A 244504-nucleotide genomic window follows, 5' to 3' on the forward strand; every position below is an offset into this window, starting at 1 on the left:
CTAATGTCTCTCCGCAGACTCAGGGCACCACTCAGTTATCAAGAGACATGCAATATTACTGCTTTCACTAAATGGCCATCTCCTGGTCGTGACAATGAGCGAGGAATTAACTCAGTTGAGGTTAAAAACGCAGTTGACACTATGCCGAAGTATAAATACAACTTAATTTCTCCCTTGTGTAACTTTGTTTTATCCTTTAAATGTAAAAAAAAAAAAAAAAACTGTCAGCAGGATGTTTCTTCAGCTGGTTAAGGAAGCGCAAAACAACAATGTGCAATGTGATGTTAGGCAAACCAACAGTGAAATAAGAGGCAGGATGATGCAGAATAATCACGTCTGGATGATGTCTTCATGAGCACATCTCCACGTCAAGCCAAGTAAATAAAGCACACGGCTCACACGGCTTTGAATGTACAATCAGCACTGCGCTTTCCACACCACAGAGAAGTGAAATGCAACAACACAGCTATAATGCACATTTGGTATTTAAAGTCTTCGTGCCTCATGGTCATATTTGTACTGAATTGAATTTATTACAAAATGTGCAGTGATATGAAACATGTAGCTGCAGGGCCTCTTCTCTCAGATGCCGGTGCAGAGGGGAGGGGAAAAAAAGGCATCAGATAGAGAAATAAACAGAATATCTGAGTAATAGCTGCGAACAGCCCCACGTCTCACGAGCTCATTGGAGGCGAGCGGAGTGAATCTCTCACTGCAGCAAAAAAAAAAAAGAGGCAGCGATTGAGTCATTAAATGGATAAAGTGGACGTAATGTCAGAGTTTCTTTCACTCCAGAGTGAGCTTAAGTTTCGAGGGGAGCTGCGACAGCCAGCGTGAGGCTGAACTCACACGAGAAGCACGGTTCCATGATTGATTGCCCATTGTGTGTCATATTGTTCTTTCAAGGTTGATTGAAACTTTAACCTCATTTTTAATAAAAAAAGAAGAAAAGCTTGAAATATTTTTCAGGCCTTGAATTTTTACAATGCAGCATTGAATTATGCAGCAATCAGTCAATTATTCATCTCTGTGGCTGCGTTACGGCCATGCTTTAAAAAGCATGCAAAATGGGAATGGGCCAAGCATGCTGTGTCAACACATTTCACTCAGAATTGCTTACTAGAGAAATTTGTCTCTCAATGTCGATTTCGTGTTTTCTTATGTGTTCCGAGAGCCGTACCTGTTACAGTTGTTCTGAAATGATCCCTGTGGATAACCACTGTGTCTCGAGAGCAAAACAAATAATGTCACTCAAGAACAGTCGGCACCGATTATAATTAAAAAACGTGCACAAAGAAAAATGCCATAAAAACTGACAATGTCACATTTACAAAACAGAACAATCTTGACAAATTAACAGAACAGCTTCGTAATGTAACGACTCCCTCTGAGCTTCTATAAAGTGAACACTATAGTGATGCATGACCTTACAGCATGTACATCTGCTTAAAGGACTGCTGTTTGTTTTATGGTGATATATTGTGAATTAGTGTCATACACTTCGAAGTACACATGAAATAATTTATTTACAGTGAGCTTGGTCACACCCTCATTTACATAGCTTATATAGGATTAGCCTACGCTTTAAAAAAACACGCATGCAAGTCAAAGGGTACACACACACACACTCTCGCATCCACACTCAGTGAAAAGGAAAGATTACACAAGATATTCTCATCATTTACATTTTTTTAAGTGAAGAACAATATGCTCATTTATGTTTCTACAGTATACTTGCAATGTTTTTTTTTTAAGGGTGTAAATAATACATAGAAATTAGTTAGAAAGGTCTCAAAAAAGAATATGCCAAAAACACAACGGAGCTGTCCCCAACACTTGCTTACATTTGTATCAGATCATCTTGAACTGTTATGTTTGGTTGTCTTCTGTATCTGGAATGTTCAATCAGTGTGCAACTTCTACCGCAAAAAACACTTGGCGTTGTCAGCAGGACTGCGACAGAGACGTGTGTTTGGGCAACATAGTTAACTCACATATAGTTTATCATCAACATGTTAACTTTATTTGAATTTGAAGTACAATGAAGAGATGATTCGAGAAGCTATATAAGTTATCAGTGACAACAGACCTATAGACACTCCATTGAGAACAAAAAGAACAAACACATTGTGAACATGGGACACTCCTCCTTCTCCTCTGATTGTAACACATAAGGTCTAAACTGTTTTGCAATTAAAGGACTGACATCAGCTTATGTCTAGAGAATATACACAGGTGTTTCAGCACCAAAATCCAAAAGTCTTTAGGGGAAGTAACAGGAAAAATTATAACTTATGTTTTTTTTTTCTTCTCATCAGGATATTATGAAACACTCTAAACAAGAAAAGAAAAGTGTGTCTGTGTTACGTTCAGCAGGGATTTGAGCAATGTAATTAAATGGCGTTCAGTCTCGAAAAGTTGTGTCATGACTGATTGTTTCCCAAGCTGAAATGTGATCATAATTAGTCTGGATATTTTTTTTTTTAAAAAAGCATTGAGAGGTGCTGATTTTTGAGTGTGTCTCATGACAAAAAATGTACAGTAAATTCCAAGAAATATTACCTCTGTTACAAAGATTACAGTACTATTGACAGCAAAAGTCTTCATTTTGAAAGTGAAATGTTTGATAATTATGTTTTCAAAATCATCTGGGCTTGAGTGAGTCAACCCTAGTATTTGTTCAGCACAATATAGGATTTATTAAATATCATAATTCCAGGACAAACATTTACATGCCTGCATGCTTTCTCACCAAAAATGGCAGCTATAGGAAAGAATGATGGCTCAGAAATAGAACAAAACAAAACTGTAGGTTTATATAAATGGTGGTATTGTTTGCCTAATAGCTCTACTGCATACACAATACCTCTTAACGTTATATACACATACCTCATCAATCCGCTGGGGTTCGATAGAGTGAGTTTTCCTATCATTATCATCAGATCTTGTATATACAACAATGGTAAAAAGGAAACTTGATTGTATTGTCATCTAATTTAGAAAACATGAAAATCAAACATCAGTCTTCTCTTTTTGATGAACACATGGATAGATTCACATTTCTTTTTTTTTTTTCTTCCTCGCAAGGTTCATCTCCACGTGTCGTTTTTCAGCTTCTCAAAATTCAATTTGAAATACAAAACGAAACTTCAGTCGAATTTCTTTTTCGAAGCTTTCTCGCTGGCTGAGATACAGTATAAAAATCTTCAGTGCTGTGAATTTTACGGGTTATTACCAACAGTGTACCATGGGTACATTTTTTACTGTGCTCAATATGTTTATCCTTCACGCTGGCCAACCCGCTAAGTCAAAACCTGCTCTATCACACTATTTAACGTTGGCCTCTGTGAGAAAAAGACTTCTTTATTCTACATTCAGACTCAACCTCCTCCAGCATTTGGGTGAACACAGCATTTCCATTGAACTTCTACAAGCAGCTTGACTTCTTTCCTCTACTAAATCAGCCTGGATAAGGGCTCTTGAGAATCTTCATGGGTTTTCTTTTCTTTTTTTTCTCTTCTTTTTTTTCTGAATTTTTTATTTCCTCCAGCTCCTCACGGCCTTATCAGTACATCACTGTGGTTTTCAGGAACAGTCTTCCATCTGCAACAGAGGACACACAGGAGCCAAGGATTAGCCACCAGCTAACATCCTGCTGACGCAAATGCACTATTCAGGATGTGATTGTTGATGAAACGTAACTTCAAAATGTTGCCCTCTAGTCTTTCACTTTCAGCAGTGTTACTATGGATCTAGAAGCCGATTTAAGCATAAGATTAAGTTAGCAGCCGTGACGAATACGATTAAATATCAGTCATTTACTTCACTTGCACTTCAATTATGTATGATGGTAGAAAGAAAATACTAACCAAAATAGTTGTACCGTTGCTTTTAAGATCATATACAGTCAGGATGTACAAATATAATTACACTGTTACATGCATATTTTATCACCAACAAAGCAGCCACTGTAAAAGCAGCTATGATAACCACACTCCAGGCATCAGAATTGTATGCCACATGTGCTTAAGACATCTCTACTGATACGCTTGTTTGAACATAATACTGCACTCATGATGTAAAGCGCTCTCTCTAAGTGACATTTCCTGCATGGAAATAGTGTTTATTGAAAACGGCAGACATTCCTCCGCCGCGTTATCTCCAGACACCTCCAACCTAACGAGCTTTGTCCATTTCCCAGCGAACACACTCTTGTCTGAGTGTTCGCCTGAGCGAGCAGTGCTGCTCCGACGCTGAGCTGGTAAAAGCATCTGTTAGGCACAGCTCAGGAGCATGTTTGACGTTTATTACCTTCACATTTCCTCTGCCGGAGAACGCCACAGTAATGCCTTTAAGAAGCGCACCTCTCTATGGCAGCGCCGCCTAAATAATTCAATGTTAAAGAGAGACGCGCACAAAGACATTTAGCAGCGCAAGTTGTCGGACATGACACAAGCCCTGCGCAGGACATCAGAGACGACGGTTGACTCCTATTCTACAGAGATGTGAGGAATACACCTGGTTACAATGTCTGGAAGTGCATTTACTTCTGCTGGGAGTCACACTTTGAGCATCAGGTTATTTTCTATAATTTAAAAGATACTTCTTTCTTATTTTACCACTACGAATTTAAACATCTGTACTCATTATGTTATTAATATTTGATCAATTAGTCTGGTTCTACCTATTTGTAGGGATGCACCGATCCGACTTTTCAGTCCCGATACTGATAGCGATACCTGGGCTTTCGAGTACCGATCCGATACCAGTGTTTAATTAATAAGCTGTATGCCTCACTGTGTGAAAGTGACTGGGATCATTCTTTTATGTGTAAGGCAACAACAGGCTTGATTTAAACATTGCTTTCCTGATTTTGTAAAACAAAATGTAACAAATAAATACATAAATATAAATTTTAGGGGCTGTCCCGAATACCATTTTTTGGGCTTCGAAGCTTCGGTAAGAACTACTGTACACACACGCACCTCTACATATAACAAACAGTGATATCCGTCTACAATAACTAATGTTTAATATGAGTAATGAATAATGTTGTGGGATTATTCCTTATTTCATGTGCTATTTTGGGATTTAGACATTATTATTACATATTTATATATATATAAAAAAACAAAAAATTGCATTTGAATACTGATTTGGAGGTCGATTACCATGGCAATGGTCGAAGCTTCGAAGCATTCGGGTCACCCCTAATACATTTACTGAATTGTTATTTATTATTAAAATAATAAATCGTACACCAGCAACTTGGTAATAAAATCTTAAAAATTAATAAGTGTAAACCATTTAAATGCAGCAACAAATTGGTCAAAATTTAGGGCAGGAATTCAAATTTCAGCATATAATGTATATTGTTTATAATCATATAATTGATTTGAATAGATCTGCCCCATTGTCATCGATATCCGATCCAGCTATTTGAGTCTGTATCGGATATCCGGTATTGATGCATCCCTACCTATTAGCCTTGTGTTTTATGTATTGTCGTGCATGGAGAGCGGAGACAACAAAGGCTTGTTGTGTGTGTGTGTGTGTGTGTGTACAGTATGTGTGTGTTGGGGAGGAGGGGGATGGGAGGGGGGGGGGGGGGGGGGGGGGGGGGTGTACAAACACACAGGCTAATTACCCAGCACTGCCGTAGGTCTCAAAGGCATTGCACTATGGCTGCCTCTATTCAAGCAACAACCACCGAGTTCTGTGTAAAAGTCATTACAGCATGAATGCAGCGCTATGAAGAACAGACAGCCAAGGAGGGGGCCGGAGAGTGCTAAGAAGAGTGTGGGCCGGGACGCACACACATGCACGCCTTTCACAACAAGAGCAGACGAAACATCACACGCTCACCTCGCAGTCTGTCTACCTGCCTGCCCAGCTTCACAGTTGGAGCAGTTTGTAGGGGTGTTAATGAAAACGAAGAGGATTATTTTATGGATTTGACATTTAATGCGCCGTTGAGAGGAGCGGTTGGACATCGCGGCGTTTTACTTAAATTATCATGAAAGACGGGGGAACGAGCGAGGAGGTCTGATAAGCGGATCTCACTGATTCAAATCCATTTTCAAATCAAGGCGCAACATTAGTGCAAATGTTGAAACATCTGCTTTACACACACGCGAGTAGAAAAATCTGTGACGTCTTGACACGTTGTTTTATGAAAGAGCCGTCTCATTAAAATATGTTAAAACTTTAGTATTTTTATATTCAAATCAAGATGAAAAGTTCATTAAAGAGAATAAATATTTCATTAGATGCTAAATAAAACAAAGGGAATTTTTGGCTTCTCTCAGCACAAAATTCCTTTGAAAGATTAATTAATACATGTAAATTATGCAAATTATGCCCATGCAAATATTTTATGAAGACAATTAAGGGATCCATTAATTACAGTCTTTTTTGCTTCAGTGACATTCATTCATTTAATTTTAATTTCACTTTAACTGTTTTGATGTTTAATCTTGCAACAAAGAACTTTATCTCTGCGCACAGGGTCGTGTAAACTTGCCGAACACATGACGAGTGGGGAAGGCGGCAGGGAACCAGGGAAGATACTGGGGGAAGATATTCGCATGTGCACCGTTGCCAGGCAGTACTGGCGAGGTACAGTCCCAGTAGCTTGCCTGCCTGTGAAAAGAGCCACGTTCCCTCTTGGACCCGATTCAAAACACTGTAAAAGCAATTAATAAACACAGACTGTGTTAATATCGCAGAATTAGAGAAGTGTGACAAAAGACAAATAGAAATAATTAGTTCTCTAAAATTATGCCCTCATTATTTTTTTTCCCTCTCCCTCTCTCTCTCCCTCTCTCTCTCTTTCTCTCTCTCCATTCGCCTCCCTGAGTTTGGAGTTGAGAATATACCCACACATTTCTCTCGGCTTTCATGCGAGTGATAGGCTTGTTTTTTCCCCTTCTGCTTGTGTAATTTATCAACATCATTTTTTGCCATTTGAGGTTAATTATACAGCGAGGCTTGCGGAGTAGAGCAGAGGAGACATGGGTGGCAGACAAATGCTTCTCTAATTGAACAAAAAAACACAAAATGCAGCCTGTTATTCAGCTTCCTCCTTCATCCCACTCTTCAAGGCAATGATCGGAGTGATTGAGAGACCGTAATAAATGATACGGCCGCATCGTGCTGTTCCTAACGGGGAGTAGAGTAAAAACAAACATTTAAATGAAAAAAAAATCTGCTTCATTTCAACCAAGACTGTACATGTAAGCAGTCTGCTGTCACTAGAAGTGTGAAGCTTTAACACGTTTGATACAATTACAAAAGGGGCCAGCTCTTCATACAAGTGTAAAGAAATTATAGTGGCTAAATTATACAAATTTGGTATGAAATAGGGGGCTATAATTAACGCTGAATCTGGAAGTTATCTTTGTATTTAAATGGTGACATATGGTTTTCCTTTTTTTGGACATCAAACTGCTTCAGATCCCTGCAGTGACTGAATGACATTTAATTAAGGAGGAGTCATCATTTCTCTCAGTACGTTTTTCTTTCTTTTTTTGCCCTTTCACAAAACATCAGTTCAAGTAGACTAATCGCACATTAAAGAGTTAAAGAGACCCAACTTATTCTCGCATACAAAGACGAATATTTTCCACTTTTCACAGCAAATTACACGGAGCGTTTTCTCGGATAAATTGGGACCCCTCCCACTGATAAGGGCGGTTTTTCTGAGCAGACGCAGCTGAGGCGTATTAAAGGGAGATGTTGGAGTAATAATGAGGATATTCAACCTCTGCAAGGTGTCTTGTATCTGGGTAAACACAGATAGCAGACAGTCTACAGAGGTTATCGCCGGAGCGCCCTTCCCCAAACACATACTGCACCCCCAAGGCTAACAAACAAACAAACCATTAAAAATGTACAAGGCTTATTCATAAAATGGATTGATTTGCCCCGTTTATTACTATCAAAGGGGGGATTCCACTGCTTTTTGTGGTTTTATGACTCATTAATGCTTCCTGAGCTGTAAACAAACCACTTCTTTAGCTCGTTCTCTGCTGCATTCTAGCTCGGCTGTTTCACTATTTTACCTACTGTATAGCCTAACAAAAGGTCTGTTTCCCGAAAAACACCGCAGCCACTAAAAGTCAAGTAAAAGAACAATATTATTCCTACAGAAAACCAATGATCTTGACCTAGTGCTGCGGCCCAGATGGTGAGCTGTATGCCTGAACAGCAGGCACAGTAACACTAATGTTCATAAAGTGAAGCAGTGTGTGTGTGTGTGAGGGAGAGCGAGAGAGAGGAAGCGAGGGGGGGATGTAGGGGAGGGAGGCAGAGAGAAAGAGAGCAAGAGTGAGAGCCAGAGAAAGAGAGAGAGATTTATTGTCTCATCTGAGCCCCTGTACCTTGTATTGTCCTTTCAGCATCTGTTCTTCCACTGCTGCGGTCACTCTCCATCTCAGGGGTCAGAGAGTCTGAGAGAAGAGAGGGATCACCGCCGTTAAACATCCCTGACATCCACCTATCACAATGCCACTTTCACAGCATCGTTCATTCAAAACAAGAGGCTGAGCCTTCAGGCTATATCTCCGCCGCGTAGAGCTGAATGTGTGTGTTGGATGAATTGTGCTTCTCTGTGAGTATTATTACTGGGGGAAAAAAAGATTTAACACTTTGGAATAATTATCCATTAAAGTGTGACCCTGCATTCAAACGTTTGCTGATGTAAAAGCACAGATGTGTCAAAGGTAAAATTGCACTCGTGCTAAATATTAATTGTCATATTTTTGACTTTGTAACTGGTCTTATAACTCCGTACTGTACACTGCTGGTGGCCACCAATGAACTGGTTTTTATGTATTAAAAAAAAGATCTGACGTATTAAAATGAAATTTTCGGACACACTGGCTGGTTTAAACTCTGGTAGTAAATCACATTTTATGAGCGCATCGTGTTTTGTATGCAAAACCTAAACTCTGCAACCCGACTAGATCAAAGTAATGAACAATAAGGTTCAGGTTAGTTACTTTACAGCTTAACCAATAACTGAAATGTCCTGTAAATGTGCACTTCGTGATTAATATGCAAACTATTTTAATAATATATTAATTATGTAGTCATTTTTCACTCTCTAGTTTTATATCATTGTAAACTAGGGCTGTCAAAGTTAACGCGTTAACAAAAATTTAACCACAAATTTCTTTAACGCATTAACGCAACTTGCAATTTTTAGGTTGTAGCAGGCTCAGTTTTAAAGCTATTCATACTAGCTTGTCCGGAGGGAGGCTAAATAACACTCCAAAGTTACACTAAATTTTGGCGAGAAAAAAAACTGGCATGGCCATTTTCAAAGGGGTCCCTTGACCTCTGACCTCAAGATATGTGAATGAAAATGGGTTCTATGGGTACCCACGAGTCTCCCCTTTACAGACATGCCCACTTTATGATAATCACATGCAGTTTGGGGCAAGTCATAGTCAAGTCAGCACACTGACACACTGACAGCTGTTGTTGCCTATTGGGCTTGAGTTTGCCATGTTATGATTTAAGCATATTTGTTATGCTAAATGCAGTACCTGTGAGGGTTTCTGGACAAAATGTGGTATTGTTTTGTGTTGTTAATTGATTTCCAATAATAAATATATACATATGTTTGCATAAAGCAAGCATATTTGCCCACTCATGTTGATAAGAGTATCAAATACTTGACAAATCTCCCTTTAAGGTACATTTTGAACAGATAAAAAAGTGCGATTAATTTGTGATTATTCGCGATTAGTGTTTAGCTTTGAGGAACTTTTTTTTTTACTATTATTAGAAATTGCAAGACAAGATAACATAATCGACAGATTAATATAGGGTTGCATAGGGTGCAGAATTTAATAAGACGTTATGAGGATGGAAAGCAAACTGAAAAGTTTCACTTTAGATAAGATCCAGTATTCACATTTTGAACAAAACAGAATTACGTATGTGATACTAGTAATTATTTTATTACTATTGTTATAAAATAATTGTGTTTTTAAGGATAGTCATCTGTGATTTCACAACATTTGCTTCAAGTAACTTTTAAACTCCTGAAAAATCACACATTGAATCGACACATTTGCACTGAATGTCTGAAAGTGTTGGAAGTGAAATGCACAGTTTAGAGTGTCTCACGGTGGAGCAGCTGACCGTTGAGTGAACGCATGCTGTCGGAGGGCGAGGGCTGCTTCAGGGTCTGCTCAACCTGCTCTCTCCTCTTGGATTCGTACTCCAGAGCTTCTTGGAGTTTCCTCTTGGCCTTCTTCTCCTTCTTCAGACGCTTCTGAACGATTGCTGAGACGGGGGGAAAGACCACAGCGATGATAAATGAGCTATGGGGCAAATTAGACTGAAAATCTGATTATTATAGCTACTGCATTCGAGCAGGAAAAGATAATAACCTCAATTTTAAAATTTAGCACACTATAATAGAAAAAGGGGAAATCAATTAAACCTAAATATTTTATAATATATGAAGATCTTCCTTAATAAAAGACAATACTGACTAGCGACTTAACAAACTGCTAGGGGGAATTAAAGCAAATTGAAAAATGTATTGGGATATTTTTCATGAATTTCTCTCATTAAACATAAACGACACAGTTAGCATATGAAGCTGATGCATTTAACATGAGACGGAGAGTGAATTTCTCTAAGTTAATGTGTGTATTACCAATTATGTCGACTGACTGAGAGCGGGAAAAAAGCGGCGCTAAGCAGATCGCTTTGTGTGTGTGTGTGTGTAACCGAAGGAACGCAGCCGCGCATGTCAGCGTTGCAATAAGACACATTAAACATACATGCAGGACTGTGTATGTACATTCAGGAGCTATCACGTCTACATGAGCGCATGGCCTGTGAAGTCGGCGAGAATACACACGTTTACGCATGCCCACACACACACACACACAAACACACACACACATGGCTGACGGGGAGGATTCAGTGCCAGGTAGTCGTCAGGCAGTACCTCTGTTCTTCTGCTCCATGGCGAGCTGCTTCTCCAGAGTCTCCCTGAGCTCCCTCTCTCTGAACAGCTCCATCTTCAGCTCCGTCTTCTCCAGCTGCACCTGCTTCTCCTGAGCCCGCGCGTTGTCAATAGCCACTTTGAGCAGGCCCTGCAAACACACACGCACACATATACGGTATATATTTATATGTACACGTAGAGGATATACAGAAGAAAAAAACAGGCAGAGCGGGGAGCAGGGAAAACGAGAGTGATGTGGGCTATTTAAGAGCTTCAAGATGAAGTGACAGCAAACCACACTGAAAGTGTGTCACAGCAGTTCTTTGTACTGCCCACAGTGGTGAAGCAGAACACAGGGCCAAAAACTGACTGCCGCTACATGATTCCTTTCAGGCGTATTACCACCTTTTATCTGTGAGAGGGTGTCATTATCTCGTAGCTGCTCCACAAGCTCCCACAAGATCTAGTAACATGAACACACTGTAGATCCACCAGAGGCTTTTGTAATATTCTTTTTAAAAAATAATGACTAATGATAGCTGATGTGAGAGCGCTGGGAATGTCTGACCCCTTTTGGTCAAAGCTGTGAAATACAAGTGTGGATAGATGTTACACTTTAACCCTAAGAGCCCCACATCGACCGGTTTTTGTCTTTTTTTTAAGGGGTACAGGGGATCTTTAGGGGGAGATAGCAGGTCAACAGTAGATGTCACATAGAAGTGGCGTACGTCGTCTGAAAGCTGGGAACCTGAAGATTAATTTGAGATGCAGCTCAGTGTGTCAAGTTGTCATACATCAGAAATTAACATGAATTAATTAATTAAAAATAAATTGTGAAAGTGTTAAAAAGCTTAATGATATAAGTTTGTGATGGTCATTCTCATGCTCTATTATGTCTCATAAGTTGTTGCAGTAATTTTTGGGTTGATACCATTTGTTACACAGATTTCGTGATGAATATAAACATTTTTTACCATTTGAGAATTGATAAAAATGGTCAATAATCCCTCCGCAATACCCCATTAAGACACCAAGACCTCCAGGAACACCATAGAAAAAGCCATGCTGTGATTTGGGATCAAAAACGTTTGACATTTGGAGATTTCTGCAAGAATTGTATTTTTCGGCGATTGGATTGGGAGCACTTCTGTTCTGGAAACTGCTCAGAACACCCCTTATTGTCAATCTACCTAGGAAAGCGCTCCATCCTCTGAATGCTCTAGGTCTTTAGTTTGTGGTTGTAAAGTTTCATGAGGCTGTGATTATCCTAGAGGTCTCCACAGGTCATTTTATACAGTGAGGTCAAGTTTAAAAAAATGGTCTCACTACCATGAAATGGCATCATCATACATGAATACAATTGGTATCATTTGATCTGCAAGAGTCTCAGCTTTCCAGTCATACCCACAACTGCATTGTTTCCCCCCCAAACTGTACGTGATTATCATAAAGTGGGCATGCCTGTAAAGAGGAGACTTGTGGGTACCCATAGAGCCCACTTTCACATATCTTGAGGTCAGAGGTCAAGGGACCCCTTTGAAAATTGCCATGCCAGTTTTTCCCTCGCCAAAATTTAGCCTAACTTTGGAGCGTTATTTAGCCTCCTTCCCCACAAGCTAGGATGACACGGCTGGTACCAATGGATTCTAGTCTTCTAGTTTCATATGGTACAGGTATCAATCACTCCAGCTTTAAGACTGAGACTAATGATCCCGCGGGTCTCAGATGATCTGAACCGAACCGGAGAGAAGATCGCTTGATTGAGAGGGCTGAAGGAGAAAAATGCAAAGAGGAAGAAGGAAACGCCGTTCATCCTCGCCACGATAAAGGTTAAGATGGAGCTCACCTCTTGGTCAAAGCTCCAGTCTGCTAAGTAGAGGGTAAAAGGTTTACAGGCAAGCTCAGCACTCTATAGACTGACTCTTTATATCTTTATGTTTCTTTCTCTCCCTCCTTCAACTACACAGCTGACAATAGTTACTGGATTGGAATTGATATAGAGAATTAGTCTCCGTAGCACATTTTCAAGCTCCTCACACAGCACAGCAGGAATGAATAATATGAATGACAAGTATCTCATCATGTATCAATTACATTACTGCCATTCCAAATATACTCCTGACAGTCCTGAATTGAAAGATACTGCGTTCTTGCGTGGAAGCGGTACAGTACCGCGCCCGCCATTCTCACATCACAATTATTCCCCATCCACACGCAATTATATCAAATGCACTGGGCTATAGCTTGCTAATTGTTGATTCTTCTGACCCCAATTTATTCTAAGTTGCTTTATCTTAATTTTCTGCTTGGTTTCATTTTGTTGATTTGTATATAAATATTCGACGTGCGGATCATTATCAAAGATGACTTAGTGGAGTGTTGGGAGCTTGCGACGGGGGTTTACTTGTGGCTTTCTAATTACCGCGCCGAGCCAAAGGAGAAGCAGGACTCTGATGCCAACGGTACAAGTGCAATGAGAAGGGCAGCAGTGTGCACACATCATTACACTCAGACAGAAGGCAAATACATTCATCTTTCTGACTGGGGGTGTTTGAGTTGAAGCCTAAATGGCACTCTGAGTAGACAGGTATTGTTAAGGTATGCAGATTTACAGTTGAGTGTGTCCGTAGTCCTGATGTTCATTTTGTACTTTGGAAGGAGGACGTGGATGATGTCCACCTTTTAGATTAAAGATGAGCTCTTGTAGAGAGTCTCCATCATGACAAAGACTTTTACCAAGTAAATTTAGCATGGAAAGCTTTAAATTGTGTAAAAACATCTGCTTAGTTTTCTTATTTATTTATTAATTTAAGATTTAGTCCTCAAGCCTTGACGACAAAATAGATTGTCAGCGTATATCAAAATGACCCATATCAACGTTTTTGGCTCTGCCACACCTATAGTGATGGTGTGGTTAGTTGAGTTAACTGATACTACTTGGTTAAGTTTGACAAATAAAAGAAATTTTGAATCAAGATTGTCTTTCTAGCTTTTTTTCCGGAGTTTTTCAAACTAATCTCACAGTCTTTATCAGCGGATGGGGTTTGCTCACTTGTCAAGGACAACAGCTGCTGAACGCTTTATAAAAAGCTATAGTGGACCTTGAGTTAACGGAAAACTTCACACTTAAAATGACCACATGTATATCAATTAGGTATCAGCTAACAATTATTTTCATTGTTTGGTCTATAAAATGTCCAAAAATTGTGGAAATACTCAAAGATATTCAGTTTACTGTCAGAGAGGAGTAAAGAAACCAGAAAATATTCACATTTAAAAAGCTGGAATCAGAGAATTTTGATTTGTTTTTCTTTAAAAAATGACTTTAACCGATTGATTGATTATTCAAATAGTCGCATATTTATTTAATAGTTGGCAACTATTTGATTAATCAATTAATCGTTGCAGCTCTAATATTAATTTCTCACCACGTTATCTTGAATTCTTGAAGAAAACTCTGTTTTTCTCACATGCCTCCACTGTGAGCGGAGAATCCAAAAATGGCCCAAAACAGAGTAAATCCTTCACGAATTGAAGTAAATGGAGGCTAGGTTTAACAACAGCAAAACTATATCAAAACATCTGTTTATAAACGCTCACACAACTCGTGCAGTATAATCCAAGTCTGAAACAATCAAGTCGTACGCTCACTACTTCCAAAACAAATGCATTTTCACCTAAATCTTTGTATTTAAAACACTTCCATCACTACTGTCTCACGCTTGCGTGCTGGGAGTTCATGCAACAAAGTGCAAAGAAAGTTTGTTCAAGAATTCAAGGTAACACGCGGTGAGTAACCGATATGGTCATTTTGTGGGTGAAGTATTCCTTTAGGACATCAAAGCTCAAGAATGGGTAATGTTTGGATTAAATATTGCAGTGATAGTCACATTAATACTAAGTTTGTCATTAAAGAAAAGTCTGTTGGTAGGAGATGTTAGAAGTCAAATACTCTGTATGCGCAGTTATGTAACCTGACCACAACACTCCTACTTAACGTTAAGAAAGTTTCCCTACTTCCTGCTGCTTGTAATCACGTTATGAGCAGTTTGAACAAAAATCCAGCGCTGTCATTTTTTCTGGAGAAGACAGTCTCGAGCTTAAAGGGACTATTTGTAACTTTCAGAAATGCTTCTTAACAGCGACACCTGTGGCCGTGAAATCAACGAAAGTCAGCGTCGGGCTCGCGCTTGCTCGCTCTAAATATACCTGAACGAGCATCGCTCAAAACAGTGAGGCGACACACGTCAGCTAAAACCACAATATCACTCTATATTTCAGCTGCTTGGCAGTAATGTTAGCTGACCAGACGAAGGTCTCTCCATGAACATGATTTAGATCTGGTCCTAGTGTTGGCTTTTCCTGCCTAAGTGCAGGCTGAAGCAGCGGGGCTCTGCAGCATGTCTCCTCTGCTCTCTCCGCCCGCAGCCGGAGAGAGCAGAGGAGACACCGGCACCCGGTCGGTAACGAGAGGGTAACATAACTCTCTGAAGAACTCCGTCACTTCACAAGACACGGGAAAGCTCTGTTGGTCTGGGGGAACTGCAGAATTTATTTCTGCACAAACGTCCCCTGTGCATTCACTAGATATTCTCAGAGCTAAACTCTTCTGCAGTGTGTAGTGAGCGCGCGTTCACGTCTAGAAGTGGAGCGAGACAGCGAGGACGCGCGCGCATTCTGAGTGAAGGAGAGCATGCAGCGGAGACGAGGCTCCAGCCACACGCGAGCGCGCATATGCAAACGCGCATGTGTGACGACCCGCTACATTTATGCGCTTACAAAATTACAAATAGTCCCTTTAAGTATATCGGCAAAGCATCTACGAATGGAATTTAATAATTCCACGTTGGCGCCCTCAAGTGGTAATTAAAACCCTCTGCCAGACACACAGCACCGGGACTGTGTTTTGTTCTATGGCAAACACTTGGCATCAAAATCATTTCAAACATCACATGAACATTTTTGCTTGAAACAATGGATGTTTGTGATTTTTTTCCAGGCTTCTTTGAGACTGACAAGACATACAGTAGGCCTGGCTACATGAGGTTAAAGGTACAGTGCAGAGATTACTGTATAAACCATCAGATGCCAAACTTTACCGCTCCTAAAGTTGTGTCAGCATGCGTTGACTCTGTCTTGTTATGAGGGCACAACTCCGTCAGTGGACAATACCTGTATGTTGGTGAGGAGAGTCTCTATTGACGACAGGCCGTCTGGGAAGAGGAATGGTGAGGGGAAGCCAGGAGGAAGACCCTGTCCGGCAAAAGACAACCTCTCGTAGCTGTCTCTTGCTGTTGGGGTGCACATGGAGTTGTCCTCTGCGAAGAAACACGATAACACTGAAAATTGATTAATCATTCATAGAGTTCTATTTGTGAAACCTGAAAACTAACTAAGTGGTAGAATATGTGAGTAGTTTTTTGGCGATTGCTGACACATATTGACCCTGACTTGAATTGACCAGTAGCAGCGAACTGGGTCGATATTGATCTCCAGCAGCTCCTCTCAGAAATATAGTGGACTGACTGGTCCCCTTGGAGACTCCTTTTGTATTGCTTCTTCTCAAGGCCTGAGTGTGGGGTTAAACAATATCTACCGGGACATAAATCCAGCTTCCCCCCATTTAAGAGATGTCATGTGGACTCCAAAATCAGAAGCAGGCCCGCAGTTCGACCCCAGAGGCTCGGGCTTCCTTTGTGCACGCACGCACGGGTGCCTGTCAAAACCTAAGATGACATCATCCTCCATTCATCACCGGCGGAGGGGTAGGGCCCTGCCATCTGCCGTCCAGCCTCTCCGCCGGGCCTCAGAGGAGGAAAGAGGAGCAGGAGAGGGAGGGAGTGAAAGCGGGAGGCAGACCGGCAGACACAGATACAGCCTGGTCAAACTAAAACAGTATGTCAGACACTGCCGTTTGTTGCCCCATCAGATTCGACACATGTTTTTTGTCCAGTGAGCTTTTATCAAGCCAACGGTTTTGTAAGTGCTACCATCTTGCAGAGTGAGCCGGTTTATTAAACGCATCCCGGCTAAAAAGGTCTCCACAGGAAGTCTGCACCATCAGCTGTTTAATTGTTAATTTAATGAAAAAAGTTTTTATTTGTAATGTGGAACCCTGGCTGTGTCGTGCACAGCACCTCTCTGCTCTCATCCAGTATTCATATCTGTTTATGTGGCAGGCTGAATCTTGTACAAACAGCGAGTGGAGCCGAACAGCCCTGCCTCTCCCTCCCATCAATATTCACCAACGCCAGCCAAGTGCTGGGAACAGCTGGTCTTACATTAATTAGTTTAAAGTATTTATTTCACCCATCCTCAGAGCAGATTGAGCAAAAACATTGGAGATTATTTCAAGCATCTGCAAATGCCCTGGAAACATCTCCGCGCCAAAAGTCGAGTGTTAGGATTCACAGTTTAGGTTTGTAATTTGAAGAACGTTTTTTTTTTTTCCCTTTTTCTCCGAGAGGGGAAGACGGTGAAATATGCACCGCTGGTCCGTGGAGAGAGTAAACAACCTTTCTCCTTTTTTCAGATGGAGTTCACTCCTGTTGATTAATTAGAATGGATGGTTGCCTAATGGATTAAAATTTGTTTATAATTTGACTTCATAAAAATAATGAATTGCCTACTTTTAAGAAGCCACTCCTGTGGTAATTTGTTTTGTTTGGTGCAGTCCTGTCTGCATTTTGAGGTGGGCGTCTGGGTGGAAATATAAAAATCCACTCTCCTTATACACTGGCACAACATGAAAGTCCCATTTTATCTCAATAAAATGGCTAATCAAAGATCAAAAGCATTACAGTTGGCTCCAGCTCAGGTTGATATAGACGTATTGCATGCATTATATGCATGCATCACCCACCTCCAATAAAATCACCATAACAACTAGAGACGTTAGTAGACCTCGGGGAAAGGTCTGCTGTTGTAGCTTTGTAATTGATTTGTACTGTAGGCACTTTGTCCCTTATTTAGTGTTGGCATTAATCATAAATCATTGCTTTAACAAACTCCGGCTTCCCACTCAGCAGGCCTCCCCTGCAACACAATGTTGGATCACACGGAATATTTGATGGCTTTGTTGCAGGGGAAACAACCTGTCATGCTCTGGGAAAAGCAAACAGCGTGTTTTGTTCGACAGACTCCAACTACAGTACAGCACCCCTTGTCAGATAACATTTCCACCAGGAGCTACGCATAAACACAGGCATTTAAAAAAAAAAAAAAAAAAAAAAAAAGGAAATGGGAAGCTAATAAGTGACTAATTTAATCAATATAATCAAAACCGGCTTAATGAAACTCAAATGTAAATTCCTGCGGAACACGATCTAGATCTGTGGTTTCTGTGTTTCTAATGTTATTGCAGCCCAACCCCCCCCCTCCACCCCTCCTTTTCCCTGTGCCTGGCTGCAAATGCTGGCATGTGTTTGCATGTTTATTTCTCACCATTGCTCCAGAATCATTGACTTCAACTTAATTACAGCGACAGGCGTTGGAGTGATGGGGGCCGGTGGAATGGAGTGCTCTGTTTCCAGGTGATATTTCTCCACTAGCAAGGCTGCCAACAGCAGCTGTGACAGCCTCTTGTGCTTACCGTACGGTAAAGGTACAGTTAAGGCCCCCGACTATGAAATACTGTGTGGAAAAACACTCGCGGGTCACCCCTGTCACAAATAACATTTCATGCACAACTGTTTCGGCGGATAATAGGAGCCACAAATAAAAATGGGACGCTGTAAATACAATGCATTCTGAATGAAATGCCATAATTTAAAACAACGCCCCCCCTCCCCTCCTCTCTCCGTCCTCCTCCTCCACCCTGCTCTCAATAGCTGCAGAGGGAGTCCTTGACAGTGTGCTAGCAATGATGAATCACCTATCCAGTTAATTTTCTCACTCCTCATGTGTTGTGCTGCTAAAACAGGGGCCCAGGAATTGACTTGACAAACTATGAATGTAAAAAATATCACTTGGAGGGATCTGGGCTTATCTCCAATTTACATGTTATTAGATTTGTGTTGCAAGCGGCACTTGGACCTAGCAAAGCCGAGGCAAAAAAAGATGGGGCACATGATAAGCAGAGATAAAACATGTCTAAAACCCACTTGAAAGCCTTTGAAATATTTGATGGAAAGTCGCAGGGAGCGGAGAGAAGCAAGGGGAAACTGGCCTGATTTAAAATGTGACAGACACACATTGCAATCTGTGGTAAATCTAGAAGAAACCTTGGGAAATTTAGCTGCAATCTCTGGATAAATAGCTGTAATTGACCTTGGGAGTTGAAAATGTGCCATATGTTTCTGGTTCCTGTGTTTGAAACTGGGTCCCTCAGGACATTTGAGCTGAGTCCTCACACGAAGGCAGCGCGAGCGAGCGAGAGGAAGATACAGAAAGACACACACAAAGAGAGAGAAAGAGGACGAGAAGGATGCCAGGAATGAGAGATAGATGGTTGAGGACAGAAGATGGATGGATGGATAGATAGGTGAGGCACAGGCTGAGGAAGAGGAGGCTGGGATAGAATGGGTGTGCAGAGAATGAAAGACTGACAGAGAGGAAGAGAGATAGGAGGGAGAGCGGGGGGGGAGAGAAGAGAGAGGGAAAGCAGAGGTACATTTGGCTGGCCAGTCAGTGTGATATATTGACAGGTGAAGCCTTTGTCCTTGCAAACCTGTGTTCCTCCCAGCAGGAGAACTGAATGCTAAACCCGGAGGTTGTCAGCACCGCCAACACAAAGCAAGGCACTGCTTTTCACTGCACAATTACATTTGATTTGACCTGCCAGGGCTGCGGAGAAACCAGCCTCCTTCAAATGGAGTAGTTATGACCTCTCGGACAGCCATTAGCAGCCAACACAGCATTATTCCACCTGCACTTAAAGCGCTGGATTTGGAAAATCTTGTCAAGGGAAATATCTGTCTTCTGGTACGAATGCAGTGATGCAGAGCTGGGCAAAAAAAAAAAGTAGTTGCATGCAATTTGAGCACTTTAAAAAAACATGAGCCCAGCTTATCTTGCAAACGATGTCTGCACTCTGAAGGGTCTTTCAGGCAAAATAAATTCAGCTTTAGCTGTATGACAGTTTTAAACAAGAGCTCTTATAGTATGTCATATGCTTATTTGAATAAATGTAGATATTATTTTATGTTTCTTGTTGTTTAGATTGTAAACTCTGCACACTTGTAAAAGCAGGTTTCCAAGTGTTAAAGGTGCTAAATGCGAGATTGGGAGCGTTTCTATTGCTTACGCGCGGCTCTCAACATGGCGACGACTGAGCTGGCGGCTTGCAGCTAACGGTGCTAACAGTTAAGGGGGAACCGGAGGGTGGATGCTACGCTTCCGCGATGACACCGTCGGTCGGGACGGCGTTATCAGCTGTAACGGCCATATGAGAGCAGTGCAGAGCGGCGGCCGGGAGCTAGCTGGTGGGGCACGCTCACATGCGCTGAAAGCACTTATGTCCGGCCAGGATAAGTGAACAAAGCAAGGAGAAGCTCCGATTACAACACACACAGAGGGAGCGCAGCCGATTAGACTGTTTTCAGGCTATTAAATAAGGCATTATAAGTCGTTATAAGCACCATAGATATGGGTCAATAGGGGCCTACTACACCCAATGGTAGGTTTTATCATCTATTCAAATGGTAGATCACCAAAAAAAGGTACAAAAGAAGATGACAGCGACCTCTAGCGACCGCAGTAATCATGACAGGAGCAGAAGTGGAAGTCAGTCATAAAACACAGGGTTTTTACCCACCCTGTGTGAAACCAACAATGTGTAGTTGTCTTTGTGTTTCATTTTCACTTTAGAAACATAGTTATTTTAAGCCAAAACATAATGCCTAAACCTATATAAGTTGTAGTTGTGTTGCCTAAACCTAAAGAAGTTACAGTTTTGTTGCCTAAACTTTAAGAAGTTGTAGTTTTGGTGACTAAACCTAAAGAAGCCTTTTTGTTTGTGTTCAAAACGTAACGTTTTATTCAGTTATACAACGTGTTAGAACGCGTTGCTTTTAAGTTTCACTTTCACAACGAAGTGGGCGCAGTAGGCCCCTAACGACCTACATCTACAAGGCTTATAGCTACCAATAACGCTTATTTAATGGCCTGATAAAAGTCAAAATTGGGTGGGGAGAGCAACTTTATTCTCTGCTCAGGTAGACATTACTCCTATATATCTTTCCGTAGCAAATAGTTGTTTGCTGCTATATTAACACTCTGGATATCGTATAAAGCAAGTGAGTAAGAACCTGCAGGACATACTGTAGTGGGAGAACGTGTGTGATGAATCCATACGAGACAAATTCCTTTAGAATGACTATCACTTGCATATGTTGTGCATGTGTGTCTGAGTGTGTAATGTCCTATATACACTGCGAAGAAAGAGAAAACACACATGCACGCTGCAAACAAAAAAACCTTCAAACACACACTCATTACACACATGCACAGCACACACACTAATGTGCCCTCATCACATTTAAGCTAATTTCCTTTTCATCACGGAGAGAGGAAAATGAGTGTTTGCCCCATCCCTGCTGGGGGACAAAGTCAAGAGCCCCGGTCGGTTTGGGCTAGATTAACAGGTAACATTTGGCTCCCACTCTCTTATCACAGCATGAAAATCAAACCGCGTGTTTTCCTCTATCGCTCTCTCTCTTCTCCCCCCCCTCCCTAATGTTCCCTTCACTTAGAGATGAAATCGCTTGCTGCACAAACCCATTTGGAGAGAGGAGAGAAGGTGAGCGGGATAATCAGGCTGGCCACTGGGCCGTGTTTCCTAAATGCTCTCCAAAACATTACTGTGCACAGGCATAAAATTAGCACCGGGACCTTAAAATGTTGACATTTAGCATGACTTTTTGGAGAGTGACACCCTCATATTTTCTTGTAGGATATCATTAAATTTCAACTGCCCTATGGCTGTGCTTTTCCATTAATAACCAATTCAGTGTGTCACTTCTCCCTCTCGCGCTCCCTCTCTCTCTTGCCACCTTTTTAAAGTAATGAGTCCATTGCTTTGCCTTAATAAATTGAATCGTATTCTCAAGGCCACATGAAGATAGAGCCACAGATGGACAGGCTGCACGGAGGAAATAACCATAAATCCTTTACTGTCAGAGAAGGCGGTCTGAGGTGACAAAAGAAGACAATCGTGATGCTCAATTGGGATCACGGCGAGATCACAAAAGACACAGTTAAAGGTTGATTCTCTCTGTTAAAACCGTCTTTTCCTGGCGCGGATAAAGAATATTTCTTTTATTGCTTTCATTGCTGAGAAAACACCCGCTAATGATTAAAATTTAAGGATCTAATCATGCATGGAGATTAGAATACATGACGTATGATTATCCATAATAGTCTGCAATGGACATTATGTATAGCAGAGAGAATTATGAACTACAAAAATGTGCTTTTGGAGCATAGATTACAATATTACGGCGCAAACAATTAAAATCGATTTCGTCATTTGTTTAAATGGAAAAAGAGGATACAGAAAAAAACAGCAAGAGAGAGAGAGAGAAATGGAAACAGAGCGAGCAAGAGGCAAGGGAGCAGAATCCGTGTTGACTTCCATTCAGGAGGAAGATATCTTGTCTTTTTATGCGGCCCATGTCATATTTATTGCATAAAGGTCAGAGTGTTCATTTGTTCAAAGTCAGCGTTTTCCCTCTCTCCTCTCCTCCATGTAATAAATGCAGGGGCTATGTCATTATCGGACCTCTGAGGATTACAGGCTTGGCTGACTGTGATGACTGCATAAAAGCATACAGGACTTTTGTTTCTGCCAGCGCGCACCTTCAAATGAGCTCTTAAAGCGAGACAGTAGTGGAGACAAAATGGCATTTTGTAGAGCAGTTAGAATGGTCGAAACAGAACGGGGGCCGATGTGATTAAAGGTTAGGGATCGCAGCGCTAAAATCCATGTTTTTTAGTTTTTAGCCAAACCAGGAAGGCTCAGGCTGAGGGGGCGGGGGGGGGAAGGAGGAAGCAAAAAATAAACTTGTGGCTCAGAAAAGAAAATGACAGCCCGGCAGACTCGAATAGATTTCTGTAATTCACCTATTGACTGTGAGCCCGAACTGTCAAGAAGATAATACTCGGAGAAGGACATTATAGTGAGGCACTTTGAAGGTGTTTAGATTGTCTTTGCATATTGACCTCCGCTGACCGGGTCCGTTTATTGACAGAAGAATCCCAGAGATTAAATTGGCCTCAGCTATTGATTGGGTATTTTGCCTGAATCATTCCCATTTCAGAAGGGGATCATTTGTACTGTATACCCCCACTAATCTCTCTGACCCACTAATCATCAAGCCATTTATTTCTCACTCTTTGTTTAGTCCTCCTTTGTTTAGCATTTATTAATTCATTAGAGCAACTTCTCATGCAGCTTAACTTAGACAGTGACTGGGGAGTCCTGTTTCCACCCGATAGCAATGCGCGTTCCAGTGAAATATGCCACCGAATATGCACCCAACATCACAATACACATGCCAATTACATATTGATAATTAAGCATTCAAACAAACAAACAGAGAGGAAATCCCCCCGTAATCACCAGGTTTTAATGGAACAAGTATTAGCTTGGTGTGCTTGGCCAGATAGCCTGCTGCTAGATCAGAGCGTCGCTGGGTTTGGTGGTGGTGGCGGTGGTGGGGGGCGACGGGGAGACACATTGGTGTCATTGCCTGGCATTGCAATCCTACAGGGAGAGGCTACGCCATTCTGTTGCTGCCGAACAAGCGTCGGCGACGGCTGGCGCTAATCCAGACTGGATATACTGAGCTGCTTTTTAAATGAAGATGAAGGAACAAAAGAGGAAATGGGAAATGTAAACTTTAAAAGGCCCGGCTTAGGAGCACTTGCTCTATGGCTGCCTGGTGTGGAAGCACAAAAAAAAAGAAAAAAAAAAGGATGCAAATCCATTAGTAGTCCCGGTTTCACAGTTATAAAAATACTTAAGGGGTTTTAATAGGAGCGACGTGTTAAACGTGTGGAAATCTGTTTTGATAACATTATTCATAACACTGGCTTTGCGCTGCGTGAATTAATAACACTTCATTTGCAGACGGAAGAAAGCTGGCATGGTATTTCCAGTTAAAGAGATTAATTTTTAAACACCTAATTGACAGGCTGGGGTTAGGCAGGATAAGCAACAGACTATAAGGCTGCAGCTGCAAAGTCAAGGTGACTGGAATACTCAGAGAAAGGCTTTCAAAAAGCAGAATAGAGAGCGAGAGAGGGAGGGAGTGAAGAGAATTAGTCCTCAAGCACTTCTCCCTCCGCCCCCTATTCTTCCTCTCTTTATTAGGAATGATTTACTTTCTCAGTGAAAGGATATAAAAGCTCAAGTATAGCGGCGTAATTATCGCAGAGTGAAAATTTAAAGGTTTGACTCACAATGTCCTCAAGTCAGCGAGCAGACTGCCAGACGATAAGAGTGACTGTGTTCAACACTCGGCATCCAATTGGTTGTGTTTTATGGGCTTTGCCAAGGAAGAGCACACAAACAGCACTCGGCTCTTGCAAGTCTGTAAACATGATGGACTGTGGCAAACTACTAGGGCTGGTGTTTACCTTGGCAGAGCCTGGCCCTGGCATGTCGGCAGCATCACTTAATTACTGTTTGCATGTAAATATTAAATTATACAAACAACCACCGCGGAATGTCTCCAAAAAGTACAGAAATACATATTCAGGGTCAACCTTATCTGTCCGCAACAGTTGCCACCGCTAAGATGCGAATTTGTTTTGAATCGCAAATTTTCTCCGCATTGTACATAATCTTCATAATTGTTTAATGCTGTTGTCCAAGGGCATTCGGGTAAATATGTTGCCGTAATCTGCATAATAGCAGATGCTCAGATATGTAAAACGCACCTTGTGTTCTCAGAGAAGGAAGACGAACAAAAAAAAAGGGAAAAAAAGAAGGTTATTGTTCAAAACAGTTTTATCAGGGATAAGGACTGTGATCATTAATGTCTCCAGTCGAGACCGAGACATGATTGCTTTGATTGCAGACCTGTTTTTCCTGACAGTCCACACAGCAGCATATATAAGCAGAGCACTGGTGCCTACTGTGCATCTCTGGTATGGCTGAGTAAAGCACTTGTTCATTTGCAGTGAAGGGTAACATGAAACAGGCCTCAGCCTTCTGATGGACAGGGAGATTTCACCTTCGCCAGTGAATGATAATGCATTATTAAATTTGCCTCTCTGCTCACTAGATACACTTAGCTGACCACAGCATATTTATCTCCCCATCCGAGGCTCACGTCTTGGCAGGAGAAAGCATTCTGTCACTTTTGAGGCATTTCAAAGATTAAAAAGAACCTCTCTCTTTTCAACGTCCCTAAAAGCATCCCCCCCTTTTTTCAGTGAAATGTGATTAGCAGGAGATGGTGTCACGCAATGGAACATTCATGAGGGGGAGAACAAATATCCAAATGAACTCCCGTGTCCTCGAGGAATAGCCCCTCTCTGCACCATCAGCAATCTCTCTCACATGGGCCGGGTGGAAATTTGATTGATCCTCTATTGAATTATTTTTTTGCACTCTTTCATTTCAACAGGACGCACTGACAAGTTGTTTGATCATAAAGCATTATTGTCTGCCAAGTCACATTTCAGGGTTGTGATGGCTAATGATCTTGCCTCTTGACTTAGGAAAAGTCAGGTAGTCAGCATGTGTTTGAAGCTCGCAACGCCAAGGACATCGGGGAGGACTGAACAAAACACCGCGCATTAAAGTCAGAAAGATGAAGAGAAGGAGCTTACACCGACTGAACGTATCGAACTTTTTTAATGATACAGTGCGGGAGATACCATCAATGTCAAGTGAAATATTTACGCCCCGCAAAAAAAAAAAGAGCGCGCAACTGATGCTAAAACTTTTGTCTGACCCAAAAGTCCCCTAACTTCCTTTTTATCATTGCAAATGCTTATGCAAAATAAAAAAGGAGCAGAACAAAGACTACAAAGGCTAGAAATCACTTTTTTGCCCTTTTCATCTTTTTTTTTCTTTTCAAAAACACATCCCCTCTCTCTACATGAGCCCATCAGTGTCCACAGGTCCTTGCCCAAAGCAGCTCTATGTAATAGACTGTGACACTGGTACCTGCTCCACTTCATCATTCAGACTGTAAACTGGGATAGCGCAACCACCCACTGGACACTTAGGCAGCATCCTGACAAAGAAAAAGGCGCGGCGGATCAGCTTTGCATCAACGATTGCTCAGCGGATAGCAGGTATGAAATGATGCACCTCTAGGTGACATAACGCACCACAAGCATCCATTTGTGCTCGGAGAGAGGCATTACGAGTGCATCTCCTGTTGTGTCAACAAGGATATATAACCGGGGAAGTGCCAATATCATATTACCGGTGAATCACCCGCTTTTAAAATATGGTTTACAGAATCAGTTTACACGCTGTGAGTTGCCTCCGACTTCTCCTGTCAGGCGTTTTAGCTCTGCGTAAAAGAGATGTGGCATGTTTAACTGCGGTGGGAGGGCTGAGGGGTAAAGTGGTGAAATTTGTTGTTGGCAAAATGCTTAAACTGCCACATGGTATTTACAGAAAACTCTTATACTTCGACGTACATACATATGGCTCGCATTTCAAACACCTTCTCCCCGAGGAAATAAAATGATGTCAAGTGTTTGATGTCCAAAGTGAGTTTACAGCCAAAGGCTTCCGTACCTTTCAAATTTCCCCCCTTGTTTGTCAGCTACCTGCTGTTTCACGAGACAGAGGCTTGTCGGAAGCTATCGCCACAGACTTTCTGTTTGAAGCAATTCAATTAGTCACATGTGAGATAACACTTAGCTTTCTACTAGCCTTCCCCCCCCCCCCCCCCTCACACATCATCTAATCTCTCCCTTTTTTCTTGGGTAGAAATTTGGACAAAAAACAATCAAGTTCAAACAACAGCTCCAAAAACGAAAAAAAAACCTACCATCTGGTTACCCTGCACTGGGTGACACAACTTTGGAAATGGTCTTTTTTAGACGACAACAAACAGCCTTTTGTCCTTCATCAGCAGAGATGACATGAAAAAGATGAGACGTGTTCATAGGATATGAGTGATGTGACATTATAGTGGCTGTCTCTGAGGTGTCTGGCTATTTTAAATAGCTTCCATATGAGCCGGGGCACTGCCTCCTTCCTCTGCGCCCACTGCGCTCCTCTCTTCTAAGAGTGCATTGCAAGAGATTAATTTAATGCTCTGCCAGGATCATAAAGATCAAACAAGTGGAGAGATATCATTAAACCATTGGAATGTTATCTCATTTATCTAAACAAACTGATGCGATGAACAAGCCTAATTAAAAAGCTCACCATAAACAAAGCTTCGGATGGCGAGGCCTCACCCCCTCTCTGACAATGGAACACATTTATTTTATTAATCTAATGCATCATGTATCATATCATTACAGTTCAATATATCTATCATTAATTTTATTCCCTTCACTTAAAGCTTTTATTGGAATTACTTTGGTTATTAGTTGGTTCTAATGTATTGGTTACCTCTGAATCTGGCTGCTACAATCTCTCTTATCTCGCTGCATAAACCTGTGCATGTTATTCAAATTGCCTCATTTATTATGATAGCTTCCTCATGTAAATTGTGCTGACTGCTCGCCCTTGCACAGTCCTCATTAGACTAATGAAAACCTTCAAACGAAAAAACTAAACAACCTGCCAAATAAAGGTCTGGGGTTATTATGAAAATTACAACTGTGGGAGCCGGGAGAAGCTCTCTTCATTAATTCATGCTCAGCAAATTGGTAACTAATTTAGTTGCACTCCTCTGCATTAATGGGTTATTTTATAAAAATGTTTTCCACAGCCCGAGACCTCTGGTGCACACACTGGAGAGCTCAGAATCCTAATCAAGTCCAGTGACATATTAGGAATTGACAATCTCAAAGATAATGCGGCGCGTGTTTGCCGGTAGATGTGTGCGGGTCAACTAGCTAGGATTGGTGTGGATTGCCGGGTCATTTGCTTTCTCCTCTAATATTGCGAAGAAATTACAGTCCATTTGTGTTGATTATCTGAGTGTGGAGGAGGCACTTCAGTTAAAGAAGTAAGGTTTGTGCTACTGAGCAAAAAGATTCAGCTGATTTAGCGTGCGGATACTTGGTTAAATCTCCTCCTGTCTCCGTGTTTGCGTTGCTCTGCCTGACTCTCTTTTTGCCACACACATGCATAGACAGTTAGACAGTTTGTGACCCATAAATTCAGCTCATGATCCTGCTAATTATTACTATTCACTGCTTCACACCCTGCAAGTGAAGGTCTAACACTGATCTTCACGTCAGCCCAGCCAACAGGGAACATACAGCCCAATGATTTCCATAGTGGTTTTAATATCATTATCAGCCTCACCCCACCCTGCATCACCCAGCACAGCACAGCACAGCACAGCACAGCACCGCACCACCCGCCCCTGCTCTGCTCTGCTCTGCTCAAAACCAACAGAGAATACTGAAATCTATTATTTGCTTCATTTTGTATTTAATCCGCCACGCTTAGTAGATTTCTATCTTTTTTTTTCTTCTTCTTCTTTTTTTTTTTGTTCTTTACAAGCACGGCAAAATTGTAATGAAATAATGCCAGCAATTAATAATAAAAACATTTGCTTTGGACAATGTGATTGAGGTTCAGCATTTTGATTGTGTTTCCCTCTAAGTTCAGAGTTAATGGGGATTATAGGAAATAGCACATGTCAGCAAGTCTACTGCTTTATACAGAGGGCTCATTATTTCCCATATTTATGTAAAAATATCAGTATTAAGTTAGTATATAAATAAAAGCCTTCTGATTTAAACAAAATAATGCAATATATGATATAATAATACATAAATAATGCAAAATCTGTGAGAAAATCTGATTCTACAAACATTCAGCAATCACACTGTTTTTGTAATTATCTAAGGGAACCCAAAGCAGCTTATTTACATTTCTTCCCAATTTTTACAGAACAATATTCTTAGCTGTCCACACCTGTTTACTATAAGTGAACGGTGTCCCAATACAGCAGAGGACATGGGTGCATGGGAATATAAAATCTGGGTGAAAATTTGTTGAAAGTGTTCAGAACATTTAAAAAAAAAAAAAAAATGCAGGTATCTTTTGCAGAGAATTGTTAAAAACCAATGTGCTTTATCTGTTGTCATAAAACGTCATCATGGCAAGTGCAATATAAAGGGCTGACATGTGTTGTAAATGTAAAGCATCTACAGCAGGTAAACACAGTAACACTGCAAAAATGTGTGCGACATTTCATCCAACCATTTAAACTAGGGCTGTCAAAGTTCACGCGATAATAACCTGTTGACGCAAATTTGTTTAAACGCGACAAATTTCTTTAATGCAACCGATCTTTCTGAGGTTGTGGTGGGCTCAGTTTTAAAGCTAGAGGGAAGATACTGGTATTATTTGAAAATAGAAAAACCTAAAGAATCCTTTGGTACCACGTCATGTTAGCTTGTCACGAAATGACGCTCCAAACTTACACTAAATTTTGGCGAGGAAAAACTGTCATGGCCATTTTCAAAGAGGGTTCCTTGACCTCTGACGTCAAGATATGTGAATGAAAATGGGTTCTATGGGTACCCACGAGTCTCCCCTTTACAGATATGTCCACTTTATGATAATCACATGCAGTTTTGGGGCAAGTCATAGTCATGTCAGCACACTGACACACTGACAGCTGTTGTTACCTGTTGGGCTGCAGTTTGCCACGTTATGATTTGAGCATATATTTGACTCTAAATGCAGTACCTGTGAGGGTTTCTGGACAATATTTGTCTTTGTTTTGTGTTGTTAATTGATTTCCAATAATAAATGTATACATACATGTGCATAAAGCAAGCATATTTGAGTATTTATTACTTGACAATTCTCCCTTTAAGGTACATTTTGAACAGATAAAAAAGGTCTGATTAATTTGCGATTCAATATTTTAATCGATTGTTAGCCCTAATTTTACCACGTCGACACATATTTACACTACAGGTCACCTTCTTAAGTGCATATTTGATTTGTAGTCGGTAAACTTATAGGTAGAGGGTTTGACTGACTATTCAGGAGTTTTGTTAGAGTAACACAATCTACAACTGGGATAAACAGGAAGCAAGAAGAATAAAGAGGCTGAGTCACTACAAATCCTGCCAAAGGCTTCACATTTCTCAGATTGTATTACCAATATTCACAGACAGGAACTGAAAATAATATATTTCCTTTCCAACACTGAACACTACTCAGTTTTTTTGTCTGCCACTTCTGCAATCTATTTAGAACACATTAGAATTGTAAACACTGAGTCAGTGGTACCAGACAGTAGAACTATGGAATATATGATGTAACCATAATCTGTGACTATTGTTAATTTAGGAATATCTTTTTTTTAAATTATATTTCTTAATATAAGTAAAATCTGCCATGGTGGCAGGCGAGTGATAAGACATTTTTATCTGCCACAGCCAACATTTACCCTGTATCTGGCAGGTGGCAGGTGCTAATTTCATTCCCTGTTCACAGACTTAAAACATCTTCCAAGTTCTAGAAATGTCAGGTGTTTTTTTTCATTGATAAAAGTGGTGTTATCTTCCACTTCAATCGGTACAAAAAGTTGAAGTTGATAACACTTGAAGGCACCCTGACCAACAACAGTCTCATAGAAATATGAGACACATTAACCAAATGTGGGCTCCTTGTCTCCACTGTTAGCTCAGTGGGTTCTCCTGCCTCCACTGGTTTTGTGATATCAACTAGATTCAGATTTTTCTGCAGATTCACAAACCTGCTCTGCTCTCCTTAAATTGTTGAGCCTTCGTCTTTGTTATCAGACTTAATTCTCAGAATTAAAACGTACATTATAGGCAACTGGAATAGAACCGGTCCAGTAGAGCACAAATGTAGTACTCAGTCACTTGCTTCTCATAACATCTGTCACTTTCATACATAGTGAAGCTAAGTCCTTACCTTAAAATGTATATTGTGAGTTTAAAAAAGAAACAATACAAATCAGAGTTCTTCTTATAGTGGAAATCTTTCACAGCATCATGTAAACTACACCACTCTTATTTTCTTTTAAATTAAAGCTGACTCACCTTTTTCATTGTGCATCCTCTTTAATTCATGGCTCATGTCGTGGGCCAGGTCTCCCTCTTTAGGCCCAGGCGGGATATTTGGGGACAGGCCTAGGAGGGCGTGGTTCATGTGCAGGCCGTTGTGGTGTATCGCTGGAGGGAAGATGACAAAACAGTCAACAGGAGTGGCATTTGGAACATTATTGAGAAGACGCTTTTCCACTTAAATTGACAAATTTTGCTTTTTTTTCTTCACCATTTATCTGTGTGACAAACGTACGTATCCTATCGGAGGAGCTTTCTGTGTGGGCCGGGGAGCTGGACACACTGCTGCTGCGGTGGGACGACGGGTGACTGCCGGGCCTCCTGTGGTCTTCTAAGGAAGGAGCAGGGGAGGGACTGTCCGGCACCCGTTCCTGAAACCCCAGCAGCGCCAGAAACACATACCCTCAAAATAAATATCTGATGTAGACTGAAACATTACACCACACGAAGGAAGGAAGGAAGGAAGGAAGTTGCGTTTAACCATCTAGTATTATAACATTACTTAGGGCTGCACGACTATTTTGATCGATATTGAGATCGCGATTATTTATCCCGACTATTCCTAGATTTTAAGGGCAAAATATTTTTATTGCAAATTCACATTTAAATAAACAAAGCGCTGTTTTCATTTCAATGTTGTGCTAAATTCCAACTGTCAAAAATTCTAAATGTTATCCTTGTACTTTGTTATTGTCATCTATAGTGGTTATTTGCATACAAACACAAAATTCAGATGATTAGGAAATAAATAATTTTATTTTTATTGATAAAAAAAAGAAATCTTGGAATTAGTAGTTCTGATTCTATATTATAAGCTGCTTAGAGCTAGTCTTAGGAAGTTAAACAGGTCCTAATCCCCTCTCTCTATTATCTATTTTATATTGCTGTGAAAACATCTCCTTCAAACTACTCTAGTTTCTCACCAAAAACTCAATTTTACGAGATTACATTTGAACGCATCATGATAGCATTACAATCTACCATCGCCCAATACTCCTTTTACTGAGTAGAGCTTTAACTCACCATAAGCACCATAACGGAGCTGTCTAGCTTGTAGTTTCATGCTGTCGGCAGACGAGCTGGTCACTGTGATTACTGTGAGCTGCATCATGGGAATGAATTACGATATAACAAGAGCCTGATTAAGTTATTTGTTTTTAAAGGCATAATATGTAACCATTGTCAGCCGCTGTTTGTGAACACAAGGTTTTCGAAGTTGTCTCCTCCTCGTCAGCTCGACGAGCGAGGGAGGGAGAGAGCAGCGGCGGTCGAGCGGGCTGTAGAGTGAACGGAGAGAGATCAAATCAAGAGAAATAAAAGATTATTTTCTCATTGTTTCCCGGCGGTTACGTTCTAAAACAATTATGTTTATGACCACTTTAAGGTTGTTGCTCCACGGCTTATTTTGTACTTACATTTGTGACAAATTGCAGCTTTATGTCTTCTTCACTCACGCTGAAGAGCTTCCACACGGACGACATGTTGTGTGGTTGACATTACTGGCTATACCGCTGTGTGCCGACTTAAAACCATCATGTGGCGGCTGCACATGTGTGTCTGACTGGCAAAAAAATGGATATATGAGACTTCTGAAAAGCGGTCAATCGGCTGCTGACTGATGGTGCATCTCTAGCTGTTAGTTTAGGAAGCGCTTGATTTACGCAGCAGAGTTTTCTATGAGCGGAGCATGTATCATATAAGTCAATATTGCTGCGATCATGTGATCGCGATTCATATTCAATTAACTGTGCAGCCCTAACATTACTACTTTAAAATTTACCTTTATTACAGAGGTGACCATTCTGGAGGGCAGACTCTGGCCCTGTGCTGCGGCGGCCATGTTTGCAATGGTGCTGAGGTGGTTCATCTGGCTCATCGCCATGGTGACAGAGGCTGGGGGCAGGCTGACTGGGATCAGGGGGTGTGGCATCATCATGAAGGGGAGTTCCAGGCCTGAGACACATGAAGAGGTCGTTGGTTACTCAATGATGCATATTATGAGTGAGATACCCACAGGGGGAAACTTCTGAGGCGCTGTCTGAAAACTCCAAACCTGCTGCTGTTAATTCAGCAATCAGTAATTCCCACCACTGAGATACCCTTTAAAATTGGTGTCCAATAACACTAAAGCTTTACACTGCCATCCATTAGGAAAAAAAAAAATGGAATAATTCAAATTAATCGCTTCTCGGGTATCTTTCCATGTTAACATAATACACATAAATGTTTTACAACACATGTTAATAATAGATACTACTGCAATAATAATAAAGAAAACGGGGATGATAACTATATATACACAGTCATTCAAAGACCAAAGTTTACACAGCAATAAAGATGCATCAATTATTCCGTGATGAATAAAAAGGGCACATTATGGAAATTGTCTCAATATTTACATATAAAAAAATATCTCTGTAAAAACAATCTTGAAAGCCATTACCCAAATGACTAGTTAAATGTGCTAATGACAAACAAGTACCGTCAGACCGCAGTATGGCAATGACTTTAGGCTAATTATAGCAGCCTATATTCCAGACCAGAGAGAGAGAGAAGAAGAAGAAGTAGAAGAGAGCGAGACCAAAAAGAGACTTTCAGCTCGCACAATAATGGGATTTTCATTTCTTTTCTTTTTTTTACACGCACACAAATTATTCCATTACAACATCAGAGATGTCTTACAAATGTTTTAAATTATTCAATTGCTGTCTGGCAATAGACGCCTAATTGGGAAAATTGAAGACATTAGTAGTCCGAAAATGTAAAGAATGTCTTATAAAGATACCATGGGGGGTTCGTAGTTAGTCAAACTGTGGCCCTGCACTGCGCTTCTGAATGGCTTAATGAAAACAAGCCAACTTTCAAAGGACATGAGCGCAGACAGAAGGTCAAAGCTAGGTGTCTGTACCCCCCCTCAAACCACCGCACCCCCACCTTCCTCCTCCCTCTGCTCTATGGGGACTTTGAACTGGCAGGATCAAAAGTGACTGGGAGCAGTTTGGTCTCATTCCTCCGCCACTCAGATGCTTTTCCTCAACTGCTTTAAAGAAAACCTCATAGACACTATTGGATCTGATTGAGCTTCTCTGTTGATTTTTCACTCTTTTTTTCTCTCTTTTTCTTGGCAGCCCAGTTCAAGGTAAAAAAGGAAAAAGAAAAAAAAAATCTGTGTGAAAGAAAGAGGGGGGGGAAAAAAGATACTGCGCTACAGAAAGCTGATCCACAAAACAACTCCACTCTTCTTTTTTCTGACAAAACATCAGTAGCCAAAGGGCAAGGAGATCTGCATGGCGACGCCTCTAAAGAGAAGGACACTGGTTGAAAAATGAAAGGACATGAGAAGTACTCCTCTCTCTCATTCCCCTCTCCTTCTAAAAGAAGCATTGATTTCCATAAGAAAGATGGCATGCAGTTTCTCAGTGGCGAGTATTCCCAAACAATATAAAGCGGCGGAGATTAAAGAAAGGCGGAAGCCAAGCAGCACCTTGTATCAGCGCCTCGGCTGTAGCTCAGACTGAATCAATTACCACTCAGCAGGCTAAGCTCAATTAAAAAACACCACAGAGGGGCCTGATTGCGGGAGTACTTACTGTAGGACAACATGGGGAGGTTTAGGCTACCTATCAGCCTTTCAAGGCCACTCAAGGGCCAGAGTGAAGAGACTTATTCTGCCTTTGAGGTGGATACATTACACCCATTCAATCAAACACGCATTAAAGACACATGGACGTAAGTAGCCAAATTTTCACCAAATCAATAAACTGACGAAAAAGGGTAGAAAATAAAACTGTTAATCAAAAACTTTATCTTGTATCTTTGCCATATCTTGACGTTACATGAATTTATGTGACGTGTCTCCACCTGAGGGACAACCCCGGTGGAGAAACAGTGGACCTCTGTTCGCTCTAAGTGGTATTAGTCTCGCTTTCAGTGCCTGTCCAGCCCCTTTCATGTCACCCCATCCTAAAGCAGTGTTTCTCCCATAAAGGCCCATTCAGTGCCACTGTAGGGGAATGTGCCACAGACCAACGAGGGTCCACCAAATCCCTTTATTTGTTGCTGAAAGGAGCCAGGTGAGGAGGATACTGGTTCATTCAAGGAATCTGGCATCTTTTTGCAAGACAGTTAAGTGTTCCCCCCCCTCCCCCCCCCCCCCCCTTTCATTCATATGCAATTCCTTCCCATTTGTTTTATCCTTTCTAAATAAAAGCAACTGCATTACACAGGCCTGAAAGATTTTTAACTTAATACGCAGGGTGTATTTCTTTTCCAAAAACAGAATCAACAAACATTAGTCAGACTCATTAATCGCCTCGATATTGTGTAGATATTCCAGTGGGCAAACCGTTAGAAACATATTTGTCAGATTGTGTTTATCTCCGATACAGAAGTTCAGACCTGATGAGAGGTGAATTCCCACAAGCCCACCACCCCCCCCCCCCCTACTCTCTCCTGAAGGGCATAAACAATGCATTTGGAGTAATTTACCTGAAGTAAGCCTGAGGGACCTGCAAAGGTGAACTCCTATTTACCATCATTAAAACTACAAATCACTTAATACCAATATAAACAGCTCAGCTATTATGTTGGCGCGGTTGCTCGCGAGTTCACGCATGGATAAGCAAAGATCTGAATCGCGGAGGATGAATTGAATGAATTAAAACAGCCCTTGGTAACGGCATGATTAAAAAGCTGTTACATCAGATCCAAACCGCACGGCTGACGTGGGTCCGACACTTAAAAGCATCGCACCGAAAAAAGATTGAATGTTGAATGCTTTAAAAATGATTAAAAAGAGAGCAGTAATTTATTTTGATGACAGAAATGATAACCTGCGGTGATTTGTGCGGCAGTTAATCTTCATCTAAACAGGACTTCAGCCTTTCTGGACGTCTAACCCTACGGAGGAAAATAAGAGAAAAAAAAGGAACTAAGCCATTGTCATTGAAAATGGTACGGAGGTAGCAGCCAGCCCCTTACCCTTAACTCTGTTGTGGACAGATTTCCCCTGACAAAAATTAAACTAGCTCCTACTTGGCACTTTATTATCTCTTCAACTGAATGATTTATTGTTTGTGGAGCGAAAGAACCAAAGAGAGGGGGAAGATTACATTTCCAGCCAAAGCTCAGGCCTGATCTCGTTTTTTACTCCCTCTGTCCAGGAAAAAAGCTCCCGACAAACAATAATGTCAGCTGTAATTGATCGGAGGTCGCCGGCTGGGCCTGCAGTAAAAGCGCACTATTTAAGCGACAATCGGCCCCGCGCTCTTCAGACGCTGGCTAATGAAGCTGTCTGTCTGGGCTATTTACCTTCTCTTAAATGGAAGGGGAGAGATGTACTGTAAGAGACAGGGCTGGAGAGGATCTGCCTCTCGCTGCCGTGAAATAGGACCTGCACATGCCTCAGGAATGTATAATTGGTTGGCGCAGCCAAAGCTGGGGATCCGGTGCTAATTAAATGACTTGTTTAAAGCCTATCTGTCTTTGTTTGGGAGGCTCTGGGCTTCAGAACAATGCATTGTAAATGCTGTTGTCAAACAAACATTCCTGGTTATCCTTTGATTTGAATTGAACAAGACAAAGGGCTGATTTGCTCAGCGCTAAGCCTTTGGTTTTCATCGTGTTGAGATATTTTTTTTTTCCCCTCTTCTGATCTGTCAAACTGAACAGGACCATTCCAGTCAAGCAGCTAAATGAACTGACTGACTGCACAATGCATACGCAGTTCTGCCCGCCGCAAAACAATCTCAGTTTTCCTCCTAATTGCGCTTGTAAAAATGCCCCCATGTCGCGTATGTATTCCTCCAACAAAGGTGAGACGGCGGCGCACACACATGGAGAAGTCTTTGTTGTGGTCGTATCAAGGATTTGCACACCGGTCCCAAAAGGAAATGAGGGGGCTCGTGAAAAAGTGTCTGTCATGCGGCAAGACATTTTAGAGGTCTCTCCATAGCGCTAATCAGCTATTCATCTTTACTATAACTATTAATCTCCTCCAAAAATCAGAAGCCCTGCCATGTGAGATGGAGGGGAGCCTTATAGCCATTAGATCAAACATAAGACGCAGCCTCTATAAATATGTTGTCTGGCATGGTGGTGGTGCCACTTTACACAACACAAGCTTACATATGCACGGAAACACAACTGCCTCCACACACACACACACGCAAACAAGAAAAAAACAGACACACACAGATGGCAGGTTCAGTCAAGGCTGGTGAGTCCTGTTTCTCATTAAAATGGGGGGAGAGAGGAAGGTATTGAGCTTTGATGTAGCCACCCACAGCTCCTCAGTGTCATTGAATGAAACTTTGAAGCCTTTTGTGTTTACGCAGTTAATGTTGATAATAAAGCAAACATCTTGCCTTTGTTAAATACCTGCTGTACACTCACGTGTGCGCACAAGCAAACACGCAAACGGACACATAAAAAGAATGCGTCGCGCGGTAACAAGGTGAGGTAAACATGAAAACACACAGACACTCAGACAATGACGGCGTATAGATATGTATTATGTACACGCGTTGTGGTGGAGCCAGCCAAACATAAAAACACATGCAAACAATATCCTTTACATTACGAGAGCCATGATTGGACACATTTCAAGCAAATTCAACAAACACAACGTGTTCTGCACGCGAGGATAAAGAGATACGCTTTTCCAATGATTCGGGCGGGCGAAGATTTCCTGCCAAGATGCCTAATGTAATGTAATGTATGAGAAACCATGATAAGAAAACATTTCTGGTTTGATGAGGTAACATAATTGCTTCCCTACCCAAACCACTGGAGTGTAACATGTGGTAGAAATTACCAAGGAGACAGACAAGAGGTGTTTGTCCTTTAAGTGTATAAAATCTAAAGCAGGCAACTTTTATAGGATAATTCCAATCCTCGGCTCTAATGGCACGCATTCCTTATGAAAATTGAAAGATCAATCATCTCCTTGACAGATCTGTTGTGGAGAAAAGTTCTTCCCCATCTTTGAAGAGAAAAATGCTAAACACGTCTCGCCGTCGCCGCAGCAGCCCCCCTGTTTTAGCTGTCTATTTGTCTCTTTGCTGAAAATGTTAACGAACAGGGCAATAATCAAGCCATATGCTTGCATGTGGCAAATCTCATTACAGTAAATGACCTTTACCAACCAATGCCAGCATCCTTGTGCTTGATAACACAGAGCGTATAGGGTGGTGGGTGGGGGGGAGACAATGGTGGGTTTAGTTAACGCAATCATGCACATGGCTGGGGGTGGCCAGGACGGCCAGGCCTTCAGGACACATTAGCAGACACTGTCCGCTTCTCTAATTTGGGTCGGAACCAAGCTCACTTTACATTTGTCACACATCACTCTTGATAAATACGGCAGCATCGGCGCGAAAGCACCAACATCTGATCGCTGACAATAAGCCGTGGCACGGAAAAGTGCTGCGAGCAGAAGAGGAGAGCAGAAGGAGAGGAGAGATATTACTAGCAGCTGTTACTACTGCGGGTGCAATATATTCAAGCCCAATCAATAAAGCTGCTACAGACAGTGACACCCAAGCAGACAGAGGAATCATTTTCATCTGATACTTAGCAAAGGCTCCCCTTTTAAAAAGATTGCTTTCAGTCAATGACAACCAGTTGTCATTTGACTAAGGCTCCTGAAATGAAATATATTGACGAGCGTTATCAATCACGGCCCACTCTGCCGTCATATCACTTTGGTGGAAGAGGAGGGGGGATCGGTTTGCATGTGGTCATCAGATCATCCGTTTTAATTACAAAATTAGCATCACTACCTCCTGCGCTCTCACTTCCTCCATTACAATCGCCTCCTGAGAGAAAATCAGTAATGCAGTGTATAGTTTACAGTAGTGCTAATGAGTTCAAGGTGAACTGACTGTGACGTGAATTTTATATGACTGCAGTCCCAGAAAAAATGTTGTTAGTTTGGATTTAAAGTTCGGGTAAAGCAAAAACAAATATGTGTTCTGAGTTCGTCACATCAAAGAAAAACGTGTTATTAACGTGTTATTAACCCAGACAAATTTGAATGATTAATAAAATTGCCAAGTATATAAAATTGGTAGGGCTGTCGAAGTTAACGCGAGAATAGCGCGTTAACCGAAATTCCTTTTATCGCCACTAATTTCTTTAAAGCATTACCTGAAGTTGTGTTTTTAAGGTTGTAAAGGGATTATTTTTAAAGCTACAGTGAAGATACTGGTATCATATGAAACTAGAAAAGGAATCCATTGGTACCAACCATGTCGTACTAGATTGTCAAGAAAAAACTCCAAACTCCAGGCTCCAAACTTGCACAAAATTTTGGTGAGGAGAAACTGGCATGGCCATTTTCAAAGGGGTCCCTTGACCTCTGACCTCAAGATATGTGAATGAAAATGTGTTGTATAGGTACCCACAAGTCTCCCCTTTACAGACATGCCCACTTTATGATAATCACATGCAGTTTTGGGACAAGTCATAGTCAAGTCAGCACACTGACAGCTGTTGTTGCCTGTTGGGCTTGAGTTTGCTAAATGCAGTACCTGTGAGGGTTTCTGGACAATATTTGTCATTGTTTTGTGTTATTAATTGATTTCTAGTAATATATACATACATTTGCATAAAGCAAACATATTTGCTCACTCCCATTGTGAAAACAACATTAAATACACTTTGAACAGATCAAAAATGTGTGATTAATTTGCAATTAATCGCGATTAACTAGGAATCATGCAATTCATTTCAATTAAATATTTTAATCAGTTGACAGCCCTAAAAATTAGGTATCAAAATCCTGAAAAAATAAGCAGTATTATCTACTCTGAAACGCTGGGGGCGTGTCCACTGAAGGCGCTGAAACCACACCCAATCGCGTGTGAGGGTTGATTACTAGGGTTGGGCGATATTGATTATATATGTAAAGTTACAGCAGTATATACAACACTGCTTGTTGGCCATCTCACTGCTGCACGCTACTGTTGCAGAAGGCTAACAGAGACTTCCGGCTAACTTCCGGTTTAGCCCTATGTTAACTTCAATGGGGATAAATAATTCAATCGTGCTTGGGTAAAAACTTCATGGATTCATTGACGGCCCACTGGGATTTGTCCCAGTATGCCAGATGGCCAGTACACCACTGCTAGCAAACTGTAGGCTGTGGTAAGTAAGAATAACTTGGGACTGAGTGAGAGAGCCACTGATGCTATGTGCTTAAATAGTGTTAGGGGAGGGGTTATACTAAGGATGGCTCCAGTGCGTCATCAAGCCATGATTTCAGCCCGTCCAAAAAAATCTTGAACACGAAAATGGAGAAAAACGGTCAAACTCCACAATTCAGTACTACATATTTCACACCTTTCCAGCACTTATTTTCTAACATGTATAATGTGCTCAGAAACTAATCTCTGATTTTACTTTAACTGGACTTTAATTACATTTAAGTACACAGATGAAATAATAAATAACATTATTTTAAGATTATTTCAATCATTTTGTTGGAATGGGAGTATTTTGTTATGGATTCTAAACACAATTTATCAAGAAAATACCTTCCCTTGTTTGTTCACGCTGTGAAGGACATGCTGAGATTGTGAAATTCCTTAACATTGTTTGAACTTGCTCTACTCTCTCGCTCTTTATCTCGGTCTCAGGGGAGAGGCTGTGTGATGGCGAAGATGTCTGGCCTCCGAATGGCTGATAGCTCTATTTGGATGAGGGTTCCCATATCATAATTGAGAAGAAACACCTTTCGGTTCAGGCAACCGACAAGAGTGCTTTCGTGGAACAGAACCAACTATTTCGATCACACAAAATGCTCTCTGATTCCCCCTCCCCTGATTGCACCATAGGCAACGGAACGTTTTTGTTTTTTTCCTGGGGTAATCACAGTAAAAGAGTCATTTTGTTGTTGTCATCACTGTCTTGTCATTACTGTTATTGTGTGTACACAGTAATATTATTACTCTACGCTAATGTTTCCTCTTAGACATAATCATAGTGAAATGAGAGCAAATGATATACAAGCTCTAATGCTGCGCCATCTTTAGCTGTGTATGTGGAAAACAGCTCCACATGCCACGCAATTACACGCCGTGCATACATTTCACATTACTCCAACCTGCGAAAGCCCATCATCACTGAAAGGTTGAATGTCATTTATTACACGTATCACATTTACACCAAGTGACATTGTCTTTTCAAATTGTGTTGATCTCTTCACTTTCAAAGGTCAGCCCCTTCCCTGGCTAAATTCAACCTGACAGAGAATAGTGAGGAGGGGACAGTCGAACGCATGCATCACCCCCCGCATCAAAGCGCTCCAAATTAATCTATCCAATTAATGAAGAATGAGGCCTAATGTTGATGAGGGATGACAACTCGACTGGTCAGTTGTTTTTTTATAGCTCTGCTCCTGCTATTGTGAGCTAACCACAAGAGACAATCAAACAAATATTTCCGTGACACGAGGTTTGTCTCGTCTCTCCTCGTGTCTGCTCCTCTATATAGCGCTCTGCGACTCCCGCCGCCACTCAAAGATGATAGAACTTGATATGGATCATTACGGAAATAATGTTTAATCAATCCCCCCCGTTATTGTAATCTATTTCTGCAGTTGTCTGCGTTTTGTGTGTATTTTGTAGCACTGCGCCTCACAATTTCCCAATCATGCATATTCAAGTGTTACGCCGATGCTTAACAGGCGACGCAACTGGAATTAGAACGAGGACATTAGACTTCATTAAAAAGAGAAATGATTATCAGGTTTATCTTTTGAAATGTCTATTAAAATGTGTGTGTCGTTCTTCACTTATCTGTCACCTGGTTCCCATGAGCCTGGCAGACTAATAGAGAGATGGTGAGGGCCAAAGCCCAAGAGAGAGACAGAGACCCATCAAGCTCTTTACTCAGGCTGGAAGGCTGTCTGTCTGCTCTGCCACTCTCTGTCTAGCTCAGTGTGTCTGATTCAGTTAATACTCCCCTTTTTTTTACCCCCCCGCCAACACCTGCAGCTTAAACAGACCCTATTTAGTCCGGCGCAGCCTTGATATCCAAATAAAGAAAACCAACAACAAACTGTAATTGCATACATCTGACACGACAATAATCTGTCGCAGTGAAAAGAGGCGTTATGATATGTTTCGTGAAAATGAATTCTATTCAGCCTATGGCTACAATCTAGTCACTCTCAAGAGCTTCGGCTGACAAAGGCTCCCACAAGAGAGCTAGAGAGGAAGATGGATGAAGTTGCCCCTAGACACTCATATCAGGTCAGTATGTGCTTTATCCCCTAATGGTTAAGGTTAGGATTGAGTAGGGGGTGATACTAGATCTGAGCCTGAGGGCCATTGTTCCGTCTAGAGGAGCAGGAAGTAGCCACCATCCTCCATCATGGCCCACATTTAGCATGCGGCTGGGCCACCAGCACTAGTGCAGCAGCTAGCAGGTTGGAGTGCAGCAGCTAGCTAGTTGGATGTGTCCTTCCACCCAGAGAGCTTTATTATTAGAAAGGACATAAACAGACTAATTAAATCGCAGCAGTGGAGCTGGGCTGACAGCTGGCGCAGAGAGTGTGACCAAACAGATCCCTATCAAAGTGCAGGAGCAGCGTCTCTATATGTGTCCTGCTTTTATGCGCGCACGACTGTCTGTGTGTCTGCTGACACGCATGCCTGTATGTTCCGTAAGTGTACGTACGTGTGTGCTTGATTTTCACCCACTTTGTGTTTATTTTATAATTGATGACTATCATTTTTTTTCCCACTCTAATTTCATTCATACACACTGTCATCTTAATGTCTTATTTATCCGTCGAGCGCAGAGCACATTGACTCACTGATATGATCCAAAATGGTACAAATGCTATCCAGCAGAGCAGTAAACACTCCAGTAATTAGTGCATGGTCTCCAGGCTGACTCCGCTCGGCTCTGCAGCACGGCCAAGCACGGACCCCATATAGAGAGGAGCCTAGTTATGCATTGATCTTAGAAAATTAAGGCTAACTGCCCCAGATTGCGGCGTCTTGATGTACCTTCTGGATGAGCAATGTACTATACTCGATATTGTTTGTAGAGTATGTACAGGATGATTTGGACTCGCTGTGCTTTAAAATGAATACGTCGTGAATAATTAATGGCGCCCCACAACCCCCCCACCTTAAAGCGTTGTTATCTGTGTGACCACGAACGCAAAACCACTGATGATGAGAAAATATGGTTTTAACACGTCAATAATGGTGAGTGCAACAAGAACGGCCTAATCAATGAGGCTGCAACGTTTGCAAACAAGGACTTGAATTATAACGCCGATAATTGATCCCTTCCATTTTTCCCCTCTCTCCTCCGTGTGATGTCATTGTTTATCGATCGCGTCCTGCCAGTGAGGGATGATGGGAAGTTTTAGAGTTTGTTTTTGCTATGACTTTTGCCCCCCCCATCCCTCCCCTTCCCCTCCACCTTTCCCTCTTTTCTCCCCCCCCTTCTCCATTTGAAATTTGCAAGCTGTAGCACCAGCTTAACCAAAAAGGATTAAGTCCCATACCCAACTGAGAACACAGATAATGCTCAGTAATTGGTAAAAAATGAAGATGAATGGGACAGCTAGATAAGGACCAATTAGCTGCTGGGAGTGTACAGCTGTGGTCTCCTCACAGAGCGCTCTCAGGGGCCAAGGCCCCCTCTTTCTCTCTCACGCGAGCATGCACACACACACACACACGCACGCACGCACGCACACACACACACACACACACACACACACACACACACACACACACACACACACACACACACACACACACACACACACACACACACACACACACACACACACACACACACACACACACACACACACACACACACATAGACGCTTGCATACACACACGCAAACATACAAGCGCGAGGGTGGGGCTTGCAGAAATTAGCCTGATGACCCTGTGAAGAGAGAGAATGATGCTTCCTCATCATCTCACCCAGAACCTCTTCTCTCAACTCTCAGTCAGGCAACACTCCAGGTACCTGTCACCAGCCGTCCAGCCTCAGCCTAGCATGTGGCTCTCCGCTCCCGGTTGGGCGCAGACAGCCTGGACTGAAGCCACAGATGTGAGACAAAAGAGCTTTCAGGTTTTTTGGAGTAGAATACAACTGCTATTGTGGTGTTACGGGTTTAGGATTAATTCAAAACGTACATTAAAAAAAAAAGAAAGTTAGCAGCGTCTTCTCCCTTCACATCCGGCTGTCTGTCTGTCGGCGAGTTATTTGCTCGGCGTGTCGTGGCATCATCTGGCTGATGACAGTGGAATTCCCATATCTAATTACAAACAGGATTTCAGCTCCATTAGAGTTGTGTGGCGAGGAGTCAGATGAGTGGCAGGGCAGCACCCAGTGGCCAAAGAGAGACAGAGGGCGAAAGACAGAGAAGTAGGTGAGACAGAGTAAAAAAAAGAAAAGAAGACAAGGCCCGCCTTATCTTTTCTTCCCACTCCTTTTTTGCAGGTCTAAAGTAACGCTGTGTTTTCCTTCCGCGGCTGAAAAAAAAAAGCAATTCCTTCTCTTGAAATTGGCAGGTGTTTGTTAGTGGGCAGCTGACAATATTTTCTCTCCCAGTAATGAAGGTTGTGGCTGGGGTCAATGCACTGGGAGGGAATGGCGGGCTGTTTATCCCCCTAAAGGCCCAGCGCCACACGTGTTTTGCTTGGTCTGTGATCTGTAATTGTGGCATTTCCTGAGAGGCGCGGGAACAATCCACATTGTGCTTTGAGAGAGGGCTCCCTCTGCCCAGCTAAAGGGTGTAAGGGGGGGAAATCAAAGAAAGACACCCCCAACACACACCTCTCATTCTATCTCTATGTACATTTCCATGTCGCTCCATCACCATGTCTCTCTCTCTCACTATCTTTCTATCAGTCTCTCCCTCAATTACTCCTTACAGACATATCTATTTCTTTCTCCCCCTTCTCTCACTCAGGATGTTTGGTTATTTTGGCTGAGAGTTGAACTGGCTGTTTTTTTCTCTCCTTATAATTAATAACATTGATGCAAACAGGAAGGTCTAATTGTGATGAATATTTAATGCATTAGCCTGTTCAATTTACATCAACACAAAGACAGCGACGGGCAATCCAACTCTACAAACAGAACAGAGTGTCCTTCACTGGCTGGCTCTGTTGTGCTTTGCTTTAAGCTCTTCACAAAGATCTGCTTCAGACAAACACGGAGATGAGGCACCTGTATTTTAGCCCCGAGGAGGATTTCTTTTTCTTTTTTTTTTCTCCAACGGGTTTATGTAGAAGCTCTTTCTGATTAAATGGATCCATGTCCTTTAGTGGTATTATCAGAAGCACGCTCATTATCATATCAATTCCTATCGTGGTTGGTAACATAATTTGTGTAAGTAAACACGTCCGTTTGTGCGAGTATTAGTTTAAGCCGCCCGATTATAAAACTCCGGTCCGTTTCCTCAGAGCAGCTGTGGTCTGAGAAAAACAACATGAAGTCATACCCCAGTCAGCAACAGTCAGTCCAGTCCCAACAAAGCTGCAGCCAAATACAGTTCCCTTTCTGCCCACTCCATGCTATATCAGTCAAGTGATTTATATGTTTGGATTGCGGTTGGATAATGGGCTCGAGAGCTGGACATATTAGGCATTCACACTCCAGAATAGTTTGTGAAAGCAGGCTGCAGAGCGAGACACTAATTCTGTAATCACGCTTTCTTGTAAGTCAACTGACAAAATGTTTTTTTATCAAAAATAAACATGTGAGTGGAAGCCCGGGGGCTAGATGAAGAAGACAGCATGCTGCTAGCTGTGTTTCATGGCCCCGCGGTGCCGAGCAGGGCCATATTTCTCCGGCGTATTATCAGGATGACTCCTGCTGGCCACCATGTCACAGGAGAGTGCTTGATATAAACAAGAGATTGCTGCGACACCCAGTAATCAATATTAGGATGGTTTCAGTACCAAACATCATTTGTCTCTGCGACCATTCCTTTGACCAAACGAAGCATTAATTCAAATCATAAATCTGAGCTGATTTAAATCCCGAGGAGAGTGAGCGAGAGAGAGAGGCCCCTGTCTTGACTGCCTGCCCCTAATGATTTATTTTCTACATTTCTGCGAGCGAGAGATTTGTCCATACTCACTGACAGGTCACCTTCAAACGCCAGTGGCAGACTGTTCATCACCATGCAGACGAGCATCTCATCGCTGCGAGTAAATATTAAAGGAAAAGAATCCAATTGATTGTGGATGGGGCCGAGAGGCGTCACTGCCATATATTTCACTCAGGGAGCTAATGCTGTGGCCCGTGCACCCACACCTAGAGCTGCTCCCCCTTGCCAGAATTATGATTCTACCGGGAGCCTGTGTGGCTGGCTGTGGGCTCAAGGTTACAATTTAAATTGTAAAAAGATAAAACAGTTTCTTATTAGCTCCATTGCCATAGCCTTGCTGTTGGTACTCACATTTATCTTTATTTCCGTGACCTCGTATTCTTTTTTTTTTTTTTTACATACTCCATTCTCTTTGGAGTGATGACCTCACACTTTATGCATTTTGCATTGTTAAATCTGCTTAGAAACACATCCTGTTTCCATCTCACACACCATAAGCTCCACGGTGTCAAGTATTACTGATGAAATGTATTCAGGAGTCGAGCCATTTATTACAGTAAGTGAATCAAAACCTCCATTTAGCAACCAAAGCTACAGGGATTACATTCGGTTTATAATTTGGAATGGGCTCATGAAACCGCACTAACATACATTATCATTCTCTTTAATACACTAAGTGGTTCTGTGTGATATTAGGAAAATCCTTCTGCATTTTTCGGGCTAATAATTAATTGAAATGGCACATAGTGAAAAACCAATGCTCTCACAGCAATTCAATTAGGCCTTGTTAAAAGCTGATAGCTAAGTGAAACTGTGTTCACAGTTTCACTTAGCTATTAACAATGTTTTTTTTATATGTTTTTTTGTCTTTAAACACAAAAGTGTAACACGTGAGGAGAAAACAAGACTTACCTCACCACAGTGGATATTTACACTGCTTACAAACTGAACAAAAACAATATGTCGCCATTTTATTAAGAAAACAGCTGTATAGTGGAGACAGTCGTCTTTGCTTTGTATGGGATTATACCTCTGTTTTTTGTTTTTAGTCCTGTATATGTATTTGGCTGTTAGTTAAGTTGAATATCAAAAGCTACTTAACAGATTTCAATTAAATTTGATGGAAAGTCAAGGAACAAGTGATTCGCTTTTGCTTAGGAAAGCACTTTACATTTTGTTACTATTGAACCATTCAGTCTGTTCTCATACACCATTCATAGCTATACCTACGAACAGTAATGTAATTTGTATATATTCCACAAAATCAATTTATATATAATTCACGTAATCGTGAACCAGGAAGCATAAAGAGCGACAAATGCCGCGTAGGGAGGATGTCGGGGTGGATGAGTGGGTCAAAAAACACTAGACTTTCGCCCAAGAGACCGGTCTTCGTACCCCGTGTGAAACCAGAAGTCAATGTTGATTTATTTGTCACGTAACTTCCGTACTTAATTAACGCCCCTTCCGTAGTTATTTTAACCTAAACCACAACCTTTTCCTAAACCTAGCTAAGTGGTCCGGTTGCCTAAAGTTTATATTTCCCTAAACCTAAGTAGTTTTGTTGCCTAAACCTAACTAAGTAGTTTTGTTGAGTAAATTCAATCTTTTTCAAAACCTAACTACGTAATTTTTTTGCCGAAACCTTACTAAGTAGTACGGTAGCCAAAAGTTGATCTTTTCCTAAACCTAAGTAGTTTTGTTGCCTAAACCTAACTTAGTAGTCCTGTTGCCTAAAGTCGATAATTTCCTAAACTTAACTTAGTAGTTTTGTTGCCTAAACCTTACTAAGTAGTTTTGTCGCCGTAAGTCGATTTTTTCCTAAACCTAAGTAGTTTTGTTGCCTCATACTAACTAAGTAGTTTTGTTGCCTAGATCTAACCAAGCTGTGTACTGCAAAGATGGTAATTTACTTTGAAAAGACTGGGTACATGTAAGGAGCGCAAATTGACATGTGTTGCTGGACATTCCTAGGAAAACGCACGAAAAAAAAGGACTAACTTTTCTTAAGATATCATACGAAACGTTGTATGAGGATACGTTAAACCATGACACGTACAAGCAATTGTATTTCTTTTATTGTAATCCTTGGTTCTAGATGAATCTATCAGTATAGGCCAAACCTTTTGCAGCCTAAACATATTGTCCCCATTTTCAATTTGAGCAGCTTTTCCCATACTCATACCCATTTTGCAATAACTGGTTGCCAATTTCTTGCAAGTGGTCTAATTAATAAAAACTACCTTAACCCTTCAACTTTGGTCTATGAATTTTCCGAGTGTATGTCAAAATGGTGATACGAATATAAGTCTTAATGTGTGCATGTGTCTGCACACACATGAAATAGTTTGCAAAACGCATTTGTCTTCCGTTTATGCGAGCGCGAACGTGTTTGTGACAATATGTGCTTGAAGGGCATCCTCACCGACGCTGGAGCTGAGGTCTCCATTCTCTCCGTCGACCCCGTGGTGGTTGGCGTTGCCGTGGTAGCCGCTCATCGCCTCCAGCTTGATCTTCTTGACCTTCATGGCCTCTGCGATGGCTGCGTTGGCAGCTGCTGCCGCCGCTGCTGTCAGGCCTGGAGAGAGGAGGCAGCAGAGACAGAGCGCTTACAGACCACGCACTAACATGTCTGCTGGGGCTGAGCCACTGCACCTGCAAAACCTTTCAGAAACCTGCCCTGGCGAATAAAAAAAACAAAACAAAGAAAAAGGACTTTTGAAATAATAAAACAATGAATAATTTTATACACTATGGGGAATAAGCGCCTACGAGATCACAGCTTGGTTTTTCATCTTCTGACAGGGGATATCTTCACAGCAGGTTATCATGCTGATGGGATGGATCGGTGTGTGTGTGGCAGCATATGATCTTTATGAATGTTGCACAGTCTCCGGTATTCCACGGCACTATATTGATGTATTTGTACCTTGATAGGAACAGATGCAGTCAAGATAATAGTGCATGATGCAAGCATTTTGTATGTACAACATATAATACACAAAGTATGCGTATATATATATATATAATAGGGGAACAGTGATACACTGTGACACAGGGAGACAGAAAGAGAAGAGAACTATGTCTCAAAAATCTCCTTATCGAGGGTATTTCAATGATACCTTCTAATGTATTCAACAGATCTAATCGCCCTGAATAATGCCTAACATTGGTATTCAAATTCTTCACAGCTATACACTGTAGTGTCTCATAATAACACGGCTCTTCTGAGAGTCAAGGCCAGTCATCAAGCAGAATGGAAAACTATAAACAATGTACCAAGGATTCAAGTTTTTTGCTATTCTAATACTTGTAAATGGCTTTGAGGACATTCATTACTTGAAGGGCCAAGTGTGGAAGTTAACTAAAGAACGCGCTTCATAAAAAAAAAAAAAGGGTGAAGGAACGTATGCAATTCAATATCATTTCTATTACATTCACAAAAGCAAAACCAGCAACACACTCAGGAAATTAATGAGGCAAATAGACAAAAAAGAGCCTATTGGGCATTAGGGCACCAAATTGAAAAAAAAGGTGGATAGATTATAACAGAACATGGTGTGTTTCATTTTGTTTTGCTCTTAAGACATTAAAAGAATTGTGTTGTTTTTTTACTACCAATAAAACGTGAAAAAAGTTTTCAATTTCAGGACAAAACTACAGAAATATAAAAGTTATTTTTTTCTATCCTGACGTGTGTATTGGGAAAAATCTGGCGATACGATACTTATCATGATACAGGGGTTACGATTCAATATATTGCGATTCATTGCGATGCTGTAAGCAAGGTGATATATTGCCCTTTTTAAAATCTAATATTAGGAAAACTGTCATAGTATAAAGAACACAACATCATATGCATACAATCTGAGTAAATTGTTTTTTTAATGTAATCAGAACAGTGGGATCTGCATTTACATTTATCACATTCCCTGTAACATCCAACATCATAGCACCACTATGAGAAGGCGCATACACTGAGAGGGCTCATCTCTTTGCAAATGAAATACAGTATTGACTGAGGTAAATATTAAAATACAGAATTTATAATACATTCCTTAGTATGCACCACTTGAACAATTTTGTCAACATGCCAAATATCTTTGAGAATTCTACATGGATTCTCCTCAGGCCCGAGGCTGCTGTTTTCATGAGCAGACTAAATGACTATTGACATCACATTTTAAATTATCATTCACATTTCCACTGCCGTCTCTAAATATGCACCGGGATAGCAGCGTTCGACGTGGTCGTCCACCTCGATCAAAAATAGACTTGATATGATTGATATAGTAAGTCTGAGATTATAGACATACATATGCTGAGCACACTGCAGAGATCATAAAACATTGGTTTGTCATTGTGGTATTTCCAGGGTTCTGGCGTATTGGACGTGACTGAAATCTTTATTCATGAGGCTGGTCTCAAACAGCAGGGACAAGATAGCGCTAAAGCTCCTCTAGGCCTGGATGTGTCTCGGGAGAGTCCCGCGACTCCTCTCGCCAAACCCCAGCAACAAAATCAAAGATGCATGGCGAGGAAAAAGATATGCACCTATTAGTGGAATCGCTCATATCCCACAATACCTGCCCTTTTTACAGGGGCTGTTTCAACTGGATATGCAGGTTTTGCCTTATACGTTTGACGCAGAACAAGCGAACGTCTGCGTTTATCATCACTAAGCTGTCACGTCTCCGTGATGGGACTCAAGAGCAGCTATTAGCCATGCATCTGAGGGGAGACGCAAGTACAAGGAGAAGTAGAAATCGAACATGTGGCTCTAATAGATACATGAGAGCATGCGCACACACACGGACACGAACACACACTGACAAAACACGCACACGAGAACATACCGGCCTGGGCACCCCTCTCCTCTCATCCCCCAGCTGATAGGCAGATGGCGAGAGTCACTCTGAGCCACTGACATGGAGGTGCATATAATTTAAAGCCTTGTTTGCATCTTAAAATACATCAGTACCATATTGACGTACAGTATACATCATGTCAGCGAGGGCCCTCTCGTTTGCAATGGGCCCTGGCTGCTGTTCAATATGCATGGGCAGAGCAAGGGAGAAAAAAAAAAAAGAAAAGCCATTGCCTCATAAGAAGGTGATACTTCTCCACATAATGAATGTGGCCTCTGCCCAGTCTGAAGGTCAGCCTTCATTTGTGTATAATGGGCAAGAGTCAACTGTTTTCCAAATGAGACGTATGCAGAACAGACTGCCGAGTAAATATTGAAATCACCTCTGGGCTGTTTGTGTGATAAATTCCCCCCACAAATCAGGTGCCGCTCAAAGGAGTGCCGCAGTGGTGCTTTCTGAAGCTCTCTAACTTTGGCTGCGAGAACACTGTGGTTTATTGCACTGCAGCCCGTGTGTCCGCACCATTTCCTTATATTGTAAGCAAACAAATTGTAAGAACAAAACAAAAGAGAGGTACAAAAAAAAAGGAAATTAATCCAGGTGACAGGTTTTGATCAAATATGTATTGAGTAAATAAATGCTAAGAAATTGATTTGTACTATAGTGAAACAGATGGAATGATCACTTTCACATTTTTCATTTATCACTCCGTTCCAACCTCCACCTCCGTCTTTGACTAAGTGACACACTCACATGAATTGAAATCTTTGTTCTGATAATTGTTTCATTTCACCGGATCAATTGTCATATCCAGATAACAAACACCTCAATGCAGCAGGATGTAATAAGGAAGCCAGGGAGATGTTGGCGCCCAGCAACAAGTCTATTAAGCCACTAGAAGTCTAAACGTCAACAAGACCAATCCCACTCAGCGCTAATCTGCATTCATTACTATGCAAACAAAAACAATCCTGCCTCATATATTCTTTCAAAGTCACCTTTAGATTCAGACACTTTTTTTCTCCCCCCGTATAGACGCACGTGCAAATCAGAATCCTCCCGAGCACAAAACAAACAGCGCATCGCAGCCGCATGTAGAGAGCCGCACCAGTCAGAGAAGGGAAAAGGGAGCATTTCAACAAATAGAGAATAGCATGGCACTGTCACATGGGGAGCACAAAACAGCAAATAACAGAGACAAGGTCTGATGGTAGCCCTTGGAGCAGCTGTCATATTAAATAATAATGAAGGATCTATTAATATGCAAAGGAAGCAGCAGCCGACTGGCTTAACGCTGTCATGCCTCTGCATATTGTCAGGATCTTCATCATTAATTAACATGCTAGCTGCCCCATACCTGCGCCAATGTCAGAACATTCTTACAACAAACACCCCAATGCCTGTGCCCTCCGCAACTAACTCGTATAATTAAATTAAAATCAGATTAACTTCACATCAGTACACAAAAGACTGACTTTTACGACTTTCTCTAGCAGTGATTAAAAAAAAAAGAAGAAAAAACAAGCAGAGCTTATCTGTTGTGTTTCGGCTCTGTCTCTGTTAGGGACTGCACCATGGGCAACAATGAAAACACACTTTATTTATCAGGCGAGCGGGATAAGTAGGGAAGAGACACTCCATGTCAATGAGCAAGTCCGCCTAATTTTATGCATGGACTGGTGGCAGCGCAGCAATGACAAACTGGGGTTGGGAACAACGCGACTCTTAGGTACACTGCGCCACTTGAACTGTGCTATCCACATCATGACAAATTTAGTATCAATTACACAGCGCGCTAACCTTATGACAAGCAGCGGACTGGAAGAGGAGGGGGTAGAGACACAAAGAACTGACACTAAATTACCTGGTGCATACTGGATCTATTTTAAAGCGGCTTGAAGTGGCACCGGATTAGATGATCCACTCCAGAAGCTGACGTGCTAATTGTACATCAAAAGAACATAAATATTACAACATGTCTCCACCTACAGTACTTGAAAGAACAACCAGCCTCTCTGAGGCACTGGAATCCGCACGCATGCATGCTTGCTTGCTTGTACAGTGAGGCAGAGCCAGACAGCATTAGAAAATATTGTTTCTTTTTATCAGTAAAGTACAGGATGCACCCCGGTTAGATGTAGGTGACATTCATTTCTCTAATGGTAAATGCAGTACTCTTGCGTTATTCAAAAGGTTGAAGCCATATCCAGGACATAAATGAATTATATTGAAGCTGCTGCTTAAGTAGTGGCCAGAGTGTGAGTGGAGGCCCTCTCCACTTTAAAGGAGATGTCATCTCAGTGTGGTGTCAGTCCACAGCAAATAATCCGATTTGGGGGCCAATCTGCCTGTAATGCATCAGCAACTGGAAAGGCTCCAGCGCAACCCCCTCCCCCCCTCCCGTCCTACCCCCCCTGGGGGCATGAACGAAGGCATGCACGCATTCACATCCACACGTGTGCTTTCACACACATATAAGAGGGCATTTCCTTAAATGGAAACCTAAGCATATTAAGATGTCCTTCTCTAAATGGAACTGGTGTCAAGGGCAAAGATACATATGTTAACAATGTGTTTCACATAGGCCTCTCTGGTCCTGTTAGAGTGCAAAAGAAGACATCTTTCCACTGTGTTGAATATGGTTATTGATTTTAATCTAATATGATTTGTGTCTATGTCTAATGTCTATGTAAAAAAATATCATTCGCTGATTACAGTTTGCATGAAGAAAATAACAGCAAGCAAAACTGAGTAAATTGAGTAAAGAATGCCACATTGGTTCTGTCTATGGCATGCCGCCTTTTTGAAGCTATGAGATTAGATATTTGAAAAAAAATTCCTGCATCTATGAGACCTTTTGATAAATCTGAACAACGCATCATCATACAACGGTTTGTGTGATATATTATTTAATGTCTCGATATTATATAGTTATTTTTTGTGCGTTTTCCTACGAATTATTAAATTTTACGCATACCGTCTTTCCAAAATAAAATTCAGTTTTCACAGGAAACTACTTAGTTAGGTTTAGGAAAAGATCGTGGATTAGCTTAAAATAATTCCGTAAGTGGCGTAACTTAAGTACGGAAGTTACATTACAAATAAACCAACGTTGACTTCTGACACCCATCCATTCCCGACCGCATCCCTACGCGGCGTTTGTCACTCTTTATACTTCCTGGTAGGGGTGGGAATCACCAGAGGCCCCACGACACGATATTATCACGATACGATATTATCACGATACGATATTATCACGATACGATATTATCACGATACGATATTATCACGGTACTTAAGTCACGCTACAATCTTATTGCGATTTTAAACATTTTGCGATGTGCTGAGTATTGCGATAAGATATATTGCGATACATTGCGATTTATTACCTTTTTTCAACTGCAAATTATGCATTTTGGCAACATTTGTTTTATCTAATAAGATACAGTTTTCACTTTGTTAATCTCAGAGTTTTTATTCACATATCTTGAGGTCAATGTCAAGGGACTCCTTGGAAAATGGCCAGGCCAGTTTTTCTTCACCAAAATTTAGCGGGACTTTGAAGCGCAATTTAGTGTTCTTGCCAACAAGCCAACATGACATGGTCTGTAGCAATCGATTCCTTAGGTATTCTAATTAAATATGATATATATCTTCACTCTAGCTTTAAGACTGAGCCCTCTACAACCTCTGAAAGACAGAATAGTGGCCATCCCCCAGGCAGGCCGTTGCATTGTTAAGAGGTTAACAGTTTACATAACAAAAGATCGATACTTGACGTCCGTGTACCGATACAATATTGCCACGCAAAATATTGCGATACTATGATGTATCGATTTTGTACCCCACCCCTACTTCCTGGTTCACAAGTACGTGGATTACATACAAATTGATTTTTCTTGGGACATATACGAATTACAGTGCATTACTTTTCGTAGGTATAGCAACAACGGTGTATGAGACCAGCTTGATCTGAGCTACAATCAGCCACTCCTGAGTGATAAGGAGCTGGGGAAGAAGCACCAGCATGGCGCATTAGCAAAATGTTAACACCAGGAGAGAAAATGACAGACTAAAGATTTCATGGAGTGTTTCGCTCCCTCTCCGCAGCCCAAATTAAACGGTGCGGTGGCTTTTTCCTGGAGTCTTGGGAGTATTGGTGAAGCCTCGAGAAAAGCCGTCGGCCCACATCGTTTCTGTCTGTGTGTGCAGGCGCTAACTCATCTGAAAAATGAACTAATATGACATGACATGATAGTGTAACTATTTAAGACAGTTTCTCAATGTCGTTTTTTTAATCATCAATCAGTACGTTTGGACATGACAGTGAGATCAATTAGTCGCCTACTTAGATGCTAACTTATGTGTGGTCAATTAGACTTAATTATGAGTCTGTCAAAATCTGTAACTTCCTTGACGTTTAATGCTTAATACTATAATCAAAACAATAAATGGTTTTAATTAAAATACAGAAATTGATGGAAAAGTTCTGTCTCGCCACAGATGAGAAGCTCAGGGCAGTTATGAGAAGACCGAAAAACCTCAATTATTTTATCTCTGCCCCCTGAATACCCCGACTAAATGTCAAGATCATAGAGTCCCTCTGGGCTGAAAGGGGATGATATCAAAAGGCTTTTCTGTTGCTTTATGTTCCACTAAATAACATGGCTCTTTCTCATCATTGTCCGTCTCTGTGTTCACTTCGGCCTTTAAGTTCGCCTTCTATACTGCGCCGCAGATAGCCAGTGACCTCACCCTATTCCCAGAGTTCAAAGCACCAGCCTTTGAGCCTCCATTGTACTGAATCACAAGGATGGCCCCGATCTGTGTGTAATATTGAATTCCAAACCCCTCGCAGACGCTGCTTTGCTGCCTCTTGAAAAAAAACAACACTTCCAGACTGAAAAAATGTGTGAGGTAGGATAATTACAAGTCTGTTAGAATTGTTATACACCGAAGATTACCATGGAAAAACCAGCTGTGGTGTTTAATCTCTCTGTAAAGTACTATACTTAATAGCTGGTTAAATACAGTGTGTACTGTATGCCGTATGAGCATTCAAAGAGCTCCGTTCGACAGTACAATATCATTAAAAGACATCGAGAAGGAGAGCAAAATATGCAAATCAGAGCACTTAGAGCCACCAACATCAAAGCAGCCACAATGAAGCCAGCCACAAATAGAACAAAAGCATTGGTTGCAATAAGACTTGGCCCAGGGGTAAGTTAGGGCACAAACGGTTGTTGTTGATTCTTGTGGCGATAAGCTCGCTTTAGCATCATCACTGCCTATGTACATATACCAGTGGAGTGGATTTAATCGCACTAATTAGAATGCACTCAAGGCAAAATGCAACATCTACTGGAATAATCTGAGAGAAAAGATCTCCACTCCAATTTATTCTCCCCCCCCACACAGCCCCCCCTTCTCTTGGTTTCCGGGGGTTTGAGCGGAGGATCTGTTTTTGGTGAACGAGTGAGCGGCTGGTGTCTGGTGGTTGGGTGCATGTGTCACTTTGGACTGGTTGCCATTTCGAGGACAAGCTGCGGGGAGGCCACTGGTGGGGAGGATGTATGTGTGTGTGTGTGTGACAGAAAGGAAGAGAGAGATGTAGAAGAGAGACCCAGACAGTGAATTAGAGCCTTAGCAACAGTGACAGAGCGCTGCAGACTAAACCATACCTGTGGGTGGCATCATGCCAGGGGACATGAGGCCAGGGACCGAGTGGGGCATGATGTGGGGGTTATCCGGTGATACCACACTCTGGGTCCTCTTCGGAGGTCGGCCGGGTCTGGAGCTAAAACACACGGCAGAGGAAGAGGATGAGAAACGCGGGTGAGAGACGAGGAGGAGACTGGCAGGGGGGAGGAGGGGTTGTGTGGGTGGTGTGGGTGGTGTGGGTGGTGTGGGTGGTGGTGGTGGCGGCGGCGGGGGGGTGTTAACATTTGGAGCACTCCAGAATGCAATTCCATTCCAAAGAGCTAACATGTACTGTAAATAAATTTCTTTTCAAGGACAGTTGCTTTCTGCAGCTCAACATAATAGACTTCCATAACTAATTAGATTACACGGTGAATTCATTTCCTTTATTGAAGATCAACCACTTTTTGATGCATAATTCATAACCCGTACCTCGTTACCTGTTCCTCCGTATTAATATCCCCACACTATTTGAATTGCCTCGTTTGCATATGCTAAAATCCAGTGCGCGGCCCTCGGCCTGGAAATTACATGTTAACTTGTTATAATTATTGCAGTCAGGCCACTATTGATTTATGAGACTTTTAAAAACCAAATATGTGTAGTTCTGGTAATGAATGATATTTTAAGGTTCTTCAGGAAATTAAAAGGCAATGGCTGCCTTAGGAAATGTTCTGCTTGCTTGATTTAATGCGTGCCTTAGCTGGAAGGTGGTGTGACAGAGTGATTCAGACCTGTTGGACGGTTCTGATGGGGGAGTTTTATTACACCAAACGAGGGGCACAGATCCAGCCGTGATAAATGACTGTGCCACCTTACTGTGCAGGAGAAAAGGCCTTCAAAGCAGATACACCCCTGACTTTCCACACATCTTACTCATTCACTTATTAATACAGCTTCGAGTTGCAATCAATACCTACTTTGCTGGCTTATAGTTACAAAGAAAAGCCTACAGGGTAGAAAAAAAAATGCAATGAGCATATAATGAGGGGACCTATAAAGGTATATTCTTTATGAACAAGGAGCTGGATGTCTCAGCTGAAGATGAATTATGGGTGACTTGACACAGGTGACATATTGGCTTCATACATTATTTCGCGTACAATAGTCCATTTTCAAGCTTTAACGGGATACTAAGTTCTCTCTAATATGAACTGAGTTTAATCCATCTTTAAAACACCAAAGGGCTTCCGTAGCGTGCTGTAACTACTATGGGAGGAAACATGGATAAACAGGATAAATTTTACAGAGAAAGGACAGGGACGGAAATCAAACCGGGGAACGTGTTGGCTGAGCTTCTTGCCCTGCCCCTTTAGGAGACTAAATCATTCAAGTTCATTTTTATTCTGTAAATAAGGTTTGAAAGGGTGTGCCGACATGCTTATAGAGGATGTATGTCATTAGCCGTGTTTCCATTCAATTGTCAAGCAAATCTTAAGCGAACTATTGAAATGTCGCAAAAAAACTAGGGCTCTCAACCGATTCAAATATTCAATCGCAAATAATCGCATGATTGTCCCTGATTAATCGCAATTAATTGCAAATTAATCACACATTTTTTATCAGTTCAAAATGTACCTTAAAAGGGAGATTTGTCAAGAATTTAATACTCTTATCAACATGGGAGTGGGCAAATATGCTGCTTTATGCAAAGGCATGTGTATATTTATTATTGGAAATCAGTTAACAACACAAAACAATGACAAATATTGTCCAGAATCCCTCACAGGTACTGCATTTAGCATAACAAATATATATACTCAAATCATAACATGGCAAACTGCAGCCCAACAAGCAACAACACCTGTCAGTGTGTCAGTGTGCTGACTTGACTATGACTTGCCCCAAACTGCATGTGATTATCATAAAGTGGGCATGTCTGTAAAGGAGAGACTCGTGGGTACCCGTAGAACCCAATTTAATTCACATATCTTGAGGTCAGAGGTCAAGGGACCCCTTTGAAAATGGTCATGACAGTTTTTTCTACGCCAAAATTTAGCGTAAGCTTGGAGCGTTATTTAACCTCCTTCGCAACAAGCTAGTATGACATAAACATGACTCCACTCCAGCTTTGAAACTGAGCCCACTACAACCAAAAGAATCACAAGTTGCTTCAATGCGTTACAGAAATTAGTGGCGTTAAAACGAGTTTAACACGTTATTATCACGTTAACTTTGATAGCCCTAATTATTTGTAAATTTATTATTTGTCTGACTTATGGGGGATTTAAAAATGTATTTAAGATTATATTAATCAATATAACGTATCTAATGTAATGTTTTTTTTGTTGTTGTTTTTTGTTTTTTTACAATGATGGCTCCCTCAGGACTTTATCAGCCAGTACAGTATATGAGGCTGTTTGTGTTACAGTACATTTCCCTACATTTCCCAACGGCAGTATCTGCAGAGCGATGCAGTGTTTTAGCTCAGATACCACACAGCCTTTAGTAGTTGAATTTATTCAGCCGTGTCTTGTGAGGTTTATTTACCTCAGTCCTGCTAATAGAGTGCACTCGCTCTATCTGTCTGAATGTGCTGACTCTCTCATATACCGGCTCTGGAGGTTTTTAAGACTAAAAGCAGACCTTCACCCAACTGTGTCCCTTTGGAGGGAAAACACAAAAGTGATAGAAAGAAGTAGCGAGAGGGAGAGCGAATGACAGAAAGTGAGAGGAGGGCAGTGAGAGAGAGAGAGAGGGAGAAATGAGCACCCGCTCAACCTAGGAACGTCTGGAAATGTAATTCCTATTTCTATAGAAGCACCTCTTTGATCTTATGAGAGGGAGAGATCGCACACAGTTTTGCTGTCATCACTTTCACTTGTACTCTGGCTGAATTATTTATGAAAGACCTCAATAGAGGGTATGTGATGGGTAAAAGGCTTTTTACCAACAATACTAAAAGCGAAAAAAAAAAGGCCCTCGAATGGACAAAAAAAAAATGTCACATCAACCTTAGATCATGTCAAAGGATGTGAACCCCAGGTACAAAGACCCAGTTAAGTAAAGGTAATGTTTAGATAGGCTGCGAGAGAAATGTGTCTGCGTGTTTAAAGGGATAGCATTTCAGCTACTCTCTGCACACAAATAACACTGGCTAGCCATGAAAGCAATACACCAACTGAAAAGGAGCTTTGAACTGAGGAACCTCCGAGCAACAGGAAAGCCTCTCAGAAATGAAGGTTATCGTCTTCTTTTCTTATGACCGAGTAGTGTTTTAAATTTACAGAAAAAAAGGCACTTCATAACAGAGGGTGTCCTGTGACTAGTTTCCTCTTTTATTCAATGTTATTTCTGAGTAACGCTCCTTAATGTGTAATTTAGTTCCTTGAAACGCCAAAGACTTAGGCGTGCATGCGAAACATCACTGCAGATCTGCAACGGTCAGAGCCATGCAGGGCTAATAAGTCCAGAGAGGAAGTCAACCTGGCCTAAAACAAAAGAGCCAGGCTATTTATCAAGCAGCAGATGCTGATTCCCTAAATAGCCTGGCACAGAAACGGCTCCAAACTAGGCCATTATTGCAACAAAAAAAAAAAGATAGTACAACTGGATTTATGATTGGAATTTTGGTTCTTGTCATGCCTTATCCCTGCTGTTGTCTTTTCTTGCCTTCTTTTCATTTAAAATGTTTCAGAAAACAGGAACCTCTGGGTTTCAAAATGGACTTATTTGGACAATATTATTTCTGTATCGGAGGCCAATCATGAAAGAATTTTATTCCCTGCTTTGTTTATGTTTATACTAAAGATATTCAGAGCCCTCATATCTCTAGCTGGCTTCAATTAAGGAAACAAAATAGGCCCCACCAGCTTTGGGCTGGGGGCCCACAAATATGTTACACATCTATTCTCCCCTTTTTTTTTTTGTTTGGCTACCATGGTGAAAAGAAAATAGTGGTGAACTTTCCCTGAACCAGACTTCCTTTAATGGCCCGTCCGTGTGTTGACCCAGCAGAGTCGGCTGGAACCTGATACTATCCAACACACTACGCTGCGCATGCAATCAGATTACACGGGGCCCAACAATACACTCCACACGAGTCCAATTTCAGCGCTACAATGCAATAAAAGCACAATAATTAAATTCACGTTCTCACCCCCGTTTACAGGAAACCAACGCGAGGGTGATGGGTATAATAAGAGGGTATAATATCGCACGAGATATCAGGGATGGTTTGTGATCTGGTGGCAAAATTCTGACATCTCACTATCAGACACTTTTCTGTCGACGGAAGCAGTGACTGAGATCTTATTACCCAGAACGCCGTTAATGCAGTGATTATGATCTGTTATAAATCAATTGAGACCACAAATGTAATGTTTAGCCCAAGCGAGCACACTCCCTCAGTGGATTTAGTTACACACAAAAATCATCTGCTCCTCCCATCTGCGGATATCTTTAGGAATTCAACCTGATTATGTCAATAGTGGCTCCGGTTTGCAGAGAAAGAGCATAATATTATTTCCTGGTGGTTATGATTGAGCCATTAACCTTTTATCTCGGTCTTTTGTTTGACGTTTCTAAAAGGTAAGGATGGAGATATTTATTCCATTTCCGCCCAGTCGGCCAAAACAAGCGAGTGAATCATTCCGTCTGGGGCTTGTGTAAACAAAAGGCCTCTCCAGGTCTCTGCCAATCAGGCCTTATAAAATATTAACCCAATGTCATTGCCCTTTTAAAATCTCTCACCTAGAATTCCCTAATTGTTCCTTTTCTTTATCTCTCCAGTGCAGAGAGTAAATAAATTAACAAAATAGCTTTTATCGCCCTGAGTAACCTTTTAACTGAAGGATTATCTGGGGTTTATTTTTCATTTCTCTCACAGCGATAGCAGAGCATGCCCCATTGATTGGTTCGCCGGGGTGGTGACCAGCCATGAAAACAAGGTCTTATTGATAAAACAAAGCAGCTCCTTACCTTTTTAAGTGCCAGGTCAGGCAGAAATTCAGAGGCCTCAGACCAGCGGGGCCCCCGAATATGCTGAGTTTATAGTTTTTTTTTTAATTTGGTTCAATCAAACAGTTTAACAATATGCGCGCAGCTCCCCTGAGAGGTTAACTATGTTTGTTGAAAGACAGGGATAACATGGCTGTGGCGTATTACTACCAATTTAAAATCCCTGCAGATAAGATAACAGGGTTGGCTGAGGGGAAGAGATGAAATGTTTAACTTTAATTCTAGAAAATTAGTTATTTTGGAAACAAGCTCCGCTGTTTGTTCTGTCTGCTTTTAAGAAAACGTCGCCTCACGGCAACAAAAGGATGATTGACACGCAAGTATTAGTATATAAAGTCAATAATGAACACATTCTGATTTCCCGCTGTGGATTCGTGGTGTTAACGTATATGTCTAATTAATTATGTGTTCTCAGTTCTCTGGTTCTCCCACCTTGATGAGCTGCCATCTATAGCTCTGCTATGGAGAACACAATCGTGTAGGCAAACACAGAAGCACAGATAACGTCCCCCACCCATGTAACTAACAGATGAGGAAGTATTTTATTAATCATCTACACAGGATTTCTTTTTTTAGACTTTGTACAATATTGAACACTGTTTAAAAACTAATCGGCAACTGTTTAATGATTGATTCAGTGATTTATCAATCATCAAATAGTTGCATTCTCAAGCAAAAATGGTTTGAGCATCCTAAATTGAAGTTTTTATATGCATGTAATAGAATATCTTGGGGTTTTTGTGTGAACGGACAAAACAAGCAATTTAAGGGTTGTCATGTTAGGCTTTAGGAAATTAAAATGAATAAAATAACAGGCATTTTTCACTTTTTTTCTGACATTTTCTAGACCAAATAATTGATACATTATTTAAAAATTAATTGATCCTAAGAGTAATTGTTAGTTGCAGCCCTCGACAATTGTTATGTGAAATAATAATCGTAAAAAATTGACAAAAAAACCCCAGTGAAAATGACAGGAATACATGTTACCTTCAACGGAAAAGGGGGAGAAAAAAAAAAAAAGATGATTTATACTTCCTGCTGACCTTGGCAGTCTATTGGTTGTGATGATCATAATCTCGGAGCCAGTGTGATACATGGGAATGCGTTCACTCATCCATCTTTTTCACGCGTCCATCTATCCTCACCCTCATCTTGTATCTGTATTTGCATTGAGCCTATTCTTGGATTATCTCAATCAGCTTCCCCTTGCACCTGTCAAACACCGCCGCGCACAGGTAGCCACATCGCGCTTATCTGATCTAGATAGCTGGATTACAGCGAGTTTGTGTGAAGAGTGCGAGGAGAGGAGAGAAAAAAAAAACACTTTTATTTATTAGGGGTAGGAACAGCTGCATCCGCCTGCAAACTGTGAACCTTTGTTACGGAACAATATATCACAGATCAAATGGTGTGAAATCAAAGGCGGGAGAGAGTTAGCATCAATCCCACTAAAACCCCTTTTAAAGTGCTGTCTGTGCTCTGATCCCTGTGTGGTGGACTAATGTGCGGGGTTGAGATCAGTAGTAGTTGGGAGAGTCGGTGCCTTCCTGGTGCCTTTGTCTGGGCTCAGGCCTGATTAGAACCACGCTGGGTGAGACCATCACAGAGGCTGATGCTACGGAGGAACTCGGGAGTCAGTCACGCTCCTTTTCCTCGAGCCTGTGTCATGAAACCACAGCCGGGCTCCGGGAGAAAATCACTGTTACAGTAGCTACAAAGAGCTCAGTCTTGTAATCGCATTCTATTAGAGCCGTTTGAAGCCTCTCAGCTGTGAAATAGAATCTAAAAAAAAAAGAGATCTAAAAACACGATAAATTGCTGATTATTCCCATGCATCATTAATGTTAAAAGCTGATTTCATAATTGTACGTCGCATAACTACAGAGTCCAAGATTGTTTAGTATCACATCGACAGACTCTGATAATGAGTAAGCAGACTTCCTACATCACGGGAGCTGATGAGGAAAGCCTAATTGGTTGACTTTTCCATGCCTAATGGATGATTCTCTTAATTAAAAAGATACTGTACCAAATGTTAGAAATCAGATAGCGCTTAAAGTAAATGCACTTAATCAAATGTATGAGAATGAGCAGTTCCAGGAAAGCCTAAATGAGATTGCTAGATATGATTTGGCTCCAATATTTATTAATTGCGAGTGCCTTTGGTTAGCAAAACAGAACAGGTCTTATCTTCAAACCGCGAGGAAATTTCATCTAACCACTCTCACTGATCTCTCTTTTTCATGAACTGCGATGCATATGAAACAAGTCTTCAAAACAAGGCTTTAAAAACTTACCCAGTCAGGGTGCCTTTGAGGATATTTAATTAAAATCTAATCCTGCATTCATTAAGGCTCACATAAATTAAGCTGTCATTCATAAGATTTATGGATTCTCATTTGCATATTGCATACAATTCATCAATTACTCAAGTATGAAAGGAGCGCATTTCCCTTGGAGCTGCCTGCTAGCCTGCCAACATTTGAAATGAGAGAAAGAGCACGACTGTCAGGCATTCACTGCAAACTTTTCCCCACAATGTCTGCGCACTGATTAATCTCATTTTCTAGGCATCCCTTACAAGATTGTACACAGTCCAGCTGCACTTTTCAATTATTTCTCCTGTCCTCTCAACTAACTTTGAAAGCATGGACGGGGCTAAATGTGGACTGGGGGCTACTTTAGTCTTTATGTATATAACATGTCTTTTTTGCCAGGGTAATCATAAATTAGAGAGAGGGGTTTTAGAGATCCTAATGGAAAGGAAATGTAGTAATTTTATTGCAAATCCCATCAGGCAAATATTCTGCATGCTATAATAGCATATTTCCTGTCACATTTAGAGAGGAGTACATCCAGCAGGCATTCTGACAGAGGGAGAAAGAGCGAGAAAACGATAGAAGAGGGGGAGTTGGAGAGGGGGGGGGGGGGGGTGGACGGATGAGAGTTGCAGAGAGAAAACAAAAGAGAGGGGGGGAGAATCTTAGTGCTAAACACATAAAAAAAACTCCCTTTTTGGACGTGAGGCTATGGGAAACACAGTATGGAGTAAGTGCTTAAGCCGAGCCAAGCGTGAACGCATCTAAGATAAAAGGTCAGGCAAAAAACAAACAGACCACTCGCGAGGACGAATGGAATTAATTGACTCATTAATATGCATGGCTAATAAAGCTCAAAATCCTAAAACAAAAATCATTGTCAACCATTCCCTTTTAATGGCCCTTATTTTCAGCTTGAGAAGAGCTAGTCTACAGGGTGTATCAATCTTAGGAGGGGTGGAGTTCCTCCACCAAACAGGCTCGGGGTAACCTCGACGTTGTACGCTCATGTCCTCCCCAGCAGACAAAGGCAGAGTTGTTCTGGTGGAGGGATTAATTGAGAATTAATCCCAGTTTCTGGCAGTGGAACAGACCGGCAGTTAGAAGTGAAAGTCATCCTGAAGGGTAGTTAATTGGTCCCCCATAGCAAAAGCTTTGGAGAACAGAAATCAAGCTGCATTTTCATTAATCCTCCCCATTGTTTTGTGAAATTGTTGTGGAGAGTGACTTCAGATAGAGTCAACAGTTAAGGCTTTTAATTTGCTTTTAATTCTGTCAGTGGGGTGACAATTAACAAACCCCAAAGAACAATAGCTGTGAAAATGATGCGTTCGATTGACTCTAAATGACTCCGAAATCAAAAACCGATAAGCAATTAATATACTGTACTCTACAAATGGTTAAGTACCTCCAGCGTGCTTGATGCGCTCCGTCTTGCTCTGCCCCCCCCCCCCTCCATCTCTCTCTGTGTAGCACTCTCTCACCACTAAAGCTTTTGAACTTTGGGAATAGCACCACCGGATTGTCGGATGTGATTAATTTCAGGTCTAAATGGACACAACAGACAGAAAGGGTGATGTAATCATAACACGAGGAGACACGGTGACTAACAGCAGAGACGGAGGAGCGAGAAAACGCAGAGAAAAAGAGAGAGAGAGAGAAGATGTGGACGGAGAGACAGCAAACGACTCACAAACACACTCCCATGTTCAAGCTAAACAGGAAGACCATGGTGATTAGCATTAATTGCACTGGGGATTGGAATCCTGTGTGAAACATTAAACAAAAATTATCTACTGTTTATCCATTTTTTTTTTTTTCTCTTGATTTTCTTTTTTTCAATAATTAATGAAAAGTAAATACTTGGAGGAGTCCAAAAATGATCTAGGGAGGAAAAGAAATGTTTACACAATCAGGGAAAAATGTTCCATGTCTTCTCTCTCTCTCTTTCTCTGTATACATGGAAAGGTTAGGGCTCGAGCCTGGTTCTCACTGTTCCCCCCCATCAGAAGTAACAGTGTCTGTTCCCCTGAGTGTGTGGACTGCTGTGAGAGTGTTTGCATATTTAGATACAAGCAGCCCTGTTTATGCAGCCCCACTCTTCTGCTGCTCAAGTTCACTCCAACGCAAGCCCTGATCAATTTGGCCAGCTGTGCTTTAAACGCTGTTTACAACAATAACATCGTGGCTAACAGAGCAGAGCCTAGCGTGCAAGTGCACGCACTTCCCAGAGAGAGAGAGAGAGAGAGAGAGAGAGAGAGAGAGAGAGAGAGAGAGAACTTCAGAGGGAGCCCCCAGCCTGCACATTCCCAGACGAGCATTTGTACTGAGTTAAAGACAAATCAAAGTCTGACTCCTCTGCGAGACACGGAAGAATTGGATTCCGTCTGTGCGCGTCTCTGTGATCCTCCCGGAAGAATCTCTGACTGCGAGCAAAAGAGAGGAAATAACAGGAACTCAAACTGGAGTCCCACCCTGAAGTGGGCCAAATTGAAGGTGGCACGTACCAGTTACAGGCTTTATATTCCTGATGAGTGACTGGCATTGAGCGCTAAATATAACGTCAGGCTCGCTGAAATCCCCGCATACATAACAATTGCTTCCGACAGGCCGCCGAGCGTTTCACAAATAACTCTGTTTGGGTGAGATACTACACTCCTCGAGACTTCAGATTCCTCTTAAAAGCTTCATAAGAGATAGAAAAAAAACTCCATTTAAGCTCTGGCAGGAGAGCAAATAGGCCTGCTCAGCAGATAGCAGAGAAGCTGCTGGTGTCCTCTCGCTTGATGATATAATTCTTAATGTACAGCCTGACTAGACATAAATCTTACCCAAGCATCACCTCACCTGAATTCTTTTCTCTCTCTCTCTCTCTCTCTCTCTCTCTCTGATGATGAATTGTTTGCTACATCTCGGAGACTAAAACCCTTCAACCTCTTCAAACCCGGGTTTCTAATAACGCGTAGGTGTTGGGGAGAGGTGACAGCATGATGAATATCACAACAGACAGCTCCAATATGGGACAATTTTACCAGATCGATATCTCGCTGCAATATCAGAGAAAAGGAGCTGATATTAGTCTACACAGTGTATTACAGATGGGGTACATTTCTTCTCTCTGCACTCCCAGTGAACCTGGGCTATATTTCATCCATGTCAGCGATGGTTTACACACTCACAAACGCTCTGGAAACTAATCATAGCATGGTAGCCACGCCAGATGCATCTGCTTAAAATTATCCATATGTGTGACGCGCCCATAACCCCCTTGTTCGACGCGGCGACGGACTTGCAAATAAACTGTGAATCACATTAGAGGATGTTACAGACCATAATTTCTAGTGAGAACAAATGTTTTGTCACATTGTAATAGAGAGATCACGGGTCTCACGAGGGAAATGCAGCTTTTGAAGGCTGAGGCAAAAAAGGGTTTCTCACATTCAAAAGAAAATATGAGAACTACAGTCAGACAGTGAAAAGGTCTTAGAAGAATAACAAGCTGAAATAAAGGTGAAAATACTGAGTAGATGTCAGATGTCAGTGACACAGTAACAGGGGTGTCGGAAAATATAGAGTATTATGTTTTGTGATACTGCATCAATTCTCAAAAACACTTCAACCATTTCTAAAACCATACAATTATTTGTGCAGCCTATGTATTTCGGGGTGTAAGAAAATTTCGAAAAAATGTCGAGTATCGTGATTATAATGTTTTGTGATACTGTGTCGATCCTCAAAAACACAAAGATTACCTTAGTCAATACTTTATTTCATTTGCAAAGAGATGCACCTTCTCAGTGTATGCACCCTCTCAAAGTAGTGCTATGATGTTGGTTATTACAGGGACTGTGATAAATGCAAATACAGATCCAACTGTTCTGATTGCATAAAAATTAAACGTGTTTTTATCTCAGATTGTATGTATATGGTGGTGTGTTCTTCATACTATGAGTTTTGCTAAAATTACATTTTAAAGAATCGCAATATATCGCCACGCTTAGAGTATCGCAATACATCGCAATATTGAATCGTAACTAGGGATGCACCAATACTGATACCGGATCGGATATCGGGCCGATACTGACTTAAATAGCTGTATCGGGCATCGATGGCAGATCTATTTAATTCAATTCTATGTCTATATACTATATACATTATATACTGGAATTTTAATTTAAGTTTGAGGCCAATTTGATGCTGCAATAAAAAGGTTTACACTTGAACTGTAATTAATGTCAATAAGTTCTGTTAATTTTGAAGATTTTTTACCAAGTTACTGGTGTACAATTTATTATTTTAATAATAAAAAGCCATTCACTAAATTTATATCTATTTATTTGTTACATTTTGTTTTACAAAGTTAGGAAAGCAATGTTTAATACAAGCCTGTTGTTGCCTTAAACATAAAAGAATGATCCCAGTCACTTCCACACAGTGAGGAATACAGTTTATTTAACACTGGTGTAGGATCGGTACTCGGTATCGGCCAATACCTAAAGACTAGGTATCGCTATGGGTATCTGGTACCTAATCGTAACCCCTGTATCATCATGATACATATAGTATCACCAGAATCTTGCCAATACGCAGCTCTAGTTACACCAGTGGCAATTCCTCATCAGGTACAATATCAATGCGAGTGAAAAACTTCATAAAATTGTGTTGGAGAAAAACAGTGAGACTACTCAGGTACACAATTATTAGAGCAAAACAAAGAAAAGGTTAGGGTAAAAAAAAATGTATCCATCATTGTCTCACAATATATTCTAAAATATGTCTCACATGGTTTTTTTGGTGTGATTTCAACTTTTGTGCTTAATAAATCTCAGAAATGTTCAAATGAGTCCAAATAAACAGCGTTTTTTTAATCAATCCATACGTACGTATCTGTGTGTCATTAGCGGCCCGAGTTTAATTTGCAGTAAATTATGGTTCAGGGGATTCATCTCAGTACAAACATTTGTTGAGCCCTAGATGAATAAATCAATCACAAACGCTCTCTGACAAATTAACTGACACAGCTCTCTTTGTCAAGCTCCGTGCTAAACGCCGTGGTCAAGTTAACGTGTGGCTGAAGAAATAGAATGAGACACCTTTTGCTTCCAAGGGAGACGGATGCATATAGGGAGAGAGAGAGAGGGAGAGAGAGAGAGAGAAAAGGAATGACAGAGACTGAAGGAGAGAGTGCAGACGCTGCTAATATCTTCCCTCTCCAGGGGGCCGGGGCTGAGGGCCCCTCTGCTGTCAGCTGCAATAGGACCAGCCTTTTTGTGAGTGCCCAAGGTTCCTTAAGGGCAATTAATGGAACACAGTATCCCTTGTGCAGGGAACTTGTCAGGGTTTCATTAGAGACTGATAAACATATAATACATAAGTGTCAGACGGTGTGTGTGTGCAGTGCGACGCCGCGGCGGAACAGGATTTTTGGGGGATTTGCGGTACAACAGTGATTCCCATGCACACACACTGTGACAATATTAATGATTTCATAAAGAGGGAGGAGTACGGGGGACACACCGAGACCTGTGGAGCATGCTGTTGGCATCGCAGAGAGGAAGTCTATCGCTGGGGCGCAGCTTGGCAAACATTGAATTGTATTACATCCTTGAACGGTGATCTAAGTAAAGAAAAGTATTCTTGGGTCGATATCTAGCCAAGATAAAACAAGCTGGCATATCTCTGTTGTTCTCTCTCTCTCTCTCTCTCTCTCTCTCGCTAGCAGACTGGGCCCAAAAGTACAAGTAAAAGAAATACATCATATTCAATTAAAGTTATTTTTTCAACACTACTGAACAAATCAGCCCACAGCTGGGACTCTGGGTCTAGTTCACAAAGTCCTTTTGATCATTTCGTGGCAGTAAGAGAGTTTGGAGTCCCATGGAGTATGGGACCAAGCTGATCTTATTATGATAATTGGGACACATCAACTTCAGATAGCGCTAATGGAGTGAGATTTCAGTGATCAAGAGCGCACATTCGACTGTACTGCAGAAGCAAGTTCACTTTTTTAGAAGGAGTTATTATGCAATGCTCTGGTTGTGTTCCCAGTAGGCTGCTGCTATACAGCACAAACCAAGAGTATGCTTTTAGCTTCGGAAGCGATGCTACACACTCCTGTGACGTTTAGCGCTGAAGAGAAGTGTTAACCGCGGTGAAGTTACATCTATTTCCCCATGAGTGAGTAATTGGTTACCATGACCATTAATCAGTTAATCTTCTTCTTTTTACCCCCTCTCTTCAACGGAGAAATATCAGAGGTTCAATAATTAAAAACGTGTCAGGTGAAAGTCCAACGCGCTTCCTCACACTGTATGTTCTCACATTCCCTGCTTTGTTCATCTTATTAACCTCCTCTCCGCTCGCCGCGCCTTTAAATGAAATCTTTAGCCCCTTACATGTGAAATTAAAACTGCCCTCCCTTGAGCGCTTTTAATTATTCTTCTTCGGGAGAAACTTCCACTTCCACTTTTGTCAGGGCGGCCTTCTTTTCTTCCCAGTCGCCCTTTCCTCACTCCCACTCACTGCCCAGGTCTGTCATGCTTCACTCCTCCCTCCATACCCGTTTTTTTTTTTTTTTTCCTTTTCTCTTCTTCTGCGGGTCTGTTTAATTCTCACCTTGCTCTGCCCTTGTCATCAAGCCGTTGAAGCACAAAGCCAGGAGCAAGGGAGTGTTTACTCATTTCCCCACTACATTACCCCCCCTATTAATCACCGCATGGAAACTTCTGGACACTGAAACATCTCTGCAGTCGCTGCCCCGGCTGCCCTCCTATGCTAACAGGGCCGACTTTATAAGTAACTGGCATTCGGAATATTATCTTGTATTATTTTAAAGTTACAGAGTCCTGAACAACTTGTTTATCCGGGTAAACTCCCTCAAGCCAGGGCTGTCATTATGTTGAAGGGTTCAATATGTCAAATATTAGAATATTTGTTTTTTTCCAACGGCCTCAAATTATGCCTTTCTAGAAACTAAACATAATGATGGCTCTTGATAAGCACAAAGTTGGAAGTAAACATCGAGTTGGTTGACATTGAAATGCATGATACATTATGCGCACACAGGACGGGCAGAGGTTAGTGTCTCTAATTAATCAAATTTAATTGCATGTAAATTGTGTTTTAAATGCGGATGAGGAAAAAATAAAAAGCAGGTTTTTTTTTAAAGAGGAGGAGAACGCACCCTCTTGTTACTCTCCACTTGTTCTATTTGCTGAGAGCAGAGAGTGGAAAAATGAGCAGTTTGTAAAAGTAAGCTGTCCAATACCAAGGTAGAGAAATATTTTTTCTATTAGGTCTTTAAACAACAAGGAAAAATAAATAGTGAGAATTACATCCAGAGCCCTACGTGTCCACGCTGCCCTGCCGAACAAGGCAAAGCTGCTGCAAATGGATTCTTATGAAATTCAATTAACACACCAACAGCTTTCCTTTTCTCTCCTGCCCTAATTCCCACATTCCCGCTGAAATGACTGCATTCCCGGCGATTATGCTAACCGCTTGGAGTGCACCATAAATTCACGGGTCTGGGAAAGGCTGTAACGAGAGCTCCTTAAATATGGGAAGGAGACGTTTGAGAAGATGGATCGCCGTGGGCTAGCGGTCGACCGGCAGTGGGCAGGGGGAACTTGTTTGTGAAACACATGCTACTAGCTGCCATACTGCCTCTAATGAGGCTATGGACATAAGCAACATTATCATTAATGATTGAACCCCTCCTTTTCCGGCTGTTTTTTTTTTCTTTTCTGCCACAGCCCCCTGTCCTTTTGCAATTACTGTTTTACTGGATAGCCCAAGGGCGGCAGGCTGCATGTGTGTCAGCTATATATGGGAGTAAAGAAAGAACCCAAAATATTTGAAATTCAAATAAATGAGTAATGTAAATAGTTTTGAGAGAGTTTACCCAGTGAACAATGGCCCCTTATGAGACACAAGCGCAACAGAGGGAGAGAGAGAACAGGACTGCTGGTGTGGGGGATCGGAGCGGGTGGGGGTTGGAGGGATGATCCAACACAATGTGGCCCTTCTCCTAAAGCAACTTGTTATCAGGCGCTACGCAGAGCCCCCCATTCAATCTGCATTTAAATACATTTCAGTCCACTCACTCATTTGCATTCATTTCTCCTATTATATTTTGAAAATGGCCAAATGTCTAGCCAGCACAATGTGGGAGCCTATCACCGGCCAGGGGAAGCCCACACCTGATGCCAATTTAGCCTGCTTGGATCTATTCATTGCCATGGCCTGATCTGACAACTCCAGCTCTTCCCCATCCAGGAGACTTTTCAATTGGATCTGCTTGTGGTGACAAAATTGTTTTGCTCATTGAGGATTTTTTTTTTTTTTTCACTTTTTCTTCTTCTTGTGTTTCTCCCCACACCCCCCTTTCCGTCTCGCTCTCCCTCTCTCATCGTCACTCCCTCCGTCTGTGAGTCTGGGTGTCTATTTGGGAGCCATGGGAAAAGGAGAAGCAAATGATTCTCAGTGGCTTCTGATTTCCACTATTTGTTCAGCATTAGGCCCACTTATCTCTGAAAGAAAAAGCAACATGTGGAGAGAAAGTGACAGGCACAAACTCAGCCTCGCTAACAGGCCCATTGTGTGCTGAAGATCTGCATTCAAACATGAGGGGCCCTCTAACTCTTTCTCTCTCTTTCTCTCTCTCTGCCGCGCCATAAAACGCACACATACTTGTGCATAGACTCTGTCGCAGTCAATTACTGCTGCTAATCTGTACTGCAATGGAGAGTAAATATTTCATTACTTTTTTTTCAAATAAACAGTCGGGTCTGAGCCCATGAAGTGTCATCTGTCCTGTGAAAGGAGCGGCGACGTTCACATTCAATTACACCATAAAAACCGCCAAGCTTCTGAAGTGGAGTTTCTCTTTTTGTGCTGAGAGCACACTACTTAAATCATTACACTTGGTAGCAACATCTTGAGATGAAAAGCTGAGTGGAGAGCCCACCATTTACACTACAGCACCTTTTATTTGGCCCAAAAACATTCTGGGAGTGCTCCATCCCCCCCAACCCCACCTCCTGCTTCCCCTTTCCTCAAAAACGCTCTCTCCCCCTCACAGAAAAAAGTTCATCAGAGTTGGCGTCCACGCTGCTCGGCAACACTGTTTTCTCTGCGACGTGCTAACTAAGTAGTGTTGTGTGAGATTAGCAGATGAAATAATGCAAGGAGCGGGGAGGGCAGGAAGGGAGGGGGGGTGGGGGCTGGCGGGGGGTTGACAGAGAGATCCCAGAGTCTACTGCTCATTAATCACTGCAGCGTCTTTGACCTTTCATTTGCCAAGGGCGCAAAGAGAGGAGGAGGAGGGTGGCCGCCGCTGCTATAACGCTGCCCAGGAAAAAGAAGGAAGGCGAGCTATACAGTGAGGGAAGAAGAAGAAGAAGAAGAAGAAGAAGAAGAAGAAGAAGAAGCGAAAAAAGATGACCAAGAGGCCGTGTGGCGGTTGGGAGATATGCCGAAAGTCCAGAGAAGACGCCACAACACATTCTTAATGAAGAGTGAAATTAATCAGCTTCACGGGCTGTTAGATGAATCAGGCATTTCCCAGCCCCTAGGTGGTATCAGCTGCTCTGCACCGCTCGCCAGGCCTGATAAAGACCGATAGGCCCCTTGCCCATTTACACATGTTATTAAAAGAATTACAAAGATGTCTGCTCGGCTCCCTCCCTTCACACCAGCCTGGGCTTTGGGAACCGGGTGCTGGAAATGGCAGGGGGGTGTGACATTAGCGTCAGGCGTATTTTTAGCGTCTGGGTGCTCGGCTCTTAGTTACCAGGTGGGATGGGATCACTGGAGGCAGCCAGGCAGTAGTGGTGGTGGTGAGAAAAGCTTGACACACTCGAAGAGAAGTGTGTATTTTTACGTGACAGAGAGTGAGAGAGGAGCTGTACAGCTGTAAAAGCTGGATTGTGACCCCCGCTCTCCAGACTTGTGTTGATTAATATGTAGAACGATGCCTGTTATACATCATTACATCTCTATTGTCTATTGTAACTTGGAAACACACTCCTGTAATTAGATAATGAAGTCTCAATGTTTCACAACGAGAGCGCCATAAAAAAACAAACACTCGGGTCTAAATAATTAAGCTACAAATAAGCACGAGAGAAAATAAACGATAATGCGGGCTAATCAAGTGAAAATAATGACACTTACGGAATCAATACGGGGGGAAACGAGTGACACAAGTGTGGTATAGTTTAGCGTCAAATATGGTGGGCAGTTATTAAAATACATTTAAGCTTATTTTTAACCCTAATTGATGTTCAAGGTTAATCTAATCAGACCAATTGTACCTCTGAAGAGCCTGCTCCAATTTAATTGGCTATTTTTATTGCCTCAGCGAGATTTTAATTGAAACCAAAGGGGATCTAACAACAACTGTGACATGTTGATGTCTGGGGGATAGTTATAAATATGTGACAAAATATGTGCATTATTAATGTGATTTCTTAATGCATTATTGTAATGTGTCCCCAGAAACACAGAGATATTACTTTATGCAACAAGGGGGTGGGGGTGGACATAAAAATCATTTCATCCTGAATATGTCAACAAAATATTACAGAGACATGTTCCTCTGACTCGAGGCAAATCTGCAGATTTAAAGCATTAACATTGCAAAGACAAATTTGAATTAGTCAAAAGGAAAGCTAGGGGTCATGCACGGTGTCACGAACACTAGAGGCAGAAATCTACGCTATACAATGAATGATTTGGAGACTGTTGAGAAAACTGGCTTTGTACAACCTGCCTGTTGATTAAACTCAGCTGTCAGCGTGTTCAAAAGCTTTTTTTTGAGTAGTTTCAGATTATGTGATTCAAGAAATAGTGTCACCGTCTACACTTGGAAAAGCGATGAGACAAAAAAAGTGTCATTGATTCAAAAGAAGAGATTGTGTTTGACATACGCGTGAACATTAGCATGAGACTCCTGGATCAAATTCTGCACGGCAGCAGTAGCCATTGATGATATCGATCAGAATCACGGCTACTACGGTACGACTACACTTGGGCCATCAGTTGGCGCTTTAGAAATGTGCTTCCCCCCTCTTGATAGAGATTTGCGGGAATTTTTTCTCTTACATCTGTATGAATGTCTCTTCACTTTTTTTCTGCACCCCCTTTGGCAGAACTGTGATATTAGAGGTAAAGGGCTTATTAATTGCATGCCTGCTTCCTGCTGACAGGTCCACTGAGAATTTAAGTGGCACACAGGATTCAGCGCTGGTGGAGTGTTGTTATTTGTCCTCTAAGGGGATGACAGTTACTCTTTACCAGAGCCTTAAATATCAGACCTATTTCCAGACCTGGAATGACAGAGGTTAAGATAAGGGAAGATAAAGGGAGAGGCAAATAGGAAGGGAAAATGTAAAAAAAAAAACTTGCTCTGTCCTCTGCGGATGAAAAAGAGAGAACAACGGGGGCCCAAAGAGTCCCACAGAAAAGAGTGGAAAACACCACCTACTCAAGCCTGACATCTGTATAAAAACAAAAATAATCTGCTGTCAGCAGAATGTTCAATGACTCCTATCACCCTGGTGCTGATAAAGACTCTGGCCGCTGTAAGCACTGGGCTGTTATGCGAGGGGCTCAGTGGATCGGAATGCATGCTAATTGCCATCAGAAATATGTGGCGAGCCTTACAATTTCTGGCATTGCTCCGCACCTTGGCGAAGGACATGCCAGAAGGGTTCCTAGCAAAACAAAGATTAATGAACAGCGTTGAATCGCTGTAATGCCATGTCAACAGCACCATACATTTCATTACAGAGGTCACCAGTGCTTCTGTGTTAATGCCAATGCGAAAAACATTTTCACAGCACAAGTCTTAGAGCCTCCAACAAGCTGAAAACGGGAGATAAACATTTTACTTGTTGGATGATATTATACTGTTGATGTGATTATACGGACCCATTTGCAGTGGCCAAATGCGCATTTACCCAGCCAAAGGTATGAAAAAAAAAAAAGGGTATTGAAAATGGGAAAGTTCACAGCATCAGGAAGGCAGGAAAATATATTCAACGTGTCAGTATAATCCAGTGTGTCAGTAAAACCTGATGCTCTAAACAGGAGCAAACTCCCCTTTTAAATAATTGATATTTTCTGATTAAATGTGGCAGTTTGGACATAATGAATTCTTTATAGTGTGCCTTGAGCAACTCAACAGCTTTGCCCCGCATGACAGCTTTATGGGGCGTCTTTTTACCCAAATTTTGAAAGTTTAACCTATGTAGATCAATGTGCTTCCTTAAAAGAGTTTAATAAATTAAAGTGCAGGGGGCTTTTTTTTTTCCTCAGCGAGCAGAAAAAGCTGATGAGACAGGTTTAGTTTAATCTCAGGCAATAGAAGTCATTAACCATTCTCCCAGGAATTAAAATATAGCTTGCCCTTTTCTTCTCTCACTTATCATTAGCATCACTTTAATCTCCCCGCGTTTCACACTGCTATTTTAATCATTACTTACTGCCTTTTGACAACTGAAGAACATGGCTTCTCCCCGCTCAGGCAATATCCTGATTTTAGCTGACAAAATGTAGGACATCATTTAAAAATATCTAAATTTCCTCTTCCTTTTTTATTCTTCTAACTTCCACTCTTCAGACCCCTGAATGTCTGTCTATTTATATCAAAGAAAGCACAAAAGACTAGAGGAGATTGAGTGGACGACATTGAAAATGTAATTTGAGTTGGCTGCAAGGGTAACCAAATGTATAATACACTTTATTTGTGTCTATCATGTTATTTTAATGGATGGTGGATTGCATACATTGCTCTATGTGGGTCATGTAGGGTGTTGGGGGGTATATTTGTCTGCCCTTGAATCAATGAACATTTACAACAGAAACCACATATGTGCGCAGCAGAATATAAATAAAGTATTATGGCCATGTCTTTCAATGACAATGACAGATGTAGGGCAGGCAATTTCTTCAATTTTTGTTTCTTTATTGTTACTGGTAACAGTAAAATTGAACAATAGGAGTGGATCTGGAGCATGATTAATCTGGAGAGGATGAAGAAAAAGAAAGATACAATGGCCTACAGCTGATTGTATTATATTTCTAAATTTGGTATTGTGTGAAATTTGTAGTTTGGGTGCTTCATGATCCAAATTCGAACCAAGTAACAGATCACCATGGCTACTGTTTTGAAAGCACAACATGTGACATAGTGCAGACAACTAGGGCTGGGCGATACGGACAAAATTTTCTATCACGATATAGGTCATTCCATATCTTGATCACGATATATATCACAATATAGCATGTTTCCTGGTAATTCAATAAATAAATAAATAGTCTATATGAAATAATCACATGGTAAAGCCTATTTTTGTATACTCCTGCGTGAATCAAATACTTGACTGAGTATTTTCTCATTTTAAGAACATGATTGTAAAATGAACATAACAGTTTGAAGTGAAATTATAGAGATAAAAGAAAGACATTAGGACTGTCAATCGATTAAAATACATGACTGTCTATAGTTAATCGCAGTTAAACCCACATTCTTTTATCTGTTCAAAATGTACTTTAAAGGGAGATTTGTTAAGTATTTACTGTGGTTTTTATCTTATCGACATGAGAGTGGGCAAATATGCTTGCTTTATGCAAATGTATGTATATATTTATTATTGGAAATCAATTAACACACAACAATGACAAATGACAGGCAACAACAGCTGTCAGTGTTTCGACCGGATTATCATAAATGGGGCATGTCTGTAAAGGGGAGACTCGTGGGTACCCACAGAACCCATTTTCCTCGCCAAAATTTTGCATATATTTAGAGCGTTATTCAGCCTCCTTCGCGACAAGCTCAAATGACATGGTTCGTACCAATTCCGGATTCCTTAGGTTTTCTAGTTTCATATGATATCAGTATCTTCACTCTAGCTTTAAGACTGAGCCCGCTACAACCTAAAAATTGCAAGTTGCGTAAATTTGCATTAACGCGTTATTATTATCCCGTTAACTTTGACAGCCCTAAAAGAAAAACATAAGCCTAGCCTATATAGCGATAGAAACGATATACAAAAACATATACGATGGACTTTTTTATATAATTTTGACAATATCTAAGGTTGCACCAGTCTCGACACCGATAGTGATACCTGGGCTTTGGGTATCGGCCGATACCAAGTACCGATCCGATACCAGTGTTTAATTAATAAGCTGTATGCCTCACTGTATGGAAGTCAGGAAACATTGCTTTCCTAACTTTGTAAATCAAAATGTAAAAAAATAAATACATAGAAAAAATAACATAAATTTAGTGAATTGTTATTTATTATTCAATAATAAATCGTACACCAACAACTTGGCAAAAAAAAACTTCAAAATGAACAGAAATTACAACTCAGGTGTAAACCGTTTTAATGTAGCAACAAATTGGTCAAAACTTAAACAGGAATTAAACCACCAGTATATAATGTATATAGTATATAAACATAGAATTGAATTAAATAGATCGACCCCATTGTCACCAATATCCGATCCAGCTCGATATCGGTGCATCCCTAATGATACCGTCATATTGCCCAGCCATACAGACAGCCCACGTAATTCCCACGATTCAGTTTTTGCTGTGAATTTGCAAAAGTTGACACAGCTGCATGTTTATGCAAATAGACACATATTTGCGTCATTACATTTCAATTCACTGATTCAACAGTAATCCATCTAAGCTAGTGTAGTTCTCCCCTAAAATACATGATATTGAACTAATCTGCTTTTCCCTCAGTGACTCAGTACTTCACTGCCTTTTTATAAAACTGTGCCAAGATTAAAGGCATTACCAAAGAACAGAAACCTCAAGTCCTTTAGATTAGTGTTCAATTACTTAATCCTTTAATAGAATTTGACTTTTGTCCAAAACAACAAAGTACCTCAAATGCACATTATTACTGCTGTCAAAAAAGCAACAAGCAGATTAAGTATAACGGCTACAGGAAGGGTTTTAACTCCTCGGATTCTGCGCACGTGCGTGTCTTTTACAAGTGGGGAAACTAATGTAACGATCATTTAGTGGAACATATGGATGGCATATTGTCCTAATGAGCCACACAAGCAAATGTGGAGCTGTGGAGTAACCTGAAGACTGTATCTAAGAACTGAGGGGAATAAAAGCCGTTGTTTTGCTTTTCCTTGTCATTGGGTGCACGTGAACATGAAACCAGCGTTCACCCTTCTTTCCTCTCTTCAAAACCCCCACGCCGCCCTCCCTTTCCCCCTGCATGCAATTTAAAAATCAACACTCAACTTGTTCTCCAAACGGTTGGGAGCAGTTTATGAACATTTCAACAATAAAATCCCCTCCTCTTACATCAAAAAGAAGCTCGATTCATTTTGTGATCTCCGTCCAAGTTCAAAGGCTAAGTTAAAGTATTACTTCAAAGAAGCGTGTAATCAAAGACATGCAGCTGTTAAAACAATCTTTTGTTAGCTCATTGTCTTCAAACCAGACTCTTCACAAAATCCCCAAATGAAGGGAAGCAGAATCAAATAAGTTGCATTCAATCATCCTGAGTGGGAGGCTTTGGTGTCATGCTAGAATAAATGCTACACTAAAGATTTACTACTATTTACAGCAGCCGAAGCAGTACAATAAGGCTGGTATCCTGCCGCAGGAAAAACTACCATGGTCCTCTTAAATATGCCAAGGGCTCGAGGCACTGTAAAATATGCCCTAGACAAAAGTGAGGCATTTTGACAAATTAAGCACCTAGTTACGAAGGCTACATTGTTATATTTGATGTTGTAGCCTTGCCTCTCCACTGCAAGGCTCTGTGTAAGCAGTATAATGTCCTATCAGTCTTTCCTCTGTGGCCTGCTGCACTGTGTCATTTGATTTCATCCACAAGGGCAAGTTGCGGCTGTATTAACAAGTCCCTATCACTACTTGATGCCATTGAAATTTTAATGTCAGACCATCCAAAAGGAGGTAGATGGAACAGAGGGGGAAAAAAGGGGAGAAAAAAGGAGCTTTGCCAGTCCACTGGCTTGGCTTAATTTTTTAATATGCGTTAGCACCTTGCCTTAATCCGACTCTAATGTACATCGTCAGGGGTTACTGTTGAGATAGAGAAAGGGGCTGTCAATCAAGGCTTGGTCAAATTATACCCAGACTCCATTAGGTTTAAAATAGAGCGATGAGGTCTAGCGTGAGTCAATCAAATCATTTAAGGATGGCTGTTACGGTTATTACGTTCTGCTTGTTATGGAACCTGCTCTTACCTTTATTGCCATCACTGGCAAGTGAAAGGGAACGATCGCTGAATTGCACCTGTTGTTTTTCATGGTAAAACGTTATTGTACATTTTTTCCTGGAACTGTATATCGTCTCGCATGCAGAGAAACTGAAACCGCACTTGCAAGCCATCTGTCTCTTTCAAACATTCAGGGGAACATAAGTATTATATTTCAAAATTAGTGTTTTTTCATGACAGCACTTGTTTAGGCAGTGGCTTATGAAAAAGTAGAAAGTATGGAAAATGTAATAAGTTTAAAAATTGAGTGACAGATAATATGGAAATTCTTTGAATCAATATAATTAAAAAATAATTTGATGAATAATAATGACATATAGTAATAATTAGGGCTGTCAAAGTTGATATAACGGGTTAACGCAAATTCATCTTAACGCCACTAATTTCCTTAACGCATTAATGCAGTCGCTCTTTCGGAGGTTGTAGCGGGCTCAGATTTAAAGCTAGAGTGAAGCTACTGGTATAATTGGAACTAAAGAATCCATTGGTACCAACCATGTCACAAAGGAAGTTAAATAATGCTCCGAACATGCTCTAAATTTTGGCGAGGGAAAACTGTCATGGCCATTTTCAAAGGGGTCCCTTGACCTCTGACCTCAAGATATGTGAACGAAAATGGGTTCTATGGGTACCCACGAGTCTCCCCTTTACAGACATGCCCACTTTATGATAATCACATGCAGTTTGGGGCAAGTCATAGTCAAGTCAGCACACTGACACACTGACAGCTGTTGTTGCTTGTTGGGCTGCAGTTTGCCATGTTATGATATGAGTAGGTTTTGTTATGCTAAATGCAGTACCTGTGAGGGTTTCTGGACAATAATTGTCCTTGTTCTGTGTTGGTAATTGATTTCCAGTAATAAATATATACATACATTTGTAAAAAGCAAGCATATTTGCCCACTCCCATGTTGAGTATTAAATACTTGTCAAATCTCCCTTTAAGTTACATTTTGAACAGATAAAAAATGTGTGATTACTTTGCAATTAATCGCGATTAATCATGGACAATCATGCAATTAATCGCGATTGAATATTATAATCGATTGACAGCCCTAGTAATAATAATGTATATCAGAGGAATAAGTGTAGGTGTAGTAACTGTAGTTTACTAACCTGAATATCAGAGGATCCAAACAGGGACGCAGCAGGACGCCACATGGAAAAGAGCAAAAAGGGAGTAAAAAGTCAGTATAATAATAAACCTTTTTTTTTCAGAGAGTATAACTTATTCACTGTAGTTTCTAAGTGAGCCATAATGTGTTTCATCTCTAGAATAAAGAGTTTCACATTTTGCTTTTTTTGGGCAGAACTCCTTCGATGAGTGTAATTGCCAAGTAAGACAAAGCAGATGCATCTGTTCTATGAGGCGTCCATGAATTTTTTGGAAGGAAAACCTGCAAGTGAATAACAGACCGACTGACAATATGCGTAAAATGAGAAATACTGTTGTGAAACATTTTCATTTGGACTGTTTGTAAACATGACATGAGCTGTATAACTGCCAGGCGGCTCTTAACAGCCACATTTCCAACTAACAGAAAAGTAGGGGAAAGACAAATTGCCAAAAATGACATTATCATTTCCGTACATGTCACAAGGCAAGTAGATCTATGTCAACCATTGAAAGGAAAGTGTGCGAACCTGCCTGTGAGTGTGAGTGTGTGTGAGTGTGTGTGTGTGTCTCTCTGTGTGTGTGTGTGTGTCTATCTTTGTGTGTCTGACCTGCTCCATCTGGAGGATTCGAGCACTCGGGGGCTGTCACACAATAGGGAGACGAAAGCCCGCTGAAGGATAACAAATGACTTCATGGCAAAACAGCCATTGAAATTCTTTCAGTATGTGGCATTAAAAACAACTGAACAAATAGAGATAAGAAGGTGGGTAGGATTTGAAATGAGATTTTTTTTTTTTCGCTCTCCCCTCTCCCTTCCTCTCTCCCTCAGCTTAAAAGCTAAACAAAACAAATGGAGCTTATTACTGCAGATTACCTTACACTGGACAGATTCACCGCATGAGGCCTAGTGTAAACAATGTCTTTCTCTCCGTGTACTAACTATGTGCCATTTATAACAGTGAGCAATCATATCCACAGTGCCCATAGATAAAGCAAAATATATCCTGGCCAGCAGTTTAAAAATATAATTGTTTAAGAGGCTGTTTCCATGTGGGTTACCATAGCAAACACTGATAAACCAATTAGAGTCTGTTATATTACTGCTTATATTACCTCTGCATAAACAGCGGCTGTCATAGGAGACTGACTGGGTGTCATGATGAGCCAAGGGAAAAGCTGAGCCCTCCATCCGTCTCACAGTGTCGCTCCGGAGGTGTCGGGACATGTTGTTAACATAGCAAGACCCAAACAGTCTTTTCTGTTTCCATTTACTAATTCATTTTATTAACAATAAATGTACAGTATTGTCCTTTCAACTAGTTAAACAACGTTTACATTCAAATTGAGCGCAAGTTTTAAACAAATTTCCAGAAAATCGTCAAGAGAACATGTGAAGAAAGTTCATCCACGAGGGCGATGCAAATATTAGGAGTTAGGTGCAACGAATACGCAGCAGATGGCGTTAATACTCCAGTTAGGTGTCATTAAACCACTGCAGAAGAAGAAGGCGCAACGAGATGACGTAATTAAAAGAGTGCCAGTCAGCATTGCCAGTAGGGATGTCACGAGAACCGATACTTCGGTATCAGGTCAATGCCAACATTTTGAAAACGTGACGGTACTCGTGTTTCTACAGTAACGCAGGTATTGTAGGTATCGCCAGGAATCGAGATTAACGGCGTCCCGTCATCCCGGGGACGAAAGAGAATGCGTTTGGGATGCAGTAAACTCACTATCGACACGTCTTGGGGACGCACCCTATTTTCCCCTGATAATGCTACATTGTGAACAACAAATCTGTGTTAGCTCCATGCAGGACTATACTGCTTACCGGCTGCTGACAGCTAACATTAACTAGCTCTTATCCTGCCGATTTCAACAAGGGAGGTACCATTGATTTACATTAGGACGCATTCAGGCTCTATTCAGTAAAAAAGTTTTGGCAAAAGTAAATTATAACGTTATCATGAAGTGTTCAAATGTAATCTTGTAAACTGTCGTTTTTGGCGAGAAACTTGAATAAATACAGTTGTTTGCAATAGATGTTTTCACAGCGATATAAAATAGATAATAAAGAGGGAATTATGACCTGTTTAACATCAAAACAAAAACCAGTATGCAAAATGCAAATTGTAATAAAGGGGTGGATGTTGAAATACATGGAATGTATTGTTTTACTTTTCAATTGGTATCGGAAATCGTTGAATTTCACTGTTATTGGTATCGACTACTATATTTCTGTTATCGTGACATCCCTAGTTGCCAGCTGTACGATATTTATCATATTTGTACGCCAATTTTGCCCTCTGCACGATGTTCGATCAATAATGTCAAAAGTGTCATAATGTACGATATTTTGACAATTTTGTGATGCTTACATTTACTAGTTGGTTTTAGTCTGTGCTGTCTCATTTTCATTCTTTTCCAGGTGAATCCTACGTCTGTGTTTACGCATCTCCTCTCACGTGATCTCTTTCCAGCCAGTCCTGCTTGGTGTAGGCTATGATGTTGATGAACGTGACACGCGAGCACTGCTGACGTTCTCTCTACCTCCTGTCTTGTAATTAATTTTTTTAATATAGTCTATTACAAAAATTGTTAGCCTGATGGACTTATGGACACATACTCCCTTCCACACACCATAGCTACGTCAGCTTGCTTTAAAAAAAATCAAAGTTGGTAGATCTGTAGGCGTGTCAAAAATTGTTTAAATATGTCTTTTGTAAAATCACACATTTACGCTCTCGCTCACGTTCTCGTGGTTTTGACTCGCAAATGATGATTACCCTCAAAATTCAATAATTGTAAGCCTTTCTGGTACGATAGTTTCCCATCTGGCAACGCTGGTGCCAGTCAAACCTCAAATGAACGAACACAATGTGGAAAACATGATGAGAATAAGCATATCTGTATTTTTTCATGTATTAATTTGAGGAGGATTACAGTCTCGTTATCACTCCAAATAGATCTGATAGTTTCTTTTTTATCTCGATTAAGTGTTTAAGTCGTAGGCTTCATGTACATCATCACTACTTCACTAAGTCAGTTTCCATTGTTTTTTGTCACATTTTGCTTTTATCGATGCACAAACGTTTTTCCGATGTATCCACTCTAATGACCGACGCTAGAGATGGACAGATCATGTCCTTTACATTGCTCCTATAAAAAAAGCGGTTTTCTAGATTGCGTCTAAATGGGCAAACGAGTGGAGTTTAAAGGCAGTATGATTCACGTTAGGTACAGCAAAGCAACAAACACACAGCTATTCCACAGAAACAACCTGCTCCAAATTTATCATGCGACCTAGTCGGCCTAACAATCAGGCGTTAAAGAGAACAAAAGCCCATTCCAAATAAATTCCCACTGTATTTGTGCTGGGATTTGATTTACTGGCCTGTGGGGAGGCACCATTTGGTAGCACAAGAAGAGGCGGGGAGAGGTAGGTGGTGTCTGAGAGGAGAGTGTTTGTGTGTCTGTATGCGTGTGTGTGTGTTTGTGTGTGTGTGTGTGTGTGAGGGGGCTGGGCACCAGGGGATGGTGGGTAGGGGGGTGCTCATGTGCCAGAAGTGTTTATTGTGTCATGGTGATTTATTGAGTGAGCTTCATTTCACTGAATGTTCTCAGATATTTATTTCCCTAAAGGCCCCACAAAGATATGAACAGGCCTGCATCCACATATGTCATCATTGCCCATTTTACAGCGTCAGGAGATTTCTCTCAAACTAAGAGAGGGAAGAAAAAGAGAGAGGCAGAGAAACAGCTAGTGGCGATCAGGGCACCTCTCCATCAAAGCCCTGTAAACAATGGTACCTCAGCAACACGGATATGGCATTTTGGAATATGGCTGATGACTTTTCAGCGTTCATCCCTCGCTTCTCTGCCCACTCGTTTCCTGCCAAATACATACTTACAGAGCATTCATAATTTAAATCAAGACTCTGAAGGTCCACTCAGCAAGACTGATAAAGAACTGCTTTAAGCTTTAAGTTCTCATTGCGTTACAGTTTCTAGCTCCTAAAGAAGAAATTTGGGTTTCACTAAAGACTTGGACAGCTTTAATAACTGCAAATAATCAAAGACAGAACATCATTGAAAAGAGGAAAAAATCTACAGTCCAATGATCCTTGGACATCATAGAGAGAGAAGCCAGAGGCTACAATTTACAGATAGCGATTCCTTAAATTCTGCACATTTGGCAAGCGTTGGTCTACTATTTTTTTTCTTTAAATTATCAGTAAATTAGCATTTAATATGAACTGTCAAAACTGAAATATGATAAAAAAAATGATATATATATAATGTTGTTTTTAACTTAACATGTTAAATGTTAATTGCTGTTATTCTTTGTCATAAAGCATGAGGATATAAATAAATACTGTTATTCCGAAAACTTTTCTATGCATAATTCAAATATATACTGCAGATCTGAAAAAAAGGAACGCGTGTTTTCCAAGCAGATGTGAGATTGATTTAAGACAAAGATGGGATTAGTATGTATCAGGTTTGGCAGTAGAATGCGCATATGTTCATTTTAAAGTCTGATTTAACATATGATGGCTTGACGGATGAGGGTCAATACGATCTTCCACATTGGTTTAAAAACATAGGTGTACACACAGGCAAATCAAAAGCCTGTTTTCTTTTACCGTGTTTATGAATGTTGACAGGCATTTTTTTGACTTGAATGCAGTTTTACCTGACTTTTTTTCCCATCCAAGAGGCCAAGGAGTGTTACGGCAAAGTACTATCTGGTTGATTCTTATTCTGTGGGGGTAGAGAGTGGGTGAGGCAGCCAGATGGTAGGAGTCTTTGATTCTCCAGATGGCTGTTCTGTGTGGTGCTCAGTGACACTGGGCAGGCTCATTGACATGCTGCCTCCCTCCCCTCCATCTCTTCGCCTCCTCTTCCTTCACCTCCTCCTCCAACATAGTCGCTGTTACGAAGATGGATACCAGCCCCCTGGCCTCTAGCTGCAGATCTTGAGAGGATGGGATGGGACTTTCCACTTAGCCCACCAAAGAAAATGTCAATGTTTGGGGATCATATTGATGGCATCCATTTGCCACTGTCAAATCTACCTAAATTGTCTATGGGAGGTGAGTGCTATTGAAACTAGAGTGATTTGAGGGATGAGCAAGCGCTGATCTTAGGTCAGTTGCAGCATGTCTACAAGGTAAGTTTTGTATTAGGGCATAAAGTACAGCGCCTCAGTTCTGGAAATCTTCAATCTCACGTAGCAGCATGTCAAAGAACATATGTTTGGCCTCTGTTTATTAAAAAATTTGAGGGATCTGTTTGGTGCTTATGTTATTATTAATTCTATGTTTGGCAACGTAACAGTGCATAATATAAGTTTCTAGTTTTATACAATACAGCCTACTAGGGCTGTGTATTGGCAAGAATCTGGCGATACGATACAGATGATACAGGGGTTGAGAATATATTGCAATTTTTTTTTAATCTAATTTTGGGAAAACTGTCATATTATAAAGAACACACCACCATATACACAAAATCTGAGTAAAAAAAGTTTACTTTTCAGTTAATCTTTACATGCAAACTACTAATTAAATAATCAATTGTGTTTTTGAGAATTGATACAGTATCACAAAACATTATATCGCAATACTCGATATTTTCAATATTTTCATACACCCCTACAGACTACCACATCATTATTATTATTATAAGGTCATTTTGTAAGTGTATGTAAATTATTATAGAAGGCATTAACTGCTGACATAGAGAAAATTGTCATTTTGACCCTCATCATTATCTTTATGGGAGGAGGAAACACACCCTAGCCTTACTCACTGCTGGAAAATGAATCGACATTCATGCACATCTAAATTAGCCGGTTAGGAAAATCTCGGCCTAATTTGAATTGGACCAGCTAAGACCCGTGTTTCTGCAGATCAGCCGAGCTCTGGCATTAAACGCTCCCTGCTTTTATTCCCTGACCCCATGGTGCACCTCTCCTTTTGGGGTCATATCATCATTACCATAGTGCAAGCTCAGAGGCTGCGTTTCTGTGTGCCTTAATTAATGTGTGTTTATAGGGGGCCACAGGAGTGAGTGCACTTAATGAAACATTGCTACGGTAGCCTCCGGGGTCCAGAAGAGACAGCTTCTCTATTGTGCTGCTGATTCTTACAGGCTGTAAACACTTAATTGATCTGAGGAGCATATTTCTCTGCACATTCTAGGGAAATCCTTTTCGAATTGGGACCGTTCATGATTACTTTTTAACGTCTCTTTAAGGAGGGTCGGAAAAAAATCATCACTGTCTGGTGCCTGTTTATTTGTGCAAAGCAAGGGTTAATTAACGATAACGCAAACTGAAAGCGAAACCAAAAAAGAAAGAGGCACCGTAAATAAAGATACAGAAAGAGATCAATGTGGGTATCTTTCTAAGTGTGAGAGGTTATGATAATACCACTGAAAATGATCTGTGATTGTTGTGATGTCACGTCTGGGAGTCTGGGGGGGGGGGACTGGTGCTATAAAAAGGCCTGGAGGTCCCTCTCCTGTGGTGGATTGCTTTCCTCTAGCAAAGAGTGATCCTGTGTGTGTGTGTGTGTGTGAGTCGGCGTGCATGTGTGTCTGTGTGTGCACTGGGGCCGATGACAGGGGCCATGGCCTCCACACCCGGGGGACCGCCAATGAGAAAGAAGCATTTCCTCTAACATTCCATGGGTCACAAAAACAATTTGCCCAGAGAAAAGTGGCTAAACAGCCGCAATGTTACTCAGCGGAGCTGAGGGGGAAAAAAGCTAAAAACCAACTGCTGGCTTTTCTCTCACTCTTCAACTTTAATGGGAAGAAACCGTGTGCAATACCTTACAATTAAGCAGACAAAACATGACAGCATTTAAAAATATTATTCTGCCAGCTCAACAGCGCTGTATAATTAATAAATTTGCCGTGTGTGTTCTGAGAGTGTTCTGCATTGGAAGAAACAAATTCATTTTTCACGCTTCAATTGCTTTGTGATTACTGTTAATCGAGAACACAGAATGATTCCCTACTTCATTACCCTGTACACATAGCATGTCTGCTGCAAAAATGCAACTACGTGACTAACCCCTCTTAAGTGTCCCCCGTCCCAGCAATTCCTACTCTAAATATGTCCACTTCAGTTGGCCATATCATCTAAATATAAACATAAGACGATCAGCAGCTCCCTTTCTCACACACACACACATACACAAGCGCACACACACACGTGATTATCTGCTGTCCTTTAATCAGCACAGACGGGACCCCCCAAAGAACTTTCATGATGACATAACATCAGGTCAAGTCAAACCCGGAGTAGATATGTCAGGCTAAGCCTACCACAAATAAGCCATCGCTGATAGAGACACACAGCTGGTGTAGCGCACACACACACACACACACACACACACACACACACACACACACACACACACACACACACACACACACACACACACACACACACACACACACACACACACACACACACACACACACACACACACACACACACACCACTTTCTCTTTCTTTCTCACAACCCACATGAGCTGACTTCTGGGACAGGTACAGGGAACAGAGCGGACATTCCTCAAAATACCCCCCGATCTAGGACAAGTGAAAAACAGACAATGACAAGTGGCTGCTGCAGTGCTACTAAGAAAGTAATCTGAGGACAGAAAGAGGAAAAAAAAAGAAGAAATAAATAACCTTTTGTCAAAATGACCGTGAGGCTTGGCCATGATAAACTGCCGTGTTGTGGGACGCCGCGCGTTTAGGGAAACAGCACGGCTCGGCTTATCCTTTTTCACTCATCCAGATAAAAAAGTTGGCGAGAGAGTGTGAAGTGCGGTTTCTCTCGTCGGCTAAAGTATGAAAATGTGTTTAGCGGCAGCCTTAAGAGGAGTTGATTGGGGGTGGAAGATTCTCCCTGAACACAGTGCTATCCCTGGGAGAGAGAGGCCAGGTAGTTAATAGGGGTCAGAGCTAGGGCTGAAGTGTAAATTGGCAGGGGTGCATCAATTAGAGGGTGGCAGAGGCTAGGATAAGGAGAGGAGAGAAGAGCTAGATGGAGCGGGAGACAAGCATATAATCTTTATCGCCACTGTGAGATGCTGCAGGAGGTCTGTCCAAAGGAAAAGAAAAAAAAAAAAAAGAAAAGCTGAAATATTGCACAAATTAATGAGACAAAGCACTGGCTTTATATTCGTGTCTAGAATTAGATTTGAGCAATCAGTGTAGCTTGTCGAGCTTAGCATGTCAAAGTGGATATGCTTAGTTGTATCATGTTTCTTCCTCTGAATATATACAAATACGCTTTTCTTTTTTTTACTTCTCGAGCCTCTATTTGCATGAAAGGAATAAAAGCAATCACCCAGCCCACCTGGATACAGAAGAAGCACTTCAACATATGTAGAATTACACAGGCACGCAAGAGAAACTAACTCAAGTGGGCTCTTTCTCTCTCGTACAAAAGCAAGTGAATGGATCTGTTTGTGCATATATATGTGTACCGGCATGCCCTTTCGTCTGCTAACATGGGTGTCCTTGTGTGCAAGGGAGTTATTCAAAAGGAGAGATATTTGATTATATTGTGTTCACCTATCCAAGTGATCCAAATGATTTGAGCATTGAGCATTGGAGCAGACGGCCACTACGGAGCTTACATTTGCAATCTTATACCGTTTAAGTGTATATTGGAAAAAAGACAATCTCACTTATTGAACACATTCACCCTGGAGGGCAAACTGCTACGGTAATGAACACCACACTCTCAGAGAATTACAGTGTCCTTTATCCTGCTGTAGTGGAGGATGAAAAAGGATCTGGCCGACACGTACGCACACGGACGCGCACGCTGCGTGCACACACACAGAAACGAGGGAGAGGGAAAAGCGGAAGAGAGGGGAAAGAGAGCAAACACACATTTCAAGACCCCATAAACCTGTAAACAAAATCTGTGGAGCAGATAAATTATAAACGCCACAATGCAATTAAAGCCAAATTCAATTTGAGCACACACTGTCCATCTGTCACGGTGAAACAAAAGCCGAGAACCTCCATTATTACCAAATCCCTGCTCCTGTTAATTTGCTTGCTGGGAGATTTTTAGTTTCTAGGAGCGGGGCCGTAGTTAAATGCCAGGGTTGCTCACTCAGGGTTATGTCCTCTGAAAACAGCCTCCAGATGCTCCCAATCAGCTTTCATCAAACTGCCACCTCTTTTTCCTCCAATAAGAATATTTTTTTTCTTCTTTCCCTCTGATCTTAATGAGGTTTTTTGTTCGACAACAATACAGCAAAACATGGATACCTCTGGAGAGTGCCACCATAATCTACATTCCCCAGCATTTGCTAATGGTGCAACAGAAATTAGCAATACAAAAATAAAAAAACACAGAAACATCTAAATAAGAATTTGTATTGGGGTGAGCTTTTTAAAAAAAATGCTCTTTTGATCACATCAGCATGTCTTACAGAGGATGACTAAAAGCCCCCTCTAACAGGTGAGAAAATAACAGCTGATACAGTCACAGTGTTGCATCTAAGATCTTTAGTCAAGCTCTGGTGAATCATTGTGTACGCTTCCTTGGTCCTGGTGAAATAGAAGCGTGCTCCTCTTCCTAATCCTGTTTGGCCACTTTAGAATGGGAGATAGAGATCTGTGCACCCAGAATCAGAGAGTGGGGTTCAAGGGACTGAGCTTTCGCTGCTTACAGCCAGCGGGCGGAAGCAAAAAAAAAAAAAACTATCATCTTCAAAGGTGGAAGAGTGTGTCAATTTAAAATCAGAAATGTATCTGGCATCTTTATGCTTCTTAAAACTACAATACATCTCGGCTGATTAAAGCACATCAAAGACGGCTCATTCATTCCTCAGAGCAACGAGGGGAGATTTTAATTGCAAAATGTTAAACCTCACAATTAAAAGGCTTTGTGCTGCTCAGAACTAACCCAAACACAACCATTAAGGACAGCATACAAATTAGCCTCAGCGCGATTGAGACTCGGCGACGACGAGTGCTAACAAGTGTGTTGCACAAATGATAATCTCATCATCAGAACCATCTCAAGACACCGTCCATGTTTTTAGAGAATGAGGATACAGCTGGAGATGATCTCTCTGATGATATACGTCTGCAACGTATCCTCGTACAACGGTTTGTATGATTTCTTACAAAATGTTATTCCTCATTTATGTGCATTAGGTTAAGAAAAGATTGTGGTTTGGGGTAAAATAACTGCGGAAGTGATGTAACTTAAATACGGAAGTTATGCGACAAAAACTATTTAGTTAGGTTAAGAAAAGATTGTGGTTTGGGGTAAAATAACTGCGGAAGTGGCGTAACTTAAGTACGGAAGTTAAGTGACAAAAACGACTTAGTTAGGTTTAGGAAAGATTGACTTGGTTAGGTTTAAGCAACAAAACTACTTAGTTATGTTTAGGACAAGATTGAAGTTTGGGTTCAAATAACTGCAGAAGTAGCGTAACTTAAGTACGGAAGTTATGTGACAAAAACTACTCAGTTAGGTTTAAGAAACGATCACAGTTTGGGTTAAAATAATTGCGGAAGTGGCGTAACTTAAGTATGGAGGTTACGTGACAAAAACTACAAAATCAGGTTTAGGAAAAGATCGGGTTTGGGTTTAAAAAAAACTGCAGAAGTGGCGTTACTTAAGTACGGAAGTTACGTGACAAATAAATCAACATTGACTTCTGGTTTCACACAGGCTACGAACTTCGGTCGTCTGGGCAACAGTCAGCTAAATAGCTCTTTATACTTTCTGGTTCACAATTACGTGGATTATATACAAACTAATTTTGTTGGATATATATGAATTAAAGTGCATTACGTTTCTGTAGGTATAGCTAGGGACGGTGTATGAGACAGGGCTGATCTGTGTCTCTTGCACACTGAGAGCAAAGCCCGCTAACGAGGGCAGAAAATCATTTTTCTTAGACAAACAGATTTTGACAGTGGATATAAATATATACATAAATAAAAAACACATATAAACATGAAAACAATTAGCAGGCACAGATGCATGCATGCAAACAAGTGTGCAAACACACACACACACACACACACACCCACACACCATTGAGGTGTCAGTGTGTCAGAAAGGGCTGTGCCTGCCATGATAAGAGGCTGACAATGATACTGTACAGCTATTAGGCTGGAAATAGCCTGCCAATACAAACAGTTGTCGGGCCAGCCCATTGTCGGGCTCTGGATTTACAGTGAAGCCCAAAGAATTTAGTCAATTGCACTTTTGTAGGTAGTTTCCTGAACCTATTCACAATATTGTTTTCCTTCAAAATACTGGGGCATTAATAAAGAAAAACAAACACATTCAGAAAAGGTGTGACAGTAAGTGAACAGATAAAGCGCGCGGTAACCTCGCGTGCACACACACACACACATCATGCCTCCTTGTAACAAGCACAGAGCCCCCTTTTTACAAGCCCTCAGAGTAACAACCGTGTCTAATTAAAATTCACATTTCAACCAAAAAGGGAAAACAAGCCATCTTTGAACAATCCCGTCCGTCCTCGCCCTGGTCATGAATTTCAGATAAACATTGTGATACACCGCGAGTAGTGCCACATTAATTAAAAGCCTTGATAGACGCGGCTTCCATCTAACAGACCTATCAGGAATTAAATTTGTATCAGCGGCGGAAAGAGCAGTTGAGGGGTCCCTCAGGGGGATTAATGAAACAGACTTTCATAGAGGAGTCATCAGAGCCCTGGGCTGAGGGGAGGAGGCAGGGAAGAAAGGGCCAGCAGCAGGATGTCATGTGTGGGACCGTCGCGTCACTGACCTCTCATTTCATACTTTAATAAAGTCGCACCCAGGTGTCCTTGATGCCTTCCAGTCGCCTGGGGGCTCTGGGAAAAAGCTAAACAGGAGGCAGCCATAACATAATTCTGAATGCTCACCCCCTCCCTTTCTGTGTTCCCTCTGTGGTGTTATGTTATACATCCATGGGCATGCACACACAAGCACTCCTGTAAGCGCACACAAACATATTGCAGACACTCGATAATATGCTTTGTGTTGCCTACTGATTCTAGGCCTTAAATCAAGATGTGCTTTCGGTTGAGAAACGTAGGGATATTTCCCCATTGAAGCATTTAACTCACATATTCAACTTGTGCAATACGAAGTAAGAGTGTTACATCAATTCTGCAGAACAAGCCACACATTCTGTGGACAGCGTTTGCCGTGTCACTTCAGCTTCATGATTTACTATCATGTGCAGTTGGTTACAGGAAATTGGAACGGCGCTGACTTGCTTTTGAATTGCGGTCGAGACAGTTTTCTGTTGAAAACAGAAGCAGATTATCTCGATGAGAAGGCAGCAGATTTAGAGATGTACAGTATGCAATATGTTATCACACAACACACAGTCAGCCCCAGACAGCTGCTATCTGTCATAAACTCTGGCTATTGTTGGCCACACTACACACAGCGACATGTGACCTAATCTAGATGAGCAGCCACCGAGCAAATACAGAGTGGAATGGTGTCATTTTTAATAAAGCTGTTTTATGGACTCCAGTCAACAGAGCCAGAGGAACAGGCTGAAACTTCCTTGTGCAAATGATATGGCAGTAGGAGTTTCATAACTTCCTCTGCTCAGACAAGCCTGTGGCAAGTCTCCTAACAGAGCACACGGTGCAGCAGACGGAGAGAGAGAGAGACAGAGAGAGAGAAAGAGAAAGAAAAAAAAATAACCTCAGCCTTATCAAGATTATACAGAGACATTTCTTTAATTAGTTTTAATATTTCTTGTTTAGATAATGTCAGCCAATTGACAATTCGGTCCCAAACGGAACAGGGGGGGGGGAACTCTGCACTTCTCTGATACAGAGAAAATGGCTGATTAAAAAGATTTCATTTGATTTAAATGCATATGCATATTTTGGACAGGAGTCAAATACCCTCGCATCCCACAAACTTCCAGTGCTTATCATCTTATCGCTGATGTCTGAATGCTATCACGCTATTAGTATTTGTTGAATTCACAAGTAAATTTTTCGAAAGAGAGAAAGCTATCTCCGAAAACATTAATTGTGCAAACACCACTCGCACAACAGCTTTGTGCTCTCCTAGTGTTATACGTGCTCTGTTTGCTTGCCTGGGAGGGCGATGTGGATGTGAGGAGTTCTCACTGGTGACGGCGTGGTGATGGAAAAATAATTAGCGTTGCTGAGGAAAAGTTTCCTCTCTCTCTCTCTTTCTCGTTCTCTCTCTGAGATCTCAGACAAACACGCTGGGCCTCAACCCCCCAAAACAATGTTGATCAAAGCGCGTAAACATCTGGAGCTTTGGAACAAAGATATCTATCTATATTTTTCCAAGATTACCACTAAAGATAACCAGACTGTGCTCATGAGGGAGCACTTAGAATACCAAAGGTTTTAGAGTTGTGATACTGTAGCCTACCTGCATATCCCCCCCACCTGTCTCTCCTCTAATCTTTGCATTTTCACAATCCTCACTCCCACATTAACACAATCGCAGGCTTTTGTAGTCGTGTCGCCTCTCTCTAACCACCTATCTCTGTTTCCCCCCACCTCTCCCGTCTCTCCTGCACACACCTTTTCTCCTCACCGGGCAGCAGGTGTTGAGTGGTTGTGTTTACTCCCCCCGCCTCTTTCCTACCCTCTCCTCTCTTTCTCTATCGTTCTATGTGTCTCTCTCTCTCTCTCTCTCTCTCTCTCTCTCTCTCTCTCTCTCTCTGGCAGCTGGTAAGAGGAGGGAGGACGCTATAACAGCTGCACATGAGGGCGGGTGGAAAAAAAAAAAGCACACAAGGCAAACAGCTCCAATCCCCTCAGGGTTGTCAACTCCAATCCCCCCAACCTCTGGCGTTTTTTAACCAGGCAAACAGAGGGAAAACTGTTGCAGTCGGAAGACATCAGGGTCCCCGTTCCATTAGCCCTACCTGGTGATCTCAGCCACCGCGAGCAGAGTTGGCGCTCCCAGAGGGGTCTCTCTGCGTGGATGCGGCCTAGTAGCCTGCATGAGAAGTATCCACTTAAATCCACTTACTACCATTTAATAATTTCGAGTTTGAAAAACATGTCACTTCCGAATGGAAATTTTGCTGGAGGTGCTTACATCTGTTGGAGGAAAAACACAAAACAGCGGACACCATCAGGGTGCTTTTTTTTTGTTTTCTCTCTCTTTCTCTCTCTCTCTTTTTTTTCAGCCCTCTCGAAGTCTGAGCGCTGTGTGTGTGTGTGTCGTTTTCACAAACAGCATCAAAATACATGAGATCAGCTCTCGGGCTTTGTTTGGCCCTGGCAAGGTTAGGCCAGCCTCATTCCAAATTTCCTGAGGGGGGGAACAGAGAGAAAAACGATTCCATGCAGATAAATCACTCGCGCAGATCAAAAGACAAATCAGTGGCAAAGACAAAAGATGCTGACTTGCAGAGAACAATAGAGACAGGGAGACGTAGGTATCAGAGGAGCCGGCCCTAAGATCCCCGGCTCCGCTCAATCAAACCTGCTAACCAGGGTTTGCATACTAGGTCAAACAAACTCTGTGTGAGAGAGAGAGAGAGATGGAGAGGGAGAGAGAGAGAGAGAGAGAGAGAGAGAAGAGAGAGAGAGAGAGAGAGAGAGAGAGAGAGAGAGAGAGAGAGAGAGAGGAGAGAGAGAGAGTGTATTTAAACTGATCTTGTTGAGCTATTTTTGGGGGGACTGCTGAGCTCCGACTGTTTAGTTTTGTAAAAGTACAAGTAGGATTGAGTTTCTGGCTTTGCAAACTCATCTTCTCGGTTTGATTTAACAGCCACCCTGAGAGTGGGATATGCCCTGGTTTGAAAAGAAAAATGGGCGGAGAACGAAAGAGAGGGGGTAAACTATTTTGATATAGAGCGTCGGCGTCTGAGTTGTGCACACGCACGTCTGTGTGGTTTGATGTATGCCCTCAGCCTGGCTTTCTATAGTTCTGCATCTAAGACAAGAAGTCCTGTCCCGTGCAGCCCTTCACGCATCGCAGCCCACAGTCTTCTATTAACTTCTTCAATACGAGCAATAAATAAATATATGGAATCCACAACTCTTTATCATCCGCTCATCACTTTAGAGAATCGGGGTGTCGGGGAGAGAAAAAGAGCCCTTTGGGAAGTAACGTGTAGGAGACGAGAACCGGCAGCGCGGCTCGCCGATATTACCGTTTGATCAAACTGCTTCACAGATATCAGAGGAGGCAACACATCATTTTTACAGCTCTGTTCTGTTTAAAAAACAATTCTCACAAAGGGAAGGGTCATATGAAAAGCACCTTGTGATTTCACTTTAAAGCATATTTTATAATGTAGAGAGGACTAAATTATGTTCAAAAAACACAGTTCACCATGCACCACTGACAGTCATTATTTGATCCCCCCTCCTCCGAGATCCATGTATGATAACACATCAATTTAGATTAAGGTGATATGAAAGAGAAATGTAAAATAGGTTTCAAGGGGGGAGGAGCTGATGCATTTGAGATGAATAAAATGATATTAAAATTAACATGTTGAGTTTCGGCACAGTCGCAATTGACCTGTGAAGTGTGCTTAACAAGAAAATGTTTTAAACGGAAGCGCCGGGTCCGGGATATAGGCTGTAATAGCTTGCCCGTAAAATCTGCTGAACTCCTCAAAAAATGTCACACATGTCTTGACATCGGGCTTTATTCAAATATCGGGGGGGGGATAAGGAGGCCGATAAGGTCAAAGGATTTACCTAATAGATTTGGATGGAGGGTTAGAGCCCCATTCAGGTGTCGTGAGGAAAAGAAGGCGAAGCATTAAAATATAACCGTTAAACCCGAGCTGGGTCGAGCCCCTCGTGAAACTAACCCCGCGTTCCACACTCCAGTCGCTATCTCCAGTCCAAACAAGTGAGATTTGATACCGCTGTTCTGGCCTGGAACAGAGGGAAAAAACAAGCCCGCTGCCACAACAAAGACAGGAAATTCAGCATAGATTCCTACTTCTCTCTTTTCTCCTGCCTCTCTATACCTAACAATACTGGTAATGGAGAGAGAACAGTGCCCGGGGCTGGCAGAGACACCTGCGACATATTTTCTCCCCCACAACTCCCCCCCCTCCGCCAACACCCCCCGTCCACCCTCCCGCTCTTCCCACCCCCCTCGACATTAAAGTCCTTCACAGAAATCAGAATTTAATAAATCACCCCAGAGCCTGACAGAGTTTATCTCCGGGGGTCGCCTCCACTGTGCAGAGACTCACAGACAGACAAAGCCCGGCCCGATAAGATGTGAAATTAAATACAGTTAGCAGTTTGAGACAAAGGAGGGAGAGTGTCACACCGAGCTTTGTACGGCGTAAACGGCTGGCTGCTAGTCGGGGCACATACACATGCGCGCGAGCGCACGCAACGCACACACAAACGCCACGGAGACAGCGGGGTGATTCATTTCAGGTTTCCTCTCACATTTAGCCTCATTTGCATCATCCACTGTCAACATATCGCCTCTCCCAGATATGTTCAAGAGCTTTCATTAGACGTCCAGGGGATGACATCCTTTTTACCCAGATGCGCCATTATTAATCACTGGCTCTACTCCTATGTGGACTCATCTCCATCACGGATCAAGCGCTATCTGCCTGTGTTTCCTTTCATTCAGCAGACATCCCTGACATCAGCCATCACTGCAGCTAAAGGAGACTTATGGGAGTGTGTTGGGGCTCAGACGACCTTATGAATGCGGTACATAAGCATTTAGTACTGAGAGGATATAAATGTGAGGATTTGCTCGACACTGGTAGGATCTGTCAGAGCAAACCTCCGGCAGCCGAGCGCACATACAGTACTGTACAGCAACTTGAGGGCTCTGCAAAACAATTAGGTAATTTAGAATAATGAAACATGCAATATGAAATTGCTGCCTGGTGTTATAAAGAAGCATGATTGCAATGCCTTCATATGAGTATACAGTTATATTATTTTCAATTAGCTGTGGTCTCCAGTTCACATCAGGATATGGCCGACCTCAGCTGTTCAAAGCTGATTTTTCCCCTGCTCGGTAGTTAAGAGAAAGCACAGTCAGGTTTCCAGGACGAAGCTGTGCGGGTTGTTTAATAGGCTTAGCCTGGTCGTCGGACCTGACCTTTCCCTTTAACAATACCGAGGCCGACGGGCTCGGGCCTGCTCTGGGAACACAATGACCCATGGGTGAAGCCTAATCTTCTCCAACTCCATTCTCTCTGCTGACCAGACGGCCTTCACCCACAGCCTCTCTGTTGCTCCAACTGATGCCTTCCTGCTGAGACAACAGTGCCAAGGAGCTGTCAACAGGCTTGGCCCAGCAGGGCCCCGACTGGGCCTCTCACATGGAGCCCTTCAGAGGGTCCAGAGGCACCGACGCGCCGCGCTCAGAGTGTGAGTGCCGCTCGGTAGAATGTCGAGAATGACAGGAATGCTGGGTGCCATCACACATCCTGATAACATTCTACATCTAAGAGCATGATTAGCGGTCTCTGTAGTACGCCCGTCTATGGATGTGATTGAAAGTATGGGCTGCTGGGAAATGTAGGCCTGTCATTACAATGCAGCAGCAATGTAATTTTGAATAACCTGATCCTGAACCTCCAACGTCACACTAGGAATGTCACGATACCAGAAATTTAGTAGTTGATACCAAAGCCAGTGAAATTTCCAGATTCTCGAGACCAATTCGAAAACCACAGTAAAAAACAAACGTAAAAGAATAAATCCCATGTACTTCGACATCTACTCCTTTATTACCGTTTGCATACTGGTTTTTATTAGGAAGTTCAACAGGTCATAATTTCTGTCATATTTTATATTAGTGAAAACATCTCGTTCAAACAACAATATTTATTCCAGTTTCTCGCCAAAAACTAAATTTCACAAGATTACATTTGAACACATCCTAATAGTGTTAGAATTTCCTAGAATTTTCAGAATAAAGACGTAACGCATCATAATATAAATCAATAGCACCTCCCGAGAGCTAGTTAACGTTAGTAGTTAGCAGCCGGTAAGCAGCACAGTCATGCACGGAGCTAACGGCTAACGTTAACTAGCTCTCATCCTGCCGATTACAACACAGATTTGTTGTTCACAATGTAGCATTATCAGGGAAAAAATAGGATGCGTACCATGGACGCATCGGTAATGAGTTTACTGCATCCCAAACACATTTTCTATCGTCCCTGGGACGACGGGATGCCGTTACTCTCGAGCCCTGACGGTACCTATGACAGTGGTTCTCAACATTTTGTCGTGTCAAGGATCGCTAAATTGATACACATTAGGTCACGGACCCCCATTTGATAAGATTTTGGTTGTTAGATATGATTAAGACCGGAATTCTGTAGTGTCAGTTCCCCTGGAACTCCCTCAAGGACCACTGTGGGTCCCCGGACCACCGGTCGAGAAAAACGAGTACCGTCACGTTTTCAGAATTTTGGCATCGACTTGGTACCGATGTATTGGTTCTCGTGACATCCCTACATCTTGCATATAATCATCAAATATAAATTGTTTCGCAGAAGCCATATTAATGTAAAAATGATTATATGTGTAAACTGAGGCATCAAGAATCCAGAGTACAGTAAGTACAGATCAGAAACCTAAGATTAACGGAGTGCTGTTAATAGAAGTGCAGTGGACTTGAGATCGTACAGCCACACATCTATTTCACCTAAAGCTTTACCATTCTTTTTTTTTTTCTTTTCAACTATGCATATAGTGAAAAGCTTTCTGGCGGACAGCATCAATTGAAATAATGTTAGCCTATCTGACATGCAACAGGAAAAGCAAAAGGCAAAGCTATGTGAAAAGGTTTCTATTATATGTCAATGACATACATTATAATGTAAAGAGCAACGCAAACAGGACTGTAAATGTATGTGTACGCACACACAGAGACACACACACACACATTCAAGAGCTGAGTCCCAGATGACTATGAATCCCCTCATACAAAGCCCATTGCAGTGGCAAGAGGATATCAGATAAAGGAAGAAATAAAGAAATGCCTCTGAACCCAAATGTATCCGTTGCCGCATTACTTTCAATTTTTAAGTGTTTGATCTGTGCAGGCGCTGACACGGCAGTTCATTCTTCTCCAAATATTTTTTAGTTTTTATTTTCCCGGTGTTCAAATGATGGGCTGTGAAAGGTTGTTCTTTCTTCTCCGTGCAAGTAAACTACACAAAGACGCGTTTGATCTCTGAAATCCGATCTGTATTTCTAGCATTGTCTCCAGTTCCTACTGTGGCATCTTAAAGTTCAGGAGTGAAAGGCCATTTGATAACTACAGAAAGACCTTTTGGCTTTATTACACTGCCTTTCATTTGCTTTCCTGCGGAGGTTAAAACAAAGCATTGCATCCTTTGAAAAAGAGAGGATAAAATGGATCGCTTTGGAGCCTCGAGTCTCTTTTTTTCTGTCACTGGGAGAGGTCTGGCATCCAGTGTACGAGGAAAACTCTTGTGGCATGTGTTTCTGAGAGACGAGTCTTCTCAGGCGCAATTAGCATATGTCCTCTCAACCTTCCACCAAACCTCTCAATGAGACCCTGAAATCCTATTGAGATATTATTACCACTCAAACAGGGCATTACACAAAACATCTAAAGCGTGCACGCACACGCTCATACAGGTGCAAAAGCACACACACAGCTCAATGACACCCACTTCCCGCTGAATATTCCTTTCTTTTTAATGGTAACCTTGGGAGACGGGCTGCACCGGCGCAACACTTAACAGCCACTAGTCTGAGAAAAATGTTTTTGATATGCTTGTGTCATTTAATCATCCACATTCTGCCGAGGCTGTGCAGGACAATTTTGCAGGATATTAACTCCCAACTAAACCCTGGCTTGTATCATTTGTGGGGCCAGTCAAGCAGGAGTCCCAGGAGGAGCAGAGACTTCCTCCTCACAGTCGTAGTAATCTAAGCTTGACTGGGCGCACACACACACACACACACACACACACACACAGAAAACACTCAGCTAATAGACAGGTAGAATGAACCATAAAGGAATAAAGAAATCGGGAAATGTAAGGCACAAATGAAGCCCTTTACTGAGCGTCACTATAAAAGGATGAGTGTATTTGTGATTTTAGCGATCAGGAGACAACAATAAAACAGCCAGTAATACAGTACAGTAAGCAGTGGTAGAAAAATGCCTGGTCGAGTGTGTGCTGCAGGTATATATCTATATTCACAGACAGCGAAATTACTACCTTTTCTTTTTATTCCCACACCAAAGTTAGAGATTGAAGAGCATTCGTAAAAATGTCACTTTAACGTGATCCATTTGGACAGCTCACATTGCTTAATGGGGTAGGAAATTCATTTTTTTTTTCTGCTGTGGAACAGACATAGTGGATGATGTGATTCTATGCAAAATATATGAAGCCATTACTAGAAAAATGCATGAGTTTCAATAGTTGGAGGGGGAGAAAAAAAAGTATCTCATTGCAGGGACTAGGCTATCCCTATTCTTTACCGGAGAGCGTCACATACACACACACAATGCAAGAGACAGCAAAGGCAACTGATGAAAACCATTTTTGTTCCATCACAAAGAACTAGGTCACCCTCTCATAATTGTCAATCATGCAATAAATCTCTCTGTGGCACAAATGAATACGGCATTGGAAATGAGACAAAGCTTATTGGCATGCTATGTCAGCTTGACTCAATTCATCCTCCTTTTCACACAGGACCATTCATATGTGAAGTTGCGCGAGGGTGTCTCTCTCTCTTTCACACTCTCCCTCTCTCTCTCTCTCTCTCTCTCACACACACACACACACACACACACACACACACACACACTCTTTCCTCACTGAGCAACTTGCACACGAGCAAACACACTCGCACGCTCCTAATGTGAAAGTTACACAGGGTTAATGTATGTGGACAAACCATTTCAGCCGAGGGCCGCTTTATTATCATAACCATGTTTATTTCCATAGAGAACACGTCTCACTGTATTTTCTGCATTACTGTGGAATTACCGGGAACATACACTGTTAGAGCACATTGCTCTCAACGCATTAGCACATGCATGGATGGAGTTTGACGACTGAAGATCACAGTTTGAGTGATTCCTATCACAAAATTTTTTTTCTGTTTAACGCTGCAGTAGGCAGAATTGGAGCAAATATGATTAAAAAAAGTTATTTTTATATCCTGACAGTAGTGCATGAGACAAGTAATCTGAAAAAAAATCATGTTTAGCTGCAAAATGAGGAAGTTTGTGACCCGGCAGCCATGTTGAGATCAGTTAAGGAAATATCAAGCACCGCCCACCAGCTGGAGCAAACTTTCTCATTTTACAGCTAAACAGTACACTACAAGATGTTTCTGAAAACATTTGAGGAGAGAAAAGGGCATTACAGTAACAGAATATGAATTCATATTTGATCAGCGCTGCCTAGTTTGACTGTCTGATCGAAGTTTGCGAGTGATTGACAGCTGCCTCCGTTGAATGAACAGCCAATAGGAACGCTCTCTCTCTGAAATGACCTGTGATTGGTCAAAGTCTCCCGTCACAGGCTAGATTTTTTAAAGCCTGAAAACAGAGCCATGAGGAGGTGCAGACGTCTAGTTTCCTCTCAGAACACTTGAATTACAATATGCTGAAAGGTTATTATGGAATTTCTGCCCAATGATGCCAAAAACATTCTGCCTACTGCAGGTTTACTGCCTTCTTGTTCATGGCAACACTGAGATTTGTTTTTATCTTTGAGAAGAGGCAAGCATGTCGCTAATATATGAAACTGAACTAACTCTTCCGCTAACCTCGTAGCACACCAGGTGTACAGCAGCCTGCTTCGTGTTATCTGATTGGCTGGGAGCATTAGCTTGACACAGCACTACAGCTCCGTCTACAGAGGTTTGTGTCACATCTCCGAGGACCCGACTGTCACTCTTTAAGAGGAGGGTAATAATAGCCGGGCGCCACAGCAAGTGGTGGCACAGGCGATTTTAAAGAAACATCAGGGAGACGGTGACATTTGAGTCTACGAGGAGAGAAACCCAAGCGCTGCAACCAATAAAGACTCCCACCAATATTCTCACTAGGCTTAGAGGGAGAGAGAGACAGAAGCAGAGAGAGAGAGGGCGAAAGGCAAAGAGAGATGTCAGTGTTAGATGAAAATGTGTTGACCTGGTGATATTGATACCCCGCTCATAACCTCTACAGGTGTGCAATGCTGTCAGGAAGCAGCTCTGGGTGTGGCTATCTCTGTGGATAACAGCCAAAATTGCAGACCTTATCATTTTACAGTAGAGAGAACGAGCTGCCTCGTTCACTTTGAACTGCTGACAACTGAAAGGATTTTGTATTGAAAACAGAGCTCCCGTACGAATAATACATTCAGAAATTCTTCTATATTTTTAACCTGAATTTCCAAAAACATAAGAATGTCCTGGATTGGGTTGTTAAAAAGGTTAATATATCAGCTAATTATTGTTTTTTATTCTAATTATTTGGTAGGAATATTATAACTTGCTACTTTTTTCTTGATGTTCTAATTTAAGACGGATTCAGCTGACAATGACCTTAAGATTAATGACTGCATTTTGATTGAGCAGAGTTAGCAAGGTTAGAGTGATTTTTTTCATCATTTGAAAGACAGATCTGGAACAATCTGCTGATCTGTGTGTGTCCAGAGCTGTTGCAACCATTCCTTAAGATATGACCTTTTAATGTATTAAGAACAATCTAAATCTGTCATTTAGCATTTATGGAACACTGACATTACAGTGCACTGATTAGGGATGCACCGACACCGATACCGGATCGGACATCGGACCGATACTGAGTCAAATAGTTGTATCGGGCACTGGCGACAATAGGGCCGATCTATTCAATTCTATGTTTATATACCATATAAATTATATACTGAAATTTTAATTCCTGTTTTGTTGCTGCATTAAAAAGGTTCACACCTTTTTATGACTTATTATTTTAATACAATTCAGTAAATTTATATATGGGCTATGTATTTATTTGTTACATTTTGTTTCACAAAGTTAGAAAAGCAATGTTTAAGTCAAACCTGCCTTACACATGAAAGAATGATACCAGTCATTTCCACACAGTGAGGCATACAGCTTATTAATTAAACACTGGTATCGGATCAGTATTAGGTATCAGCCGATATCCAAAGCCCAGATATCGCTATCGGTACTGAAAAAGTCCAATCAGTGCATCACTAGCACTGATTGGACAAAAATATGTTTAAGTGGAATAAGGCATGTTGCTGAGAAAAAAAATAATCGGAACCACATACTTTGACATCATCATAATTGTTTACTTATGATGGTTATGGTTAACCTGATTTCATTTAAACCATTTATTTACTTTTAAAACCTTATAAAAACCTGAATTAGACATCATTCAGAGTCTGAAGCTCCAAAACCAGACACAAGAGAGCCGTTTAGTGTCTAGCCTGCTGGCTCAACAGGATCTCATTTTATGCACATTGTTAGTTATAATTCAATGCAACAAATTGACTGCATAAAGTGTTTCTGGTGTCTAAGTGAATTCAGACTTCACGTAAATAGCTGTGGGGCCGTTTTCTTAGTTTTTCATCAGAAGGTATTGACTAAGCAGATGCTTTGAACCGCCATAGAATGTGCTGCTAGTCTCAAGTGTCATTAGCTTCAGGGCTTTTCCAGCTAGCGCCAGGTAAAGATTAGATAACAATCAGCCCTTTAATAGATACTGTTGGAGGCACTGGAGCCGTTCCTGTGCTGTGCCGTTCATCTGAAGCTAACAACAGAAGAAGAGAGAGTGGAAAGCCGATGTCATTTCCTCCCTGATTTCTTCTCTGTGATGTACCGCTGAGCCCAGCGAGGAACACGGCTGTTGTTAAATTACATGTAACTGTTCGCTCAAACTAGTGTCAATGTACAGCGTGTCTGTCTGTCTGTGTTTGGGCAGGTACAACTAGAATTTCAAATGGCACATTTCTAGGCAAGGCAAGGTAAGTTTATTTTGTATAGCACCTTTCAACAACGAGGCAATTCAAAGGTCTGAACGGTTCATAACGGAGCAGCAGATCATAAATTGTCAAATCAACTCTTTGACGAACAGGATTCGACAGGATCGACTTTTTAGAGAGACCTGTAAAGACGGTATTACAGCAGTCGAGTCTAATGAAGATAAACACATGGGCAACTTTTTCTAAATCCTCCTGAGACATAAGCCCTTCAATCCTTGATATATTCTTATCAATCCAATCATTGATTTGTTGGACGCAATCAGTGCTCAGCCCGGTCGCACTTAATGGCGTACGAATGACACGGTAATTCGCATGTCATTTTGCGTGCAATAAAAACGTCATTCTTGCTTTTGGCGTGTCATTTGTACGCCATGTGGTCTGTATTGGCTGCAATGTGAATGCATCCACGTAAATAGAGTGGTGCGGGAATTAGTCCTAAAACCCGGAAATGAGTTAGCATTTTAGCACTTCCGGTTCCCTTATCTCAAAGTCAATGTTTTTTTTTGAATGGGTTTTTAGTTGGATATAAACCAGGAGACCGGTGCTTGAGTCCTGAAGTGTTACTGAGTTATTAAGTTACGTTAGTGATGCGTTTTTTAGTGACATTTGTGACATCTTTTCCACACATCTGTTACGTTGTTTCCGTATGTATTTTACTTAGTTTACGTACTTATTTTAAGTCTGACCATGATTTTTTTCCAAAACCTAACTGTTATTTTTGCCTAAACCTAACTGCAGCTGTTACTGTAGTTTTGTTGCGTGGTTTAAAAATGACGCCTGTAAAGAGGCGTACAAATGACATGCAGAAAGGCTGAAATGCATTCTCATACACGCAGAATGTCCTTGTAATGTCGTGCTATTTATATGCCTTCCCGTGAGATCGGGCTGCAGTGCTTGTATGGTACCATAGTCGCATGGTGATATTGTTATATAACTCTGTGTGTCATCTGCATAACTATGGTTAGGCATTTTGTTATTTTCTATAATCTGCACTAGTGGGAACATGTAGATGTATCGGGTTCATTACATAGGAATATACTGTGATATAATCAAGATATTCTGTATGATATATTTGATTATTTTGGTATTAAAAGTTTAACATTTTAATAATAATGTGTCTTTGCATGCACCTACTCTGCAATCATCTCCCATAAACATATTATAGCTAACGCCTAACATTGTGATATTACACTTGACACGAGGTGTAATTTGAATTGCATGATATTGGACAAACATTCTCTTTGTATAAAGGACGGTGCATCTGCGTAGGGTGTGTCTTAACTTTCAATAAAAAAAAGTTGTGCTATCATAATATGATGTGCATTACTTCACTGAAATTCCAAAAGTACAAAGGGCTTTTTGTTGGATGACATTCCTTTCTTAATATACTTCAATTATTAGGAGGAGTCTTTTGTATTGAGTAGAGAGCTCCAAAAACATTGACACTGGAGGAATAACATCTGCATGTTTACTCAGGAGAAGATTCATCCCTGATAGCCTCCACGAAAATGAAGAGGGGGAGAAAAAACAAGTGGAGGAAATTTGTGGAATCCCATCTGAGATTGCTTCCCTGATGGATTCCTTTTCCTGTCAGCTCAGACGAGAAATGAAGCCGGGGAAAATTAACTCCTGATACAGCTACGCTGAATTAGACAGAGAGGGGGGGAAAAAAACCTACACACTTTTTAAGGATTCCAGCCTTGTCATTTTCAATTTTCTGCTCTTTGGACATGCTTGTATTCAGATTCCCCAACATCTATTCGCCATATCAATCCTAATTAGACAATCTGGGCCCAGGAAGGATGGGAGCGGAGTTATTTGCATAATTTAATCATAAATACTCAGTGATACATATTTCCAAATGCATTTGTACAATTATCTTTTCATCCTTGGGGCAAAAGTATTAATATGATTAGGCAATAATTCTTTAAAAAAGGGGGAAAATAGGAAACCAGCAAGTGTGCACTCTTTTTTAAACTCCAGCTTTGGGCTATATGAAAAATTAATTAATTTCTGAGGAAAATCAATTTCTCTATGTGACCATATTAGACAGAGCCAGGCAAGGGCCTGCATTCCTTCCCCAATCAGAAAATCTCATCTGCTCCCTCTAACTTCTGTCAGTAGCATTTAATATCCTGGTACGAGCGTCAGTGACTTCCGCCATGTTCCCCAAATGTGCTGTAATGTGGAGGAGCCCGTGAGTACAGACAAGCAAGGGAGCTCTGACTGGGGAAAGAGGAGAATGGAAATCAGAGTGACCAAAAAATCTATTGCTGGCCTGTCAGGCAATCAGTCTCAAGTGTAAAATCATCAGGTAAAATCACTGTTAACAAATCTAGTTTAATATGCTAGATAAGTCATATTGACAGATAGATTTTAAACAGCTTAAGACTGTTGTCTATAAAAATCAAAGCTAATACCCCTTTATGGTTGGTGAGCATAGTAAAAATAGGTCATTTTAATATGCTGATTAACGTGGAAAGACCTGATGTCGATGTGTGATTTTACACCGTTTCATTTGGTGGAGGAATTAATTGGTAACTCCGATCCAGTAAAGGCATGCAAATAAGATAGGAGCCTGGACAACTAATGCATCCAACAGGCAAATTAACAATACAGGCCTCTTTGCCATGCAAATAGCCTCTAAATCCACAAATGACATTAGACAGTGTCAAACAAAGCCTCTTTAATGAGTGAAATCTGGGGTTTCGACAGTCTTGGCTCAGCTTCATTGCAAGCTATGAAAAAACTGATCTTAAAAAAAAATGAAGAAAAAATGAATGTTACTTTTGTAAACTGAGCTGGTCCGTGGATTTTTCTAAAGTTTTAATTTGCACTTGTTCCAGTTTAATGAATGTCAAGTCAATAAAGCAATTCAGATTTTCAAGGAGACTATTTGTTTGCAAAAAAAAACACCTTGCCGCCATCTGCCAACTGCACAGTTGACTTGAGCACATGTACTGTACCTAATCAAATTTAGCAGAGCCCCACTGAAGGATTAAAAATGTATAAAAAAAAAAGAGAGAGAGTGAGAACTCAAAATGTTTTTTTTCCCTTCAATAAAGAAACAACACACAATATGAGGGCCAATTTGACTTTCAAGAAAGTACTTGAATAGATTTGGATTTTTAAACAGCTTTGTATACTATGCTCTCTCTCTTTCTCTCTCTCTCCCTCTCTCTAATCAGGCATCTGTCACTCTGTTTTTGAAGTTATTATCGCCCAAGCTCCCTCTTGGATGTGGTTGCTGGGTGACGGGTATCTTAGCACCCACTCTGACTGGGAATGATTTGAATGGAATCCAGAAATCTCCCCTGAGTACCTGTAAACACATCCGTGCCTTGTAGAAAACAAATATATTATAAGAGAGCTCAGCAGAGGAGAGGAGGGAGAGAGACAAGCTGGCACCCTCGGTGGCAGCTCACACTGAGCGCTAAACAAAACAATTACCGTCATTTGCAAATATGTGTGTTTAGGCATAAACACTCTTGAAATAGGAACAAGAGGGGTGATAGCTCTCGTAACGCTCTCTGTCATATCAGTATCAATTAAATATATCTGTTAAAGAAGAAGTCGTTCCACTGTGACCTGTCACTGGTAACATTTCAGAGTAAGATCTGCTTGACTGAAACGAGCCGGGGAAAATCTATTTAAGAAGGGCATGTAAGTGAAAAGCCGTCCCATTCCCAGTGGTGGGACATTGTCTGGGGCGTGTGGTTAACCTTCAAGGGTAGACAATGATTGTCAATTAACTGCTGCATTTCTGCGCCCCAGCATCGGATAGCCTGCCCCCACAAAAGCAGACCAATGAGAGATATGCGATATCTCTGCGCCGCCCCCCGTGTTATAATAACCTTTCAGAGAGTTCAAGTGTCACGCAGCAATAAGAACCTTTTCCATCCCACCACGGGGAAAATGAAAAGGAAAACAAGTAGCTGGAACAGAGGGCTCCTGGAGGGGCTCCTGGAGAGCCAGGGTCATAATGTAGGGGAGATTACTGAACCTGGATCAGTCTGGGAGCGAGAGCGAACAACTGCTAATCTGGCACGAGAGTCCTTAAGAAAATGAAGGGGTCAAGAATGACTATATTACTAGTATCTTTAAAGATGAACAATAATTACTAAAATATGTTTCTTATTAGGCAAATCACACATAGTTCAAACACTCACTGTTAAAGTATGTAAAAGGAATGTCCCAGTATACATTTTTTTAATCCATCACCACAATAAAAAAATCATAATTTCTACACCGCATTTCTCAACAACGCTGTTTTTCCATTTAATGTGTTCAAAAAGTGTTATGCTAAAGTAAGCATAGTGGGGAACAATTTGGTTGGAGCTTGTTTGTGTCCACATCAAAACTAAAACAGCGGGATGCAGCGGTGCTCTGTGATGCTATTCACATTCACACTGTGTGCAAAATGAGAGTAGTGTTGTTTTAACACAATGGACCGTGGGAGGGAAAAAAAACAGCATGTGAAATAGTACGACCCATTGTACAGGAGTATTATTCACTTCATTGTTACCACTCTGCCGCTGTATAATAAGAGTAGTGACATTGTGGTAATAGGGCGAGATGAAAAGCTGAAACTATCCGAGGCAGCAGGCTGTTGTTGTGTAACCTGAGCGGGTTAACCGGTCAACTCAGATACTTTTTAGCTGACAGTAAGTCGGTGCAAAACGGAACATCGACTTCTGGAGAGGCGGGGGGAACTCGTTTTCACCTACAGGGCAACCTGTGTCCTGTTTACTCAGACTGATCATTTTGTCAGCACCAATTCAATGGCAGGCGGTGTAAAGCACACATCCCTGCAAATAAAATCAACTCTTTCTAAGTAACAGAAGCCTTTTATCCAGCGGATGCCTCGCTGTTCCATGATGTAATTCTCCAAATGGGGCAGGCAGGCGGGCAGGCCGGGTCTGAGTGATTGATTTCAGCCCAGCACCGGGAGTACCTGGCTGCTTTCAGAGACAATTACAGTCCTGTCCGTGTGCCCGTAATAGCCCACCACTTTAGCGTCATTAAAGCGACGCGAGGCACTGCATTATCCTTTAACCCCATCGCTGGCCATCCCCCCATTGACAACCCGGAGGGTTCAACCACATACTTTGTCACCTGAAGCCCCACGCCAGGCTTGAGGAGAGGATCACCGGCACGGCATGTTTTTCTCTATATAGAGGAGGGGGGGTGCTCTGCTCCCTTGATGCTTTATGTAAATGATGCCTGACAGGTGAGTTGTTTAGACGATTACAACAAGAACAGAAATATGGAGCTGAAGCATATATGTAAGCTCCAAATATTGTATGTATACTGTTGATGTGTGAGGCTGATTGCATCAAAGCAAGCATAAAAAGAAGATGATAGAAAAAATGTAAGCTACTAAATAATCATTTAAATTAATAAACTATATGAGAAAAAAAGCTTTACAATTATATATAATATCCCTCGCTCTTCCTCAAAATGTTGATTTTATTTTGCATTGATAGAACACTTTGTGTGTACACTTTGAGGATCAAAATGTATTAACATTTCTCACACATATAGATCTTAATGCCACAAAATGGTACATAAAAAATTGTCTGTTTGCACAGCAACTTCTGTGTGTGCATGTGTTTTTTTTTTCCACATGTGCTTGTTACACTAAGCATGCATCCAAAAGTCAGAACTAAGATTAATCTCACACTATAATTTTCCAAAAGGCTGCATGCTTTTTACACTGAGACAACCAAGTGACTCAAAGTGTTTATTGCTATTCCCCACTGATGTGAGCCTTTCCATCATATTTGCATTTCCAGCTCATTTCTGGGTAGGAGATCAATATGGAATCAATCACAGTGACAGGTAAGATGGTAAATTTGACCAGGCTGAACCATCCTGTGAGACTGAGCGATACATCAAAGCTGGGAGCAACAGGACAGTAAAAATGGCTTTTAATCAAATATTGATCCTCACTTAAATCACTCCATATTAAAACACATAAAGCTCAAAATATTTGATTTGGTAATATGGCATTAATTTTCATGTGTGGTCGTTTAACTCACTTACTGTAATATAATTTTTCTTGTTTAATACAAATCAAGGATGTTTGATTAATGTACATTATCATATGTGTGTATGACAATTATCCCTAGCATTTACAGTGTGAAAATAAACTGGCTTCATACAGTCATACAGGAGTCGTGTGTACTGTAACCTCCTTTAAAAATGTACTCAATACTGAGAAGGCAATTAATTAAAAAAAAAAATATTCCATGTCATATAATTCTGTTAATAATGTGGGTTTGTCTTGTTTACTTTCTAAAAAAAAAAAAAGTTATCATAATTGAAATTATATTGCCCCTGTGGCAAGGGCATGTAATAAAAGACATAGCCTAGTTTTCTTTCCAGAGTCATTTGAAATAAGTTGAGCTAAAAGTTTCCCTTAAATTAAGAGGAATTACAGTAGAGGAAGGAGGTCTTATTTCTGTAAATGTCTTTATCAGTGGCAGCTCTACACCTGAAGTTTATTCAACAGCATTGAGAGAAACTCAGCCGTTGTGTATAGCCTACATTATCGATTCATTTGTTCTGAGGCAGACAGGCTATCCATCATGGCACAGCTTTTGCTCTGCACGTGTTAAAAAAACTTTCACTGAACTTTTTTCACTGATGTTGCGCGCCGGCCTCCAAACAGACAACTTACGAGCACATTGATGGGAGTTTGAAACTATTCACACACTATAACAACAGATTTTTAAATTAATGTCATCACTTGTGAACCACTTGTTTTATAAAAAGGGGGAAAATGTATCCCCCTTCCTTTGCTCTCCTGCGCATTTTACGCACGGCTATATCCGTGGAGACATTTCAGCCAAAAAAAATGAGCAGAAGCTTCTCCACTAACCTCGCATTGGTGCAGTCGTTGTACAGCGTCTCGAAGTCCTTTCTGGAGATGAGTTTGCAGCGGTTCACCCCGGGTTGGATGGCGCCGAGCCCTCGGAGGATGCGGACCTGCTCCACGTTGCACACCACCGGCGTGATCTCCAGCCGCTTCAGCTTGGTGTAGACGGTGTGCAGTCCGCCGACCAGGTGCTTCAGGAACAGGTCGAAAGCCTGCGGAAGGCAGATGAGCTCGCAGCCGTCCACGGTGAAAGACGCCACTTTGGCACCGCGCAACTCGACCATCTTGCACTCGTTGTTCTGCGGTATGTTCTCAACAGGAGACGGGGTCGAGTAGACAGGTTTGCCCGGAGGAAGACCCGCGTTTGGGATGCCCGGGCTGCCGGTGGCGAGGAGATCTGATCTGAACAGGTTCTGCTGTCCGCCGGAGGAGGAGGATGGTGGTGGGGGTGCCAGGAGGGATGGAGACGGTGATGAAGTTGTCGACGGCGGGGACGTCGTGGCGCAGGGAGTCGAGGAGGAGATCGGAGGCGGTGGGACCAGAGGAGTTGGTGGGATCAGAGCAGCCGGTACGGCCATGGTCACCTACAAGGAGGAGAGGAGTAGCCGAAGTTCAAAGTATATAAAACCTGCCGAGACACCCACTAAATGAAAGAATCCACGGGAGTTTAGCTCCTCAGATAAGTTGGGGAAGTAAAAAGAGATGCCGAGGAAGGAAAAAAAGGCGTGCTGAGTGAGAGGGGTGTTTTTTTGGGGGGGTTTTTGAGCGGCGGGACAATGATCAAAGATAGGAGGAGGAATGACAGGAGGAAAATGAGCTGAAAAGTGCAGCTCCGCTCTGTGGATGAGTTGTTGTTGTCACACGGTACAGAGAGGGAGGAGCTAGGGGACAGTGGAAGAAGCCTTTGAAGAACAGATCAACTGGGCTCTGGCTATGCACTGAAATGTTTCTTCAAATTGTTTATTCCACATAAGAGAGATCCGGTTATATGTGATCATAATCGTGTAGAAAATTTGCATCTGTGGTAAAAAAAAAAAAAAGAAGAAAAAAGCATGCACTCCACAATCTGAAATTTCAGTTAACAGTCATTTCTGGTTCTCACACAACACATCAACAGCCAAACAGGTGCTATCTAACAGTATGCAAACACTGCACCAAGCACACTGATCTTATTGACAGGTGATCAATAAGCATCAAAATGTTTAGAAAACACTTTTTTTGCCCATTACATCCTGAAGCTGTTCAAAAAGCATTTTGCACACCTAAATTTGTCTTTCATCCAGCCATTAACTGTTTGTTTTTTTACTTTAATTCTGATGTCATACTTGTCATATTTTCTGACTGTGCATGCCAGTATGAGTGTTAAAAAAAAAAAAGTGTGCACTCACACAAGGTAGGTATATCTGAAATTTCAGTTAACAGTTATTTATGGTCCTCACACAACACATCAACAGCCAAAACAGGTGCTATCTGACATTATATGCAAACACTGCACCATGCACACTGACCTTATTGACAGTTGATCAATAAGCATCAAAAATGTTTGGAAAACACTTTTTTGCACATTACATCCTGAAGTTTCATTTTGCACACCTCAATTTTTCTTTCATCCAGCCATTAACTATTTGTTTTACTTTAATTCCAATGTCATAATTGTCATATGTTTTGACTGTGCATGCCAGTATGAGTGGTAAAAAAAAAAGAAAAAAGTGTGCACTCACACAAGGTATATCTGCAATTTCACTTAACAGTTATTTCTGGTTCTCACAACACATCCAACAGCCAAACAGGTGCTATCTAACAGTATGCAAACACTGCACCATGCACACTGACCTTGTTGACAGTTGATCAATAAGCATCAAAATGTTTGGAAAACACTTTTTTGCACATTACGTCCTTTTGCACAACTCAATTTTTCTTTCATCCAGCCATTAACTGTTTGTTTTTTTACTTTAATTCTGATGTCATAATTGTCATATTTTCTGACTGAGCATGCCAGTATGAGTCACTGTTTAAACTACACCCCCATCCGTGAGAGAGGAAAATATGCCTAATTCAATTAGTCCTTCATGATTATTGTATTTACACAGTCAAAGTAGCTTTTTGTATGAAGTAAGAGCATGACACAACATGAGGCAATGGTTGTTTTGAGGTGGACTGTTTTGTCTGCAAACTAAAATGCATTATTATATTACAGTGTGTACTGCATATATATATATAGGAGTACAGTTGAATAAATACAGTTTGACTGTAATCACTAATATCCAACAGAATGCAATGTAAAAGTTGTATCACTCTTGGGGATGCACCGATCTGACTTTTTCAGTCCCGATAGCGATACCTGGGCTTTGGGAATCGGCCGATATCACATACTGATCCAATACAGTGTTTACTTAATATGGCTAAATGCCAAACTGTGTGGAACAGACTAGGATCATTCTTTAATGTGTAAGGCAACATCAGGCTTTACTTAAACATTGCTTTCCTAACTTTCTGAAACTAAATGTAACAAAATAAATACATAGATACATAGATTTACGGAATTGTTATTTATTATTAAAATAATAAATCGCCAGAAATACCAGAAACTTGGTTAAAAATCTTCAAAATGAACAGGAATTATTTACATTAATTACAATTCAGGTGTAAACCTTTTTAATGCAGCAACCAATTGGTCAAAACTCAAACAAGAATCAAAATTCCAGCATATAACGTATATAGCATATAAACATAGAATTGAATTTAATGGATCGGCCTGAATGTCACCGATATCCGAGCCAGCTATTTAAGTCAGTATCGCCCCGATATTGATCCGATATTGATCCGATATCGGTGCATACTTAATCACTCTATGTGCAGTGTGTCATGTCAGAAGTTGTTTTCCACTCACGGTCTATTTCAAGTTGAATACCCATAACTATTACTTTATACTTTATTATGTAAAAATTACAGGTGAGCGTGACCCTGTCAAACAATGCCAAATGAACTTTGGCAACAGTGTTGAAATTGTTAATGAACTCACATTAGCTGTAGATAAAGAGGCACTGCTGTACATGAGGGAAACCAAAAGCTTTGTATTGCCAGAGCCCATCACATTTAAGAATCTGAAGTGGTGTGAGAACACTGGCAAATACTGAGTTAAAACCTAAAAAAAATCATAATTTAAACAGCCCTAAAAATGGTAATTGTTTACTTTTTGAGTGTCTTGCACAGTGATGCAGTGTCCACTTTAGCCACTGTACACATACTGCACAACCTCCGGACAGAACACCAGCTCGTTCTAAGGGTTGTACTACTTTATGCTGCCAAGTATTAAGCTGCAGCTTAACCCAGCTAGCTCTCAAAAACTTTCTCTCAATCTCAAGACAGTACAGGAAAGAAGGATAAAGGCAGAGAGGAGAGGAAGTGCAGCACTAGATCATGGGGGGTAGGGTCAAGTCCATGTACAATAAGAGCTCATATAGAGTTTACACATGTATTTAACCACTGCGGCACATCAGGAATTACAATACCTTTCTTCCTGCCTTTCTTACCAGACAATTTTAAGATAGTGAACTATGTAAACACGCAGCTGGATAATCCTAACTTGGACAATTCATTACTAGATCACACTGTCAAAATTAGGACTTAAATATGTTAGATAGGACCAGTAAAAATACTTTTATGTGTAATTCAAGGTATGGCAGAAAACGATAAGTGAACTTATTGAACTCTGGTTTGCAGGAAGCTTGTTTTTTTGTAGCGCTCATTAGATTACATCACATTTCCAAATAACCATTGGTTCTTGAGACACATATATGAAAGTATAAGCCTCAGCTTTCTTAGTTCTACTTTTGTGTCGCACTGTTTTTATCAAAATTGTCCAACTGCTGTTATTGGCATTAACTGATTTTTTGGAGAGTATATCAGCCCTTACCATGTATTCTCATTAGGTGGAATGAGTGTGTTGCATATCAGGAAGGGTGTTGCTTATCACGGCGTGCATTTTGCCTTAATATTCTGTGTATTCCTGTTGTCCTGTTGTGTCAGATCAGCTTTAAGATAAGCAGTGTGCCATTTTCAAAATTATCATTCAGGGAAAGAGGTAGCTTGTAGTGTAAAATCAATAGCTGCTTAAAATTCATTGCCAGGCAATCCATTTGCCCTTTATGTTGCTAACCTTTCACTTAAATATGCACCATATTAAGATTTCATTATATACAATGAATGTCACAACAGTTTGCCCACTATTTCTCTTGTTTGCATGGGTTAACTGCAAATCATTGTGCTTGTAATGTCTGAAAAATGACTTTCATTAACATTATGCAGGAAAGAAAAAAAAAGATATGAGCCTGAGTAGCCTAATAGGTATTAAAAGGCACCACAGGATGTGTAAGATGTTTTAGATACAAAGGCCTTTCAACAGACTGGGTGGGCTCCATGAGTCTGACCCCGGTTATGAAAACACAGCGTAGCACAAATATGAAGTCTGTAAACATGGTGCTGTACATTACACCACAGTACTTACAAATGTAAAATCACCTCTACATGTAAAAATCATGTATAGGTAACCTATCTTAAAGGCAACAGCCTACTAAGAAAATTAGTACCGTGGATGAAGTTTCCAGTGTGACTGAATACTTGGTCTACTAAGTAACATAAACAGTTAACAGAGTTTTCTTTAAAAGTACACAGAAGTACAGTACATGCAGATGAGATTGCAGTAAACAAATGACTATGTCAAAATGTAATCACCCGGCATGATGTATGGCATCAGGAAAGTGTTTCAAAATGTATGGATATGGGACAAGACTTGTGTATGATCAATGACACAGTATATTGTTTGATGTAATAATTTATTCACCCCATAAAGCGTTGATAAAACAATGTTGAAAAGCAATTTAAATTGAATTCATTTAAATGTCAATTCTCATGGTTAGGATTTTTCTATAATTGGCTATTTAATTAAAATAATTTTCATAGTCATTAATACAGCCGGCAACTTGTAGCGCACTGACGTGTTTTAATTACATGGTATTAACAAAATTGATATGCTTTAGAAAGCATGGTGAATAAGAAATAATTAGACCAATCATACATCATCCTCCTATGGACATTAAGTGTATCACAATATAATTGATGAACTTGAAAAACAAGAGAGATAAATAACTTTAATTGAACAGAGTTGGTGTACAGAGCTTGGAACAAAGAATCATACTCACGATGTATTATATTTCAGAGGCAATTCATTATCTGTAACATCACTTAGCTCTGTGCGCCCAGCACTCTCCCCTAACCTATGATTACATGACATTTGAAAGCAGTGATACTGTGTAGTCTTTTAAAATGTCCTTTTACCTCGTCCGCATAAATCTTCAAACTGCTTTTCCGCATGGGCAAATAGGGAGGGGGGGGTGGAGCAGCTTCAGACATAAGAATCATTTAGATGCTTGGAATAAAGCACTTATTGATCATGAATATTTGTTTCTCCAAGGTTACACTGCCTTGACCCCATCTATCCTTAGACACCGTCTAACACAAACATGCCACTGGGGGTGAGGGGGAGATGTCAGAGAGCACACTGATGGTGGAGGGTGTGTGATAATTTTCTACACCGGCCTCATCAATTTATTTCTAATTACAAATAACAGTGTAGGGCTTCTCTCATGATGTTAACTTACTGAGTGTTTAATGGCAGTTTCTGTGTTCTTCTGATCAGAACCACTAACTTTTTAGTCACGATCTAAAATATATATTTTTTTAGAGCTGAAAATACTGGAAATTAATCAGCAATTATTATTTAGATAGTTACTCATTTAAAGGTACAGTGTGGCGGCATCTAGTGGTGTGGTTGCAGATTGCAACCAACTGAGTAGCTCTCCGCTCACTCCTCCCTTTCCAAGACTGCGGCAACGTGAGCCGCAGAGTGCAAAACCGTTGTAACACCGTTCACCTCGTGCATTATTCCTTACCATAATAATACTACTTTAGGAGGAAGTCAGACAGCAGCTGGCGGATCCCCGGTTTTGCACTCTGTGGCTCACGGTCCCCCTCACAAGCATTTAGGAGAACTACGGTGGATTTCAGGTAACGTAAAAACGTGTAAGTATCTCTCTAGAGCCAGTGTTTGGTTTGTCCGTTCTGGGCTACTGTAGAAACATGGCGGAGTAACATGGTGGATTCCGTGAAGAGGACCCGCTCTGTATGTAAATATGAAGGGCTCATTTTAAGCTAACAAAAACACAACGATTCTTAGTTTTAGGTGATTATACACTAATGAAAACATAGTTATGAATATTACATTCCATTTCCGCTAATAGAGCCCCCGAAATGTTACACACTGTTCTTTTAAGGCCTTTTTATGCAAAAACTCCAAACTTGCTATTGTTGTTTTTTTCTTTCATATCATTGCAAATTTAATGTCTTTGGGTTTTGGACTGCTGGTCGAACAACACAAGGCATTTGAAAACAGCACTACACCTGGACTCTGGGAACTTTTGATGTGTAATTTTGACAATTTTCTGACATTTAATAGACCTAATGATTAATCGACAAAATAATCAGCGGGTTAATCAATAATACAAAATAATCATTTGTTGCAGCCTTAGTATACGCAAAACTAGAGATGCACCGATACCAGATCCGATATCGGGCCGATACTGACTCAAATAGCTGGATCGGATATTGGTGACAATGGGGCCGATCTATTCAATTCAATTCTATGTTTGTATACTATATACATTATATATTATATATACATACATATATTTTTTTTTTGCCAAGTTGTTGGTGTAAAAAAAAATATTTTAATAATAAATAACAATTCACTAAATTGATTTTGTTACCTGTGTATTTATTTGTTACATTTTGTTTTACAAAGTTAGGAAAGTAATGTTTAAGTCAAGCCTGGTGTTGCCTTAAACATAAAAGAATGATCCCAGTCACTTCCACACAGTGAGGCATACAGCTTATTAATTAAACAATGGTGTCAGATCGGTATTCGATATCGGCCGATGCCCAAAGCCCAGGTATCGCTATCGGTATCAAGACTGAAAAAGTCGGATTAGTGCATCTCTACGCAAAACTGCCGTTCTGCTTCACAGTTGTTGCTTATACATAATCCGCCAACTACTTTTTCACGAGTTTTACGGTCAAGGTTTATGTAAAAAGTTTAAGTCAAGACCTTATGTGTATGGCATATTTAAAACAACACGTTGACCAAAGAGAAACATACAATAAAGAAAACCGAAAAGTTAGACAAGTCAGAAAAGGAAGACAGAATGCACATGTAGTGAGAATTCTGGGAAATTAAGTCTGCATCAACTGTATCTTTGAAGTTCTCAACTTATGTATACAATCCCAATTTCTTAAAGAGCAATGCCATTATAGAACAAGATAGTACCAGTATCTATTTGCACACTTACAGCAGAGTTAACCTAATGTACGTATGTAATTACGTACATACACAATCTACCACCTCTTGATACAACTGTCACCGGCAAGACTTGGATTCGGCTGAGCTAATAGAATGCTCCTTCACACAAAGTATGTAAAATAACAGCTTTCTGGTAATGTGACTGCTCAAAAGAGGAGCAAATGGAGTTCACTTCATTTTCAAAGAGCCAGCCTCACCCACAATTAGAGTAGTCACGGCCCACATCCTACAGCACTTCATTTGATGCCACGCAGCTTCCAATATAACCGGGGTGCAAGAAACAGAGAGATTTGTGGATATCTAAATTGCTAAAGCAGAAACCTGTATAAACAGCGGTAATTACCGGGCCATTGACAGTCTCTCAGTGTTGTGCTCATTCTGCCACAGCCGCAGTGATTAAAATGAATCCTCATCGACTTCTCCATTAAAGCGCTGGCAGGAGCGATCCCGTGACCTTTCCCCATTGATTGAACATAACAATCACAATTCAATTGTAATGCAAAGAGAACATTTGTTATAATGTACACGAGATGCATGAGCCATTTCCTAGGAGCGGGGAAGGGTAATCAATGGAGTGACTCTTGGCGTGATGCAAGGAGAATGAGGCTGTGTTTGCAGGCCCTAATTCATACAGCCTGCAGTGTATGATGGAAGGCAATGATATGCATGTAAACACTCTGATTTCTCTCTGCTCATCGTTCAATAGGATAACAACAAATCCTGATTTCTATATCCATATACACTAACAGCCCAGCGCTGCTATGATTGGCAGTGATGCACATGTACACACAGCCTGATACACTTCTGGTTCAATCTGAGATCAAAGTTGGATTCATGTATCATGTCACGTGGCGATATCTCCTCTAAATTATCTTTCAGGGAACGACAACTGCCATCTTTCAAGAGGAGTGACTTAATGTAACATATGACTTCAGAGACAACAGGTGCCATGACGCTCATGGAATTACTAAGTGGAAGACGATCGGAGTACCTATATAAACCTATACATTATTGGAGCAATCTACATGCGGCTATGTTCTAGCGATATTCCAGCAAGGACAAGCTTGTAAAAGCGTAATTACTAATGATTAGCTAAACTCACGCAAGTGAAAGCACAGCTTGCACAATCCACGTGCCACAGACAAGAAAAGCATGATAGGCATAACAACCCGTCACCATTCAATCCCTCTTTAAAAGCCGCACTCGATCATGTCTTTCAAAAACTGTCTTATGAAGAGTGTATGCGAATGATGTCCTTAAGGGATTTCTTTTTAGAATCAGGAGATTATAGTTTACACGGACATTAAACAGATTAAACCAGCCAGCTCTCTAAAGGCAGTTTATCTAATGGAGAAAATGTGGTATGCTAATTGAGAAATTCCGATGGTAAAATTATATTTAAACCTCTCTCTCTCTCTCTCTCTCTCCCTCTCTCTCTCTCTCCCTCTCTCCCTCTCTCCCTCTCTCCCTCTCTCTCCCTCTCTCCCTCTCCCTCTCTCTCTCCCTCTCTCCCTCTCTCCCTCTCTCTGCTGGAGGATTTTAGTTTGGCTTGATGAAATCAAATGGCTAATCACAGCCATAAGCTGTGAGACGTTAGCTGAGTGAAACAGTGTTTGCCATGCTAAAAGGTAATTGTCTCAGAAAACTTCGTCGATGACAGATTCAATTCCATTTAGTAAATGTTTAATAAATGCTGTACAAACAGGCAGCCCCTATCTCGCTGCGCTTAGAAAACAAAGGGAAACTTTAATTGCTTTAATCATCCTAGCTTTGACGTTGTTATTGGCCTTAAAAATAGCAGTTAACAGAAACTGTCCTGCAGAGGAAATTGAACCACATTTGGAAAATGATCCGTAATTAAGATAGGGGCATCCCGTGCAGCTCGGTCCGGGCGAACTGTTGTGACTAGGAAAAAACATTCCAAGTCATACAAAGCTATTCAATTAACAGAAGGACCCAAGGAAAACAACCTCCCTATTATGTATCACTTACTTTAATCAGATTGAAAGCGATTGTATCCCTTTTTGAAATTCCCTTAACACAAACATGTTAATTAACAGATAGGAGGGTGGAAAGATGTATTTTTCATTAGTGGGTGAAATAATGTTCCCCTTTAACATCAAGGAAAATCAACTGCTTACTGCAGTTAAACCAGTCAGCGGTGTAAATTCCCTGCCAGCATTTTTATTTAAAACCTCATTAATGTGTTTCAACCCAGCATAGCTGTACCTTTAATCTGCACTAAAAGGAAATAATGCGTTTCCTGCTTTATTTACCAGCCTTACTTAACAAGTGTTCCTGTACAATTAGAATTGTTAATAGATCTGGAAACAAAAGGACTTTGAAGGTGGGAAAGTGCTGACATTATTTCACAGGGGAAAAACACTCTTGAGAAAAAAGATCTGCTGTAAATGTAGTTTCCTGGAACACAGGCGCACTGCAATGTTGGTCTCCCTCTCATTAGAAATGCCATGCACAGGACATAAATCAAGGCCCGTAAAACATTTCATTGCCACACAACACTAAATTACACACTTGCTGGTTTGCCACACTGATTGTGTTTAAACATTGTAATTTTACTTTATTCCCATTAAATCTATGCAGAGTTTTACAATCCATAAACAGAGTATCTGCAATAAAAGTTAATAAATGTCAGAATTTGCATTTGGAAAAAAAAAAACACCCTGCTACATTTTTGCAAATATCAATCTATGAACCTTTCAACATTTCGTCAAACAAAATGCTAATTGTACCTTTAGGAATTTAGGAGACAAGTGACAAGAAATGAGATGCAATGTCCTTTGGAATCAGGAAATCAGCTAAACTGGAATACATTACGAGTGAGGGCGAGTGGAGGAGGACTGTTTATGTAGAGAACAAAGGGCAGTGACATATATATTCATGTAATAAGTTGTAATCCTACACGGTTTTCTAATATATTTAATTGCACTTCAGAAGTATACACACCAGTTTTGCCATTTGACACTTGTTTGGTAGCCCATTCTGTTGGCTGATGTTTCTTCTTCTCCTCCTTTCCCCCTTCTTCTTCTTATTGTATGATATTAATATAAGACACATGGAATTATTCATAGTAATGCTACAGATGAGATAAAAAAATAGTGATTACAATTGAAAATAGTAGTCAGGCTGACCTTTTGTTGACTGCATTTTCAAACATTAATTTGTTATCTTAGATATCACAAACATGACTGCATATCAAGATCTATTAATTAGTGAAAGCAATCTTGTGCTACTTTATGAACTTTTTGAACTACAAACTCTACTTTTTATCTCCCCCTGTAACGGGTCGGGAGGGTGCGGGTATTAATAAACCCTGACCTGCACATCACTACTTTTTCAGAAATGGGCAGCTGGTCAGCTTTGAGTCTGTTGTTACGATTTAGGTGTAAAAGAATTAGGTTAAAAATTATTCAATATTTATCATATACATATTTTTCAACATTTATTTATAAGTGCACTCAGTGCACTGTGGCCGATTAAGTTAAGCTAGAGATAACATGCAGATATTTGTTTCCCCATAGACCAATCGATTGGTTGAAGAGTATGTAGACTTTCAGTCGACCAAGTTTTTCTTTGGCTGACTACAGCCCTACCAGTTTTATAGCAAACTAAAAAACAGTATTTAATGTGCATCGCTCATGTCTGGCCAATAACCAGTTAGTTAACGTCAGCACTGATGCCAATCTGGTATGTCGGATCATTAGGTCATTAAAGGCTCTAAATGCGAGATTGGGAGTATTTCTATTGCCTCAGCATGGCTCTAAACACGGCAACAGCTGAGCCGTCAGCTCGCAGCTAATGGTGCTAACAGCGCTAACAGTGAAAACAACGGCAACAGTGCTGACAGAGCTAACAGTGTTAACCTGAGGGGTGCTACGCTTCCACAACGGCGCCGTTGGATTAGACGGCGTTATCAGCTGTAACCGCCGTATGAGCGCAGTGCAGAGCAGCGACTATGAGCTAGCCAGTGGGGCACGCTCACATGAACTAACATTAGGGTTGTCCCGAATACCATACCTGTAAAAAACACGCATGGGCGGCCCGGCGATGTCAACAAAGCACAGAGAAGCTCGGCTTACAACGCATACAGAGGCAGAGTGACTTCATTCTCTGCTCGGGTAGACATTACTCCTCTATATCTTTACATAATAAATAGTTGTTTGCTGCTATATTAATGCTCTGAATATCGTGTAGAGCACCTTTAACATGAACACCGAAAGACAAACTTCAAATTATGCAAGCCGAGCTAAAGAGAAGCTGCTCATCATAACAGCATCAACAGGCTGTAAAAATGGAAGAAACCATTGGTGTGTAGCTATTATCAGTGTGTCACATTGTCCATGTTTACGTTTAGTTATCATGATCACCGTATGATACTGATATTATGGTGCATTATACGATACTAAAATTTTATATTATGAGTTAGTGCAAGAAGTCATTCTTCATTTTAGTATCCACACTGTAATACATCAAAAGCAGGGCAGCGCCATGCGCTATAATATCTCTCAGTTTGCAGTAGGTTACTATGCTCTGCTGACTTAGTAAACTATGCATCCAACAACAATGATTATTCATGTCATTCTTCAAAGGTCCTTGAGAGGATCTCGATGCAGCAGCGATTCAACCTTTCGTATTAATTCAAGCTTGGCTAAGATTGTACCATCTGGGCCCTTGTACTCCATGATTAATGCCAAAGAGTTGATTCATATGTGCAATCGGAGTTTAATAAACAAGGATTTCAGAGTTAAATGGCACATACAAATGCTTGGGATGAACTCATTCATAGTGTCTAATTTGTGTTTGTGGTAATAAAGCCCACTCATAATTGCTCACGACAATCATCTCCCAGATACACAAATATGGGGATTTGGTGATTAACATAATGTGTTTCTCGGAGAGAGGAATTAATCCTACAATTCTAAGATGCCTTCAGACATATGTACATAAGATTCTTTATTTGGTCCAAATTAACTTACTACTGGTACAGCATGATTAACACCAGCACAAAAAATAATTACTGTCCATCATTGTACAGATTAAGCACCGACAAACTTTTCCCTTTTAAAATGTTGTTTGTACGAGACATTATGGCTTTGCAAACAAAATTAACTTTGTAATTCTTCTCTTGCTCACATTCTCTTGGTCTATTTCAATGTCACAGCACTTGCAGACTTCATAGAGGAAGGAATTAGGGCTGCTGATAGTATCCCAATCTGACACAGTGGCACCACACAACAGTGACCTCTACAGGAACACAGAACACATCAACTGCAATCTAGTTCATGCTTACTGTAATGCTGTTACATGCCTCTGCATGTCTTAGGGATGTTTTCACTTCATAGACTCCAAAATGGATGCAATAAGCCTTTAATTCCCCAGATTGTGTAGTACAAAAAAGATCTCTGATACTGATATAGTATTAAATTAAATTGTATTCATCATTTTATCACACAGCCAAAGTGTGAAAGTCGTTCTTAGAGATGCTTTGACTTTATACTGAATATGATATAATTACGAAAGAAAATGATTCCTCATTTACCTTGGGGTCCCTTTGGATCTGCTCTTTGGGAAACACTGACAAAAAGACCAAAACACATAGAAAAACTTTCATCTAAATCTAAGAATTCACTTTTAAATACAGCATTGTTGATGACCTAGTTGTACTATAAGCTGCATAAAGCAGCAGATCAAGATGCACAAAGACTTTATGGCAAGGTGTAATGCAAACAGGTGAGGCTGCTGCATATCAACAAGTAATGCCCCTCACACACCCCATCCCCTCTGCTTTTAGTTGGAGACAAAGAACAGTGCAGAGCAGTGTCTTTAGTGGGGTAGAAAGGAGGAATGGGAGGGTGCCAAGCCACGCAGACCACAGCCAAGTGCAGGATCACGGATGAGGAATGAATGATGCTTAGATAAGGGACAAAGTAAAGAGGGCAGACCAAACAGGAAAACTAAGAAGGGAGAATGTGCGGGGCGTTGCCTGCCTGAGCAGGAAAATGTGCTGATACGAATATGTTGCTTTCTTTTTTTGTTGTTTTTTTTGTGCCGTGTAATGTTGCGTTGCATGTTTTTTTTACTGAAGAAGTAATCACAGAAAACATCCACAATCAGAGCATAAATAGAACTATGAGGCACATGGACAGTGCAAACCTCTTTTTTTTAAATTATTTTATGAGTTTATAAAAAATGTTTGAGACCAGAGGCCTGTACTACGAAGCCAGTTCAACATACCCAGGGTATCTTCTTGTTATCTGGTTTAATTAACCCTAACAACCGCAGTCATGCTAAGCGGTCCTACGACGGTGGTTATCAATTCTGGCTATGAGCACATTCACATAAAATGGGCGGTGTTTGCGGCATATGACCAATCACAATCATGGACAAGTCTACTGTCAGGAGAGTGGTATATTTTACAAACCAAGAGCAAACTTTAATAGTAGACAAATACGAAGAAGTTATTAATCCAGGCTAAAATTAACACAGTTGAAGCTGCCAAATGCAGGAAGCTGGCAAAATAAAAAGTTGCCGACGTGTGAATGCGTAAATTAGTAGATTTATTAATTTAACAGAATACTCAGAAGTCAGATATAGTCGTCTAGATGGGGCAGTGATATTATAAAACGCTTCCAGAATAGAATGGATGATTACACTTTATTATGCCCTTTGATAATGATGTGGCGTGTATGACTAGTTCAGCCTTCTTTCACCTGCGTCACTGACTCCGGTGGTGTGAAACAGACTTGGGAGCAAATAAAAAAATAAACATAAAAGCATAATTCAAAGCGGTAAGCACCCACAGCATACAGCCAACGGTCCTTTCTGCACTTGGCAGTTTAAACTATGTTGTTTTTAGCCTTGATTATGACTTCTTTGTTTTTGTGTAATATTATCATACGATCCGCATACCGAGCTCTGATTGGTCAGTAGGCGGTGCTTTTATACGAGTTGATCTCTTATCTCAAACATTACCTGCTCCAGAGCAGGTTAGGTGTTCAGCATAAGTTACCATGGCAATCTACCACAGTAAGAAGTGGACCACCGTCGTAGGACTGAAAACTCAGGGTTAAACCCTGAAGTTACCTCGCTAACCCCAAATCCTGCTTCGTAGTACAGGCTTCAGGTCTCTTCGTTTTATAGCTAACATAAGACAGTCTTGTATCAGGAAATCCTGAATCCAGAGCATTACCGGAATCTAATCCTTCACTTGTTGGCACAATGCCACCAAATTTTGCGCTAATCTGTTGAAGTTTTGAGATATCTAGCAGACAGAAAAGCAGAAACATTATCTAACTAGGTGGAAACATTTAACTTCTTTAGTGGAAGCAATAAATCTGTGCAACACTTTTACTGCAATTCAATGTATCTGTAACGGATTTCTGAAGCTGTAATGGATACTTTCATTAGAAATAGATTGAATAGCAACATGTTTGACACTTGGAAGTGTGATGTGTGGAGGTAAAATATGCGTTTCTTGAGAATGTACTCATGGCATAATTGCAGACCTTAAAATGCTAAATTAGTCATTGAGAATAGGGCCAGAATGGAGAAAAAAAAACGTAGGGTAATCTGCCTCTTTTCCCACACAAGGGACCAGGAGAACACAGGCTATGTTGTACCCCCCTTTCCTTTTTACCCGAGTTCTCCTTTATGTATTCAAATTCACTTCAGCAGCATAAAATTCTCCCAAGAGACAGCATTGTCCTCCTGCTTGTCCCTTGGGCTTCCCATCTCCCAGTAACATCTCTTCACTCCACACAATTTAGCCCTACACCTAGTAGACAGTCCTTTTTTCCACAGTACCCTCTTTTTTAAATAATTCAACGCAGTTTAATACAAATTAATTAGAAATGTGTTTAAAAGCTACCACTGAATGCACAGAATGTTTAAAGGCTTTGTGCAAATTACTCCAGTTTTCAGTTTTTTTAGTATGGCAGTCTGAAACAAATGCACTGAATAGCCTTTCACTGGTTTTATCCCCTGAATAATAATCTCTGTTGTGTTATTATGTGTGAAAATAAAGGGTACACACATTTTTTCCTCTCTCTCTCTCTCTCTCTCTCTCTCTTTCTCGCTGCATTCAGGAAACTCAGAATAGCAAATTTTACACTGATGGCTGAGTTGCAATTGCAGTTACAAATGTACGAACACTATACTTTCATAATAACTCGGCTCTAATGCTTGAAAAAGCGCGTAGGTCTGCTCTAGTGAACTTGAATGTGTGGTCCTTGGTGCATAAAGTAAGCATAAGGCCAACTCTATAGCAGTGAGGCTTTACTGAATGAAATGAAAAGCCTAAGGCGTCAGAGTTAATACATTAACACAGGGGAGGACTAACAGACAAAAATACTAAGAGGCGGGATAGAACAAATGGTAGAGAACAGAACTGAAATCATAATTATTTAAGTCTTTCACAGTGAAGTGGTGATCATAAGTCTAAAAGGTGTATTTCTGTAACGTTTTAGGTAAAAATAAATGAATATAAAACGGCGAAGTGGACTTATCTCTGTGATATCATGAGGGGTTCTGCCAGAGGCTCTCACCACATAAAAATCATCACAAGAACCACTTTTGTGGGAGTGATTCCAAAGTATTACAATATTATCATATCTATTCACTGCTAGCATGATGCAAATAGGCTCAATGGCATGCTTGCCTCTACAAAACTCTCCCACAGGGTTCTAATAAAGCAGTACAATTTCCCACTCTCCATTCTCCCTCAGAAACGCACCAGTCTGCGGCCCTGTGATCTGCCACAGACAAAATGAGACGCAGCAGCTACAACAGAACTGAGACGCAGTTGGAGTATTCCCTGCGCTCCTTGAATAGATAATGCTTTTCCTTCACATTCCTTTATTCTTTCAAAAAGAATGCATCAGAGGCCAAATATTAATTCTTCTCGTCATATGGAGGAGCTACGCAAGTGGCATACTAGGATGGGCTTTTGAATGATTAAGGGAACAACACATAAAGGGTTTCTTGTGGCGCTTTGAACTTTCTGCGGAGTTCTGAGAACTCTCCACTTATTCCCCACTCTGCAGGAGACTTGATGTTAAAAGACAACATTAATGAAAGCTCTGTAACAGGTAGAGACAGAGGGATTAATGCAATCTAAACACAGCAAGCCTCTCAGAAGTGGCTCTGGCTCGCAGGCGAATGGGGAACCACTTTTCCTCACTTTTCCTGTGTCCTCCCACCATGAATCTCCTTTAAAGAAATGCCAATAGATCCGATCACCTCATTCTCTATTCCCTCCCTCCCTCGCTCCCTCCCCAGGCCCATGAAGATGCACGTGTGGGGGAATCACTTCAAGGAATGACATTGACTTGGGGATGTGCTGACTTGCACCACTGTTTGTCTTTTGATGTGAGAGATCAAATCAATGTACACGGCGCTCTCCGAGCAATGCGCAGGCAGATTAGCATTAGCCCGAAGGTGCCTGCTTGCCCTCAATCATTAGCGTTTGCATCTGACTCTCCAAATAATCAGGATTTACTCAGTGCTGTCGTGAGCTGCACTGATAGGTGCTAAAAAACAGCATAACCATTTAAGATGGAGGGTAATGCAAGGCTGTCATAATGAGACCAACACCTACATAAAAGCCATATACACTGCCTGACACTGGCATTTGTTATTGGCGTGAGCTGCGTTATTTGTCACTGGTCTGGTGTGCAATGGTGCCTTCACATGGAAAATACCACGATGAGATCTCCTGAGCGCTTAAGTCAGATGGATTGAATGCTCTTGAACACTGATAAAGGTTGATTTCAGGTTGTGCCAACATTATTGTGAGCAAACTAATGCAGAATAATTGTCATATTTTGTCCCGTCAAAACCTGGAACAATGATATATTTAACGCTCTGAAGTTTACCTTTGCATCACAAGCGATACATTAGCACATTGTATTAACAGTTGAGTATATTTTGTAGGGCTGTCAAAGTTAACGCGATAATAACACGTTAACGCAAATTTGTTTTAACTCCACTAATTTCTTTAACGCATTAACGGTATCAATCTTCCGGAGGTTGCAGCGGGCGCAGTTTTAAAGCGAGAATGAAGATACAGGTATCATATGAAACTAAACCTAAGGAATCCATTGATACCAACCATGTCGTGCTAGCTTGTTGCGAAAGAGGTTAAATAACGCTTGAAACTTGTGCTAAATGTGGGTGAGGAAAAACTGTCATGACCATTTTCAAAGGGGTCCCCTTGACCTCTGACCTCAGGATATGTGAATGAAAATGGGTTCTATGGGTATCCACGAGTCTCCCCTTTACAGACATGCCCACTTTATGATAATCACATGCAGTTTGGGGCAAGTCATAGTCAAGTCAGCACACTGACACACTGACAGCTGTTGTTGCCTGTTGGGCTGCAGTTTGCCATGTTATGATTTGAGCATATTTTTTATGCAAAATGCAGTACCTGTGAGGGTTTCTGGACAATATTTGTCATTGTTGTTAATTGATTTATAATAATAAATATAATCATACATTTGCATAAAGAAAGCATATTTGCCCACTCCCATGTTGATCAGAGTATTAAATAATTGACAAATCTCACTTTAAGGTACATTTTGAACAGATAAAAAATGTGCGATTCATCATGGACAATCATGCGATCAATCACAATTAAATGTTTTAATCGATTGGCAGCCCAAATATTTTGATATGCTATCTGACAAATGCGTTCCCCAGCTAAATGTCGGGTGTTGAAACAGAAGTGCTCAAACAATAATTGTGTAAAGAAGCTATTAAGGGGTGAGACTTTGAGATTAAAAAGGCATAAGGATCTTGGCAGCGCATTTCTGCCACATTTGTATTCATACTGTTTGCCTGTAACTTCATGCTAATGATCAAAGTTGAGGGGGGGGGATTCTCCCGAGTGCAAGTTATGAAGATGAGATGAGGCGAGAGAGGGAATGGGAGAGGGAGAGAGAGAAACTGCTTTGCTGCCCTGCTTTGAACACTTTTACACTTTCCAACAAGCTTTGTTTTTTAATTGGCTGAAATTAATCTTAGGGATGTAGATGCCTGATTTGCATTCATTAAAACCCAACCAAAAGAAGTCATGCTTAATTCCAATCAAATTTGCTTAATTATGCATGGCGAGATATTCCCAAATGAGCTGTGGATTTTTGTTAGGCCCTTTTTTTTTGTTTCCTATAGCAAATAAAATGTAATGAAGCTGTCTTTTTGTGTTTTACTGAATGTTGAGGAGCATATGAGGAGCACCTTGAGCCTGGGCTGAAAACAATATTACTGCTAAAGTAATTATAAGAATCTGCATTTTTCATTGTTAATTGTGGATGTCAGCGTCATTAATTTTAATTTACGGCAGGCAATAAAATTAAGAATACTTTGTGCTGATGTTTTAAATCATGCCTGTGAAGGGGACACATAATGCAACTTAAATCTCAAGTAGATATTGATTGGGCTGGATGGTCTTTTCTATGAATCTTAAATAGGCAAGACGCTGGGAATCTGCTTGAGACTTCACTTTTACGAGTTAACTCCGACACCAGATAGCACGAGTGCAATACAATTAAAGAAGTGTCAGTTTATGCACACACGCATTATGTGCGCGTGCACAAACACACACCCTTAATCAGCAAGCTGCATAACAACAGAATGATGTTGAGCCAGATAACGGTCATAAAAGGAGCGAATGCAATAGAATATGATCAACTAACTTCTTTATGAAGAGTTTAGATTAAAAACATGCGTACATAACCAAATAAAATGACGTGCATCTTGCCACCTTTTCTGAGCAGTTTTCAATAGTCCTTGTTTTCATATTTTGACAGTCATATTAATTAGATTGTCTGACGTTGTAAGGCTGTTTGTACAGACAGAAAGGAAGCAGAATGGAGGAGTTTGAGCTGCGGTGCTGTACAGTACGTTGGTCTATGGGGGATGACATTATGTGTTTCTGCTCCAACACTTGATTTATAGCTTCATTTGGACCGCGCTTGTACGAAACACATCCTGCCGCTGCAGGAGCTTTAGTGCATTGTAGTCTGAAAACAAAGGAAGAATAAAATTGATCTTTCTGGACACACACAAAATCAATGAATGGCTATTTCCTGTTTCATGGCATGTTACTCCAACTGACTTGCTCAATCCTTGAACTTTCCTTGTGTCCTCATTGCTGGAGAGGAAAGGTCTTCAGAGTTCAGTGGAAACTTAAGATGATGTCATTCCGGACCCTTTGGATCAGAGAATTTCTGTTTTTACTCTGCCTTGACCCTTAAAAAGAAAATATTGAAAAGGCCTCCGGTTCATATCTATGCTATCGTTTGCTTGTTTGCTCATCATAACTGACGAGCTTGTTCCATGTTTTGTTTTTAATTTGTCTACTTCTCTGTGAAATAATATTGAGTTAACGATTAGAGCCAAACGGAAAACCTTACTCATAAAATGTCTGGACTGATTTGGTTAAACTGCACGTGCTTGACTATTATTCCAGAGGATGTGTTTGTACCTGTTGTACAATGCATTCTGTTCTCTATAACAAGGTGATTGTGTTTCCAACACAAAAAGACTCTACAGCGATGTTCAATTGTTCTCTTTCAGGCTGGCTGTTAGCCAGCGGCTCCTTCATGACACATGGAGCTGGTACACTATCAGCTCCCCTCTCCTCTTCCTGTCTGCTTTCCTGGCGGTGACTGAAGCAAGTCACTCTAATGCAACAATGATGGTGATTTCACTCTGCTTATCGAAGCGAGTAAGTACTTAAGCAGCTGCTTGTACTTTGATCCAATTTACTTCCTGAATGTGTGCTTCCTCATGCACAGTAAACAGGCCTGCCTAAGTTGTCATTAGTTCAAAGCCAAGGCAAATAGTTCACAATTATTGTTTGCTGATTTTTTTGTTGTTCTACTTTGTACAGTAGCTCTGTTAACAGAAGTGAGTTAACTTTAGTGACAGGGCCCTCTCAATATTTTATTTCAGGTATCAATTTGTACGCCATGGCATCGGCTGTAATTCAATATTGCCAGCGGAGCTCTGGAGGTTGAATGGAAAAGCCATAAGTTGAATACCGCAACCTTTAACATCATTGTGTGCTTGACTCATCCCCAAGGACAGGACAGATAAAAGATGATCAGTAAGAAAATTGATAGCACTGATTTAATAAACATCCTCAAAATGATCTCTGTGACCTGCAGGTAGCGCGGCAGTCACTCGTACTTCGCCTGGGTTAAAGAATCAAGTGAGATGATTCATTTGAGTGACTGAGGTAGTTGAGTTTGATGGATCATTCCTAAAAGCATCATTGCTAATCTTCAGCTCCTCTTTTTTAGGTTATTCACAGATCAGTGAGTTTTCCGGCTAATCCTGGACCTGACGCTGCTCTTGTCTGTGTACATGGTATTCATCATACTCTGACAGCCAGAGTCCTTCAGACGACAAATAACCTTCAGAGAGGGGAGGCAGGCAAGCAGTAGGTGTGCAGTTATTTTGGATACATTTCACAGTGGAGTAGGAAAGCTGCATGGGGAGATGTATGGTGTCCTTGTTGGGCGCGGAGAGATGGACCCCTCTCCGTTTCCTAGCATAATCATTCTGAGCCTCAGCCATGCCTTCGACAACTCAATCAGACAGCCCTCTACCTGTAAAGTGGCTGGGTTGATTTGATTGCCATTTTTATTGGATCCCGGTCACATAAATCAAACCAATGGGGACGGCTGTACAGACGTGACCACTCGTCATTCGCTAGTAGCCTTGGAAACATTGTTTCGGGGGCCGTGTGGCTGTCATCGGAGGTAAATCAGGGGTCTGAAGTTTCTCTCCTCCAACACAGGAGCATGGAGTTAAATCATCTTGAAAATTGATGTCACTGTGCTCAAGTGTTTTCACCTATCCCTCGGATAGAGTCCCATCAACTGGTGACAATGTCAGCACTTTTACCCTTCTCTCAAAAAAAGGATGTTTCCTGTCCTAAGGCCTAGAGGCCTGCTGTGGCTGATAAGAACTCTCAAAGTTTTGACCTTTTTCCCTTCTGATTTTTGTCTGCTTGTTTAACATGAATAACTTTTTTGCTGCTAATCCAAACAACTAGAAAGTTTAAAGTTTAGCTGGCATATATAGAAATTAGGGCTGTCAAGGTTAAGGCGATGATAACGCATAAACGCAAATTTGTTTTAATGTCACTAATTTATTTAACGCATTAAAGCAACTTGGGATTTTTAGGTCATAGCAGGCTCAGTTTTACAGCTAGAGTGAAGATGCTGGCATATGAAACTAGAAAAAACCTAAGGAATCCATTGGTACCAACCATGTCATACTAGGTTGTCGCGAATGAGGCTAAATAACGCTCCAAACCTGCGCAAAATTTCGGGTGAGGAAAAATTGGCATCGCCATTTTCAAAGGGGTCCCTGACCTCTGACCTCAAGATATCTAAATGAAATGGGTTCTAGGGGTACCCACGAGTCTCTACTTTACAGACATGCCCACTTTATGATAATCACATGCAGTTTTGGGGCAAGTCATAGTCAAGTCAGCACACTGACACACTGACAGCTGTTGTTGCCTGTTGGGCTTGAGTTTGACATGTTATGATTTGAGCATATTTGTTATGCTAAATGCAGTACCTGTGAGGGTTTCTGGACAATATTCGTCATTATTTTGTGTTATTAATTGATTTCCAATAATAAATACATATATACGTTTGCATAAAGCAGCATATTTGCCCACTCCCATGTTGATAAGATTATAAAATACTCGACAAATCTCCCTTTAACGTACATTTGAACAGATAAAAAAAATGTCCATTAATTTGCGATTAATCGTGATAACTATGGAATATCATGTGATTAATCGCAATTAAATATTTTAATCGATTGAAAGCCTTAATGACAATAAACTTTTAGTAGTACATGAGTTGACAATTTCTGATTTATATCTTGCCTCAGTTGCAATCAGGACAACTAAATCAGACGGTTAGGTCTATTTGTATTCAGAGTAATGTATCCTGTAAAATAAAGTAGGCCTCCCTTCTAGACGGTAAACTCAGAGACCCTGTCTTTGAAACTTGATACATTGTTCATCGCTAAGCACTGTCTGGTGAGCTTTTTGATTCAGTGTGAACTGATTAAGTCTATCATGTCCACCAGCGCTTACAGAGGGAACATATTATATTAAATACAGGTAGCTAATTTCCTCCTCTGCATGGGTGAGTGGGAGTATGAATGAAAGTGATGTAAAATTAATTTAGACCTCTAAAATTTTGATCACGCTGAGGCTATTTTGGTTCTCATGATGACAAGTAATAGGAGGTTGTTGCTTTCTAACCTCACAATATTACCACGTTTGCCTATAGGGCTTTCAGGATCAATTTCATTCAGCATAAATATCGCTTGATCTGTAAAACAAATTAGAAATAATAAAAAGCAATAAAAAGGCGCCCAAGCTCTATTGAGATGTCCCTCCTAGCCATGTGTCAAGACTGAAGACATTAATGATACACGGAGGAGAGAAAATTACCATCTAGGATACGTCCGAACCAGTAAACTGGTAAACAAGCTGGCCGTTAGGAGTGGGGATGATTTGAATCAACAAGGGTGAACAGATATGGATACTCGGCGCATTAGTGTTAATAGGAATAGATTATGGAGGGATTTCGTGGAGTGACCTTCAGTGCACTAATTGAAATAGTATTCCGAGTCAGCAGTGGAGTAATCAACTTAAACACAGAATCATAAATCATCATGAATAGCGCTGTCACAACCAAGCCATTAGCCTCGTGTTTTTTCCCCAGCAACCTCATGAAAATATCTGCCACACCGATCCGTAGGTTAATAGGAACAGAAATGGCATTTAGAGTCTATTTGGATCAAATGTACTGCGAGCTTGAAAGTAGAACTTTGCTAATTTGCAGGTAATGTGAATTGATGTAGTAAGGGTTGAAGATAGTTCAGGCAACGAGTCCACGCGGTAACTCTGGGTGGAGAAAACGCAGGAGCTTGAAAGAGCCTCGATCATAACGCTGCTTTGTGACAAGTCTTCTCTCCACTGTGCGGTGTGTGACCAAAGGGGCCCAGTAGTGGCGAGATATGTTATCAGGCAGGGGTTAGGTAATCATGTTTGCTTGCTGTGACCTTTGTCTTTTGTTATTAATTATGGCTGACAAAAACGCAATAAATCGTAGGACCTTAGAGCTACACTCTAAGAATGCGTAGGGAGCAACTTGGGTGATCATTGCACAATTCATAACAGCACTGCGTTTGTGTGTGATATTACAGGTTGTTAGTAACTACGCTCTTTATTAAGTCTAATCCACATAATGCAAGTTTATTTACTCATTATCACTCAATGGCATATTTATTTCAAGTATCAATACAGAGTGCTTTGTCAAAGTTTACAACATCTATATTAATATCAACAAGTGCCCTCGCAGTAAATAGCTTTTTAATTGCAACTAAAGTGAAGGAATTAGATACTAAACAGTCGGTTAGCGTCAGTAAAATGTCTTTCACACAACAATACCCAGCAAACTTGTCAGAAATGCTGATAAGAGGGCCGATCCTGAGCGCTTACACGGCATTAATCAAATAGCAGGTCTAATTAAAAGCGCTTTAAACAAAGCTTTTTTTCTAAATGTTGCTCAGGTATGGCAATAATTTTTGATCAGCCAAGCCTGGAAGACAAATAATTAGAACTGCCACAGCGGCCTGATGAGTGATGTCAGCATCTCCGAGTGACCTTCCCCTGCTAATTAATTTTCATTCCAGGGAAAAAAGACCCCGTTGTTGCACATTATTAATTGAGTTCATGAAAAGATGCACCTGATTAATTTTTGTTGATAATACTTGTCATTCTGGCCGCCGTTCGTAATCATTTTATGGGTTTTCATCTTAGTGTTTTTCAAAGTTGATCTAAGTCATCTTTACTGGAGATTAATTTGTCCAAAGTAGAGCTGCCCTGTCCCAACAGACAGCCGGGCCTCAGTCTGTCTCACTCAGATGCCTGGTGAACACATGGTTTCACTTTATCAGCATTTGTTTTATTCTTATTTACCCTACCACATTTATAGTGGGCACATTGTGAGAGTAAGTGAGAATAATTAACCTCACCAATTATTAATTAACTTTTATTACCAAACCATGTTTTGAATGTATAAAAATGCCACTACAACACTAGATTCAAGTTAAGCTGCTATGTAAAATAAAGTATATAAATATTGCTGGGTATTTTAGTCATGTATTGAAGTAGATCAAAGTATGCACCACAGTAGAAAATGCCAGGTAAAACTAACAACAATGGAATAAATAAAAAGGCTGTTTCCTTTAATCTGTTATTGCTGAAACAATGTGTATAATATTATACCAGGAGACGTGATCGGCAATATTTGATGCAGTTCCCCCAAACTTATGGAAACGTTACAGAGCTATCACCATGCTCTTTCTGGGTCAAACTGTCTCTCAAGCCTGTTATGTTGTATACGATTATTATGAAGACAAATTTCAAAAATTCTGATAAATTCTGACACCGAACCATCATTCACAAATAACAGAAGGATATCTGCTTAGAACGGTACATAAAATAGTTTTGTATAAGCTGCTATAAAATGGCAAACCATTCAGAAAACATGAAGTGTAATTATTCTGGGGATTTTGTGAAATGTAATGTGTCAGATCAGCCGGGCATTCAGACTTTAAACAGCCCTGTTTAAAAGAAAATGCTACTGGAAGGGAAATACAATCCAGGAAGACCGATTTGAGTAATACATCCAGGAGTCTGAAGGCTTATCAGACGCCAAAACACTGCACGGTGGTTTATAATACTACGAGACTGTAATTTACAACTCGATCATGAGATAAACTTTAGAATTACCCCTATCAAGTTACATTGTCGGCTGGTGTTGCATTGTTTTGCGGCGAGAGCTGGGCCAGGTTCAACTACACTGGTAAGACGACCTCGCATTTTCTCTGCTGTGCCAACACGTTGGCCTCATTCTGGCTGGTAATATGATGGAGTTCAGGAGGAAGCCAGCACCATGTGAAACTGATGTGCTGGTGCGGCCCACAATTTGTTCCCAAAAGCTGGCAGCAGCCTCTGCTTCTACTGTCGGAAGCTGCACTATTTGTCATAGAGGCAGCAAAGATTCTTCTTAAGGAAACATGAAATGTGTCTGACAGCGGGGTTGGGGTTTGATAGCTGCACTGAATACAGTATCAAATCAGCTAGAATGGCGTTATGGAGTTCTAAAGTTAATAACTATGAACTTATTTTATCTGTTAACGAGTATTACCTTGACTTGAGGTCGACATCATTTTGGGGAGTGGAGCAGCTTGCCAACACGCTGGAACCAGGTGGAATGGATGGATCGCATTGACCAGGGGCTGCAACCGCTCTGCTAAGAAAGTCCCAAACACTGCAATTTTAAAGCATGTTGCCCCATTAGTTAGTATTCTATTACCCATATCACACATAACACAACTGCAATGAACATACATTTGGTGTTGGCTGTATTTTCATTCACTTTCCTTAAAGGTGTTAAATTCGAAATTCAGAGCATTAATATAGAGTGCTGCAGGGATGATGTATTTTTGATGGTCAACCAGGAAGTAAGCATTGCCTTGGGTTCCCTCAACAAAAAGCCAATGGGATTTTTCCATTGGGTTTTGGATTATTGCAGAAAATAAGCTCTGTGGCAAACAAACATTTATAATATATACACATTTTGTTCAGCAAGATAATCTTCAGAAATGAACATCACTTCTATGATTTTTTTAAGCGTAAATGGTATCGCCAGAAGTAAAAAGCTAACTTGAGGCTATAAACGGACTAAACCGCGGTCACATGAGTGCAAATATACAAAATGAGGCTGTAAAGGCGGACGAGTCGGCGTGATGATGTTTAGTAGTCTCATTTAGCCACTTGTTAGCAACCGTATTGTCTGATAACGAGTACCGATCCGATACGTGTTTAGTTAATAAGCTGTATGCTTATTACAATTAAAAATCCAGTAATGTATATAGTATATAAACATAGAAGTGAATTGAATAGATTGGCCCCATTGTCACGATATACCCGATCCAACTGTTTGAGTCAGTATTGGCCCGATATTTGATCCGCTATCGGTGCATCCCTATTTCAAACCGTCCACCATAACAAGTCCACACAATGCAAACAGAACTACGAGTCACATACACTTACAAACATGTCCATCATTACCAGACATTTCAACAGAAGGGAAAATAATTTATTTAGGAAGAATGAAAATGTCTATCTTTACATGAATGCAACAGTAGCACTGACTGACTGGCCATGAGCATATCAATATTTAGTTTATGATCAATTAGGAGAGACTATAATTATAAAGACATAACTCGGTAAAATTGTTAAAATTTCTTAATCCTAACCTTTAGAAAATCCAATTTTCACATAATCGTCCTACACCTTAATTCAATAGGGTTGCATTCTTACAGTAAAAGATCATGTCTACCAGAAGTCCCTGGTAGACACGGGCAGATGATAAAATATATCATCACGTGGAAGCTCACGGCCTCGTGGTTGAGGAAAGTATTATTTGGGTTTAAGCTAATATGAGGTAATTTGATTCAGTGTTAAGTGTATTACTTGATAAAGCTGCATGAAAATGTTGCTGTAATTTCTAGTTTAATAAGTAAAATATAAGTACTGTGGTGAAAAGAAATTGTTGACAATTACTACTGTATGAAGGTACAGTACAATAGTACATTTTACCAGTAAAATGGTATTGTACCATGATTGTATTTCCATAGTTTAACAATACAATAGCACTTTATCATTAATGACTAAATTACTATTAACAAGCTGCCAAACAGGTTTCATACTGATAGACTTCCTCTATACCTGAAATCAGTTACTTTCCCCACAGCAAAGGAGTACCTGCGATGTTGTGAAGGAGTTGATAGTGAGATTGTGTCACCTCATGCAGTGAAAATATAATCACCCAATAAAGCACTGTGAGCCATAAAGGTGAATCAACACCTCTCTGTCACAGTCTCAAGAAAAATGTCATATTTTAAATTTCACCAAGTTAGGATTTATGGCCGGGCTCTTGTGCTGGGTGGTATTAAATTGTACAGGAGGTATATTTTCTGGTCACTGGCTGTAAAATATTTGGACTGTAAAATGTAAGTATTTGAATATGGTCAATGTTCCATCACATCGTCGTTGCATCTCATCACCCTGATCAAACTTTCACAGCAAAACCAGTAGATCTTATAATATAACATGAATAAGCTGTCCTGTTCCCTAATATTAGTGTGATGGTTTCTTTTCTGTTCTGTGATGAACATGAAAAATTAACTTTTTGCTGCTAATCCAAACAACTAGAAAGTTTAAAGTTTATCTGGCATATATAGGAATTAGGGCTGTCAAAGTTAACGCGATAATAACGTATAAACACACTTTTTTTTTTAATGCCAATAATTTATTTAACACATTAACGCAACTCGGGATTTTTAGGTTGTAGCAGGCTGTTTTACAGCTAGAGTGAGGATGCTGGCATATGAAACTAGAAAACCTAAGGAATCCATTGGTAACAACCATGTCATACTAGTTTGTCGCAAAGGAGGCTAAATAACGCCCCAAACCTGCGCAAAATTTTGGCGAGGAAAAACTGGCATGGCCATTTTCAAAGGGGTCCCTTGACCTCTGACCTCAAGATATGTGAATGTAAATGGGTTCTATGGGTACCCACGAGTCTCTACTTTACAGACATGCCCACTTTATGATAATCACATGCAGTTTGGGGCAAGTCATAGTCAAGTCAGCACACTGACACACTGACAGCTGTTGTTGCCTGTTGGGCTTGAGTTTGACATGTTATGATTTGAGCATATTTTTTATGCAAAATGCAGTACCTCTGAGGGTTTCTGGACAATATTTGTCATTGTTTTGTGTTATTAATTGATTTCCAATAATAAATATGTACATACGTTTGCATAAAGCAAACATATTTACTCACTCCCATGTTGATAAGAGTATAAAATACTCGACAATCTCCCTTTAACGTACATTTGAACAGATAAAAAAATGTGCAATTAATTTGCGATTAATCGTGATAACTATGGAATATCATGTGATTAATCGCAATTAAGTATTTTAATCGATTGAAAGCCTTAATGACAATAAACTTTTAGTAGTACATGAGTTGCCAATTTCTGATTTATATCTTGCCTCAGTTGCAATCAGGACAACTAAATCACACGGTTAGGTCTATCTGTTGTTGCCTGTTGGGTTGCAGTTTGACATGTTATGAATAAGCTGCCCTGCTCCCTAATATTAGTGTGATGGTTTCTTGTCTGATCTGTGATGAACAGGAACAAATGAAACAGTGAAAACACATATTGTAACTGTTATATATCATCTACTGGCTGTACAGTACATACCAGGATGTTTCAAAAGTTGTGGCATGGCAGGTCCTCCAGCATGTTTCAGTGTGCTTCTTGCTGTGAGTGTTGCAGTCATCACAGTCTATTTACTTTTAAGAAAGAATGGGAATATTTGTCTTTGTGGAAGTCAAATAGGACAAAAAACAAGGCCATTTTAGGTTTACAAACATTACTAATGTTTACAAGCCTTGCATTACTCAAGTTTTAACAACTTACTGAACTTAATGTACTTACATTCAGCATCAGTTGCTCAAAACAGACTAGGTTAGCTTTATCCACCCAACAATATCTGCAACATAGCACCATGTATCTCTAGCTAAATGAGTTGTTGGTCAACTTCAGCCTTTAGTCGACGTTAAGCTACGTTAACATTGTTAACTCTATTAACGTAATGCCAATAGCTAACGCTAGCTTACCTAACAGTCCCTTCGTACTTCGGTAATAGCTGGATACTGGCGGAGCTTTAATGCTATTTTCTAGGTGAATCGTTTTTAAACTAACACGAGCTGAGGTTTTTTGAGCTAACGTTTAATGAAGTTACCATAGCAACGGAATATTCTTACCCCGCGCACACCGGCACAAATGCGCATACTCCTGCGCACTTCCGTGAAGCACGTGAGCGTTCGCATGTTTTCGCAACACGTGTTCTTTTTTTTATTTTTATTTTTTATTGCCTTTATTTCACAAACTGGTCATACAGGTTCAATTACAAAGACATGCAAAACTGTAAAGGGAACAACAAGACAAAATAGCAGATGCCAGGGAATAAACAGCTTACAAGTACAAAGCCAGGGAAAATAAATATTTAGATAAATATATTAAAGGAGGTGCATAAAGTTACCGTCCTAATAGCTTTTTTTGTTTTCGGAAGAGAGAATCAATTTAATGTATTGTTTGGTTTCATGTTCAAATACAAAAAATGAAGGTTTAGATTTACTAAATTTGGATTTATGTATATGAAATATAGCTAAGAGAATAATCAGATTAATAATATAATGTTCTTTGATTTTACTGTTACCTTTATGGAAACCAAACCCTAAAATCAGGGTCAATATTATCAATAATGAATCTACTCAAGTCCTTCCACAGCCTTTTGCTATGGTCACAGTGCCAGAATAAATGAAGAAGAGTTTCTGGGAGTACATCACAGAATGAACAGTTGATGTCCTGTTTCAACTTAAAAAGATAATATCTTGCTGGATAATATCTGTGAAGGATTTTAAAGGATACTTCTCTTAATTTGTTTGTCACAAGATACTTATAGAGTGCAACACGTGGGTTACCTTGTTAAGACGACCGTCTGTGTGCGTCATGGCCATGGCCGCTGGAGCTGCTCAAGTTACCCCCAAGTTTACTCTGCTGCTGCTGGCTCCTCTTTGAATGGTCTGGTTTACCATTTAACATTTACCAAATAAAAAATAGCAAACACACAGTAAGTTAGCTTAGGCAACTTGGTGCAACAACTTGTGGTGTAATGTAGCTGGATTGTGACTATACAAATGCATGCATAGTTATGGACGTACAACATGTAACATCCAGTAGATTTGTACCATGTATTTAATGTCATTGTATTATTTAAGCTCAAACCGGTGCCAAATACAGCAAAATAGTACTGGACGCATAGTAGCCTATTGGGTTACCAGCCTATTTACACCATGACCAGTACCCTGGCCAGTGCCATGGTCTATTATTCCCAGTGTACCATGGCTATAACCATAACATATTACCTAGGACCTATAATGAAAGGTTGGCTTGATATTGTAAAACAAAACAAAGTAATGGGGCAATTTGTAAAAATGTTGTATTTTGGACCATAACAGCTGATAAAGTGCAAGCAAAAAGTTGAAAATTGTTAATCAGTTGACTAATAATAGTTAACTTCACTGTCTACATATATAACATTTATGAAATCTGTGTTTTGTCCTTTCAAGTTAGGTATCAGTATTTGTCATTGTACTACATTATATCCTTTTCTTACATTTAGACCCCTGAAACAGAAAACCTCAACAATGCATTGCAGCTTTTTTTTTGTCATTTTCTTGTTCTTAATTGAAAATACCTTTACAGCCGCAAAAGCCTGCTATTGTATGATAAGCTACAAATGTAGAGAGGGTGTCTGAAAATCCATTTAGAATTAATAATACCAAAACCATTCTGGTTAATGAAAAAAGTGTAATTTATCTGAACAGGCTCAGAGTCGTCTTTGAAATGCAAGATGTCACCGAGCTGGTATAAATGCAGGCTTTAATGGATACATTGACAGTGCCGCGGTATTGTTCCTGACTGCAGAAAATGATGTGAATAGCTTTGCTTGTCATTGTTGTGAAACTATTAATAGATCTGTAATTACGGTGGGCAAATTGTTGATTTTTCTTTTTTTTTCTCCTCCGCTTGGTATTTGATATGCTCAGCACAATGAGGAGATGAATTAGGACTAATAAACAGGTCTCATGATTCTGTCTCTAATTGGAGGATCATTATATCTCTTCCAGAGAGATGCCCACAGCTAAAGCCTTTAACAGCACTATTTCAAACAGGACACAAAGGCTTTTAATGAATACTCCTGTGACTTCGCACCATCTCTCGCAAAGGGAAGCACATATTCTGTTTTTATCTAACACATAGTTTCCTGTAATTGTTGGATTGAGGTGCAAGATCAACCCTGCTTCCCCTTGGAGATCACAATAATTAGACAGAGTTTGTATTTAGGTTAAAGACCTTATAGATCATTTGAAGATGTGTTTGCAACTTCAGATAGCAGTGGCATCATACTGTATTAACTTGAGAGTAAACTTGTGTATAAGAAGGGGTTGCTGAATCATAGACCGTATTTAAGAAGTGGACGTATAGTGACCGTGATGTCACCCATTGGTTTGTGGACTGCCGTTGTGAAGCATTTTGGCCGTCTCCTTCTTGGTTTTTGGCTATTGCCATCTTGGTTCTAGAAAGGCGAAGTCCCACCCCTTCTGGTGTACCACCATGTGACCTTATTTCGGAAAAAAATATGTTAATTATCCTTCTATACCCTGCTTTATGGTCTATTTGACTCTTAATGGGACCATAATTTACACAATGAAAATCATGATGTATTGAAGAAGACTTGAAACTAGGGATTGAGACAATAAACTCATGTTTACAATGAGAGTAGGCTCATTTTCACATAGACTTCTATTCAATGAGACTTTTTTTGCAACCAGAGGAGTCGCCCCCTGCTGGCTATTAGAGATAACACACGTTTAAGGCACTTCTGCTTTGCCTTCACTTTTTAGACCCGGAGGTTGCCCACTGGGCTGAATATATTTCTTTTTAAATCTGATGATGTATTTTCAAATGTTTTACAATGCCCTTACATGCATACTCATGTATTACCATTACAACACAATAACGAAAATAAGGAGAGCAAATGTAATGCATGCTCAGGGAACGCGTTTAAATCTCTGGGTGCCATTTGCTCCCATCAGTGCGGCTGATAGAGTCATTAGAGAGCTGCCGCGGCTCGGCTCTGGGGTCTCTCTCCTGTAAATGGCCCCGTTGGATGGGTGAACAACCTTCACGTGGCTCCGTGGCCTCAGAGCACTTCACTAAAGCTAATAGGTCATAGCTGCAGAGATGGGTGACAAAAAGCACGAGTGTTAACAATGGATAATGTGAGAATGGATCGCAGTTATCTAGCGCTTTCTCTGTCTCTCAATTCAAAAGTGTTTGACATTGCATCAAGTGAATTTCAAGTGTAAATCGCGTTGTGTTGTGTTTTTTTTTTTTTTTTTCTCTGACTGCAGCGACAGCAAGGTTTTGGAGTTTTTACATTATGACCTCCATGCTAATGGAGGGGCCTCTTCTTTATCTATTAGCGACTAACGTGATCACCCTTGGACAGCTGGAAAACCAAAAGTGCTGAAATCGTCTAAATGATGAGCTGAAGGATCTGTGGGTTTTTTGCATATCACGCCTCCTCCGTGGCTTTAAGAAAAAGGGTGAAAAAGGTCAGCTCAATATGCATATAATTTGGGGTTACATTGGAAGTTTGGGTTTTAAGCTTCTTGATGGAAGACAGCTATGAATAAATGTAATCTTTTCTCTCACATTTGGTCATTTGCTGAGGGCTAGGAAAAAAGTCTTTGTATGCGCTTTCACTATTAATACTCCTTATTACTGTTCCTTGAGGTCCATTGTCCCCCTGAAACACCCTAAATGATTGAGCAACATCGCTGATTTCTGGTATTTATTTACAGATTTATCACTGATTTTATCCAACGTACAATACTGTCACTGTCATGTTTTATGCCATCGGTTTGTTGTGGATGAACGAATGGGAAAAAAGTTTAGGCCACGCTGGAGAGAAGAACTTATTTGTTGAGCAAGGGAAAATACAACGAGACGAGGGCAGACTGTCAAAGGACCGAACGCCATTCATCTGCTAACCTGTTCAAGGTGTGCCTGGTTGATGTCCTCCTCCTTTGGTGGGGAACATATGTCCACAGCAGCTGTGCCACCGTGAATAGGCAGTGATTGTGTGCTAGCTAACTGCATTCCTGGGAGCCAGGCCAAGTCTGAGTGGAGTGAGCTGTCCCATTTTTGATACGAGCGTCTCCTACATTCCACCTGATTTACATGTCTCTTTTTTTTCCAAACAACTAGTGGCCGTTCACTCTGGCCAAAATAGCACGAGAGGATCTAATTTTTTTCTGACCAAAGATGCTGAAGAGGTGATCCTGAGACAGATAAAGAGCTAGAAGGCGTGCGACTTGAGCAGGTGTGTTACTGTATCTATCTTCCCTGTGACACAGTTTCCAACAGCTACAGCGCAGGTTCTGGTGGTGTGACTCTTCTTCTTCTAATGATGTATGATAGAAGTTTTGATACACGCTAGATTGTCCAGTCAGGGAAGGCTATTTCTGTTTGGCATAAATGAATGCAGAACATAAAAAATGGCTGTGTTTTTATATTCTATTTTTAGAACTTTTTCAGAAAGTTTCTGCAGGTCATCACCAGATAATAGGTGACAACGGTAGTACCTTACTGTAGCTATAACACTTACATGACTTTAAGGGACAGTGTGTAAAAATTGGGGGATCTATTGGCAGAAATGGAATATCATATTAATGAGTGTGTTTTCTTTAGTGTATAATCACCTGAAAATATGAATCGTTGAGTTTTTCGTTACCTTAGAATGAGCCGTTTGTATCTACATAAGGAGTGGGTCCATGGATGTATAAATAGAACTGGATACAGCGTTGGAGGCGGAGGCCCGTTCATTCCTATTAAAGTTGCTCAGTGGCACATAAAGCGAGAATGGTTTGACTGCCAAGTACCAAGTACCTGTATCATCCGGCGATCTTCGGCCTCCATTGGGCCCACAGAGCAGGCGCACTAGCGTTTTCCTTTAACTCTGCCTCCCAGTCCTCGGACTGGGGCTCATTTACATGAACGGAGGAAGAGAAATAACTCTGGATTCGGCCATCACTGCATTTTACAACTTTTAGGACCTAATGATTTAAATAAGGGCTATTCAAGTGTTCATACTGGGAAGTTGATTTACCTAAAAAAAAATTATCCCCTGACTTACGGATGACTCTCTCCCAATGTAAGTCTATGAGAAAAACATTTTTTTGGGCCCAATGGCATCAAGTGACGGACATGGAAGTTGTAATTCCACCGTTTGGCCACTACGAAAATTTGCTTCAAAGCCTGGCGCTCTTCCTGGGGGCTTGAGCGGGTCCTCCTGACGGAGCACCGCCATGTTTCTACAGTAGTCCAGAACGGACAAACCAAACACTGGCTCTAGATAGGACCATTTGCATTTTTGCATTGGCCACCACAGTTCTCCTACACGCTTGGCGCACGGGAAAAGTTTCAGTTGGTTGCAATCTGCAACCTCACCGCTAGGTGTCACCAGATCCGACACGCACTGCACCTTTAATGACCTCAAATAACAAGGCTAGTGTTAAGAACTTTGTCCTTGGCTGCAGTCATTATTTTTTTTATAAATATGGCATTCATCCTTCCTACAATAAACTCAAACACCTGTGATTGTTATCAGACACTTGCGCAGGAAACCAGGGAGCCTGTAAAGGCAATCTAAATGTAAACATTAAAAGGCCGTTGCGAAATGGAAATCTCATTTCTGCGTGGGCCGATGTCTGATCACAAACAAACAATAGACATCTGCAATATTTCTCCTGTCCTGTCACAGACCTCCATCCCACGAGGAACAAGGTCAACAGAAGCGCTCCGAACGGGACGGCGATCCCAAAATAACAATCCCAAAGCAGCACCAACAACCCCCCCCGTCTCTCTTAAACAACACAATCACGCAATCAAAGCCCGACTGCCTTTCCCTCATTGTTTAATTTCTGCTGGCTATCTTAGATATCTCTGCGGCTGTTCTTATCTTTGACCTTCAGCTTGTTGCTTTGTCGTCGCCCCCCCCCCCCCTCTCCACCCACCCACCTACCTGCTCCCACCCCCCACGCCAGTGTGCTGCGACCTTCAGAGGGGTGTCATTACTCCCTGACCCATTTGACGATCCCCTCATGTGGAATGTGCATATGCCGAATCGCTGCGGATCGGCACAGTATGGGGTGAGGTGAAGTACTTACAGAAATATGACTTGACACGCTTTATCAAATGGGGAAAGATGAAGACGAAACAGCTGCTGGTGCTGTCGTAAGCAATCTGGCCGTGATTGAATAAAAGTGTCAGGAAAAGGGCCGCTTGATGGTCTTTTGTTCTCCCCCATCCAGCTTGATGTTAGTTTGAGCTGTCAGGAGGGAATCACAGCTGGGTGATTTATCAATACTTGGAGTGACCTTGCAGCCACACTGCTGTGTATGTGTGTGTGAGGGAGAGTGTGTGTGTTTGTGCTCGTATCTGTGTGTGGCTCTCGCAGATTAAAAAGACACAAAGTGGAATATTTTCAAAATAGTTGGCACACATAGACAAAGACTTGGCTGGACTTGGTACAAAATTCTCTCTTCTCTTAGACACAGTAAGTGGATTGTTCTGCCAACACGATAAGGGTATTTTTCTCAACATCAGAGCGCTCAAAGTACCACCAGCAAATGTTTGGGAGTAGTGTGTGTCTCTTTTAACTAACGCTGCTTTTGAACAGGTTTTTTTTTCCTCTTAAATCGCTTTACTATTTTTTCCTTATACCTGTCCACGCCGGCTCTTCACCTCACTACTTTTCTTTGAGATGTACTTGGACAGCCTGTTTTCACAGCAGCCATTTGACTGTCTCTGTTGTGATTAAGCAGATGTTTTATTGCAGACTGGAACAGTCATTACTGCCATAAACCCATCTGTGGAATTGCTTTTTATGCAAATTTACAAAGCATCTGCATAAATAAAGTTCTAATTAATACCTTTCTGCAAACCTCTGCGCTCTTTGATTCCTAAGTGTTCTTAATTGTGTACGAGCAGGTAGAATGTATGAATCAATGCTGGCGGCATGAGAGGGTTTTGTTCTCCCATGTCCATTTTTTATTAGTAGAACTGCGAGTATATAACAAATAAATGTTGTTTGGCAATATTTTTACACATTTATAGATTTTTTTTAAAGCACACTGCTCAGCCTTTATTTAAAGATATAAGGTATATTTACACGTAATTAGATTTTGACAACCCAACATTGTTAATTATCGACAATCCTTTGATTAAGAATGAGCTCAAAGCGATTTCAATCAAGGATAACATTTATGTAAAGTTGCAGCGAGTAGCATTTTCTAGCTCCCGTTGTAGGTTACAAGGGAAATAAAACAAAATCTGCTGCTACCGGTTGATTGGGAACTACTGAAGAGTAAAGTTTCCCCGAGAACATTAAGGCTGCTTTATAGATCCCTTTGTTGTGAGGGTGCCAATGGAAGCTCATTAATTTCCCCAGGTTTTTAATGGGGAGTGTTGAACATGTGGTAAGAGTTGTCTTGGTGGGACCCTTATGAGTTGCACCTCCGCTGTTGAAGGGATGCCATGCTTTTTAATTGTAAAGATGTCCCTTTTGCTAAGTAATTGCGTGCATTTTATTGTTTGGAAAAATTTTGCAAGCCTATTTACTCAAGCAGCGTGATTGATTATTTATTTTAAAATTAGAATGTCACCTTTAATATGTCATGTCAGTCAGTTCTTTTTGCAGCTTTCCTCTTTTCTAACTGTAAAATAATGGTATAAATCATTTATTTCCTGCTTACATTCCCCTACGCTCATGATCCCTGCAAAGTATGTCATTATAATGAACCCAACTTACTTTGGAGTGGGTGTTCTTGTATACCAAAGTACAGTAAATCTAAAAAGCTAAAAGGCATTTAGAGTGAACTTGAACTTCCATTACCTTGTGAAATCAGAAGAAGAAAATACTTTTTTTGTGAATAAAGAAAGACTTTGTTTCATGATTAAAGGAGGCGTCTGAGCCATGAGTGAGGAGGAGGAGGAGGGGCTGCAGTCAGGGAGGTCAGGGGAAAATGAAGAAAGGCTTCAAAAAGTGTGTTGTGAAGGCAGCTGGGTTTCTCGGCGTTTAACTTTTATTTTGTGAGGGATTAAGCTGTTTCCAAAGCGATAGTTGATGTTACTTTCAAGTGCGAGTCAACAGATGATCTTAAGTCGATTCACTAGGTGGCAGTGTCACTTTTTAAACAAATCGGCACTTGAGTAGCACTGTGTTATACAATGTGTGGTCATGGTTATGGTTACGGCAACTGTATGTAGAAGTTGGTATCACTTTTGTTTAACTTGGTGAAAGCTTTCATGGTAACAAGTGCAAACACTCCCGATAGAGAAGAGTCTGCTGTCATCGACATTGCAACGCAGAGCCATGGATTTCTTATACAGCACAAAATACAAAACACAGGTTATGCTACACTCTCTCTCTCATCAGCTTGTGAGATCTAGCAACTTTTAGCATAATGAATTTAGCAGGGATGCCTTCTCTACACAGTCCATCAGGCCTGCCATCTCGGAGATTAAATTATGTCTGTAAGCATTAAAGCTTTGATGCCGTATTTGGGCGGCACGCATGCATCCATTTGCAAAATTCTATATAACAAAATTAAAAACATGGACACCTATGGAAAATGGCTTGGCACCAGCACTTAAACCCGACCACTCCAAACAGTCTGCTGACTAATGCATTTCTAATCATTTCTGTGATCAATGCTCGCTGCTGTGCAATAAGATTAATCAGCCATATGCAAAGCTAGGATCACCTTGAACAAGAGAAGAAGAAGAAAAGGGGAGATAAAAGGACTGGAAGAAAAGTGTCTTAGCCATTATGTATGTTAAGCACACTGTACAGAAATAAAGCACACCTGCATTATTGGCGTTTTTGCACGCCGTCGGTTTTGTGTGTGTGTGTGTGTGTTTGTGCGGCATTACGCCGCCGTGCTCCCCTCAGCTGTGCTTTGGCATCTGTGCGTGGCCATCTCGCTGCTGAATAGCTGCCTGATTATTCCAAATCTAAGGGAATATTCAAACAAGGCCCATAATGCATTCTTCCATATGATTCTCCAGAGCTGGGACAGCTGTTCGGCAGCTTTCAATGCCATGTTCAGAAAGGGACAGATTTCTCTCTGCTCAATTAATAGGCCCCATTAAAAATCAGGGGGAAAGTTTGACAAACGAAGCAGGGATTCAGTTATTCTAAGACAGAAGGCTCCAAAAATAACTATGTTATATAGCTGATCCATAGCTACAATTTAAAGGTGCAATTGATAACATTGATAACATTTAGCCACTAGATGCCATTTATCCATTTTTTCCACAATAAATGGCAACTTGATCACTGAAGACCCAGAGATAGCACATGATACCAATGTCGTTTTACTATTGGATCACAAGCCTTGTTAGAAGTGGGAACCGAACATCAGATATCTTCTACGGAGATGAACAAAACATTCATTTTTGACCCGTCAAAATTAGAGATGCACCAATCTCAGTTTTTCAGTCGCGATACAGATAGCGATACCTGGGCTTTGGGTATCGATCCGATACTGGTGTTTAATCAATAACTCAATAAGTTTCCTAACTTTGTAAAACAAAATGTAACAAATAAATACATAGATATAAACTTATTGAATTGTTATTTATTATTAAAATAATAAATCGGACGCCAGCAACTTGGCAAAAAAACTTGTTGTAAATGTTTTTAATGCAGCAACAAATTTGTCAAATTTAAACAGGAATCAAAATGTCAGTATATAATGTATATAGTATATAAACATAGAATGGAATTTAATAGATCGGCCCCATTGTCACTGATATCCGATCCAGCTATTTGAGTCAGTATCGGCCCAATATCCCAACCGGTATCGGTGCATCCCTAGTCAAAATTTATAAAATTATTAATTCACAATCATAATATATATATATTTATTTTTTTTGGAAAAGCCACACTTTTCTTTGGCACCTTTCTAAAGCTCTGTGGATGTAATTTAAAAAAAATATATTTTTCTACATAAAAATGTCATTGATATATCCTTCAATGTTTAACTTCATGATCAATGGCTGCACAGGATTTCAATGGCAAACTTGTATTGAAACCTGCTTTGTGTGTGTAAGCACACAAAGCCTGCACTATACTGAATGAGGAGTGTCGTTTACATTTCAAGACAATAACTGTCAGTAACTTTGTCACGAATGCAGTTGTCCACAATCAAACAGATTACAACCTGTAGGTCAATTTCACAAACCTGTCCAACAAAATGATAAAACTCTAACGACAAGAATTTGTCAGCTGTATCAGACGGGAGGAATTACTGGAGATCAGTGTGTCTTTGTTCGCTTCACTTTGGCCACACGGTGATCTGAGAATGCAGAGTTTCAACTGGCAGATGAATTCTTTCAGTCTGGCTCGCTCTCTCTCTCTCTCTCTCTCTCTCTCTCCAGAACAACGAGGAGGTTGTCTGTCCAAGGGCACACCTGTAAGGTGCAGGCCCTCGACAGGCTTCCCTCAGTGGCCTCTCCTGCTGTACTCAAAAAGGCAATTATTCCTCCCAGAAGATAGAGCACTGTCAACTTCAAACGGAGGACATTCTTTAGGCAGATTAGACTAAAATTATGTTTTATTATTTGGCCCCCGGAGAATGAATTGGACTCTATTTGGTCCGTCTTTGTGGTGAAATCCAAGACAGTTTAAATGGCGGAGGTATGTTTGGAGTCAGGCTAATACTCTGGTGTCTTTATGAAAGGGCAGCAGAGAGGATCAGATTAGAAAGGCGAACAGCGAGAGTCTTTCAGTGGCGGCTGTGCTATCATCTCCGTCTTCTTGTCCGTGCCTGTAGAGAGGTTAAATTAAATGGCTGTAATAAATGTTTTGGTCTTGCTGATGCGGTATGGCTGGCTATCAAACGAAAACAGTGTGGAGAAGCGGAGGCACGGTGGAAGATCAGAGAGAGGAACAAATGGAGGGTGGGAGAACTATGTCAGCACATTACCAACATTAGAAACGGACTTGTTTTCACTTAAACCTCAATTATAACGGTGGCTCCAGAAACAATTATATTGATGAATGCTTTCGAAGTTACTGTAATTAAATTATTCCATTTAATTAACGAATTATATTGAATTTCTCCCCAGAGGACGGCATTAGCCTCATCTGCTGTTTTACAAACAGGAGTACTCTAATGTTGCGTGTGCTATATGGAAATGATTACTAATGCCTAATGAAACTGTGTCAGATCAGATAAATGCTGCACAGAGTCAACAAGCCCGGCTTGTAACACAGCCAAACTTGAGACGAAATAATAAAGCCAAAGAAGAAATTATTGATTGCATTTTTTTTTTCAAGGGCAGGCTTTGTAAAGCTGACATCAAATAAATTATAATTCTGAGTGCCTACTCGGGGGTTTTAAAGAGAATACAGAGAGTCAAACAGAATATGTATTAAGCAAGCTTTTTAAAAGTAGCAATACATATGTCAACATTTGTATTTACTAAGAGAATAATCAGTGTTTTAAAATGAACTTGTATGTGTCATCAAGACAAAATCTTATTTGGAAAAATCCTAAATAAAAGTGTCAATTGACTGCATAAAAAGCCTCCCATTTCTGTTTCCACTCACTGACTATAGGAGGTAATTATACACGATATAAAGTGCAATGCATTAACAGTGTTAATTTGATGGTTCAGCAGTACAAAGCTATAGTACGTAAATGCATAAGTGAAGTTCCACTGCAGCTGACCATTGCCCTCTGGTGGGGGTGCCAAGCACCTGCTTGAAGATGGACTATATATAGAGCAGAAGATTTGTTTGTATTTCTTGAGTTACATTTAAGATTAATCACACACAAACAAAGATGAGATGGCTGCACACTATTAGTCATGAATCAATTTCAGTGACAAAACACATTAAAATAATTTGACCCTCTGTTTGAAAGTTATTTCACCCTTTCAAAATAAAAAAAAGCACACTGTGCGTATACAGTACAGTAGCTGTATGTGTTTATTGTCCTATCCCCTCTTGGCTTGGCCATATTAGTCCATGCGAGAGGAGAGAGGAGATGTGATGCTGTAAGCACATACCGGGCATTCTCTCTCCTCCGCCGTGCAGTTGTTGGGCATATTGTGAGGGTTTTAATGCGGGGGGGATATATGGAGGAGGGCTCGGCTCACATTCACTCTGCGCAGGAAGAGCCACGGCCAAGAATGACAGTTGCTCCTCTTGGAGCTGAGACATCCGTGGATTTAAATTGCACTCTGAAAGGTCAGCACATGACAAGCAATCAATCAGCTCCTAATTGGATGATCAGCAGTCATTTGAATTTTTTTTTACTGCATCATGAAAAATATGAATATGTGAGCATTTTATCACTCATTCTGGTAATATTAGGGCTTTGAATAATTTCAATTGTGTGGCATCTTTAATAATATCAATACAAAATAAATCAAGAAAAAACAAAACAATATCTAATAGGGGTGGGCGGGGGGGATCGATACAGCATAGTATCGCGATATTTCACGTGACGATATGGTATCGATACACAGAAATCAAGTATCTTATATTATACAAACTATTAATATTGCAAACACATGGACTCTAATACAAACAGTTCAGTTTATCAGGTGCATGATGCAACATTTATGACAGTGTTAGTCAGTCTGTCGGCTAAACTGACAATCCCATTTTGCTGCAATAAAGAAATTATGGAAATTATTGAAGTGAAAGTGAAAACTGTATCTCATTAGATAAAACAGATGTTGACACATCACAATATGCAGTTGAAAAAAGCTAATAAATCACAATATATAGTATCTTATCGCAATACTCAGCATATCGCAAGATGTTTGCAATAATATTGTATCGTGATGATATTGTATCGTGATATTATTGTATCGTGGGGCTTCTGGTGATTCCTATCCCTAATATCTAATTATAGTATGAATGACAAGTTATTTATAATGCATGTTTCAAAAACACGCCAAAGTGCTTTGCAGCAAAACAAAGAAATACAGTTGCTGAAGGTTAAAAAAAATAAGTCAAATTAAAATTATAGGAAGTAAAATAAGATCATTATTAAAAAATATATAACAAATTACAGTGAGTTACTCTAGGAGAAGGCCATAATATTTAAAAAAAAAAATGTTTTGAGTAGGGAGAACAGTTTCACAGCTGAGGAGCTGTGGGTGAATATGATTTTTCAATATTTTAGTTTCAATAGTTTTTTAAAAACATGTTTAGCTTTCACACGTGACCCGATCTAACCTCAGAGCTACTAATACACGTGTTCAGTCAAGCCTATTGTGGGTGCAGTTACAACATTTTAATAAGAGGACACAAACTGCCTGAAGAAAAACATGGATGGGAGTGGCAGTAAATGTCACATTAAAAAATCTTTTCTCACAATGAAATGCTGCATAGCCTTGTCCGCATCCGTGCCAACGTTTGTGGCATACCTGTGTTTCCAGTTCCAGCATGTTGTACTCTCTGGCACCATCATCAACATGGGGTAATACTTCATACACCTGTGTGGGAAAAAAACACAACCCTCCCTGACAAGTCAGTTCTGTTTTGTTAAGCTGAGGCATAAAGCTGCTGTCACTGTGATCTCGGGAGGCCTGGAGGTTGGATTACCTATTCTTTTTCATTGCTGAGCCAGATATCTAGAGTATATCCAAGGATGTAAAGAACAGAAAGAAAGGCAGATAAAAACATCACACGTCAAAGTTCTTACAAGGTCACGACAAAAGGTATGTAAAGAGTAAAAATAAGTACATGAATGCAGCATTTGCAGTTTTAGTTGGGTTTATGGTAGGGAAAGGTTCATGCGGGTTCAGTACTAGAGTGCTTCTGAAAGACTTGCAAGCAAGCACATCTGGCTGTAGATGTTTTGAATGCTGATGAATGTTTTTGGATACTTTAAGATTCTGTAATTTGTCTTCATTTTAAATTGTTATGTATGTTTTATGTCTGCAACCGTGTAACTGTGCTGCTGTCTATCTTGGCCAGGACACTCTTGAAAAATAGATTTTTAATCTCAATGAGTCTTTACTCCTGGTTAAATAAAGGTTAAATAAAATTAATAAGTACAGATCATCACTGCTGCTTGTAAGTAAGTGAGTGTGACACACGATGTGTTTGAGTGAAATGCTAAGCTATTTTGATGGAAACATCCACTCCCAGTATATGTGTGCAGGCTTCACTGCTGGCTCAGGAATGTTGGCATCAAGTATGCAGTCCTGACAGGCAGCTGCACTGCAGTGGCGTTTTTAACATGCCAGACCAGGACCCAAGCGTGCTGGAGGCTCTAAAGAAAATTAAAATAAAACTGCATCAAAAACTGATAGGAAAATGAACTCGACTCACTGTGGTGGCAGGTGCGACGCAGATAAATCATCAGTTTGAATTTATCCATATGGGTCTAAAAGGTCAAAAATGACTCAACCTTTGTGATTAAATCTGTACAATCTGCATTTAAAGCTGCAGTGGGTAATAATGGAGCAAATATGAATAAAAGAAGTTATTTTTATGAAACTGTCACTATATCCTGACAGTAGTGCATGAGACAGGTTATTTTTAAAAAAAAATCATGTGCCTCTGTGTCCTCCGGTGCTCCTAATGGCATCTGCAAGATTTCACAGACCGGAGGAAAACAACCAATCAGAGCCGAGCTGGATTCTGCCGTCCAGCTGCGTCTATGAGCAGCTGTCAATCACTTGCGAACTCCGGTCAAGCGGTCAAACTAGGCAGCGCTGATCAAATATGAATCAATATTCTGTTACTGTAATGCCTATTTCTCTCCTCAAATGTTTTCAGAAACATCTTGTAGTGTACTGTTTAGCTGTAAAATGAGAAAGTTTGTAATGCGACAGCCATGTTGAGATCAGTTAAGGAAATACCAAGCACCGCCCACCAGATTTTTTAAAGCCTGAAAACAGAGCCAAGAGGAGGTGCAGAAGTCTAGTTTTCTCTCAGAACACTTCAATTACAATATGCTGAAAACTGGGGTGGATTAATGCACAGGCTGGCCTATAGGCTGCAGCCTTGGGGCCCCATGTTTGCAAGGGCCCCAGATTGGCCAGATTATTTTTAATTATTTAAATGTAATTCAGAGAAAAAAAAACTTTACCCCTACTGGCCCATGAGAAACAAAAAAAAACTAAAAATTAAACAGCTGATTAGGTAGATGTGGGACCCATGAGGTTTTCAAATAACACGTCACTACTGGACAGAATAGTGGCAAAATATCAGAATGAAAATAAGATCACAGGAGCCCAAAATGAAAAATCCCTAAATCGACTAGATATTTCAAGGTTTAGATTAAAGTCTGTCTCAATGTGTGTGTGTCTGTATATGCACGCTTTTACACTAAATTACTCTTTTTCTGGTTACATTAAAGCATGATGAGTAAGGGTGGTGGGGGGCCCATACAGAGAGTATAGCCTATAGGGGCCCCTGACCACCTTAATTCGCCACTGGTTGAAAGATTATGGAATTTGTTTTTCCCAATGATGCCAAAAACATTCTGCCTACTGAAGCTTCAATCTTTTACTTTTCAAACCCTTCTGTCTTTGGCACCTATAATCACATGAGTCATATGACATTTAAAGAAGCCACTCAGCCTGTTTAACATGATCTGATTATTAAACCAATTATTCACTAAAGACTACACTCACTTTATTCTCAAGTCTGGGAATAAAAACTGCTGCTCTCATATGGACACACAAAACACTTGACACTTGCCTCTTTATCCTCAACGTTATTTCTTCAGCCATTTCACCTCACCATCACACACACACAGCATTCATTATTGCACTACTATACAGCTCGCCTGGTTGTCCTGTGTTTATTTTGTGCGTGTATCAGCCCCGCCCTGCATGCGGACGCGCTGATATCACGCAGTTGCGTAATTTGACAAGCCAGCGCAAAAAAAAATATAGGGAGAATAGAATGAACGTTTGACAGCTTGCCTTCGCTTTTGCTCGTGTACAGCTTTGAAACAAAAGAATACATATGCTTAATTTATTTGTGAAAGATTTCGGATAGTTTAGACCTGTGTGTGTGTTAGACCTCTGCTTTTATTTATGGCCGCCGCTGTGAGGAATCCTGTTTGGGGCGCTCCTGGGCAGGACGCGCAGCTTCTCCAGAAAGACACAGCAGACGGGCTGAGAGGAGGTGAAGATCGGGGACAAGTGCTCTGTAACACGAGGGATGCCATCCAGGGAACTTCCTCTTTCCATGATTATAATTTGGTAGGAGGGGATTGCATTTTATTTGTCTTTTGCATCTTGCAAAATCTCAGCGCGTCACGTTGTTGATCCAAATCCTGCTGGGTTGTTTTTTACGCAGAAATGTTGCTGATCAAAGCAAAAACAGGCTCATGTAAAGATGTATATATTGGATGCAGGCCTGCGTGTTTTTGTGCGTTATAATATCCACATCTCAGCACGTGACTGAGCTTCTTTTTATTGATGCTGACATTCAGGTTGAATCGCATGCATGCATGGGCTGTGTGGATGTGAAACCCATCGCTCCTCCTGAAACTTGTGAGGAGGAGGAGGAGGAGGAGGAGGAGGAGGAGGAGATGCATGGCGCTGCCTGCAGAGCAACTGGATGTTCTAATTTCAGCCATGTATTTCCAAACAGCTTAAGCTGCTGCTGGAGCGCTTCAGAAGGGCGTCTGCTGCTCTGCTGCTGCTTGTAAAGGGAGGGAGGGAGGGAGGGAGGGGGGGGTGGTGTCTTTTTGATGTGGCAGTGTGTGCAGGCCCCAAATGCATCCCAACATTGATTCATTCACACTTGTTATTATTATTGTGAGTCTTGCGGTGCTCCTGCATCAGTGGAGAAGAGTTCTAGTTCTGGTTTTGCATTGCATTTTTGGGGGCATTTTAGTTATTATTTTTCTAGGAAGAACAACAGAAGACTCCTGAGGCGTTCAGGGTCAATCCTAGTGCTTATATCAAGTGTTGAAGGATCTTATAGGCTACATTAAAGCTTCAGTAGGCAGAATGTTTTTGGCATCATTGGGCACAAATTCCATAATAACCTTTCAGCATATTGTAATTCAAGTGTTCGGAGAGATAACTAGACTTCTGCACCTCCTCGTGGCTCTGTTTTCAGGCTTTAAAAAATGTGAGAGAAATCGGGAGACTTTGGCCAATCACAGGTCATTTCTGTTCCTATTGAGCGTTCCTATTGGCTGTGCTCCGGCTGGTGGGCGGTGCTTGGTTTTTCCTCAACTGGTCTCAACATGGCTGCCGGGTCACAAACTTTCAAATTTTACAGCTAAACACTACACTACTGGGTATTTCTGGGATCATTTGAAATAGGCATTACAGTAAGAGAATATTGATTCATATTTGATCAATGCTGCCTAGTTTGACCGTTTAACCGGAGTTCCAGAGTGATCGACAGCTGCTCAGAGACGGCAGGCTCCAGCTCGGCTCTGATTCGTTGTTTTCCTCCGGTCTGTGAAATCTTGTAGATGCCATTAGGAGCACTGGAGGACACAGAGGCACATGATTTTTTTTTAGATTACCGGTCTCATGCACTACTGTCAGGATATAGTGACTGTTTTATAAAAATTACTTTTTTTTAATCATATTTGCTCCATTTCTACCCACTGCAGCTTTAATAACACACATGAGAGCCTGAATCAATTCGATGATGCCATTGCATTTGGATTAACACACATTTCTTTCTCTTTTTGTTTTCCAGGGTCAATCAGAGATGGACAGCTACCTGCCTTCACACCAACAGGACATGGTAAATCCCAAAATGTTTTGCAGGAACACGGGGACTCTGATGCCAGAGCCGCCATTCGCCGAGGACTTTGCCTCCCCGTACAGCGTCAACATGAGCCTGCTCCTTCCTGACGTCACGTACCTGCATCCAGGTCTCTGCAGGACTATGAGACAGATCAAAACAGAGCCATCGCACTCCCTGATGCACCCCGCTTGTCAGGGCAACGGAGCGTCAACGACGCTCCCAGAGTACCAGGGTGTTTACAGTACAGCCGACATGGCTGGTGGTAAATTTTACATCAAACAGGAAGTGCCAGATTTCCAGGACGTCCCCCTGTTTCAGCTTTTGAACTCTGACTTGGAGCAGCTCGTTCACGGGTCGCAGCTGAACTCCATGGCCCCGTTAAGTCTTCCCATTGGGAACGTCCACGTAGGCCCGGCGCAGAATTCTGCTAAACCCACAAGCGGTCCTCAGAATGAATGTTTTCTGTTCAATCGACACTTGGGCCATCAGCAGAGACCGACCTATTTGCCGCCCTCTCCGCCAAACTCTGACCCCCCGAGTCCAGGCAGGGGGAAGGAGCTCCTTCACAATCTGTCCCCGCCTCCCTCCTACGAAGCCAGCATCGCCTCTAAGTTAACTTTTCAGACCCATAATGCCGCTGATCCAGGACAGACTTCTTCTAGAGCAGCTCCAATTCAGAGCCCAGACCAGAATTCCAATGTTGGATTAGTCCAAAGCCCAGGTCCTGCGCCAATCCAGCGTTCAAGCCTGACGCCAGTCCAGACAACACCAGGCGTCGGCCCGCTGTCTCCGGTGTTGGCCCAGTCGGCTTCTGCTAAGTACAACAGAAGGAATAATCCTGATCTGGAGAGACGGCGAATTCACCACTGTGATGTTCCAGGTGAGACTTCTGCCCAACAACAGTAAAGTTTAATTTAGAGTTTTGCAAAACTCAAATCCAAGCACAGTATACTGATCTTAATGAACTTTTTTTTCCCTTTAGGGTGCAGGAAAGTATACACCAAGTCTTCTCATTTAAAAGCCCATCTACGGACCCACACAGGTAAAAAATGTTTGGAGTTGCACTTCTTATTTCGGGGCGAAAGCGGCGATGTTGCCAGGCAGAAAAATGCCCTTGGCATGCAGATGCATTCTGTCTGCTGACAGACCTGGCCCACATCTCACTGCTGTCAGATCACATAAACCCTGCAGCTCTCATAAAGGGGGGCAGGGAAAAAAGACAGGACACGCTGTGATTTATGGCTCACAGTTGAGGCGCTTTCTTGTCATCGAAACTCATTTGATAGTCATTAGAGTTAGAAGTAGTCCATACTTGATGTTATTTATCGAGGGAATCCAAATATGTGCTGTCCGTCTGCTTCATTTTGCTTCTTTTTTTTGTTTGTGTGCTGAAGGAGAGAAGCCGTACGAGTGCTCCTGGGAGGGATGTGAGTGGCGCTTCGCCCGCTCCGACGAGCTGACTCGCCATTTCAGGAAACACACCGGGGTGAAGCCTTTCCATTGCGGTGTGTGTAGCCGCTGTTTCTCCCGCTCCGATCACCTGGCCCTCCACATGAAGAGACACCAGAGCTAGAAACCCTCCTCTCTAAATCAAGCCAATTTATTTTTATTTTTCACTAAACACGGACAAAGAACCGGCACTCACATATCAGCAAACAAACAAATTAAAAACTGTGTGGAGACAGTCATAGCAGTGCTGGACCCCACAAGTAATTGTTTCTTTTATTGTAAAAAAGATTAACTGTTGCCTTATTTTATTCTCACACGTATGCCCCAATATTAGGGGACATTTGCAAAGATGTCAAAAATCATTAGCCAAATGTAATAATGAAATAATATCAAACCTTTCTTTTCATTCGATTCTGTCGCACTGCAAAGTACATAAACAACTTCAAATATCAACATTTTTATTTTCAAGTTTTTCATTGTAAAGATGGTGTAATGTGTCATTTATTTAATTAACTTAAATAGCAAACTGCCACACTGTAAGTGCAGATATAGTATTGCTCTTAACTGGAAGGTCATGTTGTTTTAGCCAGGAGGTCAAAGGATTGATTGTGTGTGTATAGTATAGAAAGTAACAGCAGTTAGTTAAAGTTGTGCGTAAACAAGTCGTGGATTTACTAAAAGACACAGTAGGAGAAATAGATACTGGGATGAGCGCTGTTTGCCAGCCGGGTGGGGAGTGCAGCGCTTACAGCGTGACTTTAACACTGCCAGATTTATGGGTTACTTTGCCACCGAGGATAACTCAAAACAAAATCTATATTTACTCACGACACTGAAATGAAAGGAAGATAATGGGTGTGAGATATTAATCACATTCATTTGGACAGCATTATGAATGTTCTATATCTATGCCCCCCCCCTATATTGTAACACAGATATCGTCATTACAGAAATTGTTAAATGTCTCTCCGGCAGGTGCAGACATAAATCCAAATGGTGCATTTTGGATTTCAGTGGACACTGCGTGATTTTTATTTAATTATGGAAAAGGTTTAACTTATTATTTTATGGGCTTGTTAACTTCAACCACGTAACAATTTCTAATTTTACACTAAAGACGGTAAAGTGCTCAAAGAAAATTTACAACACCTTTGAGTACATGACATTTCAGCAGCAGGTCAGAGTTATTTTCTTTCTCCTGGAAGCTGTTACGACGGACAAATTCCGTCTCGTTCATCTAGACTTTGTTTTGGTCGCCAGTTGTGGGTCTGAACGTTGGGTATCTCATAACAGGATTATCATATTACTGATGATTTGTCTTCATAAGTGGTTTCAAAGTGATGTCGGTGAGCTTTTTTTTTTTTTACTTAGACTGAGCACCTGCCAGTTTGAACATCTGTGTAAGCTTTTGGTTTCTTTGACTGCGATCCACATATTCAAACACCTTTTAAGTGCCTTTAACTGCTTTTTTTTTTTTGTTGGACGAATGAAATACAAAGCTGCCCCGTTGGGACAAATGTTCTTTCATCAGGTACTCTACTCTGCTTAAATGATTCTGTGTGTTGGCTGCCCCTCCTTATTTCCACACTATAGCAATCTCTATTTATGACCAAGGTTCTTTATAATTTGATTCAGGTTGAACAAAAATCTCTATAATTTGTTAAGATGTATATATTTTGTATCTGCTGTTTAAGGATAAAATCCATCGATTGTCTTCGGGTGTATAAAGATTTTAAACTTTTTTTTTTTAATTACAGAGATTTAATTTTTTAGTTTTTTTTTTGCAAAGTCTAAGAAGGATCAAATTGTAGAATATTGTTACAGTCGACACTGTCTTCACTTTCTCCAGCCAATAGTAGCTCAGCGGAGTGTGAGCCAGTGAATTATTGCAATACTTTTAAAATAAATATATTACACACAAATATTTTGACATGGAAGGTGTAACAATATTTTGTGTCATAGCTTCATAACATGAAGATGTAGCTTAAATTGATTTAAAAAAAGAAAATGAAGCCATGTGACCCTCGCAGTAAAAATAAAACTTTTGTGTTGAATATTTCTTTTTGAATGTCTGGTTTTTTAAATAATGTTAAAAATGAAAATTTTAGCAGTTTTCCCCTCAACATTATCTATATTTTTTTACATATAACTTTTTTGAAACACAGTAAGCTTTTAGATTATAGATGACTACAGTGATGTTATTCTTTTGTTTAAGTTATTTTCAGGTGTCACACCTTTACAGCATTATATTATATCCATCTGTACACCACAGCGTATTGTTATGTCGTGTTGTTATCAGTAGGATATGGAAAAATAGATTTCGCAATGTTTATCTTTTTGTTTCTTTACAATGTTTGCATTTTGTATGAAAATAGCATGGATGTATGAATTATGCCACAATGTAGACAAAGATTTGAACATATTTTAAAGTTACAGCAACATGTTGAATGCCATGAATCGATTAACTCAAAACTGTGTATAAATGCTACTGAAGGTGGACTGCTAGAAAACCACAGAGAACAGAACAGATACTTATGTGGAACATTTACAAAATTTGACAGATGTTGTTTTCGCAATTTGTAACAAATCTACTCCACTACTGTTATTCTTCCTCCACATGTCCCGGAGTTCGATCGTCTTTGTCTGTTCGAGATCATTTTGTTCTTTGTGTAACAGCAACACGTGATTTGGCTTCGGAGCTTATTCAGGGACACACCCTTTATACACTTGATCTTATTAACAATTCTGTGCAATCCAAACTAAACAAGATGACTTCTTGTTTTGTTTTGTAATCGTTGGAAATCATTGACATGAGTCATAGCAGAGGTGCTGACAGAGAGAGTCTGTATGAACCAGAGAATTTGTCTGAGCTTGTCCTGGGTACAGAGGGAGCTCCCTGTGGATATTGTTATAGTATCACTCTTATTTACTTATGTTCTTCACTTTGCTCGTACGGTATAGCCTGCACACAGTATAGGTGTCCTGTGAGTGATAAATCACGCATGTGATATACTGCACACCTAAATGCTAAGCGGAGTGGGAATTGAATCCTTGTTATTGTAATCATCTGAATCCTCTGCTGGCTGACAGAAACATTCATCCAGATCCAGTTATAATAGAGTGCCGTACAGGATGTACTGTGCCAACCTGTTCTCAGAAACTGTATTCACTACACGACATGCTTAAAACATACCACGTCCTAAAATACCACTCTCTGCTGCTATGAGATGATAACAAAGCAATATGATATTACACAGAAGGTACGGGACGTTTTACTGGGATGTTTAAATAATATGAGTGAGGATTTTCAGGTACAAAAGACTTTTTTTTATCACCATGTCTATAATGCATTATAAACGTACTTATAATGCTGTATAATCCGCTTATAGCACTTTATAATCATAGTTACAAGCAGTCATAAATATTCATTATGCTTTATAACGATAATCACAACACACTAAAAAAGCATTTCATAATGACTTATTAGGTCACTTATAACACTCACTGACATTGTTTTTGCAAGGATCATCGTGTATTATAATTGCTACAGTTGTAATACATTATTACATTACATTATATACATTATAACAGTGATTATAATGCATTATAAAAATAATGTATTGTATTGCAACTATGGGAAATATAAACTATGATACATGGAAAAAAAAAGTCAGTGAGTGACCAGCAATTATGAAGTTTTATGATCCTTGACCTTATAAGTCATTATAAATTGTTTATAATGTGTTATGATCAGTGTTATAAAGCATTATGAATATTTATGAGTGTGTATAACTATTATTATACGGTAGATTTTGACACATTATAACTATGTTTAAAAAGCAATATAGACATGGACGTCATAGAAAGTGTTACTGATATATATATACACTACATACACTATACAAAGATGTTCTCCTCTTGTTGTAGTGATCAGATGTCCTGTACTCTGTGTACAAGCTACTGTACTGTACATCATCTATAATTTAAAATGTCTTATACCAAGATTAGGTTTCTGAATGCCAGAGAATGTGAGTACAGTACTCAGATGTCGAAGCGACACCGAAACCGCATACCATCCATCTCAGTCACAGATAGCAGCTAGCTCCATACCAGTGTGTTACATACAAAATGCAACTTTATTAACCTTCATGCCTCCATTCATATTAATATACATGTATATGTTTGAACTTATTTTAATTTCACAGCTCCATCCATATGAAAAATACAGAGAAAAAGGCAAAACACTGACTGAATACTTAAACAACTCTTGGAGAAAAGAAAAGCGAAGAAAAAAAAAAAAAGGACACCTGTTCTTGAAGTTTTGAAAAATATCAGGATTAAAAATTTCTTTTACAGATGTGGAATTCCATGAGCAGAATCTCCCTTTTGAAGTGATGCTGAGCAATATCACAATTTTTATTTAATTTTTTTTTTACGGTAAGAATGAAAAGATTTGAATATATTTACACTACACTCACTTTACATAAATACAGGAACAACGATTACTGTACGTAATATCAGCAAACTTGAAACATAGGCATTGGCTTCACTACTTAAATTCTCAAAACCCAGGAAATCAAAAGCAGATGTTACACAGAAAGTAAAATAGATATTGAACTGATAGAGAAGTGTAAGATCAGTATTCATTGACAAAGGCGTCGCTCTACAGCCGGGATCCCAGCCACAAGATTCCTCATTATCTTCCGTGTTGAATTCATGTGATGAAGCTGAAACATCAAGAGGCCTCAGTAACTCAGTTCTGTTCCCCTCGGAGGAAGTGACTTATTGCAAGCAAAAGTAATAACGCGAGCTATAAACAGCCTGGGAAAGTGTTATGGGAGGATGCTGCATTTGACACAATGGCGTAAGGCTCAGTGCGAAAAGAAAGTTAAACATTAAAGGTCCGACTTGCATAATGTTGTCTGTGCTTTTTTTTTTTTTTATTTCAAAATTGATGGTTTCCCATTGGATATTTATTAATTTGAGCACACAAATCCAAACTCTGCACAGAGCAGTTGATATTACAAGTTTGCAATATGAGGCACTATTCATTATTATTGCATAACTTTGACCCTGGTTACCGTTACAAAATTATGCTTTAAAATGAGGAAAGAGATGCTGAGGGGAAATATAACACACCCTGTCCTGTGGAGACACATGTTCAAGTCTAATTGAGTCGAGCGGTGTAGTAAGGCATGCAACGTCATACACTGAATACCAGAGTACACGTGTTGTTGATATGTGCTTGATCAATAGAATTTCTTGTCCGGGTATATAGCAAAATAGCAACACAGGGAATCGAGTACCTTAATACGGTCAATGTATATAAATAATTTGTTGATTATAGCAAACACTGGTTCAGCCTTGGGAATATAAATGATTTGATCATGAACTTATTTAACCACAAACCAAAGAAAGCAAACTGTTCTATAACATCACATAATGATCATTTACATGATGGATACCATTAGCCCCATTTCACTGTATATCAAATTAGATAAATTACAGTCTCTGAAAAAAAGACTTTACATGTATAAATGTATTTCCTGCATCTACTAATCAAAAGCCCTATTTTTCCAATGTATATACAGGCTGTAGAACTTTGTAATAATCTTCACTATCACATATATTACAACATTTCAAAAGATCCTTTTTACAGAAGAAGAAAGAGTTATATGCAAAGATGAAGTGCCCCTCGATAATAAAATGTTCTTATACATTATATGGAGGATAAAATATGATGATGATTATTTTGTTTATAAATTGACATCTGAAATAAAATAATTTGAAAAATCATACTAATAAACAAACAAGGTGCTGATATGCTTTTTGCCAAAAAAAAAATTGATAATACAACTGGGCATAATGACATGTGCGCAAAACAATATACATAAATTATGATAACATACATTACCATGACATCAAATGGGTGTCACAAACATTGGGTGCATGTGTGGAAATGACTTCCTGGATTTGGCTACTTTACTGAAAAGTGAGGATTTCGATGCAAAGTGTGCAGGTGTGTGTGTGTGTTATATGTGCTTGAGTGTGCATTATCTGTGTGAGTGTGTGTCTGTGTGTGTGTTGGCCTGTATTACTCATGGGGCCTAACCTGTTTACTCACATTGTGGGGACTCGCCTTCCTTTTGGGGACAAAATGCACATAACGTACGTCCCATAGTGTAAATTGTTACATTTTAGGACGAAGACTTGGTTTAAGGTTAAATATAGATTAAAGTTAGGATTAGGGTTAGGATTAGGCATGTAGCAGTTAGAGTTAGGGTTAGGGTCTACAGGACATGAATGTAAGTCAATGTCCTCTAAAGTGATGGAAACAGGACTGTGTGTGTGTGTGTGTGTGTGTGTGTGGTTTTCAAGGTGCTATTATCAAAAAAGGTTGCCATTTGTTTTTACTGGCTGCGATCCAATAAATGCATTTAGCAGCACTATCAAATAATATGGGATGGCCTGATGCTCTGAGTTTATGTCTGCAGGTTTTAACAGCATGAAGACTATTGGAAATACTTGCAAAACTACCTCTTAATATGACTATAAAAATGTACTTTTTTGATTCAATTTCCTGATTAAGGTTAAGTGATGTTCTCTAAGAGATAAGATATTCCTGCCAGGGACTGCATATATAAATGTAGTCTTACTGTACATACCAAATGTATTCATATGTATGCATTTTTAATATATATGTATTTATTATATGCGATTCCTCCATTTTTCATTTTATATAGCCAAATCTCAGGTAAATCAGATAACATATATCTGGTCTGAGGTGAGAACATTTCAAGTGACTTTCTGTATTTCAGACAAACAAAATAAAAAAAAATAAAATGATTCAGAGTAACTCCCTAACTGAGACACATCAGATTAGAGCCTTGTTCTGGAGCTACGAACCAATCAAACAGAGGGAGTCGCGGTACCGAGTGAGGAGTTGGCCCAGTTAGAAACTTCTCCTCCGATATTGACATCAGCAAACCGAACAAAGAGGAGGTTGGCGTTCCCTCTCATCACTTTGTTCAGTATGTATTGCTCTTCTGTATTGTACATCAGGTAGCACACTATCCCTGTAACACTGCAGCCGATGCCAGTTTCAGCTTAATGGTCAAGTGCCGCTGTGCAAAAACCACAACGCGAGTTCCTTTCACTGTCAAAACCCAGCTGAGAAAAACAGAGCTGAATAATAATAATAAAAAGAAAACAGATCAATCGGGAACAGAATGAAAGCATGAGTCTGTAAGGTGCCTCTATTTTTTTTCACATACTGGAAATCTCCTCTGATTGTTTCAAAGTTCACTGTACATGAGGGGTTGTATTTTTCAAACATAAGCAATAAGCAGGCATTAAAAAAAAAAAAAGAAGCAAGATTCAATTAACAAAACGTTGTCATACTGAAAGTATATTTATCCTTTAAGATTGCACTTTACGGATTGCTAATCACAGCACAAATTCCACCAAAAATGTTTTTTTTTAAGAGGCTCAACATAAAGAATAGCACTGATGACATTTGGGGTTGTCCAGCCCTGTGAGTTGGGTCATAAACGGTGTGCTGGTGTGATGATATTTATGCGTGTCCAGTTTTCATTGTTTGAAATAAAATCTGTGAATATTCTGTAAAAATGGACGTGTTGATGAGGTTGATTCATTCAGGTTGTTGAATTAATGTCCTGTTTGCTGGTAATGAGACAGGTGAAAGTCCAGCCCTCTTTGAGCTCCTTTATACGGGATGAACAGCAGGCTCCAGCAGGTAAAGGAAACCATCCGTGATGAAACGGCGTCCTCTGCTGGTCACAAATTAGACTCACAGGGAGGCACGGCGCAACAATACTGCCTGTAACTCCAACTAGGCCCAAGTCCTTTCCTGTGATCCAATCCAGGCCTAACTTCTTCTTCTTCTTTCTGCTCACACGGGAAATCCATTCCATGCATTGGGGTCTTTCACATTATGAGTGCTGGAAAAGCAGCCATTTGAACAATAATGAAAAGAAAGATACCAAAAAAGAGACCGTTGCGATTGCATTATATATATATTTTTTTGTCCAAATAAAGAGTGCGAGTTCATCTTTAAAAATCAAGGTGAAACATTTACAAACAGTGCTGTAAAAGACAGTTCCCTATTAGACTCCAAAGAATAACAATAACAGATCCTGCCGTCCATTCCTTCCAACCCAAAGAGGATCCAGAAGTGACCCTGTTTTGTGCTCCACAAGCTCTGTGCACGTCTCCATCTTCTCTCCTTACGACAGATGAGAGTGTATGTGTGTAAGTGTGTGTGCGTTAATGTGTGTGTGTGTGTGTGTGTGTGTGTGTGTGTGTGTGTGTGTCAGTGTATGAGTGTGCGTCCAGGCCAGCTGAAAAACATTCATAGGGAGATCCCGCTCCCCCGGCTGCCTATCTGTTTGTGTGTGTCTGTTCCGTTGATCTCTCTCTCTCCATCCTCTGCATCTCTTTATCTCTCTCCGTCTGATTCACACCAGCATGTGTCTCCGTCGGTGCAGGGCCAAGTGGTCAGATCTGGAGAAGCTGCGGTCACAGTCTGCACACTTGAAGGGCTTTACCCCTGTGTGTTTTCTGTAATGCCTCGTCAGCTCATCGGAGCGGGCGAACTTCCACGTGCAGCCGTCCCAGGTGCATTTGTATGGCTTTTCCCCTGCAGAGGAAGGCACGGTCAGTAGCTTGTAAGGTCACATGTTCAGCACTGTTACCCAGCTAGTGGCCATACTTTGGCCTTGATGCTTTATTAATGATGATATGTCTCCCAAAAACTTGGTAACTTTCTATATATAATGGAATATAAGTATAGCTAAGTGCCTTTATAGCATATTATCTTACGTCGCCTTTGGTCTCCAAAAAGTTGCACTCAAACACGCCGCAAAGACTAAATCCGACGGCCAACTACCACGTACGTTCTGCGTCTGCGTGATAGGAAATAAATCTCCCTACCACCTGGTCGCGGAAGTCTGTATTTGTCATTCAAACAGGGAAACCGGAAGACTGAGAACTGCGGATATACAAGCTGTTGTTATGAAACTAACATGAAATAAAGCGGTGCCGACCATTTTCACACTTCATCATTCGTTGACGTTACTTGTTGGCTTGCTTTCTTCACGTCCGTTTCTCTTCTCGTGCACTGACTCATTTAAGTTGAACTGCCAATCATAGTGATTGCTCTCACTGACGGGCGCCGCCGCCGATTCAACATGCTGAATCGGCTGAAAAAACTCTGACACGGGCAGACTAGAGCCAACGATGCGGGACACACTGCAAAAACTAGGCCGACGGACGCTCACCGACGGCCCCAAACTGTCCGACGGTCGACCGACGGCTTGGTGTGTCAGGGCCTCGGCAAACATTTTGGTGTTTTCTCTTTTTTTTGGTGCAAAAAAAAAGCAATGACTTTACAGGTGGTACAACAATGATACAAACAGGGAGAAATACCCAAGAAAAGACTAAGAAAACAAGGTTTTTTCTCATTTTTGTTTAGTGCGAACAAAAGAAAAATGCATAATTCCCAATTTTGTGCCAATGTACCACCAAGTTCATCAGGGAACAGAATAGGCAATTCTCAACGGTCCTCAGTTAAGCCAAACACTGTATTACATCCTGTCAACTACAACAGTTACAAAGGTGATCATGATGTGACACATCAACACGTGATATATATAATATATATAATAGTGTTAGACAGGAAGCTGTGTAATTGACAGACATTCATGCTTGTTGTATTTTCTGATGTCATGGCCAAAAATGGGTTGACATCCACTTTAAAAATCTGTGACGTATCAATATACATCTTTTACTTAAAGCAGACAATGAGCCGTCAGGAAGTTAGGCCATAACCACAGTCTCCCTCAACTGTGGTGACAGAAACTGAGATTCTTTGCCCTTCATAATATGACCAAACATAATGCCTTATGACTGCTGTTATAAGACATCACAATGCATTATTAAATATGTTCAGCAACTCCTATAAAACATTATACAAGTGTTTTAAATGCGTTATGCACTATAGATACATATATAATGCTTTATAGATAGAGACTTAAAGCTCCATTATGTAGGATTTGGCAGCATCTAGCTGTGAGGTTGCAGATTGCAACCAACTGAAACTTGTAGGAAGCCAAGAAGTACGGTGGCCAACACGAAAACACTAATGGTCTTATCTAGCGTCAGTGTTTGGTTTGTCCGTTCTGGGCAACTTTTTTCACGGTCTCAGTTTTGAGTCTAGTCTTAAGGACAGTTTATGGATATCTTGAACTTGTTTTGGTTTTGTGGTCTGGCTGGTTTTCAAGATTGACCTTTGTCTTCTACTCAAGCTAAATGAAAAATAATGTAAATTTATTGATGTTTAGTCCAATTGAAACCAATGTGTGAACATGTCTACATACATCTATGCACAGATTAGTCATTTTACAGGTATTGATTAGAAGGATGCTGAAAGATGCAGGCACAGAACATTTACAGTAGGATTACATCTACCATATGCCAAATTTGACTTGATTTTTAACTATTTATTTCCACATTTAGAATAAATTATGCACACTTCATTGTCTTTTTCAAATTGCTCTGGCCTTGATCTTGATTTGGCGTTACCCTTTGACCTTTTCCAGATTAAAATGTCACTTTATCTTTTAAAGGGACTGTGTTACATATTTGCAAAGCCCATGGCATTGGCTAACACAAATAAGAGTGTGACTTTCTGAGCATTTAAAGGTCATTACTGGACAACATAATAAAATAAAATCGAAGCATTTAAACATTCATACTGAGACCTACTGACCTGTATGCGTCCTCCGGTGTGCTTTTAAATGGGAGCTTTTGGTGTACACCTTATTGCAGCCCTCAAAGTCACATCTGTGAATTCTTCTCTTTTTGGAATCGGGTGACTCTGACCTCCGGGGGCGCCGTATGCTGTCAATACTGAACGGGGACATGGAACTGCAACGAGAGAATAAAGATCAACATAAAACCATTATTAGACTGTGACGATGACGATGATGTATGTAGTGTATTCATCCTGAAAAAGAGGCAACGTAAAGCATACTCAAAACAGTATTCATATTTTCAAAAAACGTTGATTTTTGAATGTGGACACTATTCTCACACATTTCAATGCACAAAGGGAATTGAGGAACTGCACACAGCTGTAAAAATAAAAATAATTGTGGATGTGATGAAACAGCTTAGTAAACTGAAAACCAAAATAATGTTGACTTTTTTCCTTTGTGAAATAAGCTGTTTTAATAAGCTTTAAAATAGCTGTTCACAGTATATAAATAAAGCTTACTGACACATATTGCATTGTGACACACACTCTATGGTAGCACAAATGGCCGTTATCAGTGGTTTTAAGCCTCATAGACGTGGGTCTGTAGGGCCCTACTACACCCACTAGTAGGATTCATCATCGATTCACATGGTCAATCACAGAAAGAAGGAATAAAAGAAGACACCAGCAACCTCTAGCGACCGTAGTAAGTATGACAAGAGTACTGTAATAGTAGCACTGTAATATAGACACCATTAAACTCCTTCTGGGGCAGATGTTGGTGGTGTTGGACGGGACACAAATCACTAGACTTTCACCCATGAGGCTGGCGTTCGCGTCCTGAAACCAACAACATCTGTTCACTAGTGTAAAGTTTTCCTTTGACTGGTCCAAACATAGTTATTTTAAGCCCAAACACTATCTTTTTTATCCTTAACTTAACCAAGTGGTTTTGTTGCCTAAACCTAAAGAAGCTGTTTTGTTTGTGATCAAAACATTCAGTTCATTCAGTTTTACAACGTGTTAGAGCGTGTTGCTTTTAAGTTTCACTTTCACTTTTTACAAAGTAGTAGGTGTAGTAGGCCCCTACTGAGCCACATCTGTGATGCTTATAGCAACCGATAACGCATACTTAATGGAATGATAACAGTCGAATCGGGTGACCTATGCAGTAAAAAGGAATTACAATTCAGGTTGGTCAAAACTTAAACACAAATTAAAATTCCAGTATATAGTATATAAACATAGAAATTAATTAAATAGATCGGCCCCATTGTCACTGATATCCAATCCAGCAGTTTGAGTCAGTATCGGCCCAATATCCTATCCGGAAACGGTATCGGTGCATCCCTAAGATTAACATGTTGTGCATGTTTGTGAAGAGACCTGAGTGTAGAGAAATGCATGTAAAAACTGTGATTGATGTCCAACGACACAATTATTGTATAATGTTGTTGTTTTTTTGGTATCAAACAATTCAAGTATGTTAATTTCCTATATACAGTAGGTACTAACTGTATACAATACATACAAACAATTATCATGTAAGGTAGTGGAATAGTAGCTTGGCCAGCAGGTGGCAGTGCAACACTGCTGTACTGTAACTCTGAGGAGTAGATGAGGTAAGAAGGCTGGTATTCTTCTTGCCCCTACACTTTCATTAATCTTAGGTGGAGGGATAACGGAGTTTTATCTCAATGTTGTTCAATGAAGTTAATGACTCCTGAGTTATTTCTGTCATCAATACATTTTGGCATGACATTTCCTCTCCATTAACTAGTCAATATCACGGTTGATTATATAATTTGTCACTTCCAACAGCGAAGCCCTGTAGCAGTGTGTGTGTGTGTGTGTGTGTGTGTGTGTGTGTGTGTGTGTGTGTGTGTGTGTGTGTGTGTGTGTGTGCTCTTTGCGTGCCAGACTTGTAAGTGTTTGTGCGAGTATTTGCAGTGTAGTGTAGTATCATATCTGTGGCAAATCTTAAATGTGCTCACGCATCGCTTCTCTGAAGATAATGCCGTATACACACACACACACACAAAGAAATCGAGGAAGGAACACACACAACAAATGAAAGAGAAAGAGACAGCAGAGACGGAAAATAAGAACATCTCTGTTTACTAGAAGGGAGGAGTAATATCTGTGGGATATATGTCAGCAGTGATGGAGCACAGGTTTCCTTTCAGGTCTCAGAGTCTCTGCTGTGGATATTGCGAAGCAGGTAAGAGGGTGAAGCAGGGGGGGAAAGGGGAAAGAGGGAGCGTACGAAAGGAGCAGCTTCGGTCGCGTTAGAGGGATTTGAAAGAGGAGCAGGGGCTGCCAGACAGGCCCTCCAGTGAACTGTCTCCACCGCACACACAACCCACTTCCTGTCTCTCGGAGTTTCACCGAAGCACGATTTGTCAGACTCCGATATTACACGCATGCAATCAAGATACACACTAGGCTACACAAATACACAGAAATACAGAAAAAACACACACACACACATACAGATCACCTGTTGCTCTTGGCTTACTGCCAATCTGAAGCTGTACAGGAAATGAGCACACGGGTCAGATATGAAGTGGACTCCAACTTCCCTCACATCTCTCTCTCTCTCTCTCTCTCTCTCTCTCTCTCTCTCTCTCTCTCTCTCTCTCTCTCTCTCTCCAATGTGTGTTTAAAGTTCAGAAAATATCACACTGCAACGTGATGTCATAGCTGTACATTTAGACAGAAAAAGTGTATTCATAAAGATGAAGGTAAACAGCAAGTTTGAATTAGAAATGATTGATGAGATTGCCATCTCATCTACTAATCTAACAGAAATGTAGACAAGCACCTTGAATCTGAGGTACTACAGAGGTACTACTTTGTGTGTGGAGAGGCAGTGGAAACACTCTGAGCTCAGACATCTAGCAGATGAGGCGGATGTTTACATTCTGACTTCATCTGTGAAGTGACTCCGTGATTATGATATAATTTAGGAAGGTCTGAGTACAACAGGTTCTAAAACACAGAACGAACAGCGACTCATCGCTCATCATAAATTAATTAATTCAACGTGCAATAACTGTTTCTCCACTGCTGGTGATAATTCTGTCGTCGTCACTGCTCTGCTTCAAGAGCTCGGTGACAGACTTCTGGTTTAATCCATTTTGGCTACTCGTAGAAATTTTTCCCCAGGGTGACACATGCTACCTATTATTATATAATCTTCAGTCCTCACAAAAACACAGACGTAACAAGCGCTCACCAGCAAAACAAAGATAATTACAAACTTTAAAATCCACTTAGATGACATTTTAACGATTCCTGTGATGATATCAAGTCACGACAGGAAAGGACCAGAATGCAGTGAGAGGAAATTCAATTTAAAGCTAGGGTTGGTAGTGTTCTTTGAAAACTTTTTTTTGTTATATTTGTTGAAATTCTCATTACATCCTAACAGCAATCAATAAATCAAATGCTCCGACGAAAATAAAAATAAAAATCTGTTATCTGTGGCTGTCGCCGGACTGTAATAAACCCGTCCAATCATTTCATTCCGCCTGAATAACATGATTGCACGGCCTACCTGCCTGTGTATACATGCGCGCACTCTGCCCGTGCACTGCGAAATTGGGAGCATTTCTACTGCCTCCGCATGGCTCTCAACATTGCAACGGCTGAGCCGGCGGCTCGCAGCTAACGGTGCTAACAACGCTGACAGTGCAAAATACAAACATTGAAACATATGTTTGTGTATTGCTTTGCTGTAAAATGATAAAGTTTGTGACCTGGTCGCCAGTTTGAAAACAGTTGAGCCAAAACCAAGCACCACCCACAAGCCAAAGCAAACTTTCCAATTTTACAGCTAAACAGTACACTAAAATATGAAATAGGCATTACAGTAACAGAATCTTGATTCATGTTTGATCAGCGCTGGCTTATTTGACAGTTTGCATCAGAGTTTGCAAGTTTTGTGAGCAGTGATTGACAGCTGCTGTAGAGACACCTCGGCTCTGATTGGTTGTTTTCATTCAGGACACAGAGGAACATGATTATTTTTTTATTATCTGTCTCACGCACTACTGTCACATAGTGACCGTTTTATAAAAAAATAACTTTTCATCATATTTGCTCCAAGTTTCCAACTGCAGCTTCAAAAATGCAAGCTTCAGCTTAAAGATGTTCCATGTTGCTCTTGTCATGTAATAAAACCCCTCATTGTTCGACACGTTCTAACTGCAGTAGAAAGATTTTCATGCTTCTCTGTGGGATGAGAAAGTTTCACCACCATACTGGTCTATTCTGCTTGGCTCCTGAAAGATGCTACTAGCAGTTGCTATTTATATCAGCAGGCTCACTGTATGTGTAAATATATAGTAAAAGATCACTGTGCTCACGCTAGTTCAACTAGTGGGTTTAAAACCAGCAAAATCAGCAACTACAGATCGCCTGGTTCACATTAAAGTTTAAAGTATGTATAATCATTATAACATGTGGACGTTGTGTTTAGAGGTTTATCTTGGGCTCAGCTGAATAACTTCCTCAATTAATGAGACAAAAAAAACATGTAGAAAACAAGAAACAGAGTTGTGAGTAGGGTGTATTTATTCGCATAAACAATGAATCTTTATGTCTTTAATAGCACATCTCTGGCTATTTGTGTCATGGCTGTTTCGGTGAGAATCGATTCGTTGTATTTTCTCATGTGAGCCCAGGGGCAAACTCACACTGCCTTGAACCCTGTGTCACCGCGGCATCGCGGCTGTGTGAATGCGTCTGTTTGTGTCTCCCAAAGCAGCCGAGAGAAATAGGAAGTACAGCTGAGAACGATTTCAAACAGAGCTGACCTCTGTTTTAGTTCCTTTGTTTTCCCCTCTTTTTCCCCTGATCGTCATCCGCCGCTCTCCACAATCACGACAGCGAGACAGAGCGAGGGAGTATGTGTGTCACCTGCAACAGGGGTTTCCCGCGAACACAATACATATTTCTCTAACTTCTCATAGGAAACAAGGTCATAACAACAGACTGTCGACACAGTAACACGGTTCTTAAACAGACAGTAATGGTGGATTTATCAAGAAAACAGGAAAAGGGGTGTGTGTGTGAGTGTGTGTGCGCAATGGAATACTGCCCACTGGGCATTCCTGTACCTGTCCGAGGATACGACCCCTCGCCTCAACCCCTTCCCCTCCCTCCACCTGCTCTGCTCCGTGGCCCCCCAGGTCCTTGGGGACCAGCCAGACTTGAGCAGAGACAACCCTTCCAACACAAGCCCCTAAACCCCAACACACACACACACACACCTTCTCTCCCTCTCCTCTCTAACTGTCTTCCTCTCTTTCACTCGCGCTCTCCCACAATAGCCTATCCACCCGTCCCCAGGGAAACGCATGAATATGGAGGAGGCTGCCCAAGAAGCACATGACACACACACACACACACTCTATCTCACTCTCTCCTTTCACTCATTTATTTATATATGGATACCTGGATTGGAAGCTGCAGGCACTCCCATCCTCCGCCCTTACACATCTCTCCTCTGATGCTCTCTGGCTTGTGTAAATGTGGCTACTAAAATGACATAAAGCAAATCTTTCCACACTTGCACACGTCGAAATGAAACGGAAAGAAGAAACACGGCGACGTGACGGACTGATACGTTTCAAAGAAGTGCCGTCGGCTTCTGTTGCACTGCAGATGTCCGCAGAGCGCATGTGTTGTGTCAATACAGAATGCACGTTCTTCCTCTATGTGGCCAAACCCTGGCACGTAACTCGAGGAGACTACAGACTGCTTTGTTTTTCGCAGACAAACATGCAAGTCTGTGTTCCTGTTGACAATGGCTGACCTCCTTCTGGAACCAGCTGTTCTGTCCACTGTGCAGAGAACACGTGCATGCATACAGTACAAACACAAACATGTACGGCGGAGGATTAATACTTGCAGACGTGCACACATACTTTTTTTTTTCTTTTTCGCACGCACACAGCAAGTGCAGTTTCCACACAGCACAGTCTGCACTTTGCACACAGAGAAGTGAGTGCGTGTGGGCAGGCCCTGGCAGGGCATTGCTAAGCCTGGCTGGTGATTTCTCTCCATAGTGAAAGCTTGGGCAGTGAAAGGTTGGGTCCTGCCAACCTCTGTTCTCCTCTGACCACCCGGTGCCCACGTGTGGCACTCAGGGGCATGCCTGTCCCTTTCAATAACCTGCATTGAAACCTGAGTCCTCCAGAGTCTCTCTCTCTCTGTGTGTGTGTCTTCCCTGAAACATGGCAACCTCTACTTCTACTACAACTGAACAAGCACAGCCAGAGTTTTTACCACAATGCCACCACAGTAACTCATTTAGTTTCATTACTGTAGAGGTTCAGTAATGCCCAGCAATGCACAAACAAACAATACAATGGCTTGTACACAGTGTCAATCCGCGTAAGCTGGACTGTTACCACCAAAGCTCAGACCGTCAGCCTCAGCCTTGTTAATGTTGCTACATCATTAGCAGGATTCTCTAGGAGTCCTGGAATACTTTCCTCACAGTTAGTCTAAATAAAAAGTCCTTTGGGCATTAACTTGAGTCTGGCCAGGCTGCTAGTTATGACCATTCTGGGTTTACGGGCGACAGGGGAGGAGGGCAGGGCCGAGCCAAATGTTTCTCCGCGTTTGATTTCTGATCGGGATACTGTATACGCTGTCATCCACTGGAGAGGTGGAAGTCTTTACATTCAACACAGATGGACTGGCACCACAGGAGTTGTGATGCCTGGGCATAAAGTATGTCTGAGCCATATGCATTCAGGCATATACTGTAGATGCACTCCCACGCAGATACATCCAAATGTGGATTGTGGAAGAGCAGATACGAAAGCACACAGAAATGCACAGGTTTTATACTGGGTTGATATGTAAATGATGCTCTCATCCAGGGTGACTAACAACGAGCAACGTCAGGTGAAACATTTTAAACCTCTGTACTCTGAATTGTGTAATGCCATGTCAGAGCTCTGATTATTTAACTTAAAGAGGACCTATTGTGCTTATTTTCAGGTGCATACTTGTATTTTGGGTTTCTACTAGAACATGTTGACATGCTTTAATGTTCAAAAAAAGCTTTACTTTTCCTATACTGGCTGTGCTGCAGCACCTCTTTTCACCCTCTGTCTGAAATGCTCTGTCTGCTCTGATTGGTCAGCTGTCCCACTCTGTTAGGATTGGTCAACCAAACAAAACTCTTCGGACTCCCCTCCAGCTCCGCTCTAACTAGCTTTGTTTGAGGGCTTGCCAAACTAGCCTCTAGGCAGGTATTATGCAAATGTTTTACTTGCTGACATCACCACGTTACAGAATAAAAGGCGGGGCTTCAAGCAAGGCGTTTCAGGCATCCCTTCTTTAAATTAGACATTTCCTTTATATTGTCAGACCCAAAATCTCAACAGCTTGATAAACAATGGCTAATGGAAAAGGAAAAATTAACTATTGGCAGCCCCAACTGGAACTAGATACCATGCAGAGGACAGCTTCCTCAAATAAAATCCCCTAATAGAGATCTGCATATACATGTATTCTAAGATGTGAAAATATTTTCTATAACTATATAATAACTATTAAACTGTTTCTATGAGCAGTGACATTTTAAACTTCAAGTTGTTGTTTTTTTCTATATGGTTGGTGAGTAACTACAACATGCGACATTGGGAACATTTCTGTTAACTCCACACAAAACACAGGGTTTCGCCCAGGAGACCGAAGTTTGAATCCCGTGTGAAACCAACAATGTGTAGTGGTCTTTGTGCTCGTAGTTATTTTAACCCAAATCACAATGTTTTACCCTAAACTTAACTAAGTGTTTTTTTTTTGCCTAAACCTAAAGAAGTTGTAGTTTTGTTGTCTAAACCTAAAGAAACCTTTTTGTTTGTGTTCAAAACGTGACGTTTAAGTTTCACTTTCACTTTACAACATAGTAGGCGTAATAGGCCCCTAATGACCCACATCTATGGTGCTTATAGCGACTTATAACACCTATTTAATGGCCTGATAACAGTCCAATCAGGCGCAGCGAGGGAGAGCAGCTTTATTCCCTGCTCAGGTAGACATCACTCCTCTATATCTTTAAATAGCAAATAGTTGTTTGATGCTATATTAATGCTCTGGATATCGTATAGGGCACCTTTAATACATAACTACATTGTAATGTAACTATTTACTATTTGGGTGAGTGATAATGTGAAGGAAAGTTAGTCTGAGAACCTTTCTCCTACACTAAGCATACAGTACCATAACAGTAGACCAAATTGAAACTCTCATATCACCAAATTTAACAGCGGCCAACAGTAAGGAGTGTTAAGATCAAGACCGTACTTCCCAAATATCACACAGAACAAAAATAACAGCTCAAGACAGAGATATGGGGATTTGTTTTAGAGCTGTCAGGGTCAGTAGAGGAGAAAAGGTCAGTGTAGAGACTCCACATTTCCCACACACACGTGTACAGATCATGATACTCACTCTTGTACGGCGCGGGCTATAGACAGCGCAGTGGAGCCGGTCTCATTAACACTGTCCAAGGTCACGTTTGGCAGGTCGTCGTCATCGCTGTCACTCTTGATCTGCCTTGGCGACAGGCCGTTGTGGTCTGTGTGTGCTGTGGAAGGAATGGACAGACACGGGAGTCAGTGGGTACATTTGTTATTGAGTGTGAGTGTGTGTGTGTGTGTGTGAATACTGAACATGTCCAAGTTAAAAGTATGTGTGCATGCATGAGTGCCACTCTGCTGCTCTCTGTTCCCCTACATGTGCAACTGACAGAGAATCATATTCATGGTAATGACATACTTTCACATATAAAAGGCCCCGAAGACAACACAGAAGTTTAAATCCACCCGTTTGCTGCTGCATTCTTTTCACAGAACATCCTGATAATTAGCAAGCAAGCTTCTTTGATTCTTTTTGCATAGTAACCAAGAAACAAAACATGCAACATTTGACTGACCAGCATGCTATTAACCATGAGCCACTGAGCACAGGGGTCTCTGTCTCTTGAGCTGCATGACAACGTAACATCTACTCCACAAGTTGTGACAACTTCTCCCCTGGACAACTCATTGGATATATTGCCAGAGCCCGCAGCCATTCTGTCCTCCCTGTCTCCATGGACACAGGCTGCGTACATCCTGGATATCTCAAGAGATGAATGTCAAAAAAAAAGAATCTGTCGGAGACTACTTGTCAACGAAAAGTTGCTGGAAATCCACTGGATTAAACTTGGAAACTGCATGGCTAAGATATTATAATAACTATTCTTGTAGCAATCGTCGCAAACACTGAACATATAGTGATACATTTTCCACTGCAACTGTTATACGCCTGGTGCTTTTATAAAAGCTATCAGGACCTCACCTCCTCTGCCCTCTCAGCCGAGACTGTGGCCATAATGGCCCATAATAAGGGTCTAGAGTTAGCAGCAGACATGGTGTTATTACTGGGGAGGGGGGGACTAAGACATGCAGAGTGGTCACCAGCTCGCTGTACCCTATGGAAAACCTGTAATTAGTTAGAAATGCATCGTGTGCTGGAAAGGGGTATTTTGAGCGAGGGACACAAAGGAGGAGTGGTAGAGAGGTGGGCAGAGCACCGGATTTCTTTCTTTCTCTCCTGTTGTTTCCAGTCAAGCCCTGTTTCCATGGCAACCTCCTGCCGGAGACAGGGAGACAGCAGTGAAAGGAAGGGTACCCGCCCTCTCTTAAAGAGGATGGCCAACCTGTGTGTGTGTGTGTGTGTGTGCGAGTGTGGGTGAGTGGAAGTGTGTGTGTATGTGTGTGTGCGTGGAGGTGTTTTTGTATGTTGAAAGCTTCAGTATGACTGAGACTTGCATCATGATTGTTCAGTTTGTATCAAGTCAAAAAAGGTAAATCTGGACTCTTGACCCTCACATTAAACTTCATATGGAGGGGAATGGGCTTTAGATAATAACTCTCCTGATGTCAACAACTAATTTTTCCAAATCTACTCATATCCAAAGCACTGTATTCTTTTTCATTTGACTTTGACTGTGGGAATTTCTATGAAACAGTTCTCATTAAGTGCAATAAATAGTCAAATGTTCTGTTTGTCTACTGCTTGCGATCTCATTAAAAGTGACTGTATCCACCACACCCAACACTCATTCACCCCGTTCCCTTGGTGCTTTGAGCCGGGCAGCGCTGATGTTGGACTGTGTGTGTGCGTGCGTGTGTTTGTGTAAGTGCCACCCATCTTCAATATCCATCCACACCCTCTTATGCAAGTCTTGTTTTTCCTGTCCTTTCCTTCTTTCCTCTTCTCTCCTTGGGAGCAGACACAAAATGCCCGTCTCCAAGGGGACCACCCCACCCAGCCGACCAAGTGTCTTTTCTGACTACATGCTCCAATTACACATGTTTGCTTGTACAGTATACAGTACATGCACGGGTCTGAGTTAAAGTGTGTCCGTCCATCCTGCAGGGAGTGACATGAAGCAACCTCTTTTACAACCAACAGTTGGCCTGTATGCGGCTCAGAGTTGGACAGAAACACCTACTGTAGGCTCACTCCCAGTGGTTGGCAGTAAAACCACACCCAGAGAGAAAACCAATAACACAGTCTGGGCCAGGCCAACGAGGTCTGCAGCAATACTCAAACTGCCTCGGACGTTTGCGTTTCGATAGAAAGAAAGGCAACGCCTGGTGTGGCCCAGGTTACCTGCACCAGAGGCTATACGAGAGCAAAATCTCAGTCGAGAGCCTTTGAACCTGTAAACCTCATCCTCCCTCTGAAGGGGGAACATCATCGCCAGAGGGGACGTCTCGTACACATACAGTCAGCTTTCACGGTGTTGCGAGTTCTTTGACTAAGGACATCTGGGCAGACAAATATTCCATAATAAACAGTTTACCATTGGGGTATCTCAAGCCACATCACATAAGTATTGCAGCCACTTTTTCACTGCCTGATGCCAGCATGCTGTCTTTGTCATAGATCTGGGAAATATATCAATATTATATCAATATCGTGATATGAGACTAGATTATCGTCTTAGATTTTGGATATCGTAATATGGCAAAAAACAAAAATATAAACTAACTCTGTATGGATGTGATATGATTGCTATTATTGTTGTATGTCATGGTTCATGGCTAGACCTTTGGTAAAACATGAACACATACATACAGAGAATGAATGCCACAAAACTGTCTTTTATTATCTAGTTTGACAGATTTTCCAGTGTAAACTATTGCCAAACTGCTGACATTTTGCTAGCTTTAGCTAACGTTACACTCTCCCCTAGCACCTGCCCCAAGAAGCAAAATAGCTCACTTGTTAGCTACTTCAATCATCGGAAAGATCAATGTGTCTAAAATCGATGATGGAAGTAGCTAACGAGTGAGCCATCTTGCTTCTTGTGCAGTACTGATCGGGCTGGATGTACGGATTGGGTATGAGTGACACGTGTTGTTGTCGTTTCTGTGTAGCGTAAATGAGCTGATGAGTGATATGATAATGTGATATTGGATCGGTACACAGACTGGCATACTAGCTGATACCCGATCCAGCATTTCCGGCTGTACCGGAGGCATTTCCGATACTGGTATCGGTATCAGAACAACTCTACTTGTGATGTGCTTCACAACTGATGATTGAAAATATTCAACCATATTGATTAGGTGAATATTTTCCGTGGGATAATAGATTCCTAATTGATTTTTCAGTAGGTGGAGAAACTGTCTATAAAAGTTGGAGACCAGTCAGATAGCTTATGTTGCTAATAAAACTAATCATGAGGCACAAAGCTTTTAAGTCTGAATCATCATGCGTCATCATTTCCTTTACAGTTCTATCACAGTTGCTGGAGCACATTTGAGAATATAGCGTTTCTAACAGGAAATGAGACAAGAGGTTTCATAGAAATCCCCATAAAAACAATGTCAGCCACATGAATATGGAGTGAATTCAGAGTGCACGGTCTCACGCTCACCTTTGCCATGGCCTTTCACCTCGTCCAGCAGAGGTAGCATGATGGCGTTGTTGAGGCTGGAGGGTGATCGAACGGCAGTGGTGTACATGAGGGGCAGTGACTGTACCACAACTGGGATGCGGTGAACATGGCTGGCCAGCTTCCCCGCTCCATGTAGGCTCAGGGGACTGGACGGAGGCGGCGGCACAGAGTGCAGGATGTGCAAATACGGCTGACCTCTCACCCCGCTTCCGGGGGCGACCAGAGGGCCTGGCGTGAGCACCGACGCGGCTGAGGTGATAACCGATGGAGAGGAGGAAGAGGAGGAGGAGGAGGATGACGACGATAAAGAAGACGGCGAGAAAGCGTATCTGAGAGGGGAGGATGACGAGGTGGTGGTAGGGGTGGTGGATGAGAAGGAGGGGCGGGGTTTGTTGATTGACAGGTCGACTGGCTCGGTCTGTGTGTGGAAGTGCAGGTCGTGAGCGAGCAAGTCTTCTGGAGGTTCCGATTTAACTCTGCTGAGGAAGAAGGGGACGCCGTCCATCGCAGAGTAAGGGCGCACTTTAGGTGACTGTGGAAGTAAAAGAAACATTGACGTTAGATTTTTCCTCCAGCGATTCAATTTTGGCATTTTACAACAACAGGGAAGAAAGAAATGAGTACATTTAAAGATGCAGTTGGTAACTTTGAGGAAATATGATAAAAAGTTATTTTTGTAAAACTGCCACTCTATCCTGACAGTAGTGCATGAGACAATAATCTGTTAAAAAATCCTGTTCCCCTGCCTCCTTATAGTGCTCCTAATGGCATTTGCGAAATTTCACTGTGCCCGAAGGAAAACAACCAATCAGAGCCGAGGAGTCTCTACAGCAGCTGTCAATCACTGCTTGTGAAGATTGCACACTCCGATAAAACTGTCAAACTAGGCTGCGCTGATCAACTGTGAATTAATATTATGTTACTGTAATGCCTATTTCTCAACTCAAATGTTTTCAGAAACATATGTTATTGTACTGTTTAGCTGTAAAATGAGAATGTTTGTGACACGGCCACCATGTTGAAAACAGTCAATGCCAAAACCAAGTCCCGCCCACCAGCTGGAGCAAACTATCTCCTTTTACAGCCAAACAGTACACTACAAGATGTTTCTGTAAAAGATCTGACGCATAGGCATTGCAGTAACAGAATATTAATTCATATTCAATCAGCGCTGCCTATAGTTGATCGGCGTTCACGAGCAGCTGCTTTACAGGCTGCACAGCTCTGATTGGTTGTTTTCCTTTCTTCTTGCAAATGCCATTAGGAGCACAGGAGGACACAGAGGGACGTGATTTTTTGTTTCATGCACTACTGTCAGGATATAGTGACCGTTTCATATAGAAATAACTTTTTATAATATCGAAGTTCCTGACTGCAGCTTCAATGTATTTAAGGCATAACGGCATTTTATATCACTATAATAATAACAATTCTTCTCTTTTCAATCAGTCAGGCTAGGAAGTGATATGTTAATGAATTCAGGTGATTGTTTTTGTGCAAGTATTCAGCTTCAGGAGCAATAATACTGCACGATAGAGATACGTCAGAAAGGTATATGCAGTGACATTTATTGAGAAAGGAGCGATTCATTTCCTCGTGTTCATTCAAGCATTCAACTCCCCCTTGGTTAGCATGATGTCATACACAGATGAAACGCAGGAGTAGATAGTGTCTCTCACACTCGCCTCCTTTCACGTCTACTTTCTGTCTTTCTTTTCTCTTGGCGTGGGTTGCTCTCTCTCTCTCTCTCTCTCTCTCTCTCTCTCTCTCTCTTCCTCCTGTTTTCCATCACTCCCACAGAAAAGCAGCTCTCTTGGCTCCCCTTGTAGTTCTCCTAAATCTCCTTTGTGACGGTGGAAAAACATCATATGGGCTCAATTTCCTGACCGTCTCTCTCTCTCTCTCTCTCTCTCTGTCTCTCAGCGATGGGCCTCCTAAGGCCAACGCTGGTGGCTCAGTGTATCCCTCAACACATCTTTCACTTAACACCAAGCAGACTGTAACACAACCGCTCCATCTGTCTGCGAAAGTTTCAGGAACCTGTTTACTTGGAAAAGATAATGAAGAACATACACAAGTAGAAAAAGCGACACTCACCCTGCTACTAGTTATTTGTTTCTCCCCTACTTTGGATCCTCTTTGACATCGCGACTTTTGTTTTAATGTCAAATGTAACATGTGATGTAGCAGATCTAGACTCGCTATGTTTCGATGTGGGAGGGGTGCTGGAGTGTGTGGCGAGTGGTGTTGATCCTCACAGTGGAGCCTTTCAGAGGCTGAGTCACACTTAGGGCCATCGGGGAGCGAAGTACATCCAGGATTTTAACTAATCGTACAGGAAAAGCTCATTAAAGCAAAGGGAAAAACTTTAAACTCGCACTCCGATCGCAGCTGCAGCAGATATGCAAAAACGTTCTGTACCGTGCTGGGTTTTCATCCTCACTTTTGTTTTCGAGACTCACATTTCTTTCCCCTTATGTAATGCTGGCTGAGAGTGGCTCTGTGGTGAATTACGAATTTTTCTGAGTGGTGTGTGTGTGTGTGTGTGCGTGAGCGTGTTCTTTTATGTAGTAGCCTGCTATTTTTACTCCAGACTTGTATACTCGTTTCTCGGCCTACAGGAAATGTTATGACCCCATGAATCAAAAAGCGCCTCTCCCCTGTGTAACTCCTCCTCGGTTAGAAAACAAACCCTACCCCATGATATATGCCCTCTGATGACCTCTGGACCTCATCGGGGTTCAGCTCACGGTCAGTGGCATCAAGGTCAGGGTTCACAGCACAGTATGGCCTGCGTCATAATACCACCCACCGAGCAGTTCTGATGGGTATTTACATTACTTTATGTGTGGAATTGTGTTTTTTGGTGGAAAAAAACATTTTAATTATTATAATTTAAGGCTTTTTTACATATCATGAGAACATAAGCAACAGTCTTTGTGAAAAATTGGATGAGAGGATTATTCAGGTTGTGCTGTGATGAGGAAATTGTCATGCCTCCTTTGTGGAAGCTTCTAGTCGTACAGTTCCCTCAAGAAATTGACCATTTATAGCTGATAGTTGTACAGTTATATTTGGCAGAAAAGGCCCTGCTCTTTGTGGGAGCTCTCAAAAAATCCAATGAGGATTCTGCTTGGAAAACTAACCTCCCTTAATAAAGACATACATAATTATTAGTACTAATAATAATACTAAAAGCTTCAACACAACAGGAGGAGGAAGCTGCTGTGGCAAATGGCTATGCTGTACACCAGTAAGAATACATGTAGGATTGGATTTGATTAGTCAGCCTGTAGCCGTGCAGCTAATGAATGACCCACTGACGGTAAAGCATGAATGAAGTAGCTGATGCCAATCAGTTAATGCGAGCTCTTCTTTATTACTGCGCCCGAGTTAATGCAATGTACCATTTTTGAGTTGCAAATGTTGGCTGTGGAGTTGTTTTGCCCACTCATAATGCTAACATATCCCCGGGGTGATTGTTAAGTTATCACTGATGGGTGGAGAATCATGTGACGCTGAGTTTGCAGAGAAAGAATTAGTTGTGCTCACTGTTATACTGTATAATGACGAGCCTGTAAATTGGTGTTATGTTGCTGTACCGTGGCGGGGCTTGCCTAACATCCTGCAGTTCGCTCTGCAGAATAAAGTCCATGACTTTAAATATGGTCAGAACCTGTTTCTTATTCTTTATTCAAAACATCCAGGCTAACTGTCTTATTATACCAGTATATGCTATAATGTATGGTATACTATATAATTCAGATTAGTCATTTTGAGTTAATTTAGAGGAAGATAGAACCCAGGGTCTTTGCTTAGAGCTAGGGCTGTCAGAGTTAACGCGACAACGTGTCACCGCAAATTAGTTTTAACGCCACTCATTTCTTTAATGTATTAACGCAATCGATCTTTCGGAGGCTCAATTTTAAAGCTAGAGTGAAGATAATGACAACATATGAAACTAGAAAAACATAAGGAATCCATTGGTACCATGTCATACTAGCTTGTCAGGAAGGAGGTTAAATAACTCTCCAAACTTGCGCTAAATTTTGGCGAGGAAAAGCTGTCATGGCCATTTTCAAAGGGATCCCTTGACCTCTGACCTCAAGATATGTGAATGAAAATGGGTTCTATGGGTACCCACGAGTCTCCTCTTTACAGACATGCCCACTTTATGATAATCACATGCAGTTTTGAGGCAAGTCATAGTCAAGTCAGCACACTGACACACTGACAGCTGTTGTTGCCTGTTGGGCTGCAGTTTGCCATGTTATGATGTGAGCATATTTTTTATGCTAAATGCAGTACCTGTGAGGGTTTCTGGACAATATTTGTCATTGTTTTGTGTTGGTAATTGATTTCCAATAATAAATATATTCATATATTTGCATACAGCAAGCATATTTGCCCACTCCAATGTTGATGAGAGTATTAATTACTTGACAAATCTCCCTTTAAGGTTAATTTTGAACGGATAAAAAAATGTGTGATTAATTACGATTAATCATGAACGATCATGTGATTAATCGCGATTGAATATTTGAATCGATTGACAGCCATAGTTAGATCATTCGACTACTTAATAGCCTTAACTTTTGTAAATTAGCTCAGAAAAAGGTTAGCCTACTTGACTATAAAGGTTCTGCAGAATAGGAGACTGACCATCAACAGTTATGTGTATTCATGCAGCACAATAATTTATGTTTTAGCGTTACAGTAGAATAGTAAGGCATATAAAAAATCTGCATGCACACTGACTTTTCGTTGTGGCAACCTCAAAACATCCTGTTTCTATCCCTGTTAAAAGTTCCTAGAACCACCACTGGTCATACTCACAATATTCGTGCAACCGACCCCTATTTAGCATTTATGATAAGTAGGCTACACAAACATTTAATAAGTGGTTGATAACCATTATAAAATATATTTAAAATATCGTGTCGCCGCAGTCTGGTCTAATTTAGACTCTCTTGACCAAATAAATCCATTGGACTATCTAACTTCTCATTTGATTTTATTCCTGCCTGTAAATCTGCTATCTAACCATCTATCTATCTTTTCCGCTCCACAGCTTTACCTTGAGAAACATTTCAAGAGAAATATCACTTAATTGATAATATGCATGTTTGTGATGTCAAAAGTCCTCTGTGCTTCTCTTGCATCAACTCCCGCATCAACTCCATGTAGCCTTTCTTGACAGACCCTCAGGCTATCATCCGGCTGCTTTTGCGCGGGGTCTCTCCGTGTTTGCATGTTCTGTATAGGATGTGACTGTCAAGGACCGCCTGGAGCTATACTGCCTCAAGGCTTTGAAGTCATTAGATCCATTGAGGCTGATCTCAGTGTAGAAATGTTGTCTTTCTCAGTAAGTGCTCTTACAGTGCGTCTAGTTGGCTACGAACGTTCTGCAGGGTTGCCAGTTCTCCCCACGACTGAAAGAAGGCAGAGCAAAAAGAGGAAACTGAGGAGAATATATGTGTGCCAACCGCAAGAGGAATCTGAATGCTGTTCAGTAATATTTCATGATTACAGATAGGTGTTCCAGTCCTGAACTCTGATTGGCTGAGCCGTGTTTGAAGCTGTCGTGGCAAATATACACACACACCTGTTCATGCAATTTAATTCTGAATTGGGCCAACATTTACTTATTGCAGATATATCACTATAAGTGTAGGCTATATGTCAAACAATGAGTAACTAAATGCCAAAGATATGTGTGAGTTTATGTAGAAAGCGTCACCATTAGCCTCTATATAGTTTGTCCACCAGAGAGCACTGACAGATTTAATTTTCAACTGTAAAAACATTTTCCTTAACAGGCTAATTTAATGGTTCTTAAATGTATCTTTATGTTAAGTCTTTTTTTTAAAAGGAATATCTGTAAATATATCTGTCAAATAAGTATCAGTCATAGTCTGCATTTAGTTAGCAGTCAAATACCAACATATTAATCGGTACAATTTGAATAATTTACTGAACGATGGTGTCTTTTGTTTCTAGTCCCCTCATAAAAGCAATAAGCCACACAGAAATGTGATTATATGATTGTAGCTAACGGCTAAAAAAGGACAGACGTTGTTAGCTTAGAGGTAATCAAAGTATAATAGCATATCAAATTTCCGTATAATAGTACGACATTACGCGGAATGTCCGTGAAATAAGTACGCATTTAAGCCTTTTCGTGTGTCATTTGTACGCCACGCAAACGTCCACAGTTAGGTTTACGCAACAAACTCACTTAGGTTCAGGCAACAAAAACACTTAGTTAGGTTTATGAAAAACGTCATGGTTGGGCCTCAAATAATTACGTAAACTAAGTAAAATATGTACGGAAACAACGTAACACAACTACGGAAAACACGTCACAAACGTCCCTAAAAAATGCGACAAGTGTCAAACGTCAATAGCGTAATTTACAAAACAAAACATCGGTTTCGAACACAGGTCTCCTGGTTAAAAGTCCGGTGTTCGTTGGACCCATCCACCTCCCCCACCCGCCCATCTCGCTTTTATACTACATTGCCAACTCTTACCATAGCATTATATGTGGATGCGTTTACATCGCAGTCAATACAGGATACCATGGCGTACAAATGACACACAGAAATCAAGAAAGATGATCTTATTGCATGCTAAATGCCTTGCGCATTATCATGGCATTCATACGCCTTTTTCGTGCGAATGGGCTGGAACTGAAGACGGGTGAATTCCACTTTTCATTTGTATAAAAAAGAATGAGCTTTCTCTTTTGTTCAAAAGTGTTAGACTCACTTTCGTTGCAGCCTTTCTGTTTGTTAGAGGAGTGTTCACGATCATGACAGTTGGGAATAAAGTGAGTTACTGACAACCTGTTTAAATTAACCAATTCTGTGTGGCTCTTGTGTGCAAAGGCAAACATTTGTGTGGAAAGGTCAAAACAACAGAGTGAAAACAAAGTTAGGTTCTCAGACACATCTCAACCACCACAAATGGAAAACTTGAGCCACCCCCTGCTCTCACTTTGACAGATACAAACACATGTATGCGCTCAAACCTACACATACTCACACACTGACACACACACAGACACACACATAAAGATATGCTCGACCCGCCTGCCTGCCTCTGTCCTCATGCCATTGTCTTTATTAGGGGATACTGGTTAGCGGCGGGGCAGATTTTCCAGCCCCTTGCGGGCGAATTGTCTAACAAGGCAGACCATTTCCAGCAAGCCCTTGGCCCCCCGCCACCCAAATGAAGACCACATTTCTGCAGCAGCCTAAACTGTCTGTCTGCATCTGCCGTTTAAAGGGAAGCACAGTCTGTTAGGGCGAGATTGGATCTCGGTGCACTTCAAAGCCGTGTGGGCTGCAGTGCTCACATCCTGTCTGTGACTGACATCACTGCGCGTATGGAGAACGACTTCAAAAACCCCAGGTAATAGGTAGCAGTTCGGGAGCACACGGCTCTCAAACCCCGGAGCCACAGCTGAGAACAGGACACCCAGAAAGTGACCACCTGCTGCTACCTGTCTGTCAGGCCCTTAGATGTGTAGAGACAGATTCGATTCTTATCAATACAAAGCACCTACACGGCCAAACAACTGAGGTAACCTGATGGCTTATCAGCAGCTGGTATTTTTCTCATCCATCATGGGCTAATGCTCTCGGTTTCGTCTCAACAGAATTTTGCTCTTCTCCCACGAAGCGCTCTCGGTGATATATTAGGGGGCCGGGATATTATTGATATGTTATGAATGGAAATCAATAATAACTGAACACTAATTCATCATGATTACAAATATTAAGTGGCCTGCACCCGCTGCACACACACAGCTGTGGCAGCAACACAAAAGCCCTTGTAACCTAGCAACAGCTTCTCCATAACAAGACCACTTTATTTCTAGGTATGTCGGACCAGAGAGCACTGCTACTGTATGTGGGCCGTGAAAAACCTTGCATGAGGTAACTCCGTTATTCCTAACATGGCCAATATGAACATAAAACTAAAATATTAGATCAAATTGTGCATTTTTGATTAAAACAAACTCATCAAAGATGAAAACCTTCCTGTCATTGTTATGAAATAAACCCCGACAGGGCGATGCCGCACCCCGATGTGAAGCAGAGGGGTCTGAAGATATCTAATTCACAACAATGACCCGCTAGCAGTACATTATCCCGCTTATTACACAGCTACATACTTAAGAAATCAATAATTTGACACAAAAACGGTCCGCCGGAGTCCGAGATCAGAACTACATCCATAGCAACGGTCTGTTATACATAGCAACGGTCTGCTATAAAGAAATAACAGACCGTAGAACAACGTGATTGACCAATCAAAATCGAGTATTCGACAAAGCCGTGTAATATTGTGTGATGGAACACAGAGGTGACAGGGAGCGCTTTGTGAGAGAGTAGAGGCATGCATGAGATAGAGGAGAGGAAGAGATGGAGCTGTGATAAGTGTTTGCAGAGGAAGAGTATGGTGTGTTTGTCTGTGTGTGTTTGTGTGCAAGAGAGAGAGAGAGATCACTCATGTGTGTTTGTGAGGAAGAAGGGTATGGGAGGATGAAGGGGAAACTGAGAGACGTAAAGGGGCAGGAACAGATAGATACGATTTTCCCATGTGACAGTGGCTCCATCTGCACGATCCCCCCCAGCCAGCACGGACTCTCTGCTGGCCCCAGCAGTCACCTCCCCGAAACCCCCCTAATGCATTCCTGCTCCAGCTGTGGCTCCCCTCCTCTTCCCGGTTCTTCTCCTCTTCCTGCTTACTACCATGCTCTCCGACCACTCCTCTTAGCCCCCACACTCACTCACTCACTCACTCGCTCACTTGCTTAGGCCTGGGAGTAATTACGAGCCCATTGCCAGGAGGAGGAAAGACGGAGAGGAAAGCAGGAGAAAAAAAGAAAAAGGGAATTGTCTGGAAAACAACTGCTCTCTTACCCCTTGTTCCGATTCCAGGGGCTCAGCTTTGACTCGGACTGCAGGCATTCCGTCAAGCATTAACATCCTGTTTCTTAGGCTGCCTGCGAAAGGAAACAGAGGAGGTGTAAGACGGGTGTTTTAGCATGACTAAGCAGGTCCCACACTCGGTTATTCACACACGGACATCTACGATGTTGTGCCTGCACCCACTGAGAGAAAAACACATTTTAAATAGACACGAAATTCATGTTTCAAAAAACCAGCAGAAGCTGACAGACAAAAGACGCACACAAACTGTGTAAACTCAGTCAGTGCACAGCATGACTCCCTCTTCTCCATAATAAAGATTTTCAATTGCCTGGTGGGCTGCTGCAGGGCTGTGGCACTTCATAACGCTTACTAAAATCCTCTTAAGACTTCAATGGAATACAAATACTTGCTTTGATACATAGTAACTCAACAGAGCCACACAACTTGTCCTCTCTAACATGAAATAATAATTGATACTTGGAAATAGAAGTGAAAGACCACAATGTGATGCTTACACACATGCAAACACACACAAAAACACACTTGTTAGTACATGTATCTTTCCCTCTGCTGCCTCTGAGCACTGTTCCTCTGCAAAGTGGGCAGCAGCAGCAGTGCCCGGCTCCTCAGCTCCGTGCTGTGGCTTTAAGAGGGATACTCAAATGGAGCCAATGACAACAATGCATGTTCCGTATCCCTCAGTTGGGGCCGACCTGAGGTAACCCTTCCCCTTATTATTTTAGCAGCAGTACATGGAGGAATGCAAGCAAGGCAAATGGACTCTAAACATCTCTATTACTCTCCACTGCTGGCACCAGCAGCAGGATGTGTGGCCCAATCCTTGCAGTCAGCAGCGCCGCAGCCACCATGACCACTCTCGTGTATGCGGAGAAAAAAAAAAAAAAGCTCAGCCAGTCACGAATGACATATACTAACCATCGCAGATCTAACATCCATGTGGCCTGTCCAACGATCAAGATTTTTTTTTACATACCAGACAATCCACTCAAGATGGTTATCAAAAACATTTAGTTTTACTGATTTCGATAAGAATTGCGACAGAAAAAAAATCATTTAAAGCCACAAATTCTTCCACTACGTCTTAGATTCTCAAGCAAAAGGCTAATCCTGACTGGGTTTGTGTGCGAGAGAGGTAGAGAAAGAGGGAGGATTACTCTCTCAATCTGCACTCCCCCCCCCCCCCCCCCCCCCCCCCCCCCCCCCCCCAGATCTCGCCTCTCAGGTCTAAGTCCCTCAGGTACCCTGGCTGTGCTGCTATTGTATTGTTGTCCAGGATGTCCTTCGGCTTCAGGTCTTGGTAGGCCCAGATAGCGTTGCCATAGTAACGGCCGGGCGGGTGGAGCTGCAGCCTCAGTCCAGCCTCGAGCCATGTGTTGAGGAGGAGAAGAAGAAGAAGAGAGAGAGAGAGGAGGCAGAAAGTGAGGTTTGTTTTTTCCTCAAGATGACCATCATTCTGCCATTTTCTCCTTCTCAAGGTTCTTTTCTGAAAAAAGTGAAAAAGTTTCATCCGAACTTATTTGTTCTTGATGATAAATGCGTGCAATGCTGTTCAAAATCAGTTTTGCACAGCACGTCACAATTTCTTGAAAGCGACAACCTTTCCCAATGTGCCTACAGTCCAGTTAATCCAGTGGTGTGTGATCACCTTCCTAATGAACTGGCCTGCAGCGGGCTATTCATAGGAAATCAATGACCAGTGCATACCTCTGCTTGTGACTGTAATGACCAAAGAGCTAACAGCAGTGAGAGAGACCTAACACTGAGTAATGAGCTAACAGGGGGGGTTCTGTGTATTGAAGAGGTCATGTCGAAACACTTTGACCGAAGTCAACTGTCAACTGCTTCTGCTCCCATGAGAGAAGGAACACGTCTGCTAAGGTAGCACTTTGGGATCACAAACCAAAAAGATGAACAAAGAAATGAGTTTGAAATGAGGAGAATTTGTTCAAGGCAATAAACCAATGTGTGTATCCAGTACTCTCTATCACTAAATTTGGTCCGCTGGCGGCAGGCTTAGGCAACCAGCAGTGTGCTGTCCATCAGCGGTATGAGGCTCCGTGTGTGGGAGATGGAGAGAGGGAGGGGGGGTTAGAGGGAAACAGGGTAGATTAAGATCACCTTTCCATTTGCTGCACTCTGAAATGAAATGGCCATCCCAGGTGTGTGGGGGAGTTGGATGGAGAGAGGAGGGCAGTGGAGTGTTAAGGCATCTCATTTCTCTCTCCCCTTACCCGCCCTCCCGTCCCCACCAAAATCCCTAGAATGAAAAAAAAAAAAAAAGGTAAAGGGAGCAGGTGAAGATTGAGGCCAGTCCAAGCATCAAAAAATGCTTGAAATATATACAGTATATGTCTGCTGCTCTCTTTGCTTTTTCTGTTTGTGCTTATTTGTGTGTCTGCTAATGCATTTCAAAAGTATGAGCTGAAACTCCCACCACATAGCCACATCTATGACCTCAGGTCCACTATCTCCAAGCTCGCTGATGGCCATGAGCTCTGTGCTGATGGGGGCGATAGCAACTACCTAAGGAGTGGAAGGATAAAGCCCAAGCAGACCAACCCTGAACGGACTAGCTGGATCAATTAGAGGTGACAAACCTCTCTTAAAAAACCTCTGACATTCTGAGACCAAATGTTGACCTCATATATAGTGACATCATCCATGCCTATAAACACACACACACACACCATATAAACCCAAAATATTTCAAAAGGAAAGGTGTGAAATTTCTAACAAGCCCACAAAACCAATCAGTGAGAGCAGGTTTAACTTTATCTGACATGTGCTGTGAGTTCATGTTCTCTCAGCACATGTGAGTGTGAAGACAGATCCTGCTTAACAACACTGTCTCTTTAGACTGTGAAAATCCATATAGGGTGGCAGTTGGGGACGATGGAAGGGACGCACAAAACAGGGTTTTCACCCAAGAGATCGTGGGTTTGCATCTCATCTGAAACCAACAACGTGTTGGTGTCTTTATGTTCACATGTTCCGCGATAACTTTCACTTTCACTTCTGAAACGTAGTTATTTTAAGCCAGACCACAATCTTTTACCCCAAACTTAAACCTGCAGTAGGCGGAATGTTTTTGGCATCATTGGGCAAAAATTCCATAATAACCTTTCAGCATATTGTAATTCATGTGCTCTGAGAGAAAACTAGACTTCTGCACCTCCTCATGGCTCTGTTTTCAGGCTTGAAAAACTCTAGCCCGTGACGGGAGACTTTGGCCAATCACAGGTCATTTCAGAGACAGAGAGTTCCTATTGGCTGTTCATTCAACTCTGATCAAACGGTCAAACTAGGCAGAGCTGGTCAAATATTAATTAATATTCTGTTACTGTAATGCCTATTTCTCGCCTCAAGTGTTTTCAGAAACATCTTGTAGTGTACTGTTTAGCTGTAAAATCAGCTAAACAGTACACTACAAGATGCCATTAGGAGCACCGGAGGACGCAGAGGCACATGATGTCTCATGCACTACTGTCAGGATATAGTGACCGTTTCATAAATATAACTCTTTTTAATCATATTTGATCCAGTTCTACCCACTGCAGCTTTAACTAAGTGATTTTGTTGCCTAAACCTAAAGAAACTTTTTTTGTTTGTGTTCAAAATGTAACGTTTCATTCAATGTTTCATTCAGTTTTATAATGTGTTGCTTTTAAGTTTTGCTTTCACTTTTACCACGTAGTAGGCAAAGTAGGCCCCTGTTGACCCACATCTACGGTGCTTATAGCAACCGATAACGCCTATTTAACGCCCTGATAACAGTGGAATCGGGTGGTCTCTGGGTGTTCGCTCACACAGCAATGGAAGACATTTTCTTGTTGAAGTGAAAGTTAAGCTTAAACAAACTCATAAAAAACAGATTTAGTATCTGGCCATGTGTACCATCTCTGCTTTCCCACTCATCTCTCTCTCTCTCTCTCTCTCTCTCTCTCTCTCATGTACACACAAACGCTACACACCCTGAACCACACTGTAACAGACGGGCCACGCCGATGCTTTGTTCCCATGTCGAGCGCCCAGAGCAACTGGGTGCATCTGTGTCACAGAGGCTGGACCTGCTGCCACGGGCCGGGATGGAAGAGAGATGGAATAAAAGGGTGAGGGGAAGGGAAGGGGGGGCAATGAGTTATGGGAGATACATGAGGAAGTGTTAAGGAAGGTGATAGCAAGAGAAGTGAGGAGGAGGAGGAGGGTGGGGGGGCTTGTTGAAGAGCACAGAGTTGCTGGCAGGAGCAGTGGTTATAGGGAAGCAACCAAGGGGAGTTGAAGAGGTTGAGGAGGGTGGGGTGGGGGGGGTGTTTAATGGGGAGGAGGGGCGGGAGTCAGAGAAGCGAGAGAGGGTAGAGAGGGGATATGGACCCGAGCCAAGGCCCGGTCGAGCGCAAAGCACACGGTGCAAGAATGCCAACAGACCCCCTCCCACCCGGTCCTCTACCAAAGAGAGGAGAGGACGAAAAAGGGAACGCAAGAGAAGGAAAAAACATTTAAAAATGTTGCAAATCAGAAACAAATGATCATCTAGTGCTGCAAGTGCAAATGCATAAAAAAGGACAGAGCTGTTAGGTGATGTGAGATGAGCATTTCCTGTGTATTGTGTGCCGCTGGCCTCTTTGCAGCGGCTCACTTCCCTCTTCTGTGCCCCTGGACACCCCAATGTGACACATTGGCCTGATAACCAGTCTACAACTGCTAGCTCACCAGCACACTCCTCCGCTTCCTCTCTTTCGACTCGCTCGGTGCAGCAACTTCTAGAAAAGCAGTGAAAGCTGGCTATACGTTCACGACATGCTAATTAGACTGATATTAAAAGAAAACGCTTGCCTGAAAAAGAGAATTTGGCTGAGTGACACGCTGCAGACCCTGGAAAAAAATAAAGGTTTAGTGATAAAACATGGATCTTGTTTGCCAGCGGCGTAGACACAATAGAGCCACAGCTGAATCACAGCTGAATTTTTCAACCTCAGCCTGCTTCATGTTAAGCTGTGTCTGTTCATGACCTCATCTTGTTGGCCTCGTTCTGGTCTTGAGAGCCCATTCAAATAGTTCCCTGCAGAGTTACTGCTTAAAGAGTAACTGCACCCAGGCAAATAACGGCGGGCAAAAGACTTGAACCTTCAACCCACAGAGGTCAGCGCTGCCCTACACAGCCAAAATGTATAAAACTACATATTTAGTCAAAACCAGAAGCTGACTTTTTGAAATCTGTTTCACTGTGCAAAAAAATATTATGTCATAGAAATGTATATAAAAAACATTTAATATTTGTAGGAATTGTAAACAGAAGGAAAAAAATGCCAGTTTAGCAAAAGCTAATTTGCCATTTTCTGATTTGTTTCCTGCAATTAATAAAATCTATTTTAATGATCCACCATTTTCAGAATTGACTTTTTTATACTGCATAAATAAGGCACTGGCTAAATATAATCATAAGGACGAAAAAAGTTTAGGTGCCCTCTGGATTGCCCAAATGTAGATTGTCCAATCATTGGGGGGTGAAATCATCTTCATTGTCATCATCATCATTACACAGTTTGCCAAAGTAGCCTTCAAACTTCAAACCTTTTTTCTAAATTTCACTGTTGGTTACTGTTCTCAGGCTTTGTAAGGCAGAGTACTGCACTGCTTTTCCTCCACACAAAATCTTATGTTACTCTTTAAGAGGAGCTAGTGGAAACAACAACAAACATGTCTGACTTAAAGGAGACATATCATGCTCATTTTCAGATTCATTTCCACTCATTTTAAGCTTCATACTTTATATACATACTTTAATGTTCGAAAAACACATTGTTTTTCTCATATGGTCTGTCTGAATATACCTGTATTCACCCTCTGACTGAAACACTTTTAGCACCTGTCTCTTTAAGACCCCCTCCTGAAAAAGCCCAGTCTGCTCTGATTGGTCAGCGTTTTTCAGTCATCTGCATCTGCACTGTCGCCGTCTTCACGGCGTCACTGCAGCCGGAGACTCGCTGCGTGTGTGCATGTGCGTCAACTACACAGAGTTTAGCAGCACTTCTACCACTGACTGAATAGTTGTGACATCACAACATTACAGAAGTCCTGACGCTTCGTTTAAAAGGCACAGTTTCTGGGCATTTTTACGTGGATTGAGCATTTTGATACATTCACACTTTATAATCAAAAAAGACATGAAAATCTCACTTTCTACAATTTGGGACCTTTAAGCTCCCACCGTCTTCTATAGAGTTGTGCACTCACAAGAGACAAATTAAAGTGTCTCAAAACAGTATGGGTCAAACTCCAAAAACACACTACATTTCCCATAATGCAACCACTACTTTTTATTTTTTCATTAGACCCTCCCTGCCAGATAAATGTCCACGTCTTTCAAATTCATGTCCCACATCTGTAACACAGACATTATAACGTTATAAATTTGTCTCCAACTTCTGATGACATCATCAGGGCTTATTTTGCCAGACGTGACAAAACTCCCACAGAGGACACATAACAACTGCTTTCATCTGAGCTGAGTAGTGCTCCACACGACGAGTTAACTGACCTTTATGTATAAAGTCCGGGGAGTTTCCCTCTAAAGACGTTCTAACTCCAAACAGCACATGCCAGGTAAACAGTGATGATGCTGTTTGTTATGTGTGACCGAGGTGGGGGATGTGTGTTTCCCCTCAGACTTCACTCCTGGATGTACTGAGATGGACATAGTCTTTTTTTTTTCTAATCATTCCTGGCACCCTGTGAATGGTCTCAGAATTTCCATTTCATAAGCCGTATTTTCCTTGGCAGGAGCAGCGAGCGAAGTCTTTTGGATGCTTCTGGGACATTTTTGAACGGGGCTCAAGAGAGCAGAGTGCTGCTACCTCGCTGCTCAGAGAAGCGTGGACTTCTCTAACCCCCGACAAGCACAATGGCATCAAACCATAGTTCATACTGTATGCACTACCCTTGGAAAAAAAAAATGTTCCCTTTAGGGTTAAAAACCCCTTAGAGATGCACTCAACTGATGCACTTTACCTCAAAACACCCTGCTCTTTTCCTCTGGGAATAGACACAGCTTTACACATGGAAACAGTTATTATTAGGCAGAATACACTTCTCATATATTGGATGTTTTCATCTCTAGGACATGCAGCCAAACTTGGGGCTTATCAGGTCCCATCAATTTGAACTGAATGTCATCCTCTATCTGTCTGATGCTATCACTTGTTGTTGAATATGATGTGGCGTACATGAATGACTGGGCTCTGCACTGCACTCAAACATGCAGGCCTGCAATTCAAAAAGCCATCTAATGGTTCCGTTTCTTGACGTCACAAAACTCGGATAAACACATAGTAGAGGGTGATTTTATTTAAAGAGCCCGTCACCAGCAGCGTCAATACGCTCATTACTTTGTGGATATGCCTTGCATAGGGAGGGAGGATGTTATCGCCAAAATGCTTGTCCAAAAATGCCACGTACAGGAAAAAAAATATGCATTTATAAAAACCAAAGACACAGAGGAGAATAGACTGAGACAGCCCCAAAGGTGGACGCTAAAACCATTTGCACAGGCTGAATGGAGGCGGCAAAGGGTGAGTATTGATCCGATTGATCCATACGTCAGAATACAAATCATGCTCCATTGTGGTGAAACTCAGCTTTGGGGAAAAAAAATGCACATTTGTGACCCAGTTTAGAAAAACAGGCACAACGTGGAACTCTCCAGAGATTTACAGACCTATTTTATAGTGGACAGCAAGTTATTGTATTTTATACAATGCAGAATGGGTGGCATGTAAGGTTAAATGAGCCTGGGTTCAGGGGGTTTGATACAGAAAAAGGGCTCAGCGACAATGTGGAGTGCCACTTTTTTTTTTTTTATCCCTGCACAATGACCTCATTATGTAAGTTCCTGTAGACATCTCATACAAAAATGTTCCTTCATTTACAGTATACAGCAGAAAATAAAGAGCAGTGAACTCATGTTCTTGCCTCAGCCAGAGAGCCTCACCACCTGGGAGGAAACCAGCTCCATTTATAGCAAGTTGATAATCATGTAAATACACAGACAACACACACACACACACATGACACACCCTTGCGCACTAGCAAGGCCCACGGAAGTTCCCATATTCTGGTGGATTGCCCTTGGGTCCTTGCTATTTCTGCCAGGGGCAGGGGGATCCTGTGTCAGTAATCCTGTCGGGATGAGGGGGATGAGGTCGCCGGATGCGGCTCAAGTCCGCTGCCTTCGCTAGCACACACACACACACACACACACACAGAATTTATAGGAAGATGAGTGGACATGCAGCACCTCGACTGTGTCAGTATGTTTACACAGTATTTTTAATAAAAGGTGCTCAAACAGTGGGCAGGAACGCAGCTAAACATACTGAACAACAATGAAAAAAATCTCACATACTGTCACTGTCACACCATTTAAAATCAGCACATATAAACCAAAGAGATGACAGTCAAATATAAGTTGTGTCAGTAATACTTTAACCAGATATGTCTCTTTAAAAATGTCAAATATTAGGATAAAAAAACTCAACACTTTATTTCTTTATTTGCCTAGTCTAAAATATATATTTTTTATAGGTCAAAGGGGAAATCTTGTGATTTTTTTCGCCGTCGTTTTTGTGAAAGCTCCCCACCTCCGCTAATACCACCTCCGTCCCTTCTAAGGTCATGCGAAACTGTGGGAAATGAAGAAGCTACTTATTCAGAGAGGAAACACTCAAAGCGAAAAAGAGTCAGTCGCTGTCTGGTTTGTCTGCGTCTCCGTCTGTGTGTCAAATGCACTTCTTATAACGCTGACTTCCTGCGTCCCTGCTCTGCTCTACAATCTGGCTACCACACACACACACACACACACACATAAATACACACACACACACGCACACACACACACCTTGTGACCTCTGTCTGCAAACCGCAATGAACCATATTTATCTTACAATAAGAGACAGACGCACACACACTCTCAATATTGCAGCTCTGCTCATGAAAGAAGAATATAGATGCCCATTCAACACAAACAGCCACCCACACACACCTACAGTGTGCATGCACGCGCCAGCACGCACACGGCAAACACACACACACACACACACACACTCCTCCACAGCGCTCCGGAGAGAGGTAAACAGAACAGTCTGACATCCTCTTGCATCATGTGCCTCAAATGCAGCAGAGAAACAGCCAAACAAGCTGTGACCGTGACAGCTCTAAAGTGAGGTGGCATTACTCAAGTGAGCTTCGACTTAGGAGTCAAAGCAATTTGTGACACCATTCTAGACCGTTTATGTCCAATTGAAGATCATTTTTTTGATGTAATCAAATCAGAAAGGATAAGTTAAATATTCCGTGCGAGGGCTGGATCGAGTTCGGCGGCGGCGCTAAGGAAACCACAAATAGATGCCACAAAACAGCTTGTAAAGAGCCAATACACGATGAGGTCTTCTTGCTTCAACGTAATCGGGTGACCTCTCTAGAACACCCTTCACACACACACACATACAGCACACACACAGACACCTCAGCAAATGCAGTAGGGTCAGTGGCTGTGCATCTAAAATAGCCTCTGACACAAAAACCTCACTTGTACCAAAGGAGGGGGAGGTGGAGCCGAGGATCAACGCGTGTTAGTAGTTGGCTTTCAGGGAGATACTGCAATGTTCTTCGCATGGTGAAGTTTACAAACTGTAGAGCTATGCTGTATGTGCGCATGGGAGAGAGGGAGATAGAGAGAAAGAGGTTAGCGTCAGTGAATCAATAAAAAATGCACTCAGTGACTCTGTCTCTTATTTACTCTCGGTGCACAGGTTGAGGTGACCACACTGCAGTGCTTAAGACTCATCTCAAACTGACAGAGGTGTATCATGGGCACAGTCCTGTACAGAATTCACAGTGAATAAAATACCTGAACACCGGTGAATACTTTCTTATGAATGCTTTAATCGCCCTGGAGACCAATGTTCGTGTCCCGTGTGAAACCAGAGGTCAACGTTGATTTATTTGTCACTTAACTTCCGTACTTAAGTAACGCCACTTCCGGTGTTATTTTAACCCCAAACCACGATCGTTTCCTGAACCAAGTAGTTTTGTTGCCTTAAAGCAGCAGTAGGTAGAATTGGAGCAAGTATGATTTATTTTCATAAAACGGTCACTATATCCTGACAGTAGTGTATGAGACAGGTCATTTGAAAAAAATCATGTGTCTCTGTGTCCTCCGGTGCTCCTAATGGCATCTGCAAGATTTCACAGACCGGAGGAAAACAAGCAGTAAGAGCCGAGCTGGAGCCTTGCCATCCCTTAGCAGCTGTCAATCACTCGCGAACTCCGATCAAACGGTCAAACTAGGCAGCGCTGATCAAATATGAATCAATATTCTGTTCCTGTAATGCCTATTTCTCGCCTCAAATGTTTTCAGAAACATCTTTTAGTGTACTGTTTAGCTGTAAAATGAGAAAGTTTGTGACCCGAGCAGCCATGTTGAGATCAGTTCAGGAAATAGCAAGCACCGCCCACCGGAGAAAGTAACAGAATATCGATTCATATTTGATAAGCGCTCCCTAGTTGGACCATTTGATCGGAGTTCGCGAGTGATTGACGGCTGCCTCCGTCAAATGAACAGCCAATAGAAACGTTCTCTCTCTGAAATGACCTGTGATTGGCCAAAGTCTACCATCATAGGCTAGATTTTTTAAAGCCTGAAAACAGAGCCATGAGGAGGTGCAGAAGTCTAGTTTTCTCTCAGAACACTTTACAATATTGCTGAAAGGTTATTACGGAATTTTTGGCCAATGATGCCAAAAACATTCTACCTACTGCAGGTTTAACCTAACTAAGTTGTTTCCTGTCAAGACAGAAGTTTATTTTGAAAACACTGTATGCATGTTACAAGCGGAATTTGACACGTGTTCCTACATTCGTAGGAAAACGCACGAAAGATATCATACAAACCGTTGTGTGTACGTTGAATAGGTACAGTGTAAGGAAACCACTACAGAAATTGTGTAGACAGTCTGTGTCAAGGATATAACCTCATGAGAACATATTGTGCAAGGTGTAAGCAAGTGAATCACGACACCCAGTCATTGCTCGTCTCATTCAAAGGTTATCGATGCTTTCTATGTACCGGAGCAGAGGGGTCAGAGTGAAACCCTGCTCCCATCTCTCGCCCTAACAGGGAGAGGTGGGATGCACTAGATTAGCATCCTCACAATAACCTGCATCCTTCCCACCACCACTACCACCCACATATACTCCCTCTCGTTTCCTCCCCTCCCCAAGGGATGCCAGTACGCTCCTGCCCTAATGGGGGGATTCTTTGAGTAGGCTACTGCCTTTTATCCCCCTAGGCTATGACAGTGTACGTGCGCTTGTGTTACAAAATGTATGTCTGACTGTGTGTGTGTGTGTGTTTGTGTGTGTGTGTGCGATCCCCCTTCCCCCAACATATGCACTGTGTACATACTACTCACAATAGCTCGTCTACTGAATGCATCACAGCACATGTGCACTCACATGCACTCTCAAAGATCGACCTAGATGTTCTACAATAACTGTACAATGCGAGCATGCAAAGGCACCGATACACTGACTCATCTTCTACAGTATCTACTGTAAACAAGTCGCATAGAAATAATATCAGCTCAAGCACTTAAACACACACTCACACACTTTTTTTTTTTTTGCTTTTCTCCCCGTGCCCTTTTTTTCTCACTGGCTATCTCTTGTGATACAAACAAAGCTATGCATGCGGGCATACACACAAATATGTGCATTTCTCTTTAATAGTCTTTGCAGGGTCCTCTTGATGTAGCATCACAAAGTAACCTCACTTTGTGCTGACACAACCAAATCCACCCTAACGCACGCCGAATGGAAACAGACAATAACGGACCAACCAAAACATTCCAACACACTGACACTTATTACATCAAATGTGCGCGCAGTTATTTTCGCTCGCCGAGTTTTTCCCCTCGGTTTGACCCGTTCCAGCTCTCCAACGCCACTCAATAAAAGTCAGCAGCTGTGTTTACCTCTATTACTCATCTACTCACGCCTTCACTTCGATCATTTTTCCTCTCTTTTTCAACTGATGCCGTGCCGCGCCGATACCTGGTCGCAGCAGCTAATTGAGAGGAGTTATGGGCCATAGCTTGAACCTACATTCAGTTTAAAGCCAAAGAGTCTGTGGAATGCCAAAGGCACCCCAAATGGATTCCACATGTTGTTTGCATAATTTCCTCTCCTAACAGTTGACCTACAGTACAACTGGAAACAGAGTTCACAGTGATCCCTGCAGCAGCATCCTTACGCAGGTCTGCTGAAACCATCTGCACCGAGGCTGGAGAAACGCAGCTCCCCAAAGATTCTGTAAAGGGAAACTCTTTATGCTTTTTAAAAAAAGAAAGAGGGTCCAAAACACTCAGAAAATGCTGACTTTCATCCTCTTTTCTTGGCCTCCTTCCATTTCTCCTTCCTGCTGTTCACCAACCATATTTGGCTAGAGTAAAACACACACTTGGTTGACAGGGGAAACATCCCCGCAGATAGAAAAGGCCTTCCATTGACATACCTTTCCATGGAAACATGTCAAGCAACCTTAAAATCAGAGTCTGGGGGCAAGCTAAATGAGTCACTTCCAGTAAGCACTGAGTGTGCTACTCTAGGGGTGGTGTCATTACTTTAAGAAAAGGAAAAAAAACTTGGATCACTGCGCTGGTCAGGCAATTTTTGTCTTTCTATCAAAAGATAAGCTTAAAGAGGGTTCAAACAGTAACAGGCTGCTTATAAGAATTCAATAGGGCAATGCCGCAAAAATTAAAAATACTCACGGTGATGTTTCACAAGCTGTAAGCACCCATTTTACATTGTAGTTCTTTCTGTCCGTGTTCATCGTTTAGACTATCAGATTCACTGGTTGTTGCACAATACTTTCCGTACTCTCTCTCTCTCTCTCTCTCTCTCAGTCACAAAACACACATGCTCTAGCACTTCTTGTACACCCTTAACTCAATTTTGGTAAACAAACGTGGGCTGGACACCGGGGTCAAAGGTTGAATCCACAAGAGAAATCGCAAAGGGAGAGAACATTTTGTCATCTTCTGACATGGTGAAATAACAGCTCGGGGTGGGGGGGGTGTGGGGGTCAGCTCGCAGCCATCGCCTATGAGAGTTAGTCTTAACAACCAACGCATGTCTCGCCATTCAGAGTGAAACAATGGCTGAAATAGTCGCAAACGTTTTTAACCCTCTCGACCTTGTTGTCCTGTCGATTTTTGGGGCAGGTACATCTATCAATATACAAAGTCACCCGTCTATTTAGGTGCTGTCTGTCTCACGCATTGTATATGCATTGTCCTTGACATGCTAGTCTATTGTAAGAGCCTGTGGCTGTGTGTGTCGCTGTGTATGTGTTTCAGGGTCTTTGCACACGCCAGTCTCCTGTGGCTGAAAATCCGGGTTTTGACGCAACGCCCACCTCTTTTGACCAGGGGCCACAGGATATCCCACAATGCACCTCAAGCGCAACCAACCTCTATAATCTGCCTCGCTCCTCTTTGGCTTTGGCTTACAGCCGGAGATCCCGAATGAATCCAGCTATACAGTGCACTGCAGTCTATCTGCAATCAATGACGATACACTCCATAACACCCACCTGGATCAATGGTACAGCAGTCAGTCAATACGCCAGCAGTTAACCCAGCTGATTAGGGGTAATACAGGGAATTTCACATCTCCCTGAATACGACGGCGAGCGTACACGTTGTTAGACCGCACACACTGGAGCACAGCACTTCTTCCTGAAAGATCCAATCTGTCAACACGCGCCCAATTTGTGTGTTGTGATCTGTGGCAGACAGATGATGCCTTTAGTGGGGGAATCCTGCCGCGCAATGAAATGTGCTGGGCAGAGCGGTGTTGACGGACAGATAGAGTCTATCTGTTGGTGATTGGCTTTTTAATTGAGTCCCCCCACCTGCACTGATCTCTATCATAAGCCCTTGGACCGTGTCTGGGGTGGGGGGTTGAGCCATTGAAGGAATCAGAGTGGCAGTGTAGCAGCTTGATGCTGCTGTGGTAGAAAACAACTATAGGTACCACATCATATTGTTCATGTTTTATCAGGATTTGAGCAAGTGTATGTACAGCATTAAAGGAACAGTGTGTAGCATTTAGGGGGGATCTATTGGCAGAAATGGAATATAATATTACATGTTTTCTTAAGTGTATATGCACCTGAAAATGTGTTTTTGTTACCTTAGAATGAGCTGTTTATACATAGGGAGCAGGTCCTCTTTGCTGACCCGGCCGCCATGTTTCTACAGTAGCCCAGAACGGACAAACCAAACACTGGCTCTCGATAAGGCTATTTGCATTTTAACTTTTTCATTTCAGCCACCGTAGTTCTTCTACACCGGAGAAGATCCTACGCACTGCACCTTTAACAAGCAGACATTAACTTCAAATGAGGACAACACAACAAACGTATTTCATCATCTCAAGCTGAAGCATCTGGTTGAGTACGAGGAGAGCCAGAAATCATGTGTGGAGAGACAGCCCGTTCTCATTTCCGGGGCGTCAAATTCCGAGGCTTTGTCGCGGTCGTCAGCTAGTGATACCGCCGCACCAGTATGTTACGCACCGGGCTTTCCATTAACTTTATAGTAAACCCATCCGCAGCAACAGTAAATGCTGAGAGATAGTGTGCCGGGAGTGTGGAGTCGTAGTTTAAAGAGAGAAAAGACACACACAAGGTGGGTTGGAGGGGATGTGGATGGGCCCAACAAACACAAGGCTTTCATCCAGGAGACCGCTGTTAGAGTCCCTTGCGTTAAGTTTCATTTTCACTTTACAAACCCTAGTAGTTTTAAGCCCAACCAAGTTGTTTTTTTCCTAAACCTAACTAAGTAATTTTGTTGCCTAAACCTAAAGTGACGCAGGATGAGAACATGTTGGGAAAGCACCAAACAGACAAACAACATTGCTGCATCCTTACAGAACCGAATTATTGAGACGGTCCACCCAAGAAAAACAACAGCATCACTCAGCAAACACCAAAACAGAACTTTCTAATGACGAAGCCCTCTACTGGCTGTTATTGTAGCTAATGATGATGTTGAAGGTCCCATAACCTTAACAAAGTAACAATTTTAACCCAGAACATGATCTTCTCCTAATTCTAACCGAGTCGTTTTTGTGCCTAAACCTAACCAAACCTTAACCATAGCGATATGATTTATCATGCCAATAGGGGCATCAGATCAAAAAAGCGCATATACGTTATGTGTTGTTTTAGAGGGCATGGATAAACAACGTATTTTTGTGGTTTAATTTGGAGGACTTGTTTCAATTATTGACCAAGTGTACTCCACATGACGTACAGCAGGCTGTTCTCATACACCGTTCGTAGATATACCTACAAAAAGTAATACACTGTAAGTCCTATATATCCCATGAAATTGATTCATATATAATCCACGTTATCATGAACCAGGAAATATAAAGAGCTACAAACGTCGCATAGGGAGGACGTCGGGGTGGATGGGTGGATCAAAAAACACTGGACTTTCACCCAGGGTACCGCTGTTCACGTCCCATGTGAAACCAGAAGTCAAATATTTGTCACTTCCGTACTTCAGTTACGCCACTTCCGGAGTTATTTTAACCTTAACCACGATCTTTTCCTAAACCTCACCAAGTAGATTTGTTGCCTAAACCTAACCAAGTTATTTCCTGTGAAGACAGAAGTTTATTTTGAAAAAAACTGTATGCAACGGAAGGTAATTTACATTCGCCACGTGTTGTTGGACATTCGTAGGAAATTGCACAAAAAATGAGGAATAACTTTTCGTAAGATATCATACGAACTGTTGTATGAGGATACATTGAGTACTGTACTGCAAGACAATGAAAGAAAATTGAGAGTGGTCAAGTTTTGTTTTGCTAAAAGATGCCAATCATTGTTCAACTGAATGTTTTTAATCAGTACGTGAACGCATCACCGTTCATACCGTCGCAACTTTCAGAGCGTACCACGACCGGGCTAAACAGTGCTCTCAATCAGCAGCGAGAGGAGCTCCACTGCTAAAAGCCACTGAATCCTTAAGTGACAATGACGACTCATTAGAGTCAGTTCAGTCTGGTGTTAAAGATTCGTTCGTACGTGTACTGAAGGCCACTAATGGCAGCTACACTATCTAGTTCTGACTGTGACGCCCTCCACGGCAGACATGTGGTTTAACGTTACAGCAATAACATGAAAGTGTTCTTCGGCATTTTATCATATCGACCTGAATATTGTTATCGCAAAAACACCCCTGCAGAATTATATTATTTTCAGGTAATATCGCCCTCTCTCTTGCCTGTTTCAGAGCTCCAAATATGATCCTCCTTCTCTGTTCATGCACAGGCTCCACATGTGTGGTAATATCAGCCTGCTTATTCATGCACAGGCAGAAGGCCCCTTTTGTAAATGGATTTAAGTGAGAGTTTAAATGGGCACTAATCTCGCTCGCTGAACATCCGTGAGCTGCAGGGGGTCTCATCCACACACACACATGACCCAACCCCCCTCCTCCTCCTTTTTTTCCCTTGTGGATGAGACCCCCAATTTAATGCACACAAACACACACACCCTACCTACCTACCGCCTGTCACACAGTTAAAGGCATAAGGCTGTGGGCCTCTCTCCACAACGCGGGGGTAAAGTCACAGAGGTCAGTGCTCAGTTTCCACATCAAACCCAGGAGCAGGGGCCAGAGTCTCATCCCCCCCCCTCCCACCTTTCTCCCTCCCTCCCTCCCTCCCTCCTCTCTCTTGCACCCGCCCTCCCCTCCTCTCACACACACCCTCCTCCTCCTCCTCCTCCTCCCCCTTTGCTGGATGTACAAATGCCTTTGCTGTCAGCTCTGCCCTGGTCCCCTGTAATTGAAAATAACAGCCAAGGGCCAGCCCCCGGCCACTCTCCCCAACCTGGTGGCTCCCTGCCTCCCTGACAGCCACCCATCAATACCAATGACTATTACCCTGGAAGTGAGAGCGCTGCCGATGACATCCAAGACACCACCCCTGCAACACTCCCACACACACACACACACACACACACACACCAACACACACACACACCTCCCCCCTAGTGTCCTTCCTCCGCTACCCGAGCCTCCTAATGTTTAACCCGTTGCTAACAGCCTCGTTTCTCTGTCTCTAAGCTGCCACAGTAGGCAAACAAGCCTGTGTATCGCTCTCACACACACACACACACACACACATACACACCACAATGCTGCTTCACACAAATGCACACACCCACACACACACAACTCTCTCAAGGCATGCACAAAACTCTGACAAGCAGCAAACTTTTTTCTTCCCAGCGAGAAGTGCTGAGAGAGAGTTTGGTTGCTGTCTCACTTCACACTCTTATATCCCCCCCCACACTCACTCACTCAGTCAGTTATTATCCTATAACGCTGCTACACCACCGCTCAGCTGATGATATATGTGTTTGAAGTTACTTCAGAAGGTAAATAAGTGAGACATATGAGATTTCACAACCGGTGCCGGCACTGTAAAAAAGTCAGGATGCTGCTGCTGGTCATTCAGTGTATATAATCACTTTTATTCTCTCTCTATCTCTCTCTTGTCATGACAGCTTATGAATTTGCATTTGGGTGTGAGTAGGTGTTTCAGGTCCAGTCAGTCAGCACCATGCAGGGTCTCTTCTTGTCCCCTCCCCACACACACACTGACAGACACCAAACACAATGCCATAGGTGATCTGAGCTGTCATCTGCTTTGACAGGGAAATGACAGCTGGATGAGACGCAACTGAACACAAGCAACAAAAGCCCAGCAACGTGACAAATGAAGGCACACAGCAGCAGCAGCAGCAGCAGCAACAGCAGCCAGCAGAGGAACAGGAGGACAGAAAAAAAAAATGCACAGACCTTGTCAGAAGCTGCAGAGCCAGTGGAGACTGTTTTCCTTTTTCTACAATCCTTTCTGTCTCCTCTCTCCTCCTCTCCCTCTCCTCTTCTTCTCTCCTCTCACTCTGTACGTGTGTATGTGTGTGTGTGTGTGTGTGACAATGTGTGTGTATGAGTGAGTGAGTGAGTGAGTGAGTGTGAGTGTGTGTGTGAGTGAGTGAGCAGCTCCCTCCCCTTCTGCTGCCTCTCAGCTGCTCGGCTGCTCAGGCAGTTCTCAGGAAATGAATGGGAGCGCACAGAGAACTGTTGTACTTGCAAATGACTTACCCCGAGTCACATGATCCGCTAAATGTAGGGTGGGCCGGTGGGTGGAGGCTTCATAAGCAAAAAGGGAAGACAATATACTCTAAGCTTTAACAGCATGCATCGAATTACACGGGGCCCCTCCGGGGAGGTTTCCGACGCGTCCGCTCTCAGCGCAGCCCCCGAACTCACTCTCTCTGCTGCTCTGCTCTCCTCTCCACCCGGAGCGCAGCGCGGTGCGGAGCTCCGGGCTGGGGGGTGAGCACCGGAGCACCGGAGCACCTCCCCGTTTAAAGGGGACGGAGAGAGGAAGGCAGGACGTGAATAAAAGAGGAAACAGTTCAATTCTGTGAACTGTGCTTGATTTACAATAAAAGTTTGTGTTTTTTTTTTAATTTATTTTTTAGAATTGTTGATAGTTGTAAATATAACCAAATTGGTTTTAAATATTTTTATAAAACATTTGATATTTTCAAATTTCTGATTGGCACAAAGATATAATACAACAGTACAATTTTATTTTTTTTAATTTAATTTTATATTTTACATATTTTTGCAACGTTGTCATCCTATAGACCCCATATTCCCATGAGCCCACTAAATAATACCCACCACTACCAGCCCACATTCCTCTCTGATGATGACGGAGAGGAAGGCAGGACGTGAATAAAGGAGGAAACAGTTCAATTATGTTAACTGTGCTTGATTTACAATAAAAGTTTAGTCTTTTTTTTTTGAATTGTTGATAGTTGTAAATATAACCAAATTGTTTTAAATATTTTAATAAAACATTTTATATATTCAAATTTCTGATTGGCACAAATATATATTACAACAGTACAATTAAAAATGTACTGTCATCCTAGACCCCATATTCCCTCCAACGTGGGCTCCCATGAGCCCACTAAATAATACCCACTCTCTGATGCCATTAAGATAAAGTGGTACACATGGAAGATTTGGCAAATTTGAACAAGGAGGTAAATTAAATAATCACAAACAAAGTAAAGAAAGAAAAAAGATAAATAAATAAAACAAATTTAATAAATAGAACAAATATATTTAAAAAATGATTATATAAAAAATGGAATAAAATAAAATATAAAATAATTGAATAAAAACATTTTTATACAACGTTATTCACTTTCATCAGAGCTGAAACAACTGGTTGATTAATCCTTTAGTGGGTCAGAAAATTAGTTAAAAACTATTTTGATCATCAATTTATAAGTCATTTTTCAAGCAAAAAAAATGCCCCAAATGTGAATCATATTATAGTAAACTAAACATATTTGTACATTAGACATTTGAAAGGACAAAAAGAAAGCTATTGACGTCACATTGGGCTCCAGGAAGTTGTGATGGGCATTTTCAATGTTTTCTGATGTTTTATTGACCGAATGCTTAATCGAGAAAATAATTGACTGATTCATTGATAATGAAAACAATTGCTAGATGTAGCCTTAATTTTCATAGTTTAGGTATTCACCTATATATGAGAGATTTTGTAGATGAAACATAATTTGATTTAATGTGTATTTTTTAATCATGAGAATATAGATCTAGTACTTTTTCTCACACCTGTGTTTACATCACAGCTGGAACAAACCTTTATTAACACCATTAACAGTAAACATAGAATAATCTATAGTATATATATATGTGTGTGTGTGTGTTTATTAATTATTTAATTATTAATATCAGTTATTTTTTGGATTCAATTGATTAATTATTTGCTCTATAAAATGTCACAAAATAGTACAAATATTGCTTCAAAGTTGGTATATTCAATGTACTTGTTTTGTTCGGAAACCAGTCCAAAACCCAAAGATATTCAATTAACTTAGAAGTCTATAAAAGGCAGAAAATATTAGCATTTTAGAAACTGGCAGCAGTGAATTTGGGGCATTTTTTCTTTAAAAAATAACCCCAAAATGAATTGATTATTGAAATTGTTCTAGATTACTTTTCTGTTGATCAACTAATAAATTGATCGATTAATCATTTCAGCTCTAACTGCCTGAATTCTTAATGATTTTTTTTTTGTAACACCAGATATTTCTATGTACAAGGTTGTATGAATAATAGAGCCATTGTTTCTCTCCTCTCGGTTGGATTTTAGTTTCTGTTCTGACAGTAAAATGACACATTTCTGCCTGCTGTTTAAATGACCAGCCTTGAATAACATGCTGGAACATTTCCCAATAATGACTGCTTTTAAAACCTCTTTTGTGTGGTGACTGAGCCACTGTACCCTTGTCAGTTTTCCTCCTGGTGTTCTCTGGCTCGATGAAAGGTATCTCTATGGTATGAGGGGCTGATGCTGATGCTGCTGCTCAGCGCCCACAGCGAGTCCCCATGGGAGCTCTAATTAAGGTAAAGGAAGCAGGACTCATCTGCATGGCTGATGGAGCTCAGACCACTCTACACGGTGCTTTATCGTGGAGCTGGAAACGCATGATTGAGAGAGCCAGAGATGATAGAGAGAAAGAGAGAGGGAGGAAAAAAATACTATTTACAGTAGTACAGTGAGCCTGGTCCAACTGCTACCTACTTAATATTCATTCTGTTTCACTTCAGATACTGTATGTCTTCTGTTTGCAATGAATGGAGGATGAAATGGTTGGGTGGAGATGAGAGGATGGAACGAAAGGGAAGGACGAGATTAATAAGGTTGGATGGGCAGGAAAGAGGGATGGTTGGGTGATTGTGTGCGGGTGAGTTGAGAGGTGTATTTTGTGGCTGACTGATAGGAGGGGCTCTAAGTGTCCAATGGGAAGAGAGGTCACAGTCTGGCTCTGTGTCCAGATGCCCTCAGACTTTTTTGTGAAGACTGGACTGAGTTGTATCATTAAAAGACTATCTGGCATGATAATCATGTAAATTACTTATAATAGTTAGTCTGTCTTTGTTTTTACTACGGTCGGAACTCACACAGCTTATACTTAGTCTCAATGATCGAGAGGATTTCGTTTTGTGGGTTGGGATTTTGTGTGTTTTTTTTTCCCATATAGACTTTAAAATATGGATGTAGTCTCTGTGACGTCAACCATAGGTTTCTGAAGAGCAGTTGTGAAGCTCAAAGTGGGTGGCTCCAGCAGTTGCTAGCTTGACAGTAACAGCACAGCGTAACTGGTTATGTAGAAGGTAATACGCAAATTGCAACGCGAGATGGTAAAAGTTAGGCATTGACCTTGAATAATTAAGGTAAGGATAGGTCATGAGGCAGCGAGTCTTCCCAGATTTTTTGCAAGTTTTCACCATTTGCAGGTTACCTTATAGACACAACCAGCCTGACACCCAGCTAATCCAAAAATGGGCAAAGAGGTGGCTCATTGGTGGAGCTGAGGCGGGCCCAGGCGACGCAGCAGAGCAGACATATATTTGTCATTGAAAAAGGGAAACTGGAAGACCGAGCACGGCGGATACAAGCCGTTATGATACGTACATGAAAAGTGGCGTCTGCACGACCATTTTCACACCACTCTCACTCACCACTTACCTTCATTCCAGATGGCCATGTCGTGAAAATGATCAGATGAGATGAAGATGAAAAATGTTTTTCCTCTTGACTTTACTCGTTGGCTTGGTTTCCTCACGTCCGTTTCTTTTCTCGTGCTCTAATTTGCTTAAGCTGAACCAATCAGAGTGATTTCTCTCACCGATGGTGACACGGGCATCATAGTCCTGGTCTTCAGTTCAGTCTTTGTTGGATCCTTGGTTTTGTTCTGTTATGATCCTTGACTGCACAAACCTTCAATAGTTATTTCTTCAAGTTCCTGTTGCCTTAAGTCTCCTGCATTTGGGTCCACTTTTTCCACTCTTCATGATGATTGAATAAATGAATGGACAGAATACTGGAGAGGAGGGATGATCTGGCTGTGGTGTAAATTGTAACAGGATATAACTGTAGACTACAAAACCAATCAGCTATAGAAGGGTGGTAAGTGTATGTGGAGCTTTATGACAGCCACTGAATTTAGATATCATTATCTAAAGATTATATGTTTGAAAAACTATATCATAGCTGATACCAGTATGAATGAGAGTTTTACCTCCGTTCCACCCCTATTTGTTACTGAATAGTAGTGAAAGGCTTTGACACCTACTACAATACCCATAAGCACGGCCACCTACCGACCAATGGCACCGTAGGAGCAGCTCTTAAGGTAAAAAAACAACAACACAGAAGGACTTGCACAAAATGGAACTGCTGTTGAACACACAGCTACTGCATTTTTTCTGTATTAGTCAGAGTGCTGCAATGGTCAGTAATCAAATCCTTTCATAACAAGATGACACTCCATTTTTCTCTTAGAAATGAGCAGGAACATGCAAACAAAAGAGATAACCTATAACCGTATAGTGGAAAAAGCTCAATAATGGGACATTTTGCTGACTAACAGAAGGTGGCATGCAACTGAAGCTGCATGAGAATATCAAGGCTGTGTGCGTTGCGGCAATTGAAGCCAATGCGACATGCTGTTTTAGGTGCAAAACCCTATCAAACTTCAGTCAGACTCTTCTCTGCATAATCTGACATATCCAATTACCCGTTGTTTCAAAGCAATCCGTGATTCTACGCAATGCTGTATGATTGCATAAAACCGCGGACACTTCAAATTACAGACATATGGTTATACTCATCTCACGGTCTTGAGTGCATTGATACAGTCAATTACAGATTAATATGACATTACCAAATCTCAGAGAAAAACTCAGATTTGCGTGATGAGAGGGCTGGCTAGTTAATAGGCGCTTTGAAGGCTCTGTGTGTGATGGAACACTAATGTAACATCAGCCGTAAGGCCCGGTGATGATCCCTGTAATGACGTCCTGAGGAGATCTTTCAAATGAAATCCTCGCTGTGTAACTGGTGCCCCGGGAGTCCTGGCATGTGTTGAAGGAAGGCAGGCAGAGTGGAGCGCAAATGGGCGCTTCGAGGGAGGAGTGTGGACGGAAAAGAGGGGAGAGAAGAAGAAGAATGAGAGAGGATGATGGGAGATGGTCTGAGGGACATGGGGAAGGGGTCAGGCGTGGGAAGGGAGGTACCCGAAGGGGGTCGGGTGCTCGAATCAGAGCTCTCAGCTTGGTGCACCTGGTATAGGGCTTATCAAACACCAGCAGCTCTCCCAATAGGCTACGCCCACTCCACATAGGTTGCATATGCGTCACCCAAGGGTGGGAGCAGTTCAAAGACGGCGTGGGTGTCTGGGGGCATCATTTGTGGAGCGGCATAATAAACTGTAAGACACCATCATAACACACTTCTCCCTTGCATCATCTGACCCAATCTCATCAAATTATTGTAACACCATTCATCGTTTAGTCACACACTACAAAATGTCTACACTGAGGGGGCGAGTATTCTTACTGTGAAGCCTGTATTTGTCTTAGTAAAAATGAGAAAAAATGTGTGCGTGTGTTGTGAAATGCTGCGAGTGAGCGATGTGATGCTCCCTTCCTGTTGTCTCTGGCTGAACTTTAGACTCTGGACTGAAAGAACAGACATGCCAGACGAGGAAGTAGGGAGCAGAGAAGCTAAACACAACCTGTTACTGCACAGGCGGGAGGGAGGGAGGGAGGGAGGGAGGGAGGGAGTGGGAACAGGGGGGAGAGAAACACTCAAGAAACGAAGGACGTTCTCTTACTGTTGGTTGAGTTGGAGGATATCACTATAACCAATACACATCCTCTAAAAACACATTCCTTTCCTTTCCATTTTGAAGAAGAGGACACACTGTGGAATACAATTTATAGCTCATTTTCAACTATTTTGAATAGAATAATAAGTGATAAAATAGACAGGACGTGAACAAAAGAAAATAAAAATCCAAAAAGTGAATTGGCGGTGAGAGAACTGAGAGTGAAGAATCAACTTGAAACCTTGAAAGTAGGATGGACAAGAACATATTCATACTGTCAGACGACCATGGTTTCTATGAAGCGCTCACCTCTGGAGCTTCTCTTTATCCCCTGCAGTCCCTCTCTCTGTTCCCACTGTGAATGGCCAACACAATACGGCCACATATACAAAATGAGAAGCGCTTGCTCTCAGCTTTGCGAGTCAAGGTTTTTTTGTCCTCCAGAATGAAATCTGAGAAGCACAATGGATTGGCCCCGGCCCGTTCGTCTGTCTGCCCAGCCTGTCATGCGCAATATCATTGACAAGTTTGACAAAACTTTGGGGAATGATGCATGTCATGACTCTCTTTCTGAGTGCAGGAAATTGCACATGTTTGCCAAAGGAAGGTACTACTACAGTACGTTGCAGAATATATTTGATGCCAGGCTCCATTCTGGTATTTTGTACAATTGCACTGACATTTGTGAACTTGCTTGAATTTGCCAAAATCTGCAGAATTCGTCTATCTCAGAAAAGCCAATGCTGCATCTCACAGCTGCATATGATCCTATTCACAATCTACATATGATTCACAACAAGGTGTCATGTTTGCTGCTGCCTTTTTCAAGCAGAACATTTTTTTTTTTTCTTGCACCATATGTCACACAGTACAAAAACATTTTAAAGTGTCACTCGAGAAAGCCACAATAGTCAGGGATGTTCAACAGTCTATATAATTAGCCTGTAAAAATGCTTTTTTCTTTCATGTCAAAAGAAAATCATTTAGTGGTAAATGGTAACAGTGTCATTGTTAAGGGGATTACCGCACGTCAAAAAATATACAATAATTCCCCAAGGCGAGTCCTCCAGTTTAAATAGGACCTATTATGCTCATTTTCAGGTCATACTTGTATTTTTGGTTTCTACTAGAACACGTTTACATGCTTTAATGTTCATCACACGCTTTATTTTTCTCATACCGGCTGTGCTGCAGCACCTCTTTTCACCCTCTGTCTAAAACGCTCTGTTTGTGCTTCCTTTAAGTTCATATTAAACAAATATTAAATCTGCAGTGGGTAGAAATGGAGCAAATATGATTAAAAAAAAGTTATTTTTATAAAATGGTCACTATATCCTGACAGTAGTGCATGAGACAGGTAATCTGAAAAAAAAATCATGTGTCTCTATGTCCTCCGGTGTCCTCCGGTACTCCTAATGGCATCTGCAAGATTTCACAGACCGGAGGAAAACAACCAATCAGAGCCGAGCTGGAGTCTGCCATCTCTGAGCAGCTGTCAATCACTCACAAACTCCGATCAAACGGTCAAACTAGGCAGCGCTGATCAAATATGAATCAATATTCTGTTACTGTAATGCCTATTTCTCAACTCAAATGTTTTCAGAAACATCTTGTAGTGTACTGTTTATCTGTAAAATGAGAAGGTTTATGACCCGGCAGCCATGTTGAGATCAGTTGAGGAAATACCAAGCCCCGCCCACCAGCCGGAGAAACAACCATAGGAACGCTCTCTCTCTCTGAAATGAGTGATTTGAGTGATAGATTTTTTAAAGCCTGAAAACAGAGCCATGAGGAGCTGCAGAAGTCTAGTTATCTCTCAGAACACTTGAATTACAATATGCTGAAAGGTTATTATGGCATTTTTTTGCCCAATGATGCCAAAAACATTCTGTCTACTGCAGGTTTATTGCTGCAATAATAATAATAATAAAAAATCATCATCACCAGCGTCTTTAATTGTCCCCTCTAGAAATGTTTTGAGAAAATAATCTGCTTGGAAAAAATTAATTTGTGTTATGTTTTTTTCCACAAAAATGGTTCAATTAATTAAAAGTTAGTAAGAATCCATCTACTACCCCTCCCTTAATGAAAAAACAACAACAATATGAATATGCTCATATTTTCATTTCAAAAGTGTAACTACTTGCTACAACATTCTCAGTATATGTGTGCTGGTCTAGAGGTCTCATGCATCTACATCATGTTTGCGTAAGTTGCATAATGAACTACGAATTGCTTTCAAACTAGCTGTGATGTCACAAAAGTGTCTCATATTTAAGGTGAGCACAGAAAAACTTTTCCTCTTCAGTAAATTAATGTAAAAACAGCATTAGTGTCAAACTCTGCACAGACATCATTCTGCAATAAAATCAACTGGTGGGTGTCTTGCTTCAGATAATGTCTTAATCCTGCAATTATTTTACATGATTATATTTTTACGAGTTAGTTGCATTATAATTATTTTTTTCCACTGTAAATCCAAATGAACTCCTTGTCAAACTTTCTCATGTACTGTATCTCCATATTATTCTTGTATGACCTTACCTTCTTATTAATTCATACCCTGATGTCTTCAAAGCATAGTTAACAGGAAATTGACTGTATATTCAGTGTATACAACAGACTCTATATTTTCTGATTGAGAATGATGACTTGTCCTTTTCATTTACTGATAAAATTATTATGTGTCTTATTAAATTGAACATTTGGATTATCTTGTTCCTTTTATTCATGTTTATGTTGTGTTTTCTCCAGTGCTGCTACCACTTCTCATATGATGCAATGCCTTGGTGACTTTGAAGTAATTCAATGTAATTTTGATGATGTCAACTGAGGGTTGGGATATGGAAATGGATGCAGTGCGTACAGTATAACTCAAGAGTATGCACTTTACCACTGAGTGTGTGGCTGATCTTAGGTTTATACCTCCACTGGGACCTCCGCGTCAGATGTATCCACCTTCCCAGATGTATCCACCTTCCCAGATGTATCCACCTTCCCAGATGTATTGGCCTCTCTTAAGTCATACAATATTCCGATACATGGATATTATAAAAACGAACACTGGTGAAGAGAGCTATAAGGAGTAAATTATTGATTCGTACATACATTTATACATCTATTTATTCATGTGCATCTGTCATCAACTAATAGATTCCAAGCATGCAGCGCTGTATGGTCTGTGACATCGGCTGGTTCGTTAAGCTGACAGAAATGACAGACAGAAATAGCTGAAAATGATCTTGTGCTTAAAAATAAAAAAACACATTATTGGTAATGTAACACTTTACGAGTGTGATTTAGCCACGTTTCTATATTGCCTTTGATTTTCCACTATTTATCATTGCAATAAGTGAAGACGGGGCTGCAACCAGAAGTCAAGAATAGAGAAAGATAGTGACAAATGAGAAGGAGAAGAAACGAAAATGGACAATAAAATAGAGTGATGTTGAGAAATCCAGAAGAAAGGTAACAGAGAGAAATGGAGCGTTAGGACATCTGCTTGCTCGGGGGGCCTCCCCTGGTCTGGTGGCTATGCGTGTGTGTATGTGTGTGTGTGCATGTGTTTGTCCAGGCGTCAGTACACCTGCACAGACTGAGTGGGTTGGCTCAGTGGGCTGGCGTGGAGCTCCGTGGATCCCCCTCCAGGCCAGCTCTCTGTCAGGCCCTGCCAAGGTCAGCCTCCTGCCAGGGGGAGGGGGGGCGGGGGCGGCGAAGGGAGGGGAGGGGGACGCTCCAGCATGACCACCGGGGCCTCAGCACGCTGTGTCCAATAGCAACCGCAAAGCTCTTTGCACACACACACACTCCTAGAATGAACTTTAACACCAATACAGAGACGCACAATAAAGTCGCAAGCGCTGATCGACATGGGGGAACATTCAAGGAAGGGGCTGGGGGGGTGCCTCTCACATTTTTTACTCTGCAAATAAGATAAAACAAATGAAAAAAGAGACGGAAATAGTTTGGATTAGCTGACACGGTAACTGTAGCTCCTGAGCTTAAGGGGATGAAAGGGTAGCTTGGAAAGTAACAAGGAGACCTGTGTGTTTTAAAACTGCTAGCTCCGTATTATGTCCATTCCATAGCTATCCATTACCTGGATCAACTTACTGGGCGACTAGACCCATGCAGGGCGGGGCCTGCAACACTGAAGCCACCCCTGAAATACACTTATGTACACACAAGAAGTGCTGCAAAGAGTACCATGAAAAGGTTGTAAATGAGACATCAGCGAAAAGTGAAAATGCAACACCTTGACACGTGGGGAAGGTTCACCAGTGGCGGCAACTTCAACCTGTAATGATGCAACACAGTCTCACGGCAGTTCGTGAAATAGTCATAATTGAATCTATTTGATTTGTGTACATAGACACAAATTTCTGTTTTTTTGGTGACGCTCAGCAAGACTTTCAACAACATGTGACGCACGTGTCAATTTCCGCTCCAGTCTTTTCAAAATAAAACTACTTAGGTTTAGGAAAAGATCGACTTGGTTAGGTTTAGGCAACAAAAGTATTTAGTTTGGTTTAGGAAAAGACCGACTTCGTTAGGCTTAGGCAACAAACTACTCAAGCTTAGGAAAAGGTCGACTTGGTTAAGTTTAGGCAACAAACTACTTAGTTAGGCTTAGGAAAAGATCGACTTGGTTAGGTTTAGGCAACAAAAGTACTTAGTTAGGTTTAGGAAAATGTCGACTTGGTTAGGTTTAGGCAACAAACTACTTAGTTAGGCTTAAGAAAAGATCGACTTGGTTAGGTTTAGGCAACAAAAGTACTTAGTTAGGTTTAGGAAAAGGTCGACTTGGTTAGGTTTAGGCAACAAACTATTTAGTTAGGCTTAAGAAAAGATCGACTTGGTTAGGTTTAGGCAATAAGCTACTCAGGCTTAGGAAAAAGTCGACTTGGTTAGGTTTAGGCAACAAACTACTTAGTTAGGCTTAGGAAAAGATCATCGTTTGGGTTAAAATAACACAAATGCCGGTCTCCTGGGTGAAAGTCCTGTGTTTTTTGACCCACACATCCACCTTGACCTCCTCCCTACGTGGCATACTTTATACTTCCTGGTTCCCAATTATGTTGATTACATACAAATGATTTCGTTCTCACACGAAAAAAGATGTGAAATTCGTGTCTATATACACGAATCAATACATTAAATCCCGTGACTATTTCACAAACCGCTGTGCGACTGGGCTGAACGGTGACATGACGAGAATATCAATCTTTAGTTTTAACCAGAAGATACAGCGAGCAGTGTTTGAGAGATAAGCCTCCTCACATGGCAGTGGAGACACCTGAATTGTATGGCAGCATTGAAGCAATTATCCACTGCCACTCCTCCACATCCCCCCACTGCTGTCAAGCCTGTCATCAACACTGGTGTGTGTGGAGCAGAGGCTGATCAGCCACCAGAGCCCTCGGTGTTGCTCTTTTGTTGCTCTTTTCCCAGCCAGCAGCCCTTTGGTTTTTCTTGCGACGAGACCTTGCGTTGTTCCCCTTTGGCAGCTCGACCCCTCCCAGACTCCCTCACCTCCTTCCTCCCCCTCACCTCCCTCTCCCCTCACCTCCCTCCACTCTCCCTCCCAGGCGTTGGGTAGAGAGGGAACAGCCAGTGCTCTCCAAACACAAGGACAGAAGCTGCCAGCAGGTAGCCATGGCAACAGCTTCTCTCTCACCCGCCACTTCCCCGCTCAGTAAAAAAGGGAGTGTGGAGAATCGCAGGGCCCCTCTCTCCTCTCTGCGCTCTCACACAGTCCAAATTAGACGGGTCACAGTGTTTTTCTGGCACCCGTTTAAATAATCATAGAGATGGATGTGCACAGAGGGAGGAGGAGGAAGAAAGAGAGGTGAGGCGGGGGCACGCCAAGGAAGTAGAATGGGGGTGTTAATCAAAAAGACGCAGATTGCTGCACAACAAATGATTTCTTTTTTTCCAGACATAAGACTGTGGTGGGTGGAGACGAGGGTGCTTGAGATATTTGTGAGCCACGGCACAGAACTTATCTTGGTAATGCAAGTGCAGGAGGGGAAGGCTCAAGTCGTAATAATTTCAATTGCTGCGTCTCAGTGAGAGAGGATGTGAATGTCTGGGAGACAAATCAATTTGTTGATCCAAGCCGAAGGTTCATTTGCAGATGCATCTGTGTAACTTGTAGTTTAGTGTCTGAAACATCGGCACAAAGTACATGAACAGTAGTGCCTATCCAGACCTCTTCAACTCTCATTTGTTCATACATTGCCGATAGGCAGATATACTGTACAGCACACTTTTTATCGCTCACATGTTTCTATACACTTCTGCAGCAGGCTGGCGCGAAGCTCTCGGTGTCCTTCTGACAGTTTATGTATCTATGCAGAGGTGCTGATATTAAGAACAAGAAATTGTAAGATGGAAAAGCCAGCGATGTTTTCTTTTCATGAGCGGCTGCCACGGGCCTGCTCTGGCTTAATAGCATGCTGGCTTTTGAAAATAATTCAACCCTGCTTATTTTCTACTTGATTTACTCTGTGCAAGCCTTCCCTCATCAGGCCAGGGTTTTGATATTAAGCCAAAATAAATCAGTTTCCCTTTTCAGCAATATGTTGAGCCTGCACCAGCGGCAGAAAGAAAACTTTAGAATACAGCCACGGGATTACATCACTGCCAAACAATGTCTATTTTTACCCCGGCTACAGTTTTTCTTACTTCCAGGAATTTCCAAAACAGGAGAAATCTGAAAGATTGAGCCCAGTGCTGCAAAAATCTAACTGCAGTCATAAAAGCAGGGTCAGGACGGGGATTAAACACCGTCCAGGGGTGTTTGGAATTGTAATCTATGGGGGTTAGGAGTCCGTGTAAAGGTAACTAGTTCCAGGTGTCTGTCTCAGAGGGTTTTCTTGTTGAAACACCTGAAATACATTGATATATACACTAACATTCTTAAAGGTGCTAAGGAGTATTGCCTCTACATGGCTCTCAACATGGCAGCAGTTGGAGCTTACAGTTGAAAACAACGGTTGAAAACAACAGCAACACTGCTGACAGAGATAACTTGAGGGTGGGCGCTATGCTTCCACAATGGCGGCGGCGGTCGGGACAGCGTTATCAGCTGTAACCGCTGTATAAGAGTAGTGCAGAGTGGCCGCCGTGAGCTCGCCAGTGGGGCACGCTCACATGCACGAACATGCACTAAAAGCTTGCGCAGCCAGCTCGACTATGTCAACAAAGCCAGGAGAACCTCGGATTACACAACACATTCTCATCCCAACTCATCACATACCGCCGCTTTGTCACGACCCTTGGCGTCACACCCCTTGGCATCACACCCCCTTGGCGTCACTTTAGGATTAGGCAATAAAACCACTTTAGTTAGGTTTAGGAAAGAACTCGGGCTTGGGTTTAAAACTACTACGTTTGTAAAGTGAAAATGAAACTGAACGTTGTGAACACAGGACACGAACGAACAGTTGATTGTAGCGTGACACACGGGACACGGACAGCGGCCTCCTGGATGAAAGCCTTGTGTTTGTTGGACCCATCCACCTCCCCTTCTCATTGCCCGGTGTGTCTTTTCACTCTTTAAACCACGTCACCAAACTCCCGGCACATTTTCTCGGAGTGTTTTCTGTTGCCGCGGATGGCTTTACTGTGTAGTTAATGGAACGCCCGGTGCATTTCATACCAGCGCTAAGGGGTGCCATGTGCAGCGGTATCGAACGCCGACGGCCATGACAAAGCCTCAGTATTTAACGCCCTGAGACTGAGAACGGGCTGGATTATAAAACACTCAGAGGGAGAGCGACTTCATTCTCTACTCAGTTAGACATTACTCCTATATCTTTGCATTGCAAATAGTTGTTTGCTGCTATATCATTTGCTCTGGATATCATAGAGAACACCTTTAAATAATACTCTAACATGAAATACAGTATTGCATTGATAATGAATTGGCTGGAATGTCTGTAGTTTGGTTCTTTTCGATATGTAAAAGTGTAAGAAACCTTTCAACGAATGCTCTCTCTGCAACATTTTGTAAGTTGCTTTGTTTTATGGTTTAAATAAGAAGACGGTTCATGAATAATTAACAAAGAAAGCAAAAAATGCAGAAGATAATGCATTACAAGGATGATTTCATTAAGTGAGCATGACGTTTGCATTAGTCTAGCAGACAGACAGCAGCATGCTCAGGTTATCTAAGTTGAATGGTGTAAAAGGTGACGGAGTGTCTTTCTATTGGGAGGCAATGGGAGACTCTGTATGCGAGGTCCATGACATGATGTTCAGGTGCTGCCCCGAATCGCTTAGAGACACTAAATCATGTCTGCTGTGTGTGTGTGTGTGAGTGTGGGTGTGAGTGTGTGTGCTCTCACAAGCTTGCTTGACTTCCCCACATTGATACCAGATGGCCCTTCCCATCATGGCCAATGGAGGAATTCAGCTGGCAGGACCCCTTCTTGTTCATGGTCAGTGTGTCCGTGTGTGTGTGTGTGTGTGTGTGTGTGTGTGTGTGTGTGTGTGTGTGTGTCCCTCCCCGTGCTCCTCCTCTCCCACCACACACTGACCTATTTGTATTCTGGGCAGAGCAGATGAGGCTCCAGGCCCGCTGCCCTGCTCCCCTCTAGCCTGTCCCCCCCGGGAGGGCATCTGTGGGTCTGCACTGGGCAGATAGGGCAGACCCATCATGGCACCACTTTAAAGACCACCTCACTGGTCTGCAGAGAGGGAATGTGTTTGGATTTGGGTGTGTTGGCCTGCTGAGATGTCCCTCCTTCCATTTTTCTTTGTCTCAAGCGGTGTTGTTCCTTGTCCTGACCAGTATTCATGGAGACAAAAGAAGTCACCTGACTCCGGTGTGAATCTGAAAAACAACGCTATGACTCAGATCTTTTCTGCAATAAAGGAAGATTTGTTTTTAAATGAGCTGATATTTGGAAGCCAGTTGTCGAGACCCTCAATCTCACACTGATTAGTCACTCCGAAGGGGCACGTCTCCATCCCCTCCGAGACGATGCGTGGTCAGCCCCATATGTGTTGTGCGAGTGTGTATTTTCAATTCAGACTTAGATGGGCTCATTTGAAATCACCCAAGCATCTCTGATAGACCCCTATTTTTAACCCCCACCTCTTCTCCATTCACCCTACAAACATTAGTTGTTAATGTGCAGTAAAACACACACACACACACACAGAAACACACACTGCAAAAGTGCGTACGCCTAGAAGTATGAGCACACACACACACACACACACACAGACAGAGGGTGCCGAGCCATAAAGGAATGCAGAGCGGTATAATCACAGCATCATCAGCTCTGTCCTCCGAGAGAGCGGGCCAATAATGCCCCTCTAATTGAATAACTTATCCACAGCTATTTCCCAGGGGGCCGAGCTGCAAGGCACAGTCGCAGAGCGAGGGGGGCAGATGGCGCTGAGCAGAGCAGATCAGCATCCTCCAAGTACCACAATGGAAGGTGGAGTTAGACAAACACACGTAATCACTCGCTATAGTGTATTCTCGTTCACAGGCGGCAACTTTTTTTTAGCCCTTTTCATTACATATTTCCAAATAAACCAACATAAATGTGTGTATGCACGCACTTCAAGTCAGAACGACTGTATCGGATGAAGCGCTGAAACTTCTCCTTCTATTAAAGCACATAGCTCAGTCTTTGTTTCCCCTTTTTCTCTTTCAGCATTGTTGAATCTCACAGTGTATGTGGATGAGAGCAGGGCTCCTCTCTTATGTGAGGCTGAAAAGCCTTGCTATATCCCCGAGCCTGAGGGTGAGGATAATTCCCCTTAAGACCTCCCAAATTCTGGCTCCTTGTTCAGCCACCCTTGGGCTCACTACAGGGGGTAACTATACATTCTGTTTCCCTTTTCTCCCATCAGACAGCGCACCGCCCTGGGAGAGAACACACACATGTCTGTACATAATACTGCATTCGATCGCTGCATCCCTCTGATACTCAGCTCAGCCGCTGTGGGAAGAAAATGCATCTCCAGACTGATGGGAAATGTATCGGCCGGTCGTACAACCTTACAGTATGTACAGAAAAAGCTGAGCTCAGTAGGAACCGTGCCACATGCCGACTCTTCGCGGTGCCAGTTTGCTTGAGCAGGGATATCTCGAGTCCTGATGATTCAGTGTGTAACTAGCTGTACTCCTCTCTGGTGAGCTGTACCTCATCAGCACGCATGATATCTACCCAGGTCGATACCTTTATGCCCACAAGCATGGTTGAAGTCAATGGAATTTTTATTAGGAAACAATAATAGGAGGAGGGGGTACGAGGTGGAGAAAGAGAGGAAAGCGAGGTGTAGGGAGAGGTAGTACATTGATTTACCCTTCATAGTTCGTTGCACTACATTTACCCAGCAGAGTGCTCAAATTAGTGCCCTCCAGCTCTCTCCCAATTAGTTTCCACAGAGACGAGGTGTAAAGCCAGTCACTGGCCTCATTACCTCTCCTCTCTCCTCCTCTCGCTCCCCCTCTCGCTCTCTCTCTCGCTGAGTAAACCACCCTCCAACTCTCTTTCCCTCTGTTTTCTAGTTTCCCCCCTCTCTCTCTCTCTCTCCACTTCAGCCTCTCTCATCTCCTCCACTTTTTTCCATTTCAGTCCTCCCCAGCCTTTATTTGTGCTCTCTCTGACTGTCTCTCCAGTTCACCATATTGTGTATTTTCCCGGTGTTTAAAGTGCGGAGAGTACATTCATCTCCAGGCACATGAAGTGGGCTGCCAGAGACTCAACTACCTGATGAAGAATAGATGATGTTTCTCTTTTGTCGCCGTGACTCTGTCTGCGGAGCTCTGTAGTTCAGCACAGTCAAGGATACTGCATGAAATTTTCTGCTAATACAATAGAGAAATCCTTTCAGCATTTTTCTTTTAATCATTTTTCAGACTTTTACTGAAAGATGCTCTGCAACATAAAATAACTATTTGGGTTTTGTGGTCAACAATGAAGCATGTAAATGGATTCGTAAAAGTTTATAGATTTGTTGTTTGTTTTGACAGCCTCTTTATCCCTCTGGCTTTTAAGAGTTTTTTTCCTTCCAACTACAGAAAACTTTTCTTATTCTGACAGTGGGTCTTACTCAGTGATGTCTCTACTTTTAATTTTCTGGTGGAGTTTGAATATCTATAGGTGGCATTCTTCTTGTTTTCTGTAGCCATCAGGTAATGCAGGCAACTGTTCTGGGGCCTCGCACCTGAAGAGCCCCAACTTCCCCAGGTGCGCTGTCTGGGCAAAATAATACTGAAGCCGCCATTTGTAGTCTGCAGTGTGCATTTTATAGATGCTTGAAGGCAACAAGATACATATAAAATACACCGGAGTGTGGAGAACTTGGGATCCAATAGTGGGCTCCAGTTATATTTTGCCCTGGAGGCCCCTTGTAGGTTAATCCACCCCTGGTCTGTTGCACCATAGGGGCTGTCGTTGTTCACTTCAGCAGCTACCCAACTTTAAACTACGTACTGTATATGATTTATTTATTTTTTGCTTCGAAAGTTTGCCTTAAAGCTAAGGTCGGTAATGCTGAGAAACTAGCAAGAGTACACTAGATTTTAAAAATGATCCAACTGAAAAACCCAGCCCAGTGTTGCCAACTTTTGCCAATGAAGTATAGCCAGCAGCACTGGTTCCAAAAGTCCCTAAATCTAGCGAGAAAGTCGCCAAGTCGGCAACACTGACAGTCCGTCCCTTCCATGGATGTATGAAGAGAAATGGATACAGCATTGGAGGTGGGCTCCCGTTCATTCCTATGAGAGTTGCTCAGTGGCGCATGAAGCCGAAATGGCTCGACTGCCGAGTGCCAAAGTACCTGGATCATCCGGCGATCTTCCGCATCCATTGGGCCCATAGAGCAGGCACAGTAGCGTTTTATTTAGGTCCGCCTCCCAGTCCTCGGTCCAGCCGCGGTCTCATTCACATGAACAAATGAAGGGAAATAACTCTGGATTCAGCCATTAGTGCATTTTACAACTTTTAGGACCTAATGATTTAAATAAGGGCTTTTCAAGTGTTCGTACTGAGAAGTAGATTTACCTAAAAAAAAATGATACGCTGAGTTACAGACGTCTTTTTTCCAATGTAAGTCAATAGGAAAAAGTGTTTTTGGGTCCAATGGCATCACGTGACTGACACGGAAGTTGTAGTACTGCTGTTTGGCCACTACAAAATTTTGCTTCACAGCCTGGCACTCTTCCTGGGGGCTTGGTCCCTTCAGGCCTCCCTCCAAAGCCACTCCCCTAAAATCATCATTACGAACGTAAACAATGAAAATGGCGATTGTTAGTAATCACAGCTCTCAAGCTAGCAGCTTGTGGAAGACTCCGGCAACGCGCAACGAGGGCACAGGCAGAGTGCGCGCAGGTAGGTAGGTAGACAGAAATTATTGGACGGCTTATTAAAGTCCTGCGACAGCCACAGATACCAGATTTCTTCTCTTTTTTCAAGGTTCAGGGTTTAAGGTCAGGTTATTTGTCATATGTCAATTCCAGCAAAGCAGTCATTGGCAATGAAAATCTTTGGTCTCAGGTTCCTTAAACAATGCTCATAAAATATGTATATATAAAAGGAGAAATCACACAAGTAAATGTAAAAGCAAACTGATAATTTAAGGCTTAAAATAGTGCAGTTAAAATAAATATAAACATAAGTAAATACAAAATATTTATGTAAATTTATAATTTAGTTGACGACAGTATTTCAGATGGGAAAACTGAATGTAGACAGGCAGTAGTATGTTTATGCATAATGAGAAGTAATATATGTGTACACAGAGGTGTAAACAGTAATGTAGTATGTAATAATGAGAAGTACTAAAAATATAAACAGAGGTGTAGACAGGAATGTAGTACATATAGAGAAGAAGAATACGTATTTATATACACAGAGGTGTAACAGTTTGTAAAACAGTATTTACAGTATAGAAATGTAAATAAAGGTAAAGTGACAAGTGATGAGCTCAGGAGTTCAGCAGTCTTATGGCCTGCAATCTTTTTCAGAGAATTTGATTTATTGATTGCTGTCGAGATGTAATGAGAATTTCAGCAAATATAACAAAAACTGTATTTGAACAACACTACCAACCCTAGTTTTAGAAAAGGGATTGATAATATGTTAGATATTTCATTGTCTATCGTTGAAATCGTATCATTTAATTTCTTTAGCCACACAAGCAGCACGGTTGGTCTGTCGGTTGGTTGGTCGGTCCACCACATATCTCAACAATTTTATACACACTTTCACGGTCCCCAGAGGATGATTCATGATGAGTTTGGTGATCCTCTGATTCACCATCACAAAGCTTGTGGTTTTAAATTAAATGTTTTGCATGGATTGACATGAAATTGGACTTAAATGTAAAACCATCAGCTTCAGCTGTGCTTTGTATTTAGTGCTATTTAACAAAAAATGTTGGCATACTAACACTAAGATTGTGAACATGGTAAACATGTTAACTGCTAAACGTGCATGTTATAGCATTGTCACTGTGAACATGGTGCCGTTAGCATTCGGCTCAAAGCACATGGCATGTGGAATCAGTAAATTCAGCAACGCAAGTGAGTGCGTGAGTGGAAAAGTGTGTGAGTGCAATGTTATATGGTGCAGCAACACAAAACCAAATGGGTGTGTCTCAGAAAGGAGAGGGAACCAGCAACTGAGCTCCAACAGGGTTTTTAAAGGAGCACGGGCACACAGGGCCCAGGTGTTACCAGTGTTGCTGATGAGCTCAGGTGTTGCCATTTCACTGACGACCCTCTGCCGCCACGCCTATCTCCAAAACAGCAAGCCAACAGGCAGACACGGCAGAGGGGGGTCTTTATAAGAGAGGAGCAAAAAAAAAATTTTGATTTCTATCTAAAAATAGAATTTTCTTACAAATACTCGGGTATGAGCACGTCTTGACCTATAACAGGCAATTTTTTCCTGCAGAAAAGCAAACACCTTTCCCTGCCCGATCGCACTCCCCCAGCAATTTCTCCTCCCCTCCCTCCCCCCATGTACAAACCCAGAGAGAATCTGGGTGAGGTGTCAGGCCGATGTACTGCCTGCAAAAAAAGCCTGTCCACCCCAGACCCAGATGTTCCTTATTGATCCCCCTGTGGATTTGGCTGAATGTAACCGCTCTCTCTCTCTCTCTCTTTCTTACAGTGCTCACACAGTTTGCATACTCTGTGCTTATATGTATGGTCATGCATGTCCAGTCAAAGCTGGAAGTGCTGTTTCCCCCTCTGAAGTTGATAATGCAAACAACCAGCAGTTTGAGACTAGCACCCCTCTTGGCTGTTTCTGGTTAATAATGTAGCATGCCTCGCTGTCTGATGTTGCATTGGGTTGCTGTGGCACCACAGAGAGGCTGTCTACCTTTCTGGGAGACGCTGCAACTGGTTGCCAAGGAGTTGGTTTCAGGGAGGAGGCGAGGGAGGAGGGGGAGTGTAAAGTAGAGGTCTGCTGGCAGAGACAGAGCAAGAGAGAAAAAACGGCAAAGACAAAGAGAGTGAGAGGAAACAGACCGGGGAGAAAAAGAGTAGAAGAGAGAAAGAGTTGGACTGAGCAGCCCAGCCCTAGTTCGTAGAAAAACTGTTGCTCATCACGCTCTGCACAAATCTTGTTCATAATGCTAAAAAAAAACATACAAAGCAGGTGGGATACTTCTGAGACTGGAATGCTGGTGGTGTTTGTCAAATGTCCTTTGGTGTAATGTGGGTGGTACTGTGGACTTGATAGGTTCATTGTGTGGATTACACAGACACTAGAAAAAATAAAAACGTGACTGAGCTAACCAGGTAGGATAAAATCCTCCTGAATTCCCAAAAGAGATATTCCGGTTTATATTTTAGCTTTCTTTGTACATTTTCACATAAGAAACCATAAAGTGTTAAGATGTGTAGTTTGTCGACTGCATTGTGGATGGAACATGTCATTCACTGGCTCCACGGTGCATATTTATGGCATTACAAGCATAGACATGGTTCCTGAAGAAATTGATAGATTGAGCTGCTTGTCAGTGTTTCACTTAAAGGTCTTTCCCTACAACCACCAGGTTTATGGCCACGTATTCGCATACACAGATCCACCATAACTGCTTGATATGTATGTAAAAGCTGACTCTACGCCTTCGAGCCTCAGCACAGTATTTTTTGCGGTGGTTAATCTGATTCTGTAGCAAGGGTAACGCGAGCAGGGTTGTGTCAGAGATGTCTCTTTTTTACCAGTGAGCTGCTCCTACATCAATGGGATTGTCTTTATCTGCCTGCTTGCAGCTTGGGCTCAGATTCTGCCCTCTATATACGGGCGCTGGGTCGTGGGAGGCATGTGGGCGAAGGTGCGTGGCATGCGGCCTAATGCACAGCCTGGAGAGAAATACTAACACTTCATATTCACTGTGACTTCAACACTGCCACAGTTGAGGCTCTCACATTTGGATAGAGATTTTTCAGTGAATGAGTCACAGGTTTGAGAGATATTCCATGGGACATGGTCTTCTAATTTAGTTGTGGTGTGAAATGAAAAGAGTCAAATGAAAAGCGACTGCAGGCATCCGTGTCGTGTTGTCAGCCGCACAAGAGAATGGTGCGCTGGGTGTCATCCGTCTTAATATAAAAAATGCTGTTTATGAAAAAGTCTTGCCACAAACTGCTCCTCCTCCTCAGACCCCAGGACTGCCTTGTGTTTGACTCAGGATATTCCCCGCTGTACCACATTCCACTGTCGTTCCGTTATTCTGGACCGGGCCCTTGCCTCTTCCTGCCAAAAAACTCCCATAAACACACATCCAACCCAGAAGTCCTCACTCGGTAGGGGGCATTCCAGAAGTGTTAGTTTTCTGAGCCTCTCTCCACATTCAAAGACACACACATACACATACTGTACATGCAGACACACTGGGCTGTTACCCTTGCCCTAAAAATACAAGAAGGAACTCACTGGTGTTTTTATGACTGTAACAAACCACATAACAGGAATCATACACTATTGTCATTTCAATGTTTCAGTCTGTTAAACTGTTTAAAGCAAACAAAAGCCATTGAATGCATTTTTATGAATGTTAACATGAGGAAAAAGTCAATTAATTCCCTTTAATGAATTTATGTTTACAAGAAGTTCAATTTGTATATATTGTGGTGGATTTATTTGATTGCGTTGCTGTAGCCTGTTAGCTGTTTAAAGCTGTTTATCACAGAACATTACATTGGTCTGGTGATGGATACCAGTCATTATTGTATTATATGGGATATGCAGTAATTTTACAGAAATGTCTTCTTTAGGATTAACAGATGTGTCCGTGAATGATACAGAGGACATCCTGTAAATCTACAGGATTCCGTTTTAGGGTTGAAGAAAATGTCTGTGAATTTAACAGAAAATGTACTGGTAATTTTCTGCCAGGACATTATCTGTTTTTCTACATGATTTTTTACTTACAGTGTAACACAAATTGGGTTCATTTAATACTCTTTTATCAGGCCATTAAATAGGCGTTATCGGTCGCTATAATCACCATAGATGTGGGTCATTAGGGGCCTACTAAGCCTACTACGTTGTAAAAGTGAAAGCAAAAATTAAAAGCAACACGAACATGTTGTAAAACTGAATGAAACGTTACATTTTAAACACAAATAAATAGGAGTCTTTGGGTTTAGGCAACAAAACTACAATTTCTTTAGGTTTAGGCAACAAAACCACTTAGTTAGGTTTAGGGGAAAACATTGTGTTTTGGCTTAAAATAACTACGTTTCAAAAGGGAAACTCAACACTTGTGAACACAAAGACAACTACATGTTGTCAGTTTCACACGGGATGCAAACCCCAGTCTCCTGGGTGAAAACATTAGTTTTGTATCCCATCCATTGTCCCCAACCTGCACCTTATATGGAGTTTCATACAGTGTTTGACTTCCACTTCTGCTCCTGACAACAACGGCCGCTAGAGGTTGCATTCGTGTTCTTTTAGACTTTCTTTTGGCAATCTACCATGTGAATAGATGATAAAACCTACTATTGGGTATAGTAGGCCCCTACTGACCCACATCTATGGCGCTTATAGCGACCGATAACACCTATTTAATAGCCTGACAACAGTCTAATCAGTCTTTGGCTGCCAAAATATCAGCTAATAAACAATGCTGTATGTTTCTTGCTAGGGGACACATAAATGGAGATATACTATCAATGTGTTCATGATCTTTGTTAGTTGCAAAATGTACCACATATTCTATAACATCACGTTTACCAACAGCTGTTGCTTCACCTCCCACTTGACTTCATAAATGAAGCCTGTTTCCTTGACTCAGTTCAGCTAGAGTACACAGAACTTTTATTGAGAACATTTGCGAGACGGCTATTGACTTTTTTTATCGTAAGGAGAGATTTGTGTAGAAACATTTCTTCACTTCATGTTACTGCCTCATGTTTCTTGGCCGCTTTACACTGTCAACTCCCATTATACCCATGAGGTAATGGGAGGTGCCCTAGCACTTGTTGCTTGGCCCCATTAGTAGTACACGTACACATTTGAGACACTTGGTGTCTCTTATCAGTCCATGAAGCGGAATGATTTCACTCCTTATTATGCTGTTTACATTAATTTACTGTATGCTGTAATCTGATGCCGCTGGCAATTTGATATTTAGTAATCAGTGACATTTTGTAATGAGCAAATCTAGTATTTCGCTTTTTATATAAGGTACAGTAAGTCTGGCAAATGCCTGCAGCAGAAAAGTTTTAACTCATACACCATCTTAGCATTTTCTCACTTACAATCTGCACAGAAGCAAGTGCACATACGGTGGTCAGTGTGTTCAGACAAGCTCTTGAGGTGTTCCCGAGTGAACCCTGCACATCAATTATTCAGTTCGATCACCTAGCCTCCTTGCTGTCTCCGTCTTCGTCTTCCTTCTCGCTGTGGAGGGACCTGCTCTGCCGTACAGGCAGGCGCAGACGGGGAGGATGAGGGCAGCCCTGTAGATAGCCTGACTGGAGCCAGAAGAGGGCTGGAACAGGAGTATTCATTAAAGGCGCCCCAAGAGCATAGGCATAGGAGAAGATAACAAGACCCTAGGGTGGCTGGTGTGGGCCCTCACTCCTCAAAAACCATAAATGTATTCCCCTTCATCCAGACAAATCCACAGACTACTGTGTCAGCAAAAATATACACACACACATCCACCTTTGTTGGAACATAGACTCTTCACTTTTACCTTATACTTTGTTCATAACTTGAAATATAGGATAAGAAAATATTTTATAACCTGGGTGTTATTTTTTTTTTAGTTTGGGCTACCAATCAGATATAGTAACATTTTACTCTGGAACTATTTTCAATGCCAAACTTTTGTAGAGCAACCAAATAAGCAACAGACACACCCTAATACCCAAACACTTATCACAAACCCTGTTTTTGCTGACCTCCAGTGGTTCAGCTGCTCACTGTGACATCAATCTAAGGTGGTATTTGGTTTAAGGTTCCACAGAGTCAACTTCTGACCTCTAGAGCCGGACCTGAATATTCGACTATTCAGATATTTGTTCGTTGGGTAGGTATTGGGTTTTCAATTTTTTGGATTTGGATATTCGTTTTTTGTCCTTCACATACGTCAATGTGTTTGAGAGAACCTCTTGTGTGCGTAATGTGTCACTAGAAGCCTGTCAGTCCAACGAGGGGGGAGTGTAGAGCAGCAGCACGTCAGGCCGCCATATGCCACCGTAGTCCTGCCCGGGGTCCAGCCTGGACAGCTGAGGTAATGAGGCCCGAGGCTCCCGGTGGCGTCCTGCCACTACTGGTCCACTAGATAATTGATCGTGGATACCATCGTTCTCTCGGACGGATATAAAATGAGTCTCCAAATACTTGGGCGGCCGTTAATATACCTGGGCGGCCCGCCCAAGTAAAGTTTGTTTGTGAAACTGCATGTCCAAAGGTTTGAATATTCGCTGTTGATTGTTACCGAAGCTCTAGAGTCTAAAAAAACCTTACTGCCCTACGGACCTCACCCAACCGCACCCATCATCAGAGGTGCAACAGATTTTAAACTTTAAAACACTGCTTTACAGTCTGGTATGAAGTTCAAGACTTTGGGTTTCTGGTGAACCTGCATAAATTTGTCTGATTTTACGCGGAATCCACCCCAGTGACACCAGTAGCAAGCATTAAGAATAACTATATAGAAATAGCCAATCTTCTCGCTCTTAGTCTCGTTTACAGTTTTACATTGAGACTGTTTCGTAGTTAAAAGTTCATCACAGTAACTTTAAACTTTCAAAGCTACTTCCTTTTTCCTTTGAGCCTATAGTGTACTTTCAGGAAGTGCAACTACACAGTTTTACGATGGCGCTTCAGATTACAACAGATATCTTTTATGCATTTACTTTCATTTTGGATTATTTGGTTAAACGGGAGATTTGCCTACCTTATTTTCAGAAAACATGTGTTACCTGAGCGATGCCAGACCAGGCGTGTCACCACATCTCCATGTCCGTGCAAAAAAACAACAACAAAAAAACAGACGGAGGAAAACAGACCCAGGTCTTGTAATTAAATCCATTACTTAAGTATTTTTTAGCTGCAATACCACAGAACAGGGCAACCAAAAATTGTCATATGAAAAAAAATACGGCAAGCAATTCACTCCATACGCTCCAGAGATGTTGAGACTTTAATGTTTTTTTTATCCCGCCGTTGACTATAGGCTATCCAATAACTCTCACCTCTGTGTATCGAGCAGAGGTGCATAGAAGCATTTAAAAGAGCCATAACTAACTGAACGACTCCTGAGGGAGGCTGCTCTGACTGACGTATGTGTCTCTGGGGTTTCTGAGATCTAACTGCACAGGGCTGTTGTTCTCCCTTGTCTGCCTGCCTGGCCTGTTGGGCCCCATACCACGGCTTTCCAGAAAGACCCCCAAGCGATGCTGCATTCAGCCAGGCTGAGCAGTAAGCTGAAATTAAAGCTGTTTCACTGCGGTTACTTAAATAGTTGGACAGTGAGAGCATGGGGTGGCCCCGAGTCAAGGCTAAGGCTGTCTGGGCCAGTGAGTGGAAATCTCAAAAAAGGCTACGGGTTGGGGAGAAGAGAGGGGAACATGCAAAATAAAGGATTAGAGGAGACTCTCATAGTGACCTGGTTAGAAGGTTTCTGGGATTTTTGGTGAGGATGGAAAGCCGGGAAGTGGATGTGGGTGTATTCTGTAGTACTGCAAAAAGTGTACTGTCACTGCTTCTTGCCTGCTTGTATAGCAGCACACTGGGAAGGAATGCATTACATAAGATGATAAGATATTCACTCAACAGGACATAGTTAGTGTTAGCATGGTCATCTAAATGGAAACAGGAGAGGCTGAGATGTTTTACAAAGGAAATGTATACTCTCAGTCCTATCCTGCTGCCATATAAAGACATCCATCATCCAAAATGTGTAATGATTGCTTAATTTTTTTTCCAATTGTTCTATAATTAGTTGGTAGTAATACAACTGAAAATGCTGATCATGTGGTTGCCTGAGGGTTAGATGGCCTGTGGCTGGACTTCAGCCACAGAGTTGGAAGTGTTTATTGAATTATATAACTGCCTGGCATAAATCTGGGCTAAGGAGCAAGGGGTGGATCTACAACGTCCTTCTACCCCCCATGACTCGCCGGGTTTGACCACAAGTACGGCCCACATTCTTCAGCCTCTGCGTTTTTTGAGGGGCACTTTTCACGGGCCGTGCTCCGAAAGGGGCTCAATAATACAAAAAATAAATCAAACCACATAAAACTTGTCAACAGCGAGTTCCCTTACAGATGATTTCATCCCCTGGGCCCCCCTGGTCCCACATCCAGCTAGAGCGCACACTGAAAGCATCATGCATGATTGTAATCACAACATTGTATTTGCTTTTATTTTCTATTTTTATGCATGTTGGACGTGTTACAAGAGAAACATTTTCCTTAATGTTTCCAGGCCACAGTGAATTGGCCGTATATAATGACTGGAATGGAGGGGAGTGAATTCCTAAGCCAAGTTCCTTTAAATCCACAGGGGTTCGCAAAACATATGGATCAGTCTTCCAAGAGGAACAGGAGCCAAGACATCTGTGTGACTAGCAGTGGACTGATCCCCTATACCAGAACACTGGGAATAGGAAAACCAGGATTATCTGGTCACATTGCATATCACAGGCGTATATTCTCTGCACAATACATGCCCTGCCTAGCTGCTATCCATTAAGTGCTCTGTGTCAAATTCATAATGCAATTTGAATAATACATCCCAATTAGGCATGTACTGTTAGATGTGCGCACATATTTGTGAGGTAGAACTCTTCTGTGGACAAGCATTTATAATCCGAAATTGTGTAACACTCAGTGAGAATGTATCTTTCCCTGCACTAATCTACTCTGTGTGGAGGTTTTCATTATCAACTATCCACTGTGTTCCTGTTCAGTGGGGTCTCTGTGCCCAGTTAAGAGTCCCACTAGCCTGAGGGTAAAAGGATGGTAATGGGGATGACGGGAGAGCAGGGCTTAACTATTTCACTGCATTATGTTTCACACTTGCAATAACGCAGCAAAAGTAGAAGATTATTTCATCACCGCGTGATTGTGATATCCGCCACGCTTGTAATTTGACTTTGTGGGGTGAGTAAATCGGAGGTTTTTTGCAACAGTGGACGGCTACTGGGAGTGAATTCAGCCTGAAACTATGACATCAAGCAGCACTGTGCTATTGATTTAGAGCTTTGTCAGTGGACATGGAGGGTTTCATTTGATATTTTTGCATGCAGAGTGTCCGCGGTATATTGTGAAGTGCATGTGTACACGACAAGAGTCCTGCCGTGTTTGTACGTGCAGAAGCGGCACAGGAATGGAAGCTTGTATTCTCGCGTATGTGACCTCCCGTGTCCTAGAATGTTGCCTCCACCCAACCACACCCCCCTGGTACACACACACACACACACACACACACACACACCAACACACACGTATTCCACCCTAGACAGGCCAGGTTGCCAGAGCTACACAAACTCCCACCCATTAGCGGCAGGATTCCAGGATAACCATGGCAACCAGTCTCTCACCCCCGGGGAGACGAGCAGTAGAACTGAAAGGCTCCATTCAATTTCCACATCCCAGTACAGCACACACAAAAGGACACACATGCACACTTTTTTTCACACACCAACACACACTCAGTGGCGAGCGCACACTCACACACAGACACGGACACGTCCAACGCAACCCACTTGCTCTAACAGCCTCGCAGTCACTCCAGCCTTCCCTGCCTGCCTGCCTCCACTGGGGTGAGTGGGAGCTTGTTAGAGAGACCGCACACACTACATCCTCTCACCCACGGTCCTGGACTGCACATACACGGCGCACCAGTGAAGCATTAATTACACCTCACTCATTGTGATTAGACACACTTTTAAAGGAAGTCGACAGACTCTATTTTTTTCACGCACAAAAGAAGGCATCTTATCAACGATAAAAGCCGTACTGGGTCATATCATCTGACATCCTGCATCCACGGTGACAATATGGCATGTGCATTCTTGTCTACCACGGGTGGGTGTTATGTCACACGTGGAGGTGAGATTGGTATCATGTAGAGTCATTTGCTTTGACACCCCTACAGCATGTCTTCTGTGCAAAAACAAAGGTTTGAGAGAAATTATGTAACATGCTAGAGCAAGGCAAGGAGGGAAATATCGGTATATGATGAGTGCCGTTACAGTATCAATTCAGCGGCTAATAAGGATGTAGTGATACGATCGCTGGCGAAACCCCCCCCCACTCCCACTTGAGCGAGCGCAGCATGCTCCCCGAGTCTCACACAGCCGAATGTACTCGCTGGGTTTAACCAAGAGGAGAGAGAAAAGGTTAATGACGCACAGTGGGAAATCAACCTCTGTAAGTATCACAGATAGTATCACAAGAAATGGGATAGAGAGGTATAGGGGTGGAGGAGAATGGGTAGAAAACGGGTTATATGAAAAGGAACAGAGGATGAGAGAAAAATTAAGAAAAACAATGACGGCAGTCATAGAAATATAAATGATTGACAAACAGAGCTCAGAAGCGCAGGGTGTTGATTATCTCCTGTTCACATTAGAGCCCACACAGACCATTAGATGTGAGCCCGGCTTGAATCACTTTAGAAATTATCTATTCAAGAAAATCTTTGAGTGGCAAGCACACAGCACTCAGCCTTTTAGCAGCACAATGCTGGTTGTTTTTTTGTTATCTTGGTGGCGGATAGTGGGGAGGTGAAGATGTGCGAGGGCGCTTGTTAAAGATGGATGGACAGGTGGGAAGACTGGCATAAATTAGGTCAAGCAAATGTTATAAAAGGGTGTGGTGTTGTTTTTGGAAACAATGTAGGAGGGAGGAAGGGAAGGAGGGAGGGAGAGATCTGGAACAAGGGAGGGATGGAGGGAGAGTGGAGCGAAGGCTGGCACTAATGACGGGTGCGCCCAGGGCCACACAAGTACAGCTGTCTCCCCTCCCAACTTCAGCAATGTCAGATCAGCATAATAAAACCCAGTGTGTTAGTCTGTGCTCACAGGAACAGCTGGGTGGGTGGCTTGGCGAAAAAGTGAACAAGAGAGAAGAGAATTGTGAATCGCCAAATCCTATCATCTCTGCCTAGAGCTTGGAGAGTTTCTTGAGCGAAACCCAGTGATGCTCTGGGTTTTTAGAAAGAAAAGGAGCTAGTGGCGGCGCACACTTGAAACCTCTGGCAGCCTCGGACTCGTACGAATCACTTTGCTTTCATCGAGTTTCCAGAGGCTGACGTCAGGCTGTGTCCAGAGGAGCGCACTGAGTCACACACACATGCGGGCTCTGCCCACCACCTCGTCTTTGTGTTTGCGCCCTTAGCGGCCTTGTGAAAAGGGGATGTGCGTTTGCATGATGTCAGAAATTACTCCTCCAACCTCACCTCACACCCAGAGTCCCCTATCGCTGATATCATACACCGGGGTCTTATAGGGCTTAACCCCGAACACACAAACAGATAAAGTCAGCTCACACTGGACTTGATCTTTACATATTATTTGCACTTTTATTGGACGGACCCTACACGTAGGAGGATATCTGCCTGTCTGACTCACTCCTTGTCTGTCTGACCACCCCCTCCTTCCAGCCTGCCAGCACGCTCTCTCTTTGTGTCTCTCGCCGTCTCTTTCTCCTCCTCTCTCGCCCGTGTTTGTCTTAATCATTGCCGAGGTGACGTGGGCCAAGCAGAGCCGCACAGTGTTAATGTGATTAGAAGAGTCTCAGGCGCAAAAGTCTCCACTCTGATCGTCACCTGGGGACTTCAGTCACATTTGTCGGGGGGATCTCCAGGTGGGAAATGGCCTCGATAAGATCTTCTCGTTACTTACGATGTGCTCGCCTCGCCTCATTTTGGCCTTGTTTTTAAAAGTGTCAGCACGGCCATGGAGCATAGAGGCCAGAGGGAATAGAGGGTTTGGTTAACACGTCTGTGGCATTTTAAAGTGCATGTGTGTGTACATACATATATATTTGTAATCCCCCATGTGTTTGTGCGTCTAAGGAGTGTATTTGCCCGGCCTCCAGAGGCTACACAAATGAATGAAGCATTGGATCAGGTAAGCCGGGCGATACTCCCCAGCATGTGCTGCACCTGGCCCCGGGGGATTTTGAGTAGTGCCTCTGCCAGACCGCTGGAAAGGGGAAGAGGGGGGTGAGGCGAGGACGAGTGTCTCTCGTCAGGAAAAAGATGAAGAGGGTTTAGACATGACAGGCGTGTCATTAATCACAAGATTCTCCAGGCAGTGTTCGTGGATCTACCTGCTCATGATGGTAGGAAACCAAAGGAATGGACTGGACTAGTCATGGGAATAGGAAGAGTGTGTGTGTGTGTGTTTAGTTCTGTGTTTCTGCTGTTTCGGCTTCATTACTGCGAAAATTCCCTATTCCTTCTGCCTTTTCCCAGCTCTGGCCATTTACCATGAGCCCCTCTGGCAGCGACATCCATGACAGGTACAGAGAGAGAGAGAAAAGCACTCTGTAGGAAGCAGATCTGTCACCGTGCTAACTAAAACATGTCAGTGTGGTGGTGGTGGTGGTGGTGGTGGTGGTGGTGCTGTGTGTCTGGGTGCGCGCTTGTGCAGTGTGGATAGCTGATTGGAATCCAAGGCTGCTGCGGTGAGGAGTTTATTTCATAGCTTTAGAGAAAGGAAGAGACAAGGAAGGAGCTTTTGAAAGAGCTGGAGCAGTCAGTGTATCTGAAAAGTGTGTGTGTGTGGGGTGGGGGGGAGAGAAATCAAGGCATAGCTAAACTATGAGACGCAGTGAAATGTGTGTGTGTGTGTGTGTGTGTGTGTGTTCCTGGCGTCTGGGGAGCCAACTCCTCTCTCTGGACTAGACTGAGCCCCGCACCTGAGTCTCTCCCCCACCCCTCCAGCTGTTTCCCTCTCCACCCCCAAACCTTCCCCCCCAACATCACCCTTATCTCCATCCTCCAAAAACTCCCAACTATACGAGCCTGGTGCCACTCAGATGAGCCCATTCACTGTACGGTACATAATGTTTTTGCCTTAAAACGACATTATCGATTTAAAAATTGCCGTGCTGCAAAGTAAAAGTTGAGCTGTTTGCATAGATAGCCTATTCCATGACCTGTACTGTGATACGTTGTACTAACAGCCCAATGTTTTCTAATGAAACAACTCCAGCTTTTAGACTGCGCCACAAGCGGAGCAGTACGAATTCCCATATAAGGCAGGAGGACCCTTTCTAACCTTCTCCCTCCTCCTCCTCCTCCTCCTCCTCCTCCTCCACGCTCCCTCTTCTACCCCTTCACTCCAGCAACCAGCTTGCACTCACTCTTCCCTTTCTGCTATAAGACCGTGGTCTGATGCCCTTGACACACACATATATAGGCAAATATCTTATAGATGGTTGCCTGACAACAACAGTCCAGCATGTGTCAACCACTGGTGGTTCTTTTAGTTTGAGTACTTGTCGTTTTGTGTTTTCAGTCTGTCATTCATTGAAATACCTGTCTGGACATCAGCATTGCTACATTTTCCTTCTGGAAGCTCCACAGTACAGTAAATATTATACCAAAGCTTCAGATCAAGCCTCACAATTCCAATGGGAGGGATGAGGAGAGCGGGAAGCAGAGTGGGAGGTAGAGATGGATTGAAAGACGAAGACAGCAAAGATGGAGAGAGAGAGAGAGAGAGAGAGAGAGAGAGAGAGAGAGAGAGAGAGAGAGAGAGAGGGGGAAAAAAAACACAAACAGAGCAGATAAGACCTTCGGCAGAGGAAGTGTCGTTCTCAGCCAATCCCCAGTGGACTCCCAGTATCCCACTCTTCCCCTGCTGCAGGATGTGTCCTCGTGTGGGAATACGCAAGGAATGTGGCCCCTTTTGTTTAGCGTGCGATAGGTTCCTGGTTGGCGGTCATTTGTGTGTCTTTACTGTATGTGTGACGAGCTCCAGGCTTGGCAGAGGCTGATCAGAGCAACACTCAACAGACCTTTCTGGGCAAAGACCCTCCTAGGAAAACAATGACTGGTCTTATGGCTGCTATCTTTCAAAGCTCCTCCTTGGCTGATGGAGCCGTTGCTGGGCTCTCACTGTGGCTCATATTCATAGACTACGGATTATACAAAGGGCCAAGAAGGCATCAGTGGTTTCCAACCTTTTTTAGGCTATGTATCACTTTCAGCTTTTTCACCATTTATCCAGTACTTTTACACTAACGGAACAACAGGGGGAAGACCACAGTGAATACAGGCCAGTTAACAAAATAAGACCTCATGTTAGTTGTCATGCGTGTTCAAACGGGCAGTCTGGGCTAAGCAAAGGGAAAGCCTAGGAAAGGAAATAAATCAAAGAAAAAAATAGTATGTATAATAATAATTATATATTATATAATAAAAACATTTCTTTAGTAAATAAAACATAATAATAAATAAACTTCAAATAAAAAGTACACTAATGCTATTAATACTACCTTTATTCTGTACTTATAATATGAGCTAACTATTTCAACTGTTTATCCTTTACTTTTTGCTTTTTGTTTTAACTATTTATCCATTACTTTTAGCTCTTTCACCATTTATCCAGTACTTTAAACATTAGCTAACTATTTCAACCGTTTATCCATTACTATTAGCTTTTTCACCATTTATCAAGTACTTTTAACGTCAGCTAACTATTTCAACTGTTAATTCATTACTTTTAGCTAACTATAGTTACAATTTATATACTTTTATTGATCTGTTTAAACCATTTATCCATTACTTTTAGCTAACTGTTTAGACTTGCTTACTCATTTTCACTAGGGCTGTCCCCATCTTAGCCGATTAGTCGACTAATTGGTCGTTTTGCTATTAGTCGACTAAGATTTCTTTAGTCGATTAGTCTTTTTATGTGCTTTTTCATGCTGAATGACTTATTTCCAAGAAACTTATGAGTACATCTTCGGTAAACACAAGATTTAAAGTGGCGCTTTTGTGGGATTCATTGTTGATTAAATCAACTAATTGATGGGGCGGCTGTGGCTCAGAGGGTAGAGCAGGTTGTCCACCAATCGGAAGGTCGGTGGTTTGATCCCCGGCTGCTCCAGGTCACATGTCGATGTGTCCTTGAGCAAGACACTTAACCCCAAATTGCTCCCGAAGGCATAGCCATCGGTGTGTGAATGAGTATTTAGATTAGATCTTGATGTGCAAAGTTGGCACCTGACATGTAGCGTAAAGCGCTTTGAGTGGTCGGAAGACTAGAAAAGCGCTATATAAGTCCAAGTCCATTTACCATTAGTCGACAAAATCTTATGTGCGTTATTCGACTAAGAATTTCTTTGGTCGAGGACAGCCCTAATTTTCATGCACTCTCAATCGCAATTCAATACATAGTAGAGAACCCCTGGTTGGGAATCACTGATCTACATCAAAGTGGTTTCATCAAACAACCATCTTCATTCAATTCAATTCAATGAACTGATACGCCATTTCTTCTGTTTCTTTTGTCAGAAGTCAAGTATGTGAGGAATATTAATTTCATTCACTGCATTATAGCTAATTCAGAACTGTACACTTGGTTGAACGTTTCAGA

The 244504-nt window shown here is 41.5% G+C and overlaps 3 protein-coding genes across 9 annotated transcripts; 1 reads left to right on the forward strand and 2 right to left on the reverse strand.

Moving 5' to 3' along the window:
• Window positions 1-1507: 1507 nt before the first annotated feature.
• On the reverse strand, window positions 1508-141734 carry dachd (dachshund d). Of its 4 annotated transcripts, none has more exons than XM_074658687.1 (14): window positions 141440-141734; window positions 141203-141294; window positions 138073-138195; window positions 112387-112967; window positions 56770-56885; window positions 48646-48798; window positions 32901-33073; window positions 31356-31491; window positions 31097-31228; window positions 16145-16290; window positions 10973-11120; window positions 10138-10296; window positions 8382-8450; window positions 1508-3603 (listed from the first exon to the last, which is right to left on the reverse strand). In XM_074658687.1, exons 4-14 carry the CDS (start codon window positions 112959-112961, stop codon window positions 3566-3568), a joined length of 1845 nt encoding a protein of 614 aa, XP_074514788.1. In that variant the 5' UTR covers window positions 112962-112967; window positions 138073-138195; window positions 141203-141294; window positions 141440-141734; the 3' UTR covers window positions 1508-3565. The 4 variants fall into 4 exon arrangements, with proteins under 4 accessions (XP_074514788.1, XP_074514787.1, XP_074514789.1 ...); XM_074658686.1 differs by having other exon boundaries at window positions 16145-16311; window positions 31332-31491; XM_074658688.1 differs by having other exon boundaries at window positions 10153-10296; window positions 141440-141733.
• Window positions 141735-155237: 13503 nt separating this feature from the next.
• klf5b (Kruppel like factor 5b) lies at window positions 155238-162903 on the forward strand. Of its 2 annotated transcripts, none has more exons than XM_074658691.1 (4): window positions 155238-155380; window positions 159348-160278; window positions 160381-160440; window positions 160793-162903. In XM_074658691.1, the coding sequence occupies exons 2-4, from the start codon at window positions 159360-159362 to the stop codon at window positions 160969-160971; spliced, it is 1158 nt and encodes a 385-aa protein (XP_074514792.1). In that variant the 5' UTR covers window positions 155238-155380; window positions 159348-159359; the 3' UTR covers window positions 160972-162903. The 2 variants fall into 2 exon arrangements, with proteins under 2 accessions (XP_074514792.1, XP_074514791.1); XM_074658690.1 differs by lacking the exon at window positions 155238-155380 and adding an exon at window positions 157524-157882.
• A 2057-nt stretch (window positions 162904-164960) lies between these two features.
• klf12b (Kruppel like factor 12b) lies at window positions 164961-211020 on the reverse strand. Of its 3 annotated transcripts, none has more exons than XM_074658695.1 (6): window positions 210819-211020; window positions 192538-192620; window positions 183584-184136; window positions 180100-180235; window positions 171637-171794; window positions 164961-169506 (listed from the first exon to the last, which is right to left on the reverse strand). In XM_074658695.1, the coding sequence occupies exons 2-6, from the start codon at window positions 192601-192603 to the stop codon at window positions 169325-169327; spliced, it is 1095 nt and encodes a 364-aa protein (XP_074514796.1). In that variant the 5' UTR covers window positions 192604-192620; window positions 210819-211020; the 3' UTR covers window positions 164961-169324. The 3 variants fall into 3 exon arrangements, with proteins under 3 accessions (XP_074514796.1, XP_074514794.1, XP_074514795.1); XM_074658693.1 differs by lacking the exon at window positions 210819-211020 and adding an exon at window positions 210513-210802; XM_074658694.1 differs by lacking the exon at window positions 210819-211020 and adding an exon at window positions 205398-205543.
• Window positions 211021-244504: the final 33484 nt, after the last annotated feature.

The sequence above is a fragment of the Sebastes fasciatus genome, chromosome 14, assembly GCF_043250625.1.
Source record: "Sebastes fasciatus isolate fSebFas1 chromosome 14, fSebFas1.pri, whole genome shotgun sequence".
NCBI classification, from domain to species: Eukaryota; Metazoa; Chordata; class Actinopteri; order Perciformes; family Sebastidae; genus Sebastes; species Sebastes fasciatus.

Excerpts from the sequence above, each read along its gene's own strand:
- klf12b (XM_074658695.1), bottom strand. The coding sequence starts at position 192,603 with ATGTTAATGCTTGACGGAATGCCTGCAGTCCGAGTCAAAGCTGAGCCC. Across the intron at positions 184,137-192,537 it reads CCCTGGAATCGGAACAAGGG|TCACCTAAAGTGCGCCCTTA; the intron begins GTAAGAGAGCAG and ends TTACTTCCACAG. Across the intron at positions 169,507-171,636 it reads ACACCGGAGGACGCATACAG|GGGAAAAGCCATACAAATGC; the intron begins GTCAGTAGGTCT and ends CTTCCTCTGCAG.
- klf5b (XM_074658690.1), top strand. The coding sequence starts at position 157,715 with ATGGCCGCCGCTGTGAGGAATCCTGTTTGGGGCGCTCCTGGGCAGGAC. Across the intron at positions 157,883-159,347 it reads CTTTCCATGATTATAATTTG|GGTCAATCAGAGATGGACAG; the intron begins GTAGGAGGGGAT and ends TTTGTTTTCCAG. Across the intron at positions 160,279-160,380 it reads TCACCACTGTGATGTTCCAG|GGTGCAGGAAAGTATACACC; the intron begins GTGAGACTTCTG and ends TTTTCCCTTTAG.
- dachd (XM_074658686.1), bottom strand. The coding sequence starts at position 112,961 with ATGGCCGTACCGGCTGCTCTGATCCCACCAACTCCTCTGGTCCCACCG. Across the intron at positions 48,799-56,769 it reads TGGCATGATGCCACCCACAG|GCCTGACAGCAGCGGCGGCA; the intron begins GTATGGTTTAGT and ends TCCTCTCTCCAG. Across the intron at positions 33,074-48,645 it reads AGACCTCAGCTCCAGCGTCG|GCCTGGAACTCCCCTTCATG; the intron begins GTGAGGATGCCC and ends CATGTGTCTCAG.